The sequence below is a fragment of the Anguilla anguilla genome, chromosome 7, assembly GCF_013347855.1.
Source record: "Anguilla anguilla isolate fAngAng1 chromosome 7, fAngAng1.pri, whole genome shotgun sequence".
In the NCBI taxonomy this organism is placed as follows: Eukaryota; Metazoa; Chordata; class Actinopteri; order Anguilliformes; family Anguillidae; genus Anguilla; species Anguilla anguilla.
Window position 1 is genome coordinate 55,982,437 of NC_049207.1, and position 225,000 is coordinate 56,207,436.

General features: G+C 43.8%; 15 protein-coding genes and 2 long non-coding RNA genes across 36 annotated transcripts; 6 read left to right on the forward strand and 11 right to left on the reverse strand.

Moving 5' to 3' along the window:
- The first annotated feature begins 11,513 nt into the window (after nucleotides 1-11,513).
- On the forward strand, nucleotides 11,514-13,269 carry foxe1 (forkhead box E1). Its single transcript, XM_035426265.1, has one exon. The coding sequence runs from the start codon at nucleotides 11,514-11,516 to the stop codon at nucleotides 12,570-12,572; it is 1,059 nt and encodes a 352-aa protein (XP_035282156.1). The 3' UTR covers nucleotides 12,573-13,269.
- Nucleotides 13,270-18,721: 5,452 nt separating this feature from the next.
- Nucleotides 18,722-23,852, reverse strand: hemgn (hemogen). 2 transcript variants are annotated; one of them, XM_035426267.1, is made up of 4 exons: nucleotides 23,411-23,852; nucleotides 22,067-22,157; nucleotides 20,264-20,823; nucleotides 18,722-19,912 (listed from the first exon to the last, which is right to left on the reverse strand). In XM_035426267.1, exons 1-4 carry the CDS (start codon nucleotides 23,484-23,486, stop codon nucleotides 19,803-19,805), a joined length of 837 nt encoding a protein of 278 aa, XP_035282158.1. In that variant the 5' UTR covers nucleotides 23,487-23,852; the 3' UTR covers nucleotides 18,722-19,802. The 2 variants fall into 2 exon arrangements, with proteins under 2 accessions (XP_035282158.1, XP_035282159.1); XM_035426268.1 differs by having other exon boundaries at nucleotides 22,079-22,157; nucleotides 23,411-23,849.
- Nucleotides 23,853-27,592: 3,740 nt separating this feature from the next.
- On the forward strand, nucleotides 27,593-33,216 carry LOC118231904 (acidic leucine-rich nuclear phosphoprotein 32 family member B-like). Of its 2 annotated transcripts, none has more exons than XM_035426272.1 (7): nucleotides 27,593-27,815; nucleotides 30,523-30,672; nucleotides 31,179-31,301; nucleotides 31,493-31,685; nucleotides 32,022-32,137; nucleotides 32,357-32,450; nucleotides 32,641-33,216. In XM_035426272.1, exons 1-7 carry the CDS (start codon nucleotides 27,762-27,764, stop codon nucleotides 32,709-32,711), a joined length of 801 nt encoding a protein of 266 aa, XP_035282163.1. In that variant the 5' UTR covers nucleotides 27,593-27,761; the 3' UTR covers nucleotides 32,712-33,216. The 2 variants fall into 2 exon arrangements, with proteins under 2 accessions (XP_035282163.1, XP_035282160.1); XM_035426269.1 differs by having other exon boundaries at nucleotides 27,594-27,815; nucleotides 32,019-32,137.
- A 3,852-nt stretch (nucleotides 33,217-37,068) lies between these two features.
- Nucleotides 37,069-55,541, reverse strand: coro2a (coronin, actin binding protein, 2A). Of its 3 annotated transcripts, none has more exons than XM_035426262.1 (12): nucleotides 55,082-55,541; nucleotides 43,386-43,586; nucleotides 43,094-43,210; nucleotides 42,013-42,162; nucleotides 40,999-41,178; nucleotides 39,974-40,090; nucleotides 39,639-39,743; nucleotides 39,394-39,490; nucleotides 38,621-38,733; nucleotides 37,884-37,974; nucleotides 37,434-37,690; nucleotides 37,069-37,262 (listed from the first exon to the last, which is right to left on the reverse strand). In XM_035426262.1, the coding sequence occupies exons 1-12, from the start codon at nucleotides 55,091-55,093 to the stop codon at nucleotides 37,131-37,133; spliced, it is 1,572 nt and encodes a 523-aa protein (XP_035282153.1). In that variant the 5' UTR covers nucleotides 55,094-55,541; the 3' UTR covers nucleotides 37,069-37,130. The 3 variants fall into 3 exon arrangements, with proteins under 3 accessions (XP_035282153.1, XP_035282155.1, XP_035282154.1); XM_035426264.1 differs by lacking the exon at nucleotides 55,082-55,541 and adding an exon at nucleotides 52,835-52,924; XM_035426263.1 differs by lacking the exon at nucleotides 55,082-55,541 and adding an exon at nucleotides 46,870-47,392.
- Nucleotides 55,542-56,880: 1,339 nt separating this feature from the next.
- Nucleotides 56,881-67,347, reverse strand: tec (tec protein tyrosine kinase). Of its 3 annotated transcripts, none has more exons than XM_035427414.1 (18): nucleotides 67,064-67,347; nucleotides 66,054-66,243; nucleotides 65,238-65,342; nucleotides 65,020-65,101; nucleotides 64,144-64,272; nucleotides 63,742-63,791; nucleotides 62,796-62,995; nucleotides 62,340-62,405; nucleotides 62,061-62,115; nucleotides 61,360-61,439; nucleotides 60,979-61,112; nucleotides 60,692-60,766; nucleotides 60,373-60,544; nucleotides 59,747-59,963; nucleotides 59,348-59,412; nucleotides 59,042-59,160; nucleotides 58,794-58,951; nucleotides 56,881-57,695 (listed from the first exon to the last, which is right to left on the reverse strand). In XM_035427414.1, exons 2-18 carry the CDS (start codon nucleotides 66,189-66,191, stop codon nucleotides 57,624-57,626), a joined length of 1,917 nt encoding a protein of 638 aa, XP_035283305.1. In that variant the 5' UTR covers nucleotides 66,192-66,243; nucleotides 67,064-67,347; the 3' UTR covers nucleotides 56,881-57,623. The 3 variants fall into 3 exon arrangements, with proteins under 3 accessions (XP_035283305.1, XP_035283307.1, XP_035283306.1); XM_035427416.1 differs by having other exon boundaries at nucleotides 67,262-67,281; XM_035427415.1 differs by having other exon boundaries at nucleotides 66,954-67,074.
- A 771-nt stretch (nucleotides 67,348-68,118) lies between these two features.
- txk (TXK tyrosine kinase) lies at nucleotides 68,119-78,911 on the forward strand. 2 transcript variants are annotated; one of them, XM_035425780.1, is made up of 15 exons: nucleotides 68,119-68,275; nucleotides 71,586-71,625; nucleotides 72,101-72,185; nucleotides 72,890-73,077; nucleotides 73,660-73,719; nucleotides 73,815-73,869; nucleotides 74,391-74,470; nucleotides 75,048-75,175; nucleotides 75,378-75,452; nucleotides 75,936-76,107; nucleotides 77,055-77,271; nucleotides 77,725-77,789; nucleotides 77,942-78,060; nucleotides 78,480-78,637; nucleotides 78,739-78,911. In XM_035425780.1, the coding sequence occupies exons 1-15, from the start codon at nucleotides 68,263-68,265 to the stop codon at nucleotides 78,805-78,807; spliced, it is 1,524 nt and encodes a 507-aa protein (XP_035281671.1). In that variant the 5' UTR covers nucleotides 68,119-68,262; the 3' UTR covers nucleotides 78,808-78,911. The 2 variants fall into 2 exon arrangements, with proteins under 2 accessions (XP_035281671.1, XP_035281672.1); XM_035425781.1 differs by lacking the exons at nucleotides 68,119-68,275; nucleotides 71,586-71,625; nucleotides 72,101-72,185 and adding an exon at nucleotides 72,192-72,437.
- A 431-nt stretch (nucleotides 78,912-79,342) lies between these two features.
- uso1 (USO1 vesicle transport factor) lies at nucleotides 79,343-96,856 on the reverse strand. Of its 4 annotated transcripts, XM_035425776.1 has the most exons (26): nucleotides 96,576-96,855; nucleotides 95,073-95,159; nucleotides 94,134-94,198; nucleotides 93,460-93,536; nucleotides 93,184-93,195; nucleotides 92,549-92,649; nucleotides 92,054-92,156; nucleotides 91,535-91,590; nucleotides 91,026-91,146; nucleotides 90,647-90,825; nucleotides 90,368-90,508; nucleotides 89,884-89,972; nucleotides 89,283-89,437; nucleotides 88,753-88,958; nucleotides 88,479-88,499; nucleotides 86,646-86,756; nucleotides 86,104-86,222; nucleotides 85,294-85,475; nucleotides 84,975-85,096; nucleotides 84,665-84,803; nucleotides 84,389-84,552; nucleotides 83,759-83,815; nucleotides 83,489-83,590; nucleotides 83,014-83,091; nucleotides 82,346-82,561; nucleotides 79,343-82,033 (listed from the first exon to the last, which is right to left on the reverse strand). In XM_035425776.1, the coding sequence occupies exons 1-26, from the start codon at nucleotides 96,639-96,641 to the stop codon at nucleotides 81,962-81,964; spliced, it is 2,841 nt and encodes a 946-aa protein (XP_035281667.1). In that variant the 5' UTR covers nucleotides 96,642-96,855; the 3' UTR covers nucleotides 79,343-81,961. The 4 variants fall into 4 exon arrangements, with proteins under 4 accessions (XP_035281667.1, XP_035281668.1, XP_035281669.1 ...); XM_035425777.1 differs by lacking the exon at nucleotides 93,184-93,195 and having other exon boundaries at nucleotides 96,576-96,856; XM_035425778.1 differs by lacking the exon at nucleotides 88,479-88,499 and having other exon boundaries at nucleotides 96,576-96,853.
- Nucleotides 96,857-98,126: 1,270 nt separating this feature from the next.
- On the forward strand, nucleotides 98,127-108,731 carry g3bp2 (GTPase activating protein (SH3 domain) binding protein 2). Of its 2 annotated transcripts, none has more exons than XM_035425620.1 (13): nucleotides 98,127-98,325; nucleotides 101,075-101,193; nucleotides 101,325-101,406; nucleotides 101,813-101,986; nucleotides 102,223-102,310; nucleotides 102,468-102,573; nucleotides 102,819-103,008; nucleotides 103,245-103,346; nucleotides 103,618-103,720; nucleotides 104,382-104,441; nucleotides 104,567-104,695; nucleotides 104,872-104,990; nucleotides 105,285-108,731. In XM_035425620.1, the coding sequence occupies exons 2-13, from the start codon at nucleotides 101,099-101,101 to the stop codon at nucleotides 105,561-105,563; spliced, it is 1,527 nt and encodes a 508-aa protein (XP_035281511.1). In that variant the 5' UTR covers nucleotides 98,127-98,325; nucleotides 101,075-101,098; the 3' UTR covers nucleotides 105,564-108,731. The 2 variants fall into 2 exon arrangements, with proteins under 2 accessions (XP_035281511.1, XP_035281510.1); XM_035425619.1 differs by having other exon boundaries at nucleotides 98,128-98,339.
- Nucleotides 108,732-109,523: 792 nt separating this feature from the next.
- LOC118231225 (cyclin-dependent kinase-like 2) lies at nucleotides 109,524-118,136 on the forward strand. Of its 2 annotated transcripts, XR_004766023.1 has the most exons (14): nucleotides 109,524-110,248; nucleotides 110,399-110,588; nucleotides 111,086-111,280; nucleotides 112,852-113,030; nucleotides 113,605-113,717; nucleotides 113,854-113,993; nucleotides 114,152-114,240; nucleotides 114,806-114,935; nucleotides 115,128-115,438; nucleotides 115,842-115,932; nucleotides 116,625-116,775; nucleotides 116,948-117,045; nucleotides 117,162-117,234; nucleotides 118,071-118,131. XR_004766023.1 is itself a non-coding variant. In XM_035424863.1 (13 exons), exons 2-12 carry the CDS (start codon nucleotides 110,421-110,423, stop codon nucleotides 117,040-117,042), a joined length of 1,662 nt encoding a protein of 553 aa, XP_035280754.1. In that variant the 5' UTR covers nucleotides 109,525-110,248; nucleotides 110,399-110,420; the 3' UTR covers nucleotides 117,043-117,045; nucleotides 117,162-118,136. The 2 variants fall into 2 exon arrangements, 1 of the variants encoding a protein (XP_035280754.1); XM_035424863.1 differs by having other exon boundaries at nucleotides 109,525-110,248; nucleotides 117,162-118,136.
- A 1,553-nt stretch (nucleotides 118,137-119,689) lies between these two features.
- LOC118232447 lies at nucleotides 119,690-122,890 on the reverse strand. The gene is made up of 3 exons (XR_004766297.1): nucleotides 121,826-122,890; nucleotides 121,281-121,384; nucleotides 119,690-119,824 (listed from the first exon to the last, which is right to left on the reverse strand). It is a non-coding gene; the product is annotated as an uncharacterized LOC118232447 (long non-coding RNA).
- Nucleotides 122,891-123,971: 1,081 nt separating this feature from the next.
- On the reverse strand, nucleotides 123,972-138,918 carry abcg2a (ATP-binding cassette, sub-family G (WHITE), member 2a). Its single transcript, XM_035424356.1, has 17 exons — nucleotides 138,855-138,918; nucleotides 138,326-138,578; nucleotides 137,221-137,439; nucleotides 133,694-133,753; nucleotides 132,458-132,572; nucleotides 131,861-132,013; nucleotides 131,529-131,686; nucleotides 129,836-129,987; nucleotides 129,528-129,629; nucleotides 128,779-129,029; nucleotides 126,987-127,069; nucleotides 126,527-126,616; nucleotides 126,143-126,267; nucleotides 125,486-125,640; nucleotides 125,248-125,337; nucleotides 125,026-125,129; nucleotides 123,972-124,680 (listed from the first exon to the last, which is right to left on the reverse strand). The coding sequence occupies exons 3-17, from the start codon at nucleotides 137,421-137,423 to the stop codon at nucleotides 124,533-124,535; spliced, it is 1,989 nt and encodes a 662-aa protein (XP_035280247.1). The 5' UTR covers nucleotides 137,424-137,439; nucleotides 138,326-138,578; nucleotides 138,855-138,918; the 3' UTR covers nucleotides 123,972-124,532.
- Nucleotides 138,919-142,976: 4,058 nt separating this feature from the next.
- Nucleotides 142,977-153,418, reverse strand: LOC118231996 (protein phosphatase 1K, mitochondrial-like). 2 transcript variants are annotated; one of them, XM_035426481.1, is made up of 8 exons: nucleotides 153,281-153,418; nucleotides 151,079-151,148; nucleotides 150,560-151,045; nucleotides 150,299-150,399; nucleotides 146,319-146,484; nucleotides 145,906-146,050; nucleotides 145,283-145,417; nucleotides 142,977-144,937 (listed from the first exon to the last, which is right to left on the reverse strand). In XM_035426481.1, the coding sequence occupies exons 3-8, from the start codon at nucleotides 150,991-150,993 to the stop codon at nucleotides 144,806-144,808; spliced, it is 1,113 nt and encodes a 370-aa protein (XP_035282372.1). In that variant the 5' UTR covers nucleotides 150,994-151,045; nucleotides 151,079-151,148; nucleotides 153,281-153,418; the 3' UTR covers nucleotides 142,977-144,805. The 2 variants fall into 2 exon arrangements, with proteins under 2 accessions (XP_035282372.1, XP_035282371.1); XM_035426480.1 differs by having other exon boundaries at nucleotides 150,560-151,148.
- Nucleotides 153,419-153,895: 477 nt separating this feature from the next.
- Nucleotides 153,896-164,393, forward strand: LOC118232520 (probable E3 ubiquitin-protein ligase HERC3). Of its 3 annotated transcripts, none has more exons than XM_035427577.1 (23): nucleotides 153,896-154,578; nucleotides 154,777-154,900; nucleotides 155,119-155,186; nucleotides 155,370-155,591; nucleotides 155,997-156,088; nucleotides 156,547-156,677; nucleotides 156,986-157,113; nucleotides 157,389-157,548; nucleotides 157,662-157,721; nucleotides 158,030-158,135; nucleotides 158,664-158,847; nucleotides 159,501-159,658; nucleotides 159,754-159,828; nucleotides 159,934-159,990; nucleotides 160,088-160,168; nucleotides 160,354-160,473; nucleotides 160,629-160,772; nucleotides 161,278-161,444; nucleotides 161,605-161,668; nucleotides 161,765-161,823; nucleotides 162,199-162,382; nucleotides 162,491-162,590; nucleotides 162,997-164,393. In XM_035427577.1, the coding sequence occupies exons 1-23, from the start codon at nucleotides 154,416-154,418 to the stop codon at nucleotides 163,209-163,211; spliced, it is 2,862 nt and encodes a 953-aa protein (XP_035283468.1). In that variant the 5' UTR covers nucleotides 153,896-154,415; the 3' UTR covers nucleotides 163,212-164,393. The 3 variants fall into 3 exon arrangements, with proteins under 3 accessions (XP_035283468.1, XP_035283467.1, XP_035283469.1); XM_035427576.1 differs by having other exon boundaries at nucleotides 153,897-154,578; nucleotides 155,110-155,186; XM_035427578.1 differs by lacking the exon at nucleotides 159,934-159,990 and having other exon boundaries at nucleotides 153,897-154,578; nucleotides 155,110-155,186.
- LOC118232521 lies at nucleotides 162,368-166,569 on the reverse strand. Of its 2 annotated transcripts, none has more exons than XR_004766331.1 (4): nucleotides 166,140-166,569; nucleotides 164,712-164,751; nucleotides 163,611-163,655; nucleotides 162,368-162,563 (listed from the first exon to the last, which is right to left on the reverse strand). It is a non-coding gene; the product is annotated as an uncharacterized LOC118232521 (long non-coding RNA). The 2 variants fall into 2 exon arrangements; XR_004766330.1 differs by having other exon boundaries at nucleotides 164,712-164,767.
- Nucleotides 166,570-174,016: 7,447 nt separating this feature from the next.
- On the reverse strand, nucleotides 174,017-183,869 carry LOC118232525 (protein FAM13A-like). 2 transcript variants are annotated; one of them, XM_035427582.1, is made up of 12 exons: nucleotides 183,699-183,869; nucleotides 183,064-183,214; nucleotides 179,317-179,506; nucleotides 179,005-179,146; nucleotides 178,550-178,631; nucleotides 178,163-178,365; nucleotides 177,712-177,795; nucleotides 177,410-177,505; nucleotides 176,529-176,612; nucleotides 175,052-175,251; nucleotides 174,547-174,648; nucleotides 174,017-174,337 (listed from the first exon to the last, which is right to left on the reverse strand). In XM_035427582.1, the coding sequence occupies exons 2-12, from the start codon at nucleotides 183,194-183,196 to the stop codon at nucleotides 174,211-174,213; spliced, it is 1,443 nt and encodes a 480-aa protein (XP_035283473.1). In that variant the 5' UTR covers nucleotides 183,197-183,214; nucleotides 183,699-183,869; the 3' UTR covers nucleotides 174,017-174,210. The 2 variants fall into 2 exon arrangements, with proteins under 2 accessions (XP_035283473.1, XP_035283474.1); XM_035427583.1 differs by lacking the exon at nucleotides 176,529-176,612.
- A 14,393-nt stretch (nucleotides 183,870-198,262) lies between these two features.
- On the reverse strand, nucleotides 198,263-202,235 carry LOC118232322 (beta-1,3-galactosyltransferase 1-like). Of its 2 annotated transcripts, none has more exons than XM_035427229.1 (3): nucleotides 202,120-202,235; nucleotides 200,926-201,008; nucleotides 198,263-200,257 (listed from the first exon to the last, which is right to left on the reverse strand). In XM_035427229.1, exons 2-3 carry the CDS (start codon nucleotides 200,985-200,987, stop codon nucleotides 199,150-199,152), a joined length of 1,170 nt encoding a protein of 389 aa, XP_035283120.1. In that variant the 5' UTR covers nucleotides 200,988-201,008; nucleotides 202,120-202,235; the 3' UTR covers nucleotides 198,263-199,149. The 2 variants fall into 2 exon arrangements, with proteins under 2 accessions (XP_035283120.1, XP_035283119.1); XM_035427228.1 differs by having other exon boundaries at nucleotides 200,926-201,013.
- Nucleotides 202,236-217,445: 15,210 nt separating this feature from the next.
- On the reverse strand, nucleotides 217,446-223,675 carry LOC118231549 (G protein-regulated inducer of neurite outgrowth 3-like). Of its 2 annotated transcripts, none has more exons than XM_035425450.1 (3): nucleotides 223,102-223,675; nucleotides 219,703-220,244; nucleotides 217,446-219,537 (listed from the first exon to the last, which is right to left on the reverse strand). In XM_035425450.1, exons 2-3 carry the CDS (start codon nucleotides 220,151-220,153, stop codon nucleotides 217,448-217,450), a joined length of 2,541 nt encoding a protein of 846 aa, XP_035281341.1. In that variant the 5' UTR covers nucleotides 220,154-220,244; nucleotides 223,102-223,675; the 3' UTR covers nucleotides 217,446-217,447. The 2 variants fall into 2 exon arrangements, with proteins under 2 accessions (XP_035281341.1, XP_035281340.1); XM_035425449.1 differs by having other exon boundaries at nucleotides 222,987-223,675.
- Between the last annotated feature and the right edge of the window lie 1,325 nt (nucleotides 223,676-225,000).

Below are 225,000 nucleotides of genomic sequence, written 5' to 3' on the forward strand. Positions count from 1 at the left end.
GCACTTTCCGTGAGGCTAGGCAAGTACGGCGTCTCCACTAGGCCTCCAATTACCCGTACGGTCGACGTGGGGACTTAAAATGGCTTCCCGCTGGAGGAGAGATTAGTGCCCCCACGCACCCTTCAGTATAAACGAACACAGACAGCAGGGAACTGAGGCGTCGGCTTCGGCTGTCTGCGGCGCATTGTCAAACTGCTTCCTGCATCTGCGACCGCGTTTCTCCCCCGCACAATGGCTCACCCCCCCCCCCCGCACAATGGCTCACCCCCCCCACCCAGCACGCACATCGCTGATGGAGGCGACCCCAAACCCCACAAAAGAGCAGGGGAATTTGGGTCTGACGAGGAGAGCTTAACCTGAGAGACTAACTTGTTTTCTGTATTCAATCCCCAGGCACCGGAGAAAAACACTACAGGGGAGGGGGGGTGGGTTTGGGGGGTCAAAACCCAGCTCAAGTCCATAAAGGGGTGGCAGACTATGGTTAAAAGAATAAAATATGATGAAAGCCACAAGCATGGTTTTCATAAAGAGCCACGCTAACACGGATCATAAAGAAAATTCAGCAGCAGGAACGGAGACGCACAGTATATGAATGTTTGAATATCTGCCCACAAGATTTGACATGTATTGGTATTTGACTTAAGCACGGATAAGCCAGAGGTGTCAGTGATTGAGGACGTCCAAATCCCTGAGTAACAGTTGTGCAGGTGGCTATGGGAGTACAGGCATACCACACATGTCCCGCCCCTCCCTTGCCCCATTCATTTTTACCTACCTCCAGTAAAGAGGTAAATGGATCAAGATGACAAGCCTTGCTAACAGGAAACCTCGCCGTGTGACATTTGGCCTAATGCGGTGTGTGGCACATGCTCCTGGGTTTTTGTTCTGCGTAGGGGGAACATTCTGGTTTATGCTACAACCTGTCAAGACCGTCACACAATTATGCTCATCGCCAAGTACTAGAGTGTGTCTTCATTAAATGTGAACTGAACACTGCTTTACAGATCGATATGCAGTACGATACGACACATGTAGCAGACAGACGATAAGGGTTATTGCTATGAGCTAAAACTTTTTTCTCCCATAAGTGTACCTGTCCGCATTTAAGACAAGTAGTATTTGGAAAAAACAGAGGATAATTTACTGTGTACTAAATGTTATGACTGACATCCGCTGCCTCTTAATCAAGGCTCTTCTACCAATTAGACAGAATGAATGTTACACTTCAACTATGATTAAAATACAATGCTGATTTTGTTTAACAACAAGAAGGACATCATTAGATCTTCATGAGACCTGAATGCTCCTGTTTGCAATTAGCCTACTCGAAATAAATTTACAGAAAAGCCTGAAAAAATTCCAGTAGAACATTTATCAGCAAAGCTGCCTCCATTGCTCAACTGCGCACTAAGGTGAGATGTAAATGAACAACGCACTTTTAAAAGACCCCAACACTCCCACATCATGTCATCTTGAACATAAGCACTTACAAAATCAGGTAAGTGATATTTTTACTCAACACTTGTGCCAAGTAGAGTGTAACGTCATGGATAAATTACTCAGACACAAAAGATCATGCATTCACTCATCCATTCATTGAATGTATGATTTTAGATCGCTAGGCTATCATTAACGTTAGACACTTACCTTCATAATCTGATATGGAACACTCCAGCTACAAAGCCTTATAAATGAAAGCACACCCATCGCAGTTAGCTACAACATTTATATTATTGTCATAAGGGAGACGCCACTGTTAGTAAACCTACCTGAATGCTGAAATGAAACTTAATACCGCTTAATACTGATAATTTCTGTCTGATTGTCAACTCCGAGTTTGCGGTAGGTGCTTTCGCGAGGTTTCAAGCACAGCCGCCATGTCCCACAATGCTTCGCGGCCAGTTCAATTCAAATTTCACCGTATTTAACCGTTATATTGCGTATTCTAGCAATTATTTCACATTAATATTAGCTGTAAAAAATGCTCTTCTTCCGACTACAAAAAATGTAAATAAATGATTACAGTAGCACTTTAGTACTTTCAAGGATCAATTTTCTGTGAATTACAATTTCTAAGCTCCAGTGACAAGCTTTTTATGTTGGCACAGCAACCATAATTAAGTTGTGTGCGATTCAGCTGACAAAAATATTTGTAGTTTTGTGAGCTACATTTTATAACTCCATTCAAATACAAAGGCAAAATGACCAAGTTATTGTAACTAAGAATTTTACACTGGGCCAGGCTAAAATATAAAGATGTTTGTACAATATTTTATGAAGAAATATTATTCTAAAATCTATAATTATTTTTGACAGGCTACAAAGTTACATTTATCTTAAAGGCTAACACATTCCATCCATTAAGAAAATATTTTAAATGTATATTTTGCAGCGTCTGCGTTGATGAATTGATCTGTGCAACATCAGCATGCCCTTGTTACAAGCAAACGATCTCACCACATGAAGAAAACAATAACTAGTTACTGTTCCATCACGAGAAGTACCTGTTGACTGGTAAGTATTATTCAGGTAATTGCTTTTTTTATTTTTTTTTATTTTATTGCTAAATGATCATAGCAAACTGGTTTTAAAGGATAAAGGTTCTGATGTGTCTGGAAGCATTAGCCTGAGGTATAATTAGCGTAAGGTTGACGCGTGTCAGTTATGATCTGTGCTGCTTTACGTCTGCAGAGGCCTAGTCTGAAAGGGAAATCTGCGCGAAGAAAACCATTGGCAAGTGGCGCATTCTAATTACCATCTATTGTGCGTTCTCAGTGATGTTTAATGACAGAACCACACTGTACCTGCCATGCCCATAAAGAACCGATGCGTACGGGGAGCCAAAGATACTTCACTGCTGTCTGTCAGTCTGATGGGAGCGGTGGCTTCACCGGACAGACGTGAAAAAACAAGCAAGGCCTGTAGTCTGGCTGGAACCCTGACAAAAAGGCTTCATGCGGAGTTACTCTGAAACACTGAGTCGAAAATAGAATACTGGACTAATAATTGCAAGTGTGACTTTACCGCCTGAATACACAATAATGAAGATAGAGAGGAGGACCTGCCTAGGATGACACATAATAAGAGGCCATAAACTTGTCATCAACTTCACAAACTTTGTTCAGCTGTCAACGTAACAAGCTGGTAAAAAAAAAGTTAAGCATGATTCGTGTTTTTTATATTTTTTCGGTGATGTGGCAAATGCAGAAACTTAAGGCTACAGTCTCTCTTTCTCGCTTGGTGTTTACACGGATCTTTCATTCACGGGTAATTTGAGGAACTTCTGCCTATTGTTTCTTGCTTCATCCACTCTGAAAATTACGACAAGGTATGTGAGGCATTTAGCGTTGCTTTTCAGTCTGTTTCCTAACAGTATCTCGGGGTCAAATCTGCAACACCTTGCAGAATTTTAGACGTTTTGAGGGTCGATGCACAAAAACATTCATTCTGCTGGACCGAAACAGAACTAAACGTGACACTACTTTTTTTTTTAGCAGAAACAAGTGAAACTCTACACCCGACTTAAACAACGCACTGAGATAAGAACTGATGAAAATCTCAAGAAAGCAGACACACTACAATGCAATGCTGTTTATGGTGCTGTAGGGAAACGGTAAAGAGAAAGGGCTTAATTTGCAGGAGTCACCAGTAAACAGAAAGAATGAAGCCTTTTGGATGGCTGCCACTCCTGAGCACTTTGTCAGTTCTGTGAAAAGCCACACAGTGAGAAATTAATCCCGCTTAATGACAGAGAATAAAAAGCACATCTGATGCATTCAGCTCCACGCCGAGCTCGTTGTGCAACGCGATGCCAGTCAGGTACGGACAGGAGAAGAAATTCTGATTTGACAAGCCGAGTGAAGGTGGGGGGAGGGGGGGGGGGGGGCAGAGAGACTTTTCAGGAGGTGTTGAAACGCAGATCCAGACAGATTTGCTACAGTGCCTGAGCTGACATCTGCAATCAGGCGCAGCGGCGGCTCATGCGCCATTGTGCTCGCAGTGTTCCTCTGCTGAGCGTCAGGAACAAAACACAGGTGTGTCTGACGAGCAGGTGAGAGGGAGGGAGTGCGTGTGTGTGAGTGTGTGTGTGTACGTGTGCGTGTGTGTGTGAGTAAGCATGTGTGCATATGTGTTTGTGTGTGTGAGTGTGTTTGAACAATTCTGTGTGTGCAATTCTGAACAAGCTGAATTTTTCAATTTCCAGTAAATGTAATTTATAGTACATTTTAAAATGAGTATTCATCACTGTACTGTATGATATTCAGTACTGATAGTTGATGGAAGCTGATGGAAGCACACCAATACTGTCAGCAGGAATCATATAAACTGATCGCTTTGATAAGATTATGGTTTGCACTTGAAGATAGATTTTCCATTCCCCACACTGTATAGAGCATCATAGGGAGAATCTGCTGAGCTCACTCCACTTCTACACTGATTTGCATCATGCCAGCTTAAAGCAGATTTGTGTTTATGTATATCAAACGCTTCACACCAGCAGACCGATGCCTTAGCTCTCATGTGGAGCATCTCAGACTGTTCCTCACGAGAGCAGGACTGCTGTTCAGCCCGTGTCAGAGTGATCGTATCAGAGTAATCAAACACACACACACACACACACACACACACACACCTACACACGCACGCACACACACACACACACACTCACTCACACACACACACACACCTACACACGCACGCACACACACACACACACTCACTCACACACACATACACACACCTACATACCTACACACGCACGCACGCACACACACACTCACACCTACACACACTCACACACATACACACACACACCTATACGCACACCTACACACACACTCACACTCACATACACATACACATTGACTGTGATGCATGCAAGAATGCAAGAAGGTGTATACATCCCCTTTTAACAAATATTAAGATACAAGACATAGAAAAATGATAATTAGTGATTGCACAAACATCATTGGGCCTGGATCCAGTCAACATTTGTCTTTAACTTTGACTTTCAAATAAATGCAAGGGCTGGATTTTTCCCTTGCAAATATAGTGTAGGCAAGTTCAGCATTCACGAAAATTACCCCACCAAGCAGTGTTTGTACAGAAAAAAACTATACGAGAGAGAGAGAGAGACAGAGAGAGAGAGAGGGAGGGAGAGAAAGAGAGAGAGACAGAGAGAGACAGAGAGAGACAGAGAGAGGGAGGGAGAGAAAGAGAGAGAGAGAGAGGGCGTTTTGATTATTCTTGAGAGATGTGTATGTTTTGTTTCATTTCAAATGTGCTTTCGCTGCAAATGAAATGGATGTTGCTCTGGCTTTCATCTTCATCAGTAAATAAATAAATTCAATAACATTTATTGATGTTTATTTATTTATTATTGACTCTACACGATAGTTAATCCAATTGAAAAGGGGCGAAAACAGAGATAGGTCACTTTCCATCCAATGGATTGGTGAGTATATGGTAGTTTGGTACCAGAGTGACTACCATCTCGTCCAATATCTCTTGTACTGCGTGGTTTGGGAGCCCATATGCTGTATGTCCATATGATAAATACTGAGTTTGGACATGTGTCATAAGCATCATAAACCTCTCCAGTGCTGATGTTTATCTACAGCAGCTGAGAATAATCTGAGAATAGGCTGCTGTAAAGGAAAGCAGTCTTGTACTGAACCCTCCGTTGCTTTTCTCTCAAATGTTAAAATGCAGCTTATTATTATTTTTCCTGCGATTGCTGCCAGTCTTTATTTTTCACGTGCGTTTACTGCGATCCTGTCACTGTTTTTACGGTTTCAATTTTTTAAATAACAATAATAATAATTATTAATAATACATAAATAAAAGCAAATGTGTATTAAGGCTCATGTAAAAAAATGTATTGTAAAAACATTTAGTAAAGTAAATATCGAAATAAATAAATACATTTCATACGCTCATTTGGCAGGTGTGCCAGCTCAGAAACAGGCATTTTGGCACGTGCTGATGGTTTTGCATGTGTTTCATCAGTGTTCGTTTTTAGTTTACAGACAGATAATGTAATTAACATCGTCTTCACTGGACGTGCTACGTTTGTTTATTTATTTGCCATGTAAAGAGGGCAGCGCAGGTGTTTGCTCTCTGACGGACAGTTCCTGAACACACACGGCGAATTAACGGCGGCCTCTCCCTCTCTCGCACGGAGCTGCAGTTATGTAAACTCGCCCAGTCTCAGATCCAGTCAAACCCTCGCTGGGAATCCTCAGGTGCAATGCAAACAAGCAGGCCCTGGCCCAACGTGCGTGCGCCTGCAGCCCTACCACCCCCCCCAAATCCCCCAAACCCCCCCTCCTGCCCTGCCCCAACGTGCGTGCGTCTGCAGCCCCGTCTGCAGCCCAACCACCCCCCCAAACCCCCCCCCCTCCCTGCCTCAACATGCATGTGTCTGCAGCCCTGTTTGCAGCCTGCACCGGACACCCCCCTTCTCACCCGCCCCCCCCCACCCCCTTCCAAAAAAACCCACTTCACAAACACAAGTTAGTGGCTCTCTGCCCATATAAACTAAAAAAAATGCCTTTATTGCAGTAGCAGGTTGAATTAGAAACAGTATGATAAGAAACTATAAAATACTCCAACGCGTTTCGGCTACATGGCCTACAGCAGGCCTTGCTGTTTCATTAACGTTCTCCAGCCCCAGCACAGCACACCTCCCAGCCAGCAGAGGCCTGTTTGTGCTGCATGCCCACGTAGCGCAGCTTTCTCTCCTTCATCAGCCGCTGGCCGGAGGCTTCAGGAAGCAGCGCAGTTTACTCCTGCGCTGGGCTGTTCGCTAGCAGCTGGCAGACAGCAGCGTGATTTACGACTCATACAAATCCACTCTCCTTTAATGTGTTTTCAGAGTGCTTTAACGTACATCTTGCCAGGCAAATTGGTCAGAAACAAGTAGAGCAAATTGATGGTCTGTTACTTGTTTAATGTGTACCTAAAGAAAAATGCAAAAAATGTTAAATCCTGACTAATACTGGTGCCATTACTGACAAATCCTAAATGTGTGCTTAACATATGAAAAAGACAGTGCCTGACCAAAATGCCAATAAATGAATAGTGACCAATAAATGACCCTTTATAAATGTCTAAATTTATAATTATTAAGCCATTCATTCTTAAAATGTGAATGCTAAAACATAGCCTTATCATTTTTTGTCATAGAGAAGACATAAAGCCCTAGTGGAATTAACACAGGTCAGAGGTTCTGTAAAACTGACTGCACGGAGTCAAACCACCACTGTTTCAAAAGCCAGATTCAAAAACCTCACAAATGCGTTTTAAAGCTGTTATCTCACTTTAACTATTAAGGCTTTATAAATATAAATGATATATTCACGCTCCTATTTCAGTCTGAAAGTACCTTTAGTTTCTGTGGAAAGCGTTTGAGAGTGGAATGGTGGTGGGTAGCACGCAACGCAGACCGCAGCGAGGTTGGCATGCTCTTGAGTTCTCCGAGTGAGGCGAGTCTCAGCTGGCTGAGCACAGAAGGGCCGCTCTTTAGCTGCTTTTCACAGCAGACCAGCGGCTCAGAAACGCACTGAGGCCGTCACGAGAGACTGGAGCCATCAGCGGCCCTTTCTCGGGCTTTGAAAGGCCATCGCGACCCGGTCTGACCCCCGTCTGGATGCCCCGGTGCTTCACATCTCACCTGCGGGACCGTGCGCGTGACTGAGAGAGAGCCCATTCAAATTCACACGCCGGGGATTTGTTTATCTTTGCTTCCAAAAGAGCCGTTCCAGCGGCTCTGGAGCTGGACAGGCTGCCGCGCTTCATTTGCCTCTCTAAGCACCACTCGTCCACAGCTGTGGCAGCGCCTCAAACGCAGATTCGGACCTGCACCCACGACTGTGCCCCACCTATGACTGTGCACTACCCACGCTATGCCTTACCCACAGCTGTGGCAGCGCCTCAAACGCAGATTCGGACCTGCACCCACGACTGTGCCCCACCTATGACTGTGCACTACCCACGCTATGCCTTACCCACAGCTGTGCCAGCGCCTCAAACGCAGATTCGGACCTGCACCCACGACTGTGCCCCACCTATGACTGTGCACTACCCACGCTATGCCCTACCCACAGCTGTGCCAGCACCTCAAACCCAGATTCGGACCTGCACCCACGACTGTGCCCCACCTATGACTGTGCACTACCCACGGCTGTGTTCTAAGTCAAGAGGAATGGATGGAGGACAATTTCTGTGATTTTAAGAGTGTTTTTTTTTCCTGCTAAAAGTAAAAAACAAATAAAATGTGACATGTGCACTAGGTTCTCTAAGAGATTGAATACACCATTGTGAGAATTTGTACACTAAAAATTGCCATATTGCCATGACTTGCTGTTTCCTGGAAAATCTATAGATTGCATAAAGTAAAAGGACTCTGATTTTACATAGAAACCAGTATAATTCATAAGTTATTTATTATTGTTATAATATGGTTTGTGAATGAATGTACTCTGTTTAACTTATTTCTTGTGACCATAGTACGCACTGGGGTCATATAATGGTTTGTGTGGCAGTAGTGTGTGCTGTGGTCATACCATGGTTTTTGAAAGTCGAGCTTGCTGCGGTTATACCGTGGTTTATGGCAGTTGTGTGTACCCTAGCTGTACCATGTTTTTGCAGTGGCAGTATGCACTGTGGTAATATTCTGATTTTTGCCAGTATTCAACAGTAAGACTGATGTCATTTACTAGCGAAAGCATGAGAATGCACTCCTGCGAAAAAGGGAACGGAGCTCTAGCTGTGAGGTTTACAGTTTATTTCCGGTGAACACCGATATATGTTGGTCCATTTGGATTCTGTCTACAGTGAGAAAAACCGAGGACTATAACAGTATGAAAAATAAATATACTAATATGACCCTCATTTTCAGTTCATGGTCTTTATTCGTATCTATGGAGTAACAAAACAACAGGTCTGCTACTATTATTATGATTATGATTATTATTATTAGTAGTAGTAGTAGTAGTATAATAGCCTAATAATAATAATATTTAGTAGCAGTAGTATTTAATAGCTTGTAAAATAAATTAATTGATCAAAAATGGAGCATTATTTTTTTAATGCAGCATTCATCTGATTTTATTTCATCTTATTTCTTTCTAATGTTAGCATTAGCCAGCGATAACATTATCCATGCGCAGAGAGCCAATAGCAAAATTTTAGTTTTCTAGTTAAAACGAAGTATTTGACCTCATCAGTGTGTGTACGTGTGCGTAGGCCGACTTATTGGTTTGTCAGGCTGGTCGTTCATAAATGGCCCAGTCTACAAATTTATCAAAAGCATCCTTACGTCACCAGCAAAATATGCTATTTTTGTTCCTGTTTGCTGGTCCGTTGCATTTGTCTTTTTTTCTTTTCTTTTTTTGCGATAGCTACTTGTATGATTTTATTTTGACTTGGAAGAAGCATGTGAAATAAACACTAACTTTTATGTAAATACCAGCTTGGTCTGCTGCAAGTTTATCGCGGCCAGGTAGCTGGTGTTCCGCACTTATAACACACACAAAAGCGTCCCCGCGCCCGTTTGTGCATAACGACCCTAGTCTTCTGTGGCAAAGCGGGTTTGCATAATACACATAATGATAAGCTTTTTAGTCCAACTGCGGTCAGTGCCATAATTCTTTGGTTCAATGTTTTGTTAAGACCTATTTCAACTAAGACACTAATAGACTAATTCCAACAGCAACATCAAACATGACAGAAACATATGCTAATGCAGCACAATTTGTGGAATAATGTTTCAAGGACGCGCTCAACTTACATATTAAGTATGTTATACTTTTTGTCTCTTTGTGCTGATTGTGAATAATACAAAAACAAAGAAAAGCACATTTATGGAATAAACTGATACGACATCAATTAGTAATTATTATTGTCATGATCTTTCTGTAATAAGGTTTTAACGTTTGGTGTTACTTTTGGTTAGATGTTCATTTCAAAATCACAGCATTTCCCGCACTGGCTTCCACAAAAAAAGGTTAGTTGGACGTGTTTTGTAACATTTTTCGGTAGTTTTTTTTAAATCATATAATTATATTTCTATAATTTCTATCGTTTTAAGTTTCTATAATCATCTGAAGCTGTATCGTTGTATTTACTTCAAATCTGAAATTCGTTCTAGCAAACCTAAAATGTCAAATATTGAGGGGAAAAATCATATATCAATACATGATATTTCATTTTAATATTCGTAATATTCATTAGTACGTTTTAATTAATCCCTTTTCAATACATCGTTATTACGCAGGTACATCGTAATTACGAAGTAGGTTTTCAACTGATGAAAGCTCTGTTCAAACAAATACGAGCACTGCACTTTTTAAACAATTTACTCAAAGTATATTCAGGATGTTCAATTGTTAATTGAGACTCGTCATTTTTAAAAGTTCCCAGAAGTTAATAGTAAAATAGTAACAATATCCATAGATATTTTATTTTAGTTTTATGATGATATATGAACAGCAAATATATCGAGTCTACACATATAAAGAATTTTGTGTGAGAGCAATATAGAATTGTTTTTAATTATTGGTATTCTGTGGTATTAGTTTGTTGCCGTATATTTTTGTATATGCTGAGCGGTCCTTTAGGCCAGTCTACAGCCCTATATACCTTCTATTTTATATGCTAATAACTTAACCCGGTTAAATAAATGTTTAATTTTAAAATGTTGCAGGTGCAAGGGGCAATAAAGTGATGATTTAATTAAGAATTCAGTGCAGATTAAAACTTAGTGTAGTCTGTTCACTGAAACATTTTACACACTGAAATTAATTTGTCTTATTAATTAATCAGATAACGCTCGTAATCCCACGTCTATTAATGTTTATAGCCTACTGCAAAACCTTCCCATGTCCATTTTATATTTTCTTTTCAAATTTGTCTTGATATAAAAGCAAGGCGGTCGTTTTAATTGTTTCATCCAGTAACATGATGCTTTCTGTGAGCTAAACAATATGTGAGAAATTTCTGTGTAAAAATATATTTTTTTAAAGTGATACAAGTGAAATAAAATTATTAGGCTCAGAAGAACCTGGTAGTCAAACAGGTATGCAACGTTGACACCTGGTCTCGCGGTTCGCGTGTGGCCCTTTAAACGTGGGCGTGCCTGTTTACTGCTAAAGTATATGCAAGGTAATTCCTCATCCTATTACTCATACCTGTGAGGGCTTCCTTGGTAAGACACCTGACATTGCAGTCCTCTCGGGATTTTTTACTGTTTAAACAATAAGTTACAAAAATAATACATTTTGTCATTAACCGCATTTACCTGGATTTCAATAATATGTGACAAATCTTTTGAGGACACGTCCTACTACTGGCATTTTCTGTGGATTTCCATTGGACTTTGATTTATTTATTTATTTTATTATGAATGTCTTAAATATGCTCATGTACCTGAAAGGCGCGGAATGACAACGGAAGGACAACCTTGCGACGAATCCTCGACTCTCAGGACGCTGATTTATGTCCATAAAACAATGCCCGTGGTTAAAGTTGAGAAAGAAATATCCTCCGATGTTTCTCCATCTACCGCCAGCACTCCCACGGAGGAAATCCCCAGAGGCCGCAGGAGGAAACGGCCCCTTCAACGGGGCAAACCCCCTTACAGTTACATCGCGCTGATTTCTATGGCCATCGCTAACTCTCCGGACCGTAAACTGACTTTGGGGGGGATTTACAGATTTATCACGGAGAAGTTTCCATTCTACCGGGACAACTCCAAGAAGTGGCAAAATTCTATACGTCATAACTTGACGCTTAACGACTGCTTCATCAAGATACCACGTGAGCCCGGGAGGCCCGGAAAGGGCAACTACTGGGCCCTGGACCCCAATGCCGAGGACATGTTCGAGAGCGGAAGCTTTCTCAGGCGAAGGAAGCGCTTCAAGCGATGCGATTTATCCACCTACCCGGCATACGTCCACGACACCCCCGTGTTCACACAGATGCAGGTGACCCGGTCTTCGTATTCCGGCTCCATGTATTCCAACGTGGCAGTAAACCCGTCCTACGGACAGCAGATAACATCGCCGTACTATGCACCCTCCTCGCCGAACTTCAGTCCCGGCCAGTCCCGAATGTTTGGCATCAGCGGCTTCATCGGGCACCACAGCGGAATGGGACCCGGCGCTGACCTCATCCAGCAGCCTGGCGGCAGTTTCAGTCCGGATCTCGGCTCGGCCAACTCCTGCAACCTGCCTGGCGCGAGCTTCCAAACCCAGTCTTGCAGAGGGGCGATGCTGACCCGGCCCTCCAATCACGCGTCTTTCTCCTACACACTGCCAAACGGACACCTGTCGGGACAGAGCACATATTCGCAGGCGAACAATCAGATTTACGGGCCTTCGGGTCGATTTGGGATTCCTGGTTCTTCTATAGTGGCGAATGACTGTGTGGACCCGTACGGGAGAATGTCTCCCGTCTTGCCCCCGTCGTTAGCTCAGTATAGCGGCGGTGATGGCATGGCTACCACAAACCCCTATCTCAGACACCAAGCATATTCTGGTAACATGGAAAGATTTGTGTCTGCAATTTGATATAGGCTACAAATAGGCCTAACACTTGGACGGTTCACTTGAATTGCTACATTGGCTTGTTCGATGCTCGTGGGAGAACTGTTGAATTTTTTTTTCCTTAGGTGTGCTGGCCTGTTCGTATGGGAATACGAGAATCCGTTTGGTTGCACCCGTTGAACTGATAGCACTGTTATATCCATTTAGTCACAAAAATTGTGGCAAATTTTACTGTTGTTCTCATGCCACGAAAATGCCACCATGGCACGAGCCCTGAGCGCAGAGTAACGTTGGCAGTGATCTAAACTAGATTTGGGAACCTGATGCGAGTTATTTTCTGAACAGAACATTTTTGTGATGTGAATCTCATGTTAATATTTAATTTGAATCTGTGGCTGCATGGAGCCATTAATTGACTCCGACCTCCTCTTTTTTAAAATACCACTCGACAGTGTGTGATGGTTTTCTGATATGTAGGTCTATGAATTCGTAACTTCAGTTCTCTGTGTTGTTTGTTGTATCCGTGTTTTACTGACTATATGCTTCATGAGAAAATAAAAACAGATATCCACAAAAAATTGGCCTAACTGTTTATTTCATAAATACAAGGCATAGAGACATAATAATCTACAATTAGACTCTGTCGTTAAAATAAAATAGGCTAAATATTAGTTTACTCACGAGTCAGTATGAAATATGTTCAAGTTCAATGCTTGTATAAAGCTTTATTCGGAGAGGTAAAGGCAACTCTCCTTTTAAATCATTTAATGGTTTAATAATGATTAATAGACCTGAAAACTGCCATTTGAAAGAGCTAGCGTAACGGGAAAAAATTTGCCCAAATAAAATAAAGAATTTATATGCGAATTATTTACAGGACAATATTGCCAATGTTATTTATGATTTTAAATTAACCTCGTGCAAAAATGCACAATCAGCGGTAACTTCAGAGAATTTCCATTTTACGGATTGACCCTTTAAAATAAAGATATGGTAGCCTACATCTTAATTGAACATTTAAATATTACCCGTTACGTTAATATCAGGCTGGCATTAAGGCAGATACGAGCGACGTTGAGAGCATTTAAAATCAGCCAAACTGCAGGTCTGCTGACCCATTAGGCTAAGATGTAAAATGTACCATACGGGGTTGTTTAAGTTGAAACAACACAATGCTCATTTGCGTTCATTACTGCGTGGCTGTGATAACATTTAGGCTACAGCTCGCAATAAATGCTTGTTTAATTGTTTCGCCGACGGCTATTACAGCCCTTTTAATGTAGCCCACACAAATTCATAAGCGATAATTGTCAGGCTTATAGTTGTTATTAAAATTAAACGTTTAACCAAAACATAGGATTAAACCATTTTCCTGCATCTAGAAACACGCACCATGACTTTATCCCTATCTTAATCTCCATCATTATTTATCTGCACCTTTGCTTTAATCCCGTCACGGCATAAAATTGCCCGATGAAATGCACTGTATCATTTTTTGTCAATCCAATTATCATTAATGAGCAAACAAAATATACAATACTTTAATTTTATTTTTCATTGTGCTTTATACAATGGTTGTCGTGCGTAATTTAGAATGCGTAACCGATGTAAGACAGTTGCGGTAGCCAGAAAAGAAATTGGTGGATAATACTTAGAGCTTGCAAATATTACAAATACATTTGCCGTCAGGGGATCAATTCCAGTTACCTAAAATGAACGCCAAAAAAAGTTCATCCAAATATGCGCATTTATTGTGTGTGTGTTGTTCATGTATTTATTTATTATTATTTTTATTGCATTTATGGAGCACTCAGATTACACGTGTTTAGGAGACTATTTATGATAGTGAAAGAGTTCCTAACTAATTTTAATCTCATGTATGTACATATGATTGTATGTATGCATGTACACAGTAAAATGGTCAGCATGAATTCAACTCTTAGATAGATAACATTTGGTCCACATTCCAGAGAGGGACCAAATATTATCTGTGAAGAGTTGAATTAGCACTGGACATTTACTGTGTATGTTTGCTTCTTTGTTTGCATTTATGTGTCAACAGATTTTTATTAAATGTTATTTCAGTTTCCATGCATATTTTTGATTGTTACATACAAGTTTTTTTGTTACATGTTACATACATTTTTGTGTGGATGAAGAATGTTTTAGCATACAGATGTTTCTCTACAGATTTACAATGGCTGGTATAGGGGAATTCAGGTGTTTCATAATAATATAAAAATACACTATAATAAACCCCAAAGGGTCTGTAAAGCAGTGTCACACCTCCAGAGGTAGAACATGTGTATATTATTTGTGTATTAATGCACATTACTGCCTTGTGAGTGATAAGTTCTGGCATGATATAAAAACACATTTTTATGTTTATAATTTTGAATTACATTACAGGCATTTATCAGATGCTCTTATTTTACTTACACAGACCAATACTGCTGGATACATACTGAAGCAATTTAATTACCTTGCTCCAGGGCACAACGGCAGTATCCCACCCAGGAATCAAACCTGCAACCTTTAAATTACAAGACCAGTCACTTAACCATTATATTACACTGCCACCGATTAATAATTATCCCTGTAAATTAATCTGCTTATATGTAGGCCCATAGCCTTCAGATTTCACTGACTTACATGCAGCTGACTTCTTCCAAGGCACTTACAGAATAATGATATCAATCTCGTTTAATTTTACCTCCCTTTTGATCTCTTTGTCAGTGGTGAGTCGAGTAAGCAATCCCATCAGTGTGTGGGATGAAAACTGGCATAGCCACAGTCTTAGGCCCTGCACTATGGCACTGTGCAGTTTAGCTAAACACAGATAAGGAAAGTAACACAATGACATTGAGAATGTAATTCAACTATGATGCACCCAAAAGTATAGACAATTGTTTAAAATATGTTTTTTAGTCCATTTGGATCGATTGTGTTAAAATATAGTTTCCGCACTTGTCGCCAATGGAAAGTTGCTCACGGAAGCGAAATCTTTATGCACTAAGGTAACCAAGCAAGAATAATGTGATTTAGGGCAGTGCTTGACAAAAGGTCAATTCAGTTCCAGACAATTTGGAGGTATGTGGAAAGAGGCAGATTCAGGGCTCTAAGGGGCCTTTGTGTAAGTACTAAAACTATCATAGATATGTTTTGGAGGTCTGTGTGAATGAAGGTCCATGAAATAATTAGTAATACGGGGACTTGGTGGGATTCTGGGGGGGGTGGGGGGGGGGGGGTAGACACAGCTGAATAAAAACCGCTTCAGAAAGGACAGAGGAGACAAAAGCGGACGAGAAGCGGCCATCTTGAGGAGAGGGCACCTGAGTCTGCAGAGGCTTGCAGGGAGAGACCCTTTAAATCCTGTCGCGGATACGTGGATTAAATCATTGCGGTTTTACAATAATGGCTGTAGCGGCATTGAAAAGGCAAGCAGGATCAGACAGCGACATTAACACTAAGCCCTGTGACAACATCAGAAATGTCTGCAGCCTACAGAACGGAGACATCAATAATGGGTTAGTCTAATCATTCTTTTATAACATGGGAAAGTGAACCAGATGTGATTTTCTTATCCCATACTGTTGGAATTCATGTTTTGACATGGTTACAGACTACCAAAAAGCACACTGCCAGTCTTTAAGTTAACACGCATCTGCGAAACAAAGCTACATATCCTGTCTTCACTCATTTATTATTTTGAGATGGCCATATTTCCTGAATATTAGGTACGTCATAAAAACGAGATGTTTAAAAGGAACATTATACTAAAATAATGTAAGAAGATTTCAGGAATCATGTTGGTATCTGATCTAAGTTTTTAAAATGTTCAAACTCGCTTATGAAAGTGGTCAGTATAGACAGCACAGGAGAGAGTATTATTATTAATTTTTTATTGGAAGCAGTACTAGCTGCAGCAGCAGTTTTAATAGTAGTAGTCCTCCCAAAAAATTGATTTATCAACAGAAATAGGCAGACAGACCGAAAGATCACCACCAATGTTATATTAGCTATTAAAAATATATGCAACTCACGTTTTCCATTAATGATTTAAATATTTATTTAAACATTGCCAATATTGTGGGTTTTTTTTTTTACTACATGGGACATTTTACTTTATTTGAGCAGTTTCTCACAGTAAGTAATGAAGATTAGGAAATAGCGCTTTTCAGAAATATAACTACGTTTGATTGTACCGCAATCGTCCTGGCTGCTGTAATGTTGGTTGGCCAGAAGGTGGCAGCATTCCTTACTCTTTGCTAAATTAAAATTTTTTCAGACTAAACCATGATGACACTTTCTATCAGCAGTATATAGGACGTGGCATGATGAACACTGTTTAAGTTCACGCAGTTCCCAGTATACAATTTCTGTGCTCTTAATTTGATTGCATGTGAACACCTGTACTAAGGTTGATCAGATCATCGGCAAAACTGAAGCGCCACCCGGTGTTTGAATTAAACCATTACATTTTTGCATAAAAATACGTATATATGGGTACCGAAAACATTGCCTGCAAAAAAACATTTTTCTTCAAACAATATTGTTCTTATTCCAAGACTTTCATCTAGAGATCATGTTTGAGAAATATTAACTCAATTAATGAACTGTAGTAATCAGTTCAAATCCCTACTCAGAGTCGTAGCCAGTCATATAAGCCAGTTTGGGTTTTGCTGGGAAATGGCAGGGCCACAGCCAGCAGTTTGCACAGATTTGCATTGATGCATGTGCCAAATGAATTAATAAATCAATGGGGGAATGCTATAAAAACCGTTCATGAGTTCAAGAAATTGAATTGGGTGTAGATCATATCTGCCGGAATATGAATGAATTTTGACATCATGACAGCAGCCAGACAGCTAGAAAATAAGCTATGCAAAAGGTGAGCCTTACTAAGCAATGCTGGGGAAGGAAGTACAGAAAACATTTTAGCATGCCTGGGAGTGGCTAGGGTCAAAGATCTATGACAAACCATTTCAAGTGGTGTGACAAATGTGTTTACCAGTTACATTCTAGCTTGGTGAATCAAGAAGAAAGGATATCATATATCTGTGGGAAAAGAAAAACACATTTTCAGAATCTTGTTTCACAACTGGGGGGACAGACACAAGCAAAGGAAAAAATGCTATAAATAAAAATGGTCAGTGTGTGTCTTTTGTAACTTGATCTCTGAAAGTTGTGGGTTTGCATGCCTCCTGCTGGTCATCATGTGCTAAAGCAGTCTGGAGGGCCTCATTCTCCCCCCACAAATGAAAAATACTGAATGAATGAAACATTGCATTTATGTAGCACTTCTTCAGATGCTTCACAATGATGAGTGGGAACTCACCTCACAAACCACCAATGTGTAGCACCCACCTGGGTGATGCATGGCAGCCATTTTGCACCTGAAAGCTCACCACACATCACCTGAGGTGGAGAGGGAGAGAACACTTTTTTTAAATTTCGCACAGTGATTGTACAAGCAATTGCCAAATGTACAGAAAAAGGTAGCACTCATATGTCAAATGGCTCAGTCATTTTATGGTTTACGGTTTGATAATTTGGTAGATGTTTTTAGTGAAAACGACTCTTTTCACATGGTAAGCAAAAACCACTGTACTTCACACAGCTGAAGGTTATTGTCAGCTATATTATTAACTAATTGGGAGTCCTCGGTAATGGGATTTAAAAAATAAATAAACTTCAACCCACCAGGAGTAGTGTGGTAGTGTTTCCTCAGGATACTGCAGCGTTCATTTCTCCCGCAGTGTGTAAGTTGCCACCAGGCTAACGGTGGCCATCGGTGAGACACACACACACACACACACACACACACACACACACACACACACACACACACACACACACACACACACACACACACACACACACACACACACACACACACACACACACACACACACACACACACACACACACACACACACACACCCTCTTTTTCAGCCTCACTGCAGCCGTCTCCTCTTGTGTGGGGGGCCTACAGCGTGGGGGGAAAAGTATTTCGCTGGGAAGCGACTGCTTCAGAGAAGGGCATTTGCTTCAGCACTTCACAGCAGGGACTGTGGGATTATGGGACTGTGGGATTGTGGGTAGCATGATGGTTCAGGAGGAACTCGAAGAACAATTATTGCCATAATTGGGGAGAAAGAAATTAGTAGCAATCTGTTTTATAATGTCGCATTTATTTAAGTAATATTTCATTTAAAAAAATATTTAGGCTGTACATATTTATTTCCCAAACAAAGACAGTGATCTCCTTTTTATCTTTTATCCTTCTATCCACTTTAGCATTTAATACAAACATATCTGGGTTACATTGTTAAGACGGTATAAATAAACTACTAATAAACAGTCATTTTTATGGATGTGTCAATTGAGATATTTAAAGGGAAATGTGATTGCCAGAAGCTTGTGATGTCTGGATGTAGGCCATGAAGCATTTCATATCTGTGTATTTATTCTTATGGACAGAAGAGGGCGATAGACCACACAACTATACATGTAGTACATCAGACTGTTTCCATGTTGCATTATCAAAAATGAAAGATGGTTGAATAGCTGAATATATTAATATAACAATGAATAATGAATGGCTGCGTGTCACCCCAATAAAACTTACAAAAGATTTTCCATCAAAAATAATATTTTTCGTTTTTGTGTAATATGGTATATTTTGCAAGTACTGTAGTTACAAGTTCCTACACTTGCACTAAGCTGAGAAGTATGCAGAACCAACTTTTACTACAATGTCCAAGCTACCAATAATGGCTTCTAACCATTTCAGTTAGGTAATAACACAAGTTATCTTCCTCAGACTATAAGCTATAGACATGTATTATCACACTGTAACTCATAAAAACATCAGGTACATGTTTGATACATGTTTTGTGCAATAAGACGTTCTCCTGAATGTTAACAATGACTGAATACCAATATAATGTATGATCATTTTTGTTCCGTTAAGAAGACCTGCATTAAATTGTAAGAAAAACGATTTTCGCGATTGAAAAATTGAGCTAACGTACCATTTTTAGAAAAGCTTTTTTTTTCTTTTTTTTTGTTAAGTATTTTAAAAATATTTATTAAAAATACTATATTATTTCCTTGGGGGTTACCAGGTTGAGCGTGCCAGCGTGGCTACACGCGCGGTTGCTACGCGAGCAGCGGCTAAGTGCTCAACTAAGCGCGCGGCCTCTCGGTCGGACTGAAAGGCTTCTTTGTTTGGGGGCTAACAGGGTCTCCTCACAGGGAGGGTCCGGGGAGGTAACTCGGCTGAGGTGGGGAGACCAGGGTGGAGATGGAGAACACTCCTGTACTGTCCATCACGTTATCGCCCGGCTCCTCTTCCGTACCTGCAGAGGCACAAACAGACTGTTTCAGGCACCGTCACAGATCTTAGAGCCGGCGAACAAGACAAACCGTATGCCTGCAAAACGCCCGTCAAATACGGTTAAAGGGTGAACTTCACAAACTGCTCACAGCTGATAAATCCAGGCCAATGTGTGAGGCCAATGATACTGTTCATGCCTGTCCCTGTACAAAGAATTTTATGAAACTGGAATAATATTTTATGGATATAATCGTTCTGTTTTGTGCATAAAAAATAGATTTGAAAAAGTCTGACTGGAGCACTCTCTCAGTCTCTGAGCTTCGATCAGTGAAGCGCTGTCATGTGACCCCTCTGTGGGCGGGTCTGTCAGTACCTCGCTCCGGCTCCAGCTCTCTGGCCGGGTACGGCTCAGGCTCAGCCTCTTCGTCGTCCGGTCCCAGGTCCTCGATCGTGACCTCATCTTTCGGCGGGATGCTCGTGGTCTCCGCGGGCGGGGCTTGCTCCTGGGCCAGGAACGGGATGACCTCGGGCCGGGGTTCCGGAGCAGGAGGAGCCGGAGGGGGGAGCAGTAGCCCTAGCGGCTGGGGCAGAGTGGGCGGCAGTGCTGGGGGAGGGAGGCTTTCCCCCGCCCCTTCCACGGTGTCAGTGGGGAGCTGCTCCGCTACGTCGGCGATGTTGGCAGTAACGGGCTGCTCGGCTTGGTCGGGGTCAGAGATAACCGGCTGCTCCTCTTGGGCGGGGTCCCAAGGGAGCTGCTCCTCCGTCTGTGACAGGACGGCCCCCTGCTGCACCTCCTCCTCAGCACTGCCGTCCTGTGGCGCCCCCTCCTGGGCAGGCTGGGGCGCGACTGCGGTCTCGCTCTTCTTGGGCCGGCCTTTCCTGCCGGGACCAGTCTTCCCCTCCGGCCTGCCCCTCTGCCTCTTACTCTGCACCCTGCGGCCATGGGTTAGACAGTAGGAGCTTACGCACACACGCAAGTATTACACACACACACACACACACACACACACCCCACCCCCTGCAACCACTCTGAACCCCACCCCCTGCAACCTCTCTAAGCCCCACCCCCTGCAACCTCTCCAGGTCCCACCCCCTGCAACCTCTCCAGGTCCCACCCCTTGCAACCTCTCCGAACTCCCACCCGCTGCAACCTCTCTTCAGTGTTGACCATATACTCCCATTTAAATATGACCGCCAATGTCGATTCTTATTATAGCAAGCTGTTAGTGGTTAGCACAATTAGCATGTCCCTTTGTGAAAAATGAGGCATACAGGGAAGCTGCCACAGCCTGGAGGCTGGGAGGGTAGCTCCGCCCCCTGGGCCGTTGACAGAGCTTCCTGTTGTTTGCCAACGCCTGGCAGACCTCCAGGGTCACAGAGTGCAGACTGTGCTACAGGTACACACACCTGAGGGCTACAGGTACACACACCTGAGGGCTACAGGTACGCACACCTGAGGGCTACAGGTACACACACCTGAGGGCTACAGGTACGCACACCTGAGGGCTACAGGTACACACACCTGTAGCAACAGGTACAATTAAATTCTACTTCCACATTCTGCTTTCGTTATTTTCTTAACCCTCCAAGTGAAAGGTCTCTCCGCCTGTTGTAATGTAAATTTTCTTTTTTGTGAGTCTCTCTTTCTGTTCCTCACCTGGCACAGTGAACACCCCCAGCGCCGTGCCACCGAGGGGGAGAACCAAAAGAGAGGAGCCAATTATTTCTGGCACAGCGAGGCAGCATGCTGGGCAGTGCTGTAAGGCAGAGGCTCTGTCACTGTCACTGCCACATTACTCAACTGCTCCAGCCTTCACCCTGTGCCTCTTACTGTATAATATGTCTATTTTTAATCTCTGAATTCCTCAAACACAGGGTTCTTTCTCACAAATGCCGGGTTCTCTCTCACAAACGCAGGCTTCTCTCTCAGTGACCCAACATTTATGGCATGTTGTCCAGCAAGCCAGTGGCCTGAGCAATCCCTTTTCCTGATTGGCTGAAACACCCCGGCTACTCCAAGAGCACATGAATAAAATAAAACAGCAGCTGCGATTTGAGTTCCTGTAGCGTTTTTGTGTCCTACATTCAGGACGCACACAGATGAACGACAGATAATATGAGCCCAAGCAACACAAGCACCCGGCGTTTGGAGCACAGCGTTGATTACATAATTTACCCATAAACCCACTGGTATATTTCCTTTTCCTCCGCCTCCGCCCTCCTCTTCCTCAGCAGGTCTCTGTCCCGCAGCCGCCGTCGAATCCCACCTGCAACAGTCCAAGGGCCCTGTGCGTTTACTCTGCGCGTTTACACTGCATTTACTCTGTGCGTTTACACTGCGTTTACTCTGTGCGTTTACACTGCGTTTACTCTGCGCGTTTACACTGCGTTTACACTGCGCGTTTACTCAGGGAACCCGCGGGGAACCGCACCGGGACTGCACCATGCAGCACCAACCGCGTAACCATGACAACGCACGCTAACGGCAAATTCACCCGATCTCAGTCAGGACCTGCGTCCTGTGTAGACAAGCATAGGATGGAGAACAGGGTAGGAACACACACACACACACACACACACACACACACACACACTCACATGCACACACTCTCACACGCACACATATGGGGGTATAATTTACTACCTAACCTAGGCAGTAGTCTTGTGTTCTGGACCAGGATCAGACACAGAATCCAGGAGAATCCCAGCACACAGACACAGGAATACTGAGATGTGAGTGAACCAATGAAACCTAAGAGGATTCCACTCATAATGATGATGTTCCCAATCATGAACTCGCTGGATATATTCAGTATACATTCAGAAAACAGTTGACTGTTGAATTTTTCTAATTAATTAAAAAATGTACTTTTTAGATAACCGTGGCAGGCTAGCAGTGTGAATGCTGTCATACAAAGTCCTGAGTGTTTCTTTTCATATACAAATTAAACAAAATCATCAATGGATGTCCAGGAGGTAGTATGGCGGGATTGCATGTATATCATTGAAAATTATTATTATTATAAATTGAGTTGCATAGTTGAAGAGGCATTTAATATGTCATGTTTGTAAATTATATTATTAACAACTACATAAAAACATACATTTATTCATACAACTAAAGTTATTGACACAATCTTTTGCCTGTTGACAGATTATGAAGTGAAAACTTAAATCTACCTTCAAAATAAGTTATATGGTAAAATATTTATTTTCTGCAGTACAAAATGAGAGGTTATATGGGCTGGCACATGACTCAGCATAATCTGCAGAACAACACGCAAATATTTCCTCTTCACTTGTAAATATATCCAGCAGAATTACTTCAAGCACGTCAGACTACAGCTGTAAAGTATTCAGAACAGCATGCCTTTAAAAACAGGCCTTTCAAACCAGCAGAGGCAGAATGAACCAGTATAATGGATTCGGTCTCCAGTGACTAACATTCAACAGCCAGAGGCCAGTTTTGTTTCAGCTTTCATTTGCCTTGGCATAATTTGCATACGAAGTTCAGTCGTACCTTCGTTGTCATCTGGTTGTTTGCATTCCACCTGCGCGGTGTCTTTTCCCAGAGTCTCCATTTTGTTATCCCCCATAAAATGACCCCTTCGGTGAGGAGAACGTACCGAGTGTAGTGATCAGGAAGTATTAACGTTCAATTCAGACCTCCTCCAAAAAAAATGTATTATCGGGTTAATCATTAGCGCGGTGTTTGCAGAGTTGTGGCAGCTTTGCTCTTATCATTTTTGTAAGGGCGGGTGACTTGGCACGACTCGAGACTGAATGAGAAAGACGGCGGGTCCAAGCTTTGCGCTCAGACAGCGCGCGCACACGCGAGTTCTCCCGAAAGCGCATTTTTCCACCGAACCGGCGCACCATACCCGCTCCACTCTCGCGACATGGGGAGAACATGCAAAGTACACACAGAAAGGCCCAGGAAGGGATTCGAACCCATCACCTTCTTGCTGTGAGGCGAGTGTTACCCACTGCACATTTTTCAGAAATTCTGTCTTTTTTTTTTTTTTTTTTTTTCCAAGTGCCATCATAATAAATGTTTGTTTTGTTTACATACATTCTGAAAAGAACTGTTCAAAGTGGCTTGGATTCAAAATGATGTTGAAGCAAAGTCCTAATGATCTTTTCTTGTTCTTAGCTTCATTAATCAATTAAAGTCATGCAAAGAACACATGGATGAACCTGAATTATAATACTAACAAAGTCTGGACATAACTCTTCTTCTCTGTGTGGTCCTCTGGTTTTACTGAGGAATTACCTTGGTTTTCTTTCTCATTAGATTTTTTTCCTATCATACATCAGTGTCACTCATTTGTTTTCAGCAATGACACAGCACACTACTGTAGTGCAGGCGGTGATGTTTAAAATTTGGATCAGTGCTTCTACAGCAGCCTTATACAAGTACAGGGACCAAATCAAGTACAAAAAATATTAATATCTGTCATGCAATAAACAAATATTTGTGACTATCTGTGCGTCGTATGTAAGAACACCTTGCCGTGTGAAGTGAAACAGGGCGCACTTACGATTTCAAACGCTAATGAGGCGGGAAACTAAAAGCTCTGCTCAGTCTTGTCCAGTACGGGACAAGCATGCTCATCTTATCTCTTACGAACCGGGGCCTCCCCGGTTTAGGGTGTGTCCTCAATCTTCCCCAGGCATATTGCAGCCCAGAGAAAAGACAGCAGCCTTAGAGCAGAGGGAAATAAATGGCTGTCCTTATCTCAGACATGTCCCAACAGCACCGCCTGGCCACTCAAGCTGACTAGCGCAGAGACAAACTGAGGAGATAGCCTGCTACTGCTGCCTCATGGTGTTCATGCCAGTCTAGCGCTAAGCTACCGCTAAGCTTCATTTCACATCGATTCGGGCTACAAATTTTATTTTATTTTAAATACGAGTATGAAATCTGACTTGTTTAATGTGTTATTCGGCATTTATCCATGCTGCCGTTAAAGGTTTTATTTAGTAAATTACTAATATTGAGAACATAGAGTGAACATTATGATGCTAAATAATTCTGACGAGTGCACACTTCAGACGTGTGGGTCGTGATGGATAACTCAACTCAAAAAGGCACAAATACTTCATGTTGCTACATTCCTACTAAGCTTTTCAATTTCCCTACTCTTGGGCCAGGTCAGTCCTAAGCCGTTTTTTACATCCACCCTTTATTCCGCTGATAATCCTGAAAGGTGTCAAATGAAGGTTCAAGGAAAAATATGAATGTTGTATTACAGGAACCAAAAGGAGCTTAAGAAACGTAATTATTTACAGGTCCCGATTCTCACAGGGTGAGTTTATTTCAAATGATTGGACTTTTATTACATGTGATTATTGATAATACAGTCTGAAATGTAAATAGAACATTTTATTATTGCTATTATTATTTTTTAATTGCACCATTATTATTGAAACAACATTTCTCTGATTGAATAAACATTGTGTAATTGGTATTGATTGTGATAAACGGCTTGTATGAGTACAACAATCGTCTGCTGAGATGCGGAACAAAATGGCTACTTTATCTTGTGAGGGACAGCACCAGCAGGTCTCCTCAGTCGCACAACCTCGAGTTATTCCACGAGTTCTGAGTGGACTGTAGCAGAGACCAGCATGCAATATATCCCAAATCAAACAAGCTGGGTGATCTATCAGCTGGATCAGCAGAACTGCCTGTAATGGTGGGATTATTGGTGGTCAGGCTGTCACACAGTCTAGTGAACCAATGGCTCACAATCCCCTTCACCAAAAGTACAGGCATTTAGCAGACGCTCTTATCCAGAGCGACTTACACACTACTTTTTACATAGCATTTGCACAGCTGAATATATACTGAAGCAATGCAGATTAAGTACCTTGATCAAGGGTACAATGGTAGTGTCCTAGCAGGGACTTGAACCTAAGACCTTTCATTTACAAAGCCAACTCTTTACCCATTATACTACACTGCTCAAAACACCGAATGCAGCCCTGACAGAATGTAGCATCTGTCCCTGCCACTGTGGCTTTACCAAACTACAGCTGAACAATGCCAATCAGGAAAAATAACAACAGCAAAAATGTGTACTAAAAAATGAGGAAGTAATCTTAGACAGTGTCAACAACAAAATCAGAAGTCAGCAAAACACCTCTCGGGCCATTAGTGACTACCTAGAAGTGTGAGGTAACAGTGAGTTTATAGCACCCCCTGCTGGTTCATTCCCAGCAAAGCACCACTTGACATCGCAGATAGCTTCTTTACCTTCTGCCATTGTTAGAAGTAGAACTTGACTACATTAAATACTGTAGTTCTCTAGTGCAGATATATACAATATAAAAATTTAAGTTAGCCTTTGGATACTTGGATAAGTGTTCAAAGACGTTGTGGAGTTCAGAAACCAAGTAGTCACCTTTCCATTTGAAATTTAGCCCTGCATGTGGACATATCATGACTGCTTGCTAGTGAAAATACATGGTGAATTCTTAAATAACTGGGCATTTTAGGAATGGAATTACATTTCATATAAATTTATCAAATACAGGTATGTGGTTTTCTATGTTTCTAAATAAATGCCATATAATTCAGTACAAAATTTATTTATAGACCAAGTTCTGGCACATGTAAAGTGGATATCCTGAGCTTTTGTCTTGGAAGCCATTACACTGGTCATGCTCATGATATAAAAGTAATGCTGTTTTATGCAATAGTACTCGTTTCAATTTTAAAGTGAATTCTGATCTTTCTGACAAGCGGAAAATAGACTATTGACCAGTATATCCCAGCCACAACATGAAATCCCCATCTTTATTATATTATTTTTCTCATCATTGTGCTACATTATTATGGGGGTATTTGGCCTGTTTTGTAATATGGGGGGGGGGGGGGGGGGGGTGCCCTTGCTATTATCGCTTAAACATCAGCAAAGCTTGCTTGTATAATAATAATGTGATCTCACATAAGACCAAATTGATCTGCATAATGGATAAAATTTAGACCAAATAGAAATCATTTCTACAGAAGCTGCCACGTGGGTCTTATGATACATAAGTGAATATTGACATAAATATCAAACAAATGTACAGAATAAGGATTTAATGATACATTTTCAAACCTGCATCCAAAGAGGACTTTATCAAAAAACAACAAGAAAACATTTTACAGGTTAAAACGGGCTACATAAATTCAATATGAAAATTTCTTAGTTTTAAATGCCAATGAACCATTTTTTTGCGAGGGCGAATGAGACCGAACTTTTAAAGGGGGAGAGAACATGGATTACTACTGAGTTACGTAAGTAGAACACATCTGACACATAACGTGAGCATACAGAAGAAAAGAGCAGGACAATCAGAGGTAAGGTCTGAAGATATGTGTCAGGGAGCGAAAGGTAACACTGACGTAACAGTTCTAATGTCAACGAGCAGATCCACCACGGGAGATCTGAAGAAAAGACTGTAGGGAAGAATGAATGAAAACGATCTCTGGGGGGGAAAGGGATATATTTTTATATGTGGAACTTAATACATATATATTTTTAAATACACAATGGCAAGAATATTACGTGGAAACATAATGCTGCTTTCCTACAAACTACACGAGCTTTCGACAGCGAGTGTCGTTTTCACTGTGACAACAGGTCAGGGTTGCTGCATTGCCTGTTTAACTGCAATGCACCTAACACATCATAGGTGGCGGTATTGAGTATATAATAGTTTCGGTCCCGTTTCCCTCCATGGTTTCTCCTTTGCCTGAGTAAGTTGGCGTTTGGTTCACTTCATTATACAGTCCCTATTCACCCTCCATTAAGGCATCTCTCCGCTTTTGGGCTGAATAAATTCAACCAACACCCAGGAGGACAAACTTAAAGGGGAAGATGGACATGAAAAAGAGGATCCACCTAGAACTGAGAAATAGGGCACCATCTGATGTAAGTGCGATTTCCCCGCAAACCTTAGTTTGCTAGCTACTTTTAGCTTTCTTGGCGTTGATGACCTGTGTAATGGTGACCACATGTGATCAATGTTTTTCAAATACCACGAGAGGAAACACTAGTCCTACTTATTTTGTCTCATGTGCCGTGCTTGTTTTGTGGGCGATAAGTCGATGGAAGCAATATTTCAACTTATTTCAAGGTCTACAGATATTAGCTACAGTATTTAGCTAACCATCTAGTGTTATTGTTGCAGTCTTTTAACCGTTTCGCAGCTTCTTGCCTTGGCTTGAAGGAGGTATTCACTGTCTTGACAATCGGGTTCCTGTCTCGACTGTAATAAATGCGAACTTTTAGCAGGCAAAATTTGGTCAACGCGTTAGGACAGTGTCACCACGGTATTTGGAACAATTAAATACATTTATATTAGTTATTATTTTAGGATCCTGGCAGCCATGTTTGTAACAGCGAAAATGGGGCGCCCTTCTTTATTTAAGCATTTTAACACAATACCAGTATTCACTATAACATTGTTTATGCAATGAGAAGATAATTTCATATTTTTTAGATTGACTGACTAGATAATTTCGCCATATGCAACTAAAATCTCTGTGGTCACTCGCTATCAAGCAAGCTTAGTTTAATATTAAATGTTCAGTTAGATATGAACAAAAACCAAACAGTTTCAGCCAACTTTAAAACAAAAATTGCTTTGAAGTATTTAGCTACCGTTAGCTAGCCAACTTTCCCCCCTCAGCATCGAAGATAGCACTGCATGTGACTGACTTACAATTTTTTCCCTCCAAACTAGACAATAATGTGTTACAACAAACACTGCTTCTGTGCAAAATAAAAGTTGCTGCTTCATGAAAACATGTAGGTTAAATAAATCGAGGGTACATTTTTGAACTATCTAGCCACATGACACGGTAGCGTTGGCGCTAGCGTCGTCATCTCTATCCTGACCTTCTTCAGAGCCTAGCTTGTGTTGTCCGGCTAGCTACTTTTGCTTCCCGCCATTACCGCGTAGCTAATGTTAGCTCAGCGACATAAATTCACTTTGTCTTTCGGTTGCAAGCAAGCTATAAAACAATATCTAAATATTAGCCATAAGTAAGTTACTTAAGATGGACACGTTTCTTTGAATTTCACCTTCATGTAATCGTCTGGAGCTCGTTAGACTGAAAAATAACGTTACGGTGTAGCATTTTGCTTACCGGCTAGGTCTAGCTAAACTGCCGTATACATGCTCCTAAATGGCTAGCCACCGAAGCCCGCTTGTTAGTTATTATGAAAACATGTGGTACGCTGACAAATTGCTAGCTCTTCTGTTCAAACTGAAATTGGCGTTCCAAAGCATTAAACTACAGATAGAAAATTAAATCTTGAGAGTTGAGCAAACTCGGCATACGCTGTATCTTGAGAATCGCCATGTTGTCACTGCCGTCTTTGAAGCTCTTGAGAAAGGAACGCTCTCCATCTTTGTCTCACTAATTTCCGTTTTCAGCATTGCCTTCGCCATTCTCAAATAAACGCCGAAAATTAATGCATGGCGCAAGAAAATCGGCCTAAGCAGTCGATGATCACCAGTTCTCCACAAGCAGTTTTTATTATTGAAGTATTTTTAAATGAAGCGTGGTAAACGTTCCTCCCCCCATACTCGTGGGTAATGGCGGATAGCCCGATTGTTTCTGAGCCTAGCGCAACTGCGCTGTAGCTCTTAAAAGGGCTATGACTACTTGTTAACTTTTGCATGTGTCATTCATTGTAGCAGCGTAGGCTTCATTGCGGTGCATTGAAATATTCCGCCATGGGTATTTCTGCCTCCTCGTTAGATAAGCGAAATAATACGGTTATATTTATGTTTCAGTCGAAAACGTTTTGATAAAAGTTGCCTTTAACGGATACAAATACCTTCGTTGCTGCTTAAGTAGCCTGCAAAGTACTTAGATTACCGGCTACATAATAAATAAATGAGTAATTAAGCGAGTTGGCACTTATATTTCCTGTTTCACGTAGATATAATGGCTTGCGTGAGGTGTTTTGGTTACTCTAGGAAGCCTGCTAGCTAGTAGAAGTCATGTCCTATAACTGTCCGTGTAAGGGTTACTGTCAATCATAGCTATGGATAAAACCCAAAGAACTACGAGTCTTTTGTGTAAAGCGCACAATCATTGTGACAGGATGACGTTGCCAGGTATCTTAGAGTTAAGATAGCTATTTATTTTGTTCTGCCCATACGCACGGTAGCTAGCATGCTAGATGACATTATGCGGTCACTTCTCGAGGTGTGTAAATCGCATAGAATGGTTCTTCTCTCTTTTGTACACAAATAAAGACTTCACATTTGATTTAAAAATGTGTTTACCTAGGAGATGGTTTATGCAATATTTGCAAGTTTGACCACCACGGGATTAAGGGATAAAGGGCGTATGTATAAGTGGCAATTAAATTATGAAATGAGCTAATTGTGATGGGGCCAACAGAAAATTGCGTGTCAAATCAAAATATTACCATAGTATAATTACTTGCAGTGTGAAAAATATTCATGACATGACGATGATCAAAATGCAGTTCCTTATTATGGGATCACACTGTTGAAAGAGTAATTATATTATTATATTAGTCACTGCATGAAAGCCTACACCCATTTGTGTATTTGTCTTTCTTTAGGGAAAACATAAGCATTCTTATTTCTTTCCAGGTACGAGAACTAGTCCTTGACAACTGCCGGTCAAATGAAGGAAAAATTGAAGGTCTCACTGCAGAGTTTGTGAATCTCAAATTCCTCAGCCTAATAAATGTTGGCTTAATGTCTGTTTCCAACCTTCCCAAGCTTGGTAAATTAAAACAAGTAAGTGTTAATTTTTGAAAGTACTTTGGCATTTTATGGGGGTTTTTTTTTTTCCATGTTATTTCGTGTTTGGTGTTTGTGTTTTCGGCTCAACCCGTGAAGAGATGAGTTTGTGTATCACCCCAAAGCTTCTTCCTTTGAGTGTACAGCCTCAGGTTGCATGTGCCAGACAAAACAGGTCCATCTGAGAATAAGTTACATAATTTATCTTTTAAGAATAATCAAGTTACTTTACAGTCATACTACCTTTGGAGACATACTGTCACTCTACAAGCTGCTTGTGAGTTATTTGAAGTGTATCTTCTTGCTTTAGATTATAAACACCTGAATACCCAATACCTGCCATTGTAACATTTGACGGGTTGTCAGAAATTTCTCTATATATGCAAGATATTTTTCATTGTGCATAAACCAGTTTTAAGTGACCTCTCCCTTTTGCATTTCATCATAACATGGTATCAGTTTAGTGTGCACTTTTTTAAAATGTCCTTTTTAACGCTTTTTAGTTGGAGCTCAGTGACAACAGAATTTCAGGGGGACTCGATGTCCTGGCAGAAAAACTTCCAAACCTCACACACCTCAACCTCAGCGGAAACAAACTCAAAGACATCAGCACATTGGAGCCTTTGGTAAGTGCTCTTTACTGGAGGGGAGCATTGGCTTTGGTTGGCTTAAGCGTTGTGAATGACAGGTATAAGCACAACATTGTAATTCAAATTTTCCAAATGTAGATCACAAATGTTAAATGAATGACCTGTTCCATTGCTACCTGTGTGTCCACCACCTCTCCCCAACACTTGCTGTCTGTTACACCCATCAGAAAAAGCTAGACAATCTGAAGAGCCTTGATCTGTTCAACTGTGAGGTCACAAACCTGAATGACTACCGGGAGAGCGTGTTCAAGCTGCTGCCCAAGCTCACGTACCTGGATGGATACGACATGGAGGACCGGGAGGCGTCCGACTCGGACGGGGACCTGGATGGAGATGGAGTAGACTATGAGGATGATGAAGGTGAGAGAGCTCCCACTTGGAACAATCTCTCCCTCTTTCTCTCTCTGTTCTGTCTTAATGTGATTGTAAAGGTAAATCTGTGAATAGCTTCAGACTACATTGCATGAGGTTATTATGGTATGTATTAAGGATTGGGAACACTATGGGAAATCAATTTCATTACAGTGTGTACTTATCAGTCTAAACTTTTCCATCTATTCCCATGTGGGGATGAAATTGGTGGAGTTAAATTTATTACTGGGCTCTGGGATATTGGGTCCAGGTACTTCATAACATCATACAGTAACTAGAAGTGTCAGTGCTAAATAATATTCTGCATTTCTTGTGAAATAGAAGGAGAGGATGAAGAGGATGATGAAGATGGAGAGGAGGATTTGGATGAAGAGGATGATGACGAAGATGACGAGGAGGTAGACGGGGAAGAGGATGATGATGTCAGTGGAGAGGATGAAGTAAGATTCTTTCTGTTTCTTTACTGAAGTCATGATGGATGCTTCTGGAATGTATCCTATAGTGTATTCATATCATATTCTGTAGTTACTTAAACTCGTGTCGCTGAATTATAGATCACATTACAAAGAACAATATCACTTTTAAGAATTTGTAATATAGACTCACATTCCAAGCAACACAAACTGTTTTAACTGGATGGATTTTGACCTACTTTTCAGGAAGAAGACATTGGCCGGGTTGGAGCAGCTGATGCTGCTGCTGATGATGATGATGATGACGACGACGATGATGATGATGATGAAGACGAGGAGGGTGAGTTTCCCTTTTTTTCCCCACTGGGGAAATTCTGTAACCTGATCTCAAAATGAGAGCAAAATGTCTGTCTCATTTGTTCCTCCAGTTTCAGGCACTGTTTGGAAATGGAGGAGTTTCCTACGTCTTTCCCCATCCTAATGTATGCCTATAACCTTTTCCCTCCTCTCGGTTTTCTTTTTTCCTGAAGAGGAGGAAGGAGCGAGAGGTGAGAAGAGGAAGCGTGAGGCAGACGACGAAGATGATGAAGATGACGATTAAGAGCAGACGTCCCAGTCAGTTACCCTTTCGCTCCTCCTGTTTGTCCCACCTCGGCATGGGGTCTGTGCTCCTTTGAATGACTAGATTGTACCGGCTGGAGTGGCCGCGTTGAAGTGGGGTACGCAGTCAAGAACAGCGAGCCAGTGTTTCAAACGGAGCTCCTCACAGCATTCCGCAACTACACCGTCAACTGTTTGTAAGCTCACGCGAGGACTTTGGGGACTGTTTTTTGGGGTCTGTGCTTTTAATAATTTGTTGGAGGATTTGTTTTGTTGTTGTTGTTCTGTTGCTCGTTTTATTTTTATTTTTCGTTTGTTTCGAATAAGTTTATTTTTCATTTTCCTTTTTGTTTTTTTGCTATAGCAACGAAGTGTGATGGGTCAGCCGCAAATTTTGTGTGGCCGCCCGTTGTACTCATCAAGGTTGTAGCTATATTTTTACTTTCTGTCAAAAAAAAACAAACAAAAAAAAAAAACTTTGTAAATAAATTCTTAACATTACTTAATTTTCCTGGCTGTATATTCTTCTTGGACCATGAACGTACGAACTGGAGAAAAAGAGATCAAGATAAGCTTGCATAACGTAATTCGTAAGAGTTTTACGAAGAAAGCACGCGTCTCCGCTCCCGAATCGCAATGGTCGCGTCTGTGATTTGGGCGTGAGGGCTTTATACCTGCTTGTTTAATCACTAGTAACAATAAAATACTGTAATATTTATATTTATGCTTACGTTTAAATGGGTTATCTGCCATGAAAGTTGATTATCTTGTCATGCAGATTATTTTAAAAATGTAGCAGGGTTGTAGCAAAGCTTACCAGGACTATCGTTATTACCTTGCAACTCTGGTCAACAGTTAAAATGCCTGTTTTGCTAAAATAATGCGCTACTTTTGGATCCTGTGTTTTTCTAGATCAGTGTAGCTAATTTCTGGATATCAGGAAGATGTTCTTGTATTACACATTTATTGCTTAAATGTCAGGAGATAAACAGAATGATTACGAATCTCGCTGTGATCACTCTTGCTAATGAAGCTACACAAAGATAAGTAAGTTCGTTTAGTAGGCCTACCAGTCTCAAATGTCGTAGTTGTGGAGCCGCCTGGTGGGAAAACTCCAAAATGCAACGGTTGGAAGAAACGAGGTACAGAACGACTTGTGGTCCTTTCTTAGTGCTATATTGCGTTTTGATCCGGCGACCGAGACGATCTTTAAATATGTTTAACTGCATGTATAACATTTTGCTCCTCTAATCCTAGCGGATTGGTTCTGTGTCACCTTTATAGGTTCCCCTCTCTGCCAGGTGTAATTAATTAACAAAAAGTCAAGATAATCGCTCTGTGCCCTTAAAAAAACCTTACAAAAAACTCACCTTGCCCGGTGAGTGTATAAGCCTACCCCCAAACCGTCCCAAAAGAAATACACCGTATGGAATTATAGAATGCTTCGACCGTGTTGCCGTTTTCTGTTTACTGCCTGTAGATTTAATTGCAATATCTATTTTTTTCTGATTAATTCTGATTTAAGCTTGCCATGTTTAGACAAATCAATAACATGCATATGGTAAAATGTAGGCTACAGATAGTGCTTAAGTACTTTTCACACACAAAAGACTCAAAACAATGTTATGTCCGATTATGATTTTAATTGGTTTGTTTCTTTGTTTTGAATGGGTTAAAAAATTCTGTTAAAGATTATATTTTTTCACATTTTCTCTGTGTTGCAACGTGCAGAATGGTTATGAGATCACAATACAGTAAAAAATAATAAACTGGGTTTTTTTAGGCACAGAAACACCACGATAATAACAAGAGAATTGTTTCCTACGGTTATTAAATTAGACTCCATTAATTTTTTAAGCGTTCTTCTGGATTACTCAATAAAGAGACGAATGGCAAATATTCCCAAACCACAGACAGTATTGTGGTTAAATATTGCACCTCATAAAATGACCTGTAATTAGGCCACTGATATGAATTTACAACAGTGTCAGAAGTGATTTGGTCTTTTTTGTTGTGTTACCCGTTTTATAAAACATTAAGACTTGACGTGAGCTCACCGTTTCAAGCATGAACCAGCAAGAGATTGAAGAACACGTCTCCTAATTCTAACGAATATATTTGTTTAGCAGATGTCAACAGGAAATATCCCTATACTGATTTAATGTATCCATCACCGCTCTCTCAAATGTTATGAACTGTACTTTAAAAGCACACCTGAGAAGTATCCCATCCAACATTTCTTAAGCACATAAGGACATGTAAATTAAGCCACGACAGCGGGACGTCTGAAGATTTTGGGTCCATACCATTGAGTCCAGCTTTATTACACACAGGTGGAGTTCACCAACATGCTAGATGAGAATCCTGATTCCATAAATTACACAGTTAAGGGAGATTAAAAAGAAAAACACAACATAGTGTACCTGATAAGAAAATAATTTCCATGCTACATTTGCGCAGTCTTGGTTTAAAAAAAAAAAAAAAAGACATTTATATGTTCTCCCTCTACAGTGCATTAGTGTGTATTATTTGTTCCCTTGTTTTTAGAGAGGGCAAAATATAATTCAGACAGGTCCTGAGATCAGGAATATAATGCAAGCACAGTACTTATATTCTGCTACAGTGCTCCGATTAGGAACGTTTTATTAGAAAGAACAGATTTCCAGTGGTTTTAGGCACAGTTCCTGGAATATCCATCAAGCACAACACTAACAGATGAGTAATATATCTTTGACCAGAAGGGCTCAGTTTACCTTGCTGTGGTCTCTGAGACAGCTCTGAGGAAAACGCTGCGCAGATGAGATCCATCACTGCAGCATCATTAAGCGCAAAGAACTGAGCGGACGGTGCAAAGCATCGCAGCAGTGCAGATTAAAGTAAACTACGGCTAACGCCACCCTGCATTGTTGGCGTGAGTGCAGATTTAAATTGTTCTTTAATTTGCCCTTAAAGATTTTGATAAACTATTATGGTTCTAAACTTTTAACCCGATAGTATTCAGTAATTTGTAAAACAAACTATGTCAAGGATTTACAGCTAGACTGAATAGTTCCACGCTGCAAATGAAATGCATACACTTGATTCTACCAATGAGGAACTGTCACACAGGCAGTTGCTGTGTGGCAAAGGATTCTGGGTAGTTTATTGGGGACCAGTACGGGCAGTACAGAATCTAGCTCTTTGGTTTGACAGTTACAGTCTGGTCTCAGGGAAACATGATATGAAATATTGTTCACAATTATTCATTTGGCGAGTTAGAGATTATTTTTTCTTTTTTCAGAAATATAAAAATGTAACTAAAAGCAATAAAAAAACAGAAACAAGTCTAACTAAGGTACAAAGACTACAAGGGGATATGTCCCTCCTTCGGATTGGACATGCAACTAGGCAGTCAGAAGAATTGAAAAAGCGGTCAAATTAATTTTTCACTGCTGTTAGTTTAAGTTATATCTCACAGAATCAGACATCAAAAACCGTTTAGGTGCTTCACTGTCGAGAGTTCAACCAACCAACTCAAATAGTTCTATCAATAAACTAAGTATAAAGCACTTCTTTTGATGCAGGTTTTGAGATAACAACATTAATGTACAATAGTTTAAAAACATAAAATAAGTCACATAAATGAACGTGTCCCATGGCCTGATATGGACTGTGTCAAGGCAGACGCACAGGGGGGTGCTACACTGGCCGTGCGACTCCTAACATGTTTCAGAGGACTGGTTTGTCATTATGTGGTTTGACATTCAAAACTGGGGAAAAAAACATTTAAAAAACCAAACAGTCACCTACAGGAGTTCAGTCTCCTCTGTCCTAGACTTTGACAAGCAGACCACCCACATCATTCATTGAACACAGGCACATGTACATTTTTAAATGTAAAAAGCGAATTTGCATATCTGTGACATCGCTGAAATGAGCAGAAGGCACCTGGGTGGGTTATAGTAAGACCCAGGAACAGCACACGGCCAGGTCTCCACCTGTCAGGGGCCAAACTCCTGTCCTTTAGGGCCCATTTAAAATATTTATATTATATTTACAAAGGAAAAGTAATTATATGTTCCAGTAAAAATACAGTGCATGCTGCATGAGATAATCTTCCAGCTCAACTTTTTAAAAAATATTCTTATTTTTTTTTTTTTTTTTTTTTTTTTTTTAAAGCTAAAGGTGCTTTTTAGAATTGGTCAGTTAACATAAAAAAAAATCAGTGCCTATCTTAGGAGGAAGATTTTGAATTAAAAGCTATTTACATAAGGGACGATGAGAGGATGCACCGTGCAGCCCTGGAGTTACATTCATAGAAAGGGTCCCCGGGGGGGTGAGGGGTGCAGTGGGGGGGGGGGGGGGTTGTGGGGGGGGACCTGGCAGGTGTCATGGTGGTCCCCGGGGGGGTGCAGGGGAGGGGGGGAGGACCTGGCAGGTGTCATGGTGGTCCCCGTGAGTTCTTCACATTGTTGATTTCCAGCTCTAACTGTTTAATCCGCACATCCCTCTGGGTCAGCAGATCCATTAGCCGACGAATCTCATTCTGCTGCTGGAAAAACGCCTGTCGGAGCTACACACACACACGCACACACACACACACACACACACACACACACAAACTGTCAGTATAAATTTTAAATCTGGCAACCCAACTTGACTGAACTAATTAATAAGCCTCCCCCTCTCCTCTCCTCTCCACCCCCACACCCCCCGCCCAGCCCTCATTTGAAAGCCGCCGTACCTCGTTTTCAGTTTTAGGAGGGGAACACTGCATGAGCTCGCACCCATTGGACGTGGTGGTCCAGACTGTGCCCTGGGTCTGGTCCTCCTTGGACGGGGCGTTGAGGGTGTTTGGGCCCTTAGCGTCTTGGCCCTCCAGGGGACTGAGCTCCAGGAGCCCGGCCCGGCTCTGGTAGGGCGTGCCCCCCAGGGATGTGTCCTTCTCTGGGTACAGGTCTGCTAATCTACTCCCAGGCTTCAGGGACATCAGGACTGGGCCTAGTGTCAATCAACAGCAATATCATTATTTCACACAAATTAGGAAAATAAAACACTCGCCACATCAAAATGTTACGGGTCAAATTATTTAGTCTTATTTTATCTGTTATTGTGGAAAAATGAACTGATAACGCCCATTGACAGTTAAAAAGTAAATGTCTGAGAGTTTTTTGTCAATCTATGCGGTCCTCACCTTTGTCCATCCCCGTAAACCACTCTCCCGCAGTCATCGCTGGCCGGTCTCCTGCGGTCATGGGGTAGATGTCTTCCTGGTATGATTCCGACTGCGCAGAGGACAGAAAGCAAGCTCTGCTCAAACAGCCCTCTCTACTGCAGGTACGCAGCCTCAGTGCATCTCATACAAAAACTCTGCGTTCTGTACTGAGATTTTACACTCATGGCAACGATTCTGCCTCCTATAACACACCATTCACAGCACACCTGGGCCTAATAGGCATTTTAAATGAGTTAACTCCTTATCTGTAGGAGTAAAATCTGATAAAAATGTCCGGAGATCCCAGAGAACTTTCAAAGCTTGTTACTAACCAAGACATTAAAAATAACTAAAAACAATCATATGAAACAATATTAAAGTTCATGGGCAACGCTACCGCTAATTATGCTACCGCCAGCCTTTCTGATCTGGCCAGATGGGGGCGCTCTCTGCACTGTGATAGACCCCTACATTTCATTCTACCGCTACTTGACACCAGGCCGGCCAGCAGAGGACGGGCTCCCCCTCTATAGCCAGGTTCCTCTCGAGATTTCTCCCCACTGGGAGTTCTTTACCTCATGTGCTGGCTATCTGGGGCCTGGTGTTTGCTCTGTTTGCTCTGTCTCTTGCCTTGCTGCTCTGTAAAGCTTCACTGTGACAGCTCCCTGTAAAAAGCGCCACACAAATAAAAGCGGCCTGAGCTGAATCTCTCTCACCCTGCGCGGGACGATCATGGAGAGCGGCTCGATGAGGCTCTTGATCGTCACCAGCCTGTAAAAACGGAACACCTCGCAGGAGCACACGTCCAGACCCCTCTTTGGCATGACCCCTGGGAGACAGGAGCAGAGGGCGGGGTCAATGACATCACATGTTTTATGGCCAACTTATTACAAATGACCTACTGGCTGTATGTACCAATATTAGTTCACTCATATATTAAACCACAGTAAGGAATTCAGAGACAGAAATAAAGTAGATAAGGTCATATACTTTAACGATAGTCTTCAACTATCATTCAAAATGTAATTAATTAAGTAAACAACAGAAATAAAGTAGATAAGGTCATAAACTTCAACTACAGTCTTCAACTATAATTCAAAATTTCATTAAGTAAGTAAACAGCAGGACTAATAAAACAATATAGGAGACACAAGGAACTCCAGAAACAGATTAAATGCCCTGCCTTGCAGATGCAACGCTGGCTCAGTGTGGACTGACTGATCACAATGTTAGCCATGTTAACGGGTGGAGACGTGAGAACAACGAATGACACGACTAATCACACAGTTCTAAAGATCAGTGAAACCTCACAGCGTGATGCCCGTCACCTCCCCTTTAACTACAGTGTCAGAGTTATTAAAGCTCTCAACACCGAGCCCCAGCAACATTTCACAACAGAAACTAGGAAGGTACAGTAGAACCGTAACTGATATGGGTAACTTCATTTTAAAACACAATCAACCAGTTTCCCTAAATGAACTGAGCTCACCCATTCCCTTCTGTGGGAGGATGGAACGATGTTCGCTGAGGTACTGCACGTAGGGTTTCTCCGAGCTGATTTCATAATATCTGATATTACCGTCGCCCTGGAAACAGACAGACATCATTGGTTTCACACACACAGGAAAAGCGCTCTCACTCCAGATTACCCATCTGCACAAGTCACCCTTAAATACAGAGCACAGCGTTGAGTACGATAACAGATCACCAGGGGAGTTATAAATGCAGACATACCTTTCCAGCCAGGTACAGCATGTGAGTATCAGGGTCATAGAAGGGGAACAGAACACCAGAGGAGCCATCCAGGTCCTCTTCTGCCAGCGGCACCGACAGGTCCTCCTGCGACGTGCAAAAACTTTTAGCACACCCGAAAATCAGTAACTAGATCAATGATTGCTCATGGTATTTGTTTTACACCGATCAATGACTGTGTTATTAGTTTTGTGTGTGGTGTACTGCCATTTTGATCTAAATCCAAGCAGGAAAAACTCTGAAACTATTACCATTCCATGCTTTTGATTTACCCATTAATTGTTTTAGCAATACAAGGAAACAGCTGTTCCTATTACCTGATCCCACAGAGCTATTTGCCTGTGGTTCCACCGCGAGTTTCCTGTTGAAAGGAGCATCTTCAGGTTCCCCAGAAAGAACACCTTGCTGGCTTTATGCGACTTGCAGTTAGCTTCCTGAAAGCAGGTGGCAAGAGTCAAGTCCTGCCAGCGTCAACGACCGTTTCATCAGTGCATGGCTTAATGCTGAGCTCACAATTTAAAAGTTTTTTATTTATGTATTCATTCTTCCATTCAATATTTTTTGCGCCCTTAATGTTCTCAATATTTTTTATGTTTATCTGTTTGTTGTGGGTGCATTTATTGTTTTTTTGGTTGTCACTGTGCTGCAGAACAAATTTCCCCGTAGGGGTGATAAAGACCCTGACAAACTAACAATGTTTTTTTGATAAACACAAATGGAGAGACAGCACTTCTTGAAGATGTCATGCAAGAGGTGGCATTGTACAGCCTAATCTATTACAAACAGACCGGTGTGTATGACTCATCTATTTTAATCTTGCTTCAGGCCCAGCTTTGTGGAGGTGACGTGTACACACACATACACACACACGCACGCACGCATGTAACACACACACACACACACTCGCATGCACGCACACACACACACGCTTTGTGAAGGTGACGTGTGTATTTGTGTAGCCGGGGATGTGGACATAGCAGTGGGATAGCAGCATGAGGGTCTTTTCATTCACAAAAAGAGTGTCACTCCCTTGCGCAGAAAATATTGTGCTAAGCTCAGTAAACATCTCTCAAGGTTTTCATTTCAAAAGCTCATAATTCAGTTTCATTCCAAATAAAATGTAATACAATACATGATATGAGTATATAACTTTTAATAGTCATCAAATCTGCCACACAAGGAAATCAAGCAAGTGTGTATTGTGAACTTATGCTGGAAAAATGCACATGCACATACATACACACACACTCTCATACGCATGGACACAGTCACGCACACACACACTCACACACTCACACACACACACGCGCACTCACACACTCACACACACACACACACACACCTGTAGGAGTCTCCCAGTGCGAGTCTCTATGATGCGTATCTTCTTGTCCTTGCAGGACGTAGCCAGCCTGCTGCCGTCGGTGTTGAAGCTCATGGAGAGCACCAGGTCCGAGTGCTCGCTGATGGTCTTCACCGGGTTCTTGATCACCTGCTCCGGCGTGTCCAGGTTCCACACCATCACCTGCGTACCGCAGAGGGGGGAAGTCACGGGGTCAGAAAGTAAAAAGTCCTGCCGTGTGTTTCTTCCAACCCAGGAAATCAGGCAGCTGAGCTCACTGATTAGTCCCACCTCCTGGCTGAAGAATTGTGCTAATTAGCAAATCCAGGTGACTGGAACAAAATACTGGGGAGGACTTTTATTCTCCGAACAAGGCGTTGAGACCCATAGTAACTGGTTGAGGCCTGGATTAAGTGTTTGAGACCCATAGTAACTGGTTGAGGCCTGGATTGAGTGTTTGAAACCCATAGTAACTGGTTGAGGCCTGGATTGAGTGTTTGAGACCCATAGTAACTGGTTGAGGCCTGGATTGAGTGTTTGAGACCCATAGTAACTGGTCGAGGCCTGGATTGAGTGTTTGAGACCCATAGTAACTGGTCGAGGCCTGGATTGAGTGTTTGAGACCCATAGTAACTGGTTGAGGCCTGGATTGAGTGTTTGAAACCCATAGTAACTGGTTGAGGCCTGGATTGAGTGTTTGAGACCCATAGTAACTGGTCGAGGCCTGGATTGAGTGTTTGAGACCCATAGTAACTGGTTGAGGCCTGGATTGAGTGTTTGAGACCCATAGTAACTGGTCGAGGCCTGGATTGAGTGTTTGAGACCCATAGTAACTGGTCGAGGCCTGGATTGAGTGTTTGAGACCCATAGTAACTGGTTGAGGCCTGGATTAAGTGTTTGAGACCCATAGTAACTGGTCGAGGCCTGGATTGAGTGTTTGAAACCCATAGTAACTGGTTGAGGCCTGGATTGAGTGTTTGAGACCCGTAGGAACTGGGTCGCGGCTTGGCTTGGTACCTTGTAGTCGTAGGCCGTGCTGAAGAGCACGTTGCTGGCGGTGGGGTGCCACTCGATGAACCCCACCCTCCGAGAGTGACCCTGCAGCTCCTTCGTGGGGACCGTGATGTCCTTCATTACGCCATGCTTTGGAATGTCCCAGATTTTCACCTGGAAAGGAATGTGCACGTTACCTGTGTACTGCACAGTGTACACCACAGCGGTTTAAATAAACCAAACACCTCCAGCAAATAGTGGATATTAGCTTCAATCTGGATCAATTTCTCTCATGCAGTTTCAGAATGTGTGAAAATAGTCTGACTGTTTTGAAGAGACAGTTTGCGCCGGATGATGCCTAATGTTTGTGCTGCCAGTATTCAACCCGTTTATCTTGGCTGAGCCGCCACGTCCAACTGGGACTGTCTGCCTAGGAAGTTCTGGCACCGCCTACTCCTCTGCAGGCCCAATTTCCGGCTACGCTGTGGGTTGGAAGGGTGGGATTTGTGAATGAGCAGTGCTGTGAAGCAGCGGGTGTGTGACTGTGAAGGACGTGGCGGGCGTGTGACTGTGCAGGACGTTGCGGGTGTGTGGCAGTGAAGGACGTTGCGGGTGTGTGACTGTGAAGGACGTTGCGGGTGTGTGACTGTGAAGGACGTGGCGGGTGTGTGACTGTGCAGGACGTTGCGGGTGTGTGACTGTGCAGGACTTGCGGATGTGTGACTGTGAAGGATGTGGAGGGTGTGTGACTGTGCAGGACGTGGCGGGTGTGTGACTGTGCAGGACGTTGCGGGTGTGTGACTGTGCAGGACTTGCGGGTGTGTGACTGTGAAGGATGTGGCGGGCGTGTGACTGTGCAGGACGTGGCGGGTGTGTGACTGTGCAGGACGTTGCGGATGTGTGACTGTGCAGGACTTGCGGGTGTGTGACTGTGCAGTACGTTGCGGGTGTGTGACTGTGAAGGATGTGGCGGGTGTGTGACTGTGAAGGATGTGGCGGGTGTGTGACTGTGAAGGATGTGGCGGGTGTGTGACAATGAAGGACGTTGCGGGTGTGTGACAATGAAGGACGTTGCAGGTGTCAGGTTGGCGGGGTGATGACTCACAGTAGTGTCCTCAGAGCAGGACGCGATGCAGAAGTCGTTGAAGGGGTTCCATTTGATGTCCAGCACGTTCCCCTTGTGGCCGCACACTCGCGGGTGGTGGGGGTCCACTTTCCCCGTCTGAAAAGACCAGCAGAACGGAGAAAGTCAGGCCACCTTTCTTACAGTGAGGCGTCACTGGATTGGAATCATGCAGGTGCCCAAAATGGCACTCTCCTGGTCATTAGCTGAGGTCTACAGTATCGCCGCATCACTATTGCCAGAAAGGCAGAGCTGGAGGTGGGCGGGGCCTCACGTGGCGAATGGAGAGGACCAGAAAGGCTCCGCCCCCGGCGCACTCTGTGATGACGGCGACGAAGTGCGGGTTGACGGCGCAGAAGTTGTTGTCCTGGACGCTCCGGGTGATGGGGACGCCGTCGTAGCAGTTCTCCTTGGCGGCGGCCTTGCCGAACACGTGCCGGAACTTGGACGTGCGATACTGGGGCCGCCATGTCATCTGGAACGAGACCAGAAACCGGACGGTGAGCCGCGCACGGAAAGCAGCTGCTCTGCGCAGCCGGACGGTGAGCTGCGCACGGAAAGCAGCTGCTCTGCACAGCCGGACGGTGAGCTGCGTACGGAAAGCAGCTGCTCTGCGCAGGCAAGAAATTGGATATCTTTTATATAAGGCACATGCCTTATATAAAAAGGCACTCCTCACACCCAAGAAAAGGCATCAGCCGTCAGCATATGAACTATTTGTCCAAAATTTTCTATTTTGCTCACTATTTTGCTGTCCGTAATCATGAGTATAGTTCTGACCTCGTGCACGAGGGATTCGTTAACGCGGAGAAGCCCCCATTAGCCTGAGCCGCAGGGGCTGAAGCGCATTACCTCATACATGTAAAACATCAACAGTGACCTCTGCAGAAAGACGGGCTGCGTCGCATTTGCCTAGAACACGCCGCCCCTGCAGGTGCAAGGGGTTCTGAGAAGCCGCTCTGCAAATGCAAATCCAGTGTAGTGGACAGAATCCAGGTCCCACAGTAAATAATCTGACTGAATCTCATTATTTTAATTTTTTTTATTTATTATTAATTTATTTATTTTGGGATCTGGCTCTGCGGGAACCCTTTAAACGGTTTCTCCTTCAGTCCCGGGCCCTCCCTGCTACCTCTCACTGCTCCTCTGCTGGCCAAACCCAATTTGAATGAGAAAGAAATGGCGTCACCATTTCACCTGAAGTTTTATGGCCACTACAGCCTCAGATTCTTATCAGCTGCGCTCTCTCAACCCGACCCACCCAGACATGCAGACTGCAAGGCGTCACGCTGCTTTTGCATGTTCTAAATGCCATACATGATGTCGCACACACTAACCAGCATGGATACAAGGGAAAACTACTGATGTACACTAGCTCAACCTGATGCCCTTGCTGTATTTAAATGTTTTTTTTTTGTCTCTGAGCTTTGGTTAGAAAATGAAAATCAAATGAGGTCATGTGACTGTACAGTAAACTGATCTGCAGAAAACAGTGTGTGTGCGTGTGTGTATGTGTGTGCGTGTGTGTGTGTGTGTGTGTGCGTGTGTGTATGTGTGTGTGTGTGTGTGTGTGTGTGCGTGTGTGTATGTGTGTGTGTGTGTGTGTGTGTGTGTGTGCGCGTGTGTGTGTGTGTGTGTGTGTGTGTGTGTGTGTGTGTGTGTATGTGTGTGTGTGTGTGTGCGTGTGTGTGTGTGTGCGTGTATGTGTGTGTGTGTGACAGACCCAGACTTCATTCAGTAGTTAAAAATAACAAAGCAAGATTCGCATGAATGAAAAGATTACAGCAATTCAAGTGGGCGATAACATTCTCAGCATGGTTTAAATACACTGTGAGTGGTATGCATGAACATACCAGCAAACTGTTGTGATTGTAAGGGGCATACGCACCCAAGGTGTAATGTGGCAGGTGGCATATCTGCCATCAAAATGCCAGTCATTTTCAACTTCAGTTTTTCAAAAAGAAATATCTCTGTTTAAAAACTAGATATAACGTTTGCCTGCAATTCTCTTCTGTTTGTTTTATCTGCAGTATGTGCAACACCGTTTGTGGGGGTGGGGGTGGTTAGTACAAAGTTCACTGGCAGATCCATAACCACGCCTGAAGCAAAGTTCTGTGGATCCTCCCTTTCCTGGTTTCGCTGCCTAAAAATCATATGAACACACACCTTTAGCCCACTGAAGAGAAGGTGTTTTGGAATGTTCAAAATTCCAAGTCAGTGTTCCAGAACTCCACTGCTTTCAGTTGCCAGAAGCGATTGTTACATCACCAGCGTCAGAATGTTCAGTTAAGAACGTTCCAGTGGCATATTTGTGGTCTCACACAGTAAAGGGTTAACCCACACAGGGACTCTGTAAGTGGGATGAAGTAGGGAAGGCAGGCCGGTCGCCTGCAGACTTTTGTCCTCCTCTGAATGGGAAACGTGAACCGCGGGATGTTTGGGTTGACCCCACATTTTTTTGTCCACGCTCCTGTTGGACCTGATAGCACACAGAGAAGCGAGGTTTCATTGAAACCAGACACCTCCCTGGAAAGTACAATAGGCTAACAGACAACTGGGACTCCATACAGGTGCCTTGAGAGAAAGTGGGGGTGGTGGGGCTGGAGTTTAACACAGCGGGGTTCCCAGGACAGAGGTATGCTTCCAGACAGAGACAATGACGCGGAAAGGTAGTGCAAACCAAGACCAGGCCAAAGGTCCAAGACTAAGGCAAGAGAATAAGACTTACCCAGGCACAGTCATTATTAAAAATGCCTATTACAATACAGTACATTACATTACATTAATTTAGTAGGTGCAGTTATGCAAGCTTTATCTCCTTACTCCTTTGTGTATGCACATGTGCATGGTTGTGTGTGTTTGCGTGACTGCTTGTGTGTGTGTGTGTGTGTGTGTGCGTGCATGCGCGTGTGTGTGTGTGCTCACTCATCTCTCAGGTTCCGGGTTTGTCACAAGTTTTGCAGTCAAAAAGTACTATAAAAATAAAGGTGCTGTGTAAGGATACGTTTTTCCACTGATGTGTTACTCAGTAGGCATTTTTCAGAGGTCATATTGGGATTGGCAATGCTGCCCTACTTGTTTGCTTCACAATGATGAGAGAAACAGGAACAGGGAGTTTGTTTGTACATGTAAAGAGCTGTCTCCCTGCGTGCCACCTTCCGCTGTAATTACATACATGCTAATATGCTTCCGCACGTGAACACATCTTTCTGGCGTTTGGAGGAAAACCACATTCTGAGTGTTCTGAAGAAGCAACAACATCGAGCCCTTTTGAGAGAAGATATATCTGCACTGGAAATGAACATCTCTGCAGCTCTCCACATGCACAATAACTGCCCCCCACCCCCCCCACCACCACCACCACGCCCCAGTTCTCCAGTTCCACACACACACACACACACACACACACACACACTAACCCCCAAAGCACTTAAAGTCGCCATGCGCTCTGCCACGCTCAGTAAGCCACACCCACTCTCAGCGGTCTATGACCACACCGCCAGCCGTTCCCCAGGAGTCAGAGCGTTTTACATGCCCGTGCGCTCAGAATCTCCCTGCTCTACAGAACAGGCACTGCTACGTATGGAATATGATATCCTGGAGGCTCCTTCCCAGAAGTCTTGTCCTGCCCTGCCCTTTCTCTTAAACAGCAACACGCTCCAGTCCTGTGAACGCCTTTCTCCCCGCTGGGGAGTCCCTACCCCCTGGGGGTTAAGTCGCTCCTCCCCGCCCCCCCCGCTCTCCACACCCCGACTCACCCTGGCTCCGTGGCTGAAAGGTAGAGCTGCGAAAACGGGGGCAGGAAGGGGTCAGATTCCCCCCCCGCCTGTCGGCCAGGTGCTCTTCCCTCCCCAGGCGAGAGACTCTCGGCTGTAGAGCAACGGCTCGGAGGCGCCAGAAATCCCGCAGTCACACCGGCACGCACCGCGCGGTATCCCTGTATCTCATCCACCGCTGCAGCGCTGAACGTGCGTGTGTGTGTGTGTGTGTGTGTGTGCGCGTGTGCGTGCGCCTCAACACTCCTTAAAAGGGCGGAGCCTATCCCAGCAGGAAACAAGGTAGGTAAACAGAAGCCCCGCCCCCTCGCTGAGCCTCAGCAGGGCAGGCACGCCTCAGCCTCTCCAGGTTTTTATAAATAACACCAGAGCGTTTTCACTGCTTTTAGGTTTTTATCTCCGCTGGTCCCGCGCAGTCACACACCACCAGCGTTCCCAGCCACTCTTCGCATCGTCAGTGTGTATTAATAAATTCCATGAGCCAAAAACAAAGATTAGAGAAGGATGCAGCCGCACTGAGTGTGGATTATGACTGGCAGTCAAAATCCACAGAGACCAAGCGATGGATTAACAGTGACAAATTAAACTGCAGTAAAAAATCGTGTTTTAATAGATGACACCGACGCAGCGGCACATGCAGCGCGACACAGCTGGCCGCTCTCCAGTTAATCTGCGCTCACCCAGCAGCCCGTGGTCTTCTCCAGCAGTCACAGCCAGCCACACGTCGGGCACGCCGCGGCGCACTGGCGCCAGGGAGCTGGCATCAGCGCCGACGGGCACGTCACTTAGGAAAACGAGCCACTTAGGGACACACCCGACGAACCGTCTGCCACGGAAACGCGCGGAGGAGTCCAGCACTGCACGATACTCACAAACACTGCACTAACACTGCAAGAGTTCTGTATTTGCAATTATTTAGTACACACAAAGTCCCACAGAGATTCTGTTTTTGAGACACGTAGTTTTCCTTTGTGAGATGTTAACCATCCTGAAATCAGATTAAACTCTGATATGAAAATGAAGGCGTAAACAGAAATCAAATAACTGTAGTCTCTGGGCTACATGTGCAGCAAACATTCACAGCTCACAGATGGACCTGTGACCTTCCATCCTGTGACCTTCCATCAGCAAGTACACGGTTGCTTTCCTTTCAATCCATTCATTTCACTAACACATTACCTGTATTACAACCTGGTTTATTCTCATTGGACAGCCGCTGATCTTTAGCCATGGCGAGTGTTTAAACAGTAAAACCCACAGCACACTCATTTGCAAGCAACGCGAGGCGAACCGACCGAAAATAAGCATGAAAGTGAAGAGGCCAACTCCAGACAAGACGAGAGACAAAGACCGTTCTGCATTAGCCTGGGTCAGCACTGCGACTGCTTCAGAGGCTTGACACAGCCAAATTAAATGTAAACAAATTTAACCCCTCCCTCATCCGTCCATCTCCCCAGCCCAATGCAGACCCCTCACCCCCCCCCCCTATCAGAGCGGGGGTGAGAACGGCACTCAGAACGCTACCTGTCCACACCCTGGACAGGTCACGGCCCGTTCCGTTAGCAGTCAAAGACGGGCGAACGGTTGAGCGTTAACGCTTGGTGCTTTTCGGAGGGCTAAACAATAGAGACCAGGCCTTTGATCCACCCACTAATCGGGGATTATAACCAGAGATCACCGCTGCCAAGAGCCGGTCACGTGAAGGACACAGACCGAGAGCGCTGAGAAGAATGTGAGCGAGGAGAGACTGGTCCAGTGAGGACTGTCGTGTCCCTGTGAGTGTGCGCATTTACTGAACCACACTGCAAAAAAAAGGGAAGAATTTCCACATTAACGAGCATCCCGTCTGTCATCGTCTGACCTGGGTAATAATGGGTGCTGTCGGCACGGCGATCTCCGGCACATTCGTTTGGTGCCGTTCAGCTTTGTAGTGGGTGGGGCCTGCTTCTGCCCCCCCCCCCTCTGCTGGGGGTGGGGTGAAGCCCAGATGGGCCCCGCTGAACGACAGGCAGGGGGAGGCTCTGTTTTGCGTTGCGCTCAAACTCAAACGGAGTGCGCGGATGCGCAGGGGCTATTTTTAGCTTCGCCTCCTTCAGAGATTATGAAATCAGCAGGGAAGAGCTGGCATATCAGCAAGGGTACAGGACGCAAAAGAGGTGCGGTATAACATAAGACTGAGTGCATTACGGGCTCCAAAGAGACAGACACCCACCATGCTGCTCCACTCCTCCTCCTAAAGAAAGTGCTTATACTGTAATAAACTCCCTTCGGAACGTGAAATGCCCGTTGCAGTTTCACATACGCATTCAACTGTCAGCACATTAGAGTGACCCTCACTCCCCAGCTTGTCTCTCCAAATTCAGGCATCAAAGTCAATATTATTTCTAATTCATGCATGATCAGGGATTATAGTGAATCCGACATTTACAGTAAGGACACCATATTGATTAGTTTCATGCATTCATGCACAAACTTATCACCTATGGCGATCCACAGCCATTGTTATTTTATTCAAATAAATACTCAGCTCATATTTCATGTCATAACAGAACCTCCCTCTGATTTGTTAAGGCTCCTCCGGGTGACACCTGCGTTAAACGCTGACACACACACACACACATACACACACACACACACACACACACACACACACACACACATACACACACACGCACACACACACACACACACACACATACACACACACGCACACACACACACACACACACATGAACAGGTGACATGACCTCCTGCTGTGCTTACACAGGAAATTCAGCACTGAGGCGGCAGATTTCTCTGTTTTCTATGCATTACCAGCAGACTTCATATGTGTGGTACAAACAGAGAACAGAAGCAGAGCGGAGTGGTGTTTAAGGGTGCGAGAGGGTACGCTGTCCCGACCCAAATCTGCTTTTGGGACAGCTCGGGAGACGGGGGCCACTTCCCAGTCTAATATTTCTCGGACATGCAGCTGTATTATTCAGGTGTATTCACCCCCATTAATAACAGCTATTCAATTTCACTGCTCCACCTATCTGAGCGATGTCAATTGTGCGTTGTGTGCGGAAGCTTGTGCACAAACGTGGACGTGCATGAAAGAAACAGAGAGAAAGAGACGGACATTTCCATTAGCAGATAATAGGACAGTCTGCGAATCTGTGTCCTGTACACGAGCTGGAGATGCTGCTCCTGTCATTTCCCTCATGAGTAAACACCGCATGTATGCACAGGAAACAATGCCTCCTTATAGCTCCCTAAATCCATTACTGTTCTCTGGTAATAACACATATCATATGAGGACGAGAAACATAAAACTAAATCAATCCATTAATTGAGTTGGAGGCCAGGTCTGCAGCAGTGCGGGATTGTGTTGCAGGCTCACAGAAGCTGGGAGACAATGGCACCCACATCATTAAGGCACCATGTGACTGCCTGTTCTACCCAGAACCCTCTGCGAAGAGGTAAGAGACGAAAATACAGGAACACAACATGGCTTATGCGCAAAATGTGAAAGATCTAATGAGGCTCGCTCTGTTCTACATATCTGCGAAGTGCAAAGTTTATAAATTTTTACAACAAAAACGCAATCACAAACCATGGCAATCAAGGGCATACGGTTGAATCCTGGTCCAGTAAAATTGACTGATTGACGTTCCCCTTAATGGCGATCATTAGTGATGATGCATCAGCTTCTAATCACAGGCAAACTGAGTAAAAGTCAGGTCAGTAAGATGTAAGCAGATCAATGATGGCCCCTCCTTTTCCCAGGTCCGTCTCGGGCCTGATCATTTCCAAGCAGCCAGAGGAGCAGCCACTTTAATAAACCAAACGCACAGCCGAGCAGCGGAAGCAGCAGCAGACTGAGCATCTTATTCAGCCATCGCCTGCACTCTAGCTGTCTCTCTCCCGGTAATTAGATCACTTCCATTAGCCGACAACAGTACAGAAGAAACAAAGAGTGGGAGGTACACTTCATGTCCAAAGATGGTACTGGAAGATTAAGGGGGGGGGGGGTGCTGGGGGTTCTTAAGGAAAAAGGCTTTGCACATCATGTGATGTTTGAGTGATATTTATAATGTATGAAGGTCATAGCAGTTTTAGAGAGTGCCTATGTGCTTGGCTTTTTCTTCCCCCTGTGTTGCAGCTACTGAGTATCAGTACCTATACAACAAGAAGTGAATTTAGGAATACTGCTACTGCTGCCTTTATTATACATCTTTAAAAGTACAGTTAAAAAGTTCATGTGTGCATGCGTGTTTGTGTGCATGAGTGCGTGTGTGTGTGTGTGTGTGTGTGTGTGTGTGAGTGCGTGCCTGCCTGCCTGCGTGCGTGTTGTTGTGTCTGTGCCAATAGCAACAGGTACTTTCCTCAAGAAAAATCTGAGCCAAACCCTCCCTTAACACAGTGTCACCAGCCTGCTGAACGCTCCCTAACACAGTCTCACCAGCCTGCTGAACGCTCCCTGACACAGTCTCACCAGCCTGCTGAACGCTCCCTAACACAGTGTCACCAGCCTGCTGAACGCTCCCTAACAGTCTCACCAGCCTGCTGAACGCTCCCTAACAGTCTCACCAGCCTGCTGAACGCTCCCTAACACAGTGTCACCAGCCTGCTGAACGCTCCCTAACACAGTCTCACCAGCCTGCTGAACGCTCCCTAGCACAGTCTCACCAGCCTGCTGAATGCTCCCTAACACAGTGTCACCAGCCTGCTGAACGCTCCCTAACACAGTCTCACCAGCCTGCTGAACGCTCCCTAGCACAGTCTCACCAGCCTGCTGAATGCTCCCTAACACAGTGTCACCAGCCTGCTGAACGCTCCCTAACACAGTCTCACCAGCCTGCTGAACGCTCCCTAACACAGTCTCACCAGCCTGCTGAACGCTCCCTAGCACAGTCTCACCAGCCTGCTGAATGCTCCCTAACACAGTGTCACCAGCCTGCTGAACGCTCCCTAACACAGTGTCACCAGCCTGCTGAACGCTCCCTAACACAGTCTCACCAGCCTGCTGAACGCTCCCTAACACAGTGTCACCAGCCTGCTGAACGCTCCCTGACACAGTGTCACCAGCCTGCTGAACGCTCCCTGACACAGTCTCACCAGCCTGCTGAACGCTCCCTGACACAGTCTCACCAGCCTGCTGAACGCTCCCTAACACAGTGTCACCAGCCTGCTGTACGCTCCCTAACACAGTCTCACCAGCCTGCTGAACGCTCCCTAACACAGTCTCACCAGCTGGCTGACTCACCGGCTGCAGCCCAGTGCATTACCCACTCGCCCATCACACTCACAAATCAGCTTTGTCATCAAACATAAAACACCGTAAACAATTGGGCAGGTCTTCAGGGGAAGCGGCTTCCTCTCGGCTTAAAGCCCGGGTGTGCTCACGTAGTCAGAATGGAAAAGGGCGCTCTGAACCAGTCATTCCAGTTGCCTTTCAAAAGCGCAGCGTCCTATAGCACGGATCTGCATTATCTCGACTGCAAAACTAACCCCCACCGAACCTGAAGGTCCTTCTATTCTTCCACTGTGCACTGCTCCCTGGGTAATCCCTGGCATCTCGACGGCTGCAGTTGGAACACGTCTGATATATTCTGCACTGACTCAGTGCCAGTAACAAGCCCTCTATGGCATTCCTCCGCTTTCAGTAATGTTTCACAGCCCAGAGACGGCATTAATATGACAGTCATAGTGTTGATCATCAGAAGAGCTAAAGCAGCCCTGTTAGTCCATGCAGTCATTATTTGGGTTGAGATGAGACTGTGCATGTGTTGTCTTGAAAAGTCACTGAAAAATTTCTTCCTTTTTTATCGATGAATGTGTCACTTTGTGTTAAAAATATTAGATCTTTTAGGAGGCAGTCCAAAAGCCAGTAATCAATATTAATCAATAAGTGCTCAAGTTAACATTTACAGTATGTTTGCTCTTGGTCAAAGACGCTACTTACCACAGACAGGGACTTTGAAACCTCACCCACCTAACAAAGCTGTGGAATTCCCCTCCAGAGATATTATGTCTTGCTGTGATTATTTAAAACTTGCATAACCAGGTGAAAATCCTAGACTGAATGCTAATATGAACACTTTTATTTGTCTTTGAGATTAGAGACAAGATCAATAAAAAACCTTACTAATATCATTCAGCTTCATATCTGAGAATGTCTGCTCTTATAGTCCACATCCTTATGAAAATGAATGCCTGAAAAAGTATTTAATTATAAATGCAGGACAAAGCTAATTAAGGCAAAGTCCGTACCTCAGGTCACTCCTTACTACCCTGGGCATATCCTTGGATACTGGCCAACTTGCACAACATCCAGTTCCTGAGCTGAATGAGCGCACTTAAAGAATTTCAAATGCAGTGCACACTTTCTCTTGGAGTTATTAAACTAAAGTTTACCTGCTTTCACTTTTTAAAAATCCAGAGGAGAAATTAAAGATTGTAGAGAAATCACGTGGTTGGGTTACATTTACCCATGCAAATTTAACTGTAAATGTAATGATGCCATCTAGCTAACTGTAATGACAAAACCCAATCTTTGCTGCTGTAATATTGTGAAAATTTGATTTTGCAAAACATTCAACAGGGCCCCATCTATGATGCACACTTCTGGTGAGCATCTCAGAAAAGGAATGTAAAGTGCAGACCTGAGACATACTGGGGCTCTCTGAGTCCTGAGCACAACACTTTATGTTGATTTTACAGTCCCATCGCAATCCCGCAGGCAATGGGAAAGACATAACATCTGGCCCTACAGCAGATTAAAAAATGTGTTGTGGCTGCGTGCAATACAAACTAAGAGCCCATACAAGCTAAGAGCCCAAGCACCCTCAATGCAAGGAATTATTTTTTATCAACGTGGATATTGTGTCACGTCTGCTTTTGTTCTCGGGAAACAAGACAACAATTTTTAAAAATGTTTTTTGTATCAAAGCTTTGTTGTTGGTGCTGAAATCCTAATTCCATTTAACAAATGGCACAAAAAGGTACATACGCTACTGCTTTGAAAAATACATATGTATAAAATGGCCTGCAATAGCAACGTGGACGAGTGGATGTGTATGTAAATACCCTAAAATTAAGGCAGACGGTCTGCTCCTTAACCTCGCATTGATTGCTTCATTTAAAATCCAATGTGCTGTAGTCTAGAGCAAAAACAAGAACTGTTCCACTGTCCAAATACTTATGGACTGCACTGTACATGAATACAGCAATATTGATGTCTGCCAAATAAATGTAATGTAATGTAATGATGTCACATTGAAAATAACACATTTACAATGTTGAAATAAGCTAAGACATAAAACACAACAAATCAGGTGTTGGAGTACCACACCCATATTTTCACAATTCTTTAGGTTGAATAAATGAATCATTAAAAGGAATCAAGGCGAATTCTTCCCTTTAGAAAATTGTATTAATAATAAACCCTCGCATATAGTAAAATTTTACCGGCAAGACTGCTTCCAACACTTCAACGCCAGAAGGCATTTAGAGGCTTAGGACATTTAACCATAAGGATGGAATGGTCGTGGCCATATATTTCATACCATACGGGGCAGTTGTGCAAAACCGTTACTGCCATCTGTTTCAGAATTATTCTCAAAACAGAAAGCAACTACAATTACTCGTTTTATCCGACCGGAGCATGAGTCGGCTGCATTACACTGTCACCGAACGAAAAGCGATTCTTGACAAATTTCTGACGCAATGCTTTGTGGAACGGCCTCAGCGTGCTGCTCCTAGCAAGACTTCCAAGTAATCAATGTTGCTATTTTGACAACATTCACATTACATGACCCTAGCGTGCAGGTAACTCGTCCTACTTCTCCATCTCAAAGACGATCTTTATGGCCCGTCAAACCGACTGCGAGGTGCAGCGCTTCGAAAAAGGCACTGACATGCTTGTTTTGAATATATTAGCGGTCTTCCAAAGAAACAAACAGTTGTTCTACACTCAGCTGCCAAAGTTCAGAGGCACGGACGCCGTAGCAGTTTCCATTGATAAGATTACGTTGAATGCCCTGCATCTCGTAGGTGCACCCATGGGATATGCTGTTTCGCTGACATGTCACACCCTCGAAATAAACAGGCACTCCCCATAATAGTAGCCTATGTCAGTAAAAGTTACCATGTGTCAAAGTACATTCCGAGCACAATTTAAAGACTTGTTTTATGATCAATCGTGTCTTACCTTTGTTGTCATAAAGGACGTCGTATAGGATTGCCACGGAGGCGCAAACCGCGATAATGGTTTGGAACTCTGCAATGTGCTACTCGCTATGTGGAACTTCTTGATTCCTCGGGTTACGTAGTAGGTATCCAACGGCGTTTAATGTATCCGTGCAATGTTCATACATAAGTCATGACGGTCTGGCGGACTGACAGGGCACACAGTTGATGGGTGGAAAGGAAGAAAGCGCGAGTCAATCGCCCTGGTGAGCCCACGTAAACTAAACACACCAAGGTGCTTCTAAATAGGGCATCCGCCTAGCTGGAGAGGAGGAGAGGACGAGTGGAGAGAGGGAGGAAGAGAACCCCTCTCCAAGCGAAAAAAAGACTAGACACCCCAATTCTCCTTTCTTACCACCAGCATGGGCTATTTTATCAATAAACTCGACTCCTGCTTCTTGACTTTGTCATTCGAATGGCAAGCCCTTGTTGACGTATACAGCACGTGGGCTACAGTTACCATAGGGATGTGTGGGCAGGGCAAAGTAACACACCGGTGTTGCCGCAATAATTTTAGCCAACTCTTCATGTTGCATACATTTTTGTCAAGGGATGTGCAATTTGAAACCAATTAACAGTATAGAATATAGGTAGCGTACGGTGGTTAGAGATCGTAAACAGTTTACGTCGAGCTACCATATTCTGTGTAACGAATAGATTCAATAGCGATTCACACTTCATTAAGTAAGAATATCTTTGATTTATGTCAATGCTAGAAGGCGTTCCGTTTTTACTACAAAGCAAAGTACGTTGGCTAGCTCACATAAGGCTTGAAAGCTTCGATGGCTTCTTTTTCGATGACAGTCCAAGCATTCGCTAAGACTATCATACTGTTGCTATAATCCATGTGACCCAGGGATAAACAAAAGTAATTCCGATAAATGGGTCAAAGCAGCCAGCCAGTAGCCAACCGCAGGGCATTTGTCGCCCAGCGGTGGCGTGCAGCGAAACATGATTTTAAAAATACTAAGGTTTTCAGACTAGCCTATAATATTGAGTTTTAATAGCGTAAAGGACGATGCAGCTAGGAGTGGTACTATATGATGTGCCTGTGCAGGACTCACTGCATTAATAGGAGGTCTAACTAGCCCTGAATGGTTTGCGTCCAGAGATGACGAAATACCTCAATCCTCAATAATCCACGATTATCTTAAATACATGCATTTAGTGCTGCTGTGAATGTAATACGAGCTTTCGCACTTTATTATAAGCATGTCAATGTCATAAAAAGACGTCCCGGAAACCGTCTAACAAACAGGGAACAAGCTCTTCGCAATATCTGGTAGAACTAAGTTCCAGATAAAATTTTATATATATATATATATATATATATATATATATATATATATATTTTTTTTTTTTTCTTTTTTTCTTTTTCTTCCAGACATTACATTTGATCAGTTTTCAGATTCTTGCAGATGTCCATTGAACATTTTATTGCATAGATGTGCCATTTCGAAACCAGTGGAACAAAGCTCTGACATTATCCTTTTCACATACTCTGATATAAAGACTGCCTCCCGTGTGCATGTTAGGAGTCTGGACGAGTGTAACTAGGATGAGTCCGGAGAAAAAATAAAAATATTTTTGATATAGGCAGCTGCAGAATCAAGTTCCTTCTCTTACACTGTGAAACCACTGACTAAAGTCTTCTGGACTAAAGAAAGCATACCTGCCTATAAACATCTGCTTTTTTGCTATGAATGTGTTATTGAATTTTATTTGTTTCGTCTGTCATTAAAGAAATAAAATACCACCCTCTAACTTATACTGAGAAGGAAAAACATTTGTATTTAGAGAAAAGCAGTCACCTGCAGCTTCACATCTCAGTACAAACAACATTAGTGTAACAATTTTACAAAAATATTAGCATCAAATTTGTGGCTCCTAACATTTATGCACAAAAGAATTGCATTATCTCATAAATGGTTTTATGTCATACTGAATTCTGTATGCATATGAAATCCAAAAATCTGTGTGCACATGCATGCGTTTCCGTGTGTGTATACCGGTGAGTGTGTGTGCCGTGTGTGTGTGTGTCTGCGTGTTGGCATGTGTGTATGCGTGTAAGTGTGTGTGTGCATATTTGCATGTGCGTGTGTATGTGCACACGTGTGTGTGCATGCGTGCGTGTATGTCCATGTATTTGTTTATGTGCATATGTATGTATAAACCATTTGAATAACATCAATTACAACATAAGTCATCTTTACAATCAAAATGTCAGGATTCTTCTATAAAAATATTCCAAATGTAGCATGAAACAACCTTCTGAAATGTTAAATGCGTGGCAGAATGTTTCTGCAGCATGCAGATGTTCTTTCTAATTGATATAGTTCAACACAGACAGATTTGAAATGTATGGCTTAACATGGTGCGTCTCTGGCAAGCTGTAGAACAAATCGTATGTGGAAGAGGTATTCAAATGAGCAGGCACCTGGGCAGAAAACTAAGATCCAGGTCATGTTTATATTATAGTCCATGTCTCTTTTTGCATGTGAGATTCAGCTCCATTCCTCCAGCAACTCTCTGATCAGCACAGTAATCTGGGCAAATGCTGGCCGGTCTTCAGGTTTCTATGAAAAGGAAGGTACAGGAGAGGGGAAGTGGTTACATTCAGAGAGCGAGGACTGAATTTTACCATTTTCTTTTAGAAGATATTAAAACTATTTTCGCTTACAATCCATACATTGGAGATTTCTTGAACTGAGCAGTCAAAGACTAGATCACAGTGCTAAACAACATGGGATAATTGTAACAACAGACCCTTTGCAGTCAAAATAAATAAATAAATAAATTCTACAATAACAATAAACAAGATAAAAAGTTAAATGCATCACTGAAACAAAAATGAGATATGAAAACACTGTTTTTGCACCAAGTAATATAAAGTGCAGATCTATTAAAAAGTCACGAAATTGAAACATCCTGCTTTTAGACGTCCACTTCCTGTTTTAAAAACCTGTTGGATTGTGTGCATCTGATCTGTTTGTTTATAGGCTAATGGCAGAATCAGTAACTGACATGTAGGCTGACATGTTGCTCTTTTGTAATAAATCATCATTGTTAATATTATAGGTTATGGCTCGCATTGTTAGCTGACTCCGTGTGATTGGAGTAGCTGGCTGCAGGGGCACACAGCCTTGGAGAGTATTGTGTTACAGTGTAGAAGCATTGGGCACTACACCCAGTGACCTCAGCACAGAGCAGGCCAGCTCATGCATCGCACTGACACCCATTAACACTTCCTGTTCCACGGTTGCCTCAGGGTTGTGAGCGCATTGAGGCACCAGCCTGCACAAACCCTCCTCATACCGCAGCTAAAACAACCGCATTAATAACCCACAAACAACAAAGGGCCGATATACACTAACAAGCAACCACTGATGATGACATAATCCACACCATTAGTATTCCTCACCTACTTCAGCCATGGGGTTTAAAGGTGATATTAAGGGATACGATTACAATTCATTCAATATTCTATTTGTTTTACGAATTAAGAAATATAATTTTTATCTCGTCTATAAATCGTGACAGCGAGGAAGTGTGGATAGCCTTTAAAAGTCATGTTGAGTGCACATGGATTTCACAGTGATGACCTAGTACAGGCAGGCCGCCTGTGAGCATGATGGATCAGGCACAGAGTCGGCAAACCTGCAGCACACACATACCTCAAACCAGCACAGCTGCATGATTTCGTAGATGTTGGCTGTGGCCTTCTTCGGTCTGTACAGCCGATGGCCTTGGGAGACCATCATCACCACTTCATGGTTTGCGTTTTTTTCAAAGGGCATTCTGCCTTCTGTGAACACCTCCCACATCAACACACCTGTGGAGGACAGGAGGATCTCAACACGTTCACTTACAAAGACCTGGCACACAAGCATTCTGTGCCAAAAACCACAATGTCGGTCCTTACCGAATGACCACACGTCTGACTTGCTGCTGTATTTACAATAATTGTAGACTTCAGGCGGAGACCACTTCACGGGGAATTTGATCCCACCGGAGCTGGTGTACTGATCATCCAGGACGTACCTGCAGGACAAAATAATCCCACATTTCACTTCACTTAATTTCCGAAAGATCATACACAAACAAATAAACTCTCTGTGTCAGCTGAATGACACAAAAATGACAAGGTTTCCAATTAACTGAGTGACACATTTTAAGTTATAAATAGTTTCACTGCTCATGTCAGAACATTTTTCATATTCCACAGTACCTAGCCATTCCAAAATCTGACACCTTCACCACCAGAGAATCGTTCACTAAGCAGTTCCTTGCAGCCTGTTGGGAGATATAAAAAAATCAATGTTCATTCAATATGTATTTCAAAATACAGCCTATACAACGACATAATAGGTATGATACAATAGGTCTTAATGTTCAATGTGGAATCCATTCTCATTCTCCAACATCCACCTATCATCTACACTCGCCTAATCCTGGTCAGGGTGCTGGAGCCTATCCCAGTATGCACTGGGCGAGAGGCGGGAAGACACCCTGGACAGGGCGCCAACCTATCGCAGGGCACAGTCGCTAACAGTTTAGCCTGATAATATCCACCGGAGGACGACGCAGCAGCTGGGGTATAACAGGGTTACGCTGAAAGGGTGAGTACCAGGTCCCGGTGGATGAACCTGTTGCTCTCGAGGTACTGCATGCCCTCACTGACGTCCTGGGTGATGCCCAGCAGGGTCTCGGTCCCAAAGCTGCCCCGTCTCTGCCGGATGTAGTTGAGCAGACAGCCCAGCTCCATGAACTCGGTCACGATGTAGATGGGCCTCTTCTGGCTGCACACCCCGTACAGCTGCACCAGCTTCGGGTGGGACAGCCTCCTGGCGGATTTTAAAAAGAAAAAAAAAGCACGGAGATTCTCTTCAGCATTTGTGAACCTCAATTAAGATTGCATTCATTTGTGGATGTCAAATACGTTCTCAATGACTTCGGGACATGAAATAAAGCATCAGTGATTCAGAGGGGGCCAAACAACGTACAAACGGTTTGAGGATATCAAGTAATACTGAAGTGCAACAATGGAGGGCTCTTGAGTGGGAAACATGGTCATCTATGCCAAACCTTGCGTCACATGATGTCAGTACCAAGGAGAGATGGAGAACAAGAAAGTCCCTGGCCACAGACACACGGTGACAGAATTAGTCTTTTTCATGACAGACATTGAACCAGGGAAGGGCAGCAGCAGCAGCCTATCATAGGTCCAGAGGGAGTACTGCATCGGAGACTCACATCATGACTTTGGCCTCCTCTATGAAGTCCTCCTCGGACATGGCGCCCTCACGGATGGCCTTGATGGCCACCTTGTGCTGCGCCCGCCACTTGCCCAGACGCACCACCCCGTACTGCCCGCTGCCCAGCTCCTTCATGAAGGTCAGTTCCGACGGGTTGATCTCCCACTTTTCTGGAGAGACAGCCAAAAAAAAAAGAGCACAGCCTCACCAGACCCGCACAGAAAATCGGGGGTGCTCGTCCTGTTTACGGCTCGGTTCTAGTGCGTGGACGGGCCCCGCGGTCCTGGTGTGGAATCCGGACCGGGCCGGCTGCTCACCGTAGCTGAATCCTGCAGTAGGAGGGGCTGCCATGCCACTCTTTCCCACCGGATAACGCAACCTGGCCACAAGACCTGCACGCCAAAAAACACAGCCGTCAAAACACCACAAAAGCCTGCATGTTAACACACATTCACCACAGCATTTACACACACTGACGACTGGTCAGCGGCTGTGCGTGCAAATCATAGGCAGCTAGAAGCACACTGTTACTCATAGTTAGCGCTGTGCGCGGACAGAGCCGCGTTTGTGCCCCGGATGAGAGCGTTTCGGCGTCCGCGCACACCTGCTGCGTTGTGCTGGTGGTACTCAATCAGCTCGGGGATACTGCTGAAGTGGTGCTTCTCCGCCAGGTAGTACTGTTTGGGCGTCGCCTGCGTCTCTTTGATGCGGTAATGTCTGATGGAGGGCACGCCTTCTCTGGGGGAACATGGGAATCAGACAACTTTGCGCGCCCGGGGACAGTCTCGACCTTTCGGCGGCTGCGTGTTTCTGAGTTCTTGGCTCGCCAGTCGAACAGCGCACCCATTTAACAACCCACATTTGCAGCAAGTAGCGTGTGTGTATATCAGTCAGAGCCGGTATATATCGCCAGGCAGGCTCAGGGAGCTCGACGCACAAGCAGCGCCAGTAAGGATGGGAGTGCGGGACGGGCGCCCGTGCTCACCCTGCGGACTTGGTGTACAGAGAGACGGTAAAAGCCCCGGGGCTGCTCGAGATCCTCACCACGAACCCTCCCTCTTTATCCTGAGGAGAGAGGGGCAGTTACACACCTGTACTGGGGCCTGCACGCTTTCCAAAAGCAATACAGTTTAGCAGTAACGTCAATTGAGTTATAGCCCAGCCTGATTTCAAAATTTGAAGCTGAAACGCAACACAGGAGAATGTGGGGCATCTCTTTTCACAGGCACATAGCAGGCGACACTCGTCAAATGCGAGCGGCTATTCAGGCACATCGCTGGGAAACACTTGCAAAACCTCATCAATTAATGTGTCTCCTTTCAGTAATACCACTTAACCAAGAGAGACAAGAAAATCCTGTTTTATAGCTTTTAAAGCCCGGAAAGAACACACAGCACTGTGGAATGTTGTTCACAGATGTTATTGTTACCTAAAATGTCTGCTAGCCAAAGGCTAAAGGCTTACTGAGGCCTGTATTTTCAATGCTGCTGATTGGATAGCTGAGCCATGCAATGGAACTTTAAACGTGAATAGACTATGCCCACCTGATGATATTTTGGAGCAATCGAGGTAGAAAAATAGTAAAGCCCCACAGACTGAACAGCCTCTCTGGAGGACAGATTTCTGCTATTGTGTTATTTCTTCAGTGGATTGGCATTACATACACAATTGCAAACTTTCACACACCTCTTTTCTAAGTAGCTGCTCTGCTTGGTTTCTGTTCACATTTTTGCAGTACCAGCTAAAAGGTAAAAAAAATAATAAAGCAACAGACACAAGGTTAATTTAACACAAGCAATGTCAGGATTCATCGTGATATGAAACATACTAGCACGAAGCGCAGGAAGGTATATCATGCATAATACTGCAGTTTTATGAATATTAAATGTAATTTTAAAAATTTAAAATTTGATCTTAAATATTACAATAATAAAGAAAATAAGACTCAATATGCGAGACACTTACACATACTGGTCAATGTGACCCAATCCCTTCTCGGCCACATAATTGCTGGGGACATATCCTTCTTCTCTAAATAAGCAGCAGCAGAGGGTTAGACATCAAGACTAAGGTTCTCAATAAACATACATGCACATACATTGAGTTTAAGGACAACAAAGCACGGGCCCCTTCTGTTGAATTTCCTGAGTGGAATTAGCTTGAAATGCTAAAATAGGTGACTCATTTTTAGCTACAACTGAAGGAAGCTTTCTCATTAGCTGAGTGTGTCCCTCAGCAGGAAACGGCTATAGCACTGCCTCACCACTAGAGGGCATTAGACAAGCCCTGTCAAATCTTTCATATATATATATATATATATATATATATATATACACATATATATATAGAATCATCGTATCCTAACCCGCCAGTCTACAAGCGCTCCCGGAGCACAGAGGGGAGGGCACTGGTGTCACGTACCCGTATTTATTCCGTGCTTTGTACCAGTTCACGTCACTCTTCTCCACGATCACATACTCCTCCCCCTTCACCAGGGTCAGGTCCTGGGCCTCCATGCCATCGAAGTCGTACAGGGCGACGAACACCTTCGCGTCCTCCTCCTGGTTCTCCTCCTCCTCCTCTTTCTCCTCTGGAGGCGGGGGTGGGGGCGGTCGGCGACCCTGTGGGGAGGAGGTGCCAGATTAGCAGCACCTCAAACAGGAGCAGCGCTGAGAACAGGGTCCCAGATTAGCAGCACCTCAAACAGGAGCAGCGCTGAGGACAGGTTTGTCCCGACATGAAGGTGGCACTCCGTCAATTAAGACTGACTGTTGGGATTGATAGATTAAGATAGTTGGGACTGATAAATTAAAAATGTTGGGATTGATAAATTAAGATTGTTGGGATTGATAGATTAAGATTGTTGGGATTCATAAATTAAGATTGTTGGGATTGATAAATTAAGATTGTTGGGATTGATAGATTAAAATTGTTGAGACTGATACATTAAGATTGTTGGGATTGATATATTAAGATTGTTGGGATTAATAAATTTAGATTGTTGGGTTTTCAACAGAGTAAAAGCCAGCTAGCTCCAAGCAACCACAACATTAAAGGCATTTTTGAGATGCGCTGATACAGAGTTTATTTGCATTTTTACACAGTATCAGGTAAACAGCTGGATGTAGTAAAGCAATTCATCTTAAGTACCTCGCTCAAGGGTAGATCAGCAGTGTCCTAACCGGGAATTAAACCGGTAGGTTACAAGGCAAGTTCCCTAACCAGTATCCTACACTGTTACCACCAAGAAAACATCAGAACTAAACCTTCTGCAAATCTCAGATCACTGTGTGTATTCAGACTGAATAAACTGGCACGGTGAATGAAACTGTCTCAAGGAAAGCGCAAGAAAGCATCATCAAAATACCTTTCCAGTCTTTTCATTTCCAGGAATTGGAGGAAGAGGTTTTCGTGAAACTGAAAGAAGGAAGCAACATTTCCTTTAACGACTGCAATCTCAGCAGTCAGCAAGTTGCTAAGGCAACGATTGGTGTCACTGAATTTCAAAATGAGCTATTACCACATTTCCACTGGTTTTGACATGAGAACAGAAACAGGGCCACTCCCCCACTGCACCGGGCCATTTGCTCAAAAATAACAGTTCATACTTTGACTAAGGTTCTGCATAATCCTCAATCTTTCACCAGCAAACCTACTAAAATAATACAAGTAATAATAAAAGTACTTATTTTACACAAGTAAGATTGGATTAGTATAATGAGGGCACACTGAGGGCACCGCTCCGGCGGGTCATCTCCTTCGGCCTTACTGTCTCCGAACAGGTTGTACTCCTCACAGCCCAGTGCCAGCTTCTCCACCTGTCTGCAGCAGAGCCACACCCCTTCCTGCCAGAACTGAGGGTGGAATTTGGCCACGACTGAGGGATTCTGCTTAATCTCTGCAATGGAAAAATAACAAAACAATTATGCTCAGTTTACGGCAAGAATGCAATCTTTTACAAGCTTGACTTCACTGGAGGCCTGAAGGCTTTCCAATGTCTCCCATAACTTTTGGATAAATAAAAGTTCACAAATGAAATGCCACGATCCAAGAGAACCAGTTCTTCTGCAGCTGAGTCGGCTGTTTTTGCTGGTTAGATATTCACCCTGCTTCAGCCCTTAACTGTATGAATGAATCCATTACCTGGATAGACCTAAACCCACCTCATGTACCAGGTACAAACGTTTTGCTAACTGCAAGGGAAAACATTCAACATTTGGTTTACAGACTTTGTTGATAGAAGTAGAAGTTGTGGAATTTATCCAGAATTTTGAAATCTGCCTGGCAATATTTGCATCTACAGGGTTCTATCAATCTCTTAGACATTGTGGCCTGTTCCTCCTAAAACTCATTTCAGTCCCCCATAAGGCATTGGTCTTTATCTCAAGAACCATGTCATACTCTGCTGAAACTAACACTACAAGGGACACTCAATAAAAAAATAAATAAATAACATTCTGGAAAATTTATTTCACTGCAACATGTTTGTCATCCAAGACATCTGCATTTTGTCAAAATATTGAAATAATTAAACTTTTTCTTCTGTTGCATCTCAGGAGGATAAAAAAACATTCATAAGTAAGATTTATTTTCGTCATAAAACAACATTCTAAATTGTTTAGTTTTATTACTTGCAGTCACTTACCCTCCTTCATATACTGTACCCAAACACTTCTTCGCTCATTGGTTGGGGCAAAAATATACAAGGTGCTGGAATCATACACAACCTGAAAAAAGGAAAAATCGCTTTCTTCAAAATCCAGATACCGAATGTACAGCAACTGAAGGCCAGTGTTCATACACTGTGTCTGTATTTTGACTCAAGTATTGTGAATAAAAATGAATAAAAGTCCCGCACTGTACCTGAAATGGATACTTATTTTGGCAGGGGATAAGCGTGCCTCCATTTTTTACTATCTCCACACATTTGACCTTCTGTAAATCAACTGAGCCCTTTTTTGTCTTCTTCTGTAAAAGAAAACGTGGGGACACAATATTAACAATATTTATCCAAGCCAGACGTCATACACGCACACACACACACATATATATATATATATATATATATATATATATATATATATATATATATTTAAAGCCACACTCATGGGAAATCACATGTAGAGCCATGCGGTTATTTCGCAAGCCTAGAGCTGAGGGGAGGTGGGGGAGTACGAAAACAGAAGCTGACCTAAAACGAGTTGGAACAAATTCAAACCATTTTTGAGCTAAAAACCCATTTACATTTTGGTTATCTTAAGCATGCGATTGGCCTGATGGAATTGTACAGTATAAATAATATTGTTTCGGTTTATCATTTACAACAGTGTTCTTTTTATCTGTACTTCTCAGCAAGTTTAATTTGTCAAAAAATAAATACTAACAGTTGAATATTCATTTGCTAACTGGGAGAACATTTTAGGGGCTTTAACTTCAAGAGATGATCAAGCAATGCAAAATGAAACATCATATTTGTACCATGATAATAAATCACTTGCATTTTGGATGCTGAGTTTTAACATGGTTTCTATCAACTGGTGTATTATATAGCTCACATGTGCTCGTTCCACTACAGAAATAACGATGACCTATTAGAACATACGACCCTGACAAAACAGTATTCATTTAAATTATTAGAATATGACAAAACAGCCTTTATATCAAAAACGTCAAACTCACCTCAGGTGAACCTTCATAATATGTTAGTTTCGTCTTTGTTAAGACAAATAACCTCTCCTTGTAGTTCAGCGGCGAAGTCCTCTTCTTCTGCTGAGACCGTTTTATCAGAACTTCCTCTAAGATCGGTTCTGAATTCATGACAGCTTCCAGCTCATCGTGGTTCTTGCCATTGGAAATGCAATCGGTGGAGCTAAAAAGAAGGGAAATTGGTTCACTGTAATCTGTTTTTTCTCTCTCCTCCAACTAGACCTACACCACGCCAAGTAAAAACCATAAAGGATTTTACTGTGTTTTTGAATTTTGATAAATATGAGGGAAATTAATTCTAACTATTATTATTAGCCAATAATTATTGTATTTGTACTATTACTGTAGATGCTACTACACTATTGATACTTCATATTTAAATCAAACTGAATCATTAATTGACATAATAAAACGACAGAATAAAACAACAAGAGTAACTACTATAATGAAAGAGTAATATTTATTTTTATATATTTTTTAAATTATATATTTTATTTATTATGACGCTTTTCAGGCAACTTTTTCAAAGGTTATTTTTTTCAGGAGAAATGCTGTTTGGCCCGTGATCACCCACCATAGCTTGACGTTGGCTAGTTGCACCTGCAGCTGCCATCCTACCGTAAACAGAGACGATATCACGCTATCAACAAGTAGAGCAGGCAGCGTGAAGACTTCCATTTTCGCCTAGGCTAGCCTACCTCTCTAGACAGTTCGACTACATTTCCAGATTAAGGAAATTATGAAACATAAAAACCCATCTGGAGAGGAAGGTGAACATAGTATCGGCTTAAAAAACATTAAATAATTACAGTTATGCACACATACATTTTAAAAATTTCCTGACAAACACAGCACTACAAGGAATTCACGCACCACTAAGAACGTGTTTCTGCGGTTGCGGCTAAGGTACCCCACCAATCCAACATATAGGCAATGTTTTCATGAACCAGTTGTGTAAAGTAGTACACTTAAATTTACCTTACCTCCTATGTCAATAGCCTTTTTAGGTTCCAGGTTCGAACTACAGTGAGCAAAGCCTGTGACCTTCGCCCAGTTAATGTTTTACCGCTTGGGTGATGATTAACGTATATGATTAAAAATGTTCATTGTTAGCGTGTAAAATGTAGATCCTTTGATTTAAACTTTAAAACGTTTCGGCAATAGACTTAAAAAATTGTCACCTAGTAACTGCCTGAAACTATGTCCCGAGATGAGGAAACAGTAGCAGGAAGCTTCTGAAAGCAGTTTCGTGTGCGCGAGGAAGTAGTGGAGGAGGGTGTGATATCGGTCGTAGCCAATTTGACTATTAAATTGGCTCCATGCGAAAGAGGAGCGGCCAGTGCATTGTATTAATATTGCGGTGGCCTGCGGCTGCACGTCAGTTGTTACGCTGATCTTTTCTGAATGTCGTTTGCCACCTGACAAAATAATTTGGCTCGGCCATGACCCAACATTTACCATCACATCGCCATGCATCATACACTACCATTCCTTCGGAACAACAACAAATAATAATAATTGTAATTATGATAATAAACTGTATTCTATTGGAAGTTATTTGGTTTGATTACCTGAATATTTATGAGATGTGGCCAAACGTTCAGTTCTGGTTGGGTTTCTGGTACCGACAGGACCAACTTGCAGCAGACTTGTGACAATTTATTATTTTTCTTGTCTGCCGTGCAGTTTCTGTAGTTCTCCGAGTTTTACCCCACCTATACAGACTGGGTGTTAGAAGAAATTCATCCTGTTGTTTTAAATGGAGAAACAACATATAACTCAACATAGCGTTTTAATGTGCTTTTAGCCGAAGAAAATAATATATGTGGGTGTGTAGGCTACATGTGTAGGCCTATGTACTGGACACTTTTGGAAAAGGACAACCAGACTACAACAACAACATTCTAAATAATTTCAACATCGAGACTTTTCCGACGCTGAACAGGACACCACCCCACGCTTCAAACTGAACTCAGTACCGCACTTCCTGTACCCCACTCGTTCAAAAGAGCGTGAAATATTGTGGCTTGCGCTCTTGCCTTGCGTCATCTCCTTTTTGGCTGCCAAAAGCAGAGTCAAGTCATGACCACAAATTCACTCACAATCAAAAATGAACCCGTTTAAAAACAAGAGGTTCGCGTGGAAATCTTGAACGACGCGCAGAGGTTACGCTGTAGTGACCATGATTCTTTCAAGTAAGTGAGCTGTTTTAACATAGAAGATTGCTGTTGAACTGATGCCGTTACAGTATGAAGTACAGTAGCCCAGATTATAAAGATAATGCTGGAATCTGTCTGTGGAAGGTGATACATTCTATCCTAATGTTACTCGGCAATTCACTTTCGTCCACTGTAGGGAACATGGATCTCTGGTCTTAATTTCAAGAATCATAGATACATTCTATTCTGATACCTGTTGTTATGTATAGACGACATTAAAAAAAATAATAATATTTTGAAAATATTTTCACCGGTTTTTGTAATATTCGCATTATGTCAAAAAAAAAAGAAAATGCTTAAACCTTTTTTTCTGTCGGGTCACGGGAGGTTATGGAAATGCTCCACTGCAAACGACAGAGACAAGAAATAACAAAAAAGCCTGTGTTTTAGTATCATTAGAATCACTGTGGACGCGAGGGATGTGTGATACGGTTGTATAAGTGCAGATGGAGTAATGGAAATAATGAAGGAACTTCCTTACTTTAGCATCAAATTGAATTTCACCACCAACTGTCATACTCATGCTTTGTTGTAGGCAGCCTACTGATCGGTCTCTGCTGATCACATGCTGCGTTGTCTAAATGCACGTTATCTGTTGGCCAGCAGCCATGGTGGCCGACTATCTTACGCTATTTAAATCGCATTGGCCACCATGTGGATTCGTCTGTTGTCCTCTCGACTCCTGGCGAGGTTCTAACCGGAAACGTGCACTTCCTGTTCTGTATGTCAAGGTGATATCTCAAAAGAAAAATTACATTGCATACACCTCTGCAGGGGGCCGTGCGTCAATGTCGGAGGGGGGGCTGGTGGGTCTGCGTTGGCTTGCTGCAGTCTTTGAGAACCACTAGCGTGCCATTTTAAATAATTACAAAGTGGAGGATTGATTTTTTAATCATTTTTTTTTAATTTTGAAAAGATTTCATGAATTACATTTTGCATGCTGTCTCCCTGTTCTTATAAAAACAGTAAGGTACTGTTAAAAAAGCAGAGCAGGACAGTATAATGGCAGTGTAATGTTTAGGGAAATGGAGTTTGTGTTCATTGGCTCCATTCTCAGGAGAGGACCTGTGCCCTTGAGCCAGGTGCTTAACCTTTATTGCTCCAGTAAACCAAATGTACTTATTTGTTTATTTATTTGGCTTGTTTGGCACGCCTCACAAGGCCAGGCGCCATTAAAGCTGCACTTGCAGTAATGTAGACCCAGAACACACAGTTATTAAGTATTGAAGGCGAAAATTCAGTTGAATTCAGTTGTAAAATTCAAATAGCACCAACAATTACCATTAAATATGGCATGAGCGACCCATCGTGCTACCGTACGTAGCGCAGGGGTGTGAAGTGAAGACTGTTTGAAGTTACAGGGGGATGGATCTGTCCCCTCGGCTGGTAGATTAGCTCTAATCTCCCCAGTTTGATTTAGGCGACCGTCTGAGGTCGGCGAGGAGAACCGAGACGCGACATTAGTCCTGAATGAGCTTGAGTGGTCTGCTGGCACGGGTGGAGAGGTCCGTGCCAGCTGCAGGAGTCTGGGCACGGCGGTGTATAATTTACACTGCGCCAGAGCAGGGTATGAAAAATGTGTTATTCTCATGTTGCTGAAGAACAGTCCTCAAAAACTGATATGACATTTTATTGGTAATTAGACACTGACAAAGTAGAAGACATAATTTAAAATAGGGAAATGTTGAATCTTTGTCAGCAATAACAGAGCTCTGCTGTGTGAGGAAACCGAGATGATAGAGTTCAAATCATAAATTAAATTAATATCCCAGCCGTGATGACTGTGATGGTCTGTGTCAGCTGGAAGTAATTTATGATTCAGGAACAGATTTAATGGTTAGAATAGTTTCAAAGAAGTCCTTATTGAACAGTTAAAAATCTGCTGAAGTATACCTGAAGTATATCCGAGAAATAGATATAGATAATATCAGATATATAATACCAGATATGTAATATCAGATATATGATTGGAAAATATTATACAATGCAGCTGTGAGTATGGGTGCTGAAAGCCGGGGGAACTTGGAATAATTATGACATTACATTCATTTGGCAGACGCTTTTATCCAAAGCGACGTACAAAAGTGCATTTTCATGATCGTAGACAACTGCTGAACACGGGTTCAGTAAGGTACAATTACTTATTTTACAGCTATTTCTAGCCGAGAACAACGAACACTATCCTGGTCTAACATCTGCAAAGCCAACTAGGCAGAAGAATAAGCTACAGTATTAGGACAAATACAAATTACCAAGAAGTGCAGGGATGGGGCAACATGTAACAAGTGACAGGAAAAAGGGTTTTTTTTTTTTTGTTTTTTTTTTTTATTTTTTATGAGAAAGTAAAATTCTGTGACTGCGGTTGTTTTAAGGGAAAATCGTATAATTTAATAACTAGTTAAGATTCTGAGGACCCCGACACAGAGAATGTGCCACAGACAAGGCAGCTGCCACGTGTGAACGGTCCAGGTTGGCTGGTTCAGGAGTGAAACTTTAACGATGCTGTACCGTGTGAACAGTGTCTACTGACTCCAGCTCGGCTGCACAGCACCAGTCCAACTGTGAGAACATTCTGGATGTCTGCTGCTTATTCTCATTTGATCTGTAACAAGAAATGTCGACACTGTCTCTGGCTTGCGTGCTGCAAGGAATTTTTTTTTTTGTGACTTTCCGAGCACAGACAGAAGTGCACGGTGGTCTTTACCCCGAGACAAAGTGTGAAAAGAAGCGGTGGGTTACGCAAGCGCGCAGACACGGTCACATTTGGACCATGACTACATTGCTGAGCTCTTTGGATTAATTCCTACTAATTGGAATATGGTCTCTGAGAAACAATACTGACACCGTGTTGGATGCGAGCACTGCTATGTGCTGCAATAACAAACAAAAAAAACAAAATAAGGGCAGGCGTAGATATTGTATCTTGCTCGACGATAAAATGTGTTTAAACTTAATGCTTTGATAATTGCACAGTCTAAAGCTTCCTCTCTTTGTAAAATTGTATGTAAAAAAAAAAAAGGCATATTTACACCACCGGTAAACAAGCAAGAAGTAATACATGGTCTTCGGCAGAAAGAGAAAATGGGCTGTACTGCATTAAGAGGCAAAGCGTAGATTCTGCTGCGGGATGGCGCAGTGCACGTATATTGAATGAATTGCTGTGAGAAACAGACGCAGAGTAAACTGGGAGGGTTACGGAGAACTTACCTCCAAAGGCCCTTTTCACAAAGCCCGGCTCATCTGTTTTCCGTCTGTCCGTCCGTCCGTCTGTCTCGTCTCATTCCAGACCTCTCCCTCCAGTCCATCTTCTGCTGCTGCTGTGCCAGGTGAGGGCCGTTTTACTCAGAGTGGGAAACGCTGGGGGTCTCTCATTAAATAGCCATTCAGCACCATCAGCCGGGGCCCTAGGGCCAGTGTCTGCACCCAGAGCAGGATCACAGGACACCAGTCAGTAGGGTTACAGAAAGCATATTCCATAACATATGAATGTGTCCAACAGTGAAAAACTGCATGCCTGAAAGAGTAAAAATTATGTTGATGGTCTGACTGAATAAATATATTAATGGTCTATTATGCTATTACTCCTTAATTACCTCCCGAAAGGGGTCGTACATTTGAGAATGCAGAATACTTATTTGGACTTGTAAGTGTCTTCACTTGGGTAATGAAATGTAAAGTATTTATTTATGTATGTATTTATTTATTTACAATTAAAATGTAAATATAATTTCCATTTTAATTGTAAATAAATAAATAAATAAATAACTTAAAATCAGCATTTTCATTTCCCTCCTGCCCCAGAGGAATGAACAGGGAGAGAGATTGTCGGAGGGAACAGGTCACGTCCTGTTACCGCTCACAGAAACACCCAGGAGGCGCCTGTAGGGTAAGCTCACAGAGACACCCAGGAGATGCCTGTAGGGTAAGCTCACAGAGACACCCAGGAGATGCCTGTAGGGTAAGCTCACAGAGACACCCAGGAGATGCCTGTAGGGTAAGCTCACAGAGACACCCAGGAGATGCCTGTAGGGTAAGCTCACAGAAACACCCAGGAGATGCCTGTAGGGTAAGCTCACAGAAACACCCAGGCGATGCCTGTAGGGTAAGCTCACAGAAACACCCAGGAGGCGCCTGTAGGGTAAGCTCACAGAAACACCCAGGAGACGCCTGTAGGGTAAGCTCACAGAGACACCCAGGAGATGCCTGTAGGGTAAGCTCACAGAGACACCCAGGAGATGCCTGTAGGGTAAGCTCACAGAAACACCCAGGAGATGCCTGTAGGGTAAGCTACATACACAGATCTGGAGACTGAAAGCATGAAAACTAAGCCCAGGAGAGCATTCAGTGGAAAAGCTGTGCAGCGGTTAGGACAGTGGATTCCAGAAGGTTTTTAAGGCCTGGTGTTTGCTCTGTTTGCTCGTTTTGCTCTGTATCTTGGCTTGCTGCTCTGTAAAGTGTTTTTGTGGCAGTTCTCTGTAAAAAGCCATAAAAATAAAATTGAATTGAATTGTTATTGTGTTTGATCACCCTGTATGCTGTTCCCACCCTATGGAAATTAGAGCCCCTTTTTTGTTTTTTTTGCGCCGCCAGTCGGAAAGATCGCGGAGGAAGCTGCCCTCCCCCCCCCCGGAGAACGACGAGGGAGCCAAAGTCCACGTGGTGGCCATGTACGACTTCACAGCCACGGAGGAGACAGACCTGACGCTGAAGCAGGGGGAGGAGTACACCATCCTGCACAAGCAGGACCATCTGTGGTGGAGGGCCCAGGACAGGCACGGGTGAGTGTGTGTGTGCGTGTGTGTGTGCACGGGCCCAGGACAGGCACGGGTGAGTGTGTGTGTGTGCATGGGCCCAGGACAGGCATGGGTGAGTGTGTGTGTGTGCGTGTGTGTGTGCATGGGCCCAGGACAGGCACAGGTGAGTGTGTGTGTGCGTGTGTGCCTGTGTGTGCATGGGCCCAGGACAGGCATGGGTGAGTGTGTGTGTGTGCGTGTGTGTGTGCATGGGCCCAGGACAGGCACGGGTGAGTGTGTGTGTGCGCTACAGCCAGCCTCCCAGGCTGAGTGCTCCTGAAAATGAAAAATAAAATGCTCAACATGGCCTCTCACTGACCGCACTGCCTTCAATTAAAATAAAAAATAAAAAACTGAATGGAGCCAAGATTATGGGAAGAACATTGTTGCTGTAGTTACAGGTCTTGGCGCTGATTGTCCGAGACTGTGGTCCTCTGGTGCTGGAGTTCCGTTGAGCGTAGACGCACAACATCGCCGATTCCTGCTCCCACGGCTGGGTTTAGATGAAGTGCTCATTTTTTTCCTCCCTGGAAAGTTACACTCACAATGTTTTATCCTCTCCTCCAGGAACAAAGGCTTTATCCCCAGCAATTACGTGACAGAGAAGGATACAATGGAGGTTCACGAGTGAGTACGGTCACTTCGGTGCAAAAACAGCGCAGAGTGCAGTGATGTTTTTGTGAAGTCAGACTCAAGCAATGCGCCTCTTTTCACATGATTAGGTGGTACTGCAAGAACATCACCAGATCAAAGGCAGAACAGCTACTGAGACAGGAGGTGAGTTCATTTACCTGGAGATCTACCGTCCTATAGGTTTTCACTCCAACCCTAACAAAGCACACCTCACTCAACAGCTAGAGATCTCACTGAGATGCTAATGAATCAAATCAGATTTGCCAAATTAGGGTTGAAATGAAAACCTACAGGATGGCAGATTTCCAGGAACAGTGTTGGGAACCACTGATACAGCTTCATACATTTCACATGTTCACTATTGGAAATGATACTACTGAGGGTATTAAATGACATAGCAGAGTAAAGAAATTTTTTTTTTTTTTTTAAAGCATCCACAGACACAGTGCAAAACTAGTGAAGTGTGTTTGTGTTTGCGTATTTCCAAAATGGCTGTTTCTGCGCACATGGATAGACTAGAGTGTGCTGTGTTCATGGCACGCAGATCTTAGCAGATAGTGGCCATTAAATGAAGAAAAGCGATCAGTAAGGCAAAGGTGACATCTTCAGAAAAGCAACACCCTTCTTTTTTTCAGAAAAGCAACACTCTTCTCTTTTTCCCTCAGGCAAAGGAAGGTGGGTACATAGTGAGAGACTCCAGCCAGCAGGGCAGCTACACGGTGTCTGTATTCACCAAGGCTTTGGGGTAGGAGCCTAACGCCGCTGGAGGTCAGGGTTCAGGGGTCAGGGGTCAGGGTGTATTAACTGCACATCTCCTCTCTCAGACAGACATGCTGTACATTTGGGTATACCTGCATCCCATATTACAGCCATTACACAGACAGCAGTGCTATTCCAGGCTGCACACACCTGGTCAGATTTTACTGTGGCCTTTTACTCTGAACTCAAATCTGAAAATGGCCACACAGCTGGGGCCCACAGATGACAGGGAAAGACAAACACACTTTTTAAAAAAGAAGCTCTCCACAGCCAGTTATAGATTTCCTGTCAACTGACATTCGGGGGGATGGGGGGGGGGGGCGCAACAGGGTGTGATAAAGTTTGGTTAACCAAAATACTGACGCTTTAGCGTGCGTCACAACGCAATGAGCTTTGCAAGTCATTCTGTGTGCAGAAACATTTTGTTTTTACCAGTCAAATGCATTAACGCAAACGCTTGCACTAATGTACTATATGTGTATTTGTCATGTGGGAATGACTGGGAATGTTGAATAAATGTATGGAGTTTTGAGTTTCTAATTTCAGACTTGTTTACCTTTTAGCTCTAAAGATGGTGTCATTAGACATTATCAAATCAAACGCGATGACTCAGGGATGTTCTTCTTGGCAGAGAAGCATGTCTTCAGCTCCATACCCGAGGTCATTCATTATCATAATCACAACGCAGCAGGTAACAGCACACCTTCTGCCATTCCATTATTTTATATCTCACATTCACACATTATTCCTTTTTGAAATAAGTCATTCTACTGCATGTAAAATGGATAAAAGTACACAGACACACAGACACACACACACACCACATACACACACAGACACACACGAAATGTCTGCATGTGCATGAGTAGGAAAATGTCCTCTGCCCTGCGCAGGTTTGGTGACACGGCTACGGTACGCTGTTGGGCCGATGGGGAAATGTGTCCCAGCAACTGCAGGATTCAGCTATGGTAACGGGCGCGCAGGGCTAATTATTACTCTCCTGCAGACGCTAATCAAATTAAACACGAGGGCAGCTAACAGTCTCATCTGCTTCACATAATCTCAGACACCAAGCTTGCACCGAGACAGTGCGCTCAAACACTTCAGTTCTAAAACCGTACGCTTGTGCTTCTGTCGCAGTTAAGCTTGTGATCTTGTTTTCTTACAAAGCCCTTTTCACACACATTTAGCCAACTACACAGTTATGTAGTAAAACTCAGTACAAATACTCAGAATGAAGTGCAAAGGGCTATTAAACGAAATTTTATTTTACATACAGATATGCACACACGAACAAATGAAAATGAACAAGGCAGATTTCAGATTTTTGCGGGGAAAGCACACAAACATGGTTGCTTTCTTGTAAGATCACATATCTGTAAAACAAACGAAAGCGATGATAACATTGCATTGCAAAATAAATAAATAAATAAAATAATAATCACTTTCAGAAAAGTGGGAGATAAACCCTTCGGAGCTGTCCGTCATGAAGGAGCTGGGCAGCGGGCAGTTCGGGGTGGTGCGTCTGGGAAAATGGCGGACGCTGTGCAAAGTGGCCATCAAGATCATCAACGAGGGATCCATGTCCGAGGAGGACTTCATCGAGGAGGCCAAAGTCATGACGTGAGTCTCAGTGGCAGAATCGCGCTTGCGGACTGCGGCGCTTTCAGCGGCCGTGCCAGACCTGACAGCGAAATACGTGGGCCGGATATTGTGAACATTTTTTTTCTTCTTACTCTCGCTCTCTCTCTCTCTTTGTCTCACTCTCTGATTTCCTCCAGTCACCTCTCAGTGGCCCACACACAAGCCAGAGAGTGGTTTCCATCGCCATCATATTTTCCATTTCCCCTCTACCCAACCATACAGACAGACATATGAAAAAAAAGAACTGAAAGAAAAAAAAAAAAAAACAATGCGTTTGGGTAAAAATAGCAACACGATCTGCGTCCTTGTGTGTTTAGACCTGTGTAGGTACGGATGGGTTTATTGTAAAAGGCTATGGTTTCATAAATGAAAGGAAAACTCAGTCTGCGCAGCAAGAAGGCGGATTGGATGGTGCGAGATCCCCGCTGTGCTTGTGTGCTAGATGACCACTTCCTGAGCTGTGGCCTTCTGCTTTTCCACTGCATCTCTCCTCCTCCAACCTCATAAGCATTTGTGCCTCACAAATTATAGTGTACGTATAGTCTGACACGTTTTCAAAGCAGACGCATCCAAATGGCTTCAATGCAGTGCTGTAAAGGTTTCGTACCGATACAATCATTCACAAATCTGCCCCCACAACATTCTGAGTATGCTTAGAATGGCTTCTGAAACGGAAATAAAACCAAGGGGTTGTTTGTTAAAATTCTGATTTGTAAGAGCCTTTTTTTTTCTTGGTATAGCAGTGTTGGTAACTCGTTTAATGATGCTTGTTCTTTTTATTTTGACCGCTCCCAGAGAAACTGGCTTCCAGCCTTAAAAGCTGTGTTTGTAACACATCGATGGGGGGTGCGGGGGTGGGTGAATTAGAGTGAACGTGAAAGGGCATGTTGGCAGTGCCCTTTCAGTGCCCTGTTCTCCTGCCGCAGGCGGCTGTGCCACCCGAAGCTGGTGCAGCTGTACGGGGTGTGCATGAAGCAGAGGCCCATCTGCATCGTGACGGAGTTCATGGAAAATGGCTGCCTGCTGAACTTCCTGCGGCAGAGAAACGGAAGCCTGAGTAGGGAGTGGCTGCTGGCCATGTGCCAGGATGCCTGCGAGGGGATGCAGTACCTGGAGGAGAGCGGCTTCATACACAGAGACCTGGTGTGTGTGTGAGTGTGTGTGTGTGGTGTGTGAGAGTGTGTGTGTGTGTCTGCGTGTGTGTGTGTGCATGTGTGTGTGTGTGTGCGTGTGAGAGAGAGAGACTATGCGCGTGTGTGTGTGAGAGAGAGAGACTATGTGTGTGTGTGTGTGTGTGTGTGTGTGTGTGTGTGTGAGAGAGTGTTAGGGGTTCTCAGACAGTCCAGGCTTTTGTCAGCAGACGTTGTGTGTTAATTCATTTATGGGTTAAATTATGATTAAATGAAAAACAGCATTGATACTTGCCCCAGGACAAAGTCTGAGAACTCCTGTGTTAGATGTCAGTATATAAGGGTGAACATGAACAATGCTCAATGCTATTGTGTAAGCTATGAAATATAGCGATTAATATCTCTCTCACGCTTCATATTAAATGATATCGGAATGTTGTCAGACCTTTGCCTTTCTCCATCACAGGCTGCCAGAAATTGCTTAGTCAGCGACAAGAATGTGGTCAAAGTGTGTGACTTTGGAATGACCAGGTTGGTATGGTGCTGTATTTCAATGCAAATCCTGAGTTTTAAGAATAATACAACTCTATTAAACATGTCCCAGGCTTCTGCAGATTATTAACAGACCTCAGAATTGATGATGATGATGATGTCGCTTGTGATCTCTCGGTTCACCGCTCCAGGTACGTGCTGGACAACCAGTACACCAGCTCCACGGGGTCCATGTTTCCCGTCAAATGGTCACCACCGGAAGTCCTGCACTTCAACAAATACAGCAGCAAATCAGATGTGTGGTCATTTGGTGAGTAAACCAGATACCCCACGACACTTAGACTCACGCAGTGAATGCTATGCACACATCCCAGAGAGAAAACAAAGGTATAACTTAGTTATAAATACACTGCAGGATGTCTTCAGGGGCTTGCTTGTGATAGTAGTATGTATTATCAAATATTTGTTATTTAATATTCGGTTATTTAGAGTACTTTTAGATGAAAGAATGGAAAACAATCCATCAGGTGCAATGTGCTAATGGCCGCAGCATTTGACGTGACACTGACTGTGGTATTTAGTGTATTACTGATGTGGTTTTTAATATGCTAATGACTGTGGTATTTGACGTACTACTGACCTGGTATTTGATGTATTACTGACAGTGGTATTTGACGTACTACTGACCTGGTATTTGATGTATTACTGACCCTGGTATTTGATGTGCAGGCGTCCTGATGTGGGAGATCTTTACGGAAGGACGGACTCCGTTTGAGAACAAGTCAAACCCGGAGGTCGTGGAGGAGATCACACAGGGCAACAGGCTGTACCAGCCTTACAAAGCTTCCCATAAGGTGTACCAGCTCATGTACCGGTGCTGGCATGAGGTGGGCATCCTTCCACTTTCTCCCTCGCTCTTACACGCTCCAGTCACAGAATTATACAATGCTAATGATTATGATTATGATTATTATTATTAATATTTCAGAGGCCGCAGGGAAGACCGAGTTTCTCCGAGCTGCTGGAGAACATTAAGCAGATTGCGGAGATGGGCTAGACGTGGATGTGGGCATTGAACAGGATGTATGTATATGACAATACTGACAGCAATACATTATATACTTTTATTATCGTTTCATATTAAAGTATTTATTTTTCTGAGTAATTTCCCTTTCATTACATCTACATTTTTATTTAAAAAAGGAAATTAAAGCACAGTTAAAACGTTTTAATCAGCTTAAGGGAGCGTTCCATAAAACAATGATACAATTAAATTTGATATTAGAGAAAATTGAAGCAAATGTGAAAGAAGGCAAGTTCTCTCTCTCTTAAAAGGCCTGTTGACAGGCCAATGGATTGGCCAATCAGGACACTGTCTGCATCAGGTATGACAGGGAGCACAGACACAGGGATGACACAGGTAGCACAGACACAGGGATGACACAGGGAGCACAGACACAGGGATGACACAGGGATGACACAGGTAGCACAGACACAGGGATGACACAGGGAGCACAGACACAGGGATGACAGAGAGGACTGGCCCAGCTGTGGTGCAGACACCAATAAAGGAAAACAAGACAGACAATATCCATGGATGTGGATAAACTTTTAGTTTTTAATCCAAAATATTACAGTATTCTCACAGCACTCTCCCCAACCAACACTCTGTCTGTTCTGTAAGTATCGGAGTGAGTTTTATCTTAGTTTGTTACTCCTGTAGTTTTCAGCACCTTTAAATGAATACAAATATCGGCAACCAGTCAGAACATGCAAAGACTGTCCCTGGCATTTACTCATATTTGTGAGATCAGTCATGTTGAAACGGTGCTGAAAAAACAAACAAAAAAAAAAAAAAAACACTTCAAATTACTTCATCCCCACAAGTTAATTAATTGATTTTTCCCCCAGGCCAAAAGAATGCAACAGGAGCATTTTTTTTTAAAGTTATGATTCGGAAAACATTGGCACATTTGAAGGCAGTAATTAAACCTGGCCTTATAGACCACCTTTCAGCTCCCCCTGCTGAAAGACACACACAGCAGCAGCCAATGTATGGGTAAACACAGGTCTGTGCGCCATTTTGGCTCAAAGGCAGCGCACATTCCTCAGTGAAAAAGGTAGACTTCTGGGCAAAATGGCACACGAGGCCCTTGAGGAGTGTGACCGTTCATACGAAGCGTGACGGTGCAGAGCATTCATTTTGAGCAACACGGCAACACGTTCATGTTGCAAACCATTCACACGTGCAGGTAAGGGAAAAACACTGCCACATTTACCAGCTGGGCTGACAAAACCGGTTTCATTTCAGACTTCAGTCACGAATTTTCAGCACACCAGTGTGGGCTCAAATGACTGATCGATACAAATGTACTGCAACAGAACACAAAAGTTCAAAAGTACAATATTGTAAATAAACTTCAATACCTGGAGGGGAGAGGACATCACTGGCTAATGTGACACTGGCTAAATACAATATTAATGTGTCATTAATATTCACATGGGCTTCACAGTAGACAAATCAGTCACCTTATACAGCAGTAACACCTGACAAGTGGAGACCACTTAGCGGCGTTGGCGCTTAATGCCATCACAGTTCAGAAACAGGCTCATGTTCCAGTTCACAACGCAATCTCCCAGAATCCAACCCACATCAACTTCTGCCCCAAAGCCGTACGTATTATGGTCTCAGCATTTGGTCATTTTAAATCTAACAAATTATTTCATAAAACCATCTAACTTGGACCACAAATAATCAAATCCACTGGTGTTTTAACATTTTTTAAACCAACATTTTCTAACCCTCTCCTTAAATGAGAACTCGCAAACCAAAACTGATTCATTCGAAAGGGTAAATACCTGTTCCTACACTGGCTAAGATTCATACACTGCAGAAAACCTTGAGGCTGCCAATGTCTGAACTGTCATCTGAATTTATAGAAACAGTGAAAAGGCTAAATGAGACACATCTATAACAGCTGTCCACTGCAGGGACCTGGATTAGAGAGGACCTCAGTGTTCCCCCTGGGAATTCCAGTGTTCCCCCTTTGGGAATTCCAGTGTTCCCCCTTTGGGAATTCCAATGTTCCCCCTTTGGGAATACCAGCATTCCCTTTTTAGAAATCTCTGAAAAGCTGGCACTGCCACAGAGACAGCCATTAACCGTTTACTGCTGAATTTAATTTAGATATCTGGCTTTTCACTCAATTTTCAAATAATTAAAAAATAATGATGAATGAACAGCACTCTGATATGCTAATACGCAGGTTTTCAATACTTCTGAGCTTTTCAGTGATGAGAATACTATACATGGAAACACACTTTTTTTCTATTTTTCATTCACAAATGAAAAGCTCTTGAATGTCATAAAGCTGGTTTGCATCATTCACTCAAGGAAGAGGATCATGGTCCTGAAATAAAGGATGCTGCTCAAAAAACACATTCCTGCATTTAAGCATTAGATACGCATTACAAAACATCCATTTGAATTTCACACATTCTTTCATAGACAGACACTTTCTATTGACCCATAAGGCGTAAAATTAACCCAAGTACTGAAGGCATTGCGATGGCCTGCACATTCACGGCTGTAAAAATACACTTCTTACATTTGCCAAATTTGAGATTAGGGCACTTGAGAGTATGAAAGCTGGCAAAACCACCCTGAACACGGACAGGCATTTAGGGAGAAGGCACAGTCGGCACACTTTACCACTACTGAAGGCGTCGAGCTACACCTCCGGGAGAGACTAGCAGAACTGCCAAGGCAGGACAGTCAGAATCTCATATCCTCAAAGAGCACTTCTCTTAAGAAACCCCCCCCGCCTCCCCCCAAGACTCGCCTTCCCCTCACATGACACTGTTAAACTGTCATGCAAAACCTTCGCCACATATCACACTGTTAAACTCATTCAAAACCAAACTGATACTGGCTGTCAGGACAGTACATGAGCAGTGCAGCTGGAATCGACTTCAGCTCCCCGACTTCATTCTGAAACAGTCACCATCAACGTACTGAGGATAAAACTTCCAGATTACGTTGTGAGGAAAACGGCATGTACTTAATTAAAAATAAAAAAATCTAAAAATTAAAAGTGTCTAAGGTAAAAGGTAGCTAGTGTGACATTTTAGGAAATAAGTGAAGACCTGTCCTTTCCAGTTTTTTGAGTGTGGTCCATGTATCTTCTGCTGAGAACAGAATTTGGCACTTCCTAGTCATCATCTGGTTCATCATCATCGTCGTCACCTTGGTCCTGAGAATCCAAATCATCTTCATCTTCAATCTGTGAAGAGGCGATAGAGAAACACACAAACACTCTGCGCTTGTCATAAGGACAGAGAAACAGATTAACAACATGCATCATCTGATAATGACAAATGATCACAGCGAATAAATAACAGTCATTGAATTCATGGTCCTCACAGGGAAATAAATGTACATAAATATCTTTAATATAATTACAATGTAACAGGGAAAAATTGCTTTAATAAAAATTTCTAAATGAAATTTGCCGACTGGACATAAGAAGTAAATGGCAGATGCAGTGCTTCCCCCTGCTGGGGGACTGCTGGTACTGCAGTGCCCCGGCCCATACCGGCTCCCCCAGTGCTTTCAGCCTGTTTCTCAGGGTGGTGATCTTCTGGTCCTGGTCGGCCAGCAGCATGAGCAGGTCGTCCTGCTCCTTCCTGGACTCGGTCAGCTCCTCCTGGAGCCTGGCTCGCTCCGCCTCCAGAACCGCCACGCTGCTGTTAGCGGACGCTAGCTGCCGCTCCGCACCGGCGCCCGACTCAGCCAGCCGCCTCACTTCCTCCTGCGGGGCGGAGCCAGAGTTTAACCGCTGGAGGGGCGTGGTCAGCCCAGCGGCGTGGGCATCCGCTCGCCGTACGACCGATAAATCTGAAAGCCGCTCTGTGAAGCCGCAACGCAGGCTAGTGTTGCAGTAAGCGCTGCACCGCCTGACTGTGACTAGTGTTGCAGTAAGCGCTGCACCGCCTGACTGACGCAGAAGCATCCTTATCTGAACATGAATATGCATGAGTGCCAGCTTAAGCCACACCCCCTTGTGGGACCTGTGGTGTTGAAACCAGATTCTCTGCCCTGATTGGCCTCGAGTGACCCAGCCGCTCCTCACAGGCAGTCTGTGAGCCGGGACCTGAACGATGGACTGTGTCATAGTGGAATCTCACACACGTGTGTGTGTGTGTGTGTGTGTGTGCTCTTTTCTCCACAATTATGAGTGAACAAGCCAGGAAGTGAACAGACCTTCAGCCTCTCGGACTCCTGGGTCTGGGCAGTGAGCAGACTCTGCAGGTCTGAACCCGCAGGGTCCACAGTTTCTTTCTGAGGAAGGGAACCAAACGCAGTCTTTACAGGCCCTCATTATGACATCACTTCCTGTTATACATTGGTCATGTTCCTACAGCGACAGCACTGTAATTACGTACCTCGGCTACAACACAAATAAATAAAAGCACAATGAAAACTTGAAACCTTGACCACTGGGTCCAGAGTCAATTGATTTGACGGCTACACTATAAGGCTTGGATAATTATCCAGTCAGTTCATCTCTCCTGACACAGTACATACTTTCGATATATTAAGTTAAGTCACACTTAAGACACTTAAGCTGTCCAGAATATGGACACCTGTTAAGTAAATAATGTCAGTTATGTAAAGTAATGCAATACAATTATAATATGTAAAGTGCTCAAAGTGCAACTGGAGGAATACAGCTTACAGCTGATTGGGCAGCTGTCTTCAGCAAGTCCTGCTTCTCGGCCTGCAATTGGCTGATCTGTGTTGACTGTGATGCAACTCGACTCCTCAGTGCCTCCAGCTCCTGCTCCAAATAAGGGCAATGAGAATGACTCACAGTTAACATGCACAAGGACCAATCAGAATGCTGCACTAAGGAGCAGGATGACGGTCATCCAGTCATGCAGCACACAAATTTCACATGTGAAGCAGAGATCCAGTCGCATTCAGGCAGTGTGAGAGAGGGTCTTACCTTCAGAGTTTCAGCATTATTCTCCAAGCCGTTTACGGTCTGAGCCCTTTCAGAGTTCTTAAACAAAAAACAATAATACCATGACGTTGCCGTATCAACAAATGCAATACGCTTTCAACACAAACGCCTGGAAGTGAAATGGCAGTTAAATAACTGTTAAATTTAAAAATCAAAGTGCAGCATTTCCGTGGCCCGTCTGTGCAGAGCTTGCAGCGCTATTTTTATAAACGCACGCGCTTCTCCTTTTCGTCCCCGTCACACTCAACTGCCAGCGTCTGAAAATACCCCGGAACATCCCCTTTTTAGACACATTTCATTAAATCTGCGTAATAATCAGGTAATGTGTCTGGAATTAGAGTTAAGTTAGAACTAATACTGGGGGAAAACAGCATCATAAGGCACTTAACAAATGTCCAGGACTTGAGTACTCCCGGAGGCTTACTGAGTGTCACACGCACCTCATTTCATTACTTCAGGAAGACGTCTCGAAATGTTTTAAATTTAGTGGAGCAATCTTACAAACCAGCTCTTTTTTTTTGGTTAAAGTTTAGGCCTAGTTCTATACATGATTAAGAACTCAACTAAGGAGACGCAGCAGGCACACACAGGGGGCAGAGCGCTCAGGCTCACCAGGCTGGTGATGATGGCGTTCCTGTCGGCTAGCTCCGCCTCCAGCCGCGCACTGCGACCGCGCAGCTCCTGTAGCTCCTCCCTCAGACGGCTAAGCTCCTCCCTCTGCAGGCCGTTCATCTGGGCCTCCTCACCCTGACCTCCTGCCTGCTGGGAGCCCTTCTCTGAGGGGGGGGGAGAGAGAGAGAGAGAGGGGGGTGAAGGGGAGAGAGAGGGACGTTAACTAGGCATAAAAGTTGAGTGTGAAGGACTGGCTGTAAGGGCGGAACTGGGTACCTAGCTTCAGTTTCAGGATGCTGTGCTGGTCTCTGTGCTGCTGTATCTGCAGCACCTGCTGAGCCACCGTCCTCTTCATCTGCTCAGACTGAGAGCTCAGCGACACCACCTGCTCCTTCAGCTCATTTATCTGGGCATCCTGTACTGGGACAACACACACGCATACCACACACACACACACACACACACACACACACACACAGACGCACAGACACAAACACACACTTGAGAGGTATTGCACTAAGTACAAACTAATCAGCAATTACCCCGATGGACAGGACACTCCCCTAATGCGGACCGCTTCCCTTACCTGCTCCCTAATGAGCTCCTTGTACTGAGTCATTATGCTGTCGTGCTGCTCCAGAGTCTTCTTCACCTCCTCCTCCTTCCTCTCCTCCTCGCTGGACTTGTACACCGACTTCGTTACCACACCTGAAGGACCATAAAGCATGAGGACCAGAAAGCTCTACACATCCGCACAGGGAAAGCAAGGCCACTTCAGGAAAGTTCAGACAGCTGACCTTCAGATGTCATGAGAAAATATAACACTTAAAAACTAAGTTTGGAGTACACTGCCGGTGAGCGAACACAGGCAGGCTGGGACGAGTTCGGGCCGCGTTACGACTAACCCTCCAGCTCCTTGACCAGCTTGGTGAACTGGTGGTCGAACAGCATGTGCTCGGGGGTGGGGCCTGTGGGCTGGGGCTGGTGGGCCGCACGGGAGTACTGCTCCTGCTTGCTGATGAAGCTCAGCTTCTCCACGAAGTTCTCCTTCCCGATCCTCTTCTCTATCAGCTGCTTCAGCTTCTCCCTGAACGGGGAATGGAGGAAGAGAAGCAGGGGGAAAAATGAAAATGTGTTGTGAAGTCACCTGAAAAATATTTTACTTTGTTCTATTTTTAAAAAACGAAAAAAGTGAACATTCCAGTCTCGTCTTCTTTAACATTTGAGGCAGGACTTCATCATTCCATTTTCTGCAGTCATCACAGCTAAATTAGCCTGTTAGGATTTCATATTGTCTGTGTGGTGGAAACTGTCCATTACACTGCCTGAAAGTGATGAGAAATGAACAGCTCAGCAGGCTGGCTGCCAACACGTCCCACAGCTGCGAAACCAGGCTGTTCATCCACTCCCCATTCACCGGTAAAGAGACGTTCTAACACACAGCAAGTACAGTATATAATAGTCTAACACACAGCAAGCACTGTGGGATAGAGTCTAACACAAACCAAGCACTGTGGGTTAGGGTTGGGGTTGGGTCAGGCTCAGCGGTAGGGTAGGGTCAGGAGTGTTGGGTTAGGGTTGGGTCAGGCTGAGCGATAAGAGTTGGGACATGCTCAGTAGGGCTGGGTCAGGTTCAGTAGGGTTGGATCAGAGTTGGGTCAGGCTCAGTTGGGTTGGGTTAAGGTTGGGCAAGGTTGAGCGGTAGGGGCCCATACTTGGTGTGGTTCTCCAGGGAGTTGTCGTTGTAGCAGATGCAGATCCCCAGCAGCAGGGCACACAGGCCCTGTACCAGCCGCTCGTCCTCCCCCTGGTTCTCCGAGATCTGTCCCGTCAGCTGGGGGGGGTCGCTGGGTTAAGGGCTCATAGAGCTCATAGTGACACCATCAAACACTCATCAGCCTCCACGCCCCCCCCCCCCCCCCATACCGCACCAGTTCAGTACATCATCGGACAGCGCTAAGGACGCACTCTGTGAAAGCACTGCAGGTTTGGGCCCAGTCCAGGCCCCCGTCCAGCTCTCTCTCTCATCCAATTCCGCAGCCCTAAACCATCCATAGGATTACACAGGCTGGGACTGCTATAAGGGGAAGGATACATAGGAGACATTTTGGGGAGTGTGTAGGCTGGGACTACTTTAAGGGAAGGATACGTAGGAGACGTTTTGGGGAGTGTGTAGGCTGGGACTACTTTAAGGGAAGGATACGTAGGAGACGTTTTGGGGAGTGTGTAGGCTGGGACTACTTTAAGGGAAGGATACGTAGGAGACGTTTTGGTGGTTGTGCAGGAAGTGGGTGACGGCGATGGGGCAGCTGCTGATCCAGGAGCAGAGCAGGATGAGCAGCCCGACTCGCGTCTGGACTTTACTGCCCTGCGGACAGAGCGACACACACGGGTGTGTTATCAGCTACACATACAAACACACACGTGTGTGTTATCAGCTACACACACACACACACACATACAAACACACGTGTGTTATCAGCTACACATACACAAACAGACACACACAAGCGCACACTTGTCCATTATCAGCTACACATACAAACACACACGTGTGTGTCATCAGCTACACACGCACACACACATACAAACACACGTGTGTTATCAGCTACACATACACAAACAGACACACACAAGCGCACACTTGTCCATTATCAGCTACACATACAAACACACACACACACACACGTGTGTATTATCAGTTACATAAACAAGTGCACACGTGCAAAAACATTGAATGAATTTGCATATATATTTATAAATAAGCCTTGGATCTGAATTTGTTCTCTTAAATAACTTTTCTGAAATAAATTTCTTACTGACTAAGCTGGGACAAGACCAGGAACAAGGAAGTAGCATTAAGCTGGGACAAGACCAGGAACCAGGAAGTAGCATTAAGCTGGGACAAGACCAGGAACCAGGAAGTAGCATTAACAACATCTCACGTGTTTAGCTGGACCATGAAAATGACTGCAAGGCACATTTTTGCACACCGTTAGTTATTATGCAGCGTTAATGAAAACGTAGAAGTATTTTTATAAAAACAGCATTCAAAAACAAAAGGCCAAAGCATGTTGACTTATATGAAACCATTAAATAATCAATCTTTTTCATTTCAATTTCCACACCATCCCTCATTACATTAGTTATAATATTTGAATGTGGGGAAACAAGTAATCAAATGATACTACATAAAAAAATCTTACTGAAAGTGAAAATAATTGGTGTATTCCACCACTTATTTATAATATCATCTCCCAGAGGATAGGAGGTGTAATAGCACCATTAGCATTCCCTCAAAACCAAATCAGCTTTATAACCAGGCCAGCAGTGTTACATATTTGAGCCCCATTGTTTTTGCGATGTTTTATTTATTCCTTTTTATAAAGTTCTGATCATGTGCTGCTCGCATAATGGCAAGATGAGCCAGACAGATTTATTAACTTCTAAACAATTATTCCCTTGGATGGAATTTATTTAAAAACAGCTGGTTAGCTTTTAACTCACCGTTTCTCCTGAATCACAGCAAAACTTGCCAACATTCATTCTGAATATTTAAGAATTCAAGTATCGCCTGGTGAATTTGTTTCCAAGAATACAGTTGTGTTTACATTTGCATGCAGAGCACTTCCTCAGTGTTTGATGCACTCATGCAAGCATAACTGAAGATCATCTGAGAGACATCTCTGCGGCCGTCTCGCATTAGTGCTAAAATGAAGACGTCTCATTTTATGCAATTTCATCCTGGTGACAGACGGCTCTCAAATCGACCCACATCAGTGTGTGATTCTTACTGCGTACAGCTTGCCTGTACATAGACAGCACGGGACTTTTCAGGGGATGACAAAAATCGCAAAAACAACAGAGCCTCCACATCCTTCAAACGCAAACCCACACAACACACTGGATCCAGGTTAGAACCCATGGGGGTTTGGGGGGGGGGGGGGGGGGGGGGGGGGGGGGGGGGGGGGGCAGAACAAGGGGTGGCACATCTACCAAAACCAGAGGCAGGGAGAAGCCCGAACCGAAACATGGAGCAACCTGCTTTCGGCAAGCAGACACTCCAGGCGCCGTCCCCACGGCAACTTACCCTGCGCTCGATCTTATCGCCCTGCAAATCACAACGCCACACAACTGAGATTTACAGACAAACACCACTTCCCCCCCCCCCCGCCCCCTCATCAACATTACGCAAGAAAAACTGCTCAAATGAGAACATACACACACCACTAAATGGACGGAGAATTACTCATCGGAAATCCAATCCAGGTTTACAGCTAGTACACAACACAGTTTACAACTAAACAAACAGACGTCTAATTTTTAAATGGTAATGTCCTCCGAGGCAGCAGGGGGCGCTGTACCTGGGAGAGGATGTTGGTGCACTGCTGCAGCAGGGAGATGGGTGGGGTCCCGGCGCTGGTGGCCAGCTGCACGCGCAGCAGCTGCTCTTTCTGCGCGGGGTTGTCCAGCAGGGCGTGGGACAGCGCCACCGCCGCGCACCAGTTAGAGAGAGAGTCCGAGGAGAACAGCCCCCCACACAGCAGCTGCCCCGCCGTGATGGAGCTCGCTGCGCAGAGGGAGGGAGAGAGGGAGAGGGAGAGGGAGAGAGAGAGAGAGAGAGAGCACACAATTACCCACAAGCCCGAGGGACATGAGGGACTGAACGCAAACACCACAAGGCGCTGAACACCGAACGCCAAACACCACGAGGGACTGAACACAACACACCACGCTATCATCCAGAACATCCCTCGCAGTGCACACCTTTACCCACCGCAGCACACACACTTTCCGAGTTCCATCTTTGCAACCCTGCTGAGGCCAGCGTGAGCAGAACCTTATACTCAGGCTCTGGTAGACTAGACCAGGTCCACTGGGAGAGCGCTCTCACCCTCGATGGTGGAAGGCAGGAGCGTGGAGACAACCTCTTCCTGGCCCTTGTGGTTCCTGTACAGGAAGCTCTGGAAGCAGTAGAGCACGGCACAGCGCAGGACGAACGGCTGTCTCTCGTTCACCATGGACATCAGCAGCACCACGATGGCCGGCCTGTGAACCGCAGCAAAGGTCAGAGGGTCACCCTTTTCATACCACACCACCACACACCGCATTTTTAATCACGGCCTGAGACTTCCATAAGAAGAACCTTTAAAATTACATCCTCACAAATCATATTCTGCCAATAAAGATGTATTTTTATGTTAAGATTTTACTTTTTTGTCCTGTGTGTTTGTGTTTGAATACTGTATATTTATTTAGCATGCATAGGCCTACATTTTGTATAGCACTTTGGTTCAACAGTTGATTTAAGTGTGCTTTATAAATACAATTTACAATAAATAAATACATTTTATTTAGAAATAAAAAGTAAATTAAAAAATGGAATTAAATCCAATATGCCGCTCAGATTCAGGTGATCAACCAATCGCTGGGATTAAATTCCCTATTCGAAGAGGAGGCGAGAAAGCGGTTAGAAGTGATAATGAGCGTTTGACCTTGGTGGGTTGGAGGGCGCATTCACTGAAGCAAAGTAATCCTGGTTGTCCTGGGAACCGCGGATGACTTCCGATACCGTATTGATGGTCTGGGAAAAAAAAAAAAAGATGAAAATGTTCTCACCTTCAAAACTAACTGGCAATATGAAGAGATGAAAACTCATGAGAACACTCCACTAAGAATCACTGAGATGCTAAACCTTTGAGAAAAACTATTAAATGATAATACAACTCAAAGATATAAAAAGATGCAGTTATAAGATAATGACCCACCAGACTGGAAACAAGTTGAGAATATTTTATTTGCACGTTGTTTTCTAATCGAGCGGCTCCAAATGGAAGTTAGCTCCAGTTAATCGTTTTCTGTACCACTTCTTTCTAAAACCAGGAAGTGTGTTAAAAGCAGCGGGTCTCACCTCTGTGAGAATGTCTGCAGGAACTCCTTTCTAAAACCAGGAAGTGTGTTAAAAGCAGCGAGTCTCACCTCAGTGAGAATATCGGCAGGCACGCCGGTGGCCATTAGGATGGCGCAGAGCTGCTGCAGCAGGCCGCAGTGGTGCATGGCCTTCTGGCAGCTGCTGATGGCTCCAGGGGAGTTCACAGGGGACACCATCACTCGGACCAGCTGCAGAGAGGCAGGGGAAACGTCCTTATAAACCATGACTCAGCACACAGCCCTGTGTGCGGGGTCAGGGTGGAGGAACTCGCAAGCATTAGCACAGGGAAGAGAGCCTGTCTCAGAACAGATAGACTGGCCATTCACCTGCAACATGCGGTGGAGGTTTGTCACCTTCTGGGCCGACCAACCAGAGTTGTCGTCCCTGACTTCAAACCAGGGCTTCATGCGCTGAACGTAAGAGCCCTCCTTGTAGAAGTTCTGGTTGGAGCTGTTGTTCTTGAGGAGACTGAGCAAAAGCAGCAGGCAGTCCTCCACCACAATACCTGCAAGCGGTTTTAAAGGCGACATTATTCCCCGACCCTACCGCTGCATAACCCACTTCAGTCTTACGCGCATTTCAGAACTTAGCTTGGTTGTACCACAGCATGGCTAACACACTGTTTTACCGCTTTAGCCTTGGCGTTGTTTTAGAATGACGGTGTCGATGATGATGCAGTCCTCACTCTTCCTGTGCCACACTAACCTCCATCGCTGCTGCCCTCCTCTGAGATGATATCCAGGAGGCGCTCGAAGGCGTTCTCAAAGGCCACGATCTTCTGGATGGCCGCGTTGCCTTTGGTGAGCTGCTGCAGCAGTAACAGAGCCTGGGAGAGCGGTTACACCGGGTGCTTTAAAACAGGCTCTCACTGCACACAGCATACAATAACCTTCCTACAAGCGCACGGTATCTAGTGGTGTGTCACTTGTAAACAATTTTATGAACTAATCTTTTTGGTGAACGAAAGGGACAAACGCACCACCATGTAAGGATTCATTCATTTGCTCAGCTCTCTGTAAGTTTCGATCTTATAGCCATTCGTCGAAGCTGCAGCTACTCCTGCTTAACAGTTTTCACCATTGGGCTGTGTAGTAGCTGTCAGCCAATGACAGCATTGATCTGCTTGAGCGAGGGCTGCCCTCCGAGCCCCTCCCTTTGGTGCGATCAAAAGCAACAGTTCCTGAACTGAAAGCGGCATTAATGTGTCTACTTACATCATTTCTAATAATTTCTCTCGAATCTGCCAATAAATCCATAAGTCTTGAAACACCTGGGAAAAAAAAAAATAAAATACATTTTAACCTTGATCAGCATTTTCACTGACATAAAAAATTACATTGGTAATCAATAAATAAAAAAAACATAATAGGCACAAATGCTATACTACTTTCATTTGTGTTCTTATTAAACATCAGCGCCTACTCATATGAATCATAACTGATTTTACAAATGATTTTCGCTTGCCAATACAAATATTCTAGGCATTTGAACAAAGCAGTCACACGCTTTTGAAATTTTACTACACAGAACAAAAATAGTTGTAATGTGCAAGATCTTGGCAATTCCTATGAAGGGACTACATGGCAGGATGGTTTTACTGAGAAAATGAACCCCACAGGGATTATATTTATCTTTTGTGTCTTCAAACAAAGCTAATACTGGCAGCTGCAGACCATGCCCTTCAGACAGAGGAGAGCGGATTAGGACAGAGGCCCTAGAGAGAGAGGCCCTACCCATGGGGCTGACGAGGATGATGCCCTGCACAGGGCCACACCGCTTCTTCAGCAGGGCGGTGATGAGCTTGACCCCCGGCCACCGCACATGGAAGTCAAATTCCTAAAAATAAAAAGACAAAAAGATCAAAGCAAACGGGAGAACCACAAAATGTCACACCAAAATTCTAATTACGCGCTCCACTTCTTCAAATGAGGTGCTCCCATCTCCAAAAAGATCAAAATTAGCAGTTGGAATCCGGTATGGGCAACTAGAGGCCAAGTGACACATTTGTCTCATAACATGACAATTTAACTACCTAGTGTAGGCTTATTATTTACTTTACCAATCAATTACATTTCAAGACAAAGCCACTAATTTCAATGAATGTTTACATTGCCAACCCATAATTTCCTTTTGCAGGGAAACAAGGGAAAACAATAAGTCTTAATGTACAGGGTGATATGGATGCATGAAATAAGGCTCTCTGGAAGGCGTGTGGAACGAACACCTACCTCCAGGAGTCTCAAGATCAGCGTTATGTTTTCCTGCTCATTGATTAATGCATCAGTGAGCTGAGACCCAAGATCCTCAGCCTCCTTCTGAGAGTTCTCTTCTAGACACAGAGAGATGGGCGAGAGAAATGAACACAAAGAATACTGCACTGATTTCAGCATCAGTTCTAGAATTAATTACAGCTGCATGTGCTTTCTGTCTATTGATTTTACCCTGGCGGTTTAACCTCTCTCAACAGAACACACTGTATTAGTGAACTGACAATTGACAGAGGTCATGGAAAGTTTTGGGAAACACCATTTTTGTCCTGGACCAATAACATACTTAGCAGGCTATGCCCACCCCTCAACCACAAATATTATAATACTGGTGGTTACTGATACCAAAAAAACAGTTATGGGGGAAAACATGAAAGACATGGGCAGTGACTACCACCGACAGTGAATTCATTTTGTGTTGAGTGCAAAGATGCAACACAAGCATTCTTATAATCACGCTTTTCGGAGTTCCAAAGGTGCATGCTGTTGCAACCTCTGATTGGGTCAGACAGCACTCCAAAAGCATGCAGTCGTGCCCCTTTAACCCAGCACTGAAAATAAAGACAAGCAGAAGCCATTCAAAAATGACTTTTTACCTTCAGATTCATCTGCAGAATTAGACGAGAGAGAGAGGAGAAAAAACAAAAAAAATCAGTGAAAGAATCTTTGTAAAAAAATGTAAAAATTTTTTTTTTTATTTGTACATTTGATTCATTCTGAGTCTCAAAGGTGGCAGAAACACATCACACATGGCGTAATTACACAGAAAGGCTGCACCATCCACCTGGTATAATCAAACCACTCTTGCTGGAAAAAGACCGGGCAGCAGCAATGACGAAGCAAGCAAAACAGCTACAAGGAATAACAAACACCTTGTTCCTCCTCTTCATCATTGGAAATGACATTGTACAATGTGTCCAGCGCATAACCAATTATTTCTGAGTCAGAGCTGGGGGAGAAATCAACAGAATGGCTGTCAAATATTTGCACAGTCCACTTTGTGCATTTTACAAATTCCACAATGCTTTTGAAATGAAAAAGCAGCTCCTCAAAAAATATATTCACTATGAGAAATACATTTATTTGCTCTGTGGAAGCACTTATTCAGCATGACATCTGGTGGCTCGCATAACATTATACCCCCACCCCTTACTCACTCTGTGAGAAATTTAACCTGATGGACTTTTTAGAGGAGAGATTCAGGCCCCGATCCCTTTCAAAATATACTGAATCAAATCTACAGACATATAAATACAAAAAAACTAAAAAACATAACTTCACATACACTAGCAACAATCTAAAGAGTTTAAAAGTCAAAGGTATTATGCAACAGTTATTCAATTTTTCTTAATTACATTTCAGTCTTTAACTATTTACAGTTCTAAACAATAGCCAATTAGTGCAAGTTACATTTTAAATCAGCAAGCTGGCACTGCAACAACTACAGACATCTATTAGATTTTTTTTCCCCACCCCAAGTACTAGAGATGTAAAAAGACAGTGCTATCAAAACAATAAGAAAGCACCATGAATTCCAGTCACATACCTGTCTGTTTGCAGGACATGAATCAAATGACCCATGGCCTGTGTGCCAACTTCCAGCCGATATTTCTAAATAAAAAAACACATTACTATTGCCAAAATGTATCTGAGAGGGCAGAAATGTTTGAGTGTTTTCCCACACACCAAAAATCACCAATGATGAGTACTTACAACTGAGTACTATCAATTAAATAATTACAGTAGCAATTTCCATTAATGCAGAACAAAGACATTTTCAGTCCAATATTTTGTAATATAATACATGAATTACATGTAAAACTAAAATGAGGCAAATTTTCTAACAGTCTAAAAACTATCTGTACCAACTTGGCTATTATTATTCTTATTATTATCATTATCATCATCATCAAAACTGCCTTAAATAGATAAACACAGAATAAATACGTACACAGGAATACACAAGTCAATGTGTTTGCATTTGAAGACAGGTTTAAAATGCAAGGTTGCAGGGTTTGATCTACATATTTGACAAACGCAGCATATCACCAGGCCACTGACAGGTCTGACACAATAAGGAATTCAACTCGTGTCACAAAATATTCCAACCAAACTAACATAACCAGTCTCTCCAGGAGGTCGGAAGTGTTGGTCAACTATGAGGTGTAGACTGAATATTGAATGGTAAAACCTTCCTTGTTGTGGAAACTACCTGTCACTGGGAACACCATGCCTATTTTGCTATCCTTTTTTACATTTTCGCTGTAAAAGAATAAGAAGGGAACAAAACGTATGGCAAAATGCAGCCATATCAAACAGAATGAAACCGCATGAATTACTAGCGTTTCCCACGCTTATATTGATGACATGCTCAACACCATTGTGCGATTAGAAACGCAGAATACGTGCACAACTTCACCAGAAGTGGATCGCTTAACATAATCATTAGTAAATGCTCCACATGCGGAGGTAAGAGTGCGCATACCTTTGAGAGAGATTTCAGAGCTCGAACGGCATCCCTCCGGTCCTCCAGCAAGGTGGAGGAGGCCACTCGGTCACACAGTTTCTGAATCTGTTCCATAAAAAATTATATTCCCTAATTTGCCAGTGGCCATGAAAATAATGTAAACAAACACAGCTATTTTTAACGGCCCAGTAACATGCAGGAAAACCAACTTCTCATCGGCTGGTAAGAACATATCAGCCTACATGTTGTCATTTATTCATTCTCATATTACACTTTTGATAATATGTTCAAAGACCAGGTGCGACATTCCAGATATACTACAGGTTAGAATTCGTTAAACTCAGTTCATTCACAGTTCTGACTTTAAAATAAACAGCTGTTCATGAACATTATCACCATGCCAATACTCTGGAATGGTACTTGAGCTAGTGACAAGTGAGTACTGCCTCGAAGTTTTAAAACATCGGCAACATTAGGATTTTGGCTGGTGTACATTTAATAGCTTTTAATTTGAATTTTGTACACATTTGAATACGTTGTGCGAGTGGCAGGGTTTGAAATTCATCCATTTTTTTCCTAAAAGTAGATGGCAACAGAGAACTGCTACTAGGCAACGTGATGCTTGAGGGCGCGGATAACATTAAAGGCAGAAAATGTTTTGTGCAAAACCATCTTCCTACAATAGGAAAATTAAAATAGCCTATATCACAGTGGAAGGCGTGCAACTACAGATAAAGAGGATGAACGGCCAACAGATACAAATGTTAGAGACTAATTGGCGATGAAAGCGACAAGCTTTTAGTCCACCAGAGCTAAAAACCCAGTACTGATGGACGGGGTGCAGGTCCTGCTCTGAATGGGAAGATTATTAAATGGAACCATTACCTCGTTAGCGAAAATACACGTGACACTCAGATTCCCTACACGGTTGTAGCAAGTCAGTTAGACGTGTTAAGGCTTAATATAACAGTACGTTCAAGCGGGTAGGTTATGTGCAAAAATAACCTTGTTGTCATAACTAATGAGTTCATTAGTCAACAAAATCGCCAACGTGGTCGGTTTGTTCAGCTAACAGACTAGGACCAAAAAAATGCTACATACCGCATCAGGAAGTAGGTCCTGAATTCTTCGTAATTAACTAAATACAGCTTTATCAGGCCTAACGTACAATCATGTGAAACACACACTTTTGATCTAAATACTGGATAAGTAGTCGGGAATTATAATGACATACATCGGTGTCAACAAAGTAAAAGCATTTTAAATATGAGTACTGCTGTCAAGTATACTGAACTTTTTTGGTCGTCCAACCCACTACACGCCACTGAAGCACGGTGGTGTAGAATGCGCCAGCAGCACCTATGAGATCTGGAAACAGTTCCCCTACTCCTTGTCACCCTCGTCAGAATGTTTTGGGGCTAAACTGGCAACGTTAGCAAGCGATTTAGGGTTACAAGTTCGCCGCATCGCAGTTCTCCGCTAAGTTATCATGGGTGTCCTCAAGAAGTGCACACAACTCACCGTTTCTGCCCCGGATTGCTGTGGCCCCGCAGGCTGCCCACCCATAACTCCTCTCAAGAAATTCATCTTCTTGGGATTCCTCTATATAAGAAGCCTTCGTGTTGTGCAGACACTTTTGGCGTCAGTTGTTTTCTGATGTTAGTCTCAATCACTGAACTGTTGATCTCAGTCTTTAAAGAACATCTAACCCCCGGATTCGACCCCGGAAATGAACGTACACGCTATGATTTCTGCGCAAGCGCACAGCGCGTGTCTAACATAAATATATCTATGGTGCAGAAAACAGAAACTAGGACTTTCGAGTTTTTTTAAAGGTACAGTATGCAAAATTGAACATTACGTGATATGACACATAATACATACAATGTTTCATTAACATCCGGGGCACAGCACACATTATCTAAGCGCTAACCTATCAACTGATCCAAACGAATAACATGTTATTTATATCTGTTCCATATCGGTAATTATATATATCTGTAATATTTATGAAATATTTTTTTTCCATAAATGTGTAAGAATGATTTATATAAGGATTTATTTTTTCATTTGTGTGGGTTGGGGGGGGGGGGGGTCCTAATAAGAATATGGCTCGAAGCCAAATGCACTACTCAACTGAAACCTGCATTGGGTATTGGAAAGGGGTTCTATTGGGTATCATGCTGGGGGCTTTGTGAAGAAAGGGTTTGGGATCCCTAACTGTAAGCTGCTATACATGTGCTGTCCGCTGAGATTTCCACATATGGCAAAAAATGGAACATTTTCATTGTATAAGTGGCTGTATAAAACTTTTTTTCCCTGAGAAAAAAAAAGTTACGATTTTATCCATAGCACACTCATTATAGCATGGACCCCAAACCCAGGTCCTGAAGGGCCACATGATTCCTTTTTTTAAATAGGAGAGAATTCACTGTTTTAGAACAGTTTTTCTTTAGTAACCTTTTGAAACTAACAGTATGATGAAATATATAAAGGCATTCAGAAATGTCACATGGATGTTTTTATATTTCTATTTATAGACCTGTGTTCCCCAGACAATGTAACCAGTAGCCTAATCTAGGCCTACTGTACTCACTCTGGCCTCCCCTCTTGAAATAATAAAAGCAACTGAATAACAATTAAAACGGTAGCCTATAGGGAGAATTTTACTTATGATAGAAGAATATCTTAATATAATATATAGTATAACAGTAGCCTAGTCCTACTTGTGTAGGCAATCATAATTAGCGTATAGTATTTTATAAATGTAGCCTCTTATAAAACGACAATAATTGTGGATAATTCACAACTGCCTCTACTGATAAAAATAAATAAAATGTATATTGAATTATTAGATATCACTTAGGACGTCTGTGAAGTTAAATAAAAATCGGACTGTTAAAAAATGCTGTAATATTGCCGCATTTCAGTTTGAAGCCGCACAATCGCTGCTCCGCGACAAGAGGCGGGCGGGAAAATAAAGACTCGTGTTTACGTCAGAAATCGGTCTTGGCGGATGCGAGTGTTTGATTGGCCAGTTCGGTGCGATGGGGGTTCCCCGCCCCGGATTGCAGGGGTGAGACGATAAAATAGTCTATCGCTTTAAATCACAATCTCTGATAAAGCAGAGATCATAAAGTCCTGGTGGAAATTGGGGAAATCACAGACCAGTCTTTTTGCTAAATATAACTTGCAGAATTATATTTCAGAGTGCCGTTGACGAGTTGTAATATTAATACTGATCATTCCGTTTATCACTGTGTTCATTTAGGTAGGTATTTTAAGGTAAGTGGTGGTTAGCTTTTCCTGGCTTTGTCCTCATAATGAGGCTCAACGGTGAAACGCACTGTTTATGTTGTCGCGCTGGACTAGTTAGCCTGCTTGCTACATAATGTTAGCTAGTTACCGCTTCCCACATAGGCCAATGTTGTGTTCGTGTCGATTTGTATTTAGTTAACTACTAAGCCATGCCGTCGTCGTATTTGACGAACTAACCATTTCCTTTGTTTTCATTTTCCACATAAACTGACATAATGATTACATTAGCTAGTTGCTAGCCGTTAAGCAACTGCAAATCTAGCTGGCTGCAACAATAATAGACCCCCCCCCACATTGTTCCGTTTATCTGCTAGATGCACATCGTAGTGATTGCGTTACTACAGTCGACAACAAATGCCAAAACTAGTCCAGCTACGTTAGCTTGCTGCCTGACTGTCAGCAACGAATGCCCCATCCCTGTTAGCTAGTCTAACGTTAAACAAGCTCCTTGTATTTGGCCAGTGTTAGCTGTTATGTGCGGATAATGGGGAAAATTCGAATGCAGCTAACGTTACTATATTGTCAGATAAATTAACGCAGCAAGTTAAAAACAATGGCAAACAATCTAGCATCAATAATTGAGCTCTATTAGCTGGCTAACTTTAATGATTTTTATGGCTATCCAATATACGTTCCCTTGCATTTTTGTTTTGTGCATCTGAAAAAAAACGACGCCACAGCGCGCTAGGCAGCTAATTAGCTATCATACTCGGCACTGGTAGCTAGCAGCACTACCGCTTTCGTTTTCTTCGAAAACGCTGGTATATTGTAGGAATTTTATTTTACACCCGTCCCTAAATTTCCTGTAGTCTAGCGAGCTGGCTAAACGCACCTCCAAACATTACTCTGATGATATTCGTTAGTCTAACCTAGTTTAGTCGATGGCTTACGCGTCGGCTTGCAAGCTCGATTTGATACTAGCACTTCAGCTACCGGCATTTCGGTAGTTGTTTAGACTAGCACTGCGACGACGACGCAACGCCAAAGTGTATCTCGCTGGCTGTTAGCAGGATGACCAGTTGGCCAGCTAACCAACATTAGCTACGTTAGAATGTATCGGTAATGAAAGGCCGCTTGTGTCGTATAGCTTTAACTTAATAGAAATATACTGGAGCTACAACGGTTGGCAGCAATGTTGCTGGTTAGGGCTAACGTTAGATAAACGGAACGATCATCTAGATGACTATCAAGCTATTTAGCTACTGCTGCGTTACATTCAACAGTGTAGCAGCGAGTAAATTTAGATTATACTTAAAGTAATGGCTATCCTTAGAGGCCCTCCTGTTTCCATCATCCGTTTAGGCCCACAGTAAAATCCTGTGATTGTTAGTCCATAACAAAGTGTATTTTATTCTATTCTGTGAGCGGACATGACCATGTATATTTTAAATTGTGTTTTATGCGTAGTTTCGACCATATGTATAATGTATGTATATAACGTTAATGAAATTTATATTATCGCTCCAAGCTAGTATACGTGCCTGCTTTGAAAATGTTGCTACGCACCAGCCCAGCCCGTGGACCAGTGATTGCGCAGTTGTATGCGCAGCTTGGTATCCAGTGATCAGGAAGAGCAAGCTGGAAATATATTAACCCAATTAGTTAACAATGCATACGAGCGTGGGAATTTACGGATAATTAAATTTTGCATGGTTCATTGTCCCTTTAAATTAACCCGTTTACGATAAGTACTATAGCTTTCTTGGTAACTGTATGTAAAAGTGTATGGAGTCCATTACTAGTTTTATTGTTGCTGGTCTTAAGCGGTTTTTAATATACCCAACGTGGCTAAATGTAAACCTAGCCAAGAACAGCGAGCGTACCTAACTAGCTAGGTGACAGTAAGGAATCCGTATTTATCACGTGGCTAGCTAACGTTCCTCCAACCGTAATTTGCACACAAAGCAAGTCGGCAAACGCATACACACATGGCCAATCAACGATAGCTTGCGAGCTAGCTAATGACTGAATCAATTTTGCTGTCAATCGCTCAACATCGCTGGCGTTTGGTGCAGAGTATTTGCTAGCCGGAGTCAAATGTCGTCATGCACAACTGCATAAATTTCATGCAAGTTGCATAATTTTGAAACTACGTTTGGCTTTTCAGGGTAGCCTACATATACCCACCCCTCCCCCCGTTTTCCGGATTTGCCATGGACGTGGTTTATCTTATTTTCTTTTCTTTTTTAAACAAAACTCATGCTTCTATCACCATTATATTGCTTAATCTGTAATCATTGAATTGTTTTGTTGAATAGGGTGCATTATTCCATAATATGGGAAATGTGCATATATTCCATTGATTTAAAAATAATAAAGTGCAGTCTAAAAGTTAATTATCACTGTAACCCTCCCCCCCTCCAGACTGGTGCATATTTAAACTTGAGTGTGTGACCAAACCAGACAAACGCCCTCATAAAATGGAGGAACCAAATTCAATGAAATCTCATTGGCTGAGACAATTGAAGTACTATTCACATTTTTCTGCTCAGTTCTAGCTCCTCTCCTCTCACGCTATTCAGTGGTAAAGTCAAACCCTATGAGATGCAAATGCACAGTTTTACAAAGTATGACCGTGTCCAGCATCCCCCATTTCAGTCCCTGCGATGTCACTGGCATGGTTTAGAATATCCTCCTTTTCGCATATGAGCTGTTTTTCTGCCTTCCCTGACAACTCCGTGTTTCTGGCTCCTGTTTTTCAGCATTCTGAATTGCGTACCAAAGAAATGGTGATGGAGAAGCCAAGTCCCCTGCTTGTAGGGCGGGAGTTTGTGAGGCAGTATTACACACTCTTAAACAAGGCGCCAGACTTTCTGCACAGGTCAGTGGGAGGGGAAGATGGAATTTGCTTTTTGTCCCTTTTAAACATAAGCAGATGCATAGAAAAGGAAGCCGGTGATCTCCCAGCAGATGAACGTTTTTGGTGTAAAATGGCGGCGTTCTGTTTTTCAGGTTCTATGGAAGACACTCCTCCTATGTTCATGGTGGGCTGGATGCCAGCGGGAAACCGGCAGAGGCTGTATATGGGCAAGCTGTAGGTGTTACTGATATAACGCCATATATGTGGCACGTGCACATACAGGCATATGCATATGCGCGTGTATGTGTAAATAAGGCATATCATGGGCACTGCCTTCATCAGTAACTTTTCTGTGGAAATCGTAAATGCATAAACAAGATTTGGTTAACGTGACACGCTTCATTTATGACATCACCCGGTGAATATGTAATCCAAAGTACCGCTGGGGAGTTCTGCTAAATAAATAAGTAAGCATAACTGGATTTCAGGTTTGCAGAGCTCCTCACATAATGGAAAGTCACTGAATTGACCACTGACTTCTGCATTTTCCAAAAATACATGCGCTTGATTTTTGCGAGTGCGAAATCATTGCATTTAAAAATTACTTGCTCATTTTTTACATGATTTTTTTTTTAACCAGGAGATCCACAAGAAGGTGATGTCCCTTCAGTTCAGTGAATGCCACACGAAGATCCGGCACGTGGATGCCCACGCCACCCTGAACGATGGCGTTGTGGTTCAGGTCATGGGGGAGCTCTCCAACAGCGGACAGCCAATGAGGAAGTTCATGCAGACCTTCGTGCTCGCTCCTGAGGTGCGGACTGACTCTCTCAACTGCCACTCTGCAAGCTTGGCAATGAAATCACTGAGCATGTGATAAAGTGTATGTTAAAGATGGGCTAAATTCGTCTACATTTGTTGGGCTGTCTTGAGATGTTTACTGACTGTTATGGATTAGCCGAGTGGCATTTGTTAAGACTCGTTTAAAAGCTGCGGTTGGTGGCGGTGCACGGTAGTTAATTTGGCCTCGCTCTTGTTTTCGCTGAACAGGGTTCGGTGGCCAATAAGTTCTACGTGCACAATGACATCTTCCGCTACGAAGACGAGGTGTTTGGCGATTCCGAGGCCGAGCTGGAAGGTGAGCCGCGGACGCGCGTTTCAGAAAAGTGTCGTCGTCGTTTTGCGCGGTGTCTGCTTCGCGCTGAGGAGGAACTCGCGGAAAGGAAACTTCGACTGCGCCGCTATGCAAATGGCGGCACGAGGTGGCCGTTCTCATCCGTCTTTCCTTTTTGTAGAATCTGAAGAGGAGGTGGAAGAGGAACAGGAAGAGCGGCAGCTCTCGCCAGAGCCCCTCCAGGACAGCCCCAGAAGCACCGCCTACTACGAGCAGCATCCTGTGACGTAAGTCCTGCACTGGCTGGCTGTGGCTCGGGAGCTGCGGAGTTTAGCACTCTGGGTGGTTCTGCCATTCATGTGCTTGCTTAAGGCCACACACATATCCCCATTTTTTGGTTGAGGGTGTTGAAATGCGGCAGGTTTTTTGGTTGAGGGTGTTGAAATGTGGTGGGTTGTGTTTGGGTCAGGCTGTTGAAATGCAGCTGGTTCTTGGGTGAGGGTGTTGAAACGCGGCGTTTTGTGGCATGCAGTAATGGCGTGGAGGAGGCACTGGAGGAGCCTGCTCCTGAGGCAGAACCTGAGCCTGAGCCAGAGGAGGTGAAGAAGGTCGAGGAGGAGCCCAAGCCCAATATCGAGGAGAAGGTTCTGGAAGAGCTGGAGGAAAAAGTGCCGTCTCCCGTTCCAGTGGAGTCCCCGCCCCACGCCCAGGAGCAGCCGAAGGTCTGTACCTCACCTCCAGGGGCATTGGATCCATAACTTAAAATGTGATCAGCTGTTTCCTCAGAGCTTTGACCAACCATGTTGAGCTGAGATACACGTGGGCTGGGATGTCTTCAGGAAGCGTACTCCATGTTCTGTTTTCAGTGTTTAATCTGATGTGTACCTTTGGCTTAGATGTGGTTCCAGAGGAACTGGACTTATTTGAAAGCGGCATGGGTTTGTTGCATTTCTTGTAGACCTTCTCTTGGGCTTCAGTGACCAGTAAAAACCTGCCTCCTAGCGGTACCACGACTTCCTCTGGAATTCCTCCCCATGTTGTTAAAGCCACAAGTTCACAGGTAATCCAGTCTGTGAACAGCTGGCATCCTGCTCACAGAGTACAGCCTTCACACGTAAGGGTAGAGGCACATCAGCTGAAAAGCTTTTTGTAGAATGCATGATCAGCATCGACAGCACACTCGCTAAAAGTTGAAAAGCATACTTTGTTGCTATGGTGATCAGCAAAGCTAGGACACGTTTTGAGTGTTTTATGGCAGGGCGCTTTTCAGGGTTGGGTTTGGGTTTTTTTGTCGTGCTTGTTGACGTGCTGCTCCTGCCTGAACCTTTCAGCCGAGAGTGGAGCCCAAGCAGGAAGCCCAGCCGCCCGTCCCGCGGGCGAGAGACCAGCGCACGCGCGAGAGGCCTGGGTTCATCCCGCGGGGACCCCGACCCGGTAAGAGCCCCTCTGTCCCCATCTGTCCCCCTCCCAGGCAGCTCAGCCCCTCTGTCCCCCTCCCAGGCAGCTCAGCCCCATCTGTCCCCCTCCCAGGCAGCTCAGCCCCTCTGTCCCCCTCCCAGGCAGCTCAGCCCCTCTGTCCCCCTCCCAGGCAGCTCAGCCTCTTCTGTCCCCCTCCCAGGCAGCTCAGCCTCTCCTGTCCCCCTCCCAGGCAGCTCAGCCCCTCTGTGCCCCTCCCAGGCAGCTCAGCCCCTCTGTCCCCCTCCTAGGTAGCTCAGCCTCTCCTGTCCTCTCCCCCAAATCCGCTCGGTGGAGCTTCCACAAGCTGGCACTTCGTTGCGGTGCTTGTGTTGGTTTCCACGACGACTGCGTTATCGTCACCTGCCTGTTTGTGTTCACATGCATTAGTTGATGGAATCGAACACTCCGTGTGCTTACCTTGGAAGCAGATTAGTTTTTTTTTTTGGATGCAGGCAGTTTTCTGTTCTGTTCCAGAGCTGTGTTCTGAGAAGGATTAAGTGCCTGTTAGACCCGGTTGTATTTACACACAGCCCAGGCTAGTTGTGCGCGGCACGTACCCGCATGACTTGAGACGGTGTCGGTGTAACCGATGGTAACCGGGGTAACCTGACTGCTGTTGCTCTTCCCTCGTTGGCAGATGGAGTGGCGTCGTCGGATTCGCAGGCAGGAAAGCCGCACTTCAGCTTCATAAACAAAGGTGAGCCGAGGCGTGTGGACCGCGCTCACGCAGCGCACGGTCGGGGCGCTCGCTGGGCCACAGGCGTGCGGTTCTCTGTCCGACTCGTGTGAATCCCACACTGATTGTGAACTCTGTCTGCCCAGGGAGGGGAGATTCGGAAGCCAATGAGATGGAGGGCCGGCGGGTCGTGAGGTATCCAGACAGCCACCAGCTCTTCGTCGGCAATCTGCCACACGACATCGACGAGAGCGAACTGAAGGACTTCTTCATGAGTGAGTACAGTCCCCACCCCACCCCCCCCCAAGTCAGGCGTTCGGTGCCCTTCCTGCAGTTGTTTTCTTCGTGAGCGAGATCAGTGTTGAGCAGTGAGATTAGTGTTGAGCTCTTCCTCTGTGGTCAGCAGTGTGAGGCGTTTTCCGTTATCTTTGTCACCTCCTGTCTTCTGCAGCCTTTGGAAATGTCGTCGAGCTGCGCATCAACACCAAGGGCGTCGGAGGGAAGCTGCCCAACTTTGGCTTCGTGGTCTTCGATGATTCTGACCCTGTGCAGAGAATTCTGGGTGCAAAGGTAGGGGCCGTCTTTCCCTCGAATACCCAGCCCGTTGCACATGTCACAGTGCAATTTTCACATTTATTTATTCCCCATGCAATGTGTGCAATGGTGAAAATCAGATGATGGGTAATATCCAGGGATGTAAATGTGAAAGTAACTGCTTAAGAAAGTTTCCCTCTGGGCTGGGCATCAGCCACTGAGCAGTGTATTCATTTAGTTCCACTGCCAAACCCCCCCCCCCCCCCCCCCCCTTCCCTGCCTCGCCCCGCCCCCTGCCTCGCCCCGCCCCCGTTCCCGCTGTGTTCCCAGCCCATCATGTTCCGCGGCGAGGTGCGGCTGAACGTGGAGGAGAAGAAGACGCGCGCCGCGCGCGAGCGGGAGACCCGCGGCGGGGACGACCGCCGGGACATGCGCCGCAACGACCGCGGCCCCGGGGGGCCCCGCGGCATCATGGGAAGCGGAATGATGCGGGATCGGGACGGGCGGGGCCCTCCTCCGCGCGGCGGGATGGCTCCCAAGCCGGGCCTGGGTTCGGGAAGAGGAGCCGGGCAGGGCGGGGAGAGCCGATTCACCACCCAGCGACGCTGAGTGCGCCACCTGCAGTTCGGAAGTAGTACCACGTTCTTCATCTTTGCGTTCTCGTTAACGAAATCTACATAAATATATATACTTTTTTGGCTTTGGAATGTGACACAGCCTGTCAACCATTTCTTTGATGTGAAAGACAAAAAAAGAAAAAAAAAAAGAAAAAAAGCGCAAACATCGTTAGTTTACCAACTCTGAGCCGAGCCTCCTTGTCCGGTTTCTCAAGAGTTTGCAAACGTTCATTTTTAATTTGAAAAGAAAAAAAAAAAAGCGAAATAAAAACAGGAGAAAATCTGCAATGTGAAACAGGGACTGATCAGACTTTACCGTAGCACAGCCCCTCAGAAGAGATTAAAGCGCCGGCCTCGCGCTGCAAGCGGGGATGCCCTTCGGATTCCTCCTCTGCACATTTTGTATAAATGCGATCTGCCCGTTACTGTGGAAACAAGAGGTGCAAATTTTGTGCAATTGGAAAGCTTGCCTTTTTATTTTCTTTAAAAAAAACAAAAAAAAAAAACACTGCTTAAAACTAAAAAAAAAAAAACAAATTGCATTTATGCACTCATCAATATGCACTAATGGGTACTTGTCATTTTACGCCGACATCGTTGGGACGACGCTGGAGGTCCCCTCACAGTTGCCAGTCTCTTGGCTTAGACAAATTACTGGCAGGTCCTGATCGCCACCTGCCGCGACCAATACTCTTTCACATCTCTGACCCTTAACTATGTTTCAATTACTGCTGGGGGGAAAACAAACCGCAAGTATTTTCTTGTGAATTAAATTAATAAAGAGCAAATCCTGGACTTCAAACGGAACACGGATGGGAAAATAAGCTCAGCACTAGGACAGTTTGATGGCTCTCTCTGTTTTATTTTTTATTTTCATGTTTTTCTACCGTCTAACCAACATTGCCCGACCGCGATGCAGGGGTTTTTCGACTCCTCCCATCTGAGGAAATATGGGTATAACATAATAAATGTACAGCAAAATCATAGCTTACTGTATTATTTTCTATTGGCTTTTAGTTTTCAAAAGCATGATGGTGCCTTTTGTTACATCCTTCCAGTCTTACTGATGAGACTGTGCTTTGAAAAGCACTTGTTATTGACAGAGGAGCTGTTGCAGTTGTGGTAATATTTCAGTACATTGCACTATCCTGGTAAGACAAAGGGTTACAGGTACAATTTATACAATCCCAGGCTGCCCACCTATATTTGACTTCAGGAAAGTTGCTGTAATTTTTACTTTTTTTTATTTTTATTTTTTAATGAATATATACACTTGTTTATAGTTTCTGTTCCTGGTTGAAAAGACAGTCAATTGAGAAACTTGCCAGGGAAAAGGCGCCTGAATTCTTTTCTCTCCAAATGCTATGAATGGTTTAAAGTTGCAGTTGCTTCCATTTGCTTTCCATAGTCCAATGTGTCTTTTTGGAACTGCTTCTTGCCACGAAAGCATCTTCGATAAAGTCAGATGGAGAAATGAGTGAACTGCTTGGTTTCTACGAGTGTGGGTGCTGTTCTCCGGGCAGGGGTCTCCTGGGGCAGCTTTACCAGTCTGCGCCAGCTGGAAGTGAGGAGAAGATGCAGGGTTTGGACTGGAGAAATTAATCATTACCTTGCCATCCAGGGACCAAGGCGGGTGACTGTCTGGTTTCTGTATAAAGACCCCAGAATCCCTTTGGGCTACCTGGCGAGAGTCACACTTCCAAACAGAAGTACTCACCCTGGTCCTTCCTGGTCACTAACAAGCAAATGCATTGTTAACAAAGCTAATATTTAATACATTTACACATTTTCTCTTGCCACCAGACCCCCAAGTACACTTGGTTCTTCTGTTCAAGCCTTTTCTGTTTTGACACACCAATGTTAATTGTAGTGGGGACACCCATCAGTGTCGTTTCAACCCCAGAGCCTCGTGAAAAGTCAATAAATGGCCTGCCAATGGGATCAAATGTCATATCGCTGCTATTTTGAAAGGGAGACCTGAGCTGAATCCTGTGGAGAGAATTGCACAGATCTTTGTTTACACAGACTGCTGTAGTCTATTAGCAGGTCGTTTCAGACTGGTTTTGAAGTTGTCAAGAATGTAGCGCATTTTGAATACGTCTCTTCGGAGGGGAGGATCTTTCTTGTTTGTCAGTCTTGCACTATTTCCAATATTTCTCGGACAAACCTGGTTTCAGTAACACTCCTTTGCATCGTGTATCTCCTGTTGGGGTCCGAGAAGCAAAACATAATGGACATTTTCCCTTCAACCATGGGAAGAAACGTTTCGTCTCCTGAAGCCCCATAAACGCTGTTCTGAACAGGATTTGAAGCATAGTTTTTCAAATATATTTTCCCCCGGTTTTGATGGCTATAGTTCGCCAACAAGATTCCTGGATCTGAATTTTTTATACTGTGTTCAGTTTCCATTTGCATTCCTATATAGCCACTCTCCACACCCCTGGGATTCGTTCAGTTTTATCTGTCCCCTTTAATGTACCGTTTGTAGGTATTGATAACTTTGCCAATAGCTTGGTGCAGGGTCGTCCTACCTGGTGCAGCGATGCTACATTGTCAGTTTCCATGAGCGCGCAGTACGCAGTTCCGTTATAAACTACTGGCTATTCTCTGGACTGTAGTTGCGCATTTGGAAGGGCGGAACTATGTGTGACATCATAAACCCGTGTACAAGGGTGTGTACGCAACCTCCATGACCTTGGACGACCGATTTTTATAGTTGCGAAGGAGAGAAAGTGGGAGGAGCAAGCATGCTCTTTTTTTTTTTTAATCTTACAGCATCAAAGAACTATATATGGTGACTCTGGCTTTTTTCCCCCACAACCCAAATTTAGTGGGTTATTTTCACCCCCTTTTTATCAGAAGGAAAATTAAAGCAGTGGCTGTTAATCTTTTTATTCTTTCCGTTGTTGATAAAGCAGAAGAAAATCTAAGAAAGCACTAGAAAGATCAAAATATAACATTCCAATCCTGATTTTGTTTTCAGCGGAATTGGATCGCCCTATTTAGCAGGTGTGGTAAGCAATGGTTTGCCATGTTAACTTTTGTCTTTTTATTTTCTTTTAATAGTAGAAAACGTGTTGCAGGTGGAGCGTTTCTATTTTAGTTTACCATTTTGAATGTGTTGGACTTAACATACAATAAACTACTGATATCTGCATCACCCATTGCTGTTGTCGTGTCTTGTAAGGTAGCCCTACCCGTTTGTGGGGAGAGAAACTATGTTTTCCGATTTTTAAGGTGCTCGATTGTTCATGAAAACGACAACCCAGGCAGATTTGTATCGAAAATGTAAATACAAGGACAACAACTTTTATTTGGATGAATGTTCATTTGAAGCTTGCTGCCACATGAGTTCAGGGAGCATTGCTGAGCAAATGAGATCAACACCTGTTTTCACATTGTTAGACGGTCTCCATCTTATGACTTAAGCTATGCTCCTAAATGAATGAGGCTGGCCCCATATCTCAAGGTTGCACATGTTCAGTATATCGTAGTTATGTGATAATACTGGCGTAGCCTACATGCACACACAGAAGGCTTTATGACTAAATACGCAGGCGCATTTGTAAAGCACGATTTGAGTTGGTAATTAATACCGTTGCTGTAGCAGTTATACGGTTGCCATGGTTTCCCTAATGGATTTGTAGCTATTTGATTTTCTGCCGTTGATGAAGGGTCCTTGGTGGCGTTTTTCTTTGGGAGTGAAGTTGAATGGGGACAGAGTTGTTTCTATTTATGGATCGGGCTGTTAACCTCATAGTTCTGAGAGCAGTGTCCGTTCAAAAGCTTTGCCTTGAGGTGATTGTTCTTGACTTGTGTACGTCAGGTTAAATTTTCACTAGTCACAAACACCAACTGAGGGGCTCACCTCTAAAACAAGGTAACCCAGCAACGCAGTATAACTAAATACCCTCTGTCATAAGCGTTTAATGGCAAAAAAAGAATGTACTCAAAAAGCAATTCAAAAGGCCTAAACAATTTTGCAGTACAGCTGCCCTTATGATCTTTAAACATGATTTTTATAAATCGAAAACTCTTGCATTTAAAACTTGCGTAGATTTTTTGCAGCAAGGTAAAGATCTTACAAACCTTGTTGCAAGGTAGATGTAGCACAAATAGTCCATCATGACCAGAGTTGAATGATCTACAGTTCCACCTAGAGCCATTTATAGATATTGCAGCAAAACATTTCTGTTGAATTCAGTATGAAGTATTGACACGATGTTCTTAAGAATGTGCTGAAATGAAATGCAAAATTAAATCTTAACATACATGTTCAATAGATCTAGTAGGACTTTTTGGGTAACTTAAACGCGCTTTCTTCGGCAATGGAGTCGACATTTCGATATGGAGACACCTGGACACGGCGTGATCCCTGGAATGACGTTGTTTTTGTGTACACAGTCGCAGAGTAGTTGCTATTGGCAACATATTCGGTGATAGGTGAATCCCAGCCGAGGAAACGAGCAGCGGCGTTCAAGTTATAAATCATCGTCCATTCAGTAGGCTAAATAAACTACTAAAGAAGCTGTTTACATTGTTGATACAGCAATTTGCACTACCATGCGCATGCGACAGTTGTGAATACTATAGCCATATAGTCATATTTTTATTGTGAGCTAATGTTTGTTACCAAACTGGCGCATTCGCGTTGATGGAATGATTCTGCAGGAACAGGTAAAACCTCTGACGCCGTTATCTTGCGAGAAGTTTACTTAACAACTCATCTAGTTTTTTCTGTAATGTCACTCAATTTATCTAATAATTGATAGATAATATGCCTCTAGAAAGAACTCTGACGTTCATATACTCTCTATGTTTCCGTAGCTTGGGCGAGGAGAGCAGTATAATGGACAAGTATGAGAATTTAGGGTTGGTGGGAGAGGGGAGCTACGGCATGGTCATGAAGTGCAGGAACAAAGATAATGGCAGAATTGTGGCTGTGAAGAAGTTTCTGGAGAGCGAGGATGATAAAACGGTGAAAAAAATAGCTTTGCGAGAAATAAAGATGCTGAAGGTGAGTGCTCTCTCTCTGTCTTTCAAAGTGCGTTATTGGCATGAGAAATATAGGCAAAAATACAGGTTACATTGTAAAAGAATGTGCAATATGGATGATAGAATATGGATAAGTTTAAAAATGGCAGTAAGTGAGTTAGTCGTTTGTGTGGTTTGTATGCTCTCTCCACGAACCTTTTAACTTCAATTCAAGTTCAGGTTATTTCAGTAATGATTATAGGCTATATGTACTGTCTCCTTCGTGTTATAATTGGATTACGTTATTAAACTGGTAGTGTTGTTTATCTTTACTGGATTATTCACTGTAAATTGAATTACAGTATCACTTACTGCCTAAACAAAGATGGGTGGGAGTGTCCACAATTAAACAGTATGGAAGGAATATTTTTTATGGTTCAGGTTTTTAAAAATTATTATTTTGCAAAAAAAGCTGAGACCCTTTTAATATGTCAAGAACGTTTTTGTTTGTTTATTTATTTATTTATTTATTTATTACAGCAACTTAGACATGAGAATTTAGTAAACCTGCTGGAAGTGTGTAAGAAGAAGAGGCGGTGGTATCTGGTGTTTGAGTTTGTGGACCGGACCGTTTTAGACGATTTGGAACAGTACCCAAATGGACTGGACTGCGGCAGGGTTCGCAAATACCTGTTTCAGATCCTCAGAGCCATCAAATTCTGCCATCAGCACAATGTGAGTAGTACAGTGTTTGGATATGTGATATCTTCATGCTTTTGTTCCTGTAGTACAGGTGAGATGACCTTCTGAACTCCAATGGCAACCACCTTTCACCACAGTTAGCATTGTGCAGTATTAAAAAAAAGCTTACAGTACTTCAGCATAAAACACAAGATCATAGTTGCCTATCTCTCTTTATCTCAGATGTCTGTTGTCTCTATTACCCCCTGGACAGAGCATGCTGTGGACGCCATGTTAGGATGTCTGCATTGTTCTGTATCCTAAAAGGCTCTTCCTTTTGATTGCTACACGCTGGGTAGCCAGCCTATTCTACAGTAACACATCATAGCGGCATAGCCTGCCGTTCACTCACCATAAGAAGCATATTCTCTCACTGGCGGCCGAGCAGCTTTCCTCCATGCATCTAAATTGACTTGGAATATAAAAAAAGAACAAAGTTAGCCTTTTCCTTTATCCTTAATGGATTAGTAAGTAACCTTTGTATCATGATTATGATGATAAAGTGGATTATTATCGACATTATAAAAAATAACATTATTATTATTATTAGTTGTAGTAGTAGCAAGCAGTAGCAGCAGTAGTAGTAATATTTTATTTGAAATTCAGAAAGCATCTTAATACTGATTCAAATTCAAATCTTTATATGAGTGGAACCACCACAGATTGCTTATTCCTGATAGCTTCAAAAGTATAGTTGTGTATAGTTACTGGCGGCTAGATTGGATCTGTAAAATCAAAAGGTATTATGTGGCCCACCTTTCCAAAAGGCAGCCAAAGCTTTGGTATAATTGCTTTCTAAAATCAGTTTATACATTCCAGGATTCCCTGCAAGCCTGTGCCCCACCCCAGCCCTAACACACAACAGAGTACTGTAGCTCAGCTTACTCGCATTGTTCCGTGGTGCGCAATATGGGACCTGGCTCAAGTCATGAATAATATATTCATACGGTCTGTTTGCTATTAAATTCATATTGGAAAGTATTCCTCCATCTGTACCTTGTAGTTTGATGTGTTCTTTGCTATAAATTATTTAATATACTCAAGTCTAAATTAATCAGAAGGGAATTCTGTGCAGGTAAAAATCTTAATATGATGCCATGTGCAATTCCAAGACAAAAGATCACACCTCCCTACCTATCTATTATTGACAGTTGGCATTGAGACAGTTTTCTCTGGCCAAACCAGCTTAGTGTCTGGTAATCCTTGGTCCGTTTTCCTCTGTTTGCTATGCATAAAAGTACATGCATTCCATATTTATGAACATGACTCAGAAATACTATGTTATGTAAGTTAAATGATTTCAATTAATTTTTAGAGCACCTGAATTTCAGGATTAAAATGAATGGTAAGAATATATTTTCAAAACATATGTTTGTACTGAAGTTGTTCCTCACTGAAACTTTTATTTTGTAAAGTGAATATTCCAGTCAAAGCAATCATCTGTGGATTAAATTATAATATTCTTATACTGAGTGCAATATGATTATTGTGGATTTATGAGCCTTCATGCTTGTCATGTTGACAGCCGGGTTTCGTCAAGTGTTTGGCTGGCTTTTGATTCGCAGATCATCCACCGTGACATTAAGCCGGAGAACATTCTGGTGTCTCAGTGCGGTGTGGTCAAGCTGTGCGACTTCGGCTTTGCGAGGACGATGGCCGCTCCCGGGGAGGTCTACACGGACTACGTGGCCACCCGGTGGTACCGCGCCCCAGAGCTCCTGGTGGGAGACACGAAGTACGGGAAGTAAGTGTGTGACTATGAGTCTGGGCCGCGCGGGGGGCTGTGTAGAGGGCTGGTAATGAGACCTGCCAGTTTCAGTCCCTATGTGAGGCACTGCCGTCCCGTTCCTGTGTACGGTACTTAGCCTGAATCGCCTCTGTAAGTGCCCAGCATTGCACACGAGAAGCCAAGCTGTGTGGGATGCTCTGGATAATGCTGTCTGCTAACCATTAACCAAATAGGATTGCTGTGGGGTTCTCTCCATGTTCATGGAGAGGGATAAATTCACTTTTAATATGCACTGTGCTTTTATTTGACCCGAGTACTTTTTGAGAGAAATGTCAGTGATTGATGATGAGAAATGATTCTTCATGAATCGCATATTGTATGGATCCACCTCCTGCTGCCTATCATTGATTCTTCCAATTCGTCTACCTGATAATTGATTTGACCTAACCACTGCAAAACCCTATGATTGCTGAGACCGGAAAGCTTTCATAACGCATGACTGGTTCACTCAGTTTTGGGGGTTCAGGTGAATGGCCAGCGGTAGGGTACCTTAGTGCTTGTCTTCATGGTCGCGTTGCTGACGTTTCAGGGCCGTGGATGTGTGGGCGATCGGTTGCCTGTTCATGGAGATGCTGACGGGGGATCCTCTGTTTCCTGGGGATTCAGACATTGATCAGCTTTATCTCATCATGAGGTGCTTCGGTGAGTTAAGAGAATGACCTCCCATGTTCACGATACCAGTACATCACATTACAGTACTGGAACTGCTGGATCTAAACTGATCTCAACAGTGTTACTGAACACAGATGTTCATTTGTTTTTTTTTTTGTTTTTTAAGGAAACCTAACCCCCAGACATCAGGAGCTTTTCTATAAGAACCCCGTCTTTGCCGGCGTTAGTTTGCCCGAGGTTCCTGAGAAGGAACCGCTGGAGAAGCGGTTTCCCAAGCTCTCCTTCGCCGTGTCCGACTTAACAAAGGTCTGCGTTTCAGCTTGGGATTGTGTTTGGTGTGTTAGTGTTAAGTGTGTTTGGTGTTTTTGTGATCCTTTTCATCAGACATGCATTTCTTTCATTAATGCTGTGTCACTGAAAGTACGTTTACTAAAACAAAGTGAAACGCTTTTGCGCTTCCACAGAAGTGCCTGCAGATTGACCCGGATAAGAGGCCGTCCTGCTCAGACTTACTGCAGCACGAGTTCTTCCTCAAAGACGGCTTTCCTGCCAGGTGAGCGTCCGTATGCGCAGGTTCCTCTGTTCTGAGCGCAGGTGTGTTCAGTCCTGGCTGGTTCTGCATCCTGCCTCACTGCCATTAGATACAGAACTGTCTTCACTGTAAAAAAAAAAAAAAAATACTTGGTAAAATTGCCCTCTAGGTGGCAGTATAGTGCTATCTTGTTCCCCATAACTTCTAGCGCTGTGCTTCCATTAATAAAAGACAGCTGTCTGTATTCTTTGTGCTCTAAAAGGGTTTTGCCCTTTTATCATTATACAGTTAAATTGCTTGTTATCTTTTGTGTGTTATTCTGGAGACTTGTCTGTGTGGTACATGCCATTGAACTGAGCAGATGCTACTAATTTGGCAACATTACAGGTTGAGATCCTGTACCAAGTGTATATCCAGAGACCTGGCAGAAAAAAACTTTTTAAAAAAATGTAATACAGGTGTATTATGGGATGGCAAAAACATGACACGACTCATTTTCAGAAACAATCACAGCATTACACTGGATATCATTATATTGAGATACTAGGGAGTACACAGAAGAAAGAGATGTGTCTCTGCTTTAAAGGTTCACTCAGGAGCTGAACTCCAAGATTCAGAAGGATCTTCAAGACAATCCTTCCTTGCCTAAAATGTCAAGGATTTCAAAAAAGGACAAGGAAGACTCTTCAGTGGATGAGAAGACAGTGACTTGCAGGGTGAGATAAACATGCTTAATTTTGCATAAGTGCTGACCAGTGAAAAGATCTGTAATTTCATCCCTGTTGAGTGACAGGGTACTGGAGTGGAAAACTGTATAAGCTCTCTCTCTCCCTCTCCCTCTTCCCCTCTCTCGCTGTCTCTCTCTCTCTCCCCCTCTCCCCTCCCTCTCTCTCTCTCTCCCTCTGAAGGACTCTAATGTGAATGCCAAAGCTAAAGAGGGCAAGCAGGAGGTCCGAGCTGCCAAGGCCTCAGAGCCCAGAGAGGAGTGTGAGAAAGCAGGAATTCTGGGTAAAAACAGGCCGGAAGACGCAGAAAAGGCCTCAGAGGGCGGGGCCAACCTGGCGAAACCTCCACCGGGGAAAGATTTGAACCCGGAGCCCCTAAAGGCCACTGCCACCTCTGTGATACCGCCCATATCCCACAATCCTCTAGCCATTATCACCAACGGCCTTATCATGGGCGTGGGGGCGGGGCCTGCAGCAGGGCCGCTCGGCCTACGGTACGTCCCCTGCCATCCGTCAAAATTCAGATGAGCCCAAAAGCAGAAGCGGTACATGAGCTTCAGTACTTTATGTGGGTCTAACAAACTTGTCCGGATGGTAGAATTGTACATAATGCCTTTAACCCTCCTGTTCTGTTCATTTTTTAGGTACAGCAAAATGTTCCCGGGTGATATAAACATACAGGGGGGGTTTGCAAATACATGAAATGAACCATTTTCATTTAGAATGTTGATTACACTAATTAAGGCCAGTAGAAGAAGTTTCATACTGAAAAAATAATTTTAAATATTTTTCCTAGATTTTCAAACTTTAAAAAGGGTCAATTTGACCCGCAACATAACAGGAGGGTTAAAGGAAGTCTGACACGGTGGACTTTTATGTCTTATCTTTTTTCGGCAGGGCCATCGACAAGGTGAAAAGGCATGGAAATATATTTAATAGAATGTCACAACAGTCCTCTAATCTCTACAACGGAAACATCTCTGGGAAGGTTGGTGGCCCTTTCTGAGAAGAACAGATTGTGTAGCTCTAATTCCTGGGTTGTGTGAACAGGCCTGTGTGGACTCATACGGCGGTGTTTGTTTGTGCAAGCAGATGACGAGAGAAATTCTTGCTGTTACCACTTATCCAAGATTAACCAAACGTTGCTCTTGTTTCAACTGGTTCTGAATGGTTTGGGGCTTGGGTGTGTGTGTGTGTGTGTGTGTGAGGTGCAGTCCTCTTTATGACAAGATAAGTCCTCAGTTGGAATGTTTACAACGCTTCAGTGGCAGTGATCACACTGAAGTCTGCACCGAAGAATTTCCTTGAGTATGGGGGGGGTTTCCAATGTGCTTCCTGTGCAAGGAGAGCATTGCATTGTGGGAAAGAAGAAGATACACCCAGCTCTTAAGCCAGTCTACCAAAAAGTAATGACGTTGACTGAGCTGCAATAAGAATGCCCTGCACCCGCCATGGTCAAGGTCACATAGAGCTTCAACCTTGAAGACAGACTTGATCCCTTCACAGAAAGTAACATTTTCAGTAATGAACTCTTAAGTACAAGGATGTCATCTGTAAAATGCATATTTATGAAGCTGTGTCCAAGCAGCGCTTTTTGACCATTTTCATTGCATATTAAGAAGCTGAAGTTGCAGAATGTCAGTACGTGTTGGTGTCTGATATAATCCTCTGTGTCCCCAGATTGCCTGTGAAAAGAGCGTCATCCACGAGCGTTCCTTTCTGTCCGAGAGAGCGGGCAACGGAGGCAAGAAGAAAGGGGAGAATCTGAGGGCAGACGTTCACTTTCCTGAGCTGAAAACCGGACTTCTGCCCGAGCTCAGAGGAGCTGAAGGTACTGTAGCTGTGTGTGTGTGTGTGTGTGTGTGTGCACGTACACGTGTATGTCTGCAGTGCATGTTCTGTAAGTATGTGTAATTGTGTGTGTTTATGGGTATATGGGTGTCTGTGGCACACATGGTGCATGCTCCTGATTGCTCACTGATTGTGTGTCTCGTTATTGATAGGCAAACAGTCAAAGACAACCAAAAAAGAACACAAGAAAGATTGCCGCATACCTTCAATCAATGCCATGGATGTCCATTCTAGTGGGGCCCTGTGACAGGTATGACTGGGGAGTATTAAACAGCCATTTTAGAAACATGCGGGCCTTGTGTAACAGTATTATTGTTTTATCGGGAATGCCACTGAACGTTGAATGTCTGTTTCCCTCTCTTTTAGCATCTGTTTGGCATTCCGGTTTCAGATTTCTGCAAAGCACAGAGGCCAGGTTCCATGGAGCCGATCTTTAATGGTGAGACGTGTGTACCTATACATGTGCTTATGTATAACTGTAAAGTGCTGCTGCATATCAGATATTACAGCGTAAGATTAATGAAGCAATAAATTAATACTGAAGTACATTAAGATGTGAAGAAAAAATGTGAAGAAAAAAAAATGTGAACGGTGTTATTCCACCCCTGTATGGGATTCATTCTTTTATGTATAGTAATCTGTAATTCACTATTTCAAATGTATATGTGTGTTCTTTGCTCAGTATGTTAACTGTTGATTTATTCTGATACTGAGTATAGGCAAATACATTACATTTTTATAGACGCACTTACTGTTCATTTTTATAGACACTGCATACTTCAGTATTGCACTGAATTAAATTGCATTGAAGCACAACAAAAAAATCAAGGCACAAATAATTTCAAATTTTATAATTTATATAAAAAGATAAGTACATAGTTTAGGAAAGTATCTGTTCCTTTTGTAGGATAAATATATTTTTAAGAATCAGTGAGTCCTAGTTGGGAAAAATGATTAAATGTGCCCATATGTTTATGGAGGTAATTCTTTATGAAGATTTAAATAATACTTTAAAAAGGACTTTAAAAGCATTTCACAATATTGCCTTCTGAACTGAATGTGCTGTTTTAAATAATCATTTTATAAAATAGTCACTGAGCATTAAATGGGTATTTAATACAAATTTGTTGTAAAATATGTTTTTTTTGCAATGAACTGTGGCTTATACATATTAAATGTAAAACTAAATCATTTAAAATGTCTGTCAAAACTTTCAAAATGGATGTGATTTGCATATTATAATGGAATGGTATCGTGGCTTGTTTGGCTTTATAGGAAACTGTGAAGTAAGCGAGCCTGCCACCAGTTTGGTTTTATAAAAGGCCTTCTGATCAGACCACACCTTTGGACTGTTGAATTTTTTGTTTTTCACAGCTGGTATGATGATATTAAATATGGTGCATGTGAAGTTCATAGTCTCTTACAACTCGCATTACCATTATGTTATTATGACATGGAAATGGGTGCAAATCTATCACAATATTAAACATCAAATATTAAAAAGATGCTGAGACTAAGATTCAAGGGATTGACAGTCCTCATAGCAGTGTAACTATGGATCGTCTTCAAAGGGATTTTGCAATAAACAGTTTTACTGTCATTTTATCGTAAGTCAGACCGTCGTAACGTGAACTACCCGGAACATAAGTGGCATTGTCACGTGGCTAGATCATTTGCTAGTAAAGCAAAGGAAAAATGTAGTTATTTTGCAGGTGCATTGTGGGTGGTAAAACTATGATCTGTAATGCATGTGGTTTGCTCTGTTGTGTAAATGTAGTCCACCACTGTCCGCTGTCGCTGCTGTGTGTGTGTGTGTGTGTGTGTGTGAGAGAGTGTGTGTGTGTGTGTGTGTGTGTGTGAGTAACAGCAGCTCTGTGAGGTCCAGGCCTGGGTGTGTGTGTGTGTGTGTGTGTGTGTGTGAGTAACAGCAGCTCTGTGAGGTCCAGGCCTGGGTGTGTGTGTGTGTGTGTGTGTGAGTAACAGCAGCTCTGTGAGGTCCAGGCCTGGGTGTGTGAGTGTGTGTGTGTGTGTGTGTGTGTGTGAGTAACAGCAGCTCTGTGAGGTCCAGGCCTGGGTGTGTGTGTGTGTGTGTGTGTGTGTGTGTGTGTGTGAGTAACAGCAGCTCTGTGAGGTCCAGGCCTGGGTGTGTCCCCCTCTCATCCGCGGTATTCCTCGGACGAGTCGGAGCTCGTAGAGGTGTGCGTGCGGATCGCGGCCGTCCCCCAGAAAAGCCCGCTCCGGGGAACAGAGGCCCAGCGGCCGGCGGGGAGGAAGCGTCCTGGGACCTGGGCTCTTCTGGGCGGCGGGTTGGCGGGAACGAGGGCGTAGTTTGGGAACGCTCCGCCCGCGGGAATGTTCAGGTTTCTAGGCGGGGCTCTCGCGGGAAGACGCCTGTTTCCTGGTAACGGCACGCCGGGGGGGACCAGCCTGTGCCCTGCGCCGTACCTGTGCACGCCCGCTCTGCCATTGGCCGGGAGGAACGGGACGAGCACGAACCCGCCGTGGGGTTTAAACGGGCCGGCGGGCAGCGGCCAACCGCCGGGCACAGAGCGCGCGGCGGTCGGGAGGGGGGGCCGAGCTCTTCTGGCGGGGACCAGCCGAGGGGCTGTGGGTGGGGGGGGGTGGGGGCGTGGGGGGAGCTCTTCTGGCGGGGACCAGCCGAGGGGCTGTGGGTGGGGCGGGTGGGAGCGTGGGGGATGCGGGGGGTATGGTGGGGGGAACACTGGGGGGTGCAGGGGGCATGGTGGGGGGCTTGGGGTTCCTGGTGGGGGGCTTGGGGGTCGTGGTGGGGGGCATGGTGGGCGGTGCAGGGGTTGTGGTGGGGGGCGTAGTGGGTGCGGGGGGAATGGTGGGGGACTTGACAGTCGTGGTGGGGGGTGCGGGGGTTGTGGTGGGGGGCGCAGTGGGGGGCGCGAGGGTTGTTTCGCCGATAGGGATGATCTTACAGGCGGGCTCCACCGGCTGCCCGTCAATCACAATCGGCTCGAATCCCGTCAGCCACACGTCCGGGTACGGTTGCTCCGGCAACGCTGTGAAGGAGGAGGGGGAACATGATAAACTCCGGCAACGCTGTGAAGGAGGAGGGGGAACATGATAAACTCCAGTGACCGCTGTGAAGGAGGAGGGGGAACATGATAAACTCCGGTTACTGCTGTGAAGGAGGAGGGGGAACATGATAAACTCCGGTTACTGCTGTGAAGGAGGAGGGGGAACATGATAAACTCCGGCAACGCTGTAAACTCCGGTGACTGCTGATTAAATTCCAAACGCTGAACTGCAGCCGCACTAGACACAGCAGATGGCCATGTAGAGCTTGGCTTGCTGCAGTAAAATACCCAGCTGTGGGTAAACAGCATGAACCACACAGGCTGCCTTGGATTTGGGTCTGATGAATAGAATTAGAGGACTATAACACACAGCTCCATGAGAGGAAGCTTAAAAAGAGGCACTGTAGAACCAACCAAGACTCTCACCGTGTTCACTCTGTGTGTGATCCCCTGCTAGTCAACATCCTCACCTGGACCAGGTAGGTAGTCACCTGGATCAGGTAGGTGGTTTTATGGTGTCAGGGGTGGAGTCACCCCCCTGCATGACTGCACTGGATAGAAGTGCCTCATATAAGCTTATAACACACTAATAAAGTCACTGTGGGATTAGTCACTGTGGGTTAGTCACTGTGGGGTTCACTCCCCACGCATTACAGCCTGGGTGTAATCATTACTAATCGCTCATTCCCTGTTTTTAGTGGGATTCATTTCAGGCACAATGGATGCAGTAATACAGGAAAATTTAGTGTGTCAGGGTTTGGCCAGAGACACAGCCAAATGTCTGTGTGTGTGTGTGTGTGTGTGTGTGTATATATATATATATATATATACAAAAATAATTTCACTGTAAAACATGCTGTAAACACATAATATTTCATATTTTCAGTTTTAACTGCAGTATTTTATTTTAAATAAACAGTCTCTTGTTCCTTGAACATTTCTAGAGTAATAATTATCATTAATTATCATTATGTGCCATGGCAGAGAAACAGAATCTCAAAGCACACAAATTTATAATTACAATCCTGAATATCGACAAAGGGTTTGCACAACCACACATCTTATCTATCTGCATATTTCAGAGAACTTTATGTAAACAGTGTCTACATGCAGTAAATATACAGGGCTTGCCTCCTTTCGTATGTGGCTGCGAGTTGCGATATTCAAACCCTCATTTACCTCATGCCATGCCCTCGTGTGGCTGAAGTTTACATCATATGAAGGTTTTATATCCGCATTTGAATCTGCACTAGAAATATCGATGCATACCCCAAAACTCTTCTGAGAAACCTGTCACCTGAACTTTTGATAACAGAAGAAATTCAGCTTGGCAACTGTAATACAAAATCCTGTCACTAGTTTTTTCCGTATGGCATCTTTCTGTATTTAGCGCCATTAATTGATGCCGTTGGCGGCAAAGTGTGTCTAACTCACTCACCTGCGGATGAAACGGTATGGCGCATCTGAAGCAGGAGGAGGAGGAGAAGGGACGCTGCTCCCATCCGATCGAGGGCCATCGCTGCAGTAACATCTTACGCTACACTAGAGAAAGGGTTATAGAAAGGTGTGGAGGATGAGTGTTACCACACCATAATTAGTGTGTGTGTGTGTGTGTGTGTGTGTGTGTGTGTACATTTGGCCCTTTTCTGTGATTTAGGGGAATCCGAGGTTTTGCAATGGCTTTGTGATCCCTGCAGATATCTGGGGAATTAGGGACGGGAGTCTGAGGAGGGCTTATTTAAGAGTTCAGATGTTTCAAACCTCAGATGAGGCAGAGGCAGAGCTGATAGAGAAAGATAATATTTATCTTTTTTAAAATCTTTTTTTAATCTTATATTTTATATTTTTTTATGCGTGTATGTGTGCAAGTGTGTATTGAGTCATCAGTATCAACATCGAGGATCAATAGTATCCAAGTCTATGACTGATAAGTTTTATGAACTTGAGAAAGACATTATTTGTTTATGACGAGATATCACTTACATTTTCCCATGGCAGCGAGGAGTGTGTGGGAGTTTTAATCCAGGGGAATCCCCTGGGAAGCTCAGTCGCACTTGTAGACGGCTGATGTTGCAACTGCAAATGAAAAAGACCCAGTTAATAATGTACTGTCTGAGAACAAAGACAAGATAAACTGCCGCTGACGCATTTCCACAGAGAGCGGGAGACTTCCCCACGCAGGCCAGCTGTGCATGGAGATATTAAAAGGAAAAGGCAATGTCGACCTGATGCCTTCTACGTTCTGGTGCTGCTGCAGAGCGTCTGTAACTTCCTGCTTGCACTCGCAACACTCTTTGCAAACGGCCAAGTAAACGGGGGATATGATTAAAGAATGGAAACGGATGATTGACGCAGAAAATCAACGATCAGAGTGTTTTCAAATGGAAGTACAGTAAGTCACGAAGAGACAAATGCACATCATAAGGTGTTCCAGGAGTTAGATTACTGCATCAGACGGGGGCAGAACTCAACAGGGGTCCCGTATCGGTTTCTCGTTCGGGCGGTAGTAATGCATTATGTAATGTGTGTGCGGTCTGAAACTCGGCCCGTGTGAATCACAGACAGAGGTGTTTGTGCCCCGGATACGGTTGCTGAGTCACATTATTCTCACCTGGTCAATTATCAGACCGGCTCATGGGTAACAGATGTTTCCAGTCTCTGTCTCCGTCTCTCTGGCCTTGTGTTTGTCCTCACACCTCAGTTGCCATGGAAGAGTTTTGGGGAGAGGGTGTCGGCTTTCATCCTTTGGATGATGTCCTCCCTTTCTTTTCGTCTTACACAACAGCTCTGTGCTGCTGCGTTCTTACCGTCATTTTAGGGATGAAAATATCTGTGTGCGTGCGTGCGTGCATGTGTTTGGGGGGATATGGATAGTTTAGGCCTTTAAGCTTTTCATATTGTATTATCATCTAGGTGTATTAATATCAAATCAAGTCACACTGTAGCGACCTGTATGACCATATATTAATATGTACCTGTACAATAAAATTACACATGCACACAATTTAGACAGTAAGAACTTAATCTTAAATGTGATTATTTAGACAAATGTAGTAAAAAATTTTTAAAAAAGTTTTAATGAGTGGGAACTCGCCTCACTAACCACCAATGTGTAGCACCCACCTGGGTGATGCATGGCTGCCATTTTGCGCCAGAACACTCACCACACATTAGCTAAGGTGGAGAGGAAGAGAACTTTTTTTAGCCAATTAAATCAGGGGATGATTAGGTGGCAAGTTGGAGAGAGCCAGATTGGGAATTTAGCCAGGACACCGGGGAACCCCCTACTCTTTGCGACAAGTGTCATGGGATCTTTAATGACCACAGTGAGTCAGGACCTCGGTTTAACGTCTCATCCGAAAGACAGCATCTCCTACAGCACAGTGTCCCCATCACTGCACTGGGGCATTGGGGTTTATTTGACCAGAGGGAAGAGTGTCCCCTGCTGGCCCACCAACACCACTTCCAGCAGCAACTCAGTATTCTGTTGTTGTCTCCCATCCAACTACTAACCAAGCCCACACCTGCTTAGCTTCAGCCATTCGGCAGGAGCAGAGTGCATGGTGGTATGGCTGCTGTTTTTTTTTTTTTTTTAAATGCTACTTTTGGTTTTTCATTCATTCATTTATTTATTTATTGTGACAGAAAATGTCTGGAATGCCAGTGGTGTGATCTGAAGAGTTGAAACACTGCCTCCTCTACAGATCATTAGGTTAGTCAGGGCTTTTCACGGACGGAGGGATAAGTAGTCCACAAGCTTACATTTGCTGTACCTGCTTAAATTTGGATAAGCCACGCCCACTCCTGGACGACAACCCCTGTCTCACGGTAAGCCAAGGCTTCTACTCGTGCATTTATACAGTCTGGCTCCACCTTGCGGCAGGAAAAAGAACTACAAGCCTCAGTCATGCCAGCATAAACCACAATGCAGTTCTGCATCCAAAAAATTGCTTTGTTTGATAATGGCCAGAAGCTATGTTTACCACCACAATAGTGAGATATGTTCAAATGTTTCGTTGGACAGCCAAGGGAGCTGCCTGCCTCAAAAAAAAATAGACCCCCTCTTCTGGCAGACCGAAGCTGGAGGCAGAGGAAGCAACAGGACGTAAAAGCACACAAGCAGTTCCAGTTCATAAAAAAAAAGTTTAATCGTGTATTTGTGGGTGCAATAAAGAGAGTGATCAGAAATCATATGTCCGGAAAACTGAAGCGATTCTTTACCAGTGTTTAATTAGAACAGGGAACCAACTTATACTATTACCAACATCTTCATTAATGATAAATAAATATTTACAAACGGTAAATAAGGATTTACAAACGGTAAATAAGGACAAGCAATGTGCTGCAGCAGTACAGGTTAACATATTGCACATAAACATCAAACAAAATCACAACCCGAGACTTACAAATGAGCTTTGATGAACTGAACTAAATAAAACCGCCTCATGAAATATTTTTGTTCTTATCTCTACGAATACAAGACCAAGAAAGCTGTAGAAAATACGCTATGATTGCATATATAAAATTAACATCTACTCTACTACATGAAACACAAAATAAACATAGACTTACTCAGTACGTATATATTTCAATTTATACAGTTTTGGTTTTTTCATTTTTATCAATGGTGTGTATAAAAAAAAAACTTTGGCACACAAAGCACAAATGTTCGTAGGCAGTTCGGCTGGATCTATGTGAACTTCTTAATGAAGCGAAGCTTCAGATATGCGATGAGTAAGAAAATGACGGTCATTATGGTCAAGGCCAAATGGTTCTGCCACAGGCCCCATGCTGTGTATGCAATCCCCTGGTTCTCCAGAAACTGCTCACCTGTGCACCTGGTGATATATGAAACAGAGGTGTTACCATCCATCAGTATAATGTCACGCTGCAGGTGTTTCATGGACCTACAACAGTAACCTTTGATTGGCTGAGTAAATGCAAAATATAAAAGGCCAATTGCATTCAGAAAGTATATTTATGACATACATTGTCCAGCAGAGGGCGATAAATGCACACTAGATGATCTTACGTAGCGCCATCTGCTGGAATTTATACAACCCAAAACCAAACCAGGAAGAGCACAGCAAAGCTTTAAAGAGCACGGCCACAATGACAGTCATGCTGACGGCACGTGTAACTTTACACAGGGAACTTTTTTAAGGAGACGTTGTGCTTCTTACATCTGGCCAGGAGCCGTGATGTTACAGCCGGGAATTCCCGGTAATGTGCCGTTAGTGATCTGCCCACAGAAATCCAGCCCAGTAAACTCATTCACCTGAAGAGCCTAACAAAAAAATAAAGATAAAAACAAACTCTGAGACAGAATCATTTTCAAAACCTAAGAAATTGGGAGACATGCTTTCACTCGTTGCTCATCGGACGAGAGCCGGTCCGGTACTCACGGTCAGGCCGTAGCGCGGGATACTGAGGTACTGAAACCAGGACAGCCAGTCCATGATGCTCGGCAAGTTCACCAAGAGGCCAGAGAATATCTAAAACACACAGTGAATTGACTCCTGGATGCAGGTGAGGACTCATATTTATGCATTCGTTAAAAAGGCAGATTACAGGACCAGGGCTGAGCTGAGATGTGACAGTGAAGCGTGAGTGTTATTGCGCTCCCCTGCAGATCTGACATACCATCATGAACACAAAGCTGATGGTCATGAAGATGTTGGCGACGGCGACCACGGTCTGGTCGGCAGAGATGGCCATGGTCATGGCGGTGGCGGCGTAGGCCTCGAGCGCCACGGTCAGCATGAAGATGAAGAAGGCCGGGGCCGTGGCTTTCAGTCCTGCGGGAGGGCGGGAAAGAGACGTTACTACGACTACGACCCTGAGAGCGCTGCGTACGGCTCACTTGCCCCCGTCTGTCTCCGTCTGTCCGTCTGTCAGTCAGTCCGTCTGTCAGTCAGTCTGTTCGGCCCTCTCCATCTATCTGTCTATCTGCCTGTCTTCATCTGTCTGTCTGTCTGTCTGCCTGGCTGTCCGTCTGTCTGTATGCCTGTCTCTCTGTCTCCATCTGTCTGTCTGTCTGTCTCCGTCTGTCCGTCTGTCTGTCTGTCTGTATGCCTGTCTCTCTGTCTTTCTGTCTGTATGCCTGTCTGACTGTCTGTCTGTCTCCGTCAGTCCGCCTGTCCGACTGTCTGTCTGTCTGTCTGTCTGTCTGACTGAGTTTCCACTTCTGAATGGCTGTACAGTGGAAGTAAGACTGTACTCTCCGAAATTCAGGTCGCTTCAAAGGAGCAGGGTGAACTCTAAAGTTGACCGTTAGCACGTTCATTTAAACCTGCTCACCTATCATGAAGTAGGTCACGCCGCTGAAGACTATGGCTGGAATGGTTCGGAGGGCGAGGATGTCGGACAGGATCTTGGACAGGAAGTAGACGGAGACCCTGTAATACCCGCTGATGTACTCATGCCTGCAGACGGGGAGACAGCAGCAGAATTAAGGGCTTCAAACAAAACATGGACCGGTAAGGAGCGCACATCTCAGGGATTAATGAGCTTGTTTATTATTAACACACATATATACACACACACAAAATACCCCTGTACTAGCGCAGCGACAGTACCATGGTATTACACCAGTGAACTCCCAAACTCAGTTCAGTGTTGTGAGATCTGAGGACAGTCACCCAACCAATGGGATGCAGTGATTATTAATGAATAAGGCCTCACACAAACAGCTTTCTTTCCGTGATGAAGAGCTCGGCAGCAGACAGCGCCCCGAAGCACTGGTTGGTGGTGATGAAGAACAGAGCTCCCATCCTGCAGGACAAGAAGCAAATTAACCCGGAAAAAAATCTCCTTCAGAAGAAGCACACAGATTCCCATCCTAATATGCAACAGCTTTTATTTAGCAGCTGTTTGCCAGAAACTTTCTTTCTTTTTCCAAGAGTGGTAAAAGTAATTTTAAGCAACCAAAGTGATGAATAAATATATGCCAATTTTTTTAACATAACATATTGAATAGATTTTAAAAATATTGAATATTAAGAGGACAGTAACCACTTAATAAATCTGATGATACAGTACTCTTTGTAAGTGAACCAAATATCTGTTCAAATATAGTGAGGTATAATAGATTCTCTCAGCCTGGCCCAATCTGCCCTAATTTAGCCCCCATTTCATTCAGTACCTGTTCTGGATCCCACTCTGGTCATCTTTGACGTTAAAAAATATCGCTCCCACTATGAGGCCAAGGAAGAGCGTCACTGCCACCTGAAAAAAAGAAGATAAAAAAGAAAGGCAGATGCATTTAAATGAGCAACGTCAATCTCTTCAGCGAAACAAATAACACCGAACCTGAGATGTCTAAATGTCTGGGAAAAATTCCCCCAAGGAAAAATAAAGTTATTCTATTATATTCTGCATAAAAAATGCAGTTATTGTGTTAGAACTTATAATTTGAGAGCTGTGTGTATCTCGACTGCTCTCCTTTTCCAGCCAAAATGTATTAGTAAACATTATGAATACAACCTACAAGTTTAAAGGTATAATTCACGGAAATGTAATTAAAAACTGAGGATACACATGGCTCTCATAAACAGATAAAGACCGACAACCCCCCTGCAATAGACACTTTGTTCCTACACCGCCCCCTACTGTACAGTGTAATTCCTGAAAGGCACAATAGAACCCACAACTCCTTTAGTTCATTTCAAGACTTTGTTCACACAAATGACCAAACAAATGACCACACACTCGCTTTCACTTCTTGCCGTCTTGTTTGACTGCTCTTATCCTGTCGTTATATCAAGAGGGGGGTTGGGGTGGGGGGGGGGGGTGTAGCCGAGCCTTTTAACCTTTGATCAGGCGATTACTTCAGGGGGTGCGTGACCTCTGGGCGATTCTCAGCGCGTAAGGCTGAGTGGCGGAGGTTTTTCCCGCCCGATCTCCAGCGCTTGTCATGCGGAAGTGCGGCGGGGTCACACGGCGCTCATGTGATAGCCCCGGCCGCGGCTAAGCCCTTCAGCGGCCCGCGGCGCTCGCTGGGGCGTGTCGCTTCAGACGCCATCGCCAGGGCCAGCGCCGGGGTCGCGGCGGTCACGCCAGCTCCTTCGCCGAGCTCGGGATCATTATTTGCCGCCAATTAGCATTTAATCTTTCTTAAAGAGAGTCATCTCCATGGCACTTCATCCCGACCCGTCACTAATGAGATGAAAGGGGATTGTGGAGGCACAGTCTTATCCTCAGTCGCCGTTTGAGGGTCAGATTAGTCTGAAGCCGGTCGCCTCGCTAAGCCCTCTCATGAGGTCACCCCAAATCACCGATTTATTTCCTTTTTTCACAGCATGCTTGAGCGGTCTTAGCGAGATCGGAGTGGCAGTTCGCTAAACATTTTCAAGCGATCCGTCCAAAAATGTGATCCAGCATTCACTCCTGGGACAATAATGTGTGCATTACACAGATCTTTACACCATTTTATAACAACAGTGAGTTTATAATACACGTGGAATGTCTGCAATAAGACTTCCCATCCACTTTTTTACCTTTGAGATACTTAATGATCAGTGGAAATAATTGCTGTTCAGGACAAGTCAAATGTCTTCAGAAATGTTATCACACCAGACCCAGCAGTCACCTCTCACCTGAACAGCTCAGATAGCAAGCTCCACGTGACAAACATAAAAACATAAAAAGCCACACCAGGGCTTTTTACCTAGTAAGCATATAGTAAAACTGTCCATGTTCTTGTCACTATGAACCACAGGGGCCATTTCCTTTTGCATATTTCTTTTTTACGCAAACATCCACACCCATGGGTCACCACTAACATTTGCATTTACTGCACACTGTTAAGCCCTATAGCCACACACTTAAGCTGAAGCTGTATAAAATCTCTTACGCTGGCAAGGGATCTGACCCACAATGCCGCGGTGCCTGAGGCAGGATTCCTGAGCGGACGACAGGAGCAGGAAGTGACGTACCTGCGCCACGGAGGTCTGCGGGTTCAGCAGGAGGTTCCGGAACGTCCTCTTGAGGACCCACCTGAACTGGTGGGCGAAGGACGTGTTGTAGGTGATGGTGCGGGATTTGGGCAGGACGGCGTACTCCTTGCCCTGGACGACCTTCCCCAGGGCCTCGGCCGTGTCCCGGTAGTACCGGCTCCTGCGGTACTCCGCCACCAGCCGCTCCTCGATGGTCTGCCGCGAGCTGTCCTTCTCCTCGAAGTCCGGCTCTGGGGAAGGGCAGCCATCACAGAATGAGACAGGAACAAAAGGGGGGGGGGGATTCCCTCTCCCCCTCCCCCAAAATAATGTTATAATATGTTGTTGTTTAATAGCCTAGGTGTGACTGTGTGTGTTAAGATTTGGGAGTCCTGTGCAAATCTTATCTGAGAAGGCCTCACATTGGGAGAGGCTTCTGCTGTAGCCCTGCACCAAAACCCCTGATTCAGAAAATCAAGGCCTCAATTGAAGACCAAGATTAATTGATTAAAACTACAACATCCAGGAAAAAAAAGACACTTGCATGAAATGTGAACATAATCTGCACACAATCTAAAGTTTCTCTCACATCAATTACTTGGTCACATTTCAAGTAGAATTTAACATCCTTCCATAATTGCTTTACATCAGTTAATGGCTCACAAAGAATGACTTTACAAAGCACTTTCCCTGAGGTTTAACTTATCAACAAAGAACAAATTCTCAAATATGCTTTTTCGATCCTGTACCTTCAGAATTTTGCATTTTGGTCAAAGCCACTGCTGTGGAATCTCCATTGATGACATCCAGGAAGAAGTCAGCTGGGTTGTTATGGGGTTCACAAGCATATCCTGAAAAACAACAAGAATATAATTTCTACTTAGTGTTTCAGCTGTTGTGCCTACAGCATGGTTTCTATCGATTAAATTATAATACTCTGTTCATAATATCTTACATTTATAATTAGATTGTAAAAGTTATTGTTAAAACCGCTACCAACAGCCATAAAGCAGGTTGATCGGGCAAACGAAGAGGCCACAGTGCTAATAATGCTCACCAATGTCAGCAAAGTAATCCAGAGCATTCTGGGCCGGTCCGTGGAAAACCTGCTTCCCGCTCACCAGCAGCGTGAGGCTGTCAAACAGCCGGTAGATGGAGTATCTGGGCTGGTGTATAGACATGATGATGGTTCGACCGTGATTCGCCATTCTGCGGGGGAAGTGGAGTGTGGAGAGGCGACTCGTGACACAAGAAGCTTGTAATGTACGACAATGTCAAAGGCATGGCACAGTGCTGGTCATAACAGTTTAATTACAGTTCACTATGTTCCGCAGCCATGCAACGCCACAGCCAACCGCCTTTGATGTCATTGATCCCGAAGAAAAAAAAATCTTTAGCTGTATTTACAGAAGAACCTGGTGCCAGTCCCCTGTTTTTATACAGTTCAGCTTAAAGGAAATTACTGTACTTTTTATGCAGCCAGCTACCCGACACTTTCAGGTTTGTTAAGTTCATTTACATTGCAGGAAAATTTTTTTGTGTAAGTCATGGTGTTAATTTACAGGCATTTGGCTGACGCTCTTATCCAGAGCGACGTACAACAAAGTGTATAACCATAACCAGGAACAAGTGTGTCGAAAACCCTAGAGAGAAGTACCAGTCCAAGTGCAGAGAACAACCGCATAGTCCAACTTGGACCCTGAAGGTTAAATTAACACTAACACAAACGAGAACAGCAACAACGCAGTCTATGGAAACATGTTGTAGTTCACCTATAAGGACTATTGCACAGATATGTAAGTGGTAAGAGTGAAGGCAATACTGTGGTATACAGTATTCAAGATGATGCCAACATGTCAGTGTAGAAGTATAAAAAACCTATCAAATAAAAGATGGTTTCTGTGGATAAGCATTAGCAATAAAAGAAATAGAGAACACAAAACAGAAAACGCATTTAAAAGTTTGCATTTAAGAGTTTACATGACCTGTATATTTTCCACAAACCCTATAATGCAGCTGCTATGCACACTTTACAATTTTGGCCAAAGAGACGGGAGATGGCCTTAGATGATAACTGTGTAAATTACTAAATGACATCTCCATCAACACTCTTACATAAGATGCACATGACTTCTCAATTTTGCCTTATGCAACAGCTGTCTTTTATTACACATTGTGCACAATAAAAGACAATACACTTGTAATCGAACAATTGGTTGAAGTACATTCTCAGCTTTTATTTAAGGGAATTTTTATACATTTTGGTTTTCCCATGTAGAAATTACAGTAGTACAGCCTCATAATGGCTTCCTTGACTTTCATTATCACAACACTGATCCTCGTGCTGACAAGTGCCAATAACAGACTCCAAAGGCAATCAAAAACTAGAATCAAAACTAGATACAGAAAACTCTCTCTGACCTGCACAAAGGAAGCAACTGAACACACCTGTCTAATCAGAAACACCTGTGACACCATTTGTCCCAAACATTACGATGTCCTGAAACAGGGGGACTGTTTGTAAAAAGTGCTGTCATTTCTACACTGTGAAACCAAAAGGTAGAAAAATGCCCTTAAATACATAAAAGCTGAGATTGTGCACTTCAGTCACACGTGTGATTTGTTTGCACAAAACTGAAATTGTGGAGTACAGGCTAGTGCCCAACATGTCACTGTGACCGGTGACCAGCAGGGATTGGTCAGCCTGTGGGCCGAGGCGATGCTGATTGGCTGATGTGCGGCTGCTTTACCTCTTCAGCAGCAGGAGAACAGAGTTGGCCGTGCTGGCGTCCAGCCCAGTGGTCGGCTCATCGAGGAACAGCACGGAGGGGTCCATGATCAGCTCCATGCCGATATTAGTCCTCTTCCGCTCGCCCCCGGATATCCCCCTGATCATCTGGGTCCCAACCTGCAGAGCAGAGCGGTCACATGATCACATCAGACTGGGAACAAAACCATAAAGATCTGAGACGCATAAACACACCTTTAACCCAGCCCAGTTATCAAGCCCTGTGATCAACAGCTGCACACTGTCTGCACACTGCCACTGCACTGATCAGACGAGCTTCTGGAGATGCCTCACCTTAGAGTCGGCCACCTTGGTGAGGCCCAGCTGCGTGATCAGGTTGTTGACCTTCTCCTCTTTCTCCCGCTCGCTCACGGAGGTGGGCAGTCGCAGCGCCGCGGAGAAGCGGAAGTTCTCCCGCACCGTCAGGGTGCCCATGACAACGTCGTCCTGGCGAAGGAGAGAGCAGAAGAGGATGCTCAGTGCCGCGGAGGAGAGCGCATGAGGAGGAGAGCACACGAGAGCAGAGGAGAGCGCACGAGAGCAGAGGAGAGCGCACGAGAGCAGAGGAGAGTGCACGAGGCCACGCTCAGCACCACTGTGTGTCTCAGATGGGGAGCCGGGGGAAGAACTGAGAGTGTGGGTCAGCAAGTGAGTGAGCTCACCATTTACAGTCATTAAGAAAAACAGGGAACAAGTCACATTTCTGTCAGTCCCCATGGAAAACAACGGCACATTGTATTGTGTTTCTATGCCAACCTTCAACTACCGGAAGAACCGAAGTAGCAAAAATAGCCAAATAGCATTATTTAAGTAGACTTTTTCACCAATTAAAAAAAATGTGGTCGAAAGCAAAGCAGCACCTTTGAGGTGTGTGACGCTGCTCTCACAGACCTGCACAACGTATCCTGAGAGGCACTTGAAGTTGGGTGGCTGGGGGGCCCCATCGATCAGCACTTCTCCAGAAAGCCCTGCTGGGTCCTTTCTGGCAGCCAGGACATCCAGGAACCTTACGGCACGGCCAGGAGAACACAGTTACACACAGCCAGGAGAACACAGCACAGCCAGGAGAACACAGTTACACACAGCCAGGAGAACACAGCACAACCAGGAGAACACAGTTACACACAGCCAGGAGAACACAGCACAACCAGGATAACACAGTTACACACAGCCAGGAGAACACGGCACAGCCAGGAGAACACAGTTACACACAGCCAGGAGAACACAGTTATGCACAGCCAGGAGAACACGGCACAGCCAGGAGAACACAGTTACACACAGCCAGGAGAACACAGTTATGCACAGCCAGGAGAACACGGCACAGCCAGGAGAACACAGTTACACACAGCCAGGAGAACACAGTTATGCACAGCCAGGAGAACACGGCACAGCCAGGAGAACACAGTTACACACAGCCAGGAGAACACAGTTATGCACAGCCAGGAGAACACGGCACAGCCAGGAGAACACAGTTACACACAGCCAGGAGAACACGGCACAGCCAGGAGAACACAGTTACACACAGCCAGGAGAACACAGTTACACACAGCCAGGAGAACATAGTTGCACACAGCCAGGAGAACACAGTTACACACAGCCAGGAGAACACAGTTACACACAGCCAGGAGAACACAGCACAACCAGGAGAACACAGTTACACACAGGCAGGAGAACACAGTTACACACAGCCAGGAGAACACAGCACAACCAGGAGAACACAGTTACACACAGGCAGGAGAACACAGTTAACCTTCCTTCTATGTTTGTGAATCAGTTACTGGAGCTTTAACACTGACAGCACCACAGACACACTCATCTATCCGAGATGGGAAACTGTTTCTTTACAGTTTTTAAGAACAAAACCCAATCAAAGGAAGTAAAAAATGAGCAGATCGTGAAACCCAGAAAACGTTGTTGTACCTTTTTCTGATTAATATGAACCACTTTATATACTTACACTGGTTATTCTATCCACCTGCATTAAAAGTGCAAATGTACAAGTTTAAAATAACGCCCACATGTGCCTCAGAAGCTTCCCTATCTCCATGTGATATTTTTCAAAGTTAGCAAATAAATATTTCAGCCACTGAATTTTTGTTAAGTCACGATTTAAGTGAGTACACTTACGATGACTTGCCACTTCCTGTAGCTCCCAAAATAGCGTTCAGTCCTGGTTTCATAAGTCCACTGTGAAAAGGAGAAGAACAAACTTAAAGCAATGCTACATAATGCAATGAAAAAACCTCATATACCAAGACACTAGCCTGCATTTAATCAATATTTGGCAAGCATTACAGTTTCCACCCCCCCCCCCCCCAAACTGGTGAGTCATTATAGTCTATGCAAAAAAATAAACATATCATTACAATACTGCATCCATGCTCTAAGATTTTTCTGTTTTATAAATAACAGTAGCAACATATTATTTCATTAATCTAGATTCACCAGTAAATATATTAATGACCACAATACAGATTTTTCACATTTTGATCATACATCTAAAATAATGTTTTGGAAAATAGACAGTAAAAAAAAAAAACTAATTGAGACATATTTCAAAAATACTTCAGCAATGAATGGATTCATATTTTACTAAACACATTTTAACCATTAAGTGGAGAAATAAAATCATTACCAATATCTCTAAATTAAATACTGTAAAAACAGCACGTCTGATTTGTTTCACTTTCCAAAAAAACCGTCTGCTAAATATGACCAAGCACATTTGTCATGCTACTGCTGTCACAACTCAACTGCAGACTAAACTGAAACTGCTCAGTCATGCACTCGCACTGCTGACAAATGGGAACCTTCACGATTTTGGGAGCAGGTCTTGTTGCACATGAGAATATGCTGCCAAAACCCTCGAGGAGTCAAAAAGATGAAATATTGACAGTGTGAGAGATAGCGTGCTTATGCGCAGCAGCAGCTGGAGAACCAAAACAAATTCTAACCCCTCTGCTACCTGGAGAGTACACACACTCAGTTAAGCAGGCATACACAAACACTGACATCATACACAGTGAGTGCCCCGGAATTCACTCTCACAAATATAATAATATTATGAGCATTGGGCTATGAGCACTGCATCACGTGGCCATGCATAAGTCTGTGTTCTGGCAGGCTGTGCTACGGCACTGCCAGAGAGATTATAACCAAGAGGCCATGCTTAATAGCACATAATTAACACCACAGACAAGAGGCTGGAAACCTGTGTGAAACGGACATGCTCTTCCCTGGGAAATGTCAAGTGCATTCAATACCGGGAGGAAAATGTGGTCGCGTATTGTTCAGCATAAACAGGACCACGAAACACAACCAAAACCTGGCAATGACCTTATGGGATAACTTTAAATGAGTCTCGCCCATTAAAAAGATGGGATTGGGATGATTAAATTATGGATTTAAAGATAAACTCTTTGCTTCACCTTCTAATGATGGCATACCTGCACACGTGGTGGAGTTAAATAACTGTTACAAAACGTTGCACGCATGTCTGCTTCACTGCAGGAAACAGTGAACAATGGTGAGCGATCTTTAACCTACACACTCTGTTAATGATCACACACTAGATCAATACAGACCAGGGGACAACGACTCCAAACTCCAAGTGGGTGACATAACACACACAGTCTCGCATGAGAGACACAGAACGCACAATTAACAGGTGGTAACGGCAGGTGTAATGGCAATTAGTCACAGGCCTTTAGCTCAGGATCATATTTTACAATCTCATTTTGGATGGCTGTACAGCAAGCCAGAGCCCTAACAAATCAGTCCTAAAATAACAGGTTTTTTATATTAAATTTGGCGCTGGGAATTATCTGTTCTGCTTCGCTATTCATATTTAGTCAGACTGTGTTCCATGAAAAAAATATATAGTTATAAGAAATAAGATGCGCTATATCAAGCATGCACCTTACCATGCACAAAAAAAACCATGTCAAAAGACCAACGCTGGATTTTCCCCAGAATCCGTTAATGTTCTCAGAAGCACTGAAAATGTGCCAGACTCAAAGATACTTAACTTCAGAAGCACTGGAGTTGCTATCATCATCTGCTATCAGCGGTGTAATCATCATCTGATATTTAAATGTACGTGTTACATTACATTTCATCATATCCACTCAGCACACACCCCGAACCAGAGTGGCATACTAAAATCAGCTGCATAATTCCTATCATACACCACATGATATTTGCTGATTCGTGATTTTGCTGTCACCAGGCAAGTTTTCAAAATCAGAGAGAAAACATCACAGTTTTAGTTTTATCAGGGGATTGAAAGGAGCAAAAAAGAAAGATGTTGTCTGATCAGGTATCTGAAGCTAGTGTAATGTACAGGAAGAATACAGTACGTGTATTTATTGGTTTCTAAGCACAGCAGTGGTAGAAAAAGATGGTTAAAACCCTAACGTACCCAGTAACACTGCAAACAAGAAGTGCCAACTTGAACTGTACTGTTAGCACACTTAACTATAATGACAACAGAATATAACCCGTCAACATATAGATAAGCTATATAGATAAGATATATGTTGAAGCTATATCTGTGACAAGGAGAGCCTAGACAGCCTGTTAGTATGGAAGAGAGCTTTACTCCTGATGCTTCGGTCCATCGCTATGAAAACTCTTATCACTAGCACGTGCGTACCCTTTCTGTTATCAGCTGTACAGAAAAGAACAAAAAAGAAAAAGAATGAAGTCCACCTATATAAATATTCACAACCGCTACACCCTTGCTCACGTTGTTTGCACATAGCTGTCCGTATCCAACACCCATGAATGTTTGGTTTCATAAGCAAAAACAGAGTGGAATACCCTTCCCTCAATAACTCGCTGGACAACGCAACAGAATCTTGTTTTGTTTTTTTCTTGATAAAACACAGACAGTAAACAAATGTCCATTTTAAGCGATCAAACGGTCGGCTAAAATGACCGTGCGAGTTTAACAAAGATAATTGTTTCTCTGCTGGCTTTTATCTGGGACAATGAGCAGGAGGCAGCAGGGGTCCTGTAGACGTGCGCACTGAAGGGCAGAACAGAAAGGACGCTTATCGCACAACCACTCCGTGCCTCTGCGTGCAGCCAGCTCTTTGAAGCTTATTGCAAATTTTATTTTCACGCAAAGGAAGGGGAGATGGGTGGCTACAGAAAAACCGGATGAGGAACACCCTAAATCCTGCCGCAGGCACCAAACAAGACCCCCGGGCCAAAGTCAGCATTCCACACACTGCATCCAACCCTCAGAGCATTACTGACACAACACCCAAATACAGGCTGGACATAAAAAATACAGTCTTTAACAATAACGTTTTATAATAAACCTGATTTTTATAATAAAACCAATCATAAGAACAGCATCTGAAATAATAACAAAAATGAAAATAATATATATATATATATATATATATATATCAACAACAACCAGAGAGGTGGTTTTGGTTGCATGGAGGCATTGGTATAAATGCGGAGAATACCAGATGATTTGTGAATTTCAATATTCTAATGCTACAATTCTTCATTCTGAAAATAATAATAATAATAATAATAGTAGTCTTCAGAGTGCAGAATAAGTAAATCTGGGATGAGTGAAGGAGATAAATGTGGACTATTGTGCTCGTGTAACTAACAATAATTAAAGATATACTTACTTAAGGTCAATCAAGATTTCTTTCACGGTCACCTTTCTTTTGCATATGGGCCCGCTCTTGAGTTCCACGTTGTAGTTGATGTTGTGGAAGCTGACGGTGGACCCGTGCGGGCGCTTCATGCTTCCCCCTTGGCGTCTGGACGTCCCGTTCGCGCTGGAATCCTCCACCATCGGGATGTTGATGTGATTCGACCTGTCAGTCATCGTTTCAATTTCTCTCCTGAAAATTCATCAACAAAATTCATCGCACAAAACAAAAACTACAACGTCATGAAAATGAACACGTGCTTTATGCTGATACACTCTAACTTTTGTATAAACTGCACAATTTCACATACCAAAGCACAAAATACTTATAAATACAATAAATCAACAATTCAGTAATGGCATGAGAAAATATGGTAACACACATCCGTACAAAGAATATCAGGTGCAAGCAGAAAGCAGTGTGCTTTTCGTGTTTGTATGTTAACATCTGAGACAAGCTGTTGCAGTAATGGACAAAGGTCTTTGCGGTGGCAAATACTGAGATTGCACTGAACACATTGTACGTCCAATACAGCAATATGCAAGTAAAATGACACACTGAGTATTTTGTGTAATCTAGAATTTTATATAGATATTTAATACCTACGCTCAAAATATTTGATTACATGCATCCAAACTATAAAACTTCCGAACACATAAACAGATTCAGGACACACGCACACACACACACAGGCTATATAAATCCAAGTATACGATTAATTTAGTCTTTTCTACTTATTTTACTTTCAAGTAAATGCTCAGTCTTAAAAGCAAAAAACTCACAGAAACCTAATCTAATTTGTTAAAAAAAAGAAAAGAAATTATTTCTTTTAAATCACTATACAACATGACTCAGTCTGTAAATGTATCTTTACAACCTTATTCTATTTTGGATAGTCTTTAGAAAACCAACCTTTAAAATTTGGCAGGGTCAGAAAAACTTAGCCTCCAAATATTAAAATATCATCCAAGATCTTTAAGATAAAGTCATTTTGCGCGGAAACATTACGGCATTGCATTTAGATTTGAATATAATGGAAGTATATTTATCTTCCAAGAATACAGCGTACGAAACGTACCTTTTTTCAGAAGAGTAACGCTGACACGATGAGCTTAGTGGTAAGACTCTCCGCAATCCAGTCTGCGCCTAGATAGTGACACGGATGGATGTCCGTGGAGTTTTATGATAGTGTGCATTTATACTGCCCTGCAATGAGTTTGATCATTGCGGGTCAGCAAGAAGGAATTGGCGTCTCTGGCAGATCTCTCGCCCACGTGACTTTGGCGGTGCCTTTTCACACGATGTTTAGGTTACACGAGGTCGTGTTTCCCCTGAATTATACAAAAGCTGCATTACACAAATGTAGCGATAGTAGTGTGGAGTCTTAGATTAACTTTATTCGTACAAAACGTTAAATGGATATAAACGGAAAATCGCGAACTTTGTTGATGTTGAAGTGAAAAAAGAGGACCTCATTATATAAGGACAGGACCTCATCAGATGGCCTAAAATAGTCTCATCATAAAACGATACAATTTGTCCAGCGCATAAACACAAAATACGACATTATTGTGCATATTCATATCAAAGTGTGAACATTAGCATACCTAAATATTTTTTGAGTCGAACAGCCTCCGATGTAGCCCAGTGATGCCACAAAGACTCCACAGCGGCCTGTAGCGACCCCAATTGGCTATTGCCTGTAATTTACTTCTTAAGTGAGTAAAACAAACATGATTTAAGCTTTTACCTTATGAACCCCAGTCGCTGTTCCCTGTGGGATTTTATGATTGGATGTACACGCGGTGGTGGTTTTGTGGATTGATTCAATTCAAATTTTTTTTTAATTCAATTTTATTTGTATAGTGCTTTTTACAGAGAACTGTGACAGATACTTTACAGAGTAGCAAGGCAAGAGACAAAGAGCAAAAATTGATGACATTAACATCCTAAATTATGTGGGGTTTTAAGTTTAAGTTGTATTATTATTATTATTCTTTTTGTTTGGGGGGGGGGGGGGGGGGGGTATTTTTATATTTGACCAGTGGTAACAAAACCTGCTCCTGCAGATCTACAGTCCTGTAGGTTTTCACTCTAACCCTAACGAAACCACACCTCATTCAACAGCTAGAGACCTCGTTGAGCTGCTAATTAGCAGAGTCAGGTGTGCCACATTAGTGTTTAAATGAAAACCTACAGGACGGCAGATCTCCAGGAACAGAGTTGGTTACCATACTTGTGGACAAACAGTGGTTATGGGTGGCACCCAAAGTAGTTGGCAACACACAAGGTGTTTTGTATTGTGCTCACCTGACTAAATGCTTTCAAGGTGAAGTCAATACACCCAAATGAACGTTCCTCTCTTTAGTCTTTGATTGCTGTATGTTTGAGCACTGAAGGTCTCAGTGGATCAAAATGACGTATGGCCCTTTTCCCCCTCCCAGTTTGATCAGTGGCACACATGAACTGTACAGATCAGAGGAAAATGAGGGCCGTGTCTATCTGTTTTTTGTTTGTCAGGATGTGATCTCAAATAAACTGAAATCGACTCTGTGAAGACTGATTTTCTTTTTTTGAACTGTGCAGTTATCATTTCTAATTTTATTTAGTTAATGTAAAGCCTTTTATGGTTCCAAGAGCCTGCAGTATATTTTGAACAGTTTTTTCTCTAAAAAAACAACATTTCTCTAAAATAAGAAATAATGACCAAGAAATGGCTCCCGTGTCCCCTTGTATTGCTACTCTCCATTTACCTAAGGGGGAGTCAGGTGAGCTAATGGGGGTCAATTTTGACCAAACCACTTTTTCCAAGACTAATATACTGTAACACAGCGGAAACCAACCATGTTCCTCGAGAAATACCATCCTGTAGGTTTTCACTCCAACCCTCACAAAGCACCTCAATTCAACAGCCAAAATCCTGCACTGAGCTGCTAATTAGTAGGGTTGAAATGAAAACCTACAGGATGATACATTTCCAAAAACAGGATTGGCTACCACTGCCATAACACAAACAACTCCTAGCTGTCGGGCCCAGCGTTCACCAGCTTCTGATCATGGCTCTCAACCAATCAGACAGTCAATAAATACATACTATTGGGAAGACTCTTTTATAGCTTTGATTTTACTAGCTGGAACTCAGCACTAGCATGTAGTATGTCTATTATAGATTAATATTGCTCCAAATATTTATGTTCATATTTGTCAGACTAGCCACTTGAGTGTCTGATGTGCTTCTACTTATAAAGGTGTCTAAAATAAAAGATTCAACACTTACGAGACGTGTCGCCAGCAATGTGGATATGGTGCAGGCTGATAAACCTCTGCGGTGTACGGTTAGCATTCTGATGCTTTACAATCAGATATGACATTAATTTCCCAAAGTGTGATAAGGAGATAAGGAGTGTCTGGATCTGCAGAACATGGTCGTGAATGTGTCAAATAATACTGGCCAAAAAGATCTGCTGGAGACGGCCAGCCAAAACGGGCCGACTGGGTGAAGGACGTCCAGTGACGTTTGTGTGGAAACGTCATGTGAACACCAGAAATGGTTCTACCCAGAGCCCTAGAAAGAGCTCTCCTTTTTTTAGGGGCTCTGGTGTTACCCTCTGACCAAGGCTTCGGGGGAAAATATGAAACCTGCGCACGCCCCAGGGGGCTAGCTGCAGGCCAGAGCAGCTTCAGGCTATTTTTAGACGCCACCATTGATGAAGCAGACGGTGTGACCCGCCACATTCGCCAGGAGCCCAGGGGGGAGCAGCGGTCACGGGCAGATTTACCCACAGGCCAGGAATCTGCCCTCTCATAAGCAGGTCCGCACACGAGCAGCCCGCCCGCCCCGCCCCGCCGCCTGTTCTTCCTGCAGGAGCATAAGCCATGTGACTCTGCTGCTCAAATCACAGACCTCCAGCTCCAACCGCTGCTGGTCTTCCACCCACCCTTTACCTGGGAGTCAGGTGTGCATACTGTCTGGCCAATCAGCTGCACTAGATGTTCAGTTAATTACCTGGGGGGAAAGAAAACCAGGGCCGGATTTGGACTGCAGGTCCAGATGTGAGCATCCATGCCCTATGCCAGTGGTTCTCAACTCGGGCCAGAAAGGGCCGGTGTGGGTGCAGGCTTTTCTTCCAACCAAGCAGTTACACACCTGATTCTACTAATCAACCTTTGGAGTCTTTACTAAGGACCTTGATTAGTAGAATCAGGTGTGTAACTGCTTGGTTGGAACAAAAGCCTGCACCCACACCGGCCCTTTCTGGCCCGAGTTTTGAACCACTGCCCTATGCACTGCAGCCTACACCTGGCAGCGAGAGAGAGCATTTGGTCAAGTGTGCAGTTTGAGAAAACAACTGAAACGGGATAAAGGGATTGGCTAGCTGACTAGACATCCCTACATCTAGTTGGTTTGTCATTGTGGTCACTTCTGAAAGAGATATTAACATTTCTGCACGATTTTGAAATTAAACAGATGCCATTGCAGTGTGGAATTAGATTCTGCGTGAAGTGTTTCAATTAATGCGAAACCTCAGAATATTTCAAGCATGCACATCATGCGTGCTTTCTATCGCCGGTGTTTACTACAGAAACACAAACGTACGTGAGAATTGGTAGTTTGAGGGGGAAAAAACCACCACATTAATGAGCACCTCAAATGAGTTTGGGGGGATTTTTTTATTCAGTGAGCTTGTAAACCAACCAACCATACATTATGTACAAAACAGGAAGTTCCTGTGAAACAGGAAGTTACATTCCGCTGAGTCAGCAGAGCTCGCATACAGTTCGAAGACTGCAGCCCAGGTCACAGAGCCCAGCACAACACAGGCGGCAAAAACGCAAAGACCCGTCACAGTAAAGCACATAAACCTGCCTTCACTGCCACTGCTGTGCACTTAGTGCATCTCACACACACACACACACACACACACACACACACACACACACACACACACACACACACACACACACACACACACACACACACACACACACACACACACACACACACACACACACACACACACAGGCCTCACAGCCACGCAATCATACCAGTATATATGAGGTTAAACGGGAAATGTGTGTCATGTGATTTCTGACACCACATCATTGGTGGACAAAACTGCATAACTGCAGGCATGTCAGTCGTGGTTTAAAGTTCAAAATTCAATGATAATTTCAATCACGGATTAAATCAATTAATTAAATTGGATTTAATTTAATTTAATCCAACTCATGAATGCATATGTATGCACATGCAAACTTGTACATACATATTCAGAATGAAAAAATATATATATATATATATGTGTATATATATTTTTTTTTTTTTGGAAAGGGAGACTGCTACATATTCTTTCTGCTCACCTGTTTAAAATTAACAGCCGTTAGCATCAGGCCCATTAGCATGAGCCACACGGAACTCTGCCAATCACTACTTCAGGAAGACATTTTAAAGCGAAGAACACGGAGCTGGTGCACAACTCTGTGACAGCATCACAGTAACATGAAATGCCATCGTGTTTAATCAATGGCTGAAATGTGCTCAGTTAGGCTTGTCTCAGGAGTCCACTACTCATAATTTATAAAGGTTTGAGTATTTCCAGTACCATCCCCCAGTACCATTAGGAGTTGATTTTGAACAAATTATAACAGGAAAAAAGGACTTAACATCTAGGTAATTATTTAGTGAAAACTGTTAAGATTGCTTCCTATCAATGATAAAACTTATTCGATTTCATACTTATTCGATTTTTTCCATGTCAGGGTTTTTTCTGTTTTTTTTTTTTTTTTTACCTATTTGTCATCAGAAAGGTCTCAGAATAGAAATTCCGACAAACAAACCAAAATAAGACCTTAACGTTAAAAAGCGATTTGATTAAGCAGGTTAAAGCAAGCCCCCCCATTCACACAGGCCTAATGCAGTCACACAGTCCCAGCAAATTACACAATACATTATTTTATTTCAGAAAGTAGTAATAATACAGTACTATTTGGCTGTCAGTGTGCCTGACAAATAAAATAAACCCACTCGACTAACAACACTCACACGTTATATATTGTCACATAGGGCAGTGGGACGACGCCTCCACAGTATCAGTGCAGATTATAAACGTACAGCCTACGCAATGCCAGTAATACTCGACAAATCACAGTACTGAAGGAAAGCTACTTTAGCCACTTTAAAGCAACCACATTTTCAACCAGAAGCATCAATGAGAAAACCACACTGTTACCCAGGGGTGTTTATAACACAATTCAGCCATGTTTGGCTACTGAATGAAGTGCAAATTGTCACTGTTCTATAAAATGTAGCAGGCATGACGCCACAGACAATCACTTTAGGGAAAATCTTTGATTAAGCAACATTAAATCCACAACACCGAGGATATAAGAATACCTCTGCAGTCGAGAACCAAAGCATTATCCACAAAACCTCATATTTCCAAGTTATATACTGTATATACAATAAATACATTTTAACAGCAGCATTTTGCCAAACAGACCAAATATATAAACGGTAATATGTACAATTTATATTAAACAACATCTACAAAGATCAGAATATGTCTGTGGTGCTTTTCTTTAAGAAGTGTTGGTTTAGTGAAGATTACATTACATGATTTCACCTCATCAGCAAATTGTCCTTGATTCTCCAGGTGAGGTACCACATTAAAATAAGTTCCAATCATTCGGTCTACACAGACCTTGCATGTAATTAATGTGCTTTTATAAAGTTATTTGTTTGCTTGCATACCTGCCCACAAGGTTTTGGAATGCATGTAGAAGTGACCTCATCTTACAACTTGATGCTTCTCCTCCTGAGTTCACCAAAGCAGACATGAGCCAACCCGAACTGGATTCAACCTGCAGGTTTTACGTGTCACGGTGGACAAACCTGAATTCAGAGGAACAAAGCCATCCTCTCCAAACACCTCTGAGATGAAAGTGTTACACAGAACATCCACACTCCGATTTTCACCGCCTTACTCCATGACCTGCGCAACATTGTGGGACAGTCTTCAGAGCATGAACATATCACAACTTTCCCACAGTAAAAACTAAAAAAAGCCTTAAAACTGCTTCAGCATCCAGTCATCTCAGACAGGCCACTCACTCACACTGCTATCGAGGTACTGAAGTATCACAGCTCAGTGTAATACGTATCCAAGCATATCACACACTGATCAACATTATCAGGGGGAAAAGTGCATTAAAGTTCCTCACCAACACATTTGCAGGGCAGACAGCCTCCAGAGAGCAACCACATTATAACACGCAAAACACTCACTTTCACCTCCGGAAAGTGATTCGCGCAAAGAATTGTGGCCACTTTCCTAAATAGCACCTAGTGATAAAACGGTATATGTTAGCCAGAACTGTTCCCTCCCGCGGTTAATGTACAGACTGTACACTGGCGCCTGAAGGCATTTCTACATCTACTCCCCTAAAGTATGGCTCCTGGTATCTGGTGAAGAACATATGGTAGTGCTTCCCTCCAGTGTCCTGAAGGGGGCGCCACAGCTATTGCACATGGGTGGGGTCCGGCTCTGCGGCGCGCCCCTCAGGCCCAGCGTCCGCTGGACACCAAGTTTCGGCTGAAGGAGTAGCTGGCCTCGGAGCTCTTCTGCTTCCCCCACGCGCCGAACGGGACCACCATGATGGTGCTGTTGTCCTCGGAGCCATACTGCAGGGCCTGGAGCAGGGAGCCAAGCACAGGGGCGTGAGAGACTGACCCCCCCTCGCAGTCACACAGGGGTGTGAGCATGTGACCCCCTCCCCAGTCGCACAGGGGTATAAGAGCATGACCCCCCCCACCCCCCTCCGACATAGGGACACACCTCCAGGGCACCACTGTACTCTATTGTTAAAAAGCAGTCTAAAGAAAGCCCTTCATTCAGAAACACTTTTAAAAACCAACGTCTCACATGTTACATTTCACTAAGGAGCTTTGGTAAAAGGAGGGATATAAAGTGAAAGAGTGGCGATCGCTCCAGGGCAAGCGCGGAGCACGCAGCTGTCCCCACGGAAACGGCCGCACCTGTTCAGAGATCAGCTGGGCCGCCTCTTTAGGGTCGTGGCACTGGTTGATGACATCACAGATCTCCTGGCTGTTCATGATGAAGTTGATCCCGTCGGTGGTCAGGGCCAGGAAGGCGTCGTGCGCGTGATGCAGCTGGAAAACAGACCAATCACAGCCCTCACAGCGTGCACCTCAAAATGGCTGCATGTCCAGCCTCGGCAGAGAAGAGGACATACCCACCACCCGCTTCAACATGCTACGCGTTACACACACACTAAGACCACCTCAAAAGGAGGAAAAAGGTCAGTAATGTAGGGATGTAGGTCAACCTCAAGTTCTTGGAAAAATGCTGCGGTCTGTTTGTTTCCATAACATTAACTAACGTGGGAACTGCAGTTGACCTCTGCCCTTCTTGGACAGGTGGGGCGGTTGACCTCTGCCCTTCCTGGACAGGTGGGGCGGTTGACCTCTGCCCTTCCTGGACAGGTGGGGCGGTTGACCTCTGCCCTTCCTGGACAGGTGGGGCGGTTGACCTCTGCCCTTCCTGGACAGGTGGGGCGGTTGACCTCTGCCCTTCCTGGACAGGTGGGGCGGTTGACCCAAACGGAGAGCATTCCGGTTTGTGACTCGACGACACTCACGGTAATCCTCTTAGTCTCTGGTTCGGCTATGACCCCGCTGGTCTTCAGGTCGAAGTCTCCGATGCTCCGCGTCATGGCCAGCCTGCCGTTGACGTTTGCCTGACCGACGCTGTTCCAGGTCACAAAGCCACCGCTCTTCTTTATCCTGCAGGATCCAAAAAAAACAAGAAAGTCCAGTTAAGTCACTGCAATCTGTGCATGGGAAAACCTGAGGCATTTCATTTCCAAAAAAAATTCAGCTTTGAAAGAATTTGCAGTAACATTCAGAACAAAAATCTTGCTTAACTGAGGTCAGAATCCGAGGGGTCAGAACTGACCCTGAGCACAGAGAGATAAACAAAGGCCTGCATTGACTGTGTGAGCTGGAGTCTGCCATTCCCGAGCAGCGAACAGAAACACGGCCCCTCCCGTACCTCTGCTTCTCGTCCTTCCTCTCCGGGGTGTGGTCCACGGTCAGCTTGAAGGCCTTCCCCTTGCGGCAGAGCAGGGCGCGGCTGTCCCCCACGCTGCCCACCACCAGCTCGATGCCGTCCCTCAGCAGCGCCACGGTGGCGGTGGTGCCGGAGCTCTGGAGCGAGGCTGCAAACGCCAGACACAGTACTGTCAGACACAGGCCCCGCACGCCCTGCTGCACTGCCTCCAACCTGCCCCCACACACCCTGCTGCACTGCCTCCAACCTGCCCCGCACGCCCTGCTGCACTGCCTCCAACCTGCCCCGCAAGCCCTGCTGCACTGCCCCCAGCCTGCCCCCACACTGCCACCACCTGCCTCCACTGCCCCACTCTGACCCAGCCTGCCCCCACACTGCCTCCAGCCTGCCCCCACACTGTCCCAGCCTGCCCCACACTGCCCCAGCCTGCCCCCCCACCTGGCCCAGCCTGCCCCCACACTGCCCCACTCTGCCCCCAGCCTGCGCCCCGCCTGGCCCAGCCTGCCCCCACACTGCCACCACCTGCCTCCACTGCCCCACTCTGCCCCCACACTGCCCCAGCCTGCCCCCACACTGCCTCCAGCCTGCCCCCACACTGCCCCAGCCTGCCCCCCCCCCCACCTGGCCCAGCCTGCCCCCACACTGCCCCACTCTGCCCCCAGCCTGCTCCCACACTGCCCCAGCCTGCCCCCCGCCTGCCCCCAGCCTGCCCCCACACTACCCCACACTGCGCTGCGCTAGCCTGTGCCGCCATACCCTCACAGCGCGGGAGGCTGAGGCTGCACTGGACCCAAAGGGCCGGGGCTAGCGCCATTACCGCCAAACAACAGAGCAAAGAGGAAAAGAAACACAGGCAGGACACAGGGAGCGCACACGGGGAGCACACAGGCAGGACACGCTGAAGGGAGCTTTTACACCAGGGTTTGGAATGGGGAGTGTGGGCATTCAGGTGGAGAGTGTGCGACTGGATGTGATTATGGAGGTAATATAAATCCCATTACTTCTTGATTTTTTTTGTTTCTAGAGTAATGCAGTTAAAATTAACAGACAATACCAAACAGGCCACATCAGCTTGGTGTCCCTATTCATACAAGGCCAGTGATCTTACTGAGTGCAGGGGCAAGATTATCTGCAATCCCAGTATGTTTGCCTTACGCAACAGGGATTTACCCTCCAGGAGGAAGAACAGATGCTGTGACTGAATTATCATTTTTTCTACCTGCATTTCAACATATCATTGAACCCTGTTGTAAAATGGATGGGTTTGTGAAGAATGGAAAACATACATAAAGGTTGAAAAAAAACAGACATACAGTTTTTTTTTTTTGTTTTGTTTTTAAAAAGGTCAAATATAAACTTGGGCTTTCAAAATAATTCAAGAGTAAAAGGTACAAGTAACTCATGAGTAACCAAAAAAAACATTAGTGGATAGACAGCATAAGAGACAGAGAGAGAGAGAGAGAGAGAGAGGAAAGGGGGAGAGAGAGAGCAAAAGAGAAAAAGATGGGGTGGTGGGGAGGGGGGAGGAGAGGGGTTCTCTGGAAAAATAACAATTCTCCTTCAGATGTTGACTGTTGTCATAGAAACTGCCATAGAAGCTGTCTGCTATTCTAGGCTTCCTCCCCCCTTTCCAGTTCCACTATATGAAACACAGCAGGATGCATATCTGTGTGTGTACGGCACTACTCCGTAAAACAACCATTCCTGGCCAAGGGGCTCCTGTGGTCAGATAACCCAAATATGCAGCTAGCGCTTCAGGCAGCTACACCCAGTGCTCACTGTTCAGATAAAACTGCGGACGTTGCTGAAAAAGCACTTCAAAGATCAATAACGGTCGAGCAACTTTTCGGGTTCTTCTCATTACCATGAGTCAAACTGGTTGGGCAGGGGTGAGAATTCCTTAGGAAACCTAATAGACAGTACACAGGCAGTTTCTATGGCTAGTGGCCACACCAGAGGCAGGTTAAATTTGTCTATGTACGCAAGAAAGAAAACTGACATATTAAGTCAAATGTAAAGTTTGCCTGCCTTTGTCCACAAAATAAAACTAACATTGTTTAACATTCGCTGTCTGAGAATGTAGTACCACATGAGACAACTGGACTAACGTGTATGAGAGAGAGAGGAGAGATGAACCTTCCAGTAGTCCAGGCAAGGAAGAGCCCAACTCCTTCACCTGGGACAAAATTTAGCCCTTCTCCTTCCACTGAAGCCCACCAAAAAAGCCTCCGGGGCCTTCAGCTCTAGAGACTGTTAGCTGGGTCTGCAGCTGTCATAGATAACACGCAACACACAGGCACATTGGAAATTTCATGCACGGCTCTGGCCAAACATTTAAAAAAATTAATTAAATTTTTAAAAAGTAAATGCTGTTAAAGAACATCTCTGAAATAGCAACAGCCAAAGACAACAAGGCCCGGCAACTGCGCCAGTACATCAGTATGCTCGATTACTACATCCTGTCTGTGGATATTCTCCCTGGACATCAATGGCCAATTATGATAGAAAACTGAAACCTGAACACAAACAGACACCTTAGTTAGTACGCAGCTGCAGACCAAATTAGCACACTCATTTCTCTACCACAGCTCTCAGAGGCCAACAATGCATTTACAGTCTCTCTGCGGACCGACGGAAACGGTATCAAACTATGAGAAAGAGAAAAATAATCCAGCTCCCATAATAATCCACTATCTGATGGCCATAAGACCATTTGCAAAAATCTGATGCAACAGTGCATACACACATGTTGTGGTATTGTCATAACTGCGCATAAGTGCATGTAGTGGTACTGATGAAGGGAATTACAGACATACAATACCTGTTATATGCCGACAGAACTAATACTTAATATGCAGCTAGAATATGGAACAGCTATATGTACATATGTATACAGCTGAATATACCTAATCACAGCCTCTCTTCAGCTCAACTACATGTAAGCTGGTGTACACTGGGGCATCCCCCGTCATTCCAGAGTCACGGTAGCCTCAGGTCTTCAGGTGTGCAGCTGCGGACTAACTCAGGAACAACACCTGCATACATCTAACAATGCCGTTACACTGATGTCACAATCATGTCATTCAAATCCCCCTTGAAATCAGTCATTTTCACATCTATTCCAATTTTAGAGAGTGAATAATGCTGACAATATAAGATCAGTATAAGAACAGTTCACTGCATTCCCCCAGTGTCATAAATGACATAACTACACGTTATTAATATAATATCCATTAATGATATAACTACACGTTATTAATATAATATCCATTAATGACATAACTACACGTTATTAATATAATATCCATTAATGACATAACTACACGTTATTAATATAATATCCATTAATGACATAACTACACGTTATTAATATAATATCCATAAATGATATAACTACACGTTATTAATATAATATCCATAAATGATATAACTACACGTTATTAATATAATATCCATAAATGATATAACTACACGTTATTAATATAATATCCATAAATGACATAACTACACGTTATTAATATAATATCCATAAATGATATAACTACACGTTATTAATATAATATCCATTAATGACAAATCACACTAGCTTTAGCGCAATCAAATTTCACTTTAATGTGCAAAGCTTGGAAGCAAAAACACCTTTCAGGAGCAATGCAACATATTAAGGGCAGTTAAGTTCACACTGCTGTATATCTGTCTTGTCAGGGCAAACAGAAATCAACACAAGACATGCTCTTCTAAGCATCAGCCAACAGCAGCAGTCAGTCACTGCTGACGAGCCCTGTGATTATAAATCAATCTCTTACTCTGACACCAGCCACAGTGTCTAGTAGCTTTCGTTTTAATGCCATTTACAAAACAACTTCATTTTGATATGCAGTACGTAAGTAAAGACATACAGAAGATATCTCTCGCACTAATATTTTCTGTGAAATTATTTAGTCCTATTTCATGGTACCCACCATTGCCAGAAAAGTGGAAATGCCTCGCCAGGGCTTTGTCTATTTCCAGGAATGCTTCTGCTAAAACCAGCTCCAAATCTTCTTGCTCTGCTACCAGATCTCTGAAATAATAAACAGTGAATGCACACCAAAAGCATATTTTAATAATCCAAACATCTTATTTTATTTGTCTTATTTTTCAAGACATTAGCCCCCCCAACAAGTCTACTTAGTGAATCTGTGAAGGTGACCCGCCGTCTCTGGGTCCAGCGGTGCACCTACTTGATGTACTTCTCCATGTATTTGTCACAGAAGTCCGCGGCCTGTGGCCCCCCGTGCCCATCGAACACGGCGAAGTACAGGATGTTGGCGGTCATCTGGGAGACCTGCAGGCGGTCCTCGTTCTCCTTGCGCTGGCCAATCAGAGAGGCGCAGCCCACGTTGGACAGGCTGACTTTGGGGATGGGCATGCCGTACTTGATGCTGGGCGGGAGCAGGATGGGCTCGTCGATGCGGTTGTCCCAGATCCCGAAGCTGTCCCAGGTGGTGGGCTTTCCGCTCCCGTCCGGGTCGAAGCGGGAGTTGCTCCGCCGGGGCGAGAAGAGGCAGTGGAAGAGGCGGCGGTGCGCTTTCGGTCCCCCGGTGGTCAACAGCGCCCGTCGTCGCACGTGGGGCCCACCAGACCTGGCCAGTTTAAGGAACGCGACAGCTGACATAGCTTAGCCGCAGCCCGAACTCGGCGACGGGGAAGAGTAGCCGCAGCCCGAACTCAGCGACGGGGAAGAGTAGCCGCAGCCCGAACTCGGCGACGGGGAAGAGTAGCCTTCTCTCTCTGACACGGCACCGGATCCTGGGGACACCGTCGTGCTCACTGAGAGGAGAACAGTTAAACAGCAAACGCAGAGCTCCATGAGAAACCAGCCAGATAAGTGAAAGGTCAAGACAACAGAGAAAGGGTTGACAGTCTCTGACCTCCATCCGCACACAGGCTGTAAAAAAAGCTAAGCTGCGAACGATCTGTGCCAATGAATAACCAGAGATCTGCAAGTAGCCTTTCAACGGAGCAGAAACGTGAATGTGGTTATTTTGAGGGGCTTGCTTTCCCACAAGCAAAACCTCCGTTCCCTTTTTACCGTGACAGTTTAACGTGAAGAACTTTTCCGGCATTTTCAAACTTTGGATGGGCATGAAACTCTTCCAGTTGAATCATCACCTCAAAAAATTGGCAACAATAGCATTTGAAAAATTTTGTTTCATTGAAAAGGCAAGGGTATAAAGGCTGTCTACATAATTTTAGAACATTTGTAAACTGTCAGTCCCATTGCATCCAGTCGCAGAGCTCAATTGTCTGCAGGTTAAGGGGTCGAAGTACAGTCGTCAGGTTCTTCGGGAACCCTTAGCTCCACCACTCTATAGGCTCTTACTGACACTGTCACCATAGCAACAGGCACTGATGGTTGTGTTTATTGTAGTATTTGAAATCCAAAACCAAAAAAAAAACGCTTTTTCTTTAACGAAGTTGCAACATTCGTACCGAGGGCCATAACATCAATCTATCACGACGTTTCATAATCCAGGAGAATCACGGGATTCTCTTTTGAGTAGGCTAATACTGTAGTTAATGCTTCGATTAAAATCTACGATCTGGTGAATCTGCATCCAAAAAGCCTTTTCCTGGAAGCATTTTCCCCGCCCACATTTCCACTCACATAAGGTCTGACAGGCAAGCCGCTTTCTCCAGGCTCACGCGCTCACATGACGCCGCTGTTTATTTACGGCCCCTAACCCGGTCTCTCCCACCGTGCACGAATCACTGAGGTCTTTCCGCGGTGTTTGATCCCAGGCACGCGTAAATACAGCGTGCGCCGTTAACTATTAATTATTACTGAGAAAACTACCCGCAGCATTTCGAAACCCGCAGCAATATTAATTTTCTTCCTGAAGACCCGGAGAGTATGCGAAACATCAGAATATTTTCAAAGCAGCAATAGATTCTCGAGGCCACCAAAAATTCGAACCCTTTGCATGCGACGTCACCGTCTTTCAATGGTCAGCGATAAAACTGACATCAGATGCTATGTGTGCATGTGGGGAACCACAAACACTGGCTAAGAATCATTATTCTGAGCGCAATTTTCCCAGTGTTTAAAAGTATATTCTTCAAACTCGTACAACACTCTGCTAAATACTGTTATCTGTTCATAATGACGCTCTTGTGACCAAGCAGTAAAGAATGACAGAACAGAAAAACATAAGTAATTTATATGAATAATCTCATCTAGTCACTGAAAAATCTCCATGCAAGGTAGTCAATCAGCATACATGATGTAGTACTTTCAGCAGGTATTTCAAAAGCTACTCTGTTTTATTCGCGGAACTCCAGGGTATTCCAAACAAAAAAAGTTTCATATAAAAAGCAATAATGCATCATTTAATAAGACGTAACTAGGCCTACTTTCTCTCCAATACAAAAAAATAAAAAATCGGCATGTTGTTGTCAATATGCAAAAACGTAGGCACGAAGGTCATATCGGTTTTTATTTCATGCAACGATATCGATAGGCTACCATCTGGACATTCAACTCACTGACCCTATCACATCATTCAAAAATATCACTGGGTTTGCGCGCGATAAACGCAGATCTGGCATAAATGAACGCGCCCGGCTGTCATTGTTGGGGTATCAACGCGCATAATGACGTCTGGAGGCCACAATTTAAGCAGTTCTGCTCTTTCACTCGAATCTAAATGAAGTAAATCTAACCAAACACACTGGTAAGGCACACAGTTAGGCATATCATTCGTTAGTTTTGAATATTCAACGTTTTACTCAAGTAAAACACGTACAACGATGCTTGCACATAGTGGAATCCTACAAGCAAGTAGCACATCCTTTGCTGCAAGCTAGCCACCTTGCTAGCTAACGTCACAACCATTGCCATTGAAACATTCTCGACTGTTGCGTCATGCTTAAATATAAACAACGCAGGGAAACAGTCCTACCTTTTTATTGTCAGAACGATTCCCAGATTTCGAAAGTATTAGATTTAAGTAAAAGTTGGTCAAACGAATTTCAGTAATCCGATAGATATCACACATTCATTGTCCTTGTAAATACTTGGCGGCTGGTCATAACCAGGACCCTACCAAAAGATTTAAATGACGTCTTGAGTAGCCAATCACAGTGTCATAACTTGTCAGTTCTAAGCCAATCACGTACCAAGTGTCTGTGGGAGTGTTTGACAACATGCAGCGATAGGCTCTGACCATAGACATAATGTCTAATGGCTCTGACAACATGTTGAACAAATTTATGATTGTCAAGTGAGTTATCCAATCATATCTCAACGCTAGCCATCTACAACAAAACATGCGAATTAAATCATGCATGCCATCTATGTTTATAAAACATTTCATTAAGTGTAATTTTGTTAATTGATACTTGGAGCACACTTGGAGCACACTATAAAAACTATGTTTCCGAATTTAGTTAACAATTTAACCAGTTTGCTTAACAATTTAGTTTGGCGTACGGGGTATGTGGTTAGCTAATAAAAATGTTAGCCGTGAATCTTATGGAGTTGTTTCTAGTATTTCCACGAGTCATCTGCATCTTGCGCCTGTCCTCTGCAATTCATGTAGCCTAAATATCCATCAGAACCGAGAGCGGTGTGGCAGCTGGCATTGACACTTGAATAGTTGTCAATGCCACTAAACTTAATTTTCTGTTGTTGACTAAATATAATTTAGACTTTTGGAAGCTGATTACGTATAGCTGTCACAAACTGGTACGGTCTGTATTGATGTTAGGCATTTAAGGTAAACATGGTGAATTAGACTTGGTTTAGCGACATATTTATAATATCAAGATAAACAAAATCCATAGCAATTGATTACGATTGAAGAGGAAATGGTTCTTTAATTTCGTTGCTATTGCACTAGGTTTCACTTTTTAGCTTCTCAATGATGAAATGAAAACGAAACTATGAGTTTCCGTTTACATTTTCTGATGTCATAGCGTCACACTGGCTGCTTTTATATTGGGAGCACAGGATACAAGAAACAGAAAGCTTTTGTCGGCGTTGCAGCTCTGACCAATGATGGGAAGTGAATAAAGTTCTGAAAACCAGATGCCATCATGATCTGCTGGGGAGAAACCACTCTTAGGGAATTTGCACAAAAAGGCAAGATAACTGCCGTATCTGCTGGGAGACGCATCATTGCTGTTGTCACAGAAAATGGACAAGGAAAATACTGTTTACAGTGTGACACAAGTGAAACACGAAACAGACGAAAGCCAGGTAATTACTTTTATGATTAACTGTAAAGTTTGCTATCATCTGTTGTTATTTAAAAATTAAGTTTTTCTGTTTTTTTTATTTACATTTTTTATTTGGTAAGGCAGTCGTCCGGGAATATTTGAAAATATTTGAAAAATATTTTGAAAAAATACAGATCTATTTGGTTACATTTTTTCTAAAAGCGATTTATTTGTTCAGGGAACTTGACATTGAAGGAGGAGAAAATCGACTCACTGAGCTGTGGAGCTGATTACATTGTCATGATCTCAAAGAAGGGAAACGTTTTCCAGCTAGACTTGGAAAAAAAACCTCACATTTTCAGGTAAATGTCGTGTGCGCAGTAGTAACCGTGGTACATGCAAGAATCAGAGATGGTTCCATCAGACTAAAACTATTTCTAATATACATACTAATTCATGTTACTTTATTCTGTACATTTTTTACATTTCTCATAACATTTACTATGAAGGGACATTTCATGGTTTTCTCAACACGTGTCAACTTTTCCAAGGTCATGTTCATGTTTTTCAGATGTCACAGTGCACTGCTTGGCAAACATGTGATACAGGTGGTCTGTGGGGACCGTCATACCATTGCACTCTGCAGAGGTACTGTACCAGACACTAAGCCTTGACAAAGTTGTCTTGCATTGAACAGCAATGCAGTACTGCGGATATATTTCATGTAATGCAGGCCTTGTGAACACTGACAACCAGCATGAGAGTTGTGAGTTATGAATCTGAATATTACTGGAGTGGATTCCCCATTTTCAAAACTGTGGACCCTTTCAGATGGACAGCTCTTCACGTGGGGGGGAAACTCCCATGGACAGCTGGGACAGGGGGAGGGAAAGCGTGACCTCCGGACCCCTGAGCCCGTCTTCTCCCTGTCAAGGGTTCCCCTGGCTATGATCGCTGCTGGCGGGGACCACAGCTTTGCCCTGACTCTCTCTGGAACTGTGTTCGCCTGGGGCAAAAACAGCTCCGGGCAGCTCGGCGTGGGAGATAAGGAAGGTACGGATGGGTCTGCGTTAACATTACTGTGAACAATAACATCGAATTTACAATGGCATTGAAATCAGAGCATAGGGGCGGAGCTTAGGAGGGCTACATGCCAATCATCGCTGGAAGCATGAATCACTTCTCAGCGTGTTTATGTGTGATTCAGCACTCTCGCTCACACGAGAGAAGTTCTCGCTGTGTGCAACTACACGCTGGTCCAGCAGAGTATGTTCTGTGGTCCTGAGGCTGAGGCTCTTGAGTGGCATGGACTGAAATGAATGTCCAGCACTGTGTGATTTACTGAATTATCTGCTCTGGAATTTGAGAGGTGCGGTGGTTCATTAAAATATGGGGCGCTGAACGTGAAGCTGTAAACAGACTCAGACATTATTATTTTGCTTCTGTGTATTTCTGCAGATAGATGTGATCCCACTGTGGTTAAAAGCCTAAATCTGAAGAGGACTGTCTTCGTTTCCTGTGGAGAGGAGCATACTGCAATTCTGACCAAGGTTCTAGAAATATATATATATATATATTTTTTTTTTTTTTAACTCAAACTGGAATGTGATTTTTTTGTTTTTGTTGTAATGTTAATGTGACATGACACTTGCTAAAAAAAAATCAACACTGAATGACTTATAGACAAAAGTGAATTTTTTAAGATATGTGGGTCTTGGTCTTGTTAGATGGGTGCTATTATCGAAAAAGGCAGATAAGCTAGACAGAGTTTATTCGTGGAGGGTGGATGGCATGGCTAATCAACACACAGCTGCTTTCTCCGGGGGCTACTATATAACGGGACCGATCTAAGAAAGATTATCATGGCCAACAAATTCAAGAATGTTAAAACCTTTTAAAGAGATGAAACAAGACATTGACAAAACAAGTTTTTCAGGACAACTTTCTGCTGAAGCCTTGAGAGGTCATTTGGGAATGGTGTGTCATGGCTGATTCTGTGTCTCTACAGGGGGGCCTGGTGTTCACGTTTGGGTCCGGAGAGTACGGTCAGCTTGGACACAGCTCAGACAGAGAGGAACTGCGACCTCGTCTGGTGGCTGAACTCTGGGGGGCAAGGGTGACCCAGATAGCCTGCGGAAGGTAGAATGCCCCAGTTCTGTCTGCGAATTTCCCACAGTTACACTTCGGTGTTTTGTAGGCACAGAATTTGTAGGGAAAAAAAACTGACATGAAGTCATTTGATTCATCCAATTATAGTTTGTCACAAGTACTGTATAAATTCTGATGTTTTAAAAAATATTCTGACAGGTGTTTCTTGAAAGTTTTCTGTGATGTTTTTTTTAAAAACATTAAAATATGTAAAATAGCTGATACTCAATTGTACTTTCCAATGGACAGAAACAAACAGGATTATATCGGTGTAAGTGAATATTTTCTCCCCTTGTAAGGCATCACACACTGGCATATGTTGCGTCCCTGAAAACGATCTACTCGTTTGGATGTGGAGAGCTAGGGCAGCTGGGAAGAGGACAGGCTGGCAGTCAGAACGTTCCACTTCCTGTTCCGCTGGCTCCAGGTATTTACATGGTTCCTATGCACAGTCCTGCATGCAGTGTTCTGTTTGTTTCATCCGAGTTTTGTAGCTTTTGCTTTATTGTGCTATATTAGCCCTATGGTGCAAGGTTTTTTTTTCCCGTTCTTGTTTCAACCTCAGGTATTTTATTTAAGATAAGAAAAAAGAGTATGTTGTACAAAATGCTGCCTAATGTAACAAACTAAAAAAATTATGTTTTATTCACAGTGATAGACTTGTAGATTTCAGTTTATTTATTTATTTTTGTGATCATTCAGGATTTGACGGTGGAATTGGGACCATTTTGGCTGGAGGAAACCTGTCATTCTGCTCTCTTGAAACGCTGCCTTGTCCCAGAAAGATCTTGACTGTGGATGAGAAATTAATTGACAAATGGACCTCAGAGTGTGATTCAAAACGATGGAAAACTCTAAAAAGGTATGAGGTATGAACTGTGCCATGTTGCCAATCAGGGGGAAATATAGAAGAGAAGTGTTTAGATGTGCCAGCCATTTCATTGTTCAAATTTTTTCTCATTAATTTGTTTTCAGGGAGATAATACAGACTTTTTCATCTGCATCAACTCTCAATGGTAGCTTTCTCAATCAAAGGTAAAAACAAAAAAACATTTGTTATGGATGTGTCTGAGACAAATTAGCATTCTATTATGAATCTTAATGACAATGGATGCATAATTACATAATGCACAGGGGTTTGCAATCCAAACTTGTAATGAGACTTACAATTCGTTATCAGGTAGGCTACAACATTTTGTCCTAGATTGAGACACTGAACTGCAACTTTACACCGTGCAATATGGACTATATGCAAAAAAAAAATGCTGTTTTACTTTGGGGAAAAAAAGAGAATCCTTAATTTTATAATTTTGTAGCTAATCTAGTGTGTTTCTATATTTTAGTGGCGATCGGCATTACCAAACCACAGTGGCGAATTCAGGTCTGGACTTGTCTCTAGCACGTCTAGCCTTCGAGAAGCTGGCAAAGAATGAAAAATTGTTGAAAGAGGTATTTTATGTTTATTTTAACATAGTGTAAATAAATCCGTTTGTTTATTAATTCATCTCAGGCTTAATTTACAATTTAGATTTTCAGTTACAGTACAGCTCAAGAGCTTCTTCTCATGTCAGTTTCATCATTACAGAGTCATCAGTCGAAGAAGGTCTTGTAACCTAAATCAATAAATAAATAAACGATTTTAAAACGTAGCTGTGTAACAAAGGAAACCACCTTATCAATCCCAGCAGGATCTGTCAAAGGGCATGTACTTGAGCCTTCCTATGAACAACCAATGTGTGACTCACGACACACATGCAGGTCTTTGTTTTTGTGCGCATCCCAGGTGTATGAGATGATGAATGTTGGCTGTAAATTTTATGGGCCACCCTGTTCATGTGATTAGCATGAGGAAACAGCCATGAACAAATACAGATATAAAAAAACTGATGAATGCTGAAATGTTGGAAACGTTCTTGCACGCAGTTTACGCTTAAATGTGACGCGTTTCGCGAGTGAGGCCCGTTCTTATCGTTCCAGGTGGGATCGGTGGTGCGGGACACGCTGCTTCGCTCCCTGAGCGACGCACCGCCTGGTGTGGAAGACCTGAGAGTCTATTTGATCCTGCCTGAACTTCTGAGGGTCCTGCCTGTGGACAGAGACCTCTGTGTGAATTTTGCTGAAGCAGTTGACAGACTGCAGCCACATTGCCTGAAGATCCTAGGTCATTATTTTCTGCCCTCAGTGCCTCAGTCAAATCCTTCTGGGAATTTTATGTATAACCAAAGTTAATAAGCCACTGAAAATATAAGAGTTAAACAGAATAAGGGAGATTCATTGCAGCAAAATCAGAAATCTGATTTTTTTTTTCACCTTAATTTTTTTGGGCACTCTTGATGTGAAGTCAGTATAATTGCTACATATTTGTTTATTTCAAAGTACTGAATATTCCTACAGAAAAGGGACTTAACAGAAATGACCAGAACATTCCTCAGTAATGTGCTGCTTACAAAAGCAAACCAGGGCTCTGCAGTGCTCCTGCTTTAGGAGCCTTTGCTCCTAAAAAATAATAATAATTGACGTCAATCAGAAAAATAATTTTGGAGCACATCTGCTAACTGGGATGCATTTGAGTGCTCCTAAAGTTTTTACCTGAGGACCAAAAAAATGTTAGCTAAGTTCCCTGCAAATTTTAAATATATGTAAGAATATATATATTTATATATATTCTTACATCCTTTCAGAGGTTTTCAATGCTTCCCTTGAATAGAAGATGCAGTTATGTTTAAGTGAATGGGTTCACCTGCATATTTTTGCTTCTCTAATGATTTTAATTGATTTAATTGATTTGATTGTAAATATTTCTTACCTTATTAGAGGGTTTATGGTCAAAACTTCCACAATCCTTCTTCAAGTCCCTGGTGGAGGTGATTCGCTCGGCGTGCACATGGTTCCTTCACCAGTTGAGGACAGAGCCGGAAGATTTCAGGATCCACGTTGAGAAGACAGCAAAAGTTCTTCAGAAGCTGTATGAGGTAAAATATTGCAGCTGTATTTCTTGAGAAATAAATCATGTGTGTGGTGTGTGCTTACTCAAAGCAGTCGAAGAATACCGCCATCTTGTGTGCAGGTGAACTACAACTCTGGCAGGAAGATAGAGGACAGAAACTTCTACATCAACGAGATGAAGCTCTTCATTCAGTCTGTGAGTTGCAATTATGATTATTTATTTATTTTATTTTTTTAAAGAAAGATTACATATAAACACAATGGAAACATTGATTTTCTTGTTTTTACAATGTGCTCATAGTGTCTAGAATGGTCGCCACCGGATGGAAACATCATTTACCGCATGTCACAATTCATGGTAAATGTCCATTGTCTTTAATTCAGTAGTACTTTACAGTAGCTCAGAAATTTGGTAAGAGAGGCAAATTACCTGTTTTATGTTTTGTACATTTTAGTTCAAAAGGTTGGCCTTCTACCGAGGCATCTTTGACATGGAGACAAAACGCATGGTCTTCTATGAATATTCTGCGTATTCTGTGAGCATGAAACTTTCTACATGAAACTTTATTTTTTAGTGTTTTTATACTTATTGCCTGAGACATTCTTTGTTGGGAATTGCATAAATCAACCATAAGTATTTAAAACCTGAGAAATATAAAAACAAAATAACATCAAATAAATTACGAATAATTGTTCTTGTCTATCTCCTGTTTGTTTGCAGCTGAATGCCCTTTTGAATCCTTTATGGCTGAATGATCTGTGTGTGAACAGAAGGACCCTTCTGACAGATACCTTTCAAGGACTGAGAAACAAAGCCCGTGACTACCGTTGGCCATTAAAGGTTATTGAACTACCACTTAAATCACAACTATAGTGTTAACGCGTTAAAAATATCACTGCTTAAGGATTTCTCTTTTAACCAATCACCTGTTTACAGGTACTTGGATGTGACATCACTGGACTATGACAGTGTGCAATGGCATGTTTCTTTTCCAGGTAAAATTTGAAAATGAGGATGGTATTGATGAAGGAGGTTTGTCTCGGGAGTTCTTCACTCTCATTGCAAGGGAAATTCACTCGTTGGAGCCAAAGATGCTGGAGGTGTTTGAAGACTCAAGACTTGTCTGGTTCATGCCTGAGGTGTGTATGTCAGTGTAAACCACATTGTTTCAAGTATAGAGTAAGTTTATTAATAACAGTATATGATTCAAATCACCTGTTATTTTACCTGCTGTCCAGTGTACATCTAGCACTGTGTCAGTTAAGCTCTTCAAGTGTCCCCATGCTTCTTAGCCCTACTGAACTACATCATACATTAACATCTCTTTGCACAACAATTTATCGTTTAAAATCAGATTAATATTTAAGATCATATTTATTTTAATTTTTCTTTTCTACACTCTTTGGGTTGCCAAATTTGCTGTTGTTATTTAGGAAATGTTTTGTAGGTAGTATTAGTTTGCGTATACTATATACTGTATACTGTAGCTGTTCCAGTTACAATGCATTTCTGTGGTCTAGAGGTGTAGAGATTTAATCTGCAGGGACAGACAGCGCAATTGACCCGCTGCTTTATCAGGTGGTTTTTGCAGGCAAACCCTTATTTATTTTTAGTAATGGCAGTTATTTCTTCTGAAACCTACAGGGCCTCCGTGACAGCGATGCTTATCGCTTGCTTGGGGTTCTCTGCGGGATGGCTCTGTACAGCCAGTGTGTTGTGAATTTCAACTTCCCACTGGTGCTTTTTAAGAAATTGTTGGGTTTTATGCCAACTCTGGAAGACCTGGAAGAACTCTCTCCCATCGAAGCCAGGTGAGAATGGCTGACAGCTAGAACATGTGCATTGTTTCTTCCATGAACCCAATGTTTGTAAATTATAATGCATAGTTATACCATCTTGACACATAAACAATCAAATGGTTACGACTATGTTTGAAATGTGGATTTATTTTATCTGTTGATTGTAAACTAGGAGCTTGCAACAAGTCCTAGATGAAGACGAAGATGTTTTGGAGCTGTTGTATTTGGATTTCACGGTTAGTTTCAGTCCCACACACCCAACCAATAACCCCCCAATCAGAAACATGGCTGTTTGTCACGGTTACAGGTTTGAATCTTTTCTCTGTTCATAGGCTAAAGGCCACGAAATAGTTCCAGATGGAAGAGAGATATCAGTAACCAAATCCAACAGGTACATGGTGGTGGCTATGATGATGATGATGATGACTATGATGATGATGATGTTGATGATGATGGTTATTATTATTATTATTATTATTATTATTATTATTATTATAGCGCTCAGCTAACACCTTTATAATTGATGTAATTGTATTGGATGACTGACAGTTTATAGGATACTAAAAACAAGGCTCTGGGTTTCTAAAAGTAGAAAACTCAAAGCAGGCCAGGTAAAAAGTATCTGCGCTTGGGAGGAAAATTATTTCACGATCGTAGCGATGGACTAATAAAATACTGTGCAGTTGACATGCTTTTCTGAAAGATATATCAAAGTAACAGCATAATCACTTGCTTCTTCTTTCACCACTACTTTTATGGCTCACAGGCGGCAGTACGTGGAAGCGTATGTTGATTTCATTTTCAACAAGTCGGTGGAGAAGCAGTTCGCTGACTTTTTGGGGGGGTTTTCGCAAGGCTGCCCAAATGGATTGTGGAAGATGTTTCTCCCAGAGGAGCTGATGGCCCTTCTGAGTGGAAACGTTGACTATGTGTGGGAGGAGCTGGAGAAGGTGAGGATCTCCTCTTCACTGCATTCAATGAGCGAAAATACTATTGTTTTTATTTGGCTAAATGTGCTGTGATGTACACAAAAATGTTTTTTTTCCCCCTTGAAACAGAATGCTATATATGAGGGATATAGGCCCACAGACGAGAACATCAAAAACTTCTGGACTGTCTTCTTTGAACTGTCTGAGGAGGAAAAGAAAAATTTTCTGTGTGAGTACTTTAGGACTTCCAGCCTGCATAACAGATGCTCACTTTGCGTTTTACACAAGATTTCACATATTTTGTTAAAGCCTTTATAAAACAAATAAAACTTTTTCACGTGCATTCTTTACTGGATATAAACTATTTTTCATGTGCATTCTCTACTGGATATATACTGCTTCTCACAATATTCCCCATTCAGTTTCTGTTGTTAACCCTTGGAAGAGTAAGTTCTTTTGGAATGCGTTTAAAAAATTTTCAGTCTGTGTTCTAGAACTCTGTTGCTTTCAGTCACCAGCAGTGATTGTGACATCAGCATTAGAATGTTCAGTTCTGAACATTCTAATCGCATGTTTGTGATCTCACTCCTTAATGCAGGTTATAAAAGCAGTCTTTTCCATGTTGTGTTTTCTAGCCTACATGACAGGAAGCAACCGGCTGCCCATCGGGGGACTGGCAAAAATGAAGATCGCTTTTGTGAACCGAAACATGCCCAACCCTGATTACTTTTATCCGGTTGCAAACACCTGCTATTGCCGCCTATCCCTTCCAAATTACAGCAGCATTGATATTCTGAGAGAGAAGTTTGTCCATGCAATCTCTTTTTACGAGGAATTTGGACAAGGTTGAAGTGTCACATGAAGATAAAGACAGTAATCCTTCGACTGCTGAGGCTTCACAAAACGGCCACTAGAGCGGCGACGTTCTCGTCACTTTTGAACAGTCTTCATCTGTGTCTGTCATCTCTGATCTAATTTTCAGGTCAGAGCAAGCAAGGACAGCTCTGGGTTTTTTTCTTTAGAATTTCTCCTTTACCATGCAACCGTGATTAGAATGGTGAACAAAATAACTTAACAAAACAAAATTTTATACACTTCAGTAGAGCGTTAATTCAGTTATTTATTATGAATTATTTTGAATGATTTCATTATTCTTCTTTCTTTATTAGTAATTTATATTTTCAGTTTATTCCATTGGTTCATTTTGAATATTGTATTTCCACGATAATGTGAACCTGTTGGTGTTTACCGTTCTTGGCTCAATGGCGTAGTTCCAGTGCCTTTTTCTGTTTATCTGCAAGAGGCAAGAACTATTTTTGAGATTGCATAGCAGCGTGTGTCCCAAAGCAGCCTATCAGCTTTGTGGTAAAACACAAGTGTGCAGAGTTGAAGCTGTGGATTGAAGACATGCCATAGAAGCCTGCCATTGGCTTAACCTCTGCTATCTTTTATCTGTACCCATGTTTCCGGAGGTTCAGTTTCTGTGTCATTCTGTACGAAACCTAAAGGTTTACTTTACTGCATAGTGTTATGGACCATTCAGATCCCATACAGGCTGTAACATATGATGCAGAGGCAGTATATTAAAAATGCGACTTAAAATTTGCATGACCATTTCGGTGTAAAATAATCTAGCGTGCCATAATATACCAATGCTATTCTGCTATTGCAGTCAGGCTCTGGACCAGTAAGTTATATAGCTTGCCTGCTGTATATAATGTATATATTCAGTGTAAAATAAGAATTTTACTCTGTATAGTTAATGTTTTCTTTGGTGTCTGAGCTTTAACATGAATCTCCCTGGTGTCACCACACTGGAGAGCCAATCTGATCACAGGGCTAAATCCATATAATGCTCCCTTTTTAGAAATGAAATGTTTGGGTGTATGTATGATGAACATAAGCTTTTGTCATGGAATATTAGCCTCCTTCTTATGTATGAAATTTTCATGTTTTTGATATTGGAAACATATGTGGTTGTAAATTGCTGTTAATGGGGAAGCTAATAAATCATTGATTCCAACTGGAACTTTAAGGGAATTTGAATGGTTCTGTATTTTGTGTAGTTAGATTTCCCTAATGATCAGGGATCTAAAACATTTTATCTACACAACAGTTGCTCGCTAGGTACAGGTCCCATGGAGTTTTGAGTTAATTTAACAAATGGGGGTGAGTCTGCATAAGCAATGTGGGCAGTCCAAATATGACCCCAAAATATATAAGCACTGTATCACACAACAGAAGGATCCAAGTGCAGAGATGAATACAGAGGGCAGACAAAATGTACTTTACTAGCATAACGAACATAATAACATAAACTAATACAATCAGGAAAATAGAGATGACTTACCAGACTCTAGAAACTGTGTGACTGCCAGGTGGTGGAAGGCCTGGGTGGTAGAAGACCTGCAAACAAGGCAAAGAAATATGAAACAAGGAACGTAAATACACACAGGGGCATTTAACAAAGCATTGCATTTAAACAGTTCAGTGTAAAGCATCGCATTTAAACTGTTCAGTCCAAAGCATCATATTTATACTGTTCAGTCTAAAGCATTGCATTTAAACAGATCACATTTAACAGAAAATTAACTGGCAATAAATGTTCTGCAACATTCTGTTGCTATTCACATCATGTCACACTAGGGGGAGCAGTTGCTTCAAATGTGCAGACTTGTAAAAACCAGAAGCAGTGCAAAATTAACTGTAAAATTGCCCTGTAACATGTTTACCTATTTTTAATTTACATGTGCTTTTAATTACACTGAAAACTGATATTACCAGTACTTCATTGTTGTTTTTAAAAGATGCTGTGTAGATACTCAAATATTTATTTCCCTTTTTAAAAACTATTACTTTAAATAGTGCTTAATGAGTGAACAGTGAAGAGCATTACTAATATAATAGAACATATGTAATCACAGCATTTCAGTATCAATTTTTATTGAATATTCTTCTAGGGGGCCCAGTTGCTGAAAAATGAAGTCTTTTATCAATTGGGTAACGTCAGATTCTGCTGCGGATTTGGTGGGATTTATCTCTCTATTCAGTCAAATGAGAAATTGGGAGAAAAAATGAAAGTACAAACAAACTATAAGGCAAATATAGATTTAAATATGGCTCTAGTAACTTTTAGGTCAATGATTTTGTCTGTATTTTCATGTATGGCAGGACTGATATTCTGATGTGCCGCATGTTTTTCCAGTTAATTTGTTCACCAGTGACCCATTATTTGAGTGGTGACTGAGACACCCAGGTTGTCAGGGTCATCTGTAAACCTCCACTGTTATCGAGCTTTAACTCTCCTCTTGTGTATTACCCATTCTACCTGCTCCGCCTAAAAGGGCAGAATTGTGCTGAGTCAAGGGGCTTGTTTCTGTTTTGTTTTGATTTGAAAAGTTTTGGGAAAGGGGATTTCATAGTGCAACAAACACAGTTTTGCAGCTAGATAACAATCATGCCATGGGATTTTATTATGATCCATGGATTTCAAGTAAAATGGCTTCACAATTGTTATTATCTAAAATTATATATGTGCACAATTAACTTCCGCTTACTGTACATTTGATGGATTTTCACATAACTCCACATCTCATCATCTCATACACACACCCACCCACACACACAAACATGCATACAAAATGTTCCACAATGACTAATTTCTTGAGGAACAAAAACATTGTCTAGAAAATAAACAATGAAAATACTATTTTTTTCCCACTATATATGAAAACACGGATTAAGCATGCATTCCTTGTGCTTGCGTAAGTGCACATACTTGCGTGTCCACACGGGCAGGGCGTCTTCTTTCGCGTGGTTGATAGGCGTCTCCCTGCTGGTCTGTTATGGCTAAATACAGGCTTGCATCACTGACCATGCCCCATGCCATCACGTCCTTGGCGTTTCTGTTTTGGGCTCCGGGTCCAGTTCCTGGGGTCACTGTTCAAGGAATCCAGCACAGACACATCTGCAAGATTTATTTACACAACTCCTTTCATCTGTACCACAGTTCAAGGGCGGCCCTGTTTATGAACCTCCTTCCTGCCTGAATTGAACATTTTAAGCAGATTGAACATTTTGTCTGAATAGAGCTACTTTATGATATTACTGTGTAGTTGAGCTATTATTTAAACAATATGTTTACATTTTGCAGAAGAATCGCATGCCATGTGTGCTTTTACTGCAATACCAGCGGAGTATGATTTGTACTGCCAACATTCTGTGTAATTTTAGTGTGAGCTGGCCAGAAAGTCACTGTTGTTGTCCAGCTTTTATAGCGAACTCTGCAATAAACTGGTTTCTATTGAAGGTATGACTGAATTAGATTTTTTAACTTGGGGGTTTTCAACATTTAAACCATTAGCAATTTTCAGTTTTTAAAACTACTTTCATGAGTTTTTAATATGCAATTTTATGAGTATATTTCAGTGGATGAGGTGGATCAGAAGGAAAACTATTCTTATTTATATCTTCCAGACACTATCATCACCATTCGCATGAGCTGAAACTTCTGTGACAATAAATATTTGGTGAAATTAATTAGAGCATTTTATAAATGTAATCAATTTAATTATCCATCAGAAACAGCCCGCAGTTCGCATGGTTCTGTCCATGCTGATACTGTTAAACTGCGCAAGGGAACGATTAAAGGTCGTGTTTGGTATTGGACTGTATTCTGTTGTAGTCTAAATAATATTGTATTAAATGTCAACAGCCTATCTGGTGCTACTGTGGCGCTCTAAGGATACGGCCTGTTCTGCTTTTTCTAGGAAAAAGGGTTTCCGTGCTTGATCCCTCATTGACACCATTAATGGGATCAGGGCATTTGAAACACTTGTAAATGGGTCCTGCTTTTCACACAATATAAATGTAGACGTTTGGCGACACAGTGATATTTGATAAACATGTGGGTATTCTAAATAAAGATAAGACAGTTTGCTGAAGCCAATGCAGTCACCGGCCCTGACATCATTCCTCTTTTGCTGTCACCTCATTGGCTGCCCTGTGTGATGTTTATCATTTTTATTCTACTGCACTACACTGCAGATCATGAAGAATACGTTTTTATATCAACTAGGAGCTTGCCAATTAAAATATGAAAAGAAAGGTTCTGATTTATGATTCTTTTATTTGCGATTCCTTTAGTTACGGCTTGGCGGGGCATGCCCCATACCGACACAGCACTGACAGTTCGGCACTTTCCACAGACTCTCAGCCCTTAAAAACATTCATTTCTGTACCTTCTGACCCAATTTCAACAGGCAAAATTCACAAACAACTTTACACGTCCACATAACAAAGCCCCAAAGCCTAGGGGATTTAGCATTCTAAATTAATGCTAGCAAGAAAAGGTTACTTGCAATGATTTAGGAAACATTTGGCAGCATCGCTTTGGAATACAGCTTGTTTATTTTGCATGAGCTAAGATAGCCAATATTGTTTCTTGTGACTTGGCATAATTGTGATATCAGTACTTATAATGGCAGGCCTCGATTTCGCAAGTTTGAATTAATGACTGATAGGCACTGCTTTGTATGTGAGTAATTTCTTTGTGTTTTTCTTTAGATAAATAGATGGTAGAGATGCAGAATCACAATCCTGCCCATGCATATCTTTACTCTGGAACTCTGATTTAAATTGCTGTGCACCCCTGTTGTTTTACAGGACTTTTGTGTTTTTAAATTTTTATTTTTCTAAATGCAATGATTTGTTATAAATGCTAATATACTCTATCTTGTGCAATGCAAGTAACATGACAAATGGTATCTCTGATCCTCAGGTCTTAAAAAAAGAAATCCAGACACCTGTTTGAATAAGAGATTAAATGATCAAGCGAAAACAGATAAATTTGAATAAGGAATCTTAAAACATGAATCAGTCCGTCTTTGGTCAAGACCATAGTTCTACATAACATGTAGTTTATGTGCATTCAGAGCAGGCTATTGCTACATTACATAACTACTTCCCTCGCGAAGGGCAGTAATTACTCTCTTAATTGTCTGCAGATGGCTGGATGTATGCAACAAATTGGTTGCTCTCTCAATCAGCCTTTAGGAAACAGAGATTACAGGAGCTCAGTGCTCTGTATCTAATAAGATAAAGCCACAGACCGGGTCCCCTGCTTCACTTTTGCTTTATGGAAGTACATCACAACACGAGCGAGTTATATTGTGCAAGGCAGGATTTTATTTGGTTATTTTAAAAAAGGCATCATTTGGAAAAGTTCGGGTCTTTTTTAATTGGCCATTGGTTGGCTGTGGGGAGGTGTGGGAGGCATCGATCGAATAAATTATGTTTAAAAAAAAAAAAAAAACAAGCTTCTGTCTTACATAGAAGCAGGGCTGTCTAACGGGAGGCCCAGCCCGTGCTAGCAAGAAATGGCATGAGCCCATCCCCACCGCATTACATCGCTACTGGGAGAAGCAACGTGGTTTATTGATGTCTCTCAGAGATTTACAGGATGGGATCATCAGGTGTGATACACTTTGTGAGCGCGTTAATAACACACAGGGATTTCATCTGTGATGGTCCGGAGCGGCACACGGCAGGACAAGCAGGCCGGAGATCTCAAGCTGTTCTCCTGTGGGAGAGCGGGGGGGGGGGGGGGGGGGGGGGGGGGGGGGGGGGGGGGGGGGGGGGGGGGGGGGGGGCTGGATTACTGGCTCTGCCCACCCCATCTGACCGCTTGGCAAAGGCGAGGGCATGGCTCTCCAGCGTGTGTGTGTGTGTGTATGCTCCAGCGCGTGTGTATGCTCCAGCGTGTGTGTGTTCCAGCGTGTGTGTGTGCTCTGACCTTCTGTTGGCTTCAAAAACAGGAAACCATGGCACAGAAAAGAATGAACCTGTTTCTGACTGCGCAGCGTTGAAAACACGGGCAAAGGCAAGAAGCTGAGCTGAGCTGCTGATTAAATTACTCGCTGCCGGTCCAATAGGCACTTCGTACAAACAGCTCTTTTGGGAAACAGTCTACAATAGAATTTTTTTTCTTTTCCTTGTTCGCGTTGTGTTAAAATTGGGGTTTTCCTATCACAATGGAATTCTGCCTCGAAAATGTAGAATAGTTTGATTGTGTGTTGCAAAAGTCCTTGAACAAAGGTTGCAGCCTGTCCCGGTGCACAGCTCGACCATACCCAGCAAATAAATAAATACGCAGCCAAAATGGCTCCACCTCTCAAATTAGGACATCATGTCCCTTTGAACGTATGTCAACATTAATTACTCTCAACGCAGGCCCAGTGATCCAAGGGCTGCAGATAATGAGAATGAGCTTTAAAGAGAAGCTATTTTTACACCCTCGATCTGTAGCGCTCTCAGAAATTCAGCTGGAATAGGTGATATGTAAAATTAAAACATTGTCTATGCAAATCGTGGCATTATATCAGCAAACAAAACAATGTTCTCTAATGCCCCAGCCTTCAGATAAGTGCATGGCACTGAGCCTGAGTATCAGGGCCTACAGCCGAGGGGGGTGGGGGGGAGGGGGGGGGGGAATACGGACGACTGGATCCTCTCAGATTTTACGACCAAACAGGTAATAAAATACCGTAGTACTGTTCTCAGAAGCTTCCATAACAGGATTGCCTTCGATTGAGTTGACACTTCTACATAGTCTATATTGTGTATGAGGGATTTATGATTTATGTGTGCAAGTTACATCTTGCACTTGACTGTCACAATGGTTGGATTTTTTTCAAACAAATTTTGTTTTGCTTCAAACATCCTTTTTTTATTTTTATTCTACTGCCATAAAATAAAGGTTCAGACCCCAGGGACTGTGTCTGATGGATCAGTTACAAGCAGCATTACACACACACACACATACACAAACACACCCACACACACACGCACACACACGCACTCTCATACACACACACACACACACACACACATGCTGAGAGCGTATGGTGGTTCGGTGCATAAGCGCAGACGATGACTGCACTCTGTAGCCTCTTCCTGCTACCTGCGTCACGGGGGAAGCTGGGAACTCTTACGTAACGTCCACGCCCTCCAGGACGAGCCGTCGGCTCCCCCACGCCTCCTCCAGCGCCTCCTCAGAGAGACACTTCTCACGTCTCCCTCAGCCTGCACTCCTCCGCTGGGGCTGCCACACGTCTGGATTCTGGGGAAGAACACACGCTCCAGGCCGTGGGAAACGCAGTGAGAGGCGCAGGTGCTACTACTCCCATTTACATTACCTGTGATACCACTCCCATTTACATTACCTGTGTTACCACTCCCATTTACATTACCTGTGTTACCACTCCCATTTACATTACCTGTGATACCACTCCCATTTACATTACCTGTGATACCACTCCCATTTACATTACCTGTGATACCACTCCCATTTACATTACCTGTGATACCACTCCCATTTACATGACCTGTGTTATCACTCCCATTTACATTACCTGTGTTATCAATCCCATTTACATTACCTGTGTTATCACTCCCATTTACTTTACCTGTGTTACTACTCCCATTTACTTTACCTGTGTTACCACTCCCATTTACGTGGGGTTTCTGGAAATGGTGTACGTTGCAGTTGTGCAATATTTGAAATTTGCATCACTGAAATTGATAAGCTTAATTCTGGGTGATGTCTGAATTAATTAATACATTGTAAACCAAAAGATAGATGAATGCATGTTTTTTCTGGTTTTGTTTTTTAGCCAGTTTATGAAGTGGAATATTCCAATTCACACCCTTGAGTTGGCTTTCCACCAGAAAGATAGAGAGAAGGCAGGTTTATCTACTTACATAGTCATATTACACACAGTATTACCTATACCTGTATTCTGAGCTATCTGACTGCTCACTGTGACTCAGACATATTTCCTGCAATATATGTGCAATATACAGTATGTTCCAATTGAAAACATATGGAAAACACTGAGTATATCATTGGATAGGTTATAATTGGTTAATGCCATCCGTGATGTAAAAAAATTAACTTTGATTTCCTGCCTTAAGCCAAAAACGAGGACTGTTTCCTGTTAGCCTGCTCACTTCCCATACCAAACTCCCAGTGAACTTCCCTATGTATTTTAATCACACGGCTGTACGTGGTGGTTTGGTGAAAGCCAAGCGGTTAGCACATGCCACAAGAAAGGGCCTACTGGGTCTTTCTCAGAATGAAAGCTGTCTGCTAATCAGCTAAATACGATAAGAAATAAAAAGTGAACCTCCTGTTGTCACAAAATCCAAATCAGCACCGACATGTAAACATTTTGTAAGAGTTTTGACACCGCCCCACACAAACCCACACACCCACACACCCCCCCCCCCCCCCTCCACCACACGCCCACACCCCCCCTCCCCACACACCCACAAAGCAGGAGCAGGATTTTCAGTTTAATATAAAGCTTGGAATGATAAGGACAGTTTGAGTGCTGAGCACACAGCCCTTAATTGCAAATGTAAGATTGAGGCACAGAACAAAATGTTCTTTCATAACATGATTTTCGCAGTGTGCCATAAATATTAAGAGATTCTGATTCTGGAACATACATATTATCTCTGTGATGCTGTTTGACCTGAACTGAAAAGCACTTTTAGGCTATTTTAGCTGTAAGTAAAAGCTATTTAAAATGCTTAAAAGCCATTTTAAAATATTAAACCCCTCCTGTTGTTTTTACACGAATGCGCATCCAGTATGTGACTTCTGTGTCCTCTCCTTCCACTGTATGACGAGCGAAATGTTTGGAAACAGCGGTTCTTGTTTACGCCAGTGATCCCTTCGGTTTCTGCTGTAACCATGTTTTTTGCTTGCCTCGATGAGGACTTTTTTTCTACATCTAATTATACAAATGAAACTGACTCACAGATTAATATTTATAAAACAGATTAATTCATGATGTAACATGAGATGCTATTGCTTTTTTACAACATTAAACATTAATTACAGCTGTCTCATGGAGATTATCTGGAAAGAAAAAAATGCTGAAAATTTGGATTCTACAACAACATAAAATGATGATATTTCAATCATGTTATATAATTAATTAATCTCTATGAAATACAAGAAAATGATCTGTGGGATAAAATTATTCAGATGCTTTATATATACATTTAAAATGGAATTATCACAACACTGAAATATATCAGTAAAAATGTATTCTTTTATAGAATAGATACAAAAAAATATGTACGAAAATGTACACATTCATAACAATCAGAAATCAGTGTTAACATACAAAATGAAGTGACACTGCACTTGTTCATTCTGGAGGACAGACGGTACACAGGTAAAAGCATGAGCATATCGATAAGTAACAATGAGGTTACTGATGTCTGATAAAACAAAGCAGAAAAATCAGTTTGAACTCTAGCAGTAGGAATTTTGATCATTATGGAATCTTTTTTTTTTTTTTTTAGATTTGACTAAAACAGGATTGCTGTTCTCAGTGTGCACTAACACTATTACACACAAATGCTGGAAATGACATATTTGCAAATGTTGTTACAAAACATCATGCTTTACCCTGTACAATACTTTACATGGGGAAAATAAATCTATGATGCAAAGCCGCATAAATCTGAGATCACAGAAGCTTGGTGTGTGATATTTCTCATACCACTGTGAGATACAGTATGTGCGTTCACGTTCACACCAGTCCAATCAAGTGACAGTGCTATTTCTGTTGGATCACACAAAATAATAAGCTCATATTCAGCGGCAGAATTTATGGATTAAAACAGATATATTTTTACATAGTTGCATAACTGTTTTTTTAAGCCATGTCCACGTCCAAACAGAAATTTTTGTTTTGACCAATCACACAAAAATCGCCGTGTGACGAATCTCTTATTTATAGCTTATTCTTGAAGGCTCTACATTCAAATGAAATTTCTTTATTTAAAAAAAAAGTCACTCTTAGTGCAATTAGAATCACTGACCATACCAATATATATTTTCTTACAGAAAACCTTTTCCTGTTCCTTCTCAGCCGGGGATGAGAGACTCACGGAGATACAGACCTGTGCTCTGTGCTCTACATGTCGCACGGCTGAACTGCAGCAGCTGCTACCACAGCGCGGCAGCCCCTCTGCTCTCAGCCCCTCTGCACTCTGCCCCTCTGCTCTCAGCCCCTCTGCTCTCAGCCCCTCTGCTCTCAGCCCCTCTGCTCTCTGCACTCAGCCCCTCTGCTCTCAGCCCCTCTGCTCTCAGCCCCTCTGCTCTCTGCTCTCTGCCCCTCTGCACTCAGCCCCTCTGCTCTCAGCCCCTCTGCACTCAGTCCCTCTGCTCTCAGTCCCTCTGCACTCAGCCCCTCTGCTCTCAGCCCCTCTGCACTCAGCCCCTCTGCTCTCTGCCCCTCTGCTCTCTGCACTCAGCCCCTCTGCTCTCAGCCTCTCTGCTCTCAGCCCCTCTGCACTCAGCCCCTCTGCTCTCTGCCCCTCTGCTCTCAGTCCCTCTGCTCTCAGCCCCTCTGCTCTCAGCCCCTCTGCTCTCAGCCCCTCTGCTCTCAGTCCCTCTGCACTCAGCCCCTCTGCACTCAGTCCCTCTGCTCTCAGCCCCTCTGCTCTCAGCCCCTCTGCACTCAGCCCCTCTGCTCTCAGCCCCTCTGCACTCAGCCCCTCTGCTCTCAGCCCCTCTGCTCTCAGCCCCTCTGCACTCAGCCCCTCTGCTCTCAGCCCCTCTGCACTCAGCCCCTCTGCTCTCAGCCCCTCTGCTCTCTGCTCTCAGCCCCTCTGCACTCAGCCCCTCTGCTCTCAGCCCCTCTGCACTCAGCCCCTCTGCTCTCTGCTCTCAGTCCCTCCTGATGTTCGAATGATGCAGATGTCGCCATGGAAACACTGGCACTGTTTTTCAGCAGTTGGGGACACAGTGGGGCAGCCCTGCCCGTGCTCTAGATAGAGACTCTAGAAGAGTCTCTTTTGCTGATGAGAACCTCGAGGAGCCTGAGCTTGGCTTTGACGTGCTTGTATTCGGTGTATTCCTCTGCCAAGGCTGGGCGTTCCTCCTTCTGGACATTTCTGTATCGACAGCGAAACAAATCCATCAGGATATCGATTGCTCTTATGTACATGGGGCACACACACACACACACACACATACACAAGCACACACAGGAATACCACGCCTTGTCTGAGTGAGAGAGCAAACCCTCATTAAATATTCATCAGGTGCTAGACCTCTGCCCACTCAATACCATAATGGCTGATATTGCTGGTGAAGTCTTTACCTTCCGTTTTGCCTGAAAAACGTGTCCTCAAACTCCCTGAGTTTCTTGCGGATCCTCTTCTTCTCCTCTCGCGTCTGGTGGAGCTGCTCCACAAGCTCTGGCCTGTGTGTGGAGACATGTCTTTGAGCAGGACCTCTTTCCTCACCTCCGCTACAGACATCAGGAATAATAAACTAGACAAACTTCAGCACGTGATTCATCCAACTGCATCCCATTTTGGAACCCATTATTAATGACTGTTTTGCTAGTGGAACCAGTTTATTCTGAGGGACTGTTGATTAAAAATGCTCCCAGCAGCATGAGCCAGCATTGCAGCGGCTAGGCGGCGCGTGGTGCGGCTCACGCACCCTTAGGGGTGGATCCCAAGCACCCTTAGCAGCAGATCCAGGAGCACCCCTAGCAGCAGATCCAGGAGCACCCCTAGCAGCAGATCCAGGAGCACCCCTAGCAGCAGATCCAGGAGCACCCCTAGCAGCAGATCCAGGAGCACCCCACGCAGGCTTACATGCTGGCGAAGTGCAGGTTGGACAGCTGCATGTCCATGCTCTGCTTGGAGGGGGACAGCTCATCTGCGGGAGAGAGGCACCCGTCCAGGTCCTCCTCCAGCTGGTCCAGGAAGCCCAGCATGTGGTACTCTGGCCCGCTCGTCCCAGGGGGGTCCGTCCGCACCTCACCTTCGTCCTCCGAGCCGTCCTCCTCCTCTTCCTGCCGTTGGAGAGGGGAAAACAGGGACCGTTAAAAACCCCGGGTGAGAGCAGGATGGGTAAGCCCCGGACACGGGTCAGAGAAGCAGGAGAGGTGGAGCGCCCACAGGGATTAGTCACCAGGAAATAGGAATGCTGGGATATTTAACCCTTTAAGATGCAGGATCACACATATGCGATTAGAGTGTTCTTGACTGAACATTCTAATGCTGATGTCACAATCGCTGCTGGTGATTGAAAAGCATAGAGTTCTAGAACACTGGCTTAGAATTTTGAAAAAATAAATACATAAAGAATTCCAAAAAGAAGACTACTCTTCAAAGGGTTAAATATGGAGAGCAGGCATGCCCAGTCCACCTTAGCTCATCAGTTTTACACACATCACTGTTGGCCCACACCACCTTTCCCACAGGAATGCAGTCAGAACAGCGAAGATGACTGGGCTGTTTCTGTGATGAGAGGGACAGAACCAACCCAGGAATTATGGACACCGGGTGTTTGCACTCTGATTAGGCCGAGCCCTTCCCCTCCCAGCGGGGCTATCCGCTGAAATCAAGCGCAATTTCAACAGCTAAACTACAAGCGGCTCCTCATTAGTTTCCTTTGGAAAAATCCATGAGGAATTTAAATACTGAAAAAAATGTCTTGCTTCACATTAATAATCATAATTTAGTGTTAATCACCTAATCTCGCGATCATTAAAATTTTGGCAGAATCATGAAATATTCAGAATGCGCAAACACGTACCGCCACGACAGTTTTAAGAGGCTTTGCAGCGAGAGAACAAAGCCACCTGCTGTCGATTAAAATGCTGCTCATGTGGACACTTAATGTGCCCTTTGTGTAGCCTCAGAACTTTGCCTAATTAAAGTCAGTGGCGCTTTGAGTTCCTATCCTGCATCACACCGAGATAATCATCATGCATGGATTAGTGCTTTCAGGCTTCATTCTGCACACACACTCCACACACTGCACACAGGCGAGTTCACAGCACACAGTCACAGCCAATCAGCTGCTGATTTGGGCGCCACACACAACGACGGGGAAATCAATGATCAGTCATCGCGCTGGGGCAAATCAGCCAGATCACCAACAAGGGGTGAGTCCAGCAGGCAAAAATATCAAGCAGCACGGGGCTTGTGGGAAATGGAGTCACAAGACAGACGCTGTGGAAGCTTGCCCCGAAGCAGCGCTGAGCTTCCACTCCGCAGCGCCGCGAAACGCTTTGCCTGCTGAACCCGCCCCGGATCGCTGAGCGCTATGGCAACGGCTCTTCACCTTGACGTTGCTGAAGAAGAGCGCGGGCACGCCCTCGATAATAGGCTGCAGCAGAGGGCTCCTGCGTTTGCTGGAGGGAGAGCCCTACAACGAGGGTCAACAAGGGGGGGTTACCGCCTTCATACTGATCCCAGCTCAGACACAGGACAGGCAGGCCAGGGTGGCTCGGCATTGCAATACAATTATTCCAACCAGGCCCAAGGCAACGGCTGTCATCTCTAGCCTTACAGATACAGTTCAACTGCTTGCCGAGGAATAAACACAGAACACACATTCATTTCAAAGTCAAAGTTAAGGGGGAATGCTGACTGAATTCAGGTCTAGTCCACTCCCCACTAAAATGTCTAATCCTGTGTGGAACTATCAGACCAGCCAATCACAGGGATTACAGGTCATGTGCATTCACCCACAGCACAATCTTATCCAATCCTTTCTCACCGGAGTTTGGCTGAGTAAAGGTGCTTACAAAAAATGCGTTTGGGATTGCCTACTGTAATACCCATTATTTCCCCTAAAATCATCGGTCCACTTAGTCAGCTATGCTAACCCCTGGTCAAGGTTCGTAGCGGTCCTGCTCATAAGCTGATAAAGTGCTTTCAGCCTCCTTCTCTCCCAGAGGCCTTTGCAGTTGCCATTTGGGGATCAGATCGAGAAGCTGAGCTGCTAAGAGTGTTTTTCTTTTCCTCCGCGGCATGGAAACATCCGGCCGGCCAGCCGCCTTAAAGGATTTCAGACCCTAAAACCCCGGGCTTTACTGAGCGGGTGAGGCCTGGGCTTTGCTGAGCGGGTGAAGCCTGGTTAATCTGGCACGGGCTCCCCGCGGTGAAAACGCCGCACCGTCGCGGGCCGCGAGCGAACAGGAAGTCAGGCGGTGGACTTACGATGGCTGGAATGGTGGAGGCTCTGCAGAGGATCTGCTTCGCCAGCCGGTAGCGGTCGTACAGCGGCCTCATGGCCTGCCGCTCAGCCTTAGTCACCTGGCACGGAACAGAAGGGTCCAGCTGGTTAGTTAACCCTTTAAAGGTGTGAGATCACAAACACAGTATGTGATTAGAATGCTCTTAACTGAACATTCTAATGCTGATGTAGCAATTACTGCTGGTGACTGAAAGCAGCGGAGTTCTAGAACACTGAAAAACTACTGGGATTTTGGGGGGGGGGGGCGGGGGGGAGGGCCACTCACCGGTCTGCCATGGATGCCCTCATAGTGCAGCAGAGCCTTCTGGAGCGCCATCTTCTCTTCCCCAATCTGCTCTCGGGTCATATCCTATCAGAGAGAGAGAGAGAGAGAGACGAAGAGGGAAAGGGAGAGAGAGGGAAAGAGAGAAGAGGAGATATCTGCCATTAGAAGATAGCTCTGGTGCTTATGCTCGCAGGTTGCTGTGGTGTTAAAAATGGCAATGATACTGACGAGGATGATGATGACCATGAGAGAGATGATAATAACAATGACCATAATAAAGATGATGATGGTTATAATGATGATGATGATGATGACAGTGATGATGATGATGATGATGATGATGATGATGATAATGACGATGGCGATGATGATAATGACGATGATGATGATGATGACAGTGATGATGATGAAGATGAGTGATGCATTGTGGGTAAGCTCTGGCGACCCTCACCTTGATGTCCTCGGGACGGCCATCCTCCTGCCTCTTCTCCTGCAGCTTGGCCTGCAGGGTCTGCAGCGTGCTCTCCACCGGCGGCTTGGCGCTCTTCTCCGCCGGCTTCCTGTCCAGCTGCGAGCCGAAGCTCTTGGGCAGCGTGTTGCTGCGCTGGCGCACCAGGGGCGTCAGGTCCTCCTCAGACGCTCTCAGCTTCTGCTCTGCACCGGCCAGGGAGAGACGCAGTTCAGCACCAGCCCACCAGGGGGCACTAATGAGACAGAGCAGAGGAGCTGCTCTACTTCTTTACTCTGTTATCTTCCTTTATTGAGGTCGTAAGACTGTTTTTTTGGGGGGTGGGGCGGTCCCTCTTCTTCTGGGGTTCCACACATCCAGCTGGCTCACCTTTCAGGTCCTTTATCAGCTTGGAGAGGTCGTTCATCCATCGTAGCACCTCTGGGTTGTCAGCTTTGTCACTGTGGGAGGGCTGCAGAAAGCACCCATCGTGTCACTAACACGCATCGTGTTGACATCACATTTTAAAGCACTGAGCAGATCTACAGTATCCACAGCTACAGCACTGTTACATCACATCCATTTATACAGCTGAATACGTGCCGTGTGCAACAACAATTGGTGTATGGGAATTGAACCTGCAACCTCTATGTTACGAGCCCAGTTTCCTCATCGTTGTACTAGGCTGCTCACCCTGGTTGAATTAGAAAGATGAATAGCCATATGGCGTGAGGAGCTTAACTTCCTCAAGTCCAGCGCTCCATGACTAAGCGTGAATACATTCGCCACAAGTTTTGATATCATCGTTTTTGGAAGACAGCTTGTTTGGACGCTGCCCCACTCACCCGGTATTTGTGCTCCTCCTCAAATCGCTCCTCAAACTTGCGGATCTTGCGCTTCAGGTTGTGGATCTTCTTGGAGGCTTGGGCCAGGGTCAGGTCCCTCCTGTCGTCCTCGGAGGAGCCCAGAGACCAGCTCCTCTGCCGACTGCAGGCCAGAAACACACGAGCCAAAGCCAGGTTAGGCTAGCACAGCGCTCACCAACACACCCGTGCTTATCACACACACACACACACACACACACACATTCACACACATACATGCACGCACGCGCACACACACACACACACACACACACACACACACACACACTTTACCTCATGAAGGAGTAGGAGTCTGGTGGGGAAGGGGGGACCTCTGTGTCGTCCAGATTTCCGAAGGCGTAGAATCGGGGGGAGACAAGGGGGTCGCTCTCCTCCGCCAGCAGTTGGCGGATCAGAAGCCCTCCCGGCTGGGGGGGGTCCCGGGCCTCCTCCTGCTCCTCCCCCTCCCTCTGCCAGGACAAGTCTGCCAGGCGAAGACACAGAGCATGCTCAGTACAGCTGACACACAGAGCATGCTCAATACAGCTGACACACAGAGCATGCTCAGTACAGCTGACACACAGAGCGTGCTCTATTAATAATCTCAGATCATTTCATACTCTTAGCCTATTGTACATACTATAGCCATGACTATATCTGGGACTGATTATTGTTGATGGAATGGGTTCTTTAAAAGGAACAGCGCGTATTGTACAACAGAAGTTATTATGATACAATAGTTGATTATATAAAATGATTAATGTACATATTATTTCACTTATGTCAGATATTTGCACAAAGTGGTGTTGAAATCAGTCAGACAGAAAACTAGGCGCGTGATTGAATATTTTAGCAATACGTCTCTCTGTTCGGCAAAGATTAAACAAATCGTACTTTGAGTTCTCTGGCAAGTCAAGGCTTGCCCAAAGTTATTAAAATTCACCACATAATACATCGCTCATAGCAACAGCCACAAGCCTCAGTATCTCAACTTGTCCCATTTGCTGCTAATATCTGTGTTTCACAGGCACAGTAAAATAGCGTGCGATATAAAATACCCTTTGAGAAGTGACTTAATATACTAAAATATGGCTACAACTGTAAAATAAGAGAAACCATGACGAGTAATCATATTTACAGATGTGCTTTATACCCATGAGCCAGGCTGCCCTTAGATTTATAGCACTCATAAATGTAATGAACTTTGCTGGTTGTCCTGCTGTGTTTGAAATGACAGAAACGCAGCTGTGGCCCGGCTGAAAAAAGGAAAACCAGGAGCGGAATATAATAATGAACATAACGAGGAAACAAAAAACGAACAACGACGGCAGTGTGTAAGTGTGAGGAGGCCTCCCCAGTGCTACTAATTTCAGCTGTAAGGCAAACAGGCTTTTTCAAAATGGTTTCTACTGTCCTGAATACCCTTTAAATAATTCCACAGTCAACTGTAGGGAGAACAGGTACAGACAGAGGGAACCAAGGAACTGGAACAAAATTCAATCATTCCACATGGACAGAGCTCCGTCACACACACACACACACACGTACGCATACACACACACACACACACACACACACACACACATACACAGGCAAGAAGCATTCCCACACTCTAATCACCACCACCAAAATCTGTGCACTGAACTCCATCTCTCAGAGGGACCCATAGCTGCAAACGTCTATCAGTTTGGCAGATCTGCACTTGAAGGGAAAATAGCTCACACTAGAGAAGGAGCATATTTCCCTCAACAAGCCCCCAAGTTCACTACAGCTAATTAAACTCAGGCATATTACATTACAAACAAAGCTATTACAGTACGAAATGTAGTTACCGTCCAAATTCTTTAAATACACCAAAATATGATAAACTGCATGACAACAGGAAAAAGAAAATCAGTTTGTTTAGAAGGGCAGTAGGCCAGTCTGTCTGTTAGTGTAGCATGTGACTGGGTCCCAAGCTCTTCCTGATGGAAATTCCTGCTGGAATTTGGTGATGGAATCTAGCTGGACCCAGCTTCTACAGCTGGACACCATCTGGGATTTGGTGATGGTCTAATTGTCTGTACCAAGCTGGTCCACCATGGTTGCCAACTCAAACCTTTTGTTGCCAGCTTCACCATCTCCCAAACCAGCTTCAAACCAGCTGGACCAGCTTCAAACCAGCTCCAACAGAGGCTGCAGCCTTGTGCACCAACACAATTGATGGGCTGGCCAAAGAGCTCAAAAATGTTTAAAAATTAAAACACCAAAAATGCATAATGCAACAGTTCCAGTGCTAGTACAACCGAGTCATGTAAACCATGTAGTGAGACATCAGAATCTCTGACTAATTCATCATAATTACAATGGACCCATTTAACTTCATTGTCTGGCTGACACCAGTATCTGATCAACATTAGTGATGTTTTTTCCCTTTATTAAAATTCCAGGAAACCCAGTCAGTTATGGCGAGTAAAAGATAAATGTGCAGAACAAGTAGCAACAGCTGAGCAAAGTCATTGCCCGAAGTCTACAGCATCCTCATACGCATATTGCACTTCCAATTCTAATGCCAACCCCCCCCCCCCCCCCCCCCCACACACACACACACACACACACACACGGCGTTACAGCAGCACAGGGCAAAAGCAGTGTTGGGCAGGAAATGGACTGGAGCTGAATCGGCATTGATATTAACCACAGTCTTGAGCGTGAAGGAAGCTTTGCAACAGGCGTGTTTTCGGTTCTGAAACCATGTCCCTGAATTTTGATGAACCAATCATGTTGTACTTAGAACTCAATCCGCTTGCAGATATAAACAAGCTCTTGAGAGCAGCTAAACTTTCATACGGTTACTGGATCTACTGTAAATAAGACTCCATTTTGGATTGGTCTTAACACTGATGAAGGACAAAAATATAAAACAACATTTTGATTGTTCTGACGAAGGCACAAATGACGAAGACCTTTCAGCTATGGGATAATTTTCCCAGAGAGATTACATAATATGTGTCAATTTTACACGAAAGTGCAAGTCCACAATCATGAGTTTCCACATTCTTATAACTCACTACCCAGGGTAACCAAGTCACCCACTGTGACAAAACCTCCACACCCCCTACCCATAGAGTCCCCTTTCCTGACTCCTGATAAACTACAGGAGCAAGCTACCATCCACAAACACATTTGCTGTCAAAAATATAATGAGGGTTTAAAAGATTGCACGAAAGGGAAAGACAAATCCCTTCCCGTTTCTAAACTTTCTTTCTTGAAGACTTTACTTCCACAAATCCATTATACCAAAAACTAGTTTTTATTCAGATCAGCGGATTTGTGATGTCAGCAACCGACCATCTCTGTGGGACCAAAGCCTTGTTTTTCAAAAAGAAGTGTGTCACAGTGCGTGATAAGATATAACTAATGGAGAACAAAAGACATTTGTATTATATGTGCATTAATAACACTGCTGAACTCAGCAGAAAAATCTGCATGTGTCGGCAACACTGTGTGTTGAAAAAGAGACCCTTTTGCTTAAAATGATTGAATTTAAAAAAATTACTACTAGTACTACAGGGCTGCCCCTTCTGCACGTCAGACTCAGGCCACGGATACTACCGTCTGTTTGAGGCGAGTCGTCTACCATCATGCAAACACAGCAATAAAACAGCATCAAGAGCTTTAACATCAAACTGCCTCATTCAGGTGCTGACATTCAGACTGTCAGCATTCATCTGTTAATATACCATGTCCTGCAACTATTTCACATTCTGTCTTCACATAAAAACATCAGTGTTAAATAACAGCTACCAACAGTGCAAACTGCAGAAAGCACGCCCTTCAAATGCAGACAGTTGCACACTTCCAAATAAATACTTCATGACTGAACGCATGTCAAAGTGAAATCTCCAGCACGCACAAAACAACCCGTCCTCCACCTGCACACAGAACTGGCGTGCAGCTAACGCAAACAAAACTGACAGGTCTGTCACGTCCAAAAACACGCCCGAGACGAGCAGAGAGAGACGGGAACGTGCGAAACCCTGCAGAGGGTTGTGAAAGTACCTCCCCAGCCTCGCTGGTCCGTCAGGTCCCGTCTGGTCCGGCTGTGGGGGGGGTCCTCCTCGAACCCGTCCCCCTCGGGGCTCCTCGGAGCCCTCCTCATGTCACACACTCCCGAAACCTCCTGGATCTTCATCGCCGAGTTCTGCTGTCGCTACGGGAACAGAGCAGGAAGCATGCTTTTTAAATGGCTCCACACACTCTGTCCCCGCCCACTACACCCAACACAGGCCAACCCCCGCCCCTCCTCCCCCTCCCAAAAAAACAAAACAAAAAAACAAAACATGCACATACACCCCTGCCCAACACACACACACACAGCCAAACACACACAGGCACACACACACACATTCACTCGCCCTCACAGCTAATTGGTCAGTGGAGCTGACCAAAGAATCCGCCTTCTTGCCTACCTAATCTCCTCTCCACCCCCACCCCCCCACCCCCCCACCCCCCACTGCCCCTGCATGTCTGTGTGTGTGTATGCATGTGTGCGTGTATGCATGTGTGCGTGTTTGCATGCGTGTATGTATGTATGTGCGTGTGCATGTGTGTGCGTGCGTGTATGTGCGTGTGTATGTGTGTGCATGCATGTATGTGTGTGTGCGAGAGAGAGAGAGAGAGAACGGATTATTCACCGATACGTGAGGGCTGTCAGCAGTTTATTATTATTTTTTTGTCGGAGTAATCCGAGTCGCAGAAAAGCTTTTTTTCACCGCGCGCAGCTCAGAGAACCGAGCGGCTTCCTGGTGCTGCTGTTGTTCGCCGTCTGCAGTCTACGTGAATGTTTTCATGCAGCCAACTTCGCTCCGATTTCCTCCGCTTGTTATGTTGCTGGGCGTGGCTATTTATGGAACAGGCTGAGCCTTTACCGCGCGGCAGCAAGCTTCGCCGCAAAACGGCCTTGAATTCTGCACGTTCTGCACGAGGGCAAACATGATTCATTAGAACAGGAAGATTACCGGTTATAGAGACTGCAATAAAGCTGTAGTATCTCTCCTCGCTTTTCCCGGTACAATTTACAATTAAAAAACATCCGACAAAAGGTAAATATGGTATTTGATAATATAAATGATTAATGTACTTTCTTAGGCACAACTGTCCAACACCAAAGGACTCAACAGTATCTGGGGAGTCCCATCATACAAAGACAATAAACAGTCATATTAATAGCATTCATTGTTTGGGTAGTTCTGAATACAATTCAAAACAAATGAGATTTTCTTGAGATGAATACATTGTTACATATGCATACATAATATTACAAGTGCAATACTGCGCTTGTACAGATTGAAAATACTGTAAGTGTGTGTGGGGGGGGGGGGGGGGGGGGGTCTCCACTAGTCTTTGTTATCTTGGTGTGGTAACTGCCGGAAATGTGTTTGTGTTTATATGCTGTAAGCATTTAAGTGAAGCAAGAGGGCAGGTGACTAAACGTGAGACAGACAGCTACTGCTTTGGAGAGCAGGAGCTAAATAGAGAGATAAGTTTTTCTGATGCAATCCCCATAGAATCTACTGTACATAACTGCTCTTTGACTGTGCTTTATCTTCACATCCAGTGCATAAAACAATATATTAAAAAACCATTCCTTCTGATGAAATACTGCGTTGAAAATAAACTATCACAGGAATCAAATTTCACACAATCATGGCGCTCTCTGATCCAGTTTTCAGGTCGGGGCAGATTAAAGGACAAAGTGAGCTGAAAGGAGAGCTGTTGTGATTAATTTCTGATCACCCAACTGTTAGGGAGGTATTTGTAAACACGGCGAATGGGCATGATCTGGGCTTGATCCCAGTCTGGGATAGACTTGGCTCTCGCTAATGGCATTGTTTACCTTCTCTCCTTTCCTTCAGCGGCAGTTAATTGTTAACCAGCGCTCTGTAATTAGATTATCCTATAAACTGAGTAAACAACAGGCTTTGCTCAGAAAAACTAATTGACACAAGAAGCCATTTTGTCTCATAGTTATTTCCTCAGCATCTTCACAGACTAGCCTCATTGAATCCTAACAGAATAAAGGGCAGATCTGGCTCTTGGTTTCGTTTTAATGATGTCTAGACTGTAAAAGCGAGGGAAGAGCCTGTCCCAGAGGAAGAGAGACGGAGGGGAAAGCCACAGCGCTGGATTCTCCGTGTGTAACTCTGGGCTCTGGGTTACATCATCTCCCTCAGGAACACGTCTGACCTGCATTTTCTCTCAGGGGTTGGCCTGGCACCACCGAGGTGTACGGGTGTGTCGAGACCACAAACAGAAAAAATCCTGATTAATCTTCCTGCTCTCATTTTTGATCTCCTGTCCTTTGGTAAAGAGCTCTCTTGGGGCTGCTTTCATCAAGTAAAAATAGCCTGGCCATCTTCTGCTTACTGCTGCTTCCAGTTATGTGTTCTGTTGCAAGTTATTTTTTATTTTATGAATTTTTTACTTATGACATTCAAAACTGCGGATCTCCAAATTTATTTAGGCAATAATCGCTTGATTATATTCTCAAATGTGTATGCAGATTCCTTGATGTGTGTTTCATGTCAAATGTTTATAGGTATAGGAACTTGGAGTTTTACACACTGACTGTTAGTTTGAAACTATTGCTGATGTTTCTGTTGAACTGTATTCTATTGTGTAGTCTTTCATGAAACATGAATGATAAACAGAAGACTCACCCATGAGAAAGAAAACTCAGAGTCTTTTCGAGAGTTTCTTCTGAAAAAAGAGAAAATTTAAATTAATTCCGTTGTCACATAAAAGTTCTCACACACCCAACCTTAAAGCTCACAGAGGTGGTCTGATTCAAGGGTGTTCATTGCATATCAGTTCAGTCACTACATGGAAAACACATCTCACTATTCTTTCCCCCATTTCCTACATATTTTTCAATCCACAAACATCAGTGCAGAGAGAAAATAGATCCACACAAAGCATGTTCTCCTTTAATTCTGGAACATTTTTTGTTTCACTCACACAGTAAAACAGAATCACTTAAAAATATATCCACATATTGTTGATGACCCAAAAAGTTCTGAAAGAGTCCAAGAACCTCTCCGCTTCTATAGACTTTAGACTAATTAAAACCATAAATAGGACAATAATAACCTCTGTTGTGATATAAGCATCTTAATGTGGCGATCACCTTTACAGTTGAAACACATGCAAGAACGTAGAATGAGGAAAGCCTGCATGTTTATGAATGTCATAATGCACGTAACACGCAAGTGATCTAACACAGTAACAGGGGAAAACAGCGCTTACATGTGTTTTACCCATAACATGACACACATTCTCTGGTGTAAATCACAGTGACATTGTACATTTCCATTATACCCACCTCTCATCTGTCAGTTCCATGACGTCTCTTCTACGCCTCTGTTTTCTGTACGGTGAACTTGTGCTCATTTGACCGCGTGTCTCTCACTCTCCTGAAAAATAAAACACAAGTTCATCCAATTAATTTCTGTTAGAAGTGAAGCAACGTTGTCATTTAATTTCCCTTTGTTCAAATGGACTAGACAGATTGATCCACAGCGCTAAATTACTCAATTAACTTTCAGTAAATGAGATTTGAAATAAATGTGAATGTAGTTCAGTGACAAGAATGACGACCTCACACTTGAAACTAATCAATAAAGCTATTTAATGTAATTCTCCTGTAGATCTCCCCTTCGGTGTGCTCTCATGAATTACTCCTTTCCTCTGGGCCAGGGAGGGAAGTGAAGCAGTCACCTCTGACCTTTCTGACCTTCCAGAATCCTCTGGGCCAGGGAGGGAAGTGAAGCAGTCACCTCTGACCTCTCTGACCTTCCAGAATCCTCTGGGCCAGGGAGGGAAGTGGAGCAGTCACCTCTGACCTTTCTGGATGTTTTATATTTTGTGACTGTGGGCGTTTGATCCGTACGAGCGAACCGCCTGCTGTGACATCATCAGAACCGCCACCTCACTCTCTGCTGCCCCTGTCACTCATACAGAGCCAACGTGTCACGCACAGAGTCAGCACACTGTGGTGAGTGTGTGTGTGTGCATAGGTGTGTGTGTATGGGTGTGTGCGTGTGTGCGTGTGTGTGTGTCCTGGTGTAGGGGGTGAGTAAGATAAGAGGACATGATACTTATAGCAATCTAGGAATACCCACAAACATCAAGGCCATCCAACAGGCAGTTAATGGTTCTCTGCTACAAAAATATATAAATAAATAAATAGCCATCTTAATTTCCTTCTGGTCAAATGAACAATTAATTATTCTCCCAGCAGTTTAAGCTGTAGTTCTGACTAATTAAACTGATATACTGCACTGCGTATCAGAGTCTGGACTAGCTTTCACTGATATACTGCACTGCGTATCAGAGTCTGGACTAGCTTTCACTGATATACTGTACTGCGTATCAGAGTCTGGACTAGCTTTCACTGATATACTGTACTGCGTATCAGAGTCTGGACTAGCTTTCACTGATATACTGTACTGCGTATCAGAGTCTGGACTAGCTTTCACTGATATACTGTACTGCGTATCAGAGTCTGGACTAGCTTTCACTGATATACTGTACTGCGTATCAGAGTCTGGACTAGCTTTCACTGATATACTGCACTGCGTATCAGAGTCTGGACTAGCTTTCACTGATATACTGTACTGCGTATCAGAGTCTGGACTAGCTTTCACTGATATACTGTACTGCGTATCAGAGTCTGGACTAGCTTTCACTGATATACTGTACTGCGTATCAGAGTCTGGACTAGCTTTCACTGATATACTGTACTGCGTATCAGAGTCTGGACTAGCTTTCACTGATATACTGTACTGCGTATCAGAGTCTGGACTAGCTTTCACTGATATACTGCACTGCGTATCAGAGTCTGGACTAGCTTTCACTGATATACTGTACTGCGTATCAGAGTCTGGACTAGCTTTCACTGATATACTGCACTGCGTATCAGAGTCTGGACTAGCTTTCACTGATATACTGTACTGCGTATCAGAGTCTGGACTAGCTTTCACTGATATACTGTACTGCGTATCAGAGTCTGGACTAGCTTTCACTGATATACTGCACTGCGTATCAGAGTCTGGACTAGCTTTCACTGATATACTGTACTGCGTATCAGAGTCTGGACTAGCTTTCACTGATATACTGTACTGCGTATCAGAGTCTGGACTAGCTTTCACTGATATACTGCACTGCGTATCAGAGTCTGGACTAGCTTTCACTGATATACTGCACTGCGTATCAGAGTCTGGACTAGCTTTCACTGATATACTGTACTGCGTATCAGAGTCTGGACTAGCTTTCATTGCCTACAAATCCTGAGGCTTTTGGTAAATGGTAAATGGACTGCATTTATATAGCGCTTTTATCCAAAGCGCTTTACAATTGATGCCTCTCATTCGCCAGAGCAGTTAGGGGTTAGGTGTCTTGCTCAAGGACACTTCAACATGCCCAGGGCGGGGTTTGAACCGGCAACCGTCCGACTGCCAGACAATCGGTCTTACCTCCTGAGCTATGCCGCCCCAGTTGTGCCAACGCATAGCATAACACTACTACTGCACTACCATGAATCGCCTGCAGCCATTTGTCTTTTCAGCGTTTTACATGGAACTGTGCTGTAAAGAGTAAAATGCCCTGTGTTAAATCAACTCTTACAGAGTACATGATGGTACCAGCCCTACTGGACTTGCATGTACACTGTTAGAGTTGAATTAACACTGGACCTCTTTCTGTTTACAGCACAGTTCCATGTGAAACACCTAAGCAGAAAATGACTGCAGGAGATTCATGGCCCTTAGTGATAAAGCCAAATAGCTGAGCTCAGTAAAAGTGAACAGATCGTGGGATTCGTGGGACGGGAAACAGATGTACCCAGTATGTTCGGTCTGTGGCACACACACGTCTCCATTACATATGTTTGCATGCTGGACAGTGGGTGAGCTCTGCATTTCCAGGAAACACTGTTTTTAAAAGGTCATTTTTCCTTCGAAAACAGAACAGCGAGGCCTGCAGAAAACAAGTATCGCCTATTATGGCGTGCACCATGATTCCTGCATGAGCGGGTTTGTGGATGACTAAACATGAACTTGCACTAAATTCTGCTATTCTCTAAATCACTACAAAGACTCTAGAACCTTTACTCTAATCATTTATTCTATTTCTATAATTGGAAATTAACATGCACAAATGATAGCATAACATTTCAGACTCCTATTGAATAGGAATAGTGAGCCCAGGGGAAAATTACCATTACCAAATCCATGGTCTTTTCATCAGCACTAGATGCCTTCCTTGTAAAACTGGCCAAATACCTTTCCCTGGATGTTAATGAACCATTCTTGGTCATCTACGATCGATCTTCAAGCAGAGAATATTTTACAGGATATCTTCATCTATACATCAAAGGGTTCAGTGGGAAAAAAATAACTGCCAACACTAGATGAGGTACTGTTCAGGTACAGGGATGACTGCTGGGTCTCCCTATTTGAGCCTATGCTCCACCCAGTGGTGAGACAATGGTACTACCTTTTCTTGGTGGGAGCTGAGCAATCAGAGAGGGAAGGCACTATTTCAAAGGATTCTTGGACAAAATGCCAAAGGGATGCTCAGTTAAGAACATTCTGATCACAAACGAGTACACTGGAAAGGGCCAATAATGGGAGTGCTCTGATGAGCTGTGTGAAAGGTGTTTTGCTTCAACATCCTGGAAGACTTGGACCACAGCAAACATCTTGCGCATGATGACGTCAAAAATGACAAGGAAGTGAACAAGCTCGCACAGTCCTAGAAGCAAGCCTAAGAAGAACAGGTGATGTGACAGCAGGTAATCTGTAGCTTTACCACACTGTGTAGAATTTGGGGAGCTACTGTACCTCAGCTCAACCTGCACCAGGAAAGGCGTACATTGAGCACTTCCCTAAGAGACAGGAACCTGCAGAGCTAACACTGACGCCACAACGCACAAACTGAAGAAATGTGTTTTCAATTCTGGGAATAATATTCTGGCCAAAAAAAATCTCTACAGCAGACTTCCTAACAAAACAGAAACACCACCCCTGGCCCTTGCCAAAGAAGCGGAGAAGGTGACGAAAGCTTTTGCTCTCCAGCTGTGAAAGAACTGCTGCTTCACTGTTGACTGGACCGTGTTTTCAGAAAGCCTGGAGACTCTCACGCTGAAAGGGCTTGGTCATTATTTGATAATGAATGCACCCTTTATTATCAACAGTTTTTTTCTACAGTGGTTTATTAAAGCTACGTTAGAAGTGACATTTTGCTATCTTGCTCATGGCACATTGACGATAATGTGCCATTCAAAACAAGAGAATGTTTTCATTCTTTAATCCTTTAAGGTGCGAGGTCACAAATACGTGATTAGAATGTTCTTCACTGAACATTCTAATGCTGATGTCACAATCACTCTAAAACACTTACTTAGAATTTTGAAGAAAAAAAAAAACGTTCCAAAAAACCTACTCTTCAAAGGGTTAATACACACAACAGGGAGAGCATTACCAAGTCCATTTAGCAATAGCAGTGATAAGAAAGACCTTGAAAACAGCAAGTATTTCCTGTCAATATTATATATTAGCCATAATATTATTAAAGTCACTGAGTCATACTGGGCAAGAATAGGGCAAGAGTAATGCATGAACTGGGTAAGAGAAAAGGAGAATCAGAATCATGTGACTGAACAGACATCATGTGACTCGAGCCAGGCCAATAAGATGACTAAGAGACTTTAGCTGGGCAGTGCTATTGGCACGCAGTAGGAAGCATGGCATGTTTACATATATTTCTAACCAGCTGAGGGGGCGGGGGGGGGGGGGGGGGGGGGGGGGGTGAATAGCAGTAATATTAAGAATGTTCTGAAATTAAATATGGAAAACTTTGAATTTGACTTTGTTTGTTGAACGATGGTACCTTTTACAGTACAATCCAACATAATTGCAGTCCGAAATTCAAATTATTCTCACCTGGAGTAAAAGGTTTTAAAAAATATTAATTCTAAGACTGTTCCTGCAATGTTCCCAGTGGCTAAGAAATCGTTTTTGAAGCACATGCAGGAGAGCACACAAATCTATGTGCCAGGAACCTTTATCTCGACTTTCCGGGAATATTCTGTGAAACAAAAATTGCTGGGCGGCTCAGGCCAGCACTGAATGCTTGGGATCCCCGCCAGCAGAACTCAGCCAGTCCAGCAACGTCCCCTTTAATCCTTCAGCAATGAGCAGCCTTAGCGCAGCAGATAGCCCTGCACACACACACACACACTCACACACACACACACTCTCACACACACACACAAACTGTGCACAAACACACACACACACACGCACTGTGCACACACACACACACACACTGTGCACACACACACGCACTCTCTGTGCACACACGCGCACACACACACACACACACACTGTGCACACACCCTGACATTTGCTTCACACTCTGCTGAAATAGGTCAGCCAATAGCGCAGCAGAAACGCCAGAGAGGACCAGCCCTGCTGCAGGAGCAGGGTGAGCTCCACCTGCAGGACCAGGGCCTGGGACGCATTCCTACACGGTTCCCTTAGGAGCCCAGATCTGACACCGAGGGGCGGGTAAAGAGTGCATTTATTTCCATTTCTCTGGATTAACCTTGTATTTGACAAACATAAATCTTCATCCCAAGTCATTTTTATTTGACATATTTGTACAGCTGATTATATACTACGATCCTGCAGGACACAAAAATAGAACTTCCCAGAACTTGAGCCCGCAAAATTCTGGTAAAGCGCCAACCGGACTTTTCCTTTTCCAAGCAGCAACCAGAGATTTGCAAAGACTGCAGAGCATTTGATTTTCAACAAGTCAGTGATAAGGAATAAGATGAGAGCCACAAATGAGAAAGAGTCAAAGGTTATGACAGCAGACAGGAGCATTATAATCAGGAAAGGATAGCAGAGTGAAACTGAGTATTGGCCCTGGTAGTATTAGTTCACTGAGGTCACATCTTCTAGCTAGCGTATACTACCAGTCTTCTAGCTAGCGTATACTACCAGTCTTCTAGCTAGCGCATACTACCAGTCTTCTAGCTAGCGCATACTACCAGTCTTCTAGCTAGCGTATACTACCAGTCTTCTAGCTAGCGCATACTACCAGTCTTCTAGCTAGCGCATACTACCAGTCTTCTAGCTAGCGCATACTACCAGTCTTCTAGCTAGCACATACTACCAGTTACTTTGAGGATAAAGCAAACAGATTGGATTTTCCTGAGGTATGACTGCTTAAAATGATACACATTTTTACTTTACTAGAACAGTGTTGCTAAGGAAGTACACACACACACACACACACACACTTACACACCTTCACATATCAAGATAAAGACAATCATCTCTTCCTTTGCAAAAGACTTAGAAAACATTTATCAAACTGAAACTTAGTAGGTAATTGTGTCCCAAAGTGCTAAAAAAAAAGGGCACTTAAAAAGTAGGAAATATTGAAAATGATCAACAAATCTGTGGTTACATGTAAGCTATCCTACTGTGAGATGTGGTAATTAGACACAAACAACACCACAGTTTCTGAATAGTACCCATATAAACTCGGTAACTTTTTATCACTAGGAGATGGGAGAACATTGTGGGTATGCCCATTACCGAGTTTATTCTGTACATTCAATGAAACTGAAATTAAATGGAATTACCTAGATCTTAAGGGACTACAAATCACATGATATCAAATCTTGCAAAAAGCTGCAGTCCCATTTGGTGATCACTAAGCTACATAATCCACGGTTTCTAACTCAAGAAAAAGATGCAGAGTAACATACTGAAGGCCAGGGACAGTCTTATACAATATTGTTGCAAAGGTCAATGGAATGATTCTCAGACAGACCAAGGTAAGCAATTGTTCATCTGTTTACTGAAGAGAAAAACAAGTCACGACCTCCGTGCGACCTCTGGGTTTTCACCCCCTGAGACAGGTAGCATGCCGTTGTACTTTCAGTACAAGAAACGCAAATATTGAACCTCGTATTAAAAAACGTTACGCTTTTATGCATTCATTCATTCATTAAGTTACATTAAAAGCATGACAATTAACAACTTAACGCACATAATTCAGATTTTTATCACAATTTTAAAATCATTTTTTAAGTTTCACCACGCTGACCTTGCTGAACGAGAGAAGTGTTTTGGTGTGACTGCTTGTTTAAAAGCAGTTCTGGCCTCTCCCCAGCTTGTGCACGTTTGCCTCCTTCTGACTGTGTACAGTACGTGTCAAGCAGAAGCAGTGTGCTTAATCTGTAGGCTACAGAGTCAGAGGAACAGAATGTGCTGTCTGCTCCTTTCAAAAACACACTGCCCACAGATTTGGCCACTGAGACAACCGTCTTATTGTGTCTGTGGTATCACAGCTGCTTACCAGTCTAATGAACTTTCATGGGAATGTTAACAGCGCTGGGACTGAAGGAAGCTTCTCCCTTCACTTCACAGTGATTTCATCTCATTCTTCTTCTTCTTATTATTATTATTACATAGCGTGTGGATATTGGTGCATTTCTGGAGAAAGAGATTGTGACATCAGTGTAGGAACATCAGGAATGTAAGTGTAGGAACATCAGGAATATCAGTGTAGGAACGATAAGGAACATCAGGAATATCAGGGTAGTGACATCAGTGTAGGAATCTGACACCAGCTGCCAACTCTGCCTACAGACGCAATCTCAAACAGTGTCAGGACTGAACAAGCCCGCAGCCCATACTGACCAGATTCCGCTGGACTATGGATTTATAATTTAACATTATCAGACCTTAAATAACAGTTTCAGCACCATAAAGACCAAATCCAGCCAAATAAAGCATTCCTCAAAAAAAAGTAAAATTAGCTCCTAAATCTCTTCCACAGTAAATCTGTGATTGGATCAGCAAAGGGGCCTATACATATTACGTTCACTTAGAAGATGCTCTAGTCAAAATTGACTCAAAAAGAGGAGAACACCTGTGTAACCCCCAGGAATACATAATTAATAAATCAATTAATAAATTTCAGTCCATATTCCTGCGGTTCCATCCACATGGATTTGCATAAAATAGAAATGAGTCGTGCCATAGGTAGAGTGGGCTTGTTTTTGACCTGGAGTTACTCTTTCTTAACGCCTGCAGCAGTGGAAGGCAGCTCAGCTGCACGTATGCCCAGAGCTCAGAGCTGATGACTCTGAAACAGGAAGTCAGCTGAACGTACCTTACGAGTTCAAAACAAAGGATCTGACCATGCGATCTCAGAGTTTTTAAACGGTGCGAAAGTTCATTCCGCAGCAGAGCTGAAGGGGGTCACATGACAGCGATCTCTGAAGGAGTTTGGCCGTTTTTGTCGTACTTGCGCCCCGCATCAGTAAAATCCCCCAGATTAAGGTGCCCTGCACCAGGGAAAACCCACGTTCCAGAGGCCAAGGGGCTGCAGGTTTAAAATTGTTTTGCTTTACCAATCTGGTATTAAACACTCTCAGAAGCATTAATGCCAGAGCACTTCCCAGCATGAATTACACAACAGAACTCCTGGTTTCCACTGTCGACAAGAAGAGCATCAAAGTGATATTACTAAGTTCATCCGTAGATAGATTAAGCAGTTTAATTAAGCTGGGTTTCAGTAAGATGATTAGTGTTTGCACTCTTATCTGTCAATGTACAGATGCATATGTCTGACAGCATGCAAGAATCAACTTTGACTGTTTCTAGCTGAGATAAAGCACTGATACCACCATCCGCCACGGGTTTACATCTGTTCTGCAGCCTGAACACAGAAATGAGAACAAGGTTGCTCCCACACAAATCTGCGAGCAGCAGCAGTGAAGCATCTTGTAAACGTGCCACGGCGTTGTTGTTGTTGGGGGTGATGGATGTTGTTGTTGTTGGGGGTGATGGATGTTGGAGTGATGGATGTTGGAGTGTAACCTTCCATTGGTCCCCCGGGGCCTTAAGGAATGTCATCAATATTCAGGAAACCTCCCCAAATCGAATGTTGTAGCAACATAGCTATCATAACCATCATTTCTGGTCATTATTTGTAGCTCTGGCTGTTATAGGTGAATTTATTTCTGTGTTAAAAATATTTCTAACCTATTCTCTTTTTTTTTTTTGAATATCTCTGTATCCAACTATTTTCCAGGAGTTAAGCTGTTAAAGTGTATAGAAACATATTTTTCTTTATATTCCTCCTTGACTGATTTTTTAAAACTTTTTTTCCCCTCCTTTTTTTCCTCCTACAAGATATCTGGGATATCCGTGAAGCATTGTGACCACCCCTGCACTATTTTTATTCCATAATTCCATAGCTGCTGCAAATGTACAGTGCTGAGGGTAAGCCTCCTGAGCTTGTTAAAAGAATGCATAACCATCTAATATAAACTACGAGCAAAAACAATTACGAAAGGGCAAGTTAAATGGGATTACAAGCTTTGTAGCAACGTGACGGAAAGCCTTCCCCTTGTGGTTATCGTCGGAACTGCAGCTCTCAGCTCCGTCGCCGGTTGTTTGTGCTCCATAATCCGTTGATAAATTTACCACCCGTGCGGGGCTCCGCCTCTGACGCTGCATTTCTGTTGTTTTGTTTTTCTGCTTAAACCCAGAAAAAGTGGATCATGCAAATTGCACCACTTTGTTAATCCCCTCATCCTGAGAGCAGAAACAAGTCTGGCTGTTCCAGGACACTAATGGGCTGATCAGGCTAAATTATAAAAGAGAGGATGTAGCGTTGAGCTATTAATAATAGCTCAAAGGTCACATGTTTTCTCTCCAGAGTTGCAGACTCAGACTGCACGCATCTGGCAGGCACTGTGGTGGATATATCGCATGTAATGCGCCTGACAGGCACTGCGGTGGATATATCGCATGTAATGCGCCTGACAGGCACTGCGGTGGATATATCGCATGTAATGCACCTGACAGGCACTGCGGTGGATATATCGCATGTAATGCGCCTGACAGGCACTGCGGTGGATATATCGCATGTAATGCGCCTGACAGGCACTGCGGTGGATATATCGCATGTAATGCGCCTGCGGTGGGAAGAACGCAGGACTTGCTGCAGGGCGGAGATGCAGTGAGGTCGCCCTTCCTCCATATCCATGGCAACGTGACTTCATAAATAGCGAGACTGCCAGTGCCTTGTCTTCAGTCACCTTATCCACTTCAATTTTCCATTTTTCTGGCAGTCTGGGTTTTTTTTTTTTTTAAAGGCCTTCTATTCAGTGATTATATAATCGCTCACATCCATTTGAGCAGCAGACTAAATCGAGGTCTGTCAAGTGAAGCAGTGGTGCAGCAATTTTTGGATGCTGTAGGCTGGTACTGCCAGACATGTAGCCTACTACCTCTACCACATTAGGACAATAAATTTAAAATAGGAATTTCATTAGGTCCATATGCATTCCTATTCTAAACAATGCATACCAATGAAAGGTGACAGTACATTGTTTAAAAAAAAAAAAAAAAAAGACAGTACTGTATCGTTACTGTGCTTCACTAAAGATATAAAACCTTTCTATTTCTGGGATGCACGTATGCCAAAGAACATATCTCTGTGATTAATATTTAATCCATCTTTACGCTGGACTTTTCAGGAAAAATGGCTTTATGATGTATTTTTAAACTTCATGACTGAGCTTTGTAAAGTTTCATGAAACATCTTCAACAAAACAACAACAACACACACACACACACACACACATGCATGCAAATATTTTCAAATAAAAAAATGTGTGTTGTTTGATATTCACAGCTCATGGGAAAAAAATAGGCTGGTACAATGAAAAATTTATAATTATTGTACAACAAACCAAATTAGAAGATTCCCATCTTTAATTTAAACACACTAACCTATTAAAAGTCTTTAAGCTTTTGATGGCAGTGATGACATCACAGGACAGACAGGTATCCTGGGTATGTGGGGCGTGGCCGAAGACTGTTGGCTGGACGATCCAGGTGCACACAAAGGTGGGAGAACAGCAGCGTTATTCCCTATCTTCACCTGCAGGGGGCACAATGATGCAAAAATGATCATATTGAGCTTGAACAGGCCATGCTAGACTAGACACTTAATAATTTAGATGATCTGGGGGCTCATTCAGTGTCATACTCATTCTATGAGCAAATCATAAAATGGATGCTCTTTTATAAGATGCATTCCAAGATGCAGAGACAGAAAAGTGCATTTGGCCCTCAGAATAAAGAAAGAATAGATGTGAAATCTGTTCTGCTTTACAGTCTCTCACGTACCCAGTGCAGACACGTGGCTGATAAAAACCAGCGAGTGGCACATACAGACCTTTCATTCCATGTTGCTCCACCTCTTGACTACCAACGGCATCCCTGCATTTCCTGATTACAGCCATCCTGTATTTATGTGTGCGTATTTATGGAAGTATGAATGTATTCATGCATATCCTCATGCCACAGGTTTAATGAGCAGACATCTTTCAAAATCACATCTTTCCTCAATTAACCTGCGGCCATTTCCCTGTGCAGCAGGAAGTACAGTAACACATTTATCGATAAAATCATTTATATAATCACTTCATCACTTTAGTGAACTTTATCTCTTTAATGAATCATTGTGTACCTGTAGTGTTCGTGGGGTAGGGTTGCCCAGTGTTGCCTGTAGACTTGTAATCTGGTCATGTGACTTTAATAGTAACAGGTATCATTATTGGTGACCTTCAACGAAAGCATTACAGTAAGTCCATAAAACTGATTAGGGCTTCATAAAGAAAGGCAAGGCCTAGCTCAAGGAAATCTAAATAGTAAAAGAGTTGCTCACGTGTAATAAATAAAGTTCTGCAAACAAGAGAAAACAGGCACTGCCCACACCAACAAAAGACAAAGAAAATGTCTGACGTATTTGGCCAGGACACTGCGCAATAGTTAATAGCTTATTACTGTTTAAATACCAGCATGCGGTTTGGTGGTCTGCCGTCACCTTTGGACCCAGTTCTGTTATTAAATCTGTCATTTATTGATGTTTCTATTTTTCTCTGCGGAATTTGTAAATATGCAGTTTCTCCTCCTAATATTTGCCGATGTGTCTTTTCAGCTCTGGAACTGAGATTTGCTTGAGTGATTACAGTACCAGCTTTCTGCTTGTGGGCGGAGTCAGTAAATCACTGGAACCGTCAGGATCAGTTCAGCTCACGTTGGCGGTTGAGTGTGGATGGAAGACTTCAGGAAGAAATTATTGGCGAACACGTGGAACATGTCATTTATTGATCTGATCACTTCAGCAGTGATCTACAGTAATTTGGCATTGCAGTGAAGAACCTCAATCATTAGTGAATAGTAATATCCACTCCTTATGTACGCTGTTAAATAAAAACATGTTGGAAAAACCATGTCTGTGAACCCTGTCTTGGGTAAAAAGACAAAAAAATTGAAAGAAGCACATAGTTTGGTGTCCAAATAAATTTAAATTTAAAGTGTCTAAAATATGCACATGTCCTCTCATGCATTACTGGAAAGTAACTGGATGGCTGTATCTGTAATGACACTATTTGTGTTCTCAGAAACAATGTCCACATTTGGTGTTGTTCTACACAGTAAAATGACCAGTGTTAATTCAGCCCTGTTAGAACACACAAGTCCAGTCGGAACCGTACGTACTCTGTGAGAGTTGATTGAACACTTCACTGTGTACGTTGACCGAAATTAATTGCTCAACAGTTTTTATTAACGAGCCTCGTTAATAAAAACGCGCTGAAGTTAGCAGATCTGAGACAGTGCTGAGAGACAAGATGCAGCATGAAAGGACAGGTGATACGACGCAGGTGTCATCGAGAGTTCTTTCCACCGGTGGGGGCAGGAATGAAGAGGAAGAGGAAGAACCGTGACTCCTGGATCCGTTTCTTTATTCACCCCCTAGAACTATAGCTCACAGCTTTCCAACCTGAAGCTGAAAAGGTTTATAAATAAATAGACTGTCGAAAGTCTCCACGTAAAAAAGAACAGCCAGGCGTTTGCCCCGCCACCAATAAAGCCTCTATTATGTAAACCATAGCGGGCACAGCTTTGTGTTGGTTTTATCGGCGTGTTTGTTCTAGGATATGGAGAGACTTTTGACAGGGGGTTTTTTGTTTGTTTTTTTTTAGCAGGGGGGAGCCGGTTTTTGTAAGTCGCTCCAGTACTGGAGCAGCCGCGCGGGACCGTCCAGTATGGTGGTGATGACCGCCGCGTAGTGGCACCGGTTAAAGCGGGATGGCATGTAGGCCTTAAACAGCGAGCGACTGGGCGGGTCTGTGGGCACTATGCCCAGCTGCTTGAGGCACATCGCAACGTGGACGTCCTCTATGTACAGGGGTCGAATCCGCCTGGACACGTCCACGAGCTTCTGGGGCAGGTCGGTGGAGAAGACGTAGCCCATCCCCAGAGGGTACGGGGGGTACGTGGCGTCGGGGTACACGTCCACGGGCATGTACCACTTGGAGTTGGGGTTCCTCACCACCACGCTATGCCGGGTCACCATTCCCGTGATGTAGTCCTGCCTGGGCGTCTTGGGGTCCAGGAGCATCTTCACCAGGTTCTGCACGTTGAGGAACACGTCCGAGTCGACCTTCATGGCGTAGCTGGCGTTTCGGCAGCGACTGGCCACCCACTCCAGCATCATCATGGTCTTGATGGTCAGGTTGCGGTAGCTGTCCAGGAAGTTGCTCTGCAGCAGGTCGCGGTGCTCCTCCCTCTCCTTCTCCACGTCCGCCTGCAGCCGCTCGGACCCCTTCCCGCTCGGGAGACCCAGCAGGAAGAACAGCCGGATCGTCTTTCCCAAAACCAGGCTTTCGTTGCCCCAGGTTCTACGGATGGCGCCCCGGGCGAGGAGGTTTTTTGCTGCCACCGGCACAATGAGCACCAGGAAAGGGTCCTCCTCGCGGCACGCGTCCGGCTCGTCCAGGGTGAAGATGTAGCTGCGCGGGTAGGCCACATGGTAGGGCCCCGGGGCCTCCCATTGGAACTTAGCGTGAACCTCAGTGTGAACGTCAACGTGCGGTTCAGTGTGCGGTTCGGTGTTTTGGGAGGGAGCTGTGGGTGCCGTTGGGTTGGGGCCGGACCACTCCCACGACACCTGGCCCCACTGTTCCGACAGCAAAGAGCGGTCTGTGACGCAGAGAAAGATGCACGTCCCCGTGACCAACAGGAGGACCATGGAGAGGCCGCAGCTGTACGGAGAGCACGGCCTCCTTCCCTCCAGAACTTTACAGCTGAAATGAGAGACAGGTCAGTCTTGAACAAAATGTCAGGCTACCCTAAAATGTTATTCAAAATGGCATCTCATCCTATTGTACTGAAGTGCAAACTCCCGTGATAAACAGCTTGGTTTGCTGCAAATTCTCCAGGTTAGACAGAGAAATCAGGCAACCACTCAAGTCATTTGGTAAGGAAGGCAATGCGTGGTGCACACAATCTGATTCCTCATATTCACTGGTTGGTGAAACAGAATATCCTGTGCTGGTAGCTGTATGTGTTTGAACCTTGGTGCACATTTACTGGGAATGCCCTGTGAAAATCTGAGGTGGATGTGCTAGCTCTGCTAATTTCTTTCTGTGGGCACCACACATTTGCATTTAAAGAATTGTTGTTCCATTCTTTTTTTAAACAATAATTATACCAAAAATACCAAACCATTCTGAATGCAATTTGGTTTATCTCTCCATGAACAGCTGTTGTTTAATATTAATTCACTGTTTGGTGCATGAATCTTTAGAATTCAGGGAAGAAATGCACATTTTATATTGTTTTTTGGTGACATGTGCCTTGTTTAATTTGGCGGGGTATGTCTTCCTTTACAGTTTGCAGAGCGCATGCCTGAAATCACCTACATGCATGTTCTTAAACTGGGATTTGGTTGTGGTTGCAACCTTCTACACACCTTCCTGGATTGATGAGGTTTTGGTATGGCGAGATGCTCCTCCATGCTCCAGGCAGACCCATGTTTTGGAGAGCAGTGTCACTCTTCACTGTGTTCACATGCAGGGGAACAGAAAGAAGGTGCGATAATGAACATTAACCCTTTAAGGGTTATTAGAAGCGATTAGAATGTTCTTGAACTGAACATTCTAGTGCTGATGTAACAATCCCTGCTGGTAGCTGAATGTTCTAGAACACCGACACCAGACTCTGCAAAGGGTTAAGTGACCTGTAATTGCACAAAGAGCACAGTTTAGTCATCTTCACTGGCTGACAGAAGATCGGGTCTCGGTGAGACATGTAAGGCTTCTTGTTCTTTAATCTTACTACAGAATAAACAGAAAATACAGTGGCTGATCTATTTTTAATCATACTGATATCATCTTGTATTTGCAGTTACCGATATCCTATTGAGTAATATGAGTAAACACTGTGTGGTGACTTTATTATGGCCATCAAATCCTTTATGATGAGAGCAATGAAATCATGGAGGGTTGTTGAGAAGTACATTTAAATTTTCCAGACTATTTCTAAACTGATGTCAATCTTTTAAAATTCGCTGCTGCTATACACACTATGATCTTTGACTCTTCATTCAGGTAAAAAAAAAAGAAAGAAGTTGACCCGATCAGGGGAAGTGGTATCTTTGTAGGAAAAGGAATTAACTAGTTGAATCAACATGTACAGTATAGACTGTTAATATTTTGGTATTTCTAAAAATACTGCTAAAGGGTAAAAAATCAGCCACCTTCAGGTATATATGCCATATACTGTACCGTTACCAACATTTAAATGTTGAAAACCGATTTATACTGTACCATTAATACTAAGGACCTTACTAATTGAATCCCAAACCAGTTTTACATCTTATATTGCACCTGGACTGGCCAGAATAACCTTCCTGTCTAACCTTCCTGTCCGTTTCAAAATAAGAAGGGGAATGTAAAAAAACATTCAGGTCCATAAAAAATATTAACCACGTCAACACCATTTAACAACATAAGTAAAAACAGAGTGAAGAAGCGAGAACAAAAATGGCCACCCCTCCGCACATAGAGACAGGCCACCGTTCCCTTTCCATGTAATGATTGGTACCATAATTTCTTTAATATCCTGTACCTGCAGGTGTGATATGATTATTGCAGCTCCATCTTACCTTACACAGGTGAGCAGCTCCGTTCTGCAGCACAGAGTGGTCAGGTACAGGTTCAGGTTCAGGTTCAGGTACAGGTACACATCACTCAAAGCTGTTCCGTCCGCTGGCTTCCTTCACAAACACACCTGCGCGCGAATGACCAGCTCGGATGTGAGGCGCAGGTACTTACTTCTCGTCACTTTCTTAGTTACGAAGCGTCACCTCAATTATGCCGCATATTTGCATATGATCCTTCTGATAAGAATATCATTGGAAAATTTTTTTTTTTGTTGTTGTTCTGTAAAGGTTTAGCCCATCAGTAAATTTGCTCTCGACAGGTTTTATTTGACACTTCATCCTTGATTTCAAAATCCTGTAACAGGTGTTCTGCAGGCCACGGGAGTGCCTGGCCACACAAGTCTTTGGAGGGCACTGTCAAGTGGGTCATCCATCTTTGGGCACAAACGATGCCAGTCTCCCCTGGGCTGCCCAAACTGTGCCCATCTCCCCTGGGCTGCCCAAACGATGCCCGTCTCCCCTGGGCTGCCCAAACGATGCCCGTCTCCCCCGGGCTGCCCCATTGGAACCCGCTTCACCCCAGAACAGGAGCCCAGCTGAAATATTGCCTTTTTGTTTAATATTCTGGTTTTGGAGACGCCAGCTGTGACGTTACACAACGTGTGTGACGAGTGCAAAAACACTTTTGTTTATTTAGTTTGTGCAGTTTGCCATTGACTTAATCCCTTTTTGCGTAGCTGTCTTCGTTTTATTATGTCCACCATTATATTTGTTCTGTTTAATCATCCTCATATATAGAATGCCTTATCCGATGTGCGCAAACACATCCTGGTATGAAATCTCACAGGCACTTTCCTTTCCACTTGCTTTTAATTAACTTAATGACATGTACATTTATTTTCTATCCCTGTTTTTATTTTTAAAATATTTTTTTATAATTTTGTGTCGTCTCATAAATATGATATATTCTACTTAAACAGTATTTTTTTTTTACTTTGATCTGATGTCTTTATTGCTAACGCCTTCCTGCCACCTCAGCAGCTGTTCGTCCTTTTTTTCATTACGCATGGCTAACTGTGGCTCACTCACTCACGGACGACCTGTGGGACGCATGCGCAGGTGGTGCTTCGTTTAGTAGGACGCACGTGCAGGTGCATCTCCCAAAATCACCACTTCGAACGGCACAAGATTTTTAAGCACAGCTTTATCGCCTAACGTTACTTTAGCTGACCCTAACATGTTAGCGTTTCACTTACTTTAGTTAACCTACTTAGGGCATACCACCGATACAGGTGTATGGACACACGGAGGACAACAAATAACGTTACAGAGGTGAGGACATGCCATAGCTAGCTAGCTATATAGTTAGCCGAGTTTTACTCATGACACTTTGTACAGGAGCGCCGTGGGTCTGCACGGTTTCATGCTCGTTTAAAAGTTCCCATACGAAAATGAGCTGCTGGCCTCAGAGGGGCAACATAACTCAGGAGGTAAGAGCGGTTGTCTGGCAGTCGGAGGGCTGCCTCTCTTCTCAAGGCTGCCTCTCTTCTCAAAGCTGCCTCTCTTCTCAAGGCTGCCACTCTTCTCAAAGCTGCCTCTCTTCTCAAGGCTGCCTCTCTTCTCAAGGCTGCCTCTCTTCTCAAAGCTGCCTCTCTTCTCAAGGCTGCCTCTCTTCTCAAGGCTGCCTCTCTTCTCAAAGCTGCCTCTCTGACCTTTGCACAAACTGAAATATAAAATATGCAGTTGAATCTTTCCAGGTTTTCCATGAGATCCCGTGATTAAATAAAGGTTAAATAAAATAATATAATAGTCACACATTACTCCCTATTTGCCTCAGGTGTTTTTTTTTAAGTTTGCTTGGCTTTCTTGTGTTGACGTGCCAGATATGCCTGTAGTTTGCTAGGCTTGTCAAAGCATCATTACTCAGAGTAGTTCATATAGACATTAGTGCTCATGGTGCAATTTGTACACTAAGCTGCTCTAAGACTTGGCTACATTCCTGAGGAGGGGTGGAGGTGAGCAGGGGTCATAAAAGCGTCTCTGTCGCAGAGGGTGTTCAAATGTAGCACGTTTTTAAATTATATCTCGGCTCCGTACTGCAGCACACTGGCTTTGAAATGAAACAATGAAACATGAGGTTAAAGTGCAGACTGTCAGCTCTAACTTGTGGGCATTTACATCCATGTCAGCTGAACCATGTAGGAACTGCAGCCCTTTCTATACGAGGCTTTGAATGGCATGGATGGCTGCCATTGTGATGTGCCACATTGACTGACGGAATTTAAGCATGAAGTGCTTCAGTGGACTCTCTTAGCCCTCACCTGAGTGCCTTTTTGATCAGATGTGACAGTAACTGAATTCAGGCTCATTCACCCAGAAGCACTTCACAAAAAGACTAGAGGACATTTGATCATCTGAATTCACAACCTTTATGGACAAAAACATTTTTGACACTGTCTTGCAACTGTTTATAAGACATTATCACTAGTTTTGAATGGCAGAGTGATAAACCAAACTGTTTAGAAGTGATATTTTCATATGTATGCTCACAGACATATATGTTGATTTTGCAAAACTTGTCTACCCACTTTTATTATCTCAACTGCAGTATATACTAATTGTTCTAAATTTATTAACCAAACTGAACAATCATGTAACTCATGCAAAACAAAAGTGTTAAACAGTCCAGAGATCTCTCTTTTCATCTGGCTGAGTGGGTATTTATGATTCCCATAAATAAGCTATGCCCAAAAGTAAAAGCACCTGTTCAGCGAGGAGTTTACGCAATCAAAGCCTGCATGCACCTGTCCGTGTAGGATACATCTTCAGGTACGGTGTACAAACCCATACAAAGTAAGGACTGCTCTTAAAAGGGCAACTTTGATCCTATGTCCAACACTGCAGCCATTTTATAGGGGGTGGAGCCCAGCCCATGTTCTGCAATGTGATGATGTCTAACTGTCAGTAGCACCACCCGGGATGAGGAGAGTGATTCATCACCGAAGTCATGGTGACTGTTGCCAAGGCCGCTGAACTTGTCTAAACCTCTCAAAAGAAAGCTGATGAAACTAAAACAGGTTGCTTAGCAATGCGCACCGGCTTTCAAATATTTATCCTGTGTGCCTCTCTGAGTATGTGGCGTGAGCCCCTCCAGCCTTTCATTAACCCTGATGGTAGGCAGAGAATGGGAGAGAAAGCGCTAAAGTACAGATATAGATCTTTTGTTCCCGAGTCACAATAGTTGATAATTAAATTAAAATGGACGGGAAGCTCAAATGAAAATGCCTCGCATGAATTGTGTCCGTTCCACACAACACTCTTCAAGTTCCTTTTTTAGTGCTCGCTCCAGGGCTGAATTTAAATGTCTCTCGCGGTGCGATTCTTTCCGAGTTAAAACGAGTTAATCTGCAGCTCCAGCAGACAAAAGAAGTGCAAAGTGAGGACAATGGGCCTCTGAGTCCTTTCAGAAATAGGTGGGTTTTTTTAGTCCTGTTGCTGGAAAACACTTGGTCCAAACGTGCATTGCTGGATTGATGACTGTCATGTGATCGTGTCCTTGTAATCTTTTGCTGCCGTGGTCAAAAGCAGAAGTGCTGAGGGCTGCTCGGTGGCTCATCCTGGTAAGGCTCTGTCGCTGCGTATGGACTGGCCCAGAGGTCGTGGACTGTGCCAGTGCCGGCTGTGGCTGGCAGCTCTGCAGGGTGATGCACAACTGGCTCTGGCATCTCAGGGATGAAGGTGTGTTCAGTCAGTCAGGGTTAACTCAACACCAGGCTCACTATTGCTCCCTTGCTGTCCAATCAGCTGCCCACAAGTCTGCCTATTAAGGGCAAATAAAGTGTCTTCCTCCGACTCATGTCTGTGCGAAGAATTCTTCATGATTGGGCATTCCATGCGGGGGTGAAACAGGGGGAGCATGAAAAAGCTCAGTGTGTTTTATAAGCTCAGTGATTTCTTTGCATTCCATTCCAGTTTGTTGTTTCTTCAGCTCTTATGCACTTAACTCTGTTGAGACATTGCAAAAATATGAATTAACATAGTTTTTATTTTTATTTTAAAAAGGTGATTGGTTGTCATAGTCATAGATTTGGCAGCAGGAGTAGACAAACCTGATATTTGCGTGCCAGAGATGTTCCTAGTGTGTATGGGGGGGGGGCAGTTTTTGTGTTGACATGACATAACATAACAACATAAATTAATATAACATATAATGACGAGAACAGGCCATTCAGCCCAACAATGCTCACCATTTTCCTGACTAAATTGGTGCTCTGATTACCTGCAGACTAAATAGTATCTAACACCGTATCAAGCCTAGTCTTGAAAATCCCAGAGTTTCTGCCTCTACTACGTGACCTGGCAGGCTATTCCACACATCTGTCCTAATTTCGGAATTTACCTTTAGATAAGTAGTAGAAAGATATGGGGCATGCATAGATGTTTGTCAGTTCCTCATGACAATACATTATTTATCAGCATTAAGTAGTGTGTTCTTTGCCCTGCCATGGAAGAGCAGTGGATCCCCCTTGTGGCCACTGTAGCAGAACTACAGCTCTCATACTCTAGTACTAATCCCCTTCCCCTCAGAGTTTATATTCTGACATATTCTTTTAGCCGACTTCTCATATTCTTTCATTTGACCGTTTGCTGTAACTGTACAAAGTTACCAACCCGATCAGAAGAGTGCAGAAGACAAATGACCGAGTGCTGAATAATTTATATGGAGAGCTGGCCTGATTGGGAGCTAAAGAGTCACATGACTCAGTCTGAGACCCTGTTTCTGCAAGGGCTCTATCAATTCAAGGACAGGCCAGTATGATGTCAGCAGTCTTAACACGGAGATATAATTATCTCAGTGTGAGAAAAGAACCTATCATTGACCTATCATTGTGTCAACATGTTAATGATCTATACCCCAATATGATAAATAAATCACTTGATGACTAAATTTAAACTAATCAAACAAATGGATATTTGACTTTCCATGAGCAATACTGTATTGAGGCACAGGTAGAGAGAGCAGACCTGCTGTCTCCAGTACTGCTGCAGAGCCATGTTAGCACAAGAAAGACTTCTAAATAAGAATCAAATTTACCATGACCAGCTACCATAGCAACATCGCCCTGACTGACAGGCAGGATTGCCACAGTATTATGGCTGTGCTCACCTCATACAGATTATATACTGTACGGAGTGAACCCACCAGAACACACTGTAGAACATAATCATATTCTGCCTCAGCTGTGAAAAATAATAATGATAATGATAATCATAACAATCGTAATCATAATAATAATATCATAATAATACTTTATTTATATAGCACTTTTTGAAACACTGGGTTACAAAATGCTGTACAAATAAAAGAGAAAAACAACAAGGTAGAAACAAAATTCAAGATAAGATCGTTTCCCGAGCACACCACCTGTGACTCAGCGTTAGTCCATAACACATTCTGCACTTCAGAATTTATAACTAACTTCCTTCCTGTCAAAATAAAGCTAAGCCCTTGTGGACACAAACAGCCCTTTGTTCAGTTTCTCATGTAACTACTTTTCTAACACATCAGACACCTGATCCACACATTTACATCACTGGAATTCAGCAGATGCTCTTGCCCAGAGCAACGTAAACATCCTTTGCATTTTCACACAGTATCCAGTTATAGGGCTGGACATGTACCTCTCTCAAGGGTACGATCACAGTGTTGTGCCTGGGAATCGAACCTGCAACCTGCTGGGTACAAGCCCAGTGACCCAACCATTATAAAACACTGCCACCCCACATTTTCCACACTCGTCATCAAAACTGAAAGAGCACATTACCCCGCTGATTCTGGGGATGGCAGAACAGCCAGAAGCAAAGCCGGTGTGGCAGAAGGCCTAAGGCCAGAGTCAATGAGGGCCATAACATCACACCTTTCCTTAAGGTGTTTTGTGACCTAATTCTGGGTTGTATTTATATGAAACAAAAAACATATCAAATCCAAAAACATATAAATACAACCCTGAATTAGGTCATAAAACACCTTACGGAAAAGTTGTGATATTATGGCCCTCACTGATGCTGACCTTAGGCCTGAACTTCCTCTTACATCGTGTAAATAAAGTTAAACTGAGGACAGGGTTTATAAGCCTGGCCAAAATAACTTGGTACATGGTACATTTATTTACATTTTTTTTTATTTAATTGCATACTGTGTTACCATGAATACGATACATGACATATTGTCAAACATTTTTGTTTAACAAGAAAATTAAACATTTGAACAGAATGCGACAAAGAAGCCAAGTAAAAAATTTGACAATGAGTTACACTCTGAGAACATAATGCCCTACTATAGGGAAACTGTGGCAAAGGTGGGTTTCACACACAGCAGTAATGTGCAGGGAACCCTCCTGGGTCACGGATGCCTTTCAGACTCACTGCTGATGAGCCACCAGCCTCATACACATATTAACACAGACCAAATCTGTGAGAGACGTTACCACAGACCAAATCTGTGAGAGACGTTAACACAGACCAAATCTGTGAGAGACGTTAACACAGACCAAATCTGTGAGTGATTGGGGGATACAACGAATGAATAAGTGAGCGAGCATGTTTTACCTCCATTGTGGAAACATGGTTGACACGGCTGATTTGTATGTCAAGGGCAATTTAGATTACAATGCAAAAATGTACAGCGCAATATTGCCACCTAGTGAAGAAATATTTCAAATACATAATGCAATAGCAAAGAGTTTTAACAATACACCTTTCGAGAGATAGACTTTCTCTGGAGTACAGGAAATGTAAATTGTATTGTTTCTCACACTATTAGTAAAGATGTGAAAATATGAAGTCATTGTAATGGCCATGTACATATTCAAAGGTCAAACCCGTCACTTTACCACCAGCTAATGTACCAGTGGCATTTTGCTGTGATGTAAGATGTACTGTCACCATTCAACCAGCAGGAGGGGCAAAGTAGCACTGTTCTAAGCAGGGTCATTAGGAATTGTAATAGCTATGCTTAATTCAAAGGTGTCTGCTTGAGGGGATATTGACACAGCCTTGATATTACTGAATTTAAAATCCATATATGCCCAGACTCTAAAATTGTCTTCATATTTTATCTTAAAACAGTTTTCTCATATAAATTTAATTAGCCATTGGGATCGGTTGGATTTCCCAAGTGCAAAGCAAACGCTCCTTTCAAACCTGATTTATTAACGCTTAACGCTTTATAAGCCAGACCACAGGGTATTCTATTCTCACGGGACATCCTTAGATGCCTTTCAAAGGTTCGGCTGCCTCATTACGGAAGAAAATATAATCAATGTTATCTTTGCGATCCGCGGGACACTTACCTCAGCTCTGAGCTCAGAGTGTGCGCCGGAGACTGGGGGGCGGGAGGTCAGGCAGGCTCTCCCAAGGGTCCTCCTGCGCCCCTACTGCAGCGGAGCTAGGGCCCGTCAGGGTCCCTCCTCACTGGCAGGCCATCAATAACGGCACCAGCGCCGGACCGGGGCTCCCCCAAATTATAGCTGCCCCTGCAGCTCAGAGTCTCCCCGTCATCTGCTGAGCTCTTGTTAAAAAAATCTGTTTAAAAAAATAAGAAGATCTGGCGCTAAAGAATTGCATTGTGACTGTGGACACCATTGTCCGTGGCAACAATCACAGAGACATTTTGAAAACAATACACTTGAGCAATCAGTGTGATAGTGATAGTTGTTTTTTTTAATGAGGCGGGTAGATATGGGTTCTGGATTAACTTGTGTTCTGAAACATACTGCTGCCCACGGGGGATAAAGGCTTCCGTCAGTCGGTCACATTAATGAAAAGTTCTTTCCAATATTAACAAGACTTCTGCGGTCCATTGTTTGAGGCATAATGTGTGTGTGTGTGTGTGTGTGTGTGTGAGGATGATCATTTCCCACAACCATTAATTCAAGATCCATGCACCTGTGGTGATGAAATTGTAAATGGCCTGTTTTAAAACACAGCAATTATTTCTGTCTGTCTGTCTCCCCTGAATGTAAAACAGGAAGTGCCGCCCGGGTGTAGAGTGATTGGCAGGTGGAAGAGCTCTGAATCGCCTGAGAGAGAGCGGGAGACCCAGAGGACTCCAGATGAATCTCAGAAATTGCGGGTTACGCATTGAGCTCTGAGTCAAACAGACAATGCAATCTACACACCCATGAGTGATATTTTTTTTTTCTTTTTTGGATGATGAAACGATTTGGATCAGGGATTAGCTGACCCAATTTTCTCTTAACGGAGAGAGAAAGAATGATGACAGTGTTTGGAATTATCTGCCCCACTGAGTTACATCAATCTTACACCGACCAGGTAGAACCAGGAATCAATACCTGTCTGATAAAATCAGTGCGCTGTTTGACAGACAGGAGATTTGTTTCTCTTAAAGTTACATATTAAATGTTGACCCTCACTTCCAGAGAGGAAATTACTCCAGCTTGTGAAACCCTTCACTGAGCACTGAAACAGCCATTTTATATATTCAAAATACTGTAAGTATAATTCAGTAAGCATGAAAAAAATACTAAAATATAAAACTACCTCTGAATCATCAGCAACATGAACACGACATTAAAGAACGTGAGAGCACGGGAACCCTGTTCCCCCCTCACTGGTACCCTGTTCCCCCCATCCCTGGTACCCTGTTCCCCCATCCCTGGTACCCTGTTCCCCCCATCCCTGGTACCCTGTTCCCCCCTCACTGGTACCCTGTTCCCCCATCCCTGGTACCCTGTTCCCCCATCCCTGGTACCCTGTTCACCCCCTCACTGGTACCCTGTTCCCCCATCCCCGGTACCCTGTTCCCCTATCCCTGGTACCCTGTTCCCCCATCCCTGGTACCCCGTTCCCTCCTCACTAGTACCCTGTTCCCCCATCCCTGGTACCCTGTTCCCCCCTCACTGGTACCCTGTTCCCCCATCCCTGGTACCCTGTTCCCCCCTCACTGGTACCCTGTTCCCCCATCCCTGGTACCCTGTTCCCCCATCACTGGTACCCTGTTCCCTGGTTCAGGGAGCCTAGGAGAGAGGCTTCCTCAGCAGACACCCTGCATTTGGGCAGGCGCAGCCCTGCTATTTATGGAAACAGGAACAGAGAGAACTTCAGCAGAGGGGCCCAGAGGAAATACTACCCCCCCCCTCCTCCCCCCACCTCGCCACCACCACCCACACCCTCCCCTACACCCTCCCCCCAATGATGAACTGCAATATTTCTGGGTCAATCACACAGAGCAGGCTGCAGTGCTTTTTATACAGTTTTTAAAATGTATCAAACAGTCAAATCATTTTTACATTTTAGATGCCATAATCCATTTTACGGTATAGGTATTCTCTTAATTATCTGATGTCATTCACTGGCTGAGACTGCAAGCGCATAAATCGGCATCTGGTGGATTACATTTGTTCCCCGTGTCAAAACACACCAGAAAGAAAAATAAATGAATGGTGTAAAACTGGGTGACACAATTTGTTTTAAATATCAAAAGAGGACAAATGGCATTTATAATATTTTGAAATTGTACCAACCTATCTGCAGTAAAGTGGAAATTCCAATGCACAGAAGCTGAACATTGAAGGAGTTATTTCTTTCGTTTTCTTTTTGCAGAATATTCGTAAATGTTTTTTTACAGAGTAAGATGTGGAGTGCTGAAATGGTGTTGCCACAATAAAACGGCCTGTACCCCTCAGACTGACCGTTTTTGGGGGTAACATCAAAGCGCTGGCTCTCTCCCAGAGAACACGGCACGCCCGAGCACCGGGGTGTGCAGCTGCCAGGGCCTCGGGTTCGAGCCAGCCAGCCAGGCGGTGGCAGAGGGGCTGACTCACAAAGGAGTTCTCTCATGCATGTTTGAAAATGGCACAGAAGAGTGGAGTCCCAAAGCAGCCCAGCCAATGGCGGCCAATGTGCAGTTTCTGACCATCAAATACAAAACCAGCCACGCAAGATTTAGTACAGGACTGTACATACGAACTGCAGCTGAATTTGAGCATCGCTGGCTAGTTTGCTGAAGGAACGAAACTACTGATTAAAAAAATGGATGATTTAGCAATGTGTTTAGAATGTGAAGGCCACCACAGGGTTCAATATGAAACCTGCCACTAATTAGCATTTAAATTACTTTAATGTTGCAGTTTACTTTATGTTAGCTAGTAAAGGAGGGGTGTTTAAGTTTATTCATAACTGTTTTTTCAAAGTCAAAGTCTTCAAAAAATTTTAAAAACGGGAGAATGTTGAGTATCATCTCTGAGCGATCAATCCAAACATTAGAAATAAGCCAGAATTTCATCAGCATTTCCCTCACATCTCTAGTGCAGTGTGAATACGTCCGCTTCTGCTAAGGTGACTATAAATAACCTTCACTAAATCCCTGTATTTGTGCGGGCACATGTGCTCAGATTATATCCCTGCTGTCTTTGGAGAGGTTTGGGACAGATGACAAACACAACAGCCGCTAAAAGAGAGTATCGCGCGCTAACCATCTGAAAATATCTTCAGGCTAATTTGCTCTTGAAAGACACATATAGTGTATGCATTCAAGTGAAAAGAGAACCAGAAATGTAATACTGTACATGATTCGCATGCAGTTTCGTAATCATAAACTGTCTGAAACAGGCTTTTTTGTCATGCCATCCAACTGTATTTTTTAATGCTGTGCCTGCAGTTTTAACTGTACATCACAGTTTGCATTGTGGACCATTGCACCCAGTTCAGCCTGTTGCACTTGCATTCAGGGAAAATAATGACAGACATTGCTGTGAACGTGACTCTTGGGAGAGAGATCCAAGGGCATAACACGGGTGTCGTAAACAGCATCGCAGACTTTAGGATTTTGCACACATTTCAGGTTTACTTTTATAGCCCCCACAAGAGGAATTTAAACCCAGTGCTCGTTAAACACAGAAACCTGACAAAGCAGTACAATTTATTGCGACAATGAGCTTGAGTTGTACTTTGGCTGTTTTGTCCAAGTTCTCTCATTTTCGCACATGGCCACAGATATTTACTTTATTTACTTGCAGGTTCAGCAAACCGGATTTTGTGTACTCATAAGGCATCTGAGCCACTAAGGCCAAATGGATGTTTGAGCTCCTGCTGGTATATTTATAAGGTGCGGCGTAATAAATAAAACATAACCTGCAATCCTGAGAAAACTGCTGTTCCTGGCTGCAATATAACATCTGCATAATTTACCTGATGCTCACAGTTTGGTGTGTATTCTTAAAACGAGTCAAAAAGCACTAGCAGAAAATGCTGAAAGGAAAACTTGTGCTTTTCAGTTGTGCATTATTACATTTTCATGATCATATCAATTTCTTTCAACATCACATTTCATTTGATACAATGTGAATAATTTTTTTAATGATACGTGCATGCGAGCAGCCAATTTCATTGGCTACGCGCTCACCATTTAGGTTGGGATACCGCCCGTCTCCTTAGTACCATTTTAGGCCCGTTTCTTTATTGGGGATACCGCCCCACTTCCGTAGGCTCTTTTGGGTCAGTTATGGAAAGTGCATTGTGGGCCAAAATTGGCCCAACAGTAACCAGCCAAGTTTATCACGGCGTTTAGATTCTGAGCCAAACCTGGTAACACTCACTGCCTTGCAGACCAAACCTGGCCCAGGTAACACTCACTGCCTTGCAGACCAAACCTGGAACACGGATTTTTTCCCCCTACTTCTCTATAATTGGGAGAGTTGATCATCTGTAATTTGGCATTAAACGATCACTTAAAAACTGAATTGACAAGTATGAGATTAGAATGTGCTTTAGCGCTCGGTGCTAATGAGTTCTATGTGTCAGAAGTTTGGATTTATACAGTGCCTCTCTTGAACATGTGACTACAGTATTATCAGCAGCTGGCTAATAAAGTATTCATCCATGTATTCATGAGTTCATCCTCTTCAAATTCAACAGCCAAATCCAGTCGCTTCCTTTACGTTTAAATCACCCAGTGCTATCTGATAGCTTGTGCTTCAGTTCACTCACACATTATAGTGCCCTTATCTCTCCCTGCGCATATCCCAGTGCTAAGATAAGGATAGCTTAACTCAGAACCCAGAGCTCGGGAAAGCCTTCACTGGCCTTGTGTATAAGATGTCTTATACACAGACTTAGACTTTGCATTAAAAATGCACTTGCACAAGCATAAATTAGTAATTGGCCATTATGTTCTAGAATAAAGGCCTACAGTATGTGTTTCATATATAATCCATTTATGCAGCTGGACATTTACTGAAGCAATAGTACTACTCCCGATAATCAAACCTAAAACTTCAAAGATTGCAAGCCCAGTTCCCCCTGCCAGTCTGACACAGAACCTCAGTTCATTTGAATCATGTTATCATACAGTGTGTGCATTCTGCTTTACACTGATCAATCTAACTAGCCTTCGGCTGTGAGTCAAATTTAAAATGAATGTATCGACAGAAACATGGTGGAATTTCAGTATTCTTCTAATTGCAATGATTGTGACCATGGTTTTTTTAACAGTCTCTGAAGCATAGATACGCATTAAGCATTTTTCCTCTTTGCCCTTGGCAGTGAATGCACACTGTTGTTACCGAAGAGATAGCTCTCTATCAGACTCCACTGAAGCCAAAAGGCTGGCTGTTCACCACAGTTCACTGCTTCCTCACCATAAACACGGGAGCAGCACTGTGATCCTTCCCCAGGGGAACAGATGATTTATGAGATGAGTTCCTGATCTGTCAGCCTCTGTGAATCTGTCTTTAATGAAGCAGAGGAAAGAAGCTCTTCAGGCGCGTTTGCTTCCCTCGGCGTGGTGGCTGTAGGTGCATAAATAATACTGCAAAATGAGCACGTATGCCTCAGCGTGAATGTGCTCGGTCACACACACACACACACACACACACACACACACACACACACACACACACACGCGCACACACTCACACACACACACACACACACAGACACACACACACAGACACACACACACACACACACACACACACACACACACACACACACACACACACACACACACACACACACACGCTTACAGACAGAAACACGGACACAGAGTAGGTGTGTCCATCTCCAGCTCCTGAGGAAATGCAGCCCCAGGGTTTCACGGGTTCTATTCAATCAGCAGCCAGATTAGCCATTAGCCAATCAATGGGCCAGATTAGCCATTAGCCAATCAATGGGCCAGATTAGCCATTAGCCAATCAATGGGCTAAATTAATCACTGAAGTCCTAGAATGTGCCAAAAACCAGCAGGTGCTGCAGCCCCCAGCACCCCGGTGAAACTGACCCATAGGAACTTACTTATGGGCCAGCATGCTTTGCAAAAAAAATAACTGCCACTTTCTGCCTCAAAGCAAGGTGAACGGGATGATTGAAACAATACTGCACCTTATTAAAAGATTCATGATCAAATCCGTGCTGGTCGGGGGGGGGGGGGGGGGGGGTTATCCTGGTCTCCCCAGGGAGAGCCAATCGCGTGAGAAACATAGAGCATCGGCAGGGCAGTAACCGCCACCTCGGCCAATCCGACGCTCTGCTCTGTCGTCTCCGTAGCGTGCGGACCGCACGGATCACTTCCTGTCCTCACCTCGTACGGCGTCTGCTCGCTCTGTCACACTCCGCTAGGCGACACATTAATATCTCTGCAGCGAGCGCTGGTGTGTCTCCCAGGGATCCTGCATTGGCAGGTGATAAGAGAGACCCCCCCCCCCCCCCATCTGCTCAGGGACATCTGACTAAACGCCACACAGAGACATCACCCAAACACAGAGACCCCAAACTCTCAAACACAGAGACCCAAAACTCTCAAACACAGATGCCCCATCACCCAAACACAGAGACCCCAAACTCTCAAACACAGATGCCCCATCACCCAAACACAGAGACCCCAAACTCTCAAACACAGATGCCCCATCACTCAAACACAGATGCCCCATCACCTTGGACATTTGCCCCACTCTAAAACGGCACACATGCTCAAAGGCCACAGCAGCCGTTGTGGGGTCGATATCTTTATGTTTACTTCCTGTGGTTATAGACCTTATTCGTCCTTTTTCTAAAAGAGATTTATAAAATAAATATAAGAAATATTTTACTTTCCATTAAATATTATGTAAAATATGAAAATTAATCGACATAATCCAATATTGAAACTGAAGTTGAGGGTGAGAACATACATATTTATTAGAATGAAAGACAAAACATCTTAAATACATCTCAAATAGGTTTCTTGCCATATAAGTTAAAAAAAAAAAAAAAGAAAGAAAAAAATATTTTACTGTTCTGATTGTCCAATAAGTTCCAATGTTTCACAAAGGAAAAATGTTCTCTGTACCATTTGCACACAGAAGACAAAAGATGATTTAATATTTGGGGCTGCAACTTAATCGGGTGCCAAGCATTTGAATAAATGCAGAAAAGATAGTTTTCATAAATATAAAAATAAACAGAACATGGTTTATGCACGACACCCTTATGTACACAAGCACTAGGCAGAACAACACTAAACCAAGATGAATGCATTGTGGCTAAAGAGGACAAAACTGAAAATAACTGAGTTAAGACTAATCGCATTTTGCCACAATTGGTTTGCGGTCGCACATAACTTCCAGTTATACACGGCGGTTTGAATGTTGTCTGGATATGACTTACAACCAGGCAGATCTGTAAGATTAAAAAATATTATAAATTTGTTACAAAGAAAAGGTCTTCAGTAAATCTCCACAATAATTAAATAACAAAAAATGCCATCCTAATATGTTGCCCAAGCTTCACCGACACGCAAACGATGACTAATGGTTCTGGTAGGATCTAGGTCTGGCATCCACTGTTTAAATGGCTATTCTACCATCAGGAACACACTTGCATGCGGCTACATTTTATTGCCATTTTAATTTAATTTTAATACTGATAAAATACCTCAGCTCTACCGTATAATAAATTGACCTCATTTTAAAAATACAATTTAACCATATCATTTTTCCTGCTTTGACAGAACATGGCTTTCTTCTACTAGAACCCCGCCCCCCCAATCACTCACTCACCCCCACCCCCACCCCCACCCCCACCCCCCAGCAGGACACACAGGACCAGATGGTAAGGGAATGCCTCTTTCCTGTATTCCTGTTTAAATTCCTGTTTCAGAATCCCCCCCCCCCCCCGCCACCGCTCCAGCGCGGACTTTCCCCCCCCGCTCACTCCCGCACGGACGGTCACCCCCCCCCCCACTCCAGCACAGACACCTGCCCCCCCGCCCTAACTCCAGCGCGGACGCTCCCCCCCCTAACTCCAGCACAGACGCTCCCCGCCCCCCCCCCCCTCACTCCAGCGCGGACGCAGGCGTGCGCAGGCAGCACGGGGGCCGGCGGACGTTCTGCAGCAGCGAGCGGAAGACGCTGCGCGGTCTCTTCCGGGTCTTCCCGGCGCGGGGCGACTCGGAGGACAGGGACCGGCCCAGGCGGGTCGTCTGCGTCTGGATCTGCTTCTCGTGCTCTTTGATCTTGCACAGCAGGTGGCTCTGGATGGCGAAGCCCAGGGACTCGAGGTCGACGGACGCGCCGTACACCTCCCACGTCATGCCCTGCTCGTCCCACACCACCTCGGGCACCGCGCCCGCCTTGCCCTCGTCTTCAGAACCGCCCTGATCCGGGCGCGGCGGGACGGCCGCGTCGCTCTGACCCGGCCCGGCTTTGGACCGGCTCTGATCCGGACCAGCTTTGGACCGGCTCTGATCCGGACCAGCTTTGGACCGGCTCTGATCCGGACCGCTGCTCTGCTCTGATTCTGGATCGGACTTCCCTTCACCTGGAACGTCCTTTCGCTCGGGGCATGTCTCCACCACGAGCGGCTCCACCTGCTGGCTTTGCACACCAGGCGGCATTTGTGTCTCTACCTGAAGCCTGGAGTCCTGCGGTGAGGAGCAGGCTGGATCTGTGGGACCGCTCACTGATTGGTCAGGAAAGCTCATGACATCAGCGACAGCATGACACGCGCGATTAGAGACTATAGGTTTATTATGCAGGCTGCCTGTATGGTCTCCATTGGAAGACTCTGACTGGGACAAACTCTGCTGGTCTGCTATCGATGGCTCCTTCTCACGGAAGCTGCTGGAAGCGTGGTTTGACTGGCTACACGCCGCAGTGCTGATCTGATAAACCGGCTGTAAAGGCCCTTTCTGGACATGGCCCAGATGCAGCCCTGGCTCTTTGGGCCTTGCTCCCAGCTCCATGTCCTGATGCCCTGCAGAGCCAGAATGGCGGCTGGCTCCAGTGCTTTTACCCAGAATGCCCCCCGACCTGCCGCTCTCCGGGACCGGGCTGCTGGGGGGCGGAGACGGACCGGTGCGGGCCCGAGAGGAGACGGAGACGGCGGTTTGGACGCACGCGTCGCTGAAGACCCCGCCCTCTTTCGGCGAAGCGTCGTCCCGTGGCGGGTGAGCCGCGGGTTGTGACCCAGCATGCACTGGGCCGGCCCCCGCGGGACCAGCGCTCCCTCCTGCTGGCGCGCAGCAGAGTCCGGGGGGCGTGGCCAGAGGGAAGCGGGAGGGGCTCGTCCCCGCGGACCTGCTGCAGACCTCCGGGACCGCCTGCACCTCCGCGTCCCGCCATGCCACTCCGGACGGCCCGCCGCGCTCGGGGGACGCGGTCATGGTGGCGACGTCCTGGAAGCGTTTGCAGAGTCCTCTTTGTATCAGCTGCACTTCCTGTGTCGCGGTACCTGTGCTCTGCGGAGCTCCCTCTGCCGCCTGTGCACGGTCTGGTCTGCTCCACTGCCCTCCAGCAGAGTCCCCCAGCAGCAGCCCTGAGGAGTGAGGATGTGAGGAGCTGCCCGAGCCGTTCTGCGCCCCTAACTCCTCCTGCGTGGGACAGTGGGCGCTCGGGTTCCCCTCGGTGTCCGTCAGCCCGGTGCGGTGCAGAGTAGCGCTGGTTACCTGGCCTCCTGAGAGGCCTTCCCTCAGACTGAGAAGTGACGTCTCTCCTCTCTCACTTCCCTGGTGTTCAGAGTTCTCCTGGTGAACCTCAGGCTTGGCGGTTTGTGCCGGGAGCGCAGTGTGGACAGAACCATCAGATTTCACCGGCACGTCTTCACCAGCAGGGATGCCCGGGATGCCCGGGATGCCAGCGTGGTCTCGCTTCGCCACCCGCGCTTCGGAGGCCCGCTCTGGCCCAGACGTTTCCCTCGCTGCCTGAGTGGACGCCGAGGTCACTTCACGTTTTTGGAAACCTTCAGGTGTGTGAGACCTGAGCCTCGCTGCTGTGGGATCCACGGACCGCTCCTCAAAGCCTAGCGCCTTCGAGACCCCGTCGCACGCTCGCAAATCGTCCTTTGGCGGTATTGGCGACTCCTGCCCTGCGCTTGCTTGGCAGCCCTTCCTGGGGCTCTCTCTCAGATCGCCCGCACCCTGACCAAGCAGAGCTCTAGAATCCCCCACACCCTGACCTATCAGAGCTCTAGAATCCCCTGCACCCTGACCAAGCAGAGCTCTAGAATCCCCTGCACCCTGACCTATCAAAGCTCCCGAATCGCCCACACCCTGACCTATCAGAGCTCTAGAATCGCCCGCACCCTGACCTATCAGAGCTCTTGAATCCCCCACACCCTGACCTATCAGAGCTCTAGAATCCCCCGCACCCTGACCTATCAAAGCTCCCGAATCCCCCGCACCCTGACCTATCAGAGCTCTCGAATCGCCCACACCCTGACCTATCAGAGCTCCAGTCTGCACCAGGCCTCGTCCAATCAGGCCCTCAGAATCCCCGCTCCCTCCGTGACCCACGGAGGCTGAGGCGGACATGTCTGCCCTGCTCGGCTGTCTGCTGTGGTGGATTCTGTTGGCCGTGCTCATGTCCATGCACACATTATCCTGCCTGTGCTCCTTCGGGGGTGTAGATGTGCTGTTCAATTTCAGGTTTGGCTCCTTCTCCCAGCTGGCAGTGGGCTCCTTGTTCCCAAAGCTGTCCACGACAGCAATGTGAGGTCCCATCTGAATGGTGACAGTCCTTTTCGGTTTGGGGATGGTGCCCATTTCACGCTCCCCTTCTCCAGGGCACAGTCGATTACAGAATGGAGGGCTGCAGCTCTGCTTTATATCAGCGTGCTTCTCCTGGTCTCAGAACCTGAAACAGAAAGAAAATATCAAATCAAATCATACTATAAAAATGATCATAGAATATTTCTCTGTACTTTAACAAAATAAGGTGCATATCCTCCTGTATAATGAAAGGAACACACACAGTACAGGGCACAAATGGAAGAGACCGTCCAAGACTTATTTCAAGACTTGTGTTTTATGAATGTGACTAATATGTTCATTTAGAAAATATTCACTTATATTTGTTGCTACAACAGAAACATCCTTCAGCAGGGCTGTATATAGCACGATTAGCCACAGCACTGAAAACAATTACCATAATTAAATATCGAAATTCAGGTCAAATTACGCTGCTTAAAATGTTACATCTGATTCTATGAAGCTTTAACACGGCCTAGTTTACACCAGAGGCATTCAAGCACCTTGTTGAACGGCACAACAGCAAGACCAGTACTTAACATGCTAATATATGCGCGGAAAACGGATCAGCAGGCTAAACAGCCACCGAAATATGACATGATATGTTTGTCGCGCAGAAGTGTGTCGCGGTGTTGTTGCAAGTGTCCCGGTTCACCAGAGGCCCGCATGTCAGACGGATCGACGGTAACGCGCCACAGCTGCATCAGCGGAATGTGAGATTTTGAATTCAGAAGGCGACTGCACACACAATCATCCGAGAAAACTACAGCAGAAAACTCAAACAGAGTTTCCTTCCCATCATGCACGGCTGTGAGCTGAGGTCAGAGACGCTAATCGGATAACAGTCAGGCTCTGTAATTGGGGCGAGACGGGCAGAGAGAGACCCCAGGAAGAGAGACGAGTGCAATTCAGTCGAGCTGAAAAAAAAAGACAACAGCCAGGAAACATTTCAGCTGATTTCGATGAGAGAAGACAAGGATTGCAAGCACTCTCGAATCTGAACCACTCAGAGTAAATATATTGTGCATGAAGCATTTAATTGTGTTTAAACTGCTCCGCTTGTTTTTAAACGCAGGACAGATGAAGCTGAACTGAACTGCCTGATATTCATGTATCACATGCAGGTACACCTGCTCTCATGCCCCCCAGCTCTCCTCACAGGAACACCCACTTTGCTGACCTCCACATCTCTGCCTGGGCTGAAATCATTAAACTATACACTTGCCACACAAGACTAAGCCAGCGTTCATAACAGAGTAATAACAGGGCTCTAATAGGCTCTGCAAATAAACATCCCCGATGGCAAAAAGATAACGAGATCCTGATATTGATCTCGAACAAATATCGATCTTTATTTCTTCAGCTTTTATTTTAGGGCAGAGGGTTCTTTTGCAGTTTGGATGAGAACATTTCTGTGGATGCAGCACATATCTCAGGGTTTGAACAGGAGACCAGACTCCATCTTGTGACGTGTTGGAATGTGGAATAAACAATGTGCCACTGACGCTGATGAGAATGCAAGGGCCCTGTATCACAGCCGTAGTTTATTTTCAGTTATTCAAAATATGTTAATCACAATTCATTACTAGGTAGTAAACTAATATAACTGAGGAACTAATTTAAAAAATTATTTTCAGGCTAAAGAATAGGGACACATATCTTAATTACGTAATGACAGCTTCAAAGATTCCATTGTTTGAATCACAGACGGAATGTGAGCAGACAGGGAAAAAAATCTCCAAAAATATTCCTCACATACTAGCAATGCTATCTACAGTGTTACAGGCATGATCAAGGTCTGTGCATGTGCCCTTGCGTATGTGTGTGTGTGTGTGTGTGTGTGTGTGCGCGCGTCTGAGTGTGTGTGCGTGATCATGTGTGAGTGCATTTTAAATAATTTTGTTTGGTGATTGCTATAAAAAACTTATTTAGACTAAAGGTTTGTGTGTGTGTCCAGTTGTGTATTATGTGTGTATGCTATCTATTATTGAGCTAAAACTTACAGTAGCTTACACATTTCTTCTTAAAATGTAGGCCACCCACACAATAGCTACTGGCTTGGAAGGCAATGAAATTAATAACTCCAAGGATGCAGTCTCATTAATAATGCACCCAGTTATCATTGTCAAATACAATAAATATTTTACACATTCGGTTCAATATTCTGCTTGTATACAGTAAAGTACAGTACATTCACCCTCACATATGAATGTACGTTGTACAGTACCATACAGGAGACATCGTTTTAAAGAAATCGTCAGTCAAATAATTTCTCATGATAACACGTAGGCTACTCAAGATGCACAGTTCGCTAAGAGGGCAAAGGGGAACAAATATAACACAAAATCAACATAGATAAATAGGTAAGTCGACAGATAGATAGATGGATAGATAGATAGATCACTTCTAGAAACCCAACAGACCTATAACAATAAAATGGTTAAATAAATAAATGCACCTTGAATTATCTTTGAATATTTCAGACAAAAAAGGTACATTTATAGTGTGTTCCAAGTTTCTAAAAAAATATGCATACATCTGTGAAAAACAACGTTATTTTACACTGTGATTAATTCAGGACAGAGACCCGACGCCTGGTTATATTTTCCCTCCAACCAGGGACCAATTATCTGATCAGAATGAACTACGGTAGACTACCCATTCCTCCATAATTATCCCATATCTTATCAGAGTGGTAGTAAATACTGAACATTAAGATTTGTATTATTGTGCCTACAGAAATTATTAAATTGTTAAGAGGAAACTTGATATTATGAACAAAGACGCAAATATGCGAAGAAAGAAATTGACGTTATATTGAAATAAGTCGTATTATAACAGAACCCACCATTTCTGAACGTTCGAATTCCAGGACGAAAGTTACATCTGACCTTGTGAACGAATTCGGCATCTTCCAGAACAGATCCAAACGATCCGAGTCAATGAAAACGAAAACTGCCTACCTGATACGTCTTTGCGTCTGTTGCGCGCTGTGCTTAATTTGATTATTGCGCCAGTTAAGTAGCGTTTGTATCTGCCCGTACGATTGAGGCATTGGAATGAATAGCAATGGAGGACTAAGAGGCGAGCGTCAAGTGCCCCAGAACCACGCCTTCGGAGCAAAACAGAATAGCAGTCTTATCAGAGCCTGGAAATAATAATTAGGTCACATATTGATTCTCTGCGAGGTGCACTGGGGTCTTCGCGAACGTATCCATAGCTACGATTTTACCGGCAGGGATGTTTTCGTCCTCGATTGGGTTTTCAGGTAAAATAGCAAAAACAAAAATGCATACGACGTGTCCCGGAGTTCATTCTTTCCAGTTAATCTGTCATAAAACAACGTGCTCTCGCCAAATGAAGCGCCGAGACCTCCCCTCCTTTTGCCCACAGGTGCACCCTTGAGACTAGCGCTGGGTCGGTCGCTGTCATTCCGGGCGACATTCACAGTGTGACTCTATCCTGGACACATTGCACGCCGTAGCTAGTGCAAGTTAAGAGCATCCACAGTAACTGGCGAATTTCAGAAGGAATATAGGCTCTCTGCGACGGGGGGGGTTTCGAATGTTGACGTTTAAGTCATATTTTTCTAAAAAAAAAAAATATATATATATATATAGAAAAAATAAAATTAAAAGCATTTTATAAAGTTTAACGTTCCAAAATAACACGTTGAACGTGTTTTTAATGACTGCCTTAGCCTGCACTCTCATGCACTCCAGCAGGTAAGTTTACAGCAGGTAGGACAGAATGCTCCCGCCAGAAATATCCCAATGTCCACTGTCGCTTACCTTGGTGAGCCCAGGAGGAATTGTCTCAGGTTATTTTACGTAGACCGACAAGGTTATGGTCGCTTGCAACGGAGTGATTACACGAGCGTTATAAAGTCTGATTTTTCTAAAGTCTTAAAGTCAAAATGTTTAAATTCCAAAAATATTATATGCAACAAAATATAACGTTTTATCAGACTAATTATTTGTTTGTTTATTTATTTATTTTCCCCTCCAAGGCATTACTAATGAGTTATGTTCGGGCCATAATTCTTTGGGATATGCCGAAGTCCCATAAATGGGACGGAATGTCTGGTGTAAAGTAATGCACAATGGGCTATAGGCTATGGTGGCGGACAATCGTCATGGAAGCACCTTTAGAGGGCACGTGCACAGCGGTTGGATAATGAAACAATGTCGTCATATTTGGACGTCTCTGTGTTTTATAGGGCCATATATATTAAGAGATTTTAGACGTTTACCTAATGTGCAGTAGAATTGCTATAGAAGTAATCTTCAAATGATTTTTAGTGTGCTCCTGTTAAAGCCCTTCAAAAATAAACAACTTAAAGAAGCCTCATAAACTATACACACTTTATTTCTTCATCATTATATTTTTGATAAAATGTTTAAATTGGACAAAAAGTAGGAACATTTCACGAGGACGTAGGATTCAGGTTTTAGGAAAGGTGCATTAGCGCCATCTGATGGAAGTTAATATAATTGCACGTGTGCTGAGAAATAATACTGTCGCCTGTATCAGAAGACCTTAATGTGCTTCACCTTCCATCAAAAATAGATAATACAGCTATGCAGCACTGCAAGCAAAAACCATACTGCTTATTTTCACCTTTGACCATATAATTTCTATGATATTACAGTACATACTGCTCGGAGATATCGCTTATACTGTCAGCCATCCATCCATCCATCCATCCATCCATCATTTATACCCACTTATCCTGGTCAGGGTCGCAGGGGGTGCTGGAGCCTATCCCAGCATGCATTGGGCGAGAGGCAGGAATACATCCTGGACACACTCATACCTACGGGCAATTTAGAGTTTCCAATTAGCCTACCTGCATGTTGTTG

What these genes read in the sequence shown, in the direction of transcription:
- foxe1 (XM_035426265.1), top strand. Translation starts at nt 11,514, where the DNA reads ATGCCCGTGGTTAAAGTTGAGAAAGAAATATCCTCCGATGTTTCTCCA.
- hemgn (XM_035426267.1), bottom strand. Translation starts at nt 23,486, where the DNA reads ATGGGGGATAACAAAATGGAGACTCTGGGAAAAGACACCGCGCAGGTG. An exon ending in ACAACCAGATGACAACGAAG is followed by an intron (nt 22,158 to 23,410) that starts GTACGACTGAAC and finishes GGACTGTTGCAG; the next exon opens with GTGGGATTCGACGGCGGCTG. An exon ending in ATATACCAGTGGGTTTATGG is followed by an intron (nt 20,824 to 22,066) that starts GTAAATTATGTA and finishes CCATGGCCGCAG; the next exon opens with GGTGCAGAGTAAGAGGCAGA.
- LOC118231904 (XM_035426269.1), top strand. Translation starts at nt 27,762, where the DNA reads ATGGACATGAAAAAGAGGATCCACCTAGAACTGAGAAATAGGGCACCA. An exon ending in AGCTTGGTAAATTAAAACAA is followed by an intron (nt 30,673 to 31,178) that starts GTAAGTGTTAAT and finishes AACGCTTTTTAG; the next exon opens with TTGGAGCTCAGTGACAACAG. An exon ending in ATGTCAGTGGAGAGGATGAA is followed by an intron (nt 32,138 to 32,356) that starts GTAAGATTCTTT and finishes CCTACTTTTCAG; the next exon opens with GAAGAAGACATTGGCCGGGT.
- coro2a (XM_035426262.1), bottom strand. An exon ending in CCTGCTCTGAGGACACTACT is followed by an intron (nt 42,163 to 43,093) that starts GTGAGTCATCAC and finishes ATTCCTTTCCAG; the next exon opens with GTGAAAATCTGGGACATTCC. An exon ending in GCACTGGGAGACTCCTACAG is followed by an intron (nt 40,091 to 40,998) that starts GTGTGTGTGTGT and finishes ACCTGCTTTCAG; the next exon opens with GAAGCTAACTGCAAGTCGCA.
- tec (XM_035427414.1), bottom strand. Translation starts at nt 66,191, where the DNA reads ATGAATTCAGAACCGATCTTAGAGGAAGTTCTGATAAAACGGTCTCAG. An exon ending in GTACAACCTGTTCGGAGACA is followed by an intron (nt 63,792 to 64,143) that starts GTAAGGCCGAAG and finishes TCCTTCTTTCAG; the next exon opens with TTTCACGAAAACCTCTTCCT. An exon ending in AGCAGCTACTTAGAAAAGAG is followed by an intron (nt 61,440 to 62,060) that starts GTGTGTGAAAGT and finishes CTCTCTCCTCAG; the next exon opens with GATAAAGAGGGAGGGTTCGT.
- txk (XM_035425780.1), top strand. An exon ending in GTATTCACCAAGGCTTTGGG is followed by an intron (nt 74,471 to 75,047) that starts GTAGGAGCCTAA and finishes TTTACCTTTTAG; the next exon opens with CTCTAAAGATGGTGTCATTA. An exon ending in TGTACCGGTGCTGGCATGAG is followed by an intron (nt 78,638 to 78,738) that starts GTGGGCATCCTT and finishes TTAATATTTCAG; the next exon opens with AGGCCGCAGGGAAGACCGAG.
- uso1 (XM_035425776.1), bottom strand. Translation starts at nt 96,641, where the DNA reads ATGAATTTCTTGAGAGGAGTTATGGGTGGGCAGCCTGCGGGGCCACAG. An exon ending in GCACCAACATCCTCTCCCAG is followed by an intron (nt 88,500 to 88,752) that starts GTACAGCGCCCC and finishes TGTGATTTGCAG; the next exon opens with GGCGATAAGATCGAGCGCAG. An exon ending in AGACAGCTGCCCAATCAGCT is followed by an intron (nt 83,092 to 83,488) that starts GTAAGCTGTATT and finishes TCCCTTCCTCAG; the next exon opens with AAAGAAACTGTGGACCCTGC.
- g3bp2 (XM_035425620.1), top strand. Translation starts at nt 101,099, where the DNA reads ATGGTGATGGAGAAGCCAAGTCCCCTGCTTGTAGGGCGGGAGTTTGTG. An exon ending in AGGCTGTATATGGGCAAGCT is followed by an intron (nt 101,407 to 101,812) that starts GTAGGTGTTACT and finishes TTTTTTAACCAG; the next exon opens with GAGATCCACAAGAAGGTGAT. An exon ending in AGAGAATTCTGGGTGCAAAG is followed by an intron (nt 104,991 to 105,284) that starts GTAGGGGCCGTC and finishes CTGTGTTCCCAG; the next exon opens with CCCATCATGTTCCGCGGCGA.
- LOC118231225 (XM_035424863.1), top strand. Translation starts at nt 110,421, where the DNA reads ATGGACAAGTATGAGAATTTAGGGTTGGTGGGAGAGGGGAGCTACGGC. An exon ending in AATTCTGCCATCAGCACAAT is followed by an intron (nt 111,281 to 112,851) that starts GTGAGTAGTACA and finishes TTTGATTCGCAG; the next exon opens with ATCATCCACCGTGACATTAA. An exon ending in AGAAGACAGTGACTTGCAGG is followed by an intron (nt 114,936 to 115,127) that starts GTGAGATAAACA and finishes CTCCCTCTGAAG; the next exon opens with GACTCTAATGTGAATGCCAA.
- abcg2a (XM_035424356.1), bottom strand. Translation starts at nt 137,423, where the DNA reads ATGACTGACAGGTCGAATCACATCAACATCCCGATGGTGGAGGATTCC. An exon ending in GTTCTCCTGCTGCTGAAGAG is followed by an intron (nt 129,988 to 131,528) that starts GTAAAGCAGCCG and finishes CTTCCCCCGCAG; the next exon opens with AATGGCGAATCACGGTCGAA. An exon ending in CAGAGTGGGATCCAGAACAG is followed by an intron (nt 126,617 to 126,986) that starts GTACTGAATGAA and finishes CTTGTCCTGCAG; the next exon opens with GATGGGAGCTCTGTTCTTCA.
- LOC118231996 (XM_035426481.1), bottom strand. Translation starts at nt 150,993, where the DNA reads ATGTCAGCTGTCGCGTTCCTTAAACTGGCCAGGTCTGGTGGGCCCCAC. An exon ending in TACATGGAGAAGTACATCAA is followed by an intron (nt 150,400 to 150,559) that starts GTAGGTGCACCG and finishes TTATTATTTCAG; the next exon opens with AGATCTGGTAGCAGAGCAAG. An exon ending in CAGAGACTAAGAGGATTACC is followed by an intron (nt 145,418 to 145,905) that starts GTGAGTGTCGTC and finishes TCTGTTTTCCAG; the next exon opens with CTGCATCACGCGCACGACGC.
- LOC118232520 (XM_035427576.1), top strand. Translation starts at nt 154,416, where the DNA reads ATGATCTGCTGGGGAGAAACCACTCTTAGGGAATTTGCACAAAAAGGC. An exon ending in ATGAAAAATTGTTGAAAGAG is followed by an intron (nt 158,136 to 158,663) that starts GTATTTTATGTT and finishes TTATCGTTCCAG; the next exon opens with GTGGGATCGGTGGTGCGGGA. An exon ending in ACTACCGTTGGCCATTAAAG is followed by an intron (nt 160,474 to 160,628) that starts GTTATTGAACTA and finishes TTTCTTTTCCAG; the next exon opens with GTAAAATTTGAAAATGAGGA.
- LOC118232525 (XM_035427582.1), bottom strand. Translation starts at nt 183,196, where the DNA reads ATGAAGATCCAGGAGGTTTCGGGAGTGTGTGACATGAGGAGGGCTCCG. An exon ending in AGGAGGAGCACAAATACCGG is followed by an intron (nt 178,632 to 179,004) that starts GTGAGTGGGGCA and finishes TGCTTTCTGCAG; the next exon opens with CCCTCCCACAGTGACAAAGC. An exon ending in AGGGCATCCATGGCAGACCG is followed by an intron (nt 177,506 to 177,711) that starts GTGAGTGGCCCT and finishes GTTCCGTGCCAG; the next exon opens with GTGACTAAGGCTGAGCGGCA.
- LOC118232322 (XM_035427229.1), bottom strand. Translation starts at nt 200,987, where the DNA reads ATGGGTCTGCCTGGAGCATGGAGGAGCATCTCGCCATACCAAAACCTC. An exon ending in AACCTCATCAATCCAGGAAG is followed by an intron (nt 200,258 to 200,925) that starts GTGTGTAGAAGG and finishes CTCTCATTTCAG; the next exon opens with CTGTAAAGTTCTGGAGGGAA.
- LOC118231549 (XM_035425450.1), bottom strand. Translation starts at nt 220,153, where the DNA reads ATGGGCACCATCCCCAAACCGAAAAGGACTGTCACCATTCAGATGGGA. An exon ending in GGGGGATTCAAGAGCTCTGA is followed by an intron (nt 219,538 to 219,702) that starts TAGGTCAGGGTG and finishes CTAGAGCTCTGC; the next exon opens with TTGGTCAGGGTGCGGGCGAT.